General features: G+C 41.3%; 2 protein-coding genes across 8 annotated transcripts; both read left to right on the top strand.

The window, feature by feature from the left end:
* Positions 1-35,032: 35,032 nt before the first annotated feature.
* On the top strand, positions 35,033-183,020 carry RBM20 (RNA binding motif protein 20). Of its 3 annotated transcripts, none has more exons than XM_067537234.1 (14): positions 35,033-35,203; positions 143,385-144,588; positions 145,458-145,519; positions 145,668-145,759; positions 146,057-146,154; positions 156,055-156,198; positions 157,539-157,670; positions 163,313-163,392; positions 164,367-165,057; positions 168,498-168,596; positions 170,311-170,971; positions 173,538-173,657; positions 174,512-174,633; positions 178,828-183,020. In XM_067537234.1, the coding sequence occupies exons 1-14, from the start codon at positions 35,091-35,093 to the stop codon at positions 178,936-178,938; spliced, it is 3,729 nt and encodes a 1,242-aa protein (XP_067393335.1). In that variant the 5' UTR covers positions 35,033-35,090; the 3' UTR covers positions 178,939-183,020. The 3 variants fall into 3 exon arrangements, with proteins under 3 accessions (XP_067393335.1, XP_067393336.1, XP_067393337.1); XM_067537235.1 differs by lacking the exon at positions 35,033-35,203 and adding an exon at positions 63,336-63,606; XM_067537236.1 differs by lacking the exon at positions 35,033-35,203 and adding an exon at positions 64,422-64,443.
* Positions 183,021-202,652: 19,632 nt separating this feature from the next.
* PDCD4 (programmed cell death 4) lies at positions 202,653-239,153 on the top strand. 5 transcript variants are annotated; one of them, XM_067537241.1, is made up of 15 exons: positions 203,916-204,166; positions 205,397-205,580; positions 209,167-209,324; positions 210,128-210,239; positions 211,304-211,406; positions 216,187-216,486; positions 217,077-217,171; positions 223,427-223,540; positions 223,745-223,966; positions 231,325-231,422; positions 232,962-233,076; positions 233,995-234,102; positions 235,276-235,386; positions 236,435-236,574; positions 238,479-239,153. In XM_067537241.1, the coding sequence occupies exons 5-15, from the start codon at positions 211,364-211,366 to the stop codon at positions 238,537-238,539; spliced, it is 1,407 nt and encodes a 468-aa protein (XP_067393342.1). In that variant the 5' UTR covers positions 203,916-204,166; positions 205,397-205,580; positions 209,167-209,324; positions 210,128-210,239; positions 211,304-211,363; the 3' UTR covers positions 238,540-239,153. The 5 variants fall into 5 exon arrangements, with proteins under 5 accessions (XP_067393338.1, XP_067393343.1, XP_067393342.1 ...); XM_067537240.1 differs by having other exon boundaries at positions 205,331-205,580; XM_067537237.1 differs by lacking the exons at positions 203,916-204,166; positions 205,397-205,580 and adding an exon at positions 202,653-202,773.
* Positions 239,154-240,679: the final 1,526 nt, after the last annotated feature.

Here is a 240,679-nt window from a genome sequence, read left to right as displayed (position 1 = left end):
ACGAGGAGTAAAAGCAACAGTACTAGACCTACAGCAACTGAACAAATGGATGGTGAAAGTAAGATTTAGGATGTGATATCTCTAAGACTTTAAGTGAATCTAGTGGATGCTAACCTGTACATATTCATAAGGCTATGTCACTGCCTAATATTTTGTCCCCGGAAACTTATTTGCAGTGCAAGTCCCTCCCATTCAGTTTATCTAAAGTCTACTTACCCCGAGCACACAAATTCATAATCTATTTGATGGAGTGCTCACTCCAGCCAGTTCAGAAATTTGAACAGAGATCCCATCGCAAGAAAGATTTTTGAAGTTCCAGATCCTGAGAGCAAACATCTTGGCAACCCAACAGCCAGTGATACATCTCTGCCTTCAACTTCAATATCTAGTCTCACATAGGTAATGTACCATGTATAAGGCTCCACATGAAACCAAAGGAGGTATCTACTGAGAATCTGTAATGACTCACCAAACATGATGCAAAGGCAAGTCTACATTTTTTGGCACATGTTCCTGTAATTGGAATTGTGAACCAGGAAGGAGAAGGGCACCCAGCTAAAAGAAACTTCAGTACAGATAGCTGATGCAAGCCTTTTGGCATGGGGAGCATACATGCAACATCTTACAGGTCTGGGGTGGAGACTCTCAAAAACAAAGGGGGAGGAGGAGAAAATAAATGTTATTTCTGAGGGCAGTGAAGCTGGCAATTATCAGCTTCAAGCAGCAACTTCAGGGTTGACCTCAGATATGCTACCATGGCGCCTGAAAACCTGAGACATGGGACCGCACCAGAAGCTCAAAATTCCATTCTCAATGCATACATTATGTATTAGGCAGTCTTCTATCTTGTACATGAAGCCAGTTCATACAAAGGGGATGTTTACATCAGAAAGCAGACTGCCTGATCAGGCACTTGATTGACTATTCAGAATGATCCCTAACTAAAGAAGTATTTAATCAGCGAGATACAAGTCACCAAGAAGTTGACCTATTTGTCACTCAAGGAAAATGGATCATCTTTTCCTGAGCACAGATGCCTTCACCACAGGTGTCCCACCAGGCTGCTCTACAACTTTTGAACCCAATGTGAGAATTATTTGTTCAGTGGTCAAAGCAGGCCTGGCTGTGGCCATAATTTTACCACCCTGGTAAAAGATTAGCAAAGAAAAAAATCTTCACTGCCTCAGCCATTTCCTGGCAGTGGTCATCTGTAGCAAGTTATCTCCACTGGTTAGGATTGCTGGTACCCTATGTCTGTCTAGTCAACCCCTAAATGGGATTTCTCAAAATGCGCCTCCAGACATCTGAGAACGTGGAACCACTTTTCAGTAGAGAGTTGCTTATTACTGAAGCATGAATGTTTCTTTATATCCCTTCCAAAAGCAAGGAGTAACTAGAGATCAGAGCTTCTCTGGCAATAAAAATGACTTTTTTTTTCCAAGACCACTCACTAAGGGATGCAGAAAAGAGGAAATGGGAGAGCTGAATTAATCTTCTTAGTCCGCCATTAGCCCAGAAGGCACGTCAGACTTGATAGACAGCTGAGGAACCTCCACTGCAACTGCAGAAAAATCAGATTTCTTGAAGCAGGGACTCTTTCATCTGGAACTGGACCTACAGACAACAGTCTGGGTCTCAGAAGTGTAGATCAGCCTAGTTTCTCCATTAATTTCACGGCTACTTCTTGGTATCCAGACAACCCTCAACCAGGACGTTTCATTCATTGATCTGGTCAAGTTATATTTCTAAAGTGAGTGGAAACAGAAATTTATCTGGAGCAGGGACTGCCTCTTTATTTGAACAGTGCTCACACAATGGGAGCCTGGTCTCTAGATGTCAGCATAATATAAATTAAGAATAACCACAGAGTTCTGGTGATTTCAGCTACACTACACTAGAATTTCTCTGGGATGGATTACTGGAGTTCTACAGCCAAGCATTCTAGAAAAGTAAGTATTAACTTCTCTCCCATAGCTCTGATAAAGGCTGCTGGATATTCACATGGCTGTTGTGCTGGAGTCCAATACACTAAACTTGTGTGCTCTTAAGTTTTCCTGCATCTCAGTAGGCTTCAGCACACTCTCTTTCCTTGGCCTTTGGCACAATTCCTTGGTCTCTGTCTGTTATCCTTTCACAGAAGTGGGACCATGTGGCTCAGCTGCCTTAGGCCTCTTGGACCAGTGCTTTCTCTCACACACCCACCCAGTATCTACTGTAGTTTTAAGTACACCCAGTCCCAGAAGTTCCACCATGTGAGCATTCTGGGTTCACAGTTCATCTTTTCAGGGGCACATGATAGGTGAGACACACAGCTGAGTTTTGCGTAGGATTCTAAACATCATTTCTTCATGTAAACATTTTTTTTATCTTTATGTAATCTGTCTGTTTACACACCACTGTGGAGCATTCTTTGCATTAGATCAGAGCATTTTTGGATGTCCTGGATTCTCCTGCAACTCATGGCTTCCCTAAATCATGGATCAGTTTCTGTCTGCTCTGTCCAGCTTCTTCTGACGTTGGCTGATCCTGCAGTTAAACAGGACCCTTCTCCTACAAAAGCATGCCTCTCTGATCCAGTCTCCTGCTCAGAGTTTCCTGTTGCTTGCTTTGCAAGTCCCTTGAATTTGTAAGTCCCACCACTAGCACCTGGTTCCTTATGTTTTGCTTCTGGGAATTTTACACTTTCCCAGCCCCTTGCAGAGAAGTTGAGGAGCGGGGTGGGGAAACTGGTTTTCCCTTGGGATGCAGTTACTCTTTTTTTCTTGCCAGATAAGATCTATTCTGGTGTAGATAGTCCCTAACGATTAACCTATTCACAGATAGACATGTTGTCACCACTCCTCCCTTAGCACAAGGAGAGTAGTAGGATATGAGGATACAAAAGCTTGTAAAAATTAAACTAAAATTCATAAGCTATGCATAGATTCCCCAAATTGTCTCTCAGCCCTAATGGCATTTTTTAGGGAGGCTCATCAGACTTCCCATCTGAGTATCATCAAATGCCAGGTTGTCTTAATGTGGCTAAATGTAAATGTGTACATCTAGGAATAAAGAACATAGGTCATATTTATAGAAAAAGTAATTCTGTCGTGGGAAGCAGTGATTCTGAAAAGGATTTGGGGGTTGTGAGCTCCCAGCATGGTTCTATGGCCAAAAGAATGTGCACGTAGGATACACAAACAGATATCTTAAATAGGAGTAGAGAGGTTATTTTACCTCTATATTTGGCACTGGTGTGACCGCTGCTGGAATACCACATCCAGTTCTGGTGTCCACAGTTCAATAATGAAGTTGATAAATTGGAGAGGGTTCAGAAAAGAGCCATGAGAAATGATTAAAGTATTAGAAAAGATGTCTTAGAGTGATAAACTCAAGGAGCTCACTCTGTTTAGCTTAACAAAGAGAGGGCAAGATAGTGATTGATTACAGTCTATAAGCATCTACATGGGGAACAAATATTTATAATGGGCTCGTCAGTCTAACAGAGCTAGGTGTTACATGATCCAATGGCTGGAATTTGAAGCTAGACAAGTTCAGACTGGAAATAAGGTGTACATTTTTAACAGTGAGAATAATTAACCATTTACCAAGGGTTGTGGATTCTCCATCACTGACAAATTTTAAATGAAGATTGGATATTTTTCTAAAAGATTTGCTTTAGGAATGATTTGGGGGATGTTCTGTGGTCTGTTGTACAGGACGTCTGACTATGATTACACCATGATTTCCTCTGGTTTGGGAATCTGAAGTTTAATCAGTTTAGACAAGATGTGGGCTGTCTTTTCTAGTTGCTATATTGCCTCCAAAAGACAAGATTTGGAATTAATTCCTGTATCCATACAAGAACAACACTGCTGCTGTTGTGAGGAAAAGGTTGTTCTTACAGCTTCAAAAACATCTGTTCAAGGTAAGTCATTTCCACAATTCCTGGAAAATAGTTCCCCCATCATTTTATTCCAATCCTTAACACTCCTTTGAAAGGTTGTGGCATAAATGGACATTCCTAGTGCTCTAAAGCCACATCTCAAGCATATTGAGTATACATAAGAATGGTCATGCTGGGTCAGACCAATGGTCCATCTAGCCCAGCATGCTGTCTTCTGACAGTGGCCAATGCCAGGTGCTTCAGAGGGAATGAACAGAACAGGTAATCATCAAGTGATCCATCCTATCACCCATGCCTAGCTTCTGGCAAACAGCAATTCCCTGTCCATCTGGCTAATAGCCATTTATGGATCTACACTCCATGAACTTATCTAGTTTTTTTTTAAACTCCATTATGGTCTTGGCCTTCACAACATCTTCTGGCAAGGAGTTCCACAGATTGACTGTTGTGTGAAGAAATACTTCCTTTTATTCGTTTTAAACCTGCCGCCTATTAATTTAATTTGGTGACCCCTAGTTCTTGTGTTATGAGAGAGAGTAAATAACACATTTCTTATTTTTCTCCGTCAGTCATGACTGTATAGACCTCTATCATATCCCCCCTTAATTGTCTCTTTTCCAAGATGAAAAGTCCAAATTTTATTAATCTCTCTTCATATGGAAGTGTTTCCATTTTCTGTATCTTTTTGAATTCCAGGATATCTTTTTTGAGATGAGGCAACCAGATCTGCACGCAATATTCAAGGTGTGAGCGTATAATGGATTTATAAAGAGACAATATAATATTTTCTGTCTTATCACTTTCCTAATGATTCCCAACAGTGTTAGATTTTTAAACTGCCTCTGCACATTGAGTGGATGTTTTCAGAGAACTATCCACAATGACTCCAAGATCTCTTTCTTGAGTGCTAACAGCTAATTTAGACCCCGTCATTTTATATGTATAGTTGGTATTATGCTTTCCAATGTGCATTACTTTGCATTTATCAACATTGAATTTCATCTGCCATTTTGTTGCCCAGTCACCCAGTTTTGTAAGATCCCTATGTAACTCTTCAGAGTCAGCTTTGGACTTAACTATCTTGAGTAGTTTTGTATCATCTGCAAATTTGGTACCTCGCTGTTATCCCTTTTTCCACATCATTTATGAATATGTTGAACAGTCTCGGTTCCAGTACAGACCCCTGGGGGACACCACTATTTACTTCTCTCCATTCTGAAAACTGACTATTCCTATCCGTTGTTTCCTAACTTTTAACCAGTTACTGATCCAGGAAAGGACCTCCCTCTTATCCCCTGATTAGCTTACTTTGCTTAAGATCCTTTGAGGGACCTTGTCAAAGGCTTTCTGAAAATCTAAGTACACTATACTGTACTGGATCACCCTTCTCCACATGCTTGTTGACCCCCTCAAAGAATTCTAGTAGATTGGTGAGGCATGATTTGCCTTTACAAAAACCATGTTGATTCTTCCCCAACAAATCGTATTCATCTGTGTGTCTGATAATTCTGTTCTTTACAATAGTTTTGACCAAGTTGCCTGGTACTGAAGTTAGGCTTACTGGCCTGTAATTGCCAGGATCACCTCTGGAGCCTTTTTTAAAAATTGGTGTCACATTAGCTATCCTTCAGTCATCTGGTCCAGAAGCTGATTTAAATTGTTGATTGCATACCACAGTTAATTCTGCAATTTCACATTTGAGTTCCTTCAGAACTTTTGGGTGGATACCATCTGGTCCTGGTGATTTATTACCATTTAATTTATGAATTTGTTCTGAAACCTCCTCTAATGACATCTCAATCTGGGACAGTTCCTCAGATTTGTCACCTAAAAAGAATGGCTGAGGTTTGGGAATTTCCCTCACATCCTCAGCCATGAAGACTGAAGCAAAGAATTTATTTAGTTTCTTTGCAATAGACTATTAACATAATAGTAAGGCTATCTTCCTTAAGTGCTCCTTTAGCATCTCGATTGTCCAGTGGGCCCCACTGGTTGCTTAGCAGGCTTCCTGCATCTGATGTACTTAAAAAAAAAAAAAAAAAATTGCTGTTACTTTTTGAGTCTTTGGCTAGCTGTTCTTCAGATTCTTTTTTGGCCTTCCTAATTATATTTTTACACTTCAGTTGCCAGAGTTTATTCTCCTTTCTATTTTCCTCAATAGGATTTAACTTCCACTTTTTTAAGGGATGCCTTTTTGCCTCTTACTGCTTCTTTTACTTTGTTTAGCCACAGTGGCACACTTTTGGTCCTCTTACTATGTTTTTAAATATGGGATATACATTTAAATTGAGCCTTATTATGGTGTCTTTAAAAAGTTTCCATGGAGTTTGCAGGGATTTCACTTTTGGCACTGTACCTTTTAATTTCTGTTTAATTAACTTCCTCATTTTTTGTGTAGTCCCCCTTTCTGAAATTAAATGCTACCATGGTGGACTGCTTTGGTGTTCCCCTCCTCCCTCACAGAGATGTTAAATTTTATTATGTTATGGTCAGTATTACCAATATGACCACTATTATATGGTCAGCTATATTCACCTCTTGGGCCAGATCCTGTGTACCACTTAGGAGTAAATCAAGAATTGCCTCTCCTCTTGTGGGCTCCAGGGTTAGCTGCTCCAAGAAGCAGTCATTTAAGGTGTCCAGAAACTTTATCTCTGCATCTTGTCCTGAGGTGACATATACACCCAGTCAATATGGGGGTAGTTGAAATCCCCCACTATTATTGAGTTTTTTATTTTTATAGCCTTTCTAAACTCCCTGAGCATTTCACAGTCACTGTCACCATTCTAGTCAGTAGTATATCCCTACTGTTATATTCTTATTATTTAAACATGGAATTACTATCCATAGAGATTCTATGGTCTAGCTTAGGTGTATGTGTATTCCTGCCACAAGTAGACATGCAGTATTCTGCTGGAGCGTACACAAATGCCAAAGCAGCAGAGCGCAGGGTTGTGAAATCCACTCCCCAGTCATAACTGCACAGCCTCCGCAGCACCCAGGCTGCCACTTTCGCTACCACTCCATTGATACAATGGTGAAAAGAAAGGGCTCTGTCCAGCTTTACCCCTAAATAAGTTGGGGGTGCTCGAGAATGGCAGGGACAATCCATTGAGTTGGATGATGAGTTCTTTGTTTGTCTCCCTGTGGTTCAGGTGGAAGGCTGAGCAGGTTGTTTTTTGAACGTTAAGGCAAAGCCATCACTGATGATGATAGGTATGCATTGCTTGGATGTCCCTTTCTAAAATCTGTTGCATGTCCTCAAAGGACTTACGGGAGTAAAGAATGACCATGTCATCGGCATATGCGAGTTTCATGCCTGAGGTGTGTGGAAGGTCAGCAGTATAGAGGTTGAAGAGCACAGGGGCCAAGACTGACCCTTGTGGGACACCATTTTTGAGAATCCTTGTCCGGCTCGTTGCATTATCAATGGATGCCTACGCCCCACACCATTTTACAAATTGCCCATTCTGTCTGGTGTTCCACCCCACTACCTGAGACGGCTTGCTGTAACCAGGCAGGCAGCATTCAAAGTTGCTAACAGGCTACGCCACCCCCTTCATGAAAGGATCTTCCAGCCTCTGCAAGCTCAACGCCTCAGGAGCCACAGACCTTTCATAAGAGCGGCTCAGGCCTTCATACAGGCAGATGATGACCAAAGCTGGAGTGAGTGGGTCATGAGCCAGTGGAGGAAGGAACAATGCCCCGGCAGACAGCAACAACTGCCTCCCATCTCCACATCACCCATAGGCTGCAGCCTGCCACGAAAGGAGTGGACCCACTTAAACCGCCTAAGGATTGGTGTCGGGCGCTTTGATTCCTGCATGCACAGCTGGAACCTTTGTGCTACTGCAGCCTGTGAGTGTGGAGAAATACAAACAGCAGACAATCTTGCGGTGGATGGGGCATTCCTCCACCTCAAAGGAGGATGGGTTTCCCTCAACCTCCTGACGGGCAACGCACTGGAATGGCTGAGGTTTGCCACATACAGTTGCTGAATGAATGCTCGAATGGAACTCTACACCTCACGCAAGAAGAGATTCTATGGCACAGTTTGGTTCGTTTAAGATTTTTTACCTCAGTTGACTCTGTTTTCTTTCACATATAGTGCCACTCCCCCACCAGTATGACCTGGTCTGTCTTCAGTATATTTTGTACCCTGGTATTACTATGTCCTATTGATTATCCTCATTATACCAAGTTTCTGTGATGCTTATTATATCAGTATTCTCACTTAATACAAGGCACCCATTTTAGTATTTCAACTAGCATTTGTATAAAAGCACTTTAAAAATTGTCACTTTTTAGCTGTCTGCCAAAAGAGCAACCATTTGTTTTGCTCCTGCTGGGAAAAGAAAAAATTAAATTCAACTACCATCTCTATACTGGTGACTTCCTCTGTACTCCAGACTTTCTGTCCCAACTAAAATGTGTCTCACATCTTCTGTGGCTGTCTAGCTGCCAGCTCCAGCTAAATATGGCTGAAACAGCTCCTTATCTTCCCCCACCTCCCCTCAGTCCTTCCTTTTCTTGATCACTGTGAACACCACCACCACCATGCCTGTCACGCAGGCCTGTAACCTGGGCATCATCTTCAACTCAGACATTTTTCAAGGTCCTCACACCCAGGTTATGTTGAACTCTGACCAGTGCTTTCTGCATAATGTCTCTAAAATAACGGCCTTTCTTCTCCATCCACACAGCTAAAACGCTCATCCAAGTTCTCGTCATCCCACATCTCAGTTACCGCAGCACCCTTTTCTCTGGCCTTGACAAATGCAAGCATACCTCACTCATATCCATTGATTTTCCTAGCCAGTCACTTTGACCATGTCATCACCCCTCTCTTTGAATCCTTCCACTAGCTTCCTTTCTCTATCACACCAAACATAAGATGCTTATCGTCACTTTCCAGGCCCTTTGGGATTTAGGTCTACACTTCCTATCGTCTGTTCTTCACTATTGAGCTGTTTGCCTTCGATCAGCCCATGCTGCCAGCTTCCATTGCCCGCTTGTTAAATTTTCAAACAAGCGCCTTTGTGTTTTCTCCCCATGCTGCCCATCACGCTTGGGAGGCGCTCCCTATCACATCTGCAAAGCCATGTCATTATCCATCTTCAAATCTCTCCTTTGTGACATGCCTACAACAAATGGGACAATGGTTAGATTGTTGATGTACAGATACCTCTGCCTGTCATACTGACCAATATTGTCTCATTGTTTCCTTGTTCTCCTCCCTCTGTTTGTATCCATCTCTCGTCTCTTGTATTAGATTTAGATTTTAAGCTCCTTGAGTCAGTGACCATCAAATTTTTGTTCTGTGTTTGTAAAACACCTGGCACAATGGGGTCATGGTCCATGACCGGAGCTCCTAGGTGCTATGGTACTACAAAAGATGAATAATTAAAATGATTTTCTGCCAGTATCCGGCAAGAATAATGTCCACTTCAGTTTCTCCCACATGGTAGCATTTAAGGAGCTGATACTTTTAAAAAGTGCTTTTTAGAAATTCTTGCTTCTATATGTATTCCACATTTATTTTTTTATTTCTAAGGAGATTTGCAGAAAATAATATTTATACAATTTTTCTGCTGACATTTGTTTCCCATGAAGTCAATCTTCTGTCGTGCTTACATTTTCCATAATTAGAATTGTGATGTCTCAGAATTATTACTTCAAGGAAAGGGAAGAAGCAGTGAGAGCAGATAAACAGGGAACAAAAAAGAAAAGATCTTTTCTCCATAAAGATTTCCTTCGTAATAAATGAAAGCAATAATAATAGCAATAAATGTTTATTGTAAAGTGTCGTAATTCAAGGGAAAAGTTTCTAAGATTTACATATTTACTGTATTCCTTTTGTGTGACTTGCATATCAGATTTATTCAGTTTACAAATCAAAAGATGATCTTTCTGTCTGCCAGTGCTAAAAATTCACTCTGGGATATGAAAAATCAAGCTATGCTCATTCTGCCTCTTACACTATTATCAGGAATAAAGATTTTATCTGAATTTAGCAGACAAAATTGCTGGTTAAGTGTAAAGTGGAATATAATCCAATTCACTCTTAAAGCTCATTTAGCTCTGCAGTGCTAACAGGAGTAAAAGTTTGATTTTTGTCAAGTAAATTGGCAGGCACATGGTACACAGATACATGGAGTTCGGAAGTGCCATTTTATCACTTTTCTGACTACGTCTGCATTTTTAATTAAAATGTAAACACATACTGTGATTTACAGGAGTATGTGAATTGGGGACTGTGCCTCTCTCATCAACTTCTCTATCTGAACACAACTTCAGAAAATACTCCCACTGTTTACATTGCCATTGATAAACCCGTTAGAGAGGTTGATTGGAGTAATTCACCTGAATTCTCATAGCTACTGAAATCTAAGGTGGAATTTCATTATAGGTTGCTGATCCCTTAGGCTAGGGGTTTCTACATTTCTAAAAAAATTTAGTTCTTCTGATACTTGGTTTAAGATTCAGGACATGGTTAAATTTGCACCTGGGATTTTTAACCAGTATTTTAATAAATGTTCCAAAATGCAGTTTGTGGCTTTGATCAACAGGTGCAGCTGAACCAGAGTAAACAGACAAGAGAGTTAAACAGACATGGATTTAGGGAAAAGCAAAGTTTTTCTACGAAGTGTGCTAGTGCCAAGCCTAGTGTGACTCAGTTCTGATTGGGGACCCTGGTAGGTAGAATAATACAAATAAGAAATAATAGTTGTTATATTGACCAGAGGGGAGTAAAACATCTGGGAACATATCACTCCCCTGATTAAAAATTACATCCGCTACAAAATTCCAAGATTTGGCCAACTGGCTAAATCTCACTGCATTCTTGCTGCATAGAATCACTCTATTTATTTAAAAGGAACTTTTCACCAAGATCTGCAAAAGCAAAATGCTGCAGTAGCTGAAGAAAGCATGCAAGAAACTATGGAGACTATCAGGGAAAGTGTAGAATAAAAATAGTGCTTTAAATTTAATGAATGACGACTTATTTTTCAGGTGAACTTCTTGCAGGAAGAGAGGTTGCTCTTTATTGTAATTCTGCCATCGAACTGGGTCGGAGAGGGTTAGTATGATTTCTCTAACTCTACTGGAGTAAACCCCTGTCTACTGCTCTGCTGTCCCCAAGGTAGATTAACCTTTGAGCACACAAAAACATTTAAGAGCAACTATTTTGCTTTTGAAAGGCACCAGGTTGCACTAAATATCAGATCCTCAGTTGGGATAAATGGTCATAGCTCCACTGACTTTAATGGAGCTATGACAATTTACAGAAGCTGAGGATGTGGCCTCCAATATTTTTTCCAAAATCTTCTTCTAGGGAAGGATAACATGAGACAAGATCTTCATTTCTAGCCCCGGCCTCCATCCCAAATTAGAATCAAAGAACTCTGTGCTTTGGTATTACTATAATAGGATTGTCTTTCTAGAAATAAAATCTAAAGCTTTCCACAAGTGTTTTTATCACGTTTGTTTGCCTAGAATGCTGCCTCATTCCTTGGTTAGGTTTATAAGAAAGATTTGTTTTTAATGGGAAATGGAATGAAATAGATTCACCAAACCCCAACCTGCCTTTCTGTGAATACAAGTACCTCTGGGCTATGGATCTCGTCACAGATGGATACGTTTTCATGGGAGCTTCTCGTTAAAGTATGGGAACCACATTATTGCCCTGAAGTCTCCCTCTTCCCCATCGTAGTAGACTCATATACATAGAAAAGGTAGTTCGGCTGATATCCTTGGATTTTTGCTCATTCTGTCTTGCCATCGCCTCCGTTTTATTCCCTTGGTTGTAGCTGGTCTGCACCTGCTGTACATGATCGTAGCCACCAGGAGGAGAACCCAACACAGCACAGACTAACCTCTCCTGCCTTGGCTTCAGCTCCTCTTTTTTTTTTTTCCCCTGCTGTTTTTCTTCCAGCCCGTTTTTATTAGTGCAGTAACACTTGATAAAATCAAAGTGTGATCGCCTTCAGATTCTTCTATTGCTGAAGTTTATGAGCTAAGTGTTAACTGCTTGCTTCAAGTGGAATAAACTGCATGCTTTTAGTCTGTTCATTTATAAGCACCCTGGGCTAGCATCAGTTTTCAGTCTGACTGGAAGCCTGCAGCAGCTGTTTCACATTACATTTCACTTGCATTAGAATTAGTTATTTTTTCCCAGATTCCCAGGCCCCTCCACCAATATTATTTCCTGTCAAAATTATTAATTAACAACAATACCAATCCTGGTCTTAAAATGGCGTTTCCAGTGGAGCAGAAGTGTAAAGTGTCAGGTTAGGAAGGGACACACAAACCTGATCCTGCCACATTGAGCAACTCTTGGTGTTCTAGAACTATATTATAACTTCAAACCCGATGGGATCAGCATTTCAGATCCAATCCTAGAAACACGCATGCACTAGATGATCTAGCTGTACGTTCTGTGTGGACACCAGGAGGCTCAGTGCCATTGTGCTGTCTGATTCATACTCTATGCTTTAGAGGAATTATTATAATATACACTTTGCTGGCACTCAGCACAATATTATTATTATTATTTTATATTTCGGGAGAGCCTGAATATGTAAATTAAACAGGTTCTCCAGTTTCCAGAACGGTGTGAGTGATTGCTGTGGTGTGCGCTATTGCTTATTTCTGCTGTTACAGAACTACTAGTGTCTAAAGTTTAAAGTGTTGGTTTGTTAGCTACTTTGACAGTGAACGGTGCTTGTAATGGGATGTCCGCCCCACACAAGGCCTGAAGGGGTTAATGTAGGGAGGTGGGCCAATTAACTGCCCAGGCTGCACCTGGAGGGGGAGCCAGGGAGTAGAGATTAATTTGATGAGGCTCAGCTGGATGGGAGCAGGAAGGGCCTGTATAAAGCCCAGGAACTGAGTGGGTAGTGGTGTAGGGAAGGCTTCTGCAGCCATTCCCTGAGAGGTGTGTTTAATACTATAGAGGGTAGTCCGAAATCCCTCCCTGGGAGGGAGGAGTTTGGGCTGGCAGAGAAGGGGGTAAGCAGCAACAGATAGGATAAGGTAGAGGTTGGCTGCCGATGAGGGCCCCTAAGCTGGAAGCTGGAGTAGAGGGCAGGCCCGAGTTCCCCTACCCACTACTGGGGAAGTGGTGGAGAGTGGTTTGCCAGGGGCAGTTTGTGTTGGAAGACGTGAATACCCCACAAAGGGGGAAACATGCATAGTGACCTGGCCAGAGACCAAGTTGTGAAGAAGGAGCACCTGGAAGGCACAACACCTGGAAGCAGTTAATTCCTGCCAGGAGGAGTGCATCCCATGACCGTGTGATACAAACCAAAATTGTGTTGAGTATTCCCAGAGTTCCTTCTCTTCTGTGCTGTAACCTTTCTCTGTGGTATCTGCCCCAACAGCCAACAGAGTAAATACTTTTGGCAGTGCAAATTCAGTCCCAGTTTTATCTTTTTTTTTTTTTCCAGGTGCCGTTGAACTGGATATTTTGTCTGGATCAGGATCCAGTTGCACCTCAAAGGCCCAGCAAAGAAAGGAAAAGCAATGGAGTGTCCATGAGGTATTTATACGTTGGCATTTATTGAATCACAGTTGATTTCTAGTAATAAACAACTGTAGAACACTAGAGATGGGCTTGAAACCAAACACCAGGCCCAAACACACCTAGACTTTGGGTAATTTCAGAACCTGATCCATACTCTTCTTGGGCCCATCCATATTAGAAATCAATTAGTTTCATCTGTTGCCATTTGCCAATGCGTTTGCCTGACATTGGATGATATTTATTAAGTTAGAATGTCTGTTCTTTATTGTGATACACAATGCTAGGTCACCTACAGTTCAGTCCTAGACTGCAGCCCACTATCAAGACTTCTGTTTCATAGGATGTTCCCGGTGAATTTGAACAGATACCAAAAGTTAACAGTAAATTGCTGAATTTTGGGACATTCCATGAGCCTTGCCAGAGATGAAAACTGAACAGAAACGAAGGTTTAGGGCAATAACTCTCAGTTGGTGTTGCGAGTGGGGTTATTTGCTCCCGGTGCATTTGAATGAGGGCCTTGAGAGGAGCACTTGTCTGAGAGAGGACGGACAGTCCAGGGGTGAGGGTGCTAACCTGGGACTCTGGATACTAGGGTTCATTTCCCAGCTCTGGTGCAGAGTTCCTGTCTGGCCTTGAGCAAGTCACTCTGTTCCCCATCTGTTAAAAGGGAGAGTACCACTTCTTCATCTCACAGGGGAGTTGATGATAAAAATTCATTAAAGTTGGTGAGCCCCTCCAGTACCCAACGTGGGGACCATATAATAAGTGCCTAATGTGGACAGACCTCAGGTATAGTACTTAACTTAATTAAAACATGACCAAATTCCAAATCTTTTGTTTAATATCATGCTGCATGTCATTACGTTTATACAGTGTACCAAACAAGGCAAATAGAAATATGCATAGTTTATAAATCCCTCAAAAGTTTCAGTGTAAATGAGAGAAGGGAACTCAAACTCTGAGCCATTTGAGCCATTTGCTCATCACTTACAGAGAGAGTAAAGTAAAATAACAAATGGAGTCTGTAGATTAAAAAATCCACCTCAGCTTTTGGTTAGGGAAGCAATGACTGTATGACTCGAATATCTGTGATGCTGGGTCTCACCCAGGTTGTCAACTCCAATGGCAGGAACCATGCTTTTCTTCATGTTGATAAAGTACCAGTCACAGGGACCATGCTCGGAAAATAACATGTTCAATCAGTTACACCCTGGAAATCCAGCCCTAAAAGATTTATTTCCCCATCCTTTTCTGGGAATAAGACACTGGGGCGCCTTTTTTTTGCAATTTATGTAGATTTAGACCAAGAAGACCATTTGGTTCTTGAATTTCTGCCCTAGACTTTAGTATTCAAGGATGGTTTGCAGGTTTATTTATCATTTAAATCATTTTATTTAGGACTGATGCAGGTGAAGGGAAAAAATAAGCGAGGGGTTGTTTCTGGTAACACCAGAATGGAAAGATTGGTATTTGGTTGGTAAATAGAATGAATGGGTTGGACGATCCCTATTGCCATTCTTCTTTACTTCTGTGTCTTCTTTTTGTCTTCCCTCCATCTTAGTGCCCTCCCCCCATTCCACAAAGGTGAACAGGATGTTGTCTCAGTGCACGCTTGTCTTTGTCTGTGTCTCTGTAATCATATATGCTGTTTGTCAAGTAGCTGGCGAAGTGTTCCTTGTTTGGATGGGAATCAGAATAGGCTGTTCGGTACAGTATATCCCTGCTCTTTGTCTAATTTCCTTCCTTCCAATTTTTTTGAGCTGCTTTGTTAAGTGACTTGAGCTGATCTCTGGAATGTGCATGGAGATGAGGGGGAAGCGTAGTTGGTTCCAGCTGGCATGATAAAACTCGAGAGAAAGTTCCCAGGATATCCAGGCTTTCCAGTGCATTGTGTTTAGATAAAGATTATAAAAAGAACAAGACTGAGAGGAATGGCTTGCACAGGGGTTGGTGAGGGCATTGAGATATCCTTAGGAAGTGCTGTTTTATGTGTCATAAATATCATCAGCCTCAGCAGAAGGACACGGAACAGAATTCTGAACCAGGGACTTGGAAGACAAATAAAAAGAAACTGATTCTCAAATATGTTTGCTTTTAAATATATTTATTGGCTCAGAAGCGATCTCTTCTCTTTCCTGCCTTTCCAGACACACCTCCTCACCCTGCAAACTGGCAGCAAAGTGAATGGTTACACAGTGAGTAGGGCCTGCCAGTGATTTACAGTTTCAGACGAACTGCATGAGATGTTCACACTGAGTTTTCCATATAACGGGGCCCTGCGTAATCTCAGAAGGAAGCCCCAGAATGCAAGTGTATGGCTTGTAGATTGGTTGCACCAAGAGACCTTAATAGCTCCTTAGAGTCTGATCCCAGGATGGTTAAAGATGAAGTGCATGGGCTGTGTTCTGACTTTGCACATTTTGCTGTGTGACTGTGGTCAGTCACATCATTCCTGTGGTCTTGTCTTTCTCCCTCTGTAGGGGTGCTGAGGCTTAATTCATTAACATTTGTGAAATACTTTGAAACCCTCAGGTGCGGGAAGGGGCTATAAATACAAGCATTACTGTGTTGTTTTCCTTTTTTTCAGTTTAGTGGTTCTCAGTCAGTTTCGAGGTGGACAGGCATCCCCTCCCCTGCCACCCCGTCCTCCCCCCACACACAAAAGCTGGTACACTTTAATATCCTTACTCTGTCTCTGCAGAGAAGCCAAGGATCACCTAGGCCTTGGCGTGTGAAACTCCCTCCCACCCTGAGTTCCTGTCCCTCCAGGGAAGGGTTAAGGCTGATTGTAAAGGCAGTATGAGGAGGCATCCACAGCCCACACTCTAGGATGCCCCTGGTCTGTGGACAGAAAATTCATTCTCCAGGACACATAGCTCAGCCGCTTTCACCAGCACTGTGAGTACTAAGAAATAACCAGCTCTTTTTACAATTATTTTTGTTTAAGTTCATCATATCTAAAGCTATATCCCTTGATAACTTAGCAATAATTATCATTCCCTTGCACTGCAGTGTTTAGACGCTAACAGCTCCTACCAATTGACATTAATATCACATCAGTGTCAACCAGGAATTGGGCAGTTACTTTATGGAGCGTGTTCCAGCAAGCTGCATTTGTTAGACTCTTTACACTTCCTAGTATTGCAGGTTTCACCTTGCTTGAGCACTGCACAGTAACTGCAGCAACTTGTGTGTGTGTGTGTGTGTGTATAATTGTTTGACTGGTCTCCACATTTGTGAAATATACAATCATCACTGTGCATGTAATGCTTGGAACAGCTTTTTTATTTCTGGTGTATGATGAATTAGGCCATCTGTCTTCTGTGTCCGCCCCCTCCTTGCTGGCAATTTAGCACCGTCACGCAGTTGGTCAAGGTCTCAGACCAAGGTCTGCAACCTTCACTGTCTGCTGTGAAAATAATGGCTCAGTTCTGAAGTTCCTATTGTAATTTCTTAGCACGTCACATACCCTTAGATCCGATTTGCCACTCAGAAGAGGGCGTGTCCTTAATTTACAATAACAATATGAATGAGGTAGTATATAGATAACTTTGCTTCACACATGCAACCAATATTTAAAGGGGCACATCATTTAGGCCTAAAATTTCAGAGTGGGGAAGTCTTTCAAAACATAACATGAATACAACTTTATTTTAATTTCATGGAAAATGACGGGGGACTATTAATTTAAATGTTGTTAACGCAGACATGAGAGAAGTGAGCTAATGCATGGGAACATGAAAGCGAGAGGCGTGCATTTTTTAAAATGAAAGCTGAGATTCTCATGTCATTACATGATTCCAGGAACTGGGGTTTTAAGGACAGCATCAAATATCACAAGATTCCCAATAAAATCATCAGAGTTGGCAACACAAAAGTGATGGAAGGACTATGATAGATGTTGGAGCTGATAATGATAAGATGGGAGGAGTATTGAAGGCTCTGAGAAAGAATGGCAATATACTACATAAAAGGGGGTACAACCTTACTTTTCCCAGACCCCCCAGCACCTTGACATAGAGCAAAGGAAACTAATGGATTAATATGCTTCTGGGCTAAGCTGCACATCTATCTTGTGTATACATGGTGGCAGGGGCCTAGGAACACGCAAAAGTTCATCACTGTTGCATTTGCTGTTCTATCCAGTTACATCTGGAAACAGCCGCTTGAGAGCTGACACAAAGATGGTGGCTTCTGAGCCTCTGAGAAGGTTCTGCTTTGATCTTCATCAACTGCAAAAAACACAATCAAACTTAAACATACAATGCTGTCAGCTTTCTGGCTGCTGAGCTCCCTGTCCTCGCTTCTAACCAGCAACTGCTTTCTCTCTTTTGAGAGGAGACCAATCTCTTTTAATGGTTCTGAACTGATCAAACAAAAGAGGGAAATTGCTCAAGTTTCATCTAGTTAAAAATGTTATTGGAACTGAAATTTAGAAAATGAAAATTTAAAGAATAATTGAAAGGGGGTTTATTTAAGTTTGAAATTCCTAGGGAAATGGTATGTGATGGTTATAACATCAACAAATGACTATTCTCATGTCACCTCACTGCAGCTGATGGCTGGAATTTTGGGTATGTGTGGGTTAGAGAGTACCAGCTGATCAGAGGAGATAGGTTGAATTCTTTGGGATGCCTCATCATTTATTTTGTTCTTTCTATACTATACATATTTAAGTGCTTATGGTTGAAGTTTAATTTCATAATTTGTGTTCTGATTGCCCTTTTGCTGTAATGTAATTCTTTTAAAAAAAATTTCTTGAAACCTTTCAAACTAGAAACGAGTGCGGGGAATAATCCTGTCCTGGCAAGGGATGGAAAAGTAGATCTTCCTCAGCTCTAACTTTTATGATTTAAAACAAAAAGGCTCAACCGGGGGTGGGCTCCTTTTGAGTTTTATCTCACTGACTAATACTGACTGACTGAAGATTGGGAGAAAGCTGCACCTCTGCTTCAGTCAGAGAAGTTGGGAAGATGATTCTTAGGGTTCTGGCACAGCTGTGGGCAGAGGAGGTGCTAGCCCATAGAGGGCCTTAAGCAGGAATATTTTTGTGCCCCCCGGTCCACACACAACACACAATAAAAAGCAAATAGGTGGCTCCCTGGAGCTGCACGGTCCCTAAGCAATTGCATAGTCTCTTATCTCCTGTTGCCAGAGCCGGCGCTTGGCATGAGTCAGAGTTCACATCTGTTGATATAACTGCCTTGATGCTTTCTTCTGCTACTCCCAGTCTATTTGTCAATGGGAAGAAGTTTCATTTTCCAGTGATAATCCAAAAGCTTTTCTTATGTCACAACTGAATGACGAGAAGCTAGTATTGTGTATTTGTACTGGAATGGCATCTAGAACTTTGACCATTCCAGGTGTTTCACAAACATATAATAAAGCGCTCCCTACCCCAAAATGCTTGCCATCCTGCAATGAGCTGCAGGTGAGTGGACACCTGTGATCTCACTGCAGGATGACGGGACGTGCAACAGGTGGAGGAAACATATTTTACATAAACTAGCTCTGAGATTTTTTTCATGGCTTCTAAGAGTTCCCTTAATACAGAATCTATTCTCCCTTTCGTTGAGTTATCAGTTGTGGTGGGGGTTTTGTTTTAAACCTGCTTAAAAATGTTTTCCAGGCAGCCAGCCTGTAGTACACTTTTGTTCTTCTCCTTGGCTGATTTCTTGGAATCCTTAGTTATACTTTTCTAGTCTGGGTCCGGATTGGTGCAAGGACTTTAATAATACAAACCCTCTGTATTAATTTTTATTTTCTTTTGTAATTTCAGTTCAGCTATTGCTGATCATTGAAACGTGATAAAATATGAACCATTATTTAAAAAAAATCTTCCCACACTCCCTATGAAGCAGGTCAGTAGTACCTGCCCCAGTGGAGTCAGAGAAATAGACACGAAGAGGTGAAGTGACCTGGGTAAAACTTTCTGATGTGCCAGTGTGACTTAGAAGCCTAAGTCTCACTGGCCTTCAATGGAATTTAGATGCTTTTGCACATTTTACCTTTGGTGAAAGCCTGAAAGAAAGTCAGGGCAAGAACCCGAGAGGAAGAGATAATTGTAATTGTAAAGCTGCAGAAGTGTGTGGGCTTTCCTCCTTGTTTCTGCTTCTGTCTGGTTTACCAGCCCAGCACCGAACTGGGTGTTGAGTGGCTCACAACTCAACTGCTGAATGTCTTGAAAGATTTTTGGAAAGCAGACAGGCGCAAAATATGTTTCTAATGAAACAGCAAGACTTGACGGACAGTATATTTCTGAAGGATTATCAGAGGCTTTGGGCATGTTGTGAGACGCGAGGCTGAAGGCCAAGTGCTTTCAACCCCTGCAAGTGCAATACTCTGTCAGAAGTGCTCTGTCCTAAACAATCTAATTGTGGACTTTGCACAGAAGATGATTAAGAAAGGAAGGGAACAAACAAGTTTGCCTAGCATGTTTTGTGGGGATTGTCAATAGCTGGCTTGAAATCCTGTCTTGTTCCTGAACTTCCATGCACATTTCATAATTTAAATCCACTACTTTTTTTTTTTAAAGTCAGATGAGACTTTCAGGGCTCGACAGCTCTCAGTAATAAAACTTTTACGAGCTACACGATCCACAGATTATGCAGATTGATGGGACTGTGACGAAGCATGTATTTCAGCTGGCTTGTTTTTTCACCTTCCATCCCATCCAAAAAACACCTTAATTGATTCCTTTGCAGCGGCACAGGAAGCCGTGCCCTGTGACAAACAATTGAGCCTCTTGGTGATATCACAAAGTAGTTTTCAGACTTATTCTTTTACTGTCTCCTTTGACTTCAGTGAGCTGTGGCCATTTATACCAGCAGAACATCTGTCCAACCTCCTTCCTGTCTCATAATTCTTACTGCTTCTTCCCCACTAGGCAGAGCAGGGATCATTTCAAAAGGAAAAACCAATGTCGTCTTTTGCCTCTCTCTAGACCAGAGACAGCTCGGCATGATGGGAAGCAGACTCATTAGATGGAAGAGGGAAGTAAACCTCAGGTGGAGAGGAAGCTCAGCTGAGCCACCTTAAGGAGAGGTATCCCAGGGATCAGAGCCATTAGGGATGCTATCAGAGGGGGGGAAATGGTCCAAAGAGCCTGTTAGAGAAGCTAGAATGGTTCCATTGGGACACAGCATGGTAGAGTGACCAGATGTCCCGAATTTATAGGGACAGTCCCAATATATGGGACTTTTTCTTGTATAGATGCCTATTACCCCTCACCCTCTGTCCCCATTTTTTTGCATTTGCAATCTGGTCATCCTACGGCATGGGCAGTGTGGGATGGTTTTCATCTGAGGAGCAGACCCATCAGGGAAGATTTCTAGCTGTTAGGGAATCTGTTTAGAGGGAGGAGAATGGTGATGCTGGAGTTATAGAGGGGAGGGAAAGCAGCAATCTGACACTAGCTGGACAGCATGGACACAGTGGACTTGTAGGGAATGTCCATACCAATAGAGAGTCAGATTATCCTATGTGTAGTGGAGGGGGCCTTCAGGACTTTGTCTAATGTAAAGATCTCCACTGAGCCTCTTAGTAGGGTATTTACTGAAGTAGCAACACCCCCTGCATGTATTATTCCATCTGCCCTATGATAGTAGGCAGGGCACAAACAGTCTGCTCAGTTGGAATGATTGTGTTGTGTGTTAACCTTCCAACAGGGATATATCTGTGTGCACTGGGAATTATGATATGAAATACTCCAGTGTGGAGATTATCGGACTCAGGTTTGGTTAACCTATAGCAGTCCATGAGCAATCCAGGGCTGCCATTGCAAAGGTTCTGAAGCATTAGCGCCTAGTGACAGGAAATCCTAATTCGTTGTGCCAAGGAAAGAAAACAGGGAACATTTCTCCATCGTATCCATGTCACGTGCCAGTGTCTGTCTAATACGTTTTCAGTGTTTTCTTTCTTCCCTCCAGCATTTTTTTAAACATGCCCTGGTTCCTCTGCAAGATGCAGGAAGTGACTGCAGCTTTGGTCTATGTGCATAATTTCCTGATGAGCCAAATCAAAACCCTAGATGCAAACACCTCCAAACATTGGGGAGTTTTGGATCCCAGTCTGGACTCGGCGCCTTTTCTCATCCGATTAAAATACAGAACAATCAAATTTCATCTATAGATTCCCCAGTTATTGCAAAGCATTGAACAAAGTAGCACTCGTTCTTGGGTCACGGGTGCCCAAGGGCCAATGCTTGCATTTGCACCGCCCCCTCCCGTCAGCTGCACTGTGGGGGTGGCGGTGGCTGAGGATTCCTGCTGTGTGGGGAGCAAGCATCCTCCCGGCCCCTCCGCCCCTGCATTGGCCGCAATGAGGGAGCCATGGGGACCCCGGCCGCACAGCGGCCAGGCAGCCAACCTAACAGCGGGGCTCTGGGGCAGAGCCCATCATGCCCCCTGCAACCTCCGCCACTGGGCAGCCCAGGAGCATCTGCCCCTGTCGCTCCCGCTCCCAGCCCACATTGGCCCCTGGGCACCCAAGGCCCACAGTACACCACTGGCACTACAGAAATGCTAAGAATTATGATGTTATGAACTAATGAAAATCCACGATTAGGCAAAGTAGACCTAGCAGTTTGTTGAGATCAGTTTAAGCCCTAGCTATGTCCATTCATTCAGGCCTTCTCTCCTGAGGTGCCCAGTCACCATGTAATAAAATCATCAGTCATACTTTGTTAAAGGTTAAATTTATAAATAGTTAATAATTGATTAAATGTTTAACTGAACGATTAATCAATTGTTATAGATGCCAATGGATCAAAAGTTTGTTTCTAAACAACTTTAACACATTCTACTAATGTATGTATAAATAAGGCTAGTGTGAGAATCTTAATTCTGAACTCTTTTACTTCTGTGTAATTAAAACTAGAATCTTACTGGAACTTTTTTTCCCCTGCATGAAATTATAAAATTCTAATTCTGTTGCTTATCCTGCAGTTTTGGATCCTTGAACTTTAGACTTTGAAAGCTGCATTTTGATTTGGATGTAAAGTACTTGCTATTTAGAGTGACACACTTAAATCCATCATGAAAATTCACATCGTAATCATCAAAGGAAAGTGAGAGTCAAGTTAATGCATGTCATATGTATCCTGTTTCACTGTTGCTCATCCACAGAATATAAATCACGGTGGATGTCATTGCACCTCCTATTCTTTATTTAATGTGTCAGTCATTTTGGGAATACTAAGAAAACCCCATGGTTTTTGATGGTCAAAATGTTTTGATGAATACAATCTCCCCTTCCCCCCACATTTTTTTAAAGTCATAAGTAAGCTTATGGGCCTGAGTCACCACTCTGGCATTCCAGTTTTCAGCTCATGTGACTCCACTGAAATCAATGGAATTACATGTATGTAAGAATGCAGGAACTCAACAGACCATTAAAATCAATGGAATGACACAGGACTGAAGTTGGAGTAACACAACGGTGAGCCAGGTCCTATGTGAACAACTGCAAGCTTTTCACAGTAAAAGGAAATGCAAAAAGACGACAATGCAATAAGCACTATATTGCTACTCAAAGTGAAACAACACAATCCAAAATGTCCATGAAGCATGGAGCACTCAAAAGTCCAGAAGCAAGTAGGCTGTCCAAGAAGCCATTGGGTCTTGGGTTTCTTCAGAGAGGACATCAATAAGTGGGATCCCAGATTTTCTGTATACCACCTGAAAGTTGCACTCGAAATGAGCAATATAAAATGTCCCAAGACACCTGTCTGAATAGACTGGAGGTCCATAGCTCACGTAAAAACACCCAGTTTGATCCACTTTAACAAGCCAGCTTTTCAAAGGCCACTCCATTTTAGAAGTTCAGAGTGCCTTCAGCCCTCACTGATCTTTAAGTGATGCCCAGCATCCTGGAGGATCAGAACCTAGATTCATTTTCTCAATACTTCTCCAAAAAGACACAACAGAGACTGGCTCCACAGAAAAGCAATAGAAGTGATGACAGATGTGAGACTGAGGGCGACGATGCCACAGAAGGAAAAAATTAATGGGAACATTTTAAAAGTCACTAGTGGGAGTTAGGCATCCAAGTCCCATTGACTTTCAACTACTGTTGGGCACCTAACTGCTCTTGGTGTTTTTGAAAATCTCCCCCTAAAAGCCTAAGCTATTCAACGTGGAAAGGAGAAAAAGGAAGGGAAATCTAATAAAGGTCTATAACATAATGACAAGTATAGGGAAACATAGTCTTATGGTTAAGGCACTGCCTGGGGAGTCCAGTGTAATCCAAAGTCATTTGAAATCAATGGAAGACTTCAATTAAGTTAAATGGTCTGTGGATCAGTGCCTAGGAAATCTGTATTCAGTTCCCAGCTCTGCCAAACTTCCTGTGTGTCTTAGGGCAAGACTCCAATCATTGTGCTTCCCCATCTATAAAATGGGGATAAAATGGCTTTTCTCTCACCCTTTCTCTGTCTTGTCTATTGACATTACAAGTCCTTGCAGTCAGATATTTTGTTTTTTACTATGTGTTTGCACAGCATGTAGCACAATTAAGTACTGATCTCACTGGTCCCAATTCAGGAAAGAACTGAAGTATGTGCTTAAGAGCTGTCAGGCCTGTCAATGCCTGAATCATAGATTTATAGAGGGGGTCATTCAATGGCCACGGAAGGGATCATTGGATCATCTAGTCTGGCCTTCTGCATATCACAAGCCATTGAATTTCACCCAGTTACGACTGTATACGTAAAGGATGACTTGTGTTTGGCGAAAGGATAATTTCTTGAGAGGCATCTGGTCTTGATTTGAAGACCTCAAGAGATGGCGAATATACGACTTCTCTTGGTAACTTGTTCCGATGGTGAATTATCCTCACTATTAAAAATTTGTGCCTAATTTGAATTTGTCTGGCTTCAGCATCCAGCCATTGGTTCTTGTTATGGCTTTCTCCACTACAATCATTATGCTTTTCTCAGCTGATTAAAGAGTGCTAATCCCAGGTATTTTCTGCCTAGGACAATACTTACACATTTTAATCAAGTGACCTCTCAATCTTCTTTTTGATTAACTGACAGATTGAGTCTCAGTCGGGGCCTCTAGTTGTACTGTAACACAAGTGAAGTTGTAGAGGTGCCTAGTGTGTGCTTAGTGCTTTCGTGGGTAGAAAAAGACAATCCCTGTCCAAAGTAGTTTATAATCTAAATGGAAAATCCCTGTTTGTAAAGAAGTTTGGAATAAGCACAGAGTTATATAAGTGTTACGTTTGATTAGATAGCTGGTTGGGAGCAGCCCATTTACTCTTTCTGATGAAGATACAACAACGAGGGGGTATTTGATCAAATAACAGACACCCCCTGTAAACCATCTAAAAGATTTTATATATGGTAAACTCCACAGGGAAGAAATTTTCACAGTGCCTAGAAATGGGGCTGTGATCCTATTTGGGGTCACAGGTTGCTAACATACTATTCATAATTTTTATTTAACCTGTGATGCTCACTGCCGTACATTGCTATAGAGATAATTTAATAAGGTTTTAAAATCAAGGATTAGACATATGAGTACAGTATCTGCTGTGACACTAGCTGTGATAAAATTTAAAAGACCATCAGTCCTCATGTTTCAAGACACAGATTCATTGTCACCTGGATTAATGGAGCAGATTCCTCAGTGGACCAGTGTGTTACTGCTAGGCGATTTATGGGTTTTGTGGGGGGTTGTCACAGCCTGAAATATTTTCAGAAGGTCTCAGCAAAAAAAAGTTTGAGAACTCCTGATTTACTGAATGCTTTGTTACTCAGTCATACTTTCTCCTGGTGATGCTCTTAGAAAGAAATCTGTCTTTATCCCAGAAGAGTAACTCAACCCCTGTTTATAATACATCTAATTAGCTCCCAGATGGGACCACGTCCCTGAGCTGCCTGAGACTCGCGTTGAGGATTAACCCAAAAACCTCAGGTTGCTTTCTGTCTCAGCCTAGCCTCAGTCTAGACTCTAGGGTCCCCTCTAGGGGGCACCAAGTGACTGCCCCAACCTCTCACAAGCACTAGCAGAGTTCTTGGTACTGCAGAGCAGGCTTTATAAGCTATGGCCAGTGCCTGGGGCCTAAAACTTTTGTCATCCTTTATTTACAGGTATGAAAAAAAAATCGAAACTTCCTCTGTTTGATCCGTGTCAGGCCTAGTGACCTTTCCCAAATTTAAAATTAATGCCTTATGGAAGTCTAGTAATTTCATGAGTAAAATTTAAGGATTTTTCTCTTGGGGGCACTGGTTCTCTGTTACCTTGGGATCCTAAATTAAATGAACCTAATTTGGTGGCCTCATTTTACTCTGTAATAGACTGTATGGTAGTTCCTGCATTTCAGATTGTGTGTGTGTGTGTGTGTGTGTGTGTGTGTGTGTGTATAATCTTTGTACACTAAGTAATAATAGTCTCTCAGAGCCAAGGAGAATCCAAATGAAAGTTCTGTGTGCCACCATTAATATATGGCTTTTTTTATGCCACTTCTTGCACCCCTGATCACTAGCCACGTTCTGATCACTGAACCTTTTTAGGAAGAGAGGGAAAGAGGGGTAGCACTGGGGGTGGTGTTAAAGTTGGGAGGGGGAGTGTTGGGTAATCTGAGTCTCTGAAGCTAAGGGGCTTTTCCCTTTGAGAGTAATGTATCCTCAGATGACATTTTTGTTTTCTATTTTGTTTATTGGACTTGATCCCTGAAGAGTTCATGGGTTGTTTTGTTTTTTTATCATACGTTCCCAGAGTACCCTCTGACTTTAATGTGCACTTCCAGTGTGATGATCCCACAAATCTTCACACACAGCAGTTGGGGGAATGAGAAATGGAGGAATGAGGATTTCTCTAGTCTAGAACCAGACAGCTACTATGAGCCCATAGGTTTATTATAATATAGCTTATTTTGATGTAATAGTAATGATTTGCACTTTTAGATTATAGGGTGAAATTCACTTCTGTGCAGACTGCCAACACAGATTCTCTGCAGCACTAAAGCCCTCTGTGACGTTGGCCTCTGCGGACCCATGCTGAGATGGCTTATTTAGGGCAAAACTGCAAAGAATGTGGCAGGCAAACCCCCAAATACTGGTGGTTTTTCTTCCACAAGATATACTAAGCCAGCAACTAACAGCTTTGAATCACCTCACTGGTTATCCAGAAGCCACCCTTAAAGCAGCCCAGCCCTCTGGCTACCACCCAGAAAGCCTAGTCAAATATGAGAAAGATTTTCAGTAATCATATATATATTCTACCAATCCCAAAGGACACATTACGAATCAGGTCAATGAATATTTCAGATCTTACCCAAATACACACTTAAAGCCAATGCTTTTAAACTAAACTAATATTTATTTAAAAAAAAATAGAGACTATTGGTTAAAAGTTCATATACATACAGATGAGAATAAAGTCTATAACTCAGTTTCAAAGTAGAGAAGATAGATGATAAACTGTGTTGCAGGAGTTCCTTTCAGAATCAGTTTCAGGGGTTATAGTCCAGCAGATAGTCCATATATAGCGTCTGTGTAATTTATTCTCTGAGAAATAACAGGATGGACCAAATCAAGATGGGATCTCAGACTTGTGACTCAAACCTTCCTTGTCAAGGCTTACGCAGTCCTAAAATAAACAGTATTGGGTCCGAGCCTTCCTATATATAGTCTTTTAGCAGGCTATGACAGTCACTTGACAGCAGACATCACAGCAGGTAATCCTTGGGTCAAGAATAGATAATTATTTGTGTCTTTGAAGTAAAACTTATTTTCTAGGTGTACACTGGTAATTAGCTATAATAAGCTATTAAACAGTTAATAGGCCATTTACTTAAACTTAAGAGATATACAGACGATATAGTTACACCCAAGTTAATTTAAATGTTAATATTCCATTTTGATCTCTGAATCAACAGAACCGTAATAAGACAGGAAATCAGTTTATCAAGATCTATATAAACACAGATAAATAGACTTAACAATATACATTTGCATTCCAAACACTTGGTTCTACCAACATGGCTGGGCTAATTACCTACAAGGAATGGATCCAATCCCATTTCAATACTTTTAAACGTGTCCCTAAAGGTTGATCTTTGGTTATTGCATCTTGTTTGTTCTTAACTCTTTCTAGCCCAGTGCCACACAGTCTGAAACTTTTTTTCTCAACTGTAAACTTTCCTAGCACTCTCCTGAGACTCTCCGATGTTTCAAATCCCTAAAATTGTGGGTTGGAAATAGTGATGCTCTTAATGTTTAGAAAGAAGCGGCAAGATAGTTCTACACATAAAGGGATTGATTAGGGAAATAACTGAGGATGCCTTCCAAAAGCAATAGTGGGAGCAAACACCCTAATTCAGAGGTTTTCAAACTGTGGGGCACGCTCCCCAAGAGGGGTGTGGAGGAACATTTGGGGGGAGGCGAGCAGCAACACCAAGCCACATGGTCATCACTGCACACCTTTACGGCCCATTATGCCATTGTTCAGAAGGCATGGGATGATGCCAGCTTCAGCAGAGCAGTACTGCAGACGGCTCATCTGTAACTCCGGGCCCACCTCCAAGGTATTGCTTGTGAATCACCTAGAATGGAATCAACATGAGCAAGCACTTGAAGAAGAAAAGACGGTCACTCACCTTGTAATTGTAGTTCTTCAAGATGTATTGCTCAGATCTATTCCATGACCCCACCCCCCACATCTCCGCTGTCAGAGTTGATGGCAAGAAGGAACTGAGGGGGCATAGGGCCGGCGGTACCTCATATACTGCGGCATGTGTGGGGAACTCCAGGGGGCACTGGAGCTGGCCCTACGGGTACTGCTAAAAGGAAAAAAAAATTGGTAACCGTGCAGAAAGGCGTGCACACACCTAGAATGGAATGGACATGAGCAATGCACCTCGTAGAACAACAGTTACAAGGTGAGTAACTATCTTTTCTTTAATTGAAAGCAAAACATTTTACAGACTCTTTATTAGTGTAGCCACCTCTTGGGTTCCGTGCAGCAACACTAAACCATTTCTAAAATCTCTTGTAAATAAAATACTCTCCTCAAAGTGAAGGGGGAATTTGGGCTGAGAGAATGGAATTACGTGAGCTGAAATTTGGCCAGGACATCTTTGATGAAGTGAATGTTTTGTCATCTAAATAAGGATTTGGCTGTAGAAGCCTATGAAATCACTGTGGCCAGCTGTCAAATGTGGTCACAAATTCTGTATATGCTTTCAGAATTTTGGTGCATTAGTGGGTGCTTTTAAGAAACTGGTCCTTTTGTGTAAAGATCTAAGAGGTCCTGCTTTACCTGCTCTGTTGTGCTCTGCCTGTACAAGAGTGTCAAGAACATCAGCTTCTTTAACAGTTCTTAGCTGTTTCACAATAAATGATATTTTTCCATGTGGAAATAAATCAATAAGGGCCAAAGAGTGCCCTCAACTATGCATGTATTAACAACAATTGTGGAAATGCATCTGAAGGCAGAATTTGGCCCTAATTAAAAAATTACAAACTTCCTAGCACAACTAAAATCATACATATAAAATAATTTAATTATAGTTACAATCATATAAAATTATACTTATATATTCATATAAAAGTATATACATTAATATAAAAATTAAAGCAACAATAACAAAACCCCAAATATGACTATAAATAGAAATGTTTAATATATGAACTTAAAAAAAAAAAGATTTTAAAGATTCTCATTAAATTCTGTAGTAGTGTATGATGAAAACCAGAAGTCAAAATTATTAGAAACCGACAAGCTTAGATAAGCTACTGTCTAAATTGAGTGAAATGTAAACTGAACGTGAACAAATCAGTTTTGTTAAAGTGTTGTTAGTAATGCACAAAAGGAAAATTTTTAAAACATTTTTTTATTTTGTCCCTTTTATAGTCATCCTGGATCCAGTTTTACATTGTTCTGTTCTGCTTTACTTCATTCTTTTACATTTTTTGTTTAAGCAATAGACTAATGTAGCTAAGAGGATGAACAGGTGCCATTACTGAAACTGGAAAGGAGCATGACACAAGCCATTAATGACATAAGTCAGTATTCTGGGATCAAAGAGCATGTGTAAACATGCGAGATATGATCAGTGGCACACTCCAATCTTTTTGAAACTTACAGTATGCAGACAGAGGATTATGCTGCCACTCTCTTGGAGTGGAGGTACGATATCATCTCACAGTAAATGCAAAAATATATTTATTTAGTGAACACTGTTCTACATTGGGACAAGATCTTTACAATATTTGCCTTTCATCTGCTGACTCTTCAGTATATTGGAAAGTTTCAGCTATCACATACTTCTGGTAACCTGGACAGATGAGGAATCTCTGGTTGAGTGCTTGATAGCTTTGACTCCATACATATCTTTTTACATCCTTGTAATTCTTGATCTGCTAAAATCTTGATGGCACTTGACCACCACATTTAGGTTTCTGATTTTTATCTCTCTCCTCTTAATTTGGAAAAATGTCCATTTCTCAGAGCATCATTTGGGAGCTTCATTCTCTGCCTGTATATGGAGTTAATGTTCTGCTTCCAACTTTAAATTGCTTAGTCTTGCACTATTAAAGTGATGTCAGTTCCCTATAACACCTACTGTTATGTACACCAATATCTTTTCAAGCAAGGACACTGTCCTGTATTTTCCTTTCAGTTTCTCCAGGAAACCTTCTATTTGTGTTTTGGATTTAAAAGACATAACCCCTGCTTATGTATGTAATCTGTACTCCTGCTCATCCAGTCAGCCACTTAACTTCTACCTGGTCATGTTTAGGTATGACCAGGTAGAAGTTATCAGGTGTGTTCTAACATTACATAATTCCAACAGAATGTTAAGGGGCAACAGATGTAGCACAGCAGGTGCAGTGGAGGACCACCAGCAGAAAGGTTTAGTGAAGTCACTTTTGCTTCTGGCAGCTGTGGCCACCTGGTTCCACTCGCATCCAGAAGAAACATCCATTTAAAAGGATCAAGTGAAAAGCTATGCTGGGTAAGGTTATTTTCAGGAAAATCAGAAAATGTATGGAGACTTATCCAGTAGTAGAACTTCTCTTACCCATGCATCATATACTTCCGCTTTAGCTCTTAGCTTCTCCATTCAAATATAACTTGGATGGGAAAACAGAGAGAACCCAGGAAGAGTGGCTGAAATATTTACTCCCTTTCTTTGTCCAAGTTTCCCGTGTGCTTCGCTTCACCTATTTTTTGGGAAGGGTAACAAGGGTGCCAGCATTTCTCCATAGCATCTTTGTGAATTCAAGACCATTTACCATTCTTTATGGGTAGCTGAGGTCTTCCATCCCTGCACTTGGGCTACTTTTTAAAGATCTGCTGTGTTACCTTGATCTCATTTAAGAAATGAAATCTTATTCTTTACAAAATCATGTTTAAACATTTAATAATGATCTGAGTAATGCTTTGTTAATACCTTCATACCACCAAAGCACCTCAAAACATTTTATAAACATTAATTAAAGCTCCAGCAGCTGATGGATATTATTATATGCATTTTTAGAGCAGATTAATCTCAGGTACAGTGTATTGATCCTGGTCACAAAGTGAGTGCCAGAATTGGACGATCTGAAGCGAGGCCTTGCTCAAATGACTACATATACTGCCTTGATATAATCTTTTATTCTTAGACAAGTTTCTTTGCTGCTACTCAGTAATGTTTATAGTTAGTTAATTGAGCTCTTAAGGCAGTTAAGCTATAGCTATTTTTGTATTTGATGCTGCACAGTTTAGAGGCATAGCATATCCTGAGTGTCTGTCTCTTTCTTTGCTTTATGTCCTCTTTCTATATCCCACAACTCCTCCAATCCCTTTGCTAATCTGTCCTCACAAGCACTATAGAAAGCTTGATTCTCAGCTCATTTGCACTGCTGTAATTTCGTGATTTGAGTGGTTTCTCCTGATTTAAACAGTGTAAACGAGAGCAGAATCTAGTCCAGTGTCTCAGTTAATATATACATTCAGACCTCCATACTTAGGATACCAAGACAAAGATCTTCTAAAGTCTTGTAAAATGGGAAGCATCTGTACTTGCACCCAAATTAACATTTAAGAGTTGTGTTTGCACTGGGTACTTTATTACATAACATTCATGGCTTAGACACTTCAATTAAAGAGGTTTATGTGTGTAAATAAGAAATTATTGTACATCTATAATATATGAAAAAACACTGATTCACATAATTCAGTTGCTGAAAGCTGAGAATAGCACAGAGCTGCCCATGTTGTACTACTGTGACCTAGGCAAGTAAGTTGCCATGATTTTTCCACATATATAACAAGTTAAGCTCTCTGTAGAATGCTAGGAAAACAGAAGCCTCCTGTATAGTAAACCTTTTCTACCTGTTCCTGGCTAGTGTAAGATCTCAGCCCTTAAAACTATGACCTTTGGCCCAGCGGTGAAATTTTTTTTTTTTTTTGGGGGGGGGGGGGATGAAGGAAAAGGGGTTGGGGGAGGAGGGGATACTGCTCCTGGAATACAGCAAGCCCTGGACAGGAGACAATCTACCTTTGCAGATTCTTGAATGAAACAAGTCTGGGTCTGAATGAAACAATCTCATTATTTACACAATTCATTTATTTCCATTTAGCATACTGAGTGTCTCAAAATTCAAGGCCGTCACAAGCTACAAGTCAGTTTTCAGCTAAAGTAGCGACTGATTCAAAGGGGGAAATGACAGAATTCCAAGTTGGGGTGGGGTAACATAAGTAAAATAGTGTCTGCAACTGTTTAGATCTGGGGAGGAAAGGAAGAGAGGGAAGAAAAGGCTGAAAAAGAGTGGATGTGTAAGAAGGATGTTGTGTTTAAAGAAAAAGGATAGAGCACAGAAAATAAGTCTGAAAACATACGCATATCTATTGAGGGGAGAAACATCACTACAGTATTCTGCTGAGTACACTTTATTTGTTCCAGTAAAAACCATGCTCTTTACCTTATTCATGTTCACAAGTGATGTAAATACAAATGTTCGTTGTGTGTATATTAAATGTAGCCTGCTCATTTTTATGCACAAACCTGAACACCGTATACTAACCCACAGGCAGCAGACATTAGTTTCACAGTTATTCTTTCACTCCTCTCAAAGGGCAGTGAGTCACCTACTATTTCTTTCACTTCCCTGGTTAACTATATGCATCAGTGTCTCTATAAAAAAAAGAGTGACAAACACAGGAGCTTCCTCTGCTGTAAATACATGTAAGAATTCCATGCAGAGCCACTTTTTTACAAGTGAGAAAGTGGTGGAAACTTGAGACTTTTAATACTAAACTGAGCAAAGCACTAGAGAACGCAGTGCAAAGAACTTCTCTGACAGGGAAAATGATGCAATGCCCTGATTTGTATTTTTCAAACTATATATAAAAAAGCATAGGTTGCTTGTCATTTAGAAAGTCTCTTTAGCATTATGCTGCTATTAAAGGGATTGTACCCAGTGAAATATACGCTGCTGCTTTAATTCTCCATTGCCTTGCATCTGGTTTAGTTATTTACACCTGTGCAAAGTGAGTACAACATGCAACCAAATCAAAATATTCTACTGTCAAGGATAGTATTACGCAAACATTTTCATAAAAACGTCCCTCACTAGTATCCCTTTTCTGTTTCTCTGTAATATATGTAGTGTGTATATAAGAAAGCATGAAGATAGGGGTCTGTTAAAGGTTTTAATAGCACTCATTTCAGGGGAGCAGTATAATTCACTCATTGGTTTGTCACTCACCAATACTGTGTCCATCCAAAATTTATGCAGGTAAAACCTTGGTCACATCACACCATTATGCTTTAACTCTTTCTCTAATATTTACTCCTGTGTTAATGCACTGGTGGGTAAAGTTATTGCTATATAGGCCCTGATTCTGCAAATGCTTACACATGTGCTTAAGTGCAAGGTTGGGGACCATAACTTATACAATCACTCAGTAAAAATATACTCTTTGGGTGGTTCTTAATGTGAGTTTCTTTTAGGGATGACTCCATAACTCATGACTGACATAGGAGAGTGATGACATTGCTGGCTGGTGCATAATCGTCCTCTCCTATTTGATAAACAAATGACACTGGCCATATGCAGCAGATTATTATCTCAAATTGTACAATGGACACATTATTGGTAACGTGTAAAATGATATTAACGCTTCCCTCCCTCACAGAGGTGTTGTGAAATTTAATGTTTGTAAAGTACTCTTAGATCCTTGGTAGAATACATTATGGAAGTGCTGGTAGGTTAGATAAAATATTAAATTGGGTTTCCTTTCTCAGGTTCCATCCCAAAAAAGAGAGAGAAGAAAGCTCACTATGCTTTCTTTGGGCATAGGAAACAGATGTATGCCAACAGCAGAAACCTCTCCCTCCAAAGCAAACCAGTGACTGATATTCACAAAAGAGGCACCTGTAATAAAGGTGATGGGAGAGAGAGAGATGGTGACAGGCAACTAGGTTGCAAGAATACAGTTATCGCCCTTCAAGCTGGTAAGGATTCGGAAATGGAATCTTAGCCCCAGTATCTGCCCACCTGTGCTTCTAGAAAATAAAGGCCAAACATGCAGAAAAACGCAGACAAAACTAATCCACCCAGTCACAAATGTTTGTTGTGTGTATATGAAATGTAGCCTGCCCATCTTGGGATGCACGATCTTACAAGTGCATGGGAATGCTGTGTATGATTGTTGTAGAAATAGGGGTCGACTTGCCTCTTTTGGGGCAGCAATTCCCTGTGTATAGGAGGTATAGGTATAGCTTTCAGGCCAGGTGTTGTAACAATGACAAACCTATCTATATCTATATGTAACTTGCTACAGGACAGCCGGGCCCCAAATCAGAGGCAGAAGGAGGTACCAGTGAGGCCCAGAGAAGCGAGAAACAATCAGTTATCCTGCAGAAGCCCCCGCTGGGTTTCTTCCTGCATCTGTGAATGAAGGCGGCGAAGACACCCGAGGTGTCCCTCGGAAAGGTAGCTGGCTGCGGGGTCTGCGGGGCTTTGCCGAGCGAGGGGAGGGTGCTGAGCTGCAGGGAGCTCGCGCGGCGGCGGAGGCAGCACCCAGGGGATGGGCAGAGAAGAGACAGCCCGGGGCAGCCCCTCTGCTTAGAGATGGGGAGGAAGCGCAGGGCCCCGACACCGCCCGTGGGGTGCTGCCCTCCCTTCCGCCACCCAGCTGTGGGGATGAGGGGGAAGGGAGGGGAAGGGGAGGACAGCGCCCCTCCCGAGGAGAGGGGCTGGACCCGACTCTCTGCCCCCCAAAGATGGGCGAGTTCAGGCAGGAGTCAGTAGGGCACTGCCCCCCACCCCAAAGCCGGGCGATCCGGACTCATTGCGCCCCCCCGGGATGGAGGATAGAGGGGGGGGTCCCGGCTCATTGCGCCCCCCCCCCCCCGAGCCGGGAGGGGGATCCCGGCTCCCTGCTCACCCCCAGGGCAGGGGACTCCCGGGGGGAGCGGCGGGGGGGCTCCTCCTCCCATTGGCTCCGCTGCGCCGGGCATCGCCATAAATGCTGCTCCCCAGGCGCCTGCAGCCCCCTCCGCGCCGCCGAGCCCGGGCCCGGGCAGTGGGTGGGTGGGTCCCGCTGTGGGCCGGGCTGTCCAGCCCCCTAGGCTCTGCGCCTTCCCTCCCCCGGCTGTGCGGTGCCCCACCGCTCCAGGAGGGTGTGTGTGTGTGTGTCTGTGTGCGGGGGGGTGAATGATCCCCTTGCTGCCACCATGAACCAGGCCCCGGACCCCAGCGGCTCGGAGCCGCCCGCCAGAGATGCCCGCCACGTGGCCCCCGGCAGAGGGATGCCGCCGCCGCCCCGCTTGCCCCAGCTCATCCAACAGTAAGCGCCGCGCTGGCTCGCTCCGAGCCGGGGGGTGGGTGGGTGGGTGTTCGCGCTGCCGCTGCCGGGCCCCCTCTTCGCCCTCTGCCCTGCGGCGGGAGTGTGCACGGTCTCCCTGCCCGAGGGACTGGTCTTCCCTCGCCGCCTTCCTTGGGCAGCTCCGTCTGCAGCAGGCGCGTTCAAAAGCATCCACAGCTAAGGGATTTGAACGGCTATCGCTGTTTGTCACTCTCCCCATTCAGGTACCCGCGGGCAGCAAATTGCACCGTCTTGGCCCTAGGCGCAGCAGCCGGACAGATTAGGGTAAAGTATGCCCCTCTGATTTACATGCAGTCCCGCCTGTGAAGATCAGCACCGTCCCAGTTTCCCAGTCAGGTTAAATGTTAGTGCCTGGAAACCGCTCTGGCTGAGTTTCCTTTTAAACAGGCTTTTCAAATATTTTCAGAGGATTTATTGGGTCCCGTATAATCCATTTCTCTTCATGGGAGATTTTCAGATGGCGTTTGGACCCTTCCGAAAAGTTTTTGCTTTTGTTGCTGCTGTTCAGCACAATTCATTAAAAAAAAAAAAAACGCAGAGTTTTCGCATGAGTTGTAAATGTGATAGTCATCAGGCCTAGAATGAGGGGAGTCAGTATTGTGCTGGTACTGAAGTGAAATACCAGTTGTTATAGTTGCATCTTTAGAAAATTGTCTTGGAAAATGTACCAGTCCATGCATAAAAGACTCTCGCTCACCCTTATCCATGTAATGATGGTACTAAAAAACCCTAATGATACTTTACTTTTTTACTCTGGCACCCAAAAGGGAAAAAAATACCCCTGATACATACAATTTTCTGTGCGTTAAATGAGAATCTTAAAGACTAACTAAACACACTGTAATTAGTACATGAAATATGAATACTATATAACAACTCATATGTGCTGCTATAGGTGTTCTGTATCTAATTTTTATTTCTTTGTTTGCTCTGGTTATAGTATTATGTTAAAAATATCTGGATTTGTATTTAGGCAGTAAAAAAATCTACTAGTAAATATCAGATTTGGCAGCTGATAGTCTAACACCCCGTTGTTTTAAGATCTACTGTTTGCTCTGTGGATTAGAAAAGACATTGAGTGCTAAGTATTAGCATGTGTTAAAAAACACGTTTTGACATTATGGTCCAGGCCACAACAGGTATTAAATTCTTGGTTCACTTGTCAAGTAAATCTCTTGTGTGATAAAACAAAGTCTCTGCTGCATTGTAAAGTAATACCAGCCTACTAGTTAAATGTGGTATTTGTAGAACTTTATCATTAAATGAACATATTACCTTTAGGTTATTAATTTTCTTCAAATATTACTACGTCATCAATAAATAAGTCAACAGAGCAAACACTCTCAACTGCCTTCCCTAACATATTCAACAGAACAATGTTTATTTTAAATAGAACATATCAAACATTATTTTAACATCTGTGTATTTAATTGAATTTTAAAACAGACTCTCCAAGATGTCTCTTTAGTTTGTGGTACTAAAAGTCGACAGTGATTTTTAAAACAGGCGGCATCATTTATATGTGAAACTTTCCCATATTAGTATATGTAGTCATACCAATTATTCTTATATAAACTGAACTTCAATTTGAAATATTAGTGTGTATAATGTGTGTGTGTTTGTATATATATCCAGTTCATATATAAATATGTAATATAGTATTTATATAACATTAGTATCATATAGTTCAACTGGGTAACTAAGAGCTACTATTCATAAAATTATAATCCTGCTATAATTTAGAGCTACTATTCATAAAATTATAATCCTGCTACCAAGCCCCTTAAATTTGTTCTTGAGCTTTTAGACCACAGGCTCTAAAGATGGCTCTGATATCTTCCTGTTTATCAAGATTTTATATGGCACATAACACAAAAGTTAGCTCGGTGAAGACGTCAAGGCGTTTCATGACCGTCCTTCTGGTTTTTGTTTAATACTAGGAAGTACATACTGGTACAATGTCTTCACATTTTTAATAATCGCTTCTGATGGCAAATTCTGGGTAAAAAATGAAATGTGAGTCTCCTTTCAAGTCTATCTTTAAGAAGAACATGGTGTGCGCCAACTATTCTGTATCATGGCAACATGGCATAAAATGGCAAATGTCGAACATCTCTGTCTGAAGCATTGCAACTTGATCACATTATGTAACTGCACTCCATAATTTAATCTGTGCCTCCATGTTTACGGTTTATAATTAGTGCACTCCCACATGAAATATATTAAATAGGGAATAATGGCAAATTGTATTTTGTTACATGAGTAGTAATTGGAATATCCTGAAATTAATTTCATAACCCAAATATTTGATGGCAAATGTTTGGAAGAATATTTGATTCACGTTTTGGTTATTAAAGATAACAAATATAATAGTATGTCTTAAAAATGCTGTATTAAATTAGCTTGTTAATGTAAATGAAATGAAATGTAAATCAGGACAGATATTATGATCCTCAAAGCAAGATGCCTTAAAACACAGAAAATGGTGATTTGTTATTCTTTACATGAAAGAGAATTGCTGATTCGTAACTAGCGAAGTTCACTGCTTATAGGAATTTCTCTTTTCCTGAGACAAGGTTTGCTTTTCTTGGTTTCCTCATAAAAACAATTGCTTAACTTTTGTTTTTATTTTCCAAACTGCAGTATACAAATTAGCTGCTAATCTAGAAAGCTAATTTTGAGTGGCCTAATGCAGAATATAATTATTTTTAGTACTGTTTTTTATGGTCTGTTCCTATTTTGGTACTTATATTTATTATTACGTTTAGATTTTTTTTAAGTGCCTTGGCTATCCCCCCCATAAAATGCTAGAAGCTATTGCCGACTTTAATGGAATGAAGATGGGATTATTGAAAATATTTTAAAATAACATTTTACAAAAATTGGTAACCATTTACAATAAACAGTCTATTACAATAAAATTAATGGAACTGGAAATTTGATTTGAGACTTGAAAGAAAGTATTTTCATTAAACTCTTGCAACGTGGACATAATAAACTAACTGTCTTATTTCCAAAGATTTTTTAAAATGGTCCTCCACCTTAAATTCATAATATTTTCCTAAAATGTAATTAAGGTATTTCAAGTTCCTTGTTGATACTAGTCTGACAAATGAAATAAAATACATAATACTATGAAGTGCTGTCTACACTGGGGCATATAATTCTGTGACCTGAAAACATCATTGATCTTGACTAATAAAGAACCTGAATAAAGATATACAGAAAGCTTAAAACTGCAAACATAAGCACAGTATAGTTAGTTGCATTGGGTAATGACTTTTTATTCCATGGAAGTAAAATATGGCTTTGAGGTCAAAGACCTCTAATTATGAGATCAATGTTTTGGAGGGAATGTGTGATTAACTGACGTTATTTTGAAGATTAATTTTAAAAATGCATATATTTGTATATAACATAAAGCAGATCACTAAGACAAGGGAAATGCTAATATTAGTAGCAATTTTTAATTATTATTATTATTATTTTATTATATTCTATTTCTACTGTGGTAGTACCTAAGGATAACAAACAGAAATTAATGGCCCATTTTACTAAAGAGTGTAAATATTAGAAACCTGTAAAAAATACCTAAAATAGCTCTTCTACACATAATAATGTTAAGTAGGTATTTGAACTCCTTTTTTCTTTTTGCTAGGGAAGTTCACTTTTACAAATCTTGTTTTATATTGTATATGTTGCACCACACAATACAAAACCAGTTTTTAGCCCGTGGTTCAGCGTTGTACTGTATCATCTGCTCTTGGGTTGAGTGGAAATGCTTAAGAATCAAGAAGCAAAAACGTGTACCCATGAATCTTTGGTTTCCAAGATGCATGGTTCACTGCTGCGTAATAGAACAATTAGCTAGAAAATAATAAACTTTGAGAAAAGACTGATAGGCATTATTACCTTACATCTAAAGAGACTTTATATTCTGTATTAAAAATCTGAGTAAAAAAAGTGGTAAGTAAATATTACAGTTGAGGGTATTAATTATAACTGAATGCGTTGCAAATTTTATATGATTAGTTGCACACTTGCAATTTTAATAATTTGTCATGGATAAAATAATATCTAGCAAAAATGGAGCAATTTTGTAGCCGTCTGTAGATACTGTTGATATAGGCTCATTGCATCTGTTTTGCAAACAGAGACATCTAAAATAATGAGGCAAAAACAAAGTAAACATTTTTTTTCTAAGGGAAAATGTTATCTCTCTCATGTTTTGATCGGAAGATGAAATTTCCAACATCTGTGCCTACGTCCCCATCAGTTTGGACCAGTTTTAGGGAAGACTAGGATACACATGTTGGTGTTGAAAATTTTCAGAATTCCTTCCTTTACGCCCTACATCTTAAATAAGGAAACTAGTTGGGAGATAAACAAGCTCGGAAGGAAAATATACCGTGGGATAAATGTGTATGTTTAAAGACCTGGAAGTTCCAAGAGAGGCATCTTTGTCTTATATACTAAAATAGCTCTTGTTCCCAAATTAGGAAACGGATAAATCTAACACATCTGTTTTTAGCCGATATTTAAAAAAATAAATGTTTGTATCTAGTTTTCATATTGCTTACTGGTTTTGTTTTGTTTTTTGCTGCTAAGTGTAACTTTTTCCAACTATAGGACTCTGTGGACTTGCCTGAGAGCAAAAATATTAAATGTACTCCTTTATATCCATTAGTCTTGGTAAATAGCTTTTTACATATGGTGCATGCATAGCTGCTATTTAACAATGGCTAGGGAAAAACAGTTTTTATTGTCATTGTTCTTACAGATCTAGGCTTTCCATATTTACAAGTAGTTTTCAATGACAGTTTAAAAAAAAATGTTAATTTGATTCTTTACATTTCTCTTTTCCCCTACCCAACAAAACCATCACAATATATTTAATCAAAACTATAACAATGTTATCTTCTTTGCTTTTCCCCTCAGCCCCAAATGAAAAGTCTTCTTCACTAAGAAATATTAACAAAAATTGGATAGAAAATATAAAAGTCAGATTAAGCAAAACTGGCATTGTGGAGTTAAGCAGAGCTTTACTAAATTACATCATCCTAGTCCTCCCATCTGTTGTCTATATATTGTTTTTTATTCTATATTCTGCAGGTAACTTGTCTTTGTCTGTGAAGTGCCTAACACATCACTGATACTAAATAAACAATGAGTCCCTTGTCAGACAATGCCTAGGATTCAATTCAGCACTCAAAATGTGGGTCACAAATAAAGTGCAAAATGAAAACTATTAAAAAAATTCACTTCAATTTGAAATCTGATTTATTTCTTTTTTACAAAATGAGTTAAAAGTAGTTTCTGGCACTACATATACCCTGTCAGTGCTTGTGGCTATATAACTTCCTATTTAAAATATTTTTCTGTCTCACCTGTGAGTGTTTGGAATACTGTACATGGGAACCAGTGAAACTGACTATACACGAGGTTCTGTCAAATTCTCAAAGTAAGCAAACTGAAAAAATAGAGATTTCTCTTTTCTCTGCTCTAGTCAATTTAAGAGTTACTACTCTAAAATATTTTCAGGCATAAAGTGTGACATTTTTTAAGTTGATGGCATATTTTTAATAATATACTAACTGTCTGAGACCGGGATTATAGTTTTTTTTAATTCAGGAATTTTTCTTCTGGGCTTTGTAATTAAATTGAACAGAGTTTTGTCACGAGATGAGCTGAACAGAATTGCAGGTTTTAAGACTTGAGCGGGGAGCACTGAGGCGTAGACAGAAGTGGAACGCGAAGCAGAATTATGCTTTTTTCTGAGCATGAAAAATCCCTCTGTGCACAAACATCCCATTGAATCTAACTTTTATTATTAGTTACAGTCATCATCCAATTTTGGATGACCCTGCAAATATGGGAGTTGTTTGGTAGATTTTAATGGACAAAATGTGACTGAGCTGCAGCTGGCTTGGATAGCAGGCAGAGTCCATGGTTACAATGCTAGAAACTTCAGTGGAAAGTAAAATGAATCCATGTTTCAGGAGCACGATAAGAAAATAAGCAAAGCAATTAGTGGTTTATGGAAAACAACACATGGTAGTGGATTCCTTCTTACTGTAACTAAATTGACTGGATCTAGTTCTTTTTTATTGGAAACTCAATACTACTGTTCCCGTCATTGAGGAGACTGGGAAATGTTTGTAGTCAGCTCTTGCTTCAGGAATTGTGAATGCAAATGCTCAAAGCACCTAGAAGTTTAGATATGTGTAACCCTGCATATCGATGCTATCGCTAAGTGACTATATTAAATTCTTATCTTTGTTCTTTCCTGAATAAAGAGCCAATGTATGTGGACAAATTAAGCCTTGATTCTGTATTGTGAGAATCCTTTCTAAGGAATGTAAAAACAATAATTAGAAGTAGGTAACTTTAAAGAAAATTAATATTACACTTTGTTTGTATACAGGACTACACAGATGTGTTTTGGGAGGGGAATGAAAGGAGGCATTATTTCAACAATGACTATACTGGATTGAAACAGTTTATGCACTTTGTAAATATTGTCTTAATTTTTTTATCCTAACAAATGCTTTTAATCTATTTTCTAGCATTTTGTTATGCTACTTTTTTTTCTGAGTATACATCCCCTGCTTTCATCTCCCTCATTCTTTGTAACATTTTGTACTTGATTTAAGGATGCAGTTCATCTAGCCTCTGCCCCTGCTTTCTTTATATCAGACTAATGACCTGTCAATGGGAAGTTGTCACTTTATGCTCTGGGTAAAAACCAGCAAACTTGCCCCCTTGTACTGTGGAAACTTTTAATATCTTGTTTGTTCTGGCATCAAGCGCAGTCCATTTCACAAATTCCTCTTGCCTATTGCTAGAACAGGTGCGAGTTATGAGCATTTTGCATCATACTGCAGGAAACAGCTTAATGCTTTTGTAATGCATTATTTGATTAGTGGGTAGTAGTTGTAATTATAATGCACAGAGGCTATTATTTCATGGCAGAATTATTGCATTCTTTAAACTTCTCTATCTTTATATGAGGACCATTAGATGAAAGGTGATTTTATCTTTAAATAACATCTTATTAGACTGCATCCATTTATCTCTTATAGTCAAAACATTTCAAAGGGGCCAACTTTGTCATATAGTTTTCCATCAAAACATGTTAGGACAACTAGGTTGACAATGACTCTGGGCTCTATGGATATTGATATTATGTGGACATATAAATTGCACCATCACTGGCATTCTTGCTGAATTTGCCACAAAACTGTTCCAGAATGTAAGCTATACTTTACATATACAAAAACCTCTCGCCCTTATGGGTGGTTGTGAGGATAGCCACTAAAATGCAAAGCTTGCAGTGATGTCTGCCTGAGTCTGCAGACAGCTTGAATCTGTAGCTCTAAAAGGAGTGAACGGTTGACTTTCATCAGTGTAGTGTTAACTCTGAAGCCTATTGATAATTGAAATGTTAATACTGGTAACTGTTTCACTGCTGATCATTTTATCAAACTTACCAAGATAATGTACTACTTCATCAGTTTAGGATGTCCTGCATATACTGGGAGTGAGTGAAGTGGGGTGTGAGAAGAGGAATTTTAACCCCTTTTCCTCTAACTCTTATTACATTCTAGATGCCAAAAACCCCAACTGTTCCCTACCTAGATGTCAAAACCTCCAGCTTCTCCCCAAGATACCTACATTGCAGCTTTATGTTTTCAATACAAAAATTTGCAGGGTATTGAAACTTTGGTGGCAGTGTAAAATATCCTGAATACAAGGACCAAGGATTACTGTTTTGATTCTACTGAACATTGGGGAGGCGTGTTGTGATGGGGTGTGCGATTCAGGTGCAGATCTGCCTAATTCAAGACCAATATGTCTGCTAGGACATAGGGCCTTAATAATGAATATGCATTTTCACTTAACTTTTGCATCATACTTTGATGAATACTGAACTCTTTACAAGTCTAAGTACAATGAGTCACTTGGCAGTTTAGTCTTTCTTTATTGAGCTAATAAATTGCCTCTCTTTTTTTTTTTTCTGTGTGTGTTTTTGTGTCTTATACATGTAAGAGCACCAGTAACCTGAGAAAATAGCAGAATCTATTTTCCACACTAAGAAGTATTATTTACAGGCAACTGTATCTGTTTAAAGGTAGTATTCTTTATTTAGGGGAAAGTACATGTAAATCATTTTCTAGATCAGTAACACTTGTATAATTCATTATACCGACCATTTGTAAATGGACTGTTCTTTATGGTTGTTATAAGCCCATTATATTTTAAAAACATAACTTTTGTTTTTTAAATCTGTGAATCATGCATATCAAATAAATACAGTATATTTTTAAAATAATACTACACAGGATACTGCATACTCTTCCTCTCTACTCCCCATTCTCCCTAGAATAAACTGAGTGCTGACAATTTATAGTATTTGAGAACTTGTTTGAGAAATTCCCTCCATTATCCATATATTTAAACATGGCTAGCCTTATTTTCACAACTACATACTCTGCCTATTCAACGTGGATGTAAGAGTTGGATGCCAATTCAGAAATATTTTCTAAAAATACATTTTCCCAACATAAAAAGTTTGGTGGTGTTAAAGATTACACATATCTCAGATTGAGGCAGAAGTCTTGAGAGGGTTTCTTTTGTCTCCTAAAACAAGAGACAAATATTAGTCAATTAGACAGCATATCTCTCAGTTCTTGACTTCTCTTACCTCCCTAAATTGTTCCATTAACACATCTTAAAATTCACACTCTAGCTATCCATGTACTGTGAGCCATCCATTTGTGCTCTACTCTTTCGCCACCCAGGCACTTGGTTCATTCTTTCAAGGTCAGCCATGCTTTCCATCCTCCTGCCAGCCAGTAACACAGCATCGTGCTCTGTCCTCTGTTTACAACTTTATTTAAGGTCATTACTTTACAGTGCTGTGACACCTTCTTCTTCTTCTCTTTTGGACAGGCCCATCCTGCTGTGATGTCCTTTACTGGCTGCTCTTGAAATGTGTCATGAGGCTGAACGTTTTAGAAAGCTATGTAGTTAACCTGTTCTATTAAGTTTGAACCTCTGACTTTGACAGTGATTTTTCCCCTTGATGTTAATAATTATGTCCTGGCAAGGATTTTTCCAAATATTAATTACTGAACAGTATATTGGTAAGGAAAGGCTGCATGTTTTCCTTTTGGCTACTTGTCTTTGTTTTATGGCCATTAAGGAGATCCTTGGTGTGTTTCTAGAGGTGAACAGATTCATAAATAGTGGTAGCACAATAGACTAGGGCCCACTAAGATGGGTTTTAGTAGCCCTGTTGGCATATTGGACAAACAAGCTTGTAGATAGAACAGATTTAAAAAAAAATGTATAGCTCTTGGTTCAAAGTCAATAGTGATTAAAAACTGTACAGTTTCAGTTGATCTATCACCTAATCTTTGGACTGTTAGACAATTTGAACATATTAGTTAGTGCATTTCACCACCTCTATATACCTAATGTGCCAAATATGTACCTATTTCGTATTTAATACTCAGATGGAGGGAAAGTGGAGAATAGTATGTCTGCAATAAACTGAACTTTGTTCCAGAAGATGCTTCATCATTATTGTCCAAGCTAAATTTCTATTTAAAAAGAATAAAATGGACTGAACTTGTTTGAAAGTAAAATAGAATAGCGAGAGTAAAAATGATTACATTTTATGGTTGCGTTTTAGATGATTCAAGTATAAGTTTATGCAGAATAAAACAACACCCTTCTTGTATTTACATATACAGGTGTAATGTGGCCAGTCCAACTTAATTTCCTCTTTGGATATAGTATACAGACTGAGCCTGTTTTTGCAAAGCCTTATTCACACACATGAGATTTATTTATAGGCCCAGATCCTCTCAGCAAACTTCACAAAGCTTCCTGAATATTATTATAAAGCTGCACGAAAACACTTAAATACAATAAACAATAACAAAGCCTTCATAAATATACAATAGAGGCCAAAGAAAGAAACAAACAAACATCTAAATCATGTACCATCCTATTTTAAAGGGGCATGGTATCAGAGGAGGTTCTACACAGGGGCCAATATTGTCTTTGAAACAGATGAGGGATGGGTTGAGACAGATGGTCCAGTCTGAGTAAACTTCCACTCCCTAAGGTCCTCCACATTAATAATGATAATGGGGCTCTGACCCCAACTGGAGGCTCTGACTACTTCTGCAATGCCAAAGAAAAACTACTTGTCAGGTAGGGGGCTGGATTTGCAAAATTCACATTGTTCTTTACCGCTGTCACATAACAAAGAGACAGCTGCTTTCTCCAGAAACCAAACAAGGAACTCCATTATAACAAGGAAAACAATTTTTTCCTTTAAAGCGAATGTATCCTCTGCTTCACTGTAGAACTTCTGACTGGCTCCCTGCTACAGATGTAAAGAAACATTGTACCTGTCCTCATATATCAATAGTTATTTACTAGGGCTTTGAACAAATAGGGCTAGGACTTCACCCATATTGCTTATTGACCGAACAGTGCTCAGTGTAAGAGACTTTTTAACCCTGTGTTTTAAGTTAACACCATTCTTATTTATAAACAAATGTTTTTGCTTTACCGTTTCTTCAAGTTAAAGCGCCATTAACTTAGAGTTGGTAACCATGTCCCAAGGCTGCATCATTCTGATTGGCAAGTTTTAAGTTTGAGTATATTTTCACAGCTGATCTACAAATCCCTGATGGACCATTAGGTGCTTTACAGTAACACGGGCAGGCACCACTATAATAATTGTAGCTTAAAGTTTGACATATATAGAGCTATCTCAGATCCTAGTTGGAAGTCTAATTTAGCTGACCACTGTTAGTGATATCTCATTACAAATATACCACTAAATCATCCGTGTATCTTTTTCCAGTCAATTTTAAGCAGGAAGTTGATGCACACATCAAATAAACTGTAGCATGTTGATTGTTACCCATATTGACTTGCAGTGGGCCAGGTATGGGGTGTCAGAGGATCTGATTAGTGACAAATGGAGCAGGGTTCGGAATTTCAGGAATTCATTGAGAATTGCAGCACATCACCTCCCCCTTCCCACCTTCTCCCCAACCTCCTAGTCGTCCCCCCACCCCCATCCTGCCCCCGAAGGCTGAGAGAATTATTTAGTCAGGGAAAAGCTTCTTAAAGTTAAATGTGATGAAGATCCACATCTAGCCCTGTTAGGTTGTGAAACACATGACTTCCTGATGTTATTTTAAGCTGAAAATACTGAGGTAAACTTATCTATGGCAAAGTTGGTAATGACCACTACACTCTAAGGCAGCAGTTCTCAAACTTCATTGCATCGCGACCCCTTTTGGACAACACAAATTCCTGCACGACCCCAGATGGTGGTGGGGGACTGGAATATGGGGCTGAAGACTGAGGGGTTCAGCCTTGGGTGGTAGGGCTCAGGCTTCGGCTTCAGCGCCGGGCCCCAGCAAGTCTAACGCCAGCCCTGGCCACTCCATTAAAACAGAGTCCCAACCCATAGTTTGAGAACCGCTGCTCTACAAGGAGGACTGGCATCTTAGCACAGTTGCCGATAGGCAGCTCAACAGGCACTTCCAGCAAGACTTCAGTTACTTTTATTGTTTATGATTGGTGTTACCATAGCACCTAGGAGCCCTAGACATGGACCAAGATCTCATTGTGATGGGCGCTGTACAAATATAGAAAGATAGCAATGCCAGACTTGCAAACAAGTGGAAGGCAGGTAAATGAAACAAACGTTTTCCTTTGACAGATGCTGAAAACTACTGTGCAAATCAACTTCAGTACACCAACATAGCTGGAAACAGACAAGTTACTACTAGCGTAGGAGTGGCTATGATGTTGTCTGTATCTAACTTCTGAGAATACCCCAGGTAAATTAGGGCCTAGTGGAAAGACTCCCTTTTTACTTCACTGGCCTTTGGATCATGACCTACTGGTTCCAGAAGCCCAGATAGGCTCAGAATGAGCTGAGTGCTCAGTCAATTTATAAAAAGTGCTGTGTTTTCTCTCCTGGCAAATCCTGAGTGAACTTTATACCTGCCATTTGATGTAATTTGGTGCATTTCCTTGTGGGAGTGAGCAGTGATTGCTCAGTGGTATAGGGGAAGAGATAGGAAGGTGATCATTGCCAAAGGTAAGGTATATTTCCTCCCCTGTCTCTTGGTGCGGACAAAGAGAGATTAACTTAATGCAAAATGACTTTTGACTGACTGTATCCAAATCTGAATCCCTTCAGTCTTTTCTACAGAAGCTAAATCAGCAGTTCTTATAGAAATCAGTAAATCCTTTTCTGTATTTCATTACATGTGAAGGCAATTTGAAAGGCGATATCTAAGCTATATATCAAGTGGGTAGGAGGAAGAAAAATGCTCTCTGTTGTTAACTCAGGCAAACTTGAAATTTTTGATTGGGAAAAAAATTGTTCCGTGAACTCATATTAAAATTTGTATTTGAAGTGAATCTGAAGTTGTGTTAATGGTCCTGCTGCAACTTAAATAATATGTGCATGTGATGCAGTTAGCGATGATAAAATACAAAATGTATTTTGAAAGTCTTCTCTTGATGGAGCGACAGAAATAAGTCAGAATAAAATGTTTTCTTGCTAGGAAGCATCTTTGATTAAGATAGACATCCATGTTGATACTGGACACTTTGTGATCAGTGTGGATACCTGTGAGACACGGTACGCCCGATTTGCAGATCAATAAGGTTTAATGTGCAAGGTTTTCTATAAATATACTAGTTAAATACAAAGCCTAAAATTAACTACAATATATCATACTCACTAAGCCTGGAGAGCTAAGCAATCACTCAGAAGACTGTATACAGGAACGGCTTTCTTCAGGGGCCCTGCGAGGGAGTCAGTGGATCCTCTGGTCCAACCAGCGGAGTCAGATGTTGATGGAGCGCCCCCCTTTGTTCAAGTGGTGACTTCTTATACCCTTCCATAAACAACCTTCACCTAATGATCTCTCTCTCATTATCACATATGCTAATTACCTACATTGGGTTTCCACCCTAAACTACATTCCCTTCTCACCATAATAATTGGGGTCGTCAAAACAACATCTGATGTTAAGAGGGGTGAAGAGTAAAAGTATGCCCTTTGGAGATGAAATAGCGTACCCCCAGATGTTCAAGGATAACTTGTTGTTCCCATCACTGTTATTTATGTGAAGCTGCAAGCATACAGTATCTGTATTTTGTCTTATTATGTGTCGTGATATGCAGAAACTGAGACATCTATTCGATTATTCAGTAGTCCTATTCATCTCTGCCAACTGGAAGATGTCATGCTACAGGGGTCAGAATAGCCAGGCAAGCAACTGAAGCTATGCCGGGCCTGTAGGACAGTGGTCAAGCAACTCAAATTGTACTGAAGCTCCAACAATCCATTATAAAAAAAATAGGATCAGTCATCATCATCAATCTTTGCTTTCAAGTGGCTTTGCGTTCCATTTGTGGCAATGAGCGTTTCAGTAGAACTTACTGCTCTTGTGGCAGAAATATGATGCTAATGGTATCTGAGCCAGTTATGATATCAGACACTTAAACTAGATAAATGTTAAGAAAAACACGGTTTTAAAGGAAACAAAACTAATTGCTTTTATATGAATGACACCGAAACATCAAACCATGTCTATGGGAGAAAAAAAGAAGACATCCTTAAGCTCGTAAATATTTTTATGGGACACAGATTTGCAAAACAATAGAAATCTTGTCGTGTTGTATAGAAATGAGGTAGGACTCTAACAAATATATCAGCCAAAAAAAAGTATTAGAACAAGAAAATGATGTGGAGAAAGAATATGGATATGAGCAAACACAGCTGTCAAAATTTGGAAGCCCTATAAAGCGACAAAAGCTCTCTGTTTCTTCCTCTAGGATTGAAGGAGTGGGAAGGTAGTGAGTATGGGCTATCTTGCGAACCACTTGATGATCTCACTGGGATAATGAGACTGCTCATGGAATGATAGGACTACTCACTGAGTAACTGCTCACCAATGTGAGCAAGAGGTTCACAATCTGGCACTAAGTGGCCACAGTGGATCATAATTTGTGAACACGTATTTAAACACAAGTGGTCCCATTGACTTGCATGCCAGTACTTGCATGAGGAAAGAGTTTACAGGATTAGGCCTGATATGAGTTTCTATTTCAAAAAATTATATTTGGAAAAACGAATCTTAAATAATTTATTTTGATGATTATCTTGCACTAAATTAAAGGTGGGGGAAGACTTTCAGAGAGGGCAATGGATGAAGTGATGGCATTAGGAAACCCTAGGTATCATACAGACATTAAATCAAGCCCGTGTTTTCTTTTGGTTTTTTTCCCTCACATTATTAGTCCACCTGGCTTAAGTGTTTTCTTTTCCTCCTATTGTTTGGAATTAGACTAAAATTAATATTTTCCCCAGATAAAAATGGAGAGAATTGCTTTTTTTCTTTATGGAAGGACTAATCAAAATCTCACAATTTAAATAATGAGTGAGAGAGTCTGCAATAAGTAAAATGAACCCATATCCTATTCAGTCAGATATAGGTAATCTGGAAGAGAAGAAAATATGTTCACAACACTCACAACAACATGCCATTTTCGTGCATCATTGGATCTGAATGCAATACCAATGTTTTCTGTTCCCGAAGACCCCCAGTCTATTGATGAGGAAGTTTTCTCAAAATAGGTGAAGATGTCAGGGTTTTTTGGCTTTGTTAGAAATTGCAAGATATATGATTCAGTGAAAACTGAAAAAAGATTTGCCTTTATCCCATACAATGTTAAACTTTCAGCAGCCTATCATTTCTGAAATTTCTCTGTCTGATTTATGTGCTTTTGAAAGCATGAATGGCCCGAGGAAATAAACCAGAACTTCTTCCTGATTCAAAGAGTGTACAGATTTAACTAGGACTGCAGGAGTTTATTAATAGAACCTGTTGCATTTTCTTCGTAGAAAAATATGAAGAGCGCTTTGCTGAGAAAAAAATTTGCTGCGCCTCTCTGTCTTTATGGCTCGCTCATCACCTAGCTAAAATTAAAAAGTGAAGTCAGCCCTTCTTGCACTCTATTTTTAAATTGCTTTAGCAGATGAATGTGAGTGTGAAATCTTTCTTTAGGCCTCCATTAACTCAATTACCCACTTATTCAAAACATTCTCTCCTCAAATTACTGAACTATAACTGCATTAACGTATTCTTCATACACACTAGAAAGTGTGGTTCGCAACGTAACAGGCTTTTCTTTAGCTACATGTATTTCACTTGTTTTTAATGCTCAGTTTCTAGTTATATAATCACTTACCAGTGACAATAAGAGCCATCAAAGAAGGCTAGCCAGTATCTTGAAAATCAAGGCAGTTTTTAAAGGATCTTAATGAACAGAAATAAAAAAGATTATCTGTTCAATTTCTTCTCTGCCCCCTCCCCCAATTTTTTTTCAAGTAAAAAAATTTTATTTGAAATTATTCATGCTAAATTTTCACATCGGAACAATAATTTCATTTCATTTCAATTAAAATTGAAATTTTTGTTTTTATTTGAATTGAAATGTTCTGTTTTGGTTTAACAAAAACTGGAAAGCTTTCTAAATTTTTGGATCTTTATTTTTTTACCTTTGTATCATTTTCTTTTTGCCAGTGAATGGAATAGAATGAAAGATTTCTAGGCTTAATTTTCTTCACTTTTTCCTTTTTATTTAACTCTAACTTTTCAACTTTGGAAAAGTGGCAAGTAGCAAAAGGAAAAATGAAACACTGTAACTTCCCACTCTGTAACTTTACATTTTTTTCTTAACCTTTTGAAAAGTTATAGAATAGCAGCATTCATTTTATTTTTCATTTTGTCACTCTTCAGAGCTTTTCTAACTTTAGAAAAGTTGCAAAGTTAGAGAGTACAAAAGAGAAGAAAACACCCCCCCCGCACAACCCTCTCTCCCTATCCTTTTCCTTAACATTATTTTTTTGCAAGTCAGTGGGGAAAGAGGGAAAACAAATAAAAATTTTGAATTATTTTGAAAAATAAAATGCAAATTACAAATAAAAACTAAATGAAATGTTGTTTTGTTTACAAACATCCTTAAAATATTGAAAAGAAAAATACCAAACAACATTTTGTGTGTGTGTGTGTGTGTGTGTGTGTGTGTGTGTGTGTGTGTGTGTGTGTGTGTGTGTGTGTGTGTGTGTGTGTGTGTGTGTGTGTGTGTGTGTGTGTAAAATTAGCAAGAATGTTTTTCATTTGAGACATTTCATCATGTTGAGAGACCTGGTATTTTAAAATTTTTTAAATAGGAATTTCTTATCCCTGAGATATTGCAGTCCCATGAGGACTCTCTAGTGGTCACCGTCAAAATGAATAAGAAAGCATTGTGTTCACACAGAAAAAACCATTGCTCCCAGACTCTTGATGTGTGTTGCCTTAGTTTCACACAATCATATTAATGAGGGAATACGGGGCCTGATCCAACTCCCACTGAACTCAGTGGGAATCTTTCCAGTGTCTTCAGCCTGCCTCAGTTTTCCGTCTTGGGGTATTCTGATAAAACTTCCCCCAGGCTTTTTCTTGGTGAAAAATACACCTTCTTGGGAACTGGGTTCATCAAAATATAATATTAAGTATAAACTGCAAATAAAACTCAAAATCCCAAACCAAAGTCCATTCCTAAGCCCACACAACACAAGATTTCTCTTCCTCCTCCCAGGCCTTCGCTTGCTTGGACAGGGTCTCTCCTAGGCCTACCTGCATGGGGCAAATACCTTGGTCTCAGGCTCTTCCCTGAAGGAGCCTTATCTCAGTCTCTGCAGACTCTAGCCACAGGTTCTTGAACTGCTGCCACTTGCTGCTCTGTACAGGGAATTACCTGATCCAATGCTGGTGTGTGCCTCGTTCTGTAATCAAGATTGTCTAGCTTCAGCCCGTAAGGGGCAAGCTACCCTCTTACAGCATGTTTAAACCTACCTTGGGGCTAATAAAATAGTAAACCTGTCCTCAGAGTGCCATCTTTTGGGCTGGTAATGCAAGTGATCCTGTGCCCCAGTGGAAGTCCTGCATGCTCTCCATCCGCACAACATCTTTCTGCTTATTGCTTTCTCTCCCGCTCACCAGAAATACCTGAGATTCCATGTACTTGGGTGTTAGCTGATAACACATTTCTGTTGCTGAAGAGAGTATCATATTGCTCTTCATGGTGGTAAACAGTAGTATGGCCAGATAGCTAGACAGTGATGCCAAGTAATACAAACCTGGAGCCACAATATTTCTGACATACCCTTTCACGCCAATCTTTATGCTTGAAATAGCCTGCCTGCTAACATGTGTCCCATCCCCCATTCCTTCTTCAGAAAACCCTTGGAAAACCATCTGTTCTGTGAGATGTTCTAGCTGTAATGACTCCCAGCCACCCTGTTCCTTCTGTACTGTGCTAGGATGTGCTGTTCACTCTTTTGCCTTTAGGCTGTAAACTTGTTCACATAGAGATCGACGTGGCACATTTCACCTCTTTTAAAAAACACGCGTGCGCTTTTCAGCTCCTCTCCTGTAAATGGAAAGTTTCCCTTTCAGACTTTAAATCTGGACAATGTGGGCAACAGGTTAATAGCAGCCATTTTTTTATACCGATCAGATTTTCTGGTGTTGGCAATGGCCCAAATTCATGATGCTGTAAGGGAATCTGTATTTATTCAAAGACAGTATGATTCTTAGATTGCTCTTCATTCTAGAAGCGTTACTTGACTATGAAAAGACTCTACTTTCCTTTACAGTATACGAGTTATAGCTGATGGTGGCAAACTGTCTGCATTTTTATGTATCTATAAGTATTGTTAAAATGTTGACTGTATTAGTCTTTGTGAATTGAAGTACCCACAGTGCTAGTTAAGTGAGGCCCCAGTAATGAAACAAAGTTTTAGAAATTCATGAAAATGCTTAAGCATGTGCTTAAGTTCCATTAAAGTCTTAAAGAAAAGCACATATGTGGGTGGCTTGCTGAATTGGGACCTGAAATATCTGCTTGACTAGGTGCTTGCATTATGTTCAACCTCATGGTATCGGAGCACCTTACAAGTGTTAAACCATCAGAGGAGAAAAGATGTATTCCCAGGCATGCATATTTTGTGTGTGTGTGGACACTGGAAAACTAACGCAGATCTGTGCACACTAACGTACAAAATAATACTTTTTTATATTCACTTTGGAAAATAAACCCTTTTACAAATTAACCATTTATTTGTATTCATTTCCTTTATTCTCTTTAGTTTTACTATGATCTTCATATTTAGTCATACATTTAATAGCCACTGAAAAGAACAGGAAATATCTTGCCTCTTATAGGCTGATTATGTAAGGAGTAAACACTTCTGAAGTGCTGAGTGCCATAGCTCACACTGATTTCACTGAGAGCCGAGGGTCCTCAGCACCTTGCAGAATTGAACCTCTGGTGTGCAGCAATTGTGTGATTAAGTTTTCAAATACATACGGAAAAATGGGTTTTCTGAGTTCTCCATCTTAATGTGATCGTGAAAAGGGGGCCCCTGGTGACCACGACTGTTGTACATACTCTCTCTGCCTTTCTGAAGCAAAATTGTGCCCAGTTCCAGTGCAGGTGTGGAAGGGGGAAGATTTGCACGAGGAACAATGGAACAAAAATGTTCCGTGGGCTCAGGGAGCTCAAGGACTGGACACTGATGCCTAGAACTAATGAGACCCCATGCTGCATGCTTCCCAAGTAGGGTGCGATAGCAGAGCAGCAGGCTAGGGTGGTAGCTTCCCATTCATGGAGTTTCCCTGTTACTGACCATGGCTATTTTTGTTTAAGATAGAGACGCCTCCATTTTCTCACGAGCAGGTGTTTCGAAGCAGTAAGTTGTGTATTCTAAACCATGATACGAAACTCGGGCAACTTTACCTTTTGCTAATGCAAATACTGCTCTATTAAGGATAAGTGGGATGTGCATAGCAATTGCCATTTAAAATTAATCTGCTGACGCTGACATTGCTTATAGCCAATAAGCGATGTGAATGTTTCCCACTCACTCAGAAAGTGGAAAGAAAATGTTATAGGGGGATACGATTATGGTAGAGATGTTAATGGGCATTTTTAAAGAATAAGTTAAATGAGTTTCTTTAGATAACTGAATGAAACAATAATGAACTGTTTAGCAGTCACCACCATTGGTTTTAAAAATCTTATCGGCTTCCGCATGTGTGCAGTAGACACTTTAAGTGCTCTAACGTGCCTGTCAATAGTATTTTGGATTAAGTTAGCAGGGGGTTAGAAACTGTAGTTGGTTTTTAACAGCTTGAAAATTTTACATTTATTTGGAGGCTATATGTTTTTACATAAACAGATTTACCAGCCAAATTTTAAACATTCTGTTTTAAATCTCGACTATTAAAAATCCTGATTACATTTTTTTCATAGAGTGGCATTGAAGTAGGTATTATTATGAGCCATTAGTGTTTTACATACCAATCACGTTGAATTAAAGCCGTAGATGTATCTGTTGAATTTTAGCATGTGCAATCGGTTTGGTTCTGTATCAATCATGTTGAATTAAAGCTGTATATATGGCATACGTAATTTGTTATTGTTGTATCTGTTGATTTTAGCATGTACAATCGGTTTGATACTTAACGTTGACCACATTTTATTTCATCAGCAGCAGCATAACAGAATATTTTTATACTGTACAATGTGTTTGTTTAATTTTTTTTAAAGGTGCTTATGCTCTCTCTCCCCTTGAAGGGAATGGTACCTCTTCCTCCCATTCATTTGCACTGGAGTTTTCTTTTTAAGAAATACTTGCTGTGCGCTCTCAATGGCTAGTTTAATTTAAACATCTTAGTTGTGTAATTTTTTTTCCTTAAGAGTGGCATGAGATCACATGGAACTCGTTACAGGATTGGAATCTTAGATTTCACTTCACAGACTAATCGTAAAATTTAATTTGTTTTAATTTAAAAGTAGACAAAAAAGAAACAAACTGTAAAACTTGCATACTTTCTTGAAGCTGTAAAACTAAACCAGCATGTAGCATCTGCTCCCAATGTAGTCAATGGGAAAGCTATTAACTTAAATGGTTCAAGCCTTTAGAGACTTGAAGTCTGAATTAACACGGGACAGATGCCCCTTCCCTCTTATTCTGAAGTGCAGATTATCCACTTGCAAAATTTTAAAAATGTGTCAGAAATTATCAGATTACACACTGTTTAAACAGTTCTGACTTTATTTTAGGAAACAATCTATTTTTTCTTCTAGCAAAAATGAATATTATGGTACTTGTTACCATGAACAATTGATTACTTCACCGAATCAAGTAAAACTTGCAATTGTAACAAAACAAAACAATCATCCACAAGTGCCCTTATTTACTGGGATTTGTAAGAACAATATAGAGGGGTTTATTCCATGATCTAGTATAAGTTGGTGTAACAGCCAAAGAAGTAGCAGCAATTCAATGAAATATAGCAATAATTAAATGAAGTATACAAGACAGATAAAATAAAAAAGATTATCCCATTGTCTGAAGCAAAGGAAGATGAATATCCAGTTTAATTTATTTATTCAATTCAGATTATTTCAGAAAAGACGTTGTACAATTCTTAATTAATATTAATAACTCTTCCAAGACATGAAAATTCGCCCATCTCCAAAATAATCAAACCAGTGTCCTTCCAAAATAACCTGCACTGATTTAAACAGAAGTTTGTGTTAACTTGGAAAATTTAATTTAAAGCAGAATTATTTTATATATTATTATATATTGACTGTAAGGATTTGTAGTTACTCAGTCTGGTGCAAAGCTTGAGGTTTTAGGTGACAGGATCATCCTTTATATTCTCAGGCCACAATTCTAAAAAATAATGTACTGCTCCAAATTCTGTGCTATGCTTTGGCTCTCCTGTCAATTTAGCATTAGGATTATAACAAGTATTCTGAACAGTTGGATGAGCGTGCAGATGTGTAATTTTTTAGCAATGAGTATGTGTGACGTAACAGGCAGTGGCTATAGATAATTCGGATTGTGCTGCACGGTTATTTTAAATTCACTGGTTTTCATTCATTGCACTTATAGTAAACTAGTGATTCATTTTTGGGACAAATCCTACGAACAGCATTTTTAATATTTATAGATCTTAAAACAGCACATTACAGAACACATGGTTTTATTTATTTTAATGTTTAAACTAGGTCAAAAATCCCCCCCCCCCCCCCCCCCCCCCCGAACCATTTTAATTGTGCTCAGTAGAAAGAGGAAAATTTTTTCATTTTCCTTCACTGTTTTTCTAAATTTGTGCACGTACATGGTTCCTTTTCTTTTGATCTTAAGTTCCACCCCGCTATGCGTAAAGGTAAATAAGTCTTCAGTGATTGTCTCTTCCTGAGCCAAACCAACTGAGGAATCTGTGGGAATCTTTCCACTGATTTATACTGGGCCTTGGATCAGACCTGTAGTGGGTTTATCGTGATATAGCACAGGCTTTCCTGCATAAGTTAAGGAGCTATGTTAACTGGGTCAGATTGCCTCCTTCCTTATGAGAAAAACAAGAAACAAAACAGTAACAGGGGCCTACATAGGGAGGAAAACGTAGAGGTTCCCCTGGCTGAGTTTTCCCCCATATTGTTCTGTCAGTGACGCAGTTTTTTTGTCCCTCAGCAGAATAAGTTGGAATCACGTGGACCGTGGGGGCATCTGCTAGAGGGCAGGATCATCTGTTTGGGGCTTCTCCATGCCGCCGCACTGGTTGTAGGCTGAGCTACCCCTTTCTGGCTCCTTTTATAACCATGGAATGAGTTCCACAAAAGTGAATAGAGTCCCATCTTTGCTTCAGCAGTCTAAGGTGGTGTCGTAACAATGCTGGCAAGGAAGTTTTAAAATGTCACTTACATTGAGAGTACCTCACTTCAGCTGCCGCTTCATCTCATCCAAAGGTTCATTATGGACCTGAAACCAATTAAGACACTTGACTATTCAGATTGGAAAGCAGACAATTCCATCAATGAAAATTACTTTGCTAGTCAACACTCTGAGCTGCTGTGTTGTACACTAGTGCATTTTTTAGCTGTATCTTCACTGGCAAATCGGATGTTCAGTTCATTCCCAGTGTAGCTCCACTAGTGACATTGGAAACTGTAATATATGCAGGCCTGTGTTTTCACCACCATATAGTTTTAGTCAATATTTTAGATTATAGACTATAATCTAGGGACCATATCTTTCTGTGTTTGCTGTGAAATGCCTAATATGCTTGTGGATGTCATAAAATATTAAATGCAAGTCACTACCAACCCAGGGAAACGTCAGATCTGCTTCCTGGTAATGAGAAATCTTGCATCTCAACTACCATTTTCCTGAGCTATCCAATCCACTTTCAGACCACATCAGTGAACTCAAAGGAGGATTGCTTGAGAAAAAATATACATATGTCTGTCTGTCTGTCTATCTATACGATAAAGGTGTAGGCTGGAATTTAAATTCACACAGATATGATTCACTGTTCAAAACAATAGCCTGTTTAGTAAGTCAATAGCCTGTTATACAAATCACTGTTCAGGTGTTCATGCTGGAGCTCAAATGTGTTATGTTGTAAGTGAGGAAAAGATTTAATTACTTCACAGTATTTGTGGCTTTCTCGTAACATTTTCCAGATGGCAGAACATGATCTGACCTATTCTGTGTCATTTGCTTCATTCAGCGGAAGCTCAGTCAGAACCAGTAACTAAGAACCTTGTAGAAGTTCATCAGGCTAATACAACCATAGCTGATTAATCCAAACAGTCTTTATTATGCTGTTACAGGGTCTGCACAGATTAACAAATCAGTGGTCAGTGAATGCTGGAAGATTGATTACGACTTAAATCTCTCAGATAACTAGATATCTAACCTGGATTAACTAGCTCAAACTGCACTTTGAGTTGATGAATTCCATTTTTCTAAGGACCATTAAGTGGTTCACATCCATTGAATTTGTCTGTTTTGTTAACAATACCAGTTTTTAACAATATTTGTTGGTTTGGTATTTTTCCTTGAAAAGACTACTAGTAGGAAAACTTTATTTTGCATTTGCCTGAAATAAAACGCATCATCAGTAGAGTGGGCCTGATGGCTGAGATCAGGTTAACTACATCTTGCAATTGCCTGTAATTCTGCTGGTGTTATTGTAGGAATGTTGTTTACTAATTGGTGCTTTTATTAGGCTGGCAAATAAGATGTATATGGTTTCAAAACAGACCATCGTTTGAATGTTTAAAAACCCCATCACATTTTAACAGGCTCGTAAGGATAAATCCTGCATCTTCTCAGCAATGATGGAAGACTTCAGATGTCCTGTGGTGACACAGATAATGAGTCTGCTGTGCAGGCGTAGGATTTGGGAAGCACACATGGAGGGAAACACCTTTGCACAGCATGGTGCCCATCTGTGTAAGGCTCCCTACCTGAGTCCCCATAGAGCAGAGCTGGCACAGGGTCTGCAGAGCATCATCTCTAAAGGAGCCAAGAGTGCAGGAATTCCAGGAGGGCCCTCAAAGAGTCCCTCTATCTCCTCCGTTACGCCCATCTACTTAGGTTAGGCACAGGAGAGTGGGATGGAAGGAGAGGGGAAAAAAAGTTCGGAAGAGGTATAAACTTTCACAAGACATCAGCCAACCTCCGAGGAGGTTAGGAAGAAACTTCCCCTACAGGCATGTTTATTTCATAATTGCTCACTTCAGGATTTCTTGCTCCTTCCTCTGAGGCAGCTGGTACTGGCCACACTTGCAGACAGGATATTGGGCTAGATGAACTGGGGAGATCTAACATGGCAATTCCTCTGTTATTGACGTGTTCCCTAAGAGGGGGAAGAAAAAAAAAAAAAAGGTTTCCAATAGGAGTGGATTTTCTGGAGCACTGATTTAAAAATGGAGCAATTACTACCATAATTTATATTGAAAAAAATATTTTTGTGCTATATCTAATTGTATAGATATTATTGTACCCTATGGATTTTTCATATGGTTTTTATTATATATGGCATTACCAGGCTGTGAAATGTTGTTATCCCTTTACCACGTTCCTAGGGAATTCTAGAACTCAGTATGCAAATGTCTCCTTGGTGGGAAAAAGATGATTTATATGATGTACATGCCTTATGGTATAGCTCCCCGATTATCTTTCCTCATTTTTACTCATCGTAACCAGCTTTTAGATATTTAAGCCGTTTATTGAATCAAGCTGTCTTTGCCCTGTTCAGCACGGCTGCTGCTGAATATACTTTGGAGTTCGATTTGTATGGCTTGTCCTGTGAAGCAAAACAAATGCCAGCAGATTTCAGAAATGAAAGAACAACTGCAGAAATTAGTTAAAATTCTTAGCTAAGTGTTTTCTTGAGACATGACCAGACATTGAGAGGCAGGGGCGCTGGAACAATTGGTAATGTGGGGGTGCTGAGAACCATTGAACCAAACTGTAGACCCTGTATATGGTGGAAACCAGTTCAAGACAGGGTGCGGTAGCACCCCTAGTTCCAGCACCCATGTTGAGAGGTAAGAGCAAATAGTGGACTTATCTATATCACTAGAAGTAGTTACCTATGAGGACGTAACTAAGGCCATAAACCAACTGATGAGTGCCAGGCTGTGATAAGAGAGATGCCATAATGTCAAAAGCTGGAGAGAAAGTGATGGTGAATTATATGTGCACGTTGTGTTGAATGGTTTGGGGAAAGGAGAGCTGTCCTCGAGTCTGGAGAAGAGGTGTCCTCAGTAAAATCTCTGAAAAGGGAGACCAGCTTACTTGTGATCGCTATAGAGGTTTGAGACTCCTGTCTGTACTTGGAAAAGTGTTCTGCACTACCATTTTGATTAGGACAAAAATTTCTGTTGACCGAGTTCTCAGGGAAGAACAGGTTGGATTTTGACCTGATAAGTTGCGTTTAGATCACATTTTCACCTTGACAAGAATTATTGAGAAAGGCTTATCATACCGCAGAAGGTAGTTTATAACTTCATTGATTTTATGAAAAGGGTTGATGATAGTATCTACAGAGAAGCCTTCTGGAAAATCCTGAGACACTATGGAATTCCACAAAGATTGTTAATTTGATAAAAGCTTTGTTTGACAAGTCTGCCTGCTACATCAGGTCAGAGAATGGAGATGCAGAATGGTTTAAGATTGTTACTGGTGTAAGGCAAGGTTGCTTGCTATCCCTACTTCTTTTCTGCATTGTCATAGATTTTGCAATGAGAAGATTGATGGCTGCTGTCAAGGACACTGGTGTGGTCCAGGCAAGAAATAAGCTGAGAGACCTAGATTTTGCAGATGACATAGTCATATTAGATACCAGCTTGGATAGAATGAAAAGAGGTTTTATGAGCATAAAAACAGAAGCTGTCAAATGGGACTATGCAGAAGATCAAGATCATTGAGATGGGGAGAGAATGCTGCCAACTCTGGCGGATGCGTGAGGGTGGAGAAGGGTACAAAAGCGTTGATGACTTAATCCATCTCGGAAGAATAATATATGCTAGTGGCCAGTTAACTAACAAAATGAAGGCAAGAATCGGTAAAGCCAGTGGATCATTTTCCCATTTGTCAAACCTCTGGAAGAAGAAGAAGGTACAGCTACACACTCAAATGAAATTGTACAATATTATTGTACACATAGGAAACATGGCACATGTTGGAAGTACACAATGGAATGCTGAGTGCACGTCACCAGCATTGTTTAAAAAGAAGTGTGGGAATTCATTGGGGAGATCAGTGTCGCGTGGGTCTGCCAACTGTGGATTCAGGAATTAGACAGAAATGGCTATAGTGGGTCATCCCTGTCATCAGGCTACACTGTGGCAGAAGCACAAACATATTATATTGGATTCCACCTGGAGGGAAGAGAAGGCCTGGAGGACAAAGAAAGACCTATCACAGGACAATTGCAAAGGATGCTGCCATCGTGGAGACAACTTACGATGGAGTCAAACAACTTGCTCTGGACAGACAGCAGTGGGAAGAATGGGCTGTTCATGTGCCACTATGCACAGGTGAGTCTAAATCTAAGTAAGTAAACTTCACATTCGAAATTGGCTTGTACCAAACCTGACTGTACCGTCATCTGCATACTTGTAACTGGGGATGGTGCTGGTGTCTCTCAGTGAGTGGCCATTATTCTGATGTTCAGCACTGTCAGATGTAATGCATTTTGTGTGACACTAGCTGCTCTGTCATGCCTGCTGGCTTTGCAGAGGAGAGATCTCATGCACTCAGCTGGGCTGCGGACAAGCAGCTGCAGTTATTCCTTCCAGCTGCCGGGGAATGCTGTGGCACTCAGTTTCAGGCAGCCTCTCTCCCTTCCCTTTCTGCTCCCTTTGCATTCAGCTGTGGATCATGGAACCCCCAGGAAGGCAGGAGCAGGAGCTGGGAAAGAGGACAATCTTTCTTTCAGATTCTTTTCCACAGCAGCCCCGTCCAGAAGCTGCTGACTCCCTCCATACCCTGGTCCCCACTATCTCCTCCCAGATCCTCCAGGTGCCCTCCTTGCTTCTCAAGTGTGCATGGAGAAATAGGCTCCAGCCTCCTCAACAAGTGCTGCCCCTGAATGGAAGGACGGGGTGGAACGGGGACGACAATGACTAGAAATGTCATGCCCGAAGCTGCAGAGGGTTTTGCAGATATGGCTGTTTCTGCACAGGAAGCCTAGTCCTTTGGCTTAGTTTGAGACACAGGAAATGTAGCTCAGAATTTTGCTTATGTGAGAGAGGCTGGAGGTTTTCAAAGCTGATGTAAATGCAGAATGGTTTTTCTAGAAAATAACATTTATGTGAAAACTTAGTATTTGTCTACTAACTGTTTGCCTCCTTTTTTTTGGCACTGAGTAGCTACTTTTAAATAACCTGAATTTGTTGACACAGAAGGAGTAAAAGACAACATAAACCGTAATTTAGGACTATTGAGTTAATGTAGTATAGGGTAATCTTCCCTGCACTGTCCAGATACCATATAGAGGAGGTCTAATGCTGGCTGACTGCTGGGCGCAGTCTGATATATCAGAGTACTGACATAAGGGGTAGACTCTGTGTTAGCCAGACTCACATACCACAGCTTTCAAAGCTAGACAGTCCTTGAGCAGAAAAGGTCACAAATGAGTTTACTGTGCAAATAACAAGTGTGATATAATATTAATTTTAGAAATTGGAAATCACAGAAATTAGACTTTAACTAAAGTGCTAGTTCATTTTTTTCTTTACTTTGGGCAATTTTTAAAAACTGACATCCTGTTACACTGTACTTGATGGTGGCAACATTTTTATACAGTGGTGTGTTTCTAGTTGCAGTGCGCATAACATTGCAGTTTCATATTGTCAGAGATTTTTTCTTTCTCATATATGATACAGGTAAGATTTCCTGAAGCTGCCTCAAATTTAGAGGCTCTTTTAAAAATTGGTCCCTAATCTCTTGGTTTTTTTAAAGAAAGTAATTGTACAAATTAGGGTTATGAGTAGTTTTATTTTGCATTTGCTAACCTTGTATATTCCCAGGATTTACAATTTTTAAATAAAAAGCAAACATAAAAAATAGGATATATTAGGACTCAGCGCACCGCTCTTTAAGAGGGTGAAGTGGAGATAGCTTTGTATGGTTATTATTTTGCAAAAAACTCTGTGCATGTTGAACAAGATAAACAATTCTTCTTAAAATCTGAATAAATCAGATGCCTAAATGTATTAATATGTTTTCAGGAAATAATCACTTAAAAGCAGGTAGAGTAGAGAAAATGAGTTTTCTAAAATCAAGCTATTAAAAACAAGCACTTCTGTATCCAGTAAGATTAATCAATGTTTCACAGCATCTAGTTTTCAACCTATTTACCATTGTGGGCTGCATATGCAACTCTCTGTGTTATGTGGGCCACATCCACACAATATATATACTACCTGTACGGCCCTGAGGATGTCACATGGGCCGCAGCTGTGTGTGCTGACTGGGCTGCAAGGGGGCGGTGGACTGAGAAACACTGATCTAAGTGGAAACACAGCAAAATACAACTTGTCTAACTATATATATTTGCCCATTCAAAATGCTCCTCTGTAGCCCATGAAAAATTTAAGATGACTTTAAACTATGACACCAAAATGATTAACTGTAATCATAAATTCTGTTTCAGACCCCTGGTAACATTTTGCAAGATAAACCAGTAAAGGTCAACACTTGTTATCTGACTTATTTCCTGACTGACAAAGACTTAACTTAACCATACTGACTTTTGAAAAATGCATGCAGTAGAGCCTTGCTAACTTGTGTGGATGTTCAGGAGGAGCATGGAGAATTACTGAATTTTTGTGATCAAGAAAACAAACTCAATTTATAAAGCAAAGACTATGGTTCACAAAAGGTACTGTGTTCATTTAGTTTGACAATTTTAGTTTAGTTTTAATTCATTAGGATAATATTTCATAGCTCTATAAAACTGAAGTCTTAATAATAGGATACTTCACTATTGCGTCTGGCTATTAAATCTTTTTTTCAGAAGGAGGGAGACACCATTTTGTATGTGTATGTCTGCTATATTATAAAGTACGTAGATTAGCTAAATGCAGATAAATGAGGGTGTATTTTGTTTTTTAATTCTTTGTTGGAAAGTATATGGTAATAACCATAAAAGATAACGTTTTGTTATATACACAATTTTTACTTATTCTTTTTTTTGAAAGAATCTTGAAAGAACATAGTGAAATCACTTTAATTAATGAAGTAATAGCTACGATTTTTTTTTAATTGTTCCTTATTGCCCTTGACCATTCTGGGTTTTCAAGGGCATGTTAGGGAAGGAGCTATTTTCAAATAGGTTGCACCAACTCCAGATTCCATTATATCAAGTGCTTAATGGATTTCACAAAACAACTCACTAAGAGATAACTCGGGAAATGTGCACTGCTGTGTTCAGAGTTAGAGAGGTTATTTCTGACAGTGAGGCCAATAACGGGCCCTGGCTTTTGTCAGGTCAGCTGGTGGCAACTGAAGGCCTTATCACTTTTTACTTTGTTGACAGCATGTTGTTATCCGTGATGGGTCACAGGGTGATGGGTAGATAGCTCTGGTATTCAGACACCTAGATAAGAGATGCAGCAGAACTTATTTTTCAATTTTGAATGATACTCTGTAGTGGTTGCTAGCAAGACCCAAGTAATCTGCAGAGGAGGAGAAGTGGGTTGGGGGAGTGTATGAAAATGTGAGTAGCAAGTATGAAAGGTCACAGAAAAAATATATCCTAACTACTTTTCTGAAACAAAAGGTATTGATAGCATAGATTAATGATTGCTATACTTTGAGAAACTGCATAGATTAAACTTTTATACTCTTTTCCATTTATTTTCTTAATAATCAATTTAGCTGAATGGAGATATTTGCAGCAGAAGCCGATTTTACTGACTATCGTTCTGGGGGTTTCTGGTCGGACTCTTTTCATTTTTAACTGTTGAGAGGGCCACTGAAATTGCATAGTACTCAGGTTAAGAAAAAAGTTAAATTTATGTTTCATGAGATTTACAACTAAATAACCCAGTACAAACTGTTTAAACAATCTTACATAAATAAGCCATGGAAAAAAGCTTCTGAGTTGTGAATAAACAAAGTGCATCCCGTGTAAAACCCACTAGAGCTCACACAGGAGAATTTGGTGAAGCAGACCTGATTTAACACTTGGGAGAGTGGTAATATCCAAAATCTGGTGGCAGTTCGTAAGCCCAATTTTACGGTCAACCATTTAATAGCTTTGAATGATAGGAATTAAAATCTCCAGACTTTGCAGAAATGAAAGAACCCAGTTATTAGGTATGAAATTTTAAATAGTGCATAATGGATTTGTGGATTAATAATAATTAAACTAGATAACCATCAAGTTGTATACATTTAATCGAGTTCACTATATCTGGAATTTTAAAAACTTTATTTCAGGAAAAAAGCAACAAAAATGTTAAAATTTTTAAAGTGACAAAATATACTGGGTTTATGCTGAAAAATTAAAGGGACATCATCGACTCTAAAATCTCACTGAACATGTAGCGTAGTTTATTGTAGTTAAAAATAACACTTGATTACTATAAATGAAAGAAGCTAGGTAATTAGCCAGTCAATTTCTTCCTCATTGTAAATACACTTACAAATTAAATAGCAAAATAGGAAAACCTTTAGTTTTTAAAAAGGAAATATGATATGAAACCTTCCCCAAAAAATCCAGAACTTGTTCTTTAAAGGTTGTGCTGCCAGAAATATCGGTGTTTATTCGGTAGTCAGTTTTAGTAATAATTTTAAAATCTTCTAATTGGCAGGTCAATAACACATGCTGAAAAAAGTCATATGAATACTTTCCTGATATGGCAATAAGACATTTCTTTTTAGTTATGCAGTTGCAGAATATTTTTCTGACACTGAGATGTACTTACTATGCTGATCTAAATATAACCATCACCATATTATGACTGTAAACTGGTTGAATCATGCCAAAAAACTAGAAAATAAGATGCCAAATGATGCATATTTTAACTTGTATATGTGAAGTCAAACAGGAGTTAATATTTAATACTTGGTGTACATTTGATTTTACAGTTAATCAATAATTTTTTCTATTAGGAGCAAATACTAGATTGAGCAAAGAAAAATTGTTGAATCCCTTTCTTCTCTTAAGCTAATTTGTTAGTGAGATGAAGCACAGTCTCGTAGTTAAAGCACTGGACTGGGAGTTGCATCTACCATAGCTTTTATTACCTACTGGTTGTGTCACCTTGGAAAGGTCACTTAATTGTCACATGCCTGAGTTTTCCTCATTTGTAAATGCTTGTAAAGCTCTGTAAGTCTGTCAGATGGAAGGTGCTAAAGTTGCCCAATTAATCTATTATGGCTATTTATTAATCATCCAAAATATTTCTGTAACAAATATGAATTAGCTTTACTACATTAAGTAAAACCGGATGCTCCTGGATGTAGCATTTATCTTAGGCTAGATAATTCCTTAGTGTTGCAAATTGGGTATTAATGAAAAGTCACAGAACAACACTAAACCTGATGCTCCATACATTGATCCCAGAATGGCAAAAATCACTATAGCTTAAAAAAATCTTGTCGTTTCTAGCTAATTACTATTATACATAGTTTCTAGTGCAGTAGTGCTTGTGGACCTCAAACACTGATTAGACACAATGTGCAAAAAAACCAAACAGCCCAGGTGTCTGCGCCAGACATTTTGCAATGCTTATTATGTGATCATGTACACAGGCACAACATTGGCAGGTATAAAATGTCAAAGAGAGGGATACAAATTGATTTTAGGGATGAATGTTGGAGAGAAGACATATGCCCTGAGGCAATCTCTGATTCCATGGTGTAAGCAATATTTTATTCCTAATGACTCAGAGAACCAGAGAAACTAGATAGCTATGGAAATGTTTCCCTGCCAGCAGTGTAATCTACCTGTCATGCAACTGTCATGAAAAAATTGGGTTTGCCCCATCAGTGCATGCACTGCTCTATTCAGAACCAAATATTTGTACCTCTGTCAACACAGCACCCTTTGCATTACTACAGTTAATGTGTTGGTATTTCTCCTTTCAGCCACTTCTCTTCAGGGGTTTAAACAGCTGAAAAAATCCCTTTGGGTTGTCAGACATGGGTTAGCCTCTGGAACTTTTTTGTTTGCTACATTTAAAAAAAAAAAGTCTTGTGGTTGACTTTTTAAATGAATGCCTTCTCCCCAAAATAGCTTGTAGTTTTATCCTTTGGTAGGGGTGATGTTGGTTAGGCTCCTTTACGTTAGAAACCACTTTGATTTCTAATGCTGTTTCTGAGCTAAAAGTCCATAACCAAGCACTGTGTAATCTTGATTTGGGTATTGTTGGACCAGGGGATGGCGGGGTGCCATGTATTTCTGCTGCTGCTTTGGGACTTCTGGTTTGTGTTTTGCAGTGTTGTCTAGTGGACAGTTTGAAAACCAGAGCTGCTACCTGCAGGGTACTATTCCCAGTTCTGGTCCTGACTTGCTCTGCGATGGTATGCAAGCCACTAAACTGTGTTTGTGGTTCAGGGTACACCTCTGCCAAATAGGTATAATGCCTCCCTCGCAGGAGTCTGGTGAGGTTTACTTAATGATTGTAAAACACTTTAAGATCCTTTAATGAAAGGTCCAGTGGAATTGGAATGTATTATATTTACTGATTTACTCTTTAGGGAGCATTTATGGCTCAGAATTTTGAACATGTTTACACATTGCATGTACTAAAATATATGGAACACTAGGTGAATTGTGTGCTTAGGCATTTTTAAGTTACAGATAAATATATTATATAGCTAACTTCAGACATGCACTCATGAATACGAATATGTGCTTACCCAGAGCAATGCTTTCAGTCTTTAGTAAATTACTCACTTTTTCTTATCTCTTCGTTTTACAAGGCACTGGGTTATAGCAAATCATCAGGTCTAACTTTAAATTTCCAGATACTCCTTCCAGTTCTATCACTATCTTACTAGCCAGGTAGAACTGCCAAATGCACTGTAGACCGTGGCGGTGACTGTTGCTGCTGCTGCTTTTCTTTTAACATTGGTTGGGGCCAAAAAGATTCTTCCTTCTCTTGAGTGCCTTCTTCTCCAGTCTTCCATCTACCGCTACTCCAGGGAGCACACTAAAGTATCATTCATAGAATCAGTCATAACTAAGATTGAATTTCCAGTGTTTAACATTGTTAACTGATCCGTAGAACACATATATGTGTAGAATAGGATTAAAATTCAAAATGATCTGGACAAATTGGAGAAATGGTCTGACGTAAATAGGATGAAATTCAATAAGGACAAATGCAAAGTACTCTGCTTGGGAAAGAACAATCAGTTGCACACATACAAAATAGGCAATGACTGCCTAGGAAGGAGTACTGCAGAAAGGGGTCTGGGCGTCATAGTGGATCACAAGCTAAATATGAGTAAACAGTGGAACATTGTTGCAAAAAAAGCAAACATCATTCTGGGGCGTATTAACAGGAGTGTTGTAAGCAAGATAGGAGAAGTAATTCTTCAGCTGTACTCTGCCTGATTAGGCCTCAGCTGGAGTATTGTGTTCAGTTTTGGTCACCCCATTTCAGGAAAAATGTGGACAAACTGGAGAAAGTCCAGAGAAGAAAAACAAAAATGATTAAAGGTCTAGAAAACGTGACCTATGAGGGAAGATTGAAAACATTGAAGTTTGTTTAGTCTGAAGAAGAGAAGACTAAAAGGGAACATGACAGTTTTCAAGTACATAAAATGTTGTTACAAGGAGGAGGGAGAAAAATTGTTCTCTTTAGCCTCCGAGGATAGGACAAGAAGCAATGGGCTTAAATTGCAGTCAGGGCAGTTTAGGTTGGACATTAGGAAAAACTTCCTAACTGTCAGCATAGTTAAGCACTGGAATAAATTGCCTAGGGAGGTTGTGGAATCTCCGTTATTGGAGATTTTTAAGAGCAGGTTAGACAAACACCCGTCAGGGATGGTCTAGATAATGCTTGGTCCTGCAATAAGTGCAGGGGACTGGACTAGATGACCTCGTGAGGTCCCTTCCAGTACTACAATTCTATCATTCTGTGTATTTGCTAGAGAGAGAATACATGTGTGGAAGTTGTGATTTGCTTATGGATGTTTCCTGAGTAGGAAAATAGGCTGAGTGTGTCCAACAAATTATTTATTTAGGTTTATTTGATAGTTGATCTGGGACAATTTTTGTCCCTGTCCATCCCTGATTAACTCTCATGGAGCTGACACTGTGGATCCAAGGCCTTTCAACCATTATACCTCAGGGGGCTTACTCAAGTTATTGGCCTAGTTTGAGAGAGAAACTTAACACGAAAAAGAAAACTCTGCCCAGTATAGACTGTGGCTTTGTTACCTTGTTAAGTCTGTTAGGGTAATGACCTCTAAAGAGCTAGAGGAGCTTAGCGGTTTTTGCCTAATGGTTCACAGGATTAAGACTTAGAAAATACATCCTCCCTGGCTGAATGTTTGGAATTCCTCCAGTCATGCTTGGACAAAGAGTTGTCTGTCAGTACCGTATGGACCCAAGCACCTGCTCTTAGAGACAGGATGTGAGGAGGATACCCACTATCTGCACCCATGTACTAGGGCAGTTTTGAGAATACCTAGTAATATCAGACCTGAGGTTGGAAGTTTGGCTCCTCTCTCTGGAGCTTAAATTTGATAGTTAAGCAGTCAGAACTACCCTTCTAAGGTCAGAGCCTCAGCTTCTGTAAATGGTCGTAGCTCAGCTGAACTCAACGGAGCTATGATAGCTTAGACCAGTTGAGGATCTGGCTCCTGTGGTCCAAGCCCAATCCTGCCCCTGTAAAAGCCAGTAGCACAATTCTACTTTATTTTTTGGAGAGAGGGACTGTGCACTATCTTTGTTAGATCTTTCTAACTTTATTTGCTTTTTTTTAAAAAACAAACTATTTGAGTTATTTTCAGTCAGTTTACACTGGAACGGCACTATTTGTATCCTCTAGATGTTCACTAGAGCAGGATGAATATTGTAAATATTCATTCAAAATTTCATGAACTAATGCACGTCAATTCTGTCGGAATGCTCTTTGTTTTCTGCTTATTTTAGTTTAATGAGTTTACTAGCAGTAATGTTCACTGAAACCATAAATATCAAGCAACTATTGCAGATTTATGGAAAGTGAAATTCTGAATTTAAAAAAGTTATCCATACAAGAAATTTGATTCTAAGAATTACACATATGCAGTAGAACCTGAAACTCATGCCATGTGATCCAGTGTGTCCAATCACAGCATTAAATTTTGAATATCTAATACTTGCATCAAATTGCTTGTGAACAAATTACAGACCAAGAATTATTCAGAGAAGTTGCTTAGCACATAATTTTTGAATAATTAATAAATTGGAGAATCAAACTCTTAGTGGTCAGTTTGTGAATGGAAAAATAGGCAATTTCTAATAAATTGTTTGTTATAGATTATTCACCCAGCTCTAATATTAATCACTGTGGTTTAGTGAGTTGTATGTTTCAAACATATAGTGTGCTGTAGGATTTTTAGAATTTCCTCAAATCCCTGTTTACGGTCCCAAACAGTTCATTAGGTGTCTTATACGTATATATCTTTTTGAAAAGTCAATATTTAATGAAAATATATGAAGTTTTTGTTCAAGAAGCAAAACATTATTTAATTTGATCACTTGTGCTATATGTGCTGTATTTTTACTTGTATTTCTTGTCATTCTATTACAGTCTGTAGTTAGTCTACTACCTATCAATTTCATGTACAGAAACAAGAGACTGTCTAGGCAGCATGTAAGATCTCTGCTTTGAATTTTAAAGATATTTATCTTTTAATGGTAATAGAACCAGTATACATTACTTCTTTCCCCTTATTAAGGCAATAAAAAGATCTGGTTCAGAACATTTCACATGTTTAAAAAAAAAGTTTCTAAAACCCAACCATATTAGAAAAAGGGTTGACACCACAATAAGGGATAAATCGGTCCCTATTTCTAGAATTTGAAAACCCACACGGGAACACTGAAATGGGGAGTATGATAGGGCATAATTACAATTGTGTGTTTATGACCATTAAATGGCTGTCTACGACATGGATGTATAATACAGATACTTCTCATGAGTATCTATGTATTTACTATTATTTACATATAATTTCATTACTACATATGTATTGTTATTCATGTTTAGATGGTTCAAATATTTTTTTAACTTGGAATTTAGAAGATTTTTTTTTATGCTTTTGGTATTAGAGTAAAAAACACCTATTGTTTTATTGTAATGTGGGATTTTTCCAACTGGTGAGTATTTCTGGGACACATCTGTCTTATTATTATTGATTGGCAGGCAAAAAAGGGGCATTTTCTGTGCAGGGAACTTGCCATTGGGTTGGGCAGGACTCTAAGATGCTTTCTGTGTTTTGAAATCAAGCAACCGCTGAATGGGTGAGATGGCCTTGAAGTTAGGTGAGGTAAGTGCCTGCTTTCTAGCAGGGCTGTTTGAATTGAGAGCAGTGCAGATTTTGCTTGAATTAGGCCAGTGATTAGAGGCAGCTAAGTGAGAGGGGTTGAGTTACCCATTCCAGCTGTGTGTGGGGCCCAGGCTTTAAAAAGTACACAGGCTCCCTGTGGCTGGTCAGAGGAAGGCAGCTGGGATAGTAAGTCAGTTAGCCAGTAGAGGAAGGTCAGAAGTTTTTTTTCCTGTCCTTTAACTTGAAGGTTCTCTACAAGGAAGAACCTGTCCTGGGAGAAAAACAGCGTGTCACCAACACCACTGCTAACTCTTCTTCTGCCTGTACCTGTGGTGCTCCCCACCAGACAGGCATCTTGACACTGGAGAATTCCTCCCAGGTCCTGACATGCTGGGAATGTGGCCTGTGTGTCCCTGCCGATTACAGCTAGACTGGGGGAACTGGTTCAGAGGTGTCTGTTGGTGGAGTCCCTCAAGAGGCTGTAGGACGGGGAGACTTGTCTACATAGCAAGAGGACTTCGTTGATAGGATGCATGTGGAAACATCTGAGACAAAGGACGCCGGACAATTACAGATGACTCAGCAGCTGCAGAGGAGGAAGGAGAATCGTACAATCTGCGAGGAGGAGGCTGGCCATGGGCCACCTGGGGCTGTAGACAGGGCTCCATGCCCACTCGAGTCCCTGTCCATCGTGGCCAAGAACAAGTAATCTATAGTGGTGACAGGAGGGAAGGAGCAGACCCCAATGGCTGAGGAGGAGCCACCTGCCTTCAAGTCTGGAAGGCTCCTGGACACCGTGCCCAAAAGGAGGAGTTGTAGGGTGCTGATGGTTGGGGTCTTCCTTCTGAGGGGAACTGAGGTCTCCATCAGCTGACCTTACATGATATCCCCAGAGGTGTGCTGCCTGCCTGGAGCCCTCATCCGAGACGTTACAGAAAGGTTGCCGAGGTTCATCCAGTCCTCTGACCACTGCTCCATGTGGCTTATCCACACAGGCAGCAATAATACTGCCAGGTAGGAGGCTGAGCAGATCAGCAGTGATGACAAGGCTCTGGGAGCAAGAGTGAAGGAGTTGGGGGTGCAGGTTGTCTTCTCGTCCCTCTTTCCAGTTGAGGATAAGGGCCCAGCCACAAACATGCAGTCCTGGGATGCATGTCTGGTTGCGCAGATGATGTTAACAGGAGGGCTTCAGCTTCCTTGACCATGGGATGCTATTCCAGGAGGAAAGATTTCTGGGAAGGGATGGTGTCCACCTGACCAAGAAGGGGAAGAGCATCTTTGCTCACCAGCTTGCCAGCTTAGTGGGGAGAGGGCTTTAAAGGTTAAATTGACCCTAATGATAATAATTAGCTCTTACAGATAGCGCTTGCAGAGTTGTGCATTTTCCCTATCAGATCGAACTTTGACTATAGGAATCTTAATAATTGTAAAATACTGTTTGCGGGAGTGGTGTTTCTTTTCTTGGTACTTAGAAAGATATTTCATTTTTAGTGTAAAACTGTGGCTCTGTTCCATTATTGTTCCACCATCCCACTTTTTTAATCTGGGGGAAATAATGTTTCCTTCAAATGGGGAAGAATCTCCTCTTTAAAAATAGATTGTTATGTTACATATTCTTTAAAATGGAATAGAAAAACACCACTGCCACCAACCCCAGAAATCCCCCTCATTCCCCCCCATCCACACACCCACACATATAATTGTCTCCCTTCCCTATAAAATAATTTTATAGAATGAGTTTAACAGGCTTTTGCCTGGATGATGCTCAAAAACAACTTTGATTTGTATCAATTCTGATTTTAACCACACTGCTTCACCATTCCTTGTTTTAACTGGCATGGTTTTAAAGAACCTTTAAAGCTAAATAATGGAATAATTTAGAGCCTCAATTTGTAAAATGTTTAAAACAATTTAATAATTGGAACACGGAGAAACTGAAATTATAAGTGATTGGATTAATCTACCATGTGCAGTAAGTATTTAAAAGTTTGTGGCTGTGGATGATATTATTTCCCCCACCCCCTAGATTTAGGAAAGGAACAGTTGTGTGACTAAAGCACGGGACAGGAAGTCAGAAGACACATGCTGTATTCCCAGTTTTGTCATAGACTTGATATGTGACCTACAGCAAGAAACACAGTGTAACTATGCCTCAGTTTCCTCATCTGTGAAAGGGCTAGGGAGGGGTGGGTACGACCCTGGGGGTCCCTCACTGTCAACTGGCAGAGGGCCCACCATATTGTAACTCATCTCAGACCTGACACTCATTACCCGCAACACACTTTCGTCACAATATGTATCTCCAATATATCCTATAAGGTATCATGTGTAAACTGGTGACCCGCTGGTTCCAAAAATCATTGCATGATGTATGTGCAGGTTGTGTTCAAAGAGTTATGTATGGATGTGTGCTGAAATTATGTTCTTAATATGTGTTTGGGAGGTAGTGTATAAACACAGCGTGGCCTAGGCAAAGGAATGTGTATTTACCTATCTGGCTGGCTCGATTACTGCAGAAGACAGTGAAAGAACATTTACATACACATAAACAAAACTAACAAGCAGAATCTTAGTGAGCACACCAGGGGACAGACTGTACACTCTAGGATTCCTTCCTGGTTCTTGACTCAGAGACAATGGACTTGGGTGACATAAGAGGAGCAAAAAGACATTTTGATTATCCATCATATAGGGAACAAAGAAGAGGGTACCTTTTGATTCTGAGAACTTTGGGTACCCTGGCCGGTAGATGCTGGTAACTTGATGTGAGAAAGAAACTGTTTAGGCAAAGATTGTAACTTGCTAATAAGTTTTAGTTAATAGAAAGTGTGTTTTGGTTTGGTTGTAACCATACCTGTCTCTTTCAGCTAACCTAACTGATTGATGTGTATGTGTTCTGTCTCTTTGGAGACAAGCAAAACTAATCATTTACGTGAATGTCCAGTGAGAGGGGCTGGACGTTGCATGGAGACGTCTCTGGGGAACTTGGCTCACTGATTGTTCTCTGCAAGGCCAGGTTTAGACGGGCAGAGTCTTGAAGAGTTTGCTGGCAGGGTAGACAGGCTGGTGTGTCAGGGAGCTGATCCACAGCTTCGAATCAGTAAAGCTTTCACTTGCTGAGGCACAGGGGCAAGACATTCTGGGTGTCTTGAGCAGGACGTCACAGTGGGTAATAAAATTATCTGTGTTGTAGGAATGTCTAGACCCAGAGCATTATTTTTTGTAAGGTACTCGAGGTCCTTGTGTGGAAGCAGCTGTAATGTACAATGTTGTTAATTTGGATTGCGATAGTGCCTAATAGCCCCAAGCCCATTGCACTAGGCACTATATAAACATAACAAAAAGACTGTCCCTCCCCACAGAGACCTTAACGAGGATCATAAGACCTCAGTAAGGATTGTGTCTCCATTATTCAAAGTGTTGGAAAATGCAGTCCCTGCTCAAACTGGGAAGAGCTGAACGTCTTTTTTTGAAAGAAAGCACAGCCACAGTGGGTTTCCACAACTTTTGTAGTTATTTCATACCGTGAATGTAAGGGTGCTAGGACAAATATGAGAGAAGCATGGGGGAGGATTCAGAAGGATTAGGATAACAGTAATAAGAATAGATGATTACATATAGCAGCTATGTGTACACCTTGATGGTCCGGAGACTGTAATAAATATTAATACACAAGTATATGTGTGTTGGCAAATATTAGCTGATTGATAACATCATGCTGCAGTATCGTGCCTCCCTGCTCATTTGCATATTGAATAGAAATAGAGTATATTGCTGTCTCTCACGTGGATGAAATGGGATACTCCCTGTGTGCAGTTTAAAAGATCAGTATAATAATTTAAACCAAAGAAAGCACAGGTGCAGAGAACATAAATAAGATCACACATGCCTTTCCCATTCCATATCATGAACTGGTTAACTATACCGCGTCTCAACTTGTAACTGAATATGTCCAAACTGGGCTCATGTTTATGAACAGCAGTGGATGATATTTTGTATGAGATTCCTTGATGAGTTTCTTATATCATCCATGTGACTCCCTTCACCAAAGCCATTTTCTTACTTCTCTGCCTGTTGAGTGCCACAGACTTTTTGATGACTTGGTGACAAATGAGACCTGTTTACTGTAAACTGGAATCTTTTCTGTGCTGGATAAGATAGTGTAATAAGTAGGTTTTATAGCATGCTCTTTCTGTTGTTAAATGAATGAAGAAGGTCCTGATGCAGAGGTAATAGAAACCTGTTTCTAAGGAAATGTCAGCTGACTGGATGCCTCAGGGAGTTGGTAACAGGATAAAGAGTCTTTCACTTTCAGGCCAGAGATCTAAGCGTAGGTCACATTGGTAGTGACTGAAGTTGTACATCATGGGGCATTTGTTTGGTGGCCTGTACAAAATGATTTGGTAGGTCTGAATTTGATTCTTAGTGAATAGAATCTATGTTACTTTGTAATTAGCAACCTGGAGGGTGGTATCCGCAGAAAGGACAAAGGAGGAGTGCAGACTGAATTACCTCTCAAGTCTAGATACAGTCCTCAGATGAGTGGGGTGGAAATTTGGAGGTGCTTTAATTGTTGATGACTGCGCTGTTCCTGTTCTCCGTGTAAACTGGATTGTAGCCTCCAGGGCTGTCACATGTCTGAGCAGGTTCAAGAACTGCCGTGTCTTCCACTATCAGAGCAGTCAGAATTTAGGACACATTTCAGTGGACTTTTGAAGAAATAAAATTGTTCACGTTTTATTCAAAATTTGCCCATCTCAGTCCAAGTCATGCTCTTTAGGAAATCCAGCATAAGACTTTTGGAAGACATGTAGAGAGAAAGGAAATCCAAAATAACCAATGCTCACCCCTACACATTAAATCTTAGATACAGTTACAAACCTCAGTGTTTTAATAATCTATATGTGATACAACAGATGGAGCTAATGTCCAGACCATCAAAACAGCTGGCAAGTCCTTAGGCATCCAGCAGGTATTTCTAACAAATTGGGACACGATTCAAGTATTTAAATATCAATACATTTGAATGTGTATATGATATAGGAATCACTTGTAATATTAGAGGACTAGGCCGACACGCAGTGACGCTCATTAGCATTCACACTAGGCGAATGACATCAACCCCTGAATCAGGTTGGGGAAGCATGAATGGAGTGAAAATCACTAAAATAGAAAAGGACATGAGATTGAAAGTTTGCTTTCTTGTTTTTGCTCCTTTGTTGATTTCCATTATCAAAGCTTTCTTGAGACCCACAATTATATACACACAAGAGGTGAAATCCTGGTTCTACTAAAGGCAATGAAAGTTTTGCCATTTATTTCAATAAGTAGCCTTTCACCCAAGATACTGACTAAAGAAAAGAAGTGCTAAAATGTAAGAAGTAAACCTGTCATCCCAAAAAAGAATTGAAGCAACAAGACACTAGACTTAGTTATTTGTGTTTTGAGTGTTTCCCCCCATTGGAGGATCAATATATAAGCTGCTGTTCTTTAAAAAATAAGGTTTTAATTTTGGATTTTTATGGGATACATTGCTTGGTCCATGTGTTTGTTGTTAGTGTTATTTGCTTCAGTGATGTGCTGTAAAACTTCTGCCACCAGATAGACAGGAGGTGGCATCCGTAGGCGTTCATGGAGTTGCTCCTTTTAGATACCATTAATTTATCCCTTCCAGAAATCTCTGGACTCACAAGAATGCCTTTAAAGAGCAATGTTTTTTTGCCTTTGAAATACATCAAAAGACAGGTATTTTAAGGGGAGAAAAAGTCCCAGAGGAGGATATCCCGCTATCCCCTAGTTGAAGCTATACCAGTTGGGATGCTCAGCTTATCCTATCAATGTATGCTGTATTTTTTTCAGTAACATAATATGAAACTTCCAGTATAGTGTGTTTAATCTAACTTTGTCCAGGAATGGTGCCTTGTTCCTTGGTTATGCTTATGAGGAAGTATTTGTGTATAAATGGGGAAAACAAATGGAAAGATTCCCCAGCCCTTCCCCTCCCTCTGCATGAGTGCATGCCCTCTGGATACAAGGGGGTTACCACAGGCTAATGGAGAGAATTTTATGGTAGCCCCTTGCTTAAAATATTGACAGCACACCACTAATCTGATTTTAGTTTCTGGTTCCTGTAGGACTATGGGCCTACACTGGTTTATTTAGGCCCAATCATGAGAAAGAAAAGTTGCTTGTGTTAAATTTGTAGTGACCCTGGAAATGCCTGTGTTATCTTATTGACGTATCTTACTTTATTACTGGGCTGAAATAATAAAAAAAAAAAAAACCTGGTTAGTTGGACACCAGCTTCAGGGTTTAGCATTAAGTCTCCTTTTTTAGACTTTGGCTAGAGTCCAATAACCAGCAGCGACATCACTTGTTTGTGATTTTGAATAGAATCGAGGTGTTCTAGGTGGTTTTTGTCAGAGCTTTTCCGTACCCCTCTGGAGTCACACCATGCTGGGAAGATGTCTCCCGGGCCTGAACCTATTGTAAATATTTTGGCCAATGCTTATGACTGTATTGTTGTTAGGATATAGAATATAGGTGTATGTGCTTATATTTGTATTTTGGATGGAACCAAGGGCAAGTGGCCTTTTAGACTGATGAAGGAATGTTTGTGTGGAAACTGAGTCATGGTAGACCTTAATAAACGTATTATGTTTCCAGCAGTCATGTTTATAATTTTTTTCATTAAAGAATCAGCCCTTGGAGGTCTCATGATTAGAATAAATGTTAAGAATAACAGGCTTTTTTTGGTCGTCTTTTGATGGTTGACTAAAACAGAACATGACTAAATTTTTCTCAACGAAAGGTTTCACATTGTATTTATTTAGACTACGCCTAGTACCACTCCTTAGCTGTATATCTACCACACGGCCTCTGGACTTGAATGTGGCAGCACAATGCCAGTGACTGTTGGAAAAGTTACAGAAAATATACAACAGTTCTGGTTGAAGTGAAGAAGCTGTGGGAAACAAAACACATTAATCCACTGGGGCTGAGCTTTTTTAAAGTAAGCCTGTGCAATAAATTGCTATATTTTCCTTGACTTATCTTCTGCTTTTGGTTTCCTTTTTTGAGTGGGGGGAAGGAGGAGAATAGAAATTGAGCTGAAGCATTAAAAAGCATTAAAGTATAGAGGCAATGGAAAAAAAATTAATTTAGGTCATACCTGTATAGTGAAATCCTTTCCCTTGTGATCTCTCCCATGAGTACTCTTCAGTAGGTCAGCAAAACCTAAGGTAGCAGGATCACAAAAGATGCCTTATGAAGGCATGCACGACATTTGCTTAGATGATTTTTGGAGGTGGTGGAGAGGAAAAGCTAAAAAGATGGAGATATGGTACTCTAAGTCTGGGAAGAACTAGATTTGAACAGAGGACTGAATTTGACCATATTGTTTAGAGGTGACCTACAAAGGACACAAAAAAACCTGGTCTTTTGGGTTTTTGTTTGTTTGTTTTTGGGTTGGTTTTTTTTGGTACTATATCATATCTAAAGGAAGTCCTGGAAGATTTTTGTTTGTTTTGTCTTGTATTTTTTTTTCCTGCTTATTTATTTATTTATTTATTTATATTTTTACCTTGGATGTATCAGGAATTTCAAGTCTGGTCTTCCCTGATAGACCTCTGGGAGGCCTAAGAGATGTTCAGTGTGAGCTCACCTTAGCTAAAAGGGAGACGATTTTGAATACTTTACAAAGACTTTCTTTATCCAAAAGGTTAATTTGGCATCGAAGTTTAAAAGATATAAACAAAAACAAAAGAGTTTGACTAAAAAGCCCTTCCCTTCTCAACTGCTCAGTCATTCTCTTGACTCTTGTGATGTCACCATTTCACCAGTTCTTCAGTCATTATAATCTTCCATCTCAGACAAGTCCTCAATATTTAATGTAAAAAATAAGTAGAACCATCTCTTTCTTTAGAAAGAAAAAAAACTCAAAAGCACTTTCAAGCCACTTTCCGAATTGTAAGGAAGTGAAAAAAAGCACAAACTCATTTCCCCCCACCCATTTCAACATCACCGATAATGTTCACGAAGGCTGTGTTCCTTGGGTAAGTTTTTCCCAACATAACGGAATACTTTTTTAGAACATGCTAGAGGTGGATAGGGAGTGAAAAGAAGCCTTTAGTTTAACTAAACGCATTAGTGCATTTTAACACAAAATCTGTGTATAGAGGACTTTTGGGCAGGGGGAGGGGAAGGGAGAGGGCGGGAAGTCCATCACTGCTACCATCAGTTCAGTTTTCGGAGCCTTTTCCACTGTCTCTTAAACCACAGAGGTTTGAGAATTAATCATGCTCCCCAATCCAAGCTTTTAAAAATAATTGTAATACAGTATTTTAAATATTCCACAATTATGTAGCAATTTATGTGGCCCCACAAACTTGTGATATGCAGGACTCAATAAGCTTTGGTTTGTGCTTAGGCCTGCTCACGTTCTATAAGTTTCAGACAGGCAGGGGACTCCTTACCGATATCTGAAATCTGCACTCAAGTACATCCTCAATTAAACATGCTTTCACTCCATACTGAGATACGGACATTTCAGTGGTATCAGAAATATCTAGATGACTTGATGTGCCATCTGGAAGACCTCAACCAGGGGTACATGTACCCTCGAAGGTATGCCAAGCTCGTTCCAATCTAATGTTTCAAGGGGACACCGACCTGTGAACCTGGCCTACTTGTCAAAATATTTTGTGATATGTATAGCTGCCAGGAGTGTCTATGTTGGATTGTCTTGCTCCAGGCCTGCAACTCTGGAGTGCCAGATAAATTCTGTATTTCATTTTCTGGTGGATGCACTAGCCAATAAGTTATACAGCAAGCCTCTGTGGGTTGAAAACAATAAGTCAAAAGCTAATGGGAGGCCATTCCAAGAGCTTAGAAAGTTACAAATTTGCTGATTACATTGCAAAAGGATGTGGGTGGCTAGGGTAAATGGAGCTGATTACATTAGAATAAGATTTCCTTTAACAGCCAATATCACATGGCATTTCTTTTATTAGAAAGAGTATCAAAAAATTCACTGTCTACTCTTTCTATATAAATATACACTTTTCCCCCATAGCAAAAGTTAGTGGCGAGTCTAAAGGAAAGTGGTGTTAGGCTTCTTGCAGATATCTCTTCTGTGTGATTAATAATAATAACCAGTGATGGAGAGAGATTTCCTACTGAAGATTTTGAACTTCAACTTTTAAATCCTCCTGGCTCAAGTATTTTGTATAATTTTTAGCTGATGCTGCTTTGTTGTTTTGGCTGTGGAGAAAAGGAGCGAGGTGATCATGCAAGCATATTCCCTTATATGTATTTCTCCCAGGGACTGATTGCAGTGGTACAACATGCCAGCACTTTTCTGGTGGCTCAGTCAGTTTTGGCAGATCTTAAGCCTTTATATTTTATAAACCTACAAAAACTAGTGATTGTTGTTGTGAAGAAGTACATTGGAGAATAATGAAATGCAAGTTTTCTTATTGATCCGAAAGATTTCATAGCTGTGTAACTTCCAATGAAAGACTGGGTGTATTGAAGATATAAGTGTCAGGTCACTTTGAGTAGCATGTGTGTATAATCTATAAATTATTTACATTCTCCTATATTCCATCTCAAAACTGGATTACATTGATATGCTGTACTTGGGGCTGTTCCTTAAATCATTTGGAAGCTAAAGCTAGTGCCGAATGTGGCAGCCTGTTTTTTAAATAGTGGTCTGTTTATGAATATCCTCAACCAGTGCTTCACAGTCTGCACTGGCTGCCTTTTGGTTTCCAGCTGGAATTTAAGGTGTTGGTATAGATCTGCTAATTTCTAAATGGTTTAGGATCCTCCTGTCTGAAAGAGAGACAGGCTGTGTCCATGCCATACTGTTAGTTGCAGTTGAGATCTGTAGGGGTGCTTGAGCTAGACTCTCCTTGGTGTAAATGGAGAGCATCCACAGGGTGGGCCCCTTTTCTTTGGAATCGTAGAATCATAGGGCTGGAAGGGACCTCACGAGGTCATCTAGTCCAGTCCCCTGCACTCATGGCAGGACTAAGTAATATCTAGACCATCCCTGACAGGTGTTTGTCTAACCTGCTCTTAAAAATCTCCAATGATGGAGATTCCACAACCTCCCTAGGCAATTTATTTCAGTGATTAACCACTCTGACACTTAGGAAGTTTTTCCTAATGTCCAACCTAAACCTCCCTTGCTGCAATTTAAGCCCATTGCTTCTTGTCCTATCCTCAGAGGTTAAGAAGAACAATTTTTCTCCTTCCTCCTTGTAACAACCTTTTATGTACTTGAAAGCTGTTATCATGTCCCTCTCAGTCTTCTCTTCTCCAGGCTAAACAAACCCAGTTCTTTCAGTCTTGCCTCATAGGTTATGTTTTCTAGACCTTTCAACATTTTTGTTGCTCATCTCTGGACTTTCTGCAATTTGTCCACATCTTTCCGGAAATGTGGCGCCCAGAACTGGACACAATACTCCAGTTGAGGCCTAATCAGCGCATAGTTCGAGCGGAAGAATTACTACTTGTGTCTTACTTACAACACTCCTGCTAATACATCCCAGAATTATGTTCTTTTTTTGGCAACAGCATTACCCTGTCGACTCACATTTAGCTTGTAGTCCACAATGATCCCCAGATCCCTTTCTGCAGTACTCCTTCCTAAGCAGTTATTTCACATTTTGTACATGTGCAACGGATTGTTCCTCCCTAAGTGGAGTACTTTGCATTTGTCCTTATTGAATTTTATCCTATTTACCTTAGACCAATTCTCCCTCCTCAATCTGTCCCTCCTCATTCGTCCAAATGCCCTGGTCTGTGTAGACCTTCTGAACATGTTACAGGATTGCTGCTGAGGATGTGAATGTTGCTTGCAGAGTGCTGTGTAAGGAAAAATAATTTAATGTGTGCTGTATAGCTATTCAGTTGGCTTTGTGTGGTGCTGTTTGCTTTTTTTTAATATGAATTATTGATTTGTTATGTTTTTATTTTGTGTTTTTATCTAGAGTGCAAGGAAGGTGCCTTTTGTCCTTCAAAAATGCAAATAAATCTATTCATATGTGCAATGCAGTTTTTAAAAAGAGTTGAGGACTCAAAGGTGTTGGACGACACTTTTTAAAGTAATTATCTAAGATTAAAGAGTCTGACCCAAATCCCATTGAACTCATTGAAAATCTTTCCATTGACTTCATTTGGCTTTGGATAAGGCGCAAAATAGCTGTTTATAATTGCTACGAGTCTCCCATAAGAAATGAATGGTCATGGTAGTTATTTAGAAATGAGTAATGATTTAAGCATAAAGTATCATACTTACTAAGTCAGGGTACTCTGGACATTGATAATTGCTGAGAATTGTATCTATGCATTCATTATGTGTTTGTCCTTTGAGGGACATCTGTTACAGTCAACCAAATCTTCTTGTTGTTCCTTATCGCTAAGTGCAAGCACCATTTTGTTATTTCATGTTACTCAGCTCATGCTAAACATAGAAATTTGTTTAAAATAATTACGTTTGCAAGCTGTACCTTTGTGATGATCATATTTGCATAACAACATTGGTTTATTAAACAAAAACTGATAATCTTTGCATTCCCTTGTGTTCACCCACTGATGGAACAGCAAACTGAGAAATTTAACATAATGTGTTTGCTATGTTCAAGCATCTTTGCCATCCAGGTGTAAGTAAACTTGTCATTATAATACTGATATTTACCACTGATCACACTTGTAAAACCTGCTTTCCTCTTGGTTTTTTTAGATAGTGAGAATTAATATATATTAAAGACTCTTGTGTATTAAAAAACAGAACATATAAAGTATAAATATTCATTGTATGTAAGTCTCTGCATGTTTCCATGTAACAAATGGATCTCTAATCTTTATTTTTATTATTTAATATAAAATTAAAACAATTTATCTGCAGGTTGGCTTAACAAATAATTTGTATTAGAAAATTGTTGAAATGAGTATTACAAGACAACTACAGAACTTCATTTCTTCAGTTACTTTGTTAAAATTGTCCATTGTATTTAAAGGAAAGCCATTTTTTACTGCAGATGTGAGTTCTGACAACATAAGGTAGTAGACTGGGCCTCATAATCCAAGTGTGGAACACCTGTGAGTATCTATAGGCGTTAATACTACACTTGATCCTGGTACATGCTGAAAACTGTCATCACCATTGAATCCCAGATGCCTGCAGGATTAGGCTGATGAAGTGGAGAATGAAGATCTGATATTGCCAAAAATGTGGTCTTTATATCTGAAAATAAAGGATTGGAAAGAGTGGTTTTGAGCCCATTAAGCACGGTATGTTCTGCTGTTGACTTAGGACACACCATTTTAAAGTTAAATTTAAAATATCTATCAAGATAAAGTTTTAAGTTCATTTTAATGTTAAACAAGAGCTTTGCCCCGAGTAAGAATGTTTGTTAAAACAAACTCACAATCGCTCTGTGGCCAACCCTGTAGAGTTCAAAGTTCCATCACCTGTAGAACTTAATGATTCCTGTGCCTCAGATCTGTTTTACTGGCTCCAGGGAATTGTTACTCCAGTTAGCACCCACTTTCCTAGCCATAAAGCTGATCCACACTTCTGTGCAGTAACCTGTTTATGGAAGATCTGAGGACAGGTGTCCCCCACTCTCCAAATGTGCTTATGAAGCTCCCCAGTGATCACATCCAAGAGGAGTGGGGTAAAGCTGGTGGTCTGGGAGCATGTGTGATTCAGTGATATGATTCGTAAAAGTCTACAGAATCATAATTTCAATGGTGTCACCCTCTGCATCATGAGGGTGGAGGAGAGATGCCAACTCCGAGCTCCAGGTCCTCTGATTGGTGGAAATTTTGGTAATACAGTCTCTTCTGAAATAGGCCAAGTTGGGTATCATTGGAAAGGCCTTTCCCCCGTGATCACAATGATGCCAAACATGACACATTGAGAACAATTATGTAGCTCAATATTAGATAAAATGTTTTAAAATTATTGTATTTTAATTATATTTTATTACAGGCGCTGATTTGCCATCTTTGGCAGAAAAGAAGCAGTTCAGTGGTATTGATTATTAGCTTTGCTTATTATGCCAAATGAGTTGCAATGAGGCACTGGTTAAGATGTCAGCATCCAGCTAGAAATCCCTCCTCAAATGGTATGTACATAGTTACATAACATACAGTATATAACATAATTAATTACAATTCCAAAGTAATTTATTACAAAATCTTTGTTTTGACTTTGGTCTTGATCCTTTTTAGGCATCAATGGGGAGACAAATAGTGCTGACTAGTAGCTCAGTGGCACCTTACATGCTCTAAGAAGTGCACCCGTGATCTGAACTTAGCAAGGTTGGAGAAAAAATTCGTTGAGCATCAAAAGAAAAGTTTGAAGATGCTGGGCCAAGTGCCAGCTGTAGGTGAGATTTGCCTTATACTAGGTCTCATGGCATGCGTTTGGAGAAGAACACTTACTTCTTCTGTGGTAAGCCAGAATCCTGAAGGCATCCATTCAGCACAGTTTCAACACGTGAGACAAATGAGAAACTGTGAGAAGCAGTCACTCTTCATGAGAGTCTTGCATGGAAGGTAAAGTTAAGTGGATGCGTTGACCCAAAAGATGGCCACTGATACAATGTTGTGTATCACACCGAGTGCTACAAGAATGTATGTAATTTGTTGCGCCAGAATGTAAAAGCAACAGAAACAAATAGTGATTTTACTGCTACAAACTGCGACTCAGCAGGAGTTCATAAGTTACCTCACGAAGGTTCTAATGGATGAGAAAGTGGTGATGATGGCCAGTGCAAAGGCTAAGTACAGAGAAGTATGTGCTTTGAGCAGGATTGAAGAGGAAGAAATGCTTAGCCGGAAAGGTGCTTACAGCACTTATTGAAGACGAGCTGTGGGATGTGGATATAGTTTTTTAGCTCTCCTATCCACAGAAATGAAAGAGAGCACATTTCCTTAGACACTGCAAAGATGCGGCAATGAAGAAAATGCTGTTGTCAACAGTAATATGAAGACTCTGTTAGCAGCTGCTAAATTTTTATGTAAAAGCTTTTTGTCCTGTAGTAAGTGGGAGTTTCCAGGGATCTATAACTGATGCCAGACCAAAAAAAAAAAATACCACGTGACCTCTTCTTCTACTTTAAGTGGTGCATTGGTGGTCGGAGTGACTTCAGCAAGTATGACAGTAAGCAGTGGAAGCACAAGACTGCCATTTTTTCATGAAGCCTCATGTACAAGTGTTTGACCAAGAGACAGATTTCGAACGAATACATGACATCTGTGCAGCATACGCGTAATCTGCCACTACAAGTAGCTGTTAGTTTAACAATTCGTTCCAAAACCCATAGCAAATCCCTCGTGGAGCTTATGCACAGCATTTGCTCCTCTGTTGACCAGAAACTGTTATAGGTGCCAACGTTTGGCTGAACACTTCATTATAAAGCTACAGAGAAAGTACTGGACCTATAATGAAGTCCTTCTCATGTCTGACACATATGGAGAGGAATCAGTTAAAAATATTGCCAGAAATAAAAGACTCCATGGTATCGCACCTGTCCAATACAAAATCATTGACTCCATGAACATCTCCAATGTCACAGTGAAGAAGCCACTGTCTCATACTCACTCAAAAGATGAGTTAAGTGCATACCTTGCAGGAAAAACATTCCAGAATGCGAAGAATTGCTCGAAAAACTTCATCATTCCAGGTTATAACGAAGCTGCTGTCTTGCACTGGTTAGTGGGGTTTCTTTGTAGTTCACATGAGAAGGCTGACACTATCTTGCATGCCATCAAAGCCACAGGGAGAGGTGCTACTAAACTCCATATTTTTGCATACGACACAGATGTTCTAGTGCTCTCCTTGAGATGCTACCAATACTTCCACAAAATTCTGTTTTTGTGCCTACTGCTGGGGAAGAGAATCTCTGTATATCCCTCAGAGAGATGTTCCTATCATTCAGACCATGAAAAGTTGCCAAACTGCCAGGTTTCCACATCCTTTCAGGATGTGCTGCTATTGGAAGGTTGGCTGGAAAGACCAAATTATCTTACTGGAAGGTGTTTGATTCAGCCTCCGAAGACTCTCTCCTCACTCTGAAGATGGTCGGAACAGCTGAGACAGTCACTGATGAGGTAATAAATACACTAGAGGCATTCATGTGCTGAGTTTACCATTTGAAGACCAACATTCCGACACTTGCTGAGCTGCGTTGGTGGATGTCTTCTAAGAAGCAGATAAATGGAGAAGAATTGCCGCTGACAAGACCTGCTATCAAGAGCCAGCAGTGGAATGGCTCCAGGATGATTGAGCGCATCCAAAACTACTCTCCTCTATCAGGCCTGGATGGGTCTTGAAGGATGAACTGATCACATCAGTTATGGATGAAATACCATACACTCCTGAATCAATCCTCTAGCTAAACAAGTGCTCGTGTGCAGAGAGCAGATACTCACTACCCTGCAAATGTGTGGGCAGCTGCCTGCTGTACAGAGAAGTGTGAGTATGGCGTGAATGAGGATCAGCATGACAATGTGTCAAGCATTGGTGTTCTAGTTGGAGATGACACTGATGTTGACTTTGATGAATAAATGGTTTCAGTCCCACATGTCATGGCTAACTTCCCTAGGATTACCAAAGCTCAATGTATTTTTTGATGTAAGTGATGCATCCCTGTGTTAAAGCTTAATTTAATTTATTTTTTTAATTTTTAAACATTTTCTTGAATACATATTTGCATCATTGTTCAAAGTTTGTCATGTTTTGTACCATTTTGTTCACGGGAGAAAGGATTTTTGAATGATATCCAAATCAACCCATTTCCAATGACGTATTATCAAAATTTCTACCAACCAGAGGACCTGGAACCGGGAGGAGGGCAGTGAGTTCCCGCAGCCACGCTGCAGAGGAGGACGCAGTTGAAATTATGATTATTAGATTTTTACTATTGAAATGACACCACCCTGACCTTTCTGCCCTAACTTGCCAACAGAATGAGATTTTACGATAGTATGCTCCCAGATGATGGAGGCTGTTTTGCAGTGAGTCATATCAGTAAAAGCTTAAAATGCAGTGCTCTTTACTAAACGATTTCTTAAAAATTTGACAGGAATCACTGTGTCTGCTCAGATTTAAAAACCAAACAAACCAACCTATGGGGGGGGGCATGACAAAGAAACCCCAAAACCCTTTTTATGTATGGAAATGATCCACATGCACACTTATTTTGTCTTGATACAGGTACTGCAAACACTGATATTTGTATATTGCCAGGAATGTGCTAGGCACAATACAGACATAAAATCAGATAGCTCACATGTCAGTCTAAATTGATATTACAAAAAGGGGTGGAGGAAAGAATTGACCTCAATTTATTAGTTATTATGGGATTGAAATATCTATCTTATAATGAAGTGCTGCTCCCTCTGGGGTGAAATGCAGCCAGCGTTCGACAGCACACAGAATCATCACATAACAGTTAAGACCCTGATCTTGCAAGTTACTCTGCAGATGGATTTGTTTCCTTTTGTGGATAACTTATCCACTGTCTTCAGGAAATTTTTTTTGCAGTTTTGGCACAGTTTGTGTAACTGGTACTTTCAACTTGAGGATTTGAGCAGCCATGGAAAGCTTGTAAATCTCTTCAGTCAGCACTTCAGTTGTACATATCTGTGGGCATAAGGATTAAAATTCATAGCTGAGACGCACCATGGAGGTCACTGGTGTAATGTTTGTTAAGGAAGCTTTATGAGTGGCAGGAAAGGGTTAAATGCATGTCTGTTGGGCTGTAATAAACAGTTGTCACTGGTAGTAAATTATGCAGACTGCAGGTGGTCTGTGGGTATTGACAAAATACTGGCTGTATGACCCTTAATAAAACCTATGAAGCTAGTAAACACTTCAGTGCATCTCTGGGCCAGATTGGCTAAAAATAGTCAGCAGCCCTGATGCAGTCTACTTTAAAGATTTATTTTTGGATTTCTTTTGTATTTGAGTGAAACTTGTATGTTACTTTCTGCAATGCAACTACTAGAGCACAAGAGAAGTGCAAACAGTGAAATAGACTTAAATAAATATGAAGCATGAAAGAAGGCAGGGAGCGCACCGGTGGCAGAAGTTGTATGCCAAAGCTGATAGGTTGCAGCATAAAGATTTTTTGAGGTCATATGCTAAAATTCTGGCCGTGCAATTCAGGAAACAAAGGAACAATTATTTCCCTCCACCGGAATATCATAGTTGAGGCCAACTGCACCTATATTTACCCCTACATGGTCCAGTGAGAGGCATCCACTCTCAGGCTTCCATCTCCCCAGCCATCACCACTCTTGGGCAGAGACACACGTCTCCCTCCCATGTGTCCAGGGTAGATTCCAGCTGCACAGTTCTCTACCTACACTGTGAATTTCCCAGCAAGTCAAAGTACCACACAGCCCTTTCTAAGCAAGCACATTTATTCTTAAGATGAAAACATGACAGAGAAAAAAAGTTAAAACAATAAAAGACCCACACACATGCTAATAAGCTTACCAAAGATCACCCCAGCTCCAACAGGGGCTCTTGCCGACACCACCAATGGGTTTTCCTGTGGTCACAAGTCCATAACAGCTGTTAGCTCAGAACAAGCACACCCATGATGTCTTTCATACAATTTGGATCTCTGATTCGCAGACCTGTGAATAGGTATTCAGACAATGAGCCCCTCCACAGGGCGAAGCTTCTGGAAATCGAGTACGTGCATAAGAGATGGTAATTTGTGTTCACCTTCCCCCCTACTTAACTTATAAGAACATAATGGACATACTGGGTCAGACCAATGGTCCATCTATTCCAGTATCCTGTCTTCCAACAGTGTCCAATGCCAGTTGCTTCAGAGGGAATGACTTCTTTTAAATCCAAAGAAATAAAATAAAAAGACAAGTGATTTTAGTCCTTGGCCTAGTTTCTAAAGATTTCAGCAGTCTTCTTTGTGCATTTATTTTAAATTAATATCTAGCTGTACCATTTAAAAAAAGTGGAATGTCTTTACTTTATCATCGAATCATAGAACTGCGCAGCTGGTGTTAGGGAAGTTATCAAGTACAGCCTCCTGCGCTAAGGCAGGACCAAGAAAAGCTAAGCCATCCCTGGCAAGTGTTTGTCCAACCTGTTCTTAAAACCTCTAGCGCGGGGGATTCTGCAACGTCCCTTGGAAGCCTGTACCAGGGCTTAACTATCCTTATGATTAGAAAGATTTTCCTAATATCTAATTTAAATCTCCCTTGCTGCAGATTAAACCTATTTTTTCTTGTCTGACCTTCAATGGACGTGCAGAACAGTTGATCACCGTGCTCTTGATAATAGCCATTAACATATTTGAAGGCTGTTCCTCCTTCAGTCTTCTTTTCACCAGGCTAAACATGGCCCGTTTTTTTAACCTTTTCTCATAGGTCAGGTTTTCTAGACCTTTATTATTTTTGTTGCCATTTTATAGCCATGTTTGTTTACTTGAAGAAGGCCTGCTGTGAGATATATATAGCTAAATCTGTGGGTAGGTAGGCATTAGATGCTGAACTGATTTGTTTAGAGAAAAATCATGGTCTAGTGTGGCTAAATTCAAGATCCCTGGGATCTGTTCGTTGGGTGGGTCACTTTTGGGTGCCTTCAGTTTTTCTCACCTGTAAAATATATATTATAATATTGGATTATAATACTAACTCGCAGATGTCTTTTAAACCATAGTTAAAGAATATTATCGAAGTATTTTGCAATTCTTGAAAGAAAGAAGGCCCCAAAGAAGACTGAAATATCACAGGCTCAGTTTTGGGATGGTTGAACCAACAATTCTGACTGTGTTATGTAGGAAAGGTAATTTCAAATTGAAAGTTCATCCTCTCATAAACTGGACAGCAAAAGGATGGAAATGTTTCAAATGTTCATGTTACTTAACAGGAGCCCCAACTTTGCTTTAACTGCCTTATGTGCGAAGTGCTAGAGAGGTGCAAAATATTTTTATTGATGATTTATTATCTCTTTGAAAAGTGGTATATAAATTCAAGTATGAATATGTTTCCAGGAGGACAGGACTAATTTGTGGCAGTCTTTAGGGACACCACTGAGGGTGTAAACGGCCCAGAGAAAGAAGAAAACGTTCCGTAACTTCGTCTGGGGAAAAAATTTATTTCCCAACAATATTTCTTTCATGTGGAATTTTTGGTTATGAATTACGATACACTCAAAGTGCATGGAGTTCTCTAGTTATGATGTCCTTAGGCTAAAGGTTCAACTGCTGATAGAATTATACCAGGTTCATTTCAGCAGCTGGTGAAAATGTTTCAGCCACACTGTCCCCTTTAATGAATGATCATGTGATACACAGTCAATAGTTGTTGACAGGTATGTGGGCCAGGGCCCTATGTGTTGCAGCCATCTACACATGCCTGAGTCTGCGGCTCCTGAGCCACTGGATTATAAAGTCACGAGACACAACAAATGTTTTGTTGTGCAAAGGTTGTTTTGAATGTTTTGCCTCTCACAGTCCCTATCCTGAAAGCAGCTACACACAGGAGTAGTCCCGTTAAGATCAGTGGGACTATTTTTCTGGAGTAAAACTACTTGTGTGTTTAGGTGTTTGCAGAATTGGGTCCCAAGTGTTGAACTGTAAATGGGAGCTGTGAATGGCTCTAATATAAGTAGGAGGGAAAACCAGTTACGTTTCTATTGTAGTGCTTGACAGTGGGTCGTTTTTCATCAGTGGGTTACTTGTACTTCCTCATTTGTACTTCAGATTAATATGTATCTTTTCTATTCCTTTAATTGCTTTAAATAATGTAATGGTGTGAATGGGAACAAGTTATCTGTGTTTGCACGATCTTGGGTTTATGCTTTTATAAAGCACCGAATTAACCTCCCCAATAGCTCTACGGTTTGTAACAGTCATCTGCTGTGCTTCCTGTACATTCACGTACATTCCAAATCTTGCTTACTCCTAACTAACAAGGAGAGATGTGTAACTTTTACATGTCTGAATTGCATAGGAGCAAGTGAATCCCCCTTTGCATCTGTTTCTGTGAAAGGTTTGCTATTCTGGGTTATTTATATCCTACAGTTACCGCCAAATATGTGATGTAATTTCCTAAATTGTGGCCTCATGACTAGTTGCTAATGTTATTCTGTTTCACAAATAGCATGAATGAAATACAAACTTCACACGTCTAAAAGATAACTGTCTGCCTGCCTCTCCCACCTGTCACCCTTCTGTGCCCATATGCAGTGATGCTTCCCTAGTTAGATTTTTTTAGTTCACATTGGCCTATTGTTATTACAAATGACCACTTTTTGTGTGTATCAAGTGTTTAGAAATACAAGGTATCTTTATTTTAACTGCACAAATCTCCCATGAGCACTAGGTTTAAATACATCCTGCCTTTTTTTTTGGTCAAAGTGCCCTGTGTTGCTTGAGTTAAGGAGTTGAGTTTTAAATCTACTGCCTTTGTAAAAAAACATAATTTTATGGTTTATTGCTGTGTGGCGTGTGTGCACAGTAGGCCAAGCTGATTGGTAACACCAGGTTTTCCTGTGAAGCCTGTGGGATTGACAGCCACAGCTTGATCACGATGACAGATGGAAATCTGCTGTATCTGCAAGCAATCACGCCCGGCAGGTTTTAAGGCTGCAGCAATGGGAACACCATTCACGGAGCAAAGTTAAGTCTGTAAGGCAAATGCCCATCACTGGCCCTGTTGAGATTCAGAAGAATGAGTATACTCTTCCCTAAAAGCTTGTTATCTAGGATTGTTGTACTAGAAGGCTGATTTGCGGTGATCGGTTATATAAAAATGAGTGTACGAATCAGTAGAATTCCAAGGTGAGACACTCTCTTCTTTCTCACTTGCTCTTCCCCTATAGAATAAAACCCCCTAAATACCTGTCCCCCTTGTTACCAGATTTGCCCTTCACCTTGGGGTATGCTCATTTATTCGGGTTACCTTCCTGGAAGGGGGGTGTGATTCTAGGGGTGTGATTCTACTAATGTACTGCTTGTGTTACTTGTGTGTTCATAGGGCTACAAGCCCCCTCCCAATGGAGGTATCCTGCAGGACCTAAGGTTTTCAGGGCTGGGTTCCTCCAGCACAACCCCCCACAGATACGCACACACACACACACACACACAGTTCAGCTCAACTTAATGCGTCTGAGCAGACCGGGCTATCAGCACTCTCAGCTGACCCCTTATATGTCCCTGAACTCAGCAGGGTGGGTGACACCACACTCTCAGTGGCTACCCTTATATGCCCCTGTGCAACACACCAGAATAGAGCAGGCTGGCTACTCCCCTTAATTGCCCCTTGGAATCAATCAGGCTGGGTCAAACAGCACTTGAGCTGCACCCTCATTTGCCCCTGGACCCCATAGGCTAGGCAGAGTAGCACTTCCTGGCTGTCCCCTTCATATGCCCCTTTACACCACAATTGTTCTAGCAGTAACCCCCTTGATGAGCAAACCCCATAGGATTTTTGGGCACTCCAGGGATCTTTGGCTTAGGTAAGAGAAGCGTTGCTACAGAGCAAGATAGGGACCAAGGACACAAAGGAAGAACATAAAGTTTGGAGAGAGAGAGAGAGAAAGTGGCAACCAGCTTGATTATAACAGTTATTTTAATACCATACAAGGAGAGAAAAACAATCAAGCACTTACAATATTACACAATTACAATTGGGGTATTGGAGAAAGCTATCCCAGGTTTGATTACAAAAGTAGAAAGTTATACCTGGACTGAGAGAGAGAGAGAGAGAGAGAGAGATCAGTTGTGTTGGGGGAAGGAGGAGGGGGTTGATCTCACCACTCCATGCAGTTCAGAGGTTCCCAGGAACAGGCTTGTCAGTTCAGGGTCTGGAGTGCTTTGAGTCTGGCAGAGCCCCCAACACGATCAGTCAGGAAGAGAAGACAGGTTACAGTGGAACTGATGCAGAGTTTGGATCCAAGCATCAGAACAGAGGTTTGAGCTTTGATAGGGGATTTGTAGATGCCAGGTTTGTTTATGGATAAACAATGTCTGGACAAAAGGAGCTGATCATTCCTGGAAGGGCGTCCTTTCTTGAGAGAGGGCTCACAATGCAACCAGGTTTCTGTGTTTTGCATACCAATAACTAGAATGGTCTGATAACTGCGGAGCTGGATGTGTACAGGTGTTAGTTCATTTACATCAAGAGCAGGGATTTCCCAACATGCAGTGCTTCCCTGCTTCAGCAATCCCAGAGTTCCGTGCGTGTTCCATCTTCGATGTAGATGAAGCTTCTGTTCTCCATTCATGTGCTAACTGAGATGCTTATGAGGCATGGGGAGTTGTCTCACCCTTGATGGGAGGGTTTCAGTTGTGTCTCCTGCCTTTTCATATTGAGAATGTCTTTGATTTCTGGTTCAAGCAGCCTGCCAGGTGGTGGGGGGGATTCAGGTGAGCAATTGGGGTTTTGCGCCCTGGTTCCCCAAGAACACAGAGCTGCTATGTAACACCCTCCCCCCCTCCCGGTCCACCAGTGTTGCTTTTCTGAGACCCCTGTTTTTTTCTCATGTGAGATGATGTGGACCTAGAATCAGGGACAAATGGAAGGGCTAGTTCAGTGGTAGTATTTCCTGGCGTATGAGGGCCACCTCTGCATAGGAATTGTCACTTGATCCTACCTTCCAGAAGCCACAGATCTACCATCTTCTCTGATACGATATCCCCTACACACTTCCACCTAACCCAGGAAACTGGCTGGTCCTGCGGACCTAATGTGTCTCAAGACTGGCCAGTGTCATAGTAGCTGAGCACAGAATATGAACTTCTGGTGCATTGGTGTTGGTTCTTTGAACAGCTTTTCATTATCTTGAGGATGCCAGTGTTCTGGGCACTTAACCCATCATTCACAAATATATCATTTACCTGAAATAGCGTATGAAGCAAAATCTTCCTCATGCAAGTGATTGCTTAAAGCTTGGTAAACGCATATGAAACATACATTCCAACAACTCACCATGGCTGGGAGTTGCTAAGTTCCTGACTCTGCTGTTTTCTTATACGTTAGTCAAACCAGATATCCAGTCATTACAACAAACATTTTAGCCATCTCAAGATTATTTTTTTTAAATAGGTCTTGCCAGACTTTTCACTACTCAAAACTGAGTCACGTGAATGGGTTATAGTCCAGTTTCATTTTGCACAGGGTATGCACTACAATCACTACAGTGGCACAGCTGCAGCGTAGACACTTGTTACAGCAGCAGAAGGGGTTTTTCTGTCACTATAGTAAATCCATCCCCTTAAGGGGCGTTAGCTATGTCGACAAGAATTCTTCCATACACCTAGCCGTGTCTACACCAGGTTTTAGGTCGGATTAACTACATTGTTGAGGGGTGTGAATTTTTCATAGTCTCCCATACAAACCATATCCCAGAATGCTTTGGGGGAGTTAAACACAATTGTGGGATTAGCATCACCATCCCTTTTGTTTTTTATTTGAAGATATATATACAGAAGAGATTGTTTTTCCATCTGAGATCCGAAAAGTGGGACTGAATCGATCGGGCAGTGAGGGAGAGGAATTCAGAAGGCTATTCTAGACCTCAGGAATTGCAGCACTGGTGACTCTCTCACCAGCCGTGGTAAGATTATGGCTAAGGGAGAGAGAGGAGCCCGATGCTAGATGGGCAGCAGAGAGACGTAGAAGGGGCCTAATTCACTTCTTGGGTTCCTTTGGCTGCTGCCAGTAGAATGCCCATACTACGCCTGCAAATTTCTTTCAGATTATTCCCATATTATTTTTAATTTCAGGCAATGATTAGTCTTTCCCACTTGCAATTCCACCAAAGTTTTCTCTCTGTTACTTCCAAATCTTCCTTTACAGACAAGGTTTCCCCTCTCCTTTACAATCTGAATAACCTTTTCCCAAGTCTTTACCACTTTTCCACCAACTTTCAGTTAAAACCAAAATGTTAAATGTCTCTATAGGAAAATGTCAATCTAATACCCTTATTTTTATATGATAGTCAAAGTACTAGAGTTTTCTAAGTGACTTTATTATGTTATTTCATTTCTCTTTTTTTTTTTTCTTCTTCTTTCTGGCTTTGTTTACCTGCTTTTTGCCACATAATAGTTCTCTGTCCACTCAGATTAGTTTTACCGACCCTTCCTATCTCCCTACTTCTGTATAGAATGCCCTGAAGGCAAAGCCAGGAATAGAACCCAGAGTTTCTGCTTCCCATCCTGTGCTTTAAATGGGAAAACTGTTCTTTAATCTGTAAAAGGAGGATTATAATATGGACCACCTGCTTCACAGGGGTGTTGTGAGGTTTAAATAGTTAATGTTGGTACATTGCTTTGGACATATAAAGTACCAAGTATTATTCACTATGCAACCACCCTTCCACTTTGCTTATCTACAGACTAGGTCAATATGGCCAATGATATTGCAAGCTTCTTCTCAATGTCCCACCTGACCTGGACAGACCAGCAGTGGCCATTTTCTATGGCCGTTCAGGCATGGGTCTCCCAGCTGCGACCTCCAGTGTGGGTACTAGGTGTGGTGGATTAACTTTTTTTGTGTTGTGGACTTCTCTCTGCTAGGGTCTGGACTAAAACCACCAACTCATTTTTCCCAGGCCACAAGATAAACTGCAGATTAAAACTATCTGTAAATCATTACTGACTCTGGCTAGAACCAAAGTATTGGTGAAGAGTTGACCTATCCTTGTACCCTACTTTTCCCCCTATTCCACACTGTTTTCTTCTATTTAATCTGCCGTAATATGGCTCCAGGATACTAGGTGTTGCTCCTTGATGTTGTCCACCTGTGGTGTAATACTGCCAGTACAGCTTCTAGGAGGATGCAAATATTGAGATTCAGGGTTACAAAGGCAAACATTGTGAGCCATATTTTAAATTATTATTCATTGTGATTTAGTTTATTTATTAGCAGTAGCAGACAACACTTACCAAACACTTAAGAAAGGACGGCCTTTGCTCTGAGGAGCTCACAATCTGTGACTGGAATATTACAGCCTGTTTAGAAAGGAGAGGATGGATAAAAGAGAGTATGGAAGGGAGGCTGGCAGAGGGTTGGGTAAGGCACTCTACATTAAAGACACCATTACCTGTTTTAGAGTTACTGATAACTCAGAATAACAGGATCTTGAATGCATATGGATCAGTATGCTAACTACCAAAGCCCAGGAGGAGGCACTGGTGGTGGTCTGTTTATAAAGCCCCAAATCAAACCAGAGAACAGGATGGGTTACTGCTTAAGCAGCCGTCTGTAAAGTGTGGAAAGAAAAATTATGTTGATATGGCAGACTTCAGTTTGGGAGATGTGTGCCGGAGATCTCACACAGCTAACAGTAAAACATCAGTAGAATTTTTAAAAATTATAGGTAATATTTTAACATAAAAGGTATTACCCCCAACATGAGGTAACTCTAGTTTGGACTACATGATGACCAATAAAGATGAATTAATCACTGGGCTAGTAGCTAGTGATTGCCTAGGAACCAGTGATCATGACCTGATTCCATCGATATGGGCAAACAGATGGCAATCCCAACCGTATTATATACTTGGTGTTTCATAACAGCTAATTTTGCAGTGCTGAGGAAAATTATGAAGAAAATGAAATGGGAGATGCCAGTCAACATGGTTTTATGGAAAATAGGTCTTGTCAAACAAACCTAATTTCATTCTTTGAAGAGATTACAAGTTTGGCTGATAAAGGTAATTGCATAGATATAGTATTCTTAGATTTGGTAAGGTGTTTGATGTAGTGCTGCATGACATTTTGATTACAAAATGGCACTCTATATTACCAGTGAAGCACATGTTAAATGGATTATGAACTGGCTAACTCACAGATCTCAAAAAATAGTTGTCAATGGTTCATCATCATCAAATGGGTATGTTTCTAATGGGATTCCATAGGGATTATCAATACTAGTCCTGACGTTAGTCAACATTCTCATCAATGGTCTGGAAATAAATATAAAATCATTGCTGATAAAATATATGGATGACACAAAGATTGGTGTAGTAATAAATAATGAGTAGGAGAGGGCAGTCATCTAGAGAGATCTGGATCACTGAGTAAGCTGGTCACATTCAAAGAAAATATATTGCAATACACCCAAATGCAAAGTTATATATCTACGAGCAAGGAATGCAGACCATGCCTACAGAATGGAGGACTGTGTCCTGGAAAGCAGTGAGCCAGGAAAGGGTTTAAGGTTCATAGTGGATAAGCAACTCAACATGAGCTTGGAATGTGATGCTGTGCTTAAAATGGCTGATGTAATCCTTAGGTGTGTAAACAGGGGAATAGTGACTAGGAGGAGGGAGGTGATTATATCACTGTATGTGGCATTGATGAAAGTGATACTGAAATACTACTTCCACTTCTGGTGTCCACATTTTAAAAAAGATATTGGGAAAATGGAGAGGGTGCCAGAAAAAGCCGCAAAAATTAATTGAAGGCTAGAGAAAATGCCTTACAGAGTAAGATTTATAGCTCAATCTGTTTAGTTTATCAAAAAGAAGATTGAGAAGTGACTTGATCTGAGTGTCTAAGTACTTCCTCGATGAGAAAATACCAAAGGGCTCTTCAATCTAGTGGAGAAAGGCAGAACAAGAATCAGTGTCTGGAAACTGTAGCCAGATTAATTCAAATTAGGAATAGGGCACACTTTTTTTTAACAGTGAGAGTGATTAACCATTGGAACAAACTACTAAGAGTAGTGGTGGAATCTCCATCTTTTCTTCAGATCAAGATCCAGATGCCTTTCTGGATGAGATGCTTTAGCCAAACACAAGTTATTAGGTTTTTTATTAGGGTCAATGGGTGCAATTAAATGGCTCGTACTATACAGGATGTCAGACTAGATGATGTAACAGTTGCCTTAAACTCTGCAAATCTATGATTGTATGAAAATGTCACAAATAGGTGGAGGAGGTAGAGATCACTACCAAATGTCACCAAATGGGTGTTTGCGACAGGGTCAACATGAAGCATGATGAGGGAGGAGAAGCATGGAGGGACAGAATTCTGTAAACCAGTGCGGCTTTAAACCTATGGTCTGCAGACCCCTGGGAGTCTGCAGACTATGTCTATGATTTCCAAAGGGGTCCGCACCTCAATTCAAAATTTTTTAGGTGGGCTGCAAATGAAAAAAGGTTGAAAATCATTGCTGTAAAGCTTTGACGATGGTGACAAGAAACTTAAATTTGATATAATATTGGATAGGAAGCCAATGAAGGAATTTGAAAAGGGGAATTACATGATCAAACTGAAGGGCAAGAACAAAAAGTCACTCATTATTTCCAATTGCTTTCCTCTGTACGCTACTTTCTGTCCAACCTTATGCACAGTAGTTTTCTCCAGTGTCTTGGTCCTGTACCTTTTTTTCACCCATCATTACACTTACTTGATCACCATTGGTCTCTTACACAATTAAATAGTTACTTGACATTTCTTTGTATAATGTGGTACCCGTTTTGAATAGCTGTCAGGATTAAAATCAAGACAGATAAATTGAGGTTGTCTTATCTTTAAAACAGAAACAAATGGGTTAGGAATGTTGGGATATATGACAGGATTCATGTTAACTGATCTCCAAACTCTGGGACAGAGGCTAACATGCAATGATTTGTTGTTACTATGAATAGAATTACCCTCACACACCACCTAGCACTCTGGCCATTGGGCATAAAAATAAAGGTCACAGAGTGTGTGGGTGTCTGTGAATCATGAGAATTTGCTTACTTCTAAGTATTGGACACTTGTCTGTAATTTCATATTAGGTCTAAAATCTTTAGGTTCTTTCAGGTTAAGTGTATTGGACAAGCGAACATCACATAAATACTTGTTTGTGACTCCACTCTTGTCTGCTCTCCTTGATACTGAGGAGGCCCATAGCTTAATGGCGCATGAACAGATGTTTCTCATTCTGCAAGATTACCTCCTCTAAACTGAGGGTGTGTACATGTCACCACCAACATTTTTACCTTTCCCAAACACTTTATCCCAGAGTAAATTCAAACACTGGAGGAAATTCTGATACAAAGTAAACCTATCTCTTAAATACTGTGTAGTAGAACCTCATTAACTCATCCTGACTGGGCCATTGGTCCAGCGTAGAATTTAAGCGTTGCTTAAAGTTAAGCACTTGAGAAGTCTCACTGACTTTGGTAGAATTATTGATGTGCTTGACTGATGTGCTGGTTCAAGGCCTGAGAGAATTGAGGAGTAAGCAAGTTAACACAATGGGTGTAGTTTTGAGTATATACGATTGTAATGTACAGAATAAATATTGTGTGATGTCTCTGGTAAAGCTCTACAATGAAGCTTTAATGATGTGGCCCTAACGGCAGCACTCCAGTAACCATTTACTGATGAGTGTCTTGTGTGCCAGGTATGGGAGTGTATGATCAGCGAAGAGCATGCAAGCAAGGTTCTGGTGTACTTCAGTTAAAGCACGTTCTTAGTGAACCTGGTGGGAGCCAAGGATTTCAGTAAAGTGTTTGAGAAACAGAATGTATATTTCAGTCAAGAATGAGTGTGTTGTGGAGTAGTGTGAACTTGTCAGTGTTTGGTTCCCGGGGACTAGTGGTGAAACATTCCCTACTGGCTGGATGAGAAGTTCAGGTTCTAATTCAGGCCCCTTAGGAATGCTCTCCACGTTCTTACTGGGGTGCTTTGGAAAGTTAAGAAAATGAAAACCTTCTTCATACCTCACTAGCCAATATAATCTTCAGTTTTAGACTTGATTTCCCTAACAGTGGACCCCCCCTCCCCCACTTTTCTTGTGATAAGATGATAAACATCTGAAGGAACAGGAGAGGGCCTGAGCTTGATGTTCAAAGAACAAAAGTCTTCTTAAAAACCCTATTGATTTTATTTCTCTGCCAGTTAAAGGAGAAAAGAGTCTCTAAAACGTTAATAATGGTAGGATTAGAGCACTTATCATGGAAACATAGGCTGCTGAAGGTGTTACTTCTCCTAAAACTATTAAAGAATGTTCCATGAAATCAGCTGCTTCATCAGGGGTCATAAAAAGAACATTTTTATGGGTTTGCTCCTGCTTAAATCAGTGTGATTGTTGCCATTGACTTTTATGGGAACAGGATTGAGCCCTATAAGTGTGTGTAAAAAATACTCATATAGGCACTAATTTGAGATGATTCATATTGCTCATGAGTGGCTTCACCTACTCTAAACTCCTACTGAAAAACCTTTATACCATGCCACACCATCATGTATTCCTTATTTATGTGACACTGCAGTTTATCACAGGGTTAATACCGCCACATTACACACATGCATGCACACACTCTGTATGTAATAGTAGGTGTGTACATACAGGCCATATATTTTCTGTTATCTATAACATGCATAGGGTGGATGTGTAAACACGATATCTGCAGATGTTAACCATGTGATAAATTGCTGTGTTGGGTAAGTAAGAAATACATGGTGTGTCACGGTATTAAGGTTTGTCAGTATGAGTTAAGAATGGGCGAAGCCACGTATGAGTAATACAAATCACCTGAGATTGATGCTAATAGTCCTTTAGAACATAGCATACCATCCATTCTACATATATGACAATATTTTTTAAAATGTGTATAATATGTATTTGTGTACATTATATATATATATATATATATATATATATATATATATATATATATCTGTCTTCCTACACATATAGATATACATGTACATACATACATACATGTTTGTAGTTTTTATTCAGAAAAATTATTCTTCCCTGGGACATTTTGTTTAATCTATGGTAGTATTGGTGACAGGAATACAATGGAGAGGTAGCGTCCCACTTCTTCTTCCTTTTACTGATAACTCATTTTCTTTCTAGAGCTCCTGTGACGGTGGCTGTCATAATTTCAGTTGCTTGTCTATATGTGCATTGAAATGTATCAAGAAAAACATTTTAAAAAAGTAACTTTCCATCTGCTACATATATTCTGGACAGAAAAATGCTAAAGTTCACTGTCTCTGTATATGGCCCTTAATTGTTTAAATTAACTTCTTTCCTGTCTCTCTTTTGCCTCTTTGCACACACTGATCTCTCGTGGATAGAGCCTTCTGCACCACCTCATTTACTGCCTTCAAAACATCTCTTAAAAATCCGCTCTCTTTTGCTTATAAATGGTTCCTCTTAATTTCTCCCTCCCATTTTTTTAGCTAGATAAAACGTTTATTTTTCTGGTGGTTCATTGTTGATTTTATGCTAATCTCTGCAGCAAAGCAAGTTGCAATGCAGAAAGAATGTCCATGAGTGTATTTGCAGAAGACTTAACCAGAAACAAGAGACCAACTTCACCACTGGCATAACAGGTGTAACTCCATTGAATTTGTGGCCATTTTCACTGACAGTGAATTTGGCTAAACATCTGGGTTAGCAAACCCTTGCTCATTCTGGGCCAGATCCAAAGCCCCTTGAAGTCAGCGGAAATACTTCCATCAACTTCTCAGTGTTCTGGATTGGGTCCTTAATGAAGGTAATAGTTCCTCAATTCAATGTCAAGATCAAAATCAGAGAGTGTAAAGAAAACCCCTAATAATGCTCTGTGTGTTCCATGTGACCTACAAATGCATAGAGGTCTAAAGTCTCTGGCCGTGTCAAACTCTTAACAACTGAGAGCACAGATACTGTGTATATTTGTAAAATCCCTGACGCCGAGTATTTTGAGAGTTGGAAATTCAATCTTTTGGCATCAAATACTAAATAGCGTGCACTTAAGACTGTAAGTATCCACATTCACAACTTTGGACAGGCTTGGGAGAAGTGAGAGGCACATTTTTTGTAGCAGAAACATCAAGGCAGTTTGAAATCCTCTGTTCAAATTTCTGTCCAAATCACACACGACTGTAACCTGCCTCTCTCTCCTTTTGTAATGTTTGCCATGCTGTCACCAGCACTGAGCACATTTTTTCTCCTTGCACTGTGTGTGTCAACACATTTACAGCTGTGATTAAGAATCTTTCTGTTTTAAATTTCATACATTTTTGGATTATGTTACACTGAAATAAGCTGATCTTCAGCTGGTATTTTTTAAACTGCATATTCGTGGAAATGCTTGTCCCAAGAGCAACCAAAATGCTTTGAGCATGTACGACAAGTGAAATAAACTCATAAATGAAAGTGGCTAAGGAAAAAATACAGTTGAGAAAAAAAGAGATGGGTTTTGCCTGACCTCAAATTCTGTCCTTATATTCTGGAGCATGCATAAATGCATTAAAAGATTCCTTCAATTCTGTGGAAAGGGAGGAAGTTTTTTTAATATAACAATAGTGAAGATCACTGCAAACAACTTCATAGCTGAAATTTCTTATAGACCACACACTGAAAACATATAACCTGATTTTTTTTTAAAAAAGATGTAGATTAACATCTAGAGTCCTCTTATTGCAAAATAATAAAGTGAATTTGGAGTTCCGATAGAGTGGTTGCAGTACACTGGTTTTTAGAAGGCAGAAACTAGTGAGTTAACTTGTTGGATGTTTGTCAGTGTGACTTAATCGGGTGTGTAAAATATTTATAGTCAGAGGCTTCTCTATTGCAGAATTAGAACTGGGAAACAATGTTTTTGTTTAAAACAGTAGAAGATCCTGCAATAGCCAGACATTTTTGCTTCTTCATAATGCAGATCCTGACCTGATCCTTATAAAAGCTTGATGATGTCTGGTATCTTTTTAAAGTGAATTTCTGGCTATTGTTGTTCTAAAATGAAGTCTTTGTCAGATTCCGAAATGAAGTCCATGGAAGTTCAGTGTGAATGGCTGCCTGAAATATCAACAAGGGAAGGTATTGGGAAGAAAATGGTTAGAAAAGCTACCTTTCAACCGAGAAGAATGGCATTGCAGGGAGAGGAAGCCTAGACAGTACATTTCTGGTTGACTACTGTCCTTGGTGTAACCTAAGGGCTCTGAAGCCTTTCTCTCTTGCATGTTTGTCATATTACATGATTTGCTACTGCAGCATATAAACCTGTACTTACGTAACTGACGAGGCTGCTGTGAGCTTCAATCTGCAGAGGTGGACAGTAAGTCATTCCGTATGGATAGAAACACAACCATTCAAATGACTGAATTCTCATGCCACTGCTAGCCCAGCTGCCTCCCTCCCTCCCTCAAGCTGCTTCAGTCTCTGGTTTGCCTCCTATCAATGCAGACTTGTTCTAAAATTTGGAAGATGCAGTTCGGATTTCCGGGCCAAATGTTGAATTCATATTAGTTCATTGGCATGGCTGACAGGAAGAGAGAAGCAAACGCAGATGCTGTGCCCTCCTGCAGCCCTTCTTTAAGGGCTCCTTTATTGTTTTTAAATTTCTGATTGACAGGTCCTTCGTTGTCTAAGGCAGATGTGAAAGGGGCCCTCAGATATTCATCTTTCCTTTATGCCTACAGACTGCACAAGAGGCTTTAAGGCCAGTGTAGGCTAATGAAAGCTTCCAAGCCAGTTTCCTTAAGGAAAGTGCAAGGAGGTCAACTTTTTATCAATAAAGCCCTTCTTTCAAGAGCATGGTCTCCCTCTAGCCCTTCCTTCCAGACATTCTAGCCCGCTTGAAAGTACAGTTGTTTTATTTAGATTGTGAGACCAAGATTAGTTTGTATCTAGTGGGGCTGGGAAAATGGCTTGAGGAAGTGGAGATAATCCAGAAATATTCCTGCATTTTCTCTTTGAGATGCTATCAGTCTTCCTTAAAATTCTGATATCAAGTCATTTGCAAGACTGCATGCTAGTTGTGTTGCTGGAAAATCTCGTTGGTGATTTTTTTCTGCCTGCTTTAAGAAGTCTGTGCCTTGTTATACAGCTCTAGTACTGTGACCAGAACTCACAGGCAATAATGCAATGAACCCTACAACAACAACACTCATCATACCCTTGAGGGAAACACATCAAAATATAAGCTTTTTAAAGGATCATCTTCACATTTCCAAAACACCATGTCTGTGTCCTGTTACTTTCTCTGGCATCTAACTGCTAGTTACAGGTGCCACCCACCTACATCAATGGGTGGGGGGAATTGATGGGGTCAGTGATGAAAGGGGTCAGTCCCAGTTACAAGTCAGAGAGGCACTTACCAAGGGGGTAGCTTCTTCCATGGGAGCCTCTGGCATCCATTTGCCAGCTAGGAGAGAGGGGTGCTGAGTGGCCAGCATTCCCCAGCTCCCAGGATTTAGTCCAGTGCAGGGGCCATGTTGTGCCGTCTCTTTCAGCTCCGTTCCCACAGCCCACCCTAACCACCCGAATTAGGAATGGGAACCCGGCCTGATAGATGCTGCAGGTCTAGCCCATCGCCTGATTAGGGGGTCAGGAAGGAATTTTTTTCTCTCATGGGCCAAATTGGCAAAGAACCAGGAGTTTTTTGCCTTTCTCGCAGCACCTTCAAGCCACAGAGGGTTATGTAGGAAAGTGCATGGTACCTAACTGAGGGACTGGGTAGGGATGGAGGGTTGTTGCTTACTCCTGGCAACTCACAGCCAGTTTCCAGTATGGTTAAGAGAATGAAATGCACAGTTCCCAGAGGTAAAAGACCTGGGATTTTGGCTCATGTGACCTTGTGGCTTTTGCAGGCTGAGACCTTGTGGTCCTCGTGGGCTGAGATCCCCACCGTGCTGCACCCTCTGTCCTCTCGTGGGAGGGTGCAAGGACTCAGAGAGGGCTGAGTCCTGGCGTGGTAGGCTGAAGAGCGCCTACCACGCGTTATGGGTTATATGGTAAGGAGCCCTGTATCCCCTTCACTGGAACCCATTAAATGCCGGGTATAGGAAAGCATGGGTGATGGGCAGGTAGTGCCCCTCCCTTACTAAAAGTTTAATAAAAGTTGCAGCTTGCCGCTTAATCCCATGCATTTGTCTGTCCTCATTTGGCCACTCGCTGTGTCTGCATCAATTAGGCGTAACTCCCAGAAGGGTGTGTCTGTTTTCTGTATATGTTTGTTTCTGTTGTAAGCTTACACTCATTTCTAACCCCCTTTCATAGCCCAGGAAAATCAAGCAACACTAAAATCCTTATTGACATCGGCCTACGGTTCTGCCCTCTGTTACGTATGGACAGGTCAGTGATCAATAGGGGTTGATGGGTGTTAAGCAGAGTAGGATTTGGTTCAGCGTACTCCATCTCATCGCTACTTTTCTACAAAAACCACTTTCTCGAACCTATTTTAAACCATTTTTCACCAAACCCAAAACCCCTCTTCTTTCCTACAAAATAAAAAGTCTGGGAGACATACAGGACTTTCAAAGCCTCATGAAGCAAATAACTATTATATATTAGCAACAAACTGTCACTTCTGACACCCCTGTGACATCTCTGTTCAGTTCTGTCATACGGAAGGCTTGGCTGGATGGTGCTGGAGTTTAGCAGCGATGAAATCCTAAACTAGCTATTGTGTTCACTTATCACCTATTAACAATTTGCAAATTGCAGTGCAAAAGAACAGGTTAGTACTCCCGGTGTTGCAGTATAAATAATTTCACTGTATCAGGCTGGACTATTAGAAGGCTCTACTGCATTTATAATTATACTCCTATGCCTGTGTATATACCGCACACATTTGCTGCTTTAAGTGGAATTAGCTGCTGCACAAGCCTTTTCACAAGTGTGAATTTCACTCTGAATTGAGGTAAGTATCTTGCAGAAATAATAGTATGTGATTTTGTAAGTAGCCATTGAAAAACATACGCACAAGACAGCATAGCTCAAGTTGCACAATACATACATGAGAAGTATCTCTTTTAGGATGCAGTAGAAGATGAACTAATAGTGCCTCCTAACATTTGTATTTGTTTAAACTTCAAAAAACTGGAATCCCATTCTAAATTTTGTCATTTACAACATAGTATTTTAAAACTTGTCTTGTGTCTGCGTTCCCCAGGGGAAGTATCCTTTACTTCCGCCCTTGCGTCTCTTTTCTAATTGATTGTTCTCCAGCTGTAAAACCTGCAGCACCGGGGGGAGGGGGATTTTTTAACGTTGCAGCATCCAGATGCAGAAATGTGAAAAGGATTCTTTCCCCGGTGGAATCTGGGTTTTTTGGCAGGCGCTGTAGACAGACAGGTGTGGCAACTTTGCTTGGCATCGTGTCTCTCATTTGATGGGGCTGCTAATGAGTTATTTTATGCTTCTTTGCTGTATTGGCTGCTGTTATAATTCTGAGGATGGTCTCAGGTTTCCTTTTGGGAGTATTGTTATTCACAATACTCTGGAGATCTAGGAGTAAGCTTTTGCATGGTACTCTAAACTGAAGTATTTCAGATGCTCACATTTATTTATTTATTCATTTATATTTAACAAATCTGTGTGCCCACTCATATGCATATTCTATACTGAAGCATTGAGTTGTTCATTGAATTATTTTCTTTGTGCCTCATGTGAAGGGGAATTCCACAGCTCAATTTACTGCATAGTCAACTGAACTGAATGATAGTGCTGGTAAAAACTTTTCATCGCAAATGCCATCTGCCCTATTTAAAGTAGGAGTAGTAGTAATAATAAACAATTATTTATATCTACTGGAACTTTGTGAAAGTTCTATTCTGTACATCATATGTATAGGAGGATAAAAACAGTTTATAGGTCAACTTCCTTAATTGGATTTTAATCCAGTTTTTGTAGTAGTTTTGCCTCAGTATGGTCTGAATAAACATTTCAAGATCTGTTCACAAGTAAATTAGAAATGGGGTGTTTTATTATTGAAGATGCTCATAGTTCTTTAAGTGCAATAATACAATTGGGTTTTATTTCATTAGTGAATAGAATCTTTGATCTATCAGCATCTAAAAATGGGGCAAAGAATTCAAACTGAATAATAAAATGATCAGTAGGAAGGCTAAAATTATTTGATGTCCATATTTTAGACTATTCAGTAACATTTGCTGTTACTTCCCAACATGTGTGGTGTAAATAATTTTCAATTGACAAAGCATGAACCTCCAGTTTGCTTGCAAAAACATGAAAATGAGTCTGCATTTCTATTAATGAATAAAATTCCCGAACCGTTACACACAGATTTGTGCACCACAGCAGTATTTTACGATAAAATACGTTCTTATGCTTCTGCCTAAGATCAAATTTATTCATGTTTTGATAGTATCCACAACTTTATAGGCACTGTCTACAAAAACAGAAAGATACAGTCCCTGCTCTGAAGAATTTACAGTCTAAGGCTACGGCTTTGCCGCCGTCAGATTGATTTCTCTGGATCGACTGAGCGGTCAGTGAAGATGTGCTCAGTTGATCCAGAAATCGACGTACTAAGACCACCTTCACAAGTGGCATAGCGCTGCATCGACGGGAACATGGTTCCCGTCGGCGCAGTGCAGTGAAGACGGCGCGCAGAAGAAAAGCAAAGAAGTCAACGGGAGTTACGCAAGTTTTTTGCGTAGCTTGCATAATTCCCGTCGACTGCTGCTGAATCTCAGAGGTAAGTGTAGACAGGGTCTAAGATGACAAGCAACATACAAAGGGGGAGGCGGAGAGAGAAAAGGATACATCCAAAATGTCTTTTTATACCCTTCTTTAATATATATTTCATGCAGTGTTTTAAAAATGTAATAAATACACTTCAGCTATAGCTGGCTACTCTTCTCATTTTAACCATTATGTTTAGTTGGCCAGTTTCTTCTAGGCATCTTGGAAGAAATAGATCTTGGAGGGACCTGAGGGAGGAGAAATTAGCAGCCTTATATATCAGTTCAGAGAGGGCATGCCATACATAAGGAGCAGGAAGGAAGAAGTTATGAAGATTATTGTAACAGAAGTGGACAAGAAGGATAGCATCACTGATGAAGTAGAAAATGATGAGGGTAATGTGAGAAGAGGCTATGATAAGAAGCTATGAAGGACACTGAAAGTTGGGATAAAAGAGCCTGGACTTGATATAGTGGTAAGTATGGAGCCATTAGACAGATTCAAAAAGGAAGGTGATTTGGTCAGAGCAGTAGACAAGGATCTTAGCAGCCAAGTTTTGAATGGATTTGTGGAGGAAGCGGGTGATATGGGTGTTGGGGATGTAAGAGGAAATGAGGTTGCTCTAATTAAGACCCAAGCACTTGGATGAGTTCTAGCCACCTGGATAGAAAGAAAAGATGTTTCTTATGTTATGAAGGAAGTAGCAGCAAAATTTGGACATGGTATTGAGGAGGGGAGGGATTACGGAAGAAGCATGGTTATTGGTAAGACTCCTAAAGAGCAGGAGGAGAACCAGCTGAGAGAGGTATTGATGGAATTACGACAGGAGGAAAACCAAGAGTCACAAAAGGCAAGGGAACAAACTGTCAAAATGGAAGAGAGGGTCTGATCATAGTTGTGAAAAGCAGCAGGGAGCTCAAGAAGAATGACCGTGTAGTAGCTGTTTCTCATCATCTGATCGGTCATCTCTCCGAGGACTATTTTCTGCCCTCCATACAAGCGGAGTAACTTGATATACTGTATCACTGTCTACTCACATATTATACTATTTAACGGTATCCACACCTTGCAGCATTTCAGTTAGTTAAACGTCTTTTTCTGAATTATCAGCAGTAGCACACAGAGGGAATCTTTCCGTATTTTTCTGATTTGTGGATGCAGATCTTATTGAAGAGAGTAATTGTTTTAAGTGGCTTAACAACCTTATGCATTTGCTACTTATTTCAGTCAGACATCCCCATCTAGTGGTGACTAGGACTTCATTAACATAGTCCTATTTGAGGGAGGAATGATGCTGTGCAGACCCTATATGCTCATTCACATCTCCCTAGCATTTTTAGTTTAGAACATCAGATGTTTGCCTTAATGCTTTCTGTTTACGTGTCTTATGCTTTTATAAGTGCATTCACACCTGCAGTTCTACTGTTAAATTGACAGTGTCTTACACATTCATCAGCTTCTGCATAGAGAAGTTTCTTCTGAATCCCTTAGCACCTGGTCCTTTCTTAGATTTAGTTGTGTCATCATTTATTGTGACTAATTAACCTCAGAAATATTTTTGGGGTATTCACCTTCTTCCTATATCTTAGTTGTGTCCAGTTTTATTCAGCATCTGATGAATACAAATCTAACTTTCCTGACTTCTCTAGAAAACCCTTGAGACCTTTCTTTTCTGAATCTTTTTCAGATCGTCAGTTTGCATTCGATACTGTTGGTTTAGTGTATACTTGTTGTAAATACTCAATTTAGTCTAGCCTTGCCATTCTTCATTGGCATTACACATGATGCTCAGAATATTTAGGTTAGGGGTCTATTACAGGAGAGGGTGGGTGAAGTTCTGTAGCCTGAATTGTGTGCAGGAGGTCAGATTAGATGATCGTAATGGTCCCTTCTAATCTTAAAGTCTATGAGTCTATGTAGAAGTTCAGGTACTGCTGTCATGCAGATTTTAGCCAGAACCAAATAATCTATTCCCAGGTTGAATTCTGCCATAATTTATCTGAATTAAGAGAGACAGTGGGCCCATCCTTGCTCCCATTGGAGGCAATGACAAAATTTCCATTGAGTCCAGTAGGTTCAGAAGAAGGCATGTTGTGGATTTTGGAGTTTTGTCCCCTCCTCGTCTTTTCTGGTGTTGTATATTTGAATAGGCCATATTATCCCCATCTCTTTCCACATAATTCCAACATCACTAAGAATGCTGTATACGGAGCCAAGGGAGAGAATGGATTCAAGATTCTATGTAAGACTTTTTTGTTAAGGACAGTTCACTTCTGACAATTTTAGATTTTCCTTTTTTAATTGTTATTTTTTCCTGGTTTTTTTTTGTTTGGCAAACTGAATGCTGCTTCCTCCCCTTGGCTACTGAGTCCAGAACTATTTCAGTTATTCAAACTTCTGGACAGAGTCCTGGATACCTTGTGATGGAAACTGATAATATGAGATATATTTAGAGTAGAACCCTGTTTATCTGAGCCTTCATTATTCGGCTCTCTGTATTAACTGAACTGGGCAGCAGGGCTCAAGCTGCCTTAAGTACAAAACATGGCTAGGATTTGTCATATTGTCATTGTCAAAAATCATTGCAACCACAGGTCTCCTCCTGATGAGCACAACAGAGACTGGAAGGGATCATGTACACAGGAAAAGCTATCTCACCACTCAAAGGCAGAAGTGTTTCAGAGACTAGATCACCAGAGTGGAAAGACACAATCACATACATTTCATTGCAGCAAGTTCAGACAAGTGAATCGCAGATTAGACATGACAAAAACCTAGTTTATTCCAATGCTAATACAGCCCATTTTGTAGTACTTTTTCCATTCTAGTTGTCTACCAGGACGAGCCTTCCACCACAGACACTGGTAGACTGTTTCACTGTCTTTATAGGTGTCATTGTCAGAAAACTTTTCCTGATATTGAGACTATATTTTCATTTTCTACACTTTATTTCAGTACTCCTTTTAGTGCCTGTTACATTCCGGAGTGAAATCCAGACCAGTGAGGGGCTGTGTCACCGCTTGCCCTGCAATCTGGGGTTCCTCACTATATTTTGCTGCTGTAACTCCCAACCTGGGCTCCTCATGAACAGTCAAACAGCATGCAGGTCACACCCTGGGTGTCTGTATATAGCCACAGTCCTGATCTAGCAACCTGGCAGCAAACACCAGCCATACTTAGGCTTCCAGCAGCCTCAGTTACTACTTGCAGGGTGACCGAAACACACTCCAAGTCCTGGATTGTCCCCCAAAAACATCTGTTTTGCACTGTCCTTCCGTCTCCTGCATAGTCCAGATATATGAAATCCATTGCTCCTCAAAGGGAATACAGCTGTCTGCTATCTTAAGTGGAGTTGCCCAAACAATTCACAGTACTGGATTCATTTTAATTAGACAACAAAACAAGTGCATTTAACTATAAAGAGAGAGATTTTACATGAGTAATAGTAAGGAGGCATTAAATTCAGAAATGGTTACAAGAAAAATAAAGATAAAATGCTTTCTGAACTTAATAGACTAGACTTTGTTCAAGTTGAAGTTCTTACCACATGTATTCAGTACATTGCTGACCAAAGTCTTAGGCCAGAATCTGTTCTCAAAGTCCAATGGCTGTTTCTTTTGTCGTCTTGGGTGAACAGAAAGAGATGGGTAGGGAGAAAAAAACGGGGGTGTTTTTTTGCCCTTCACTTTTATAGTACAGTCCCCTTTTGAGATGCATTCTCCTGAGAGTGGCCTCTCGATAAAGTTCTTTCCAGCCGAGAGCAAGGAGACATGGAGACTGATGGAGGAGAGGTTTGCTAAGTTGTTTGTTAGATGCAGATCTGTTTGTTCCTGCCCCCCTTCCTTGACAAAGAATGACCACTTGATAGGTGTTGGCCCATCAGCTTTGATGACAGCTGGCTTAGAGGCATCAACTTGTCCTTTGTCTTTGAGAAACAGGTTTACCCACTCCCCAGATTTGTCTAGTAAACAAACTTCAGTCATCAGTTCAGTTTATGTTAATAACTTCACATATAATGTTGTTACATACATTTTACCCTGATAGTGTTGACCAGCAAGTTATTAATTTTCAAACGATACCTTACAAGGCATATTTTGGACAAAGATTAATACAATAGAGCGTAGGGTGTGAATACAGGGGTGCATTCTGTCACAGTACCCTTCTAGGGAGAGGAATTATTTAACAGCCTTCAGATATCTATTTTTACTTAGTCTAGTACATAAGCTTCAATCCTGAAATTGTATCCATGAAGGCAGAGCCTCACCGAAGTCAGAAGGGCTTCATTCCAGCACACGGCTCTGCCCAGGTGGATTTGATTACAGGAGTGGGACTAGAGTTTTAAATTTATTCTCAGTCTACCTAGTCCGTCACTTATTGAACTCCTTCCTTTTTGTCCACATAGATGAATTTCCATAGAGTGGAGAATAATTTGTTTGATCATTCTCCCATCCCTTATTTGCTTTGTATCAGGTAATAACCAAGATTTTAGTCAGTCTTATAGCTACTTGAAAGGCTTTCATAACCTATTAATCATGCAGCTTTCTGTGTACATTCTGAGCATATTGCTTTCTGAGCATACTGCAACATCTGCAGATAATTATGGTCTTGCTGTTAACCTAAACACTGTAGCCCACAATCTACCAATCCTTGTTAGTTCCTAAATGGCAGGGGAAACAAAATGTTGCCTGGAGCCAGCCCCAAGTTAGTACCAGTGCTTCAAATGGAGGTGGGGGAGAGGATTGCTGTCAGTCCTTTCTTCATTTGTAATGTGGGAAACGTCTCATGAAGTCCTACTTTGGACTTGGCGAATTGGTGTGTGCACTTCTTAATGATAGATCATCTGGATGAATTGCTTCCAGCAGAATGGGAGTCCAGAAGTGATCTGAGAAGCCTTTGTAGCCGTAAAAATATTCAGATACAGTAGAGAGAGATACAGTATATCAAGTTACTCCGCATGTATGGAGAGCAGAAAATAGTCCCTGGAGAGATGACCGATCAGATGATAACAAACAGCTACTACACCGCCATTCTTCTTGAGCTCTCTGCTGCTTTTCACGATTATGATCAGACCCTCTTTTCCACTTTGGCAGTTTGTTCTCTCTTGCCTTTTGTGACTCCATCTTCTCTTGGTTTTCTTCCTATCTGTTGTCATTCCACTCCTAAGAGCACATTAATTTCCTTCTCAGTTGGGGATTTTTGATAATGTCTTCTCAATATTAAACTTGTTGTCCTAGTGAAAACTCATTACCCATATCCCCAAGCAAAGCTGAACTGATTCCCCATTATTTAGTGTCTCCTTTCTTCAGCTGTTAATCACCATAAAGGCACTGGGTGGCAATATCAACCAACTTGCACACAAGTGAAGTGTTGAAGTAAAAGCAGTAGTAGGAAGTAGAATTATTATTGTAAGGAAAAAGTTTATTTATAAGACATAGTGTTTATTAATGTGGCCCTTCAAGGAACAAAAAGGAATTTATGCCCAAAATACAAACTTTGTACAATTTTTTACAGAAACTAATTATGGGAAATGTCATGAATTTAAATTACATTAAAATAAAATAAGTTTGTGTTTGGAATAAAACCTCCATTTCTTGCAAACTCCAACACCAATAGCCTCATGCTTCATGTCAGAGAACCAGAAAGCAGAACTAACCCATCTGTTTCATGGTTCACTTTGGTGAAGCACAAACCACCACCCAAAACAGTGGAAAAAATAAATCAGATTTCGAATTATTTCAGGTTCAGTGAGAGGTTACTGCTAAAACCAGTCCAGTAATTTTAAGAATTTGGAGCCTATGACAAAGTGGGGGGTCTTGTCTATCCTCCTTCTGAATTTTGGATGCTTTTATGAAATTACTGTGTCTTGGAAAGCATGTATGCATGTGGCTTCACCCTGAGTTAGCAGGGTTGTGTCATGTCTGCACCAGGCATGAGCAGCATTCAACAATCCTCTATTTGTAGTAAAAACACCTTGAGATCATGGGTTTGCTTCAGCTGGAAGACACTTCCTCCTCATGTCTGAAGGAAGAATGGAAAGTTATCAGGAGGAGAATAAAAGAAGCAGATGATCCTAGAAGCTCAGCTGGTGTAAACTGATATTGCCTCATTAATATCATTGGAGCTATACTGATGTTTAATGGCTGGTTCGATTGGTGATTGCGAGCTGCCACAGACCTTTCAAACTTTCATAAAGGGACGCTGTGGCTTAGTGGGCTATCCCTGGTTGTCTTCCAATTTCTTTGGAGAGATTCCTTGGTTGAATATGTATGATCCCAGATAATAATTTCTTAAATGCCTTTAGTACATGTTGGAAAATGTCAGAATTACACATTGCATGAGTTGCTCCTCAGATTTTGCCGTCTTTATCAGCATAGGTGCCCTCTGAACAATGGCAGTTTAACCGTTATTAAAATGATAGGCGTGGGTTTGGTTTGGTTTTCTAAGTTTCTGGTGCTGCTCTTGCAGTTTTCTAAGCTGGATCTATGTATCCACATCTGCATTTAAAATAAAGGCTTCTTGCGGTAAACTGTCAGTCACTTCACTTTTCGTTTCAGCTGGGAGCCCGATAAAAAAGCCTGCTAAAATACTTCCATAAAGTTTTCTTAAGATTAGTTTAAAAAAAAATCCACAGTGTTCTGTCATTAATCACTTTGCTCACATTTGCTGCGATATTTTCATTCTCTGTTTTACTTCTGTGTTATCTTCTTAGGGTAGCTCTAAATCTGCCTTCGGCCCTGCTTTAAAACCTCTCAAATCTTTGCACTGCGAAGTCAGGTTTAAAACCCCATACATCTTTTGTTGCTTTTTCTCTCACCCCCTCCTCATCTGAGATTTGGGTGGCTGAAAAGGCCCCTTGTATGCTTCCCTTATTCTCAGTTCCAGATCAGCACTTTTATAAGAAGAAAAGAATCATTTGATGCCAGTCTGTCTGTCACCCTCCTGTCCACTGTCTGGGTGGAGTCCGCGATAACGATGGAGTTGTAGAAGCTGGAGGACTTGGCTGAGTTCCCAGGGAACCTAACCCTGCTTCAGAAGCCAAAAGTTGCTTGGTGTTGCATGCAGAGGACACAGACTTGTTTTGTCTACAACTCCAGCCCTTCTCCCCTTGGTTAGTGTGGAATGGGCCCTTTGCACATATGCCCATGCAGGAGAAGGGTGTGACCTACCCTGATAATATCAACTAATCCACCCAGACATGTGGAGAGGCAGCTATGTGTGATGCTCACACTCAGCATGGTGGATGGCTCTCTGAGTCAGACTGACACATTTCTGATGCACCTCTTCCTTGCAGCACAGGGTAAACGGACCCGGCTCTGTGTCTCCCTGCACTCTGACTCTGTACAGTGTGTGTCTGTGTGCGGCTTGCTATATATTATAAGTTCAAGGTAAAAAAAGCAATGAGCGGGATAGAGAGCATAGTAGAACTGGGAACATGAACCTGCATTAACAAGAGCACCGTTGTGTAGCAGTCATGTTACTTCAGGTGTAAGGCCAAAGAGGGGAACACATAATTAAGCATCTCATTGCTAAGTCCTATTTAAAGATACTAACCCAGTGCTTGACCATCTGATCCCTACAGGAGACACCTATTATCTTGTAAGCCTGGCATGGACAAACTAGGCTGTCTCCATATGATTCTCATTCAACCCCCACCCTGGGAGTGAAGATGTGACAGAGTGCTGGAGGAGAACAGCCTGGGTCAGCCCTCTGCCCCTGGAGCCATGCTTAAGTGGGAATGAGATCCAGCAGAGGGAGCCTGCAGTGACTGGACTAATGGGGAGCAGCTGCGGAGCTTGTTAGCTGGGCATTACAAAGGATACCAGGTAGGGGAGAGAGGCACAGTAGGAGGGTGAGCTTCCCTTGGGTCTGTGGCCAAGATTGTGAGGCCCTGTGAAGCTGGACCCGCTGTAAATAGCTGGTGGTGGGCGGCACGCTGAAAATAAAGAGCACTGGTGTGAACACCGAGCAGAGGTTTGGAGCGGCAGGGGGGACCCTGCGCAAAACTGCTACAGGCGGGGGCTTGTCCAGGCCCTGCTGAGCCAGCGCAAGAGTTGGTGGCCCGGCGATGAAGGAGACCCTGCAGTGGCTGGGGAAGCAGCAAGAGGAAATGCAAAAGGTGATGCAAAGCTTCCAGCAGGCCCACCGGATGGAGAGGCAGGCCTTGCTGACGGGGCAGGCGGAGCAGCGAAAGAGCCTGCAAGGCTTCATTCAGGAATAGGCCAGCGTGCAGCAGCAACTCCTGCAGTGAACGGTGAGCCCTGCGGTGGGGGAAGGCAGTCGACCCCCAGGACTGAGATTCTGTAAAATGGGCCCAGCGGATGACCCAGCTGCCTTCCTGGGTACATTTGAGAGGGTAGCCATGGGTGCTGGGTGGGACCGAGCACGCTGGGTCCTGCGGCTGGCACCTTACCTAGCCGGTGATGTCCAAGCAGCCTACATGGCCCTGGGTGAGGAGCAGGCCAGAGACTATGAGGCAGTGAGGGCAGCCGTCCTTGATTGGGTCGGCTTGTCTGTGGAAAAATATTGCCGGAAGTTTCAGGTGGCCTGGTGGACAGGAAGTGTGTGGCCCTGAGTGTTTGCTCAAAGATTAATGGACTAGGGCTCCCGCTGGCTGAGACTGGACACCCATAGGTGAAAAAATGGACACACGAGTCCCTGAATGGTTTTTGCACAGCCTGCCTGAAAATGTGCGGGTATGGGTCAGGAGGCATCAGCCGAGTACGGTAGATGCGGTGGTGAAGTTAACTGAAGAATATGTTGAGGCAGACTTCCCTCGGAGAGAAGGTCAACCCTCCAAGGGACTGGAGTGGGGAAAGAAACCCCGGGAACCCATCCCCAGGAAGGGCCCAGAGAGGAAGAAGGAGGAACCCTGAGGAGCCTCCGGTAGAACCGGACCTGTGGTCTGCTGGCAGTGTGGAGGGCCAGGACATAAAAAGGGCGACGGGTGGCTTGGCTGAATTTTGTGGCTGGACTCAAGTCGGGAGAGAGTGTGTGTGTGTGTGTGTGTGTGTGTGTGTGTGTGTGTGTGTGTGTGTGTGGGGAGGGGGGGAGAAAAGGGGTTGAGGTTGTCCGCCGTCCCAGTGAGGGTGGGAGGAGAGCCCAGAAAGATGGATATGGCCTCAGCCTGCTCGCTCATCCACGGGGGGCTGGTAATCCAGGTGCGAGGGTGAGGCCGAAGTGTATCCATGGGGATCAGAAGCCTTGCCGGGTGGCCCAAGTGCCCCTGGACATCCAGGGCAGATTTGACTGGAAGCGGGTCGGGATAGTAGAGGGGCTACCATACCCAGTGGTGTTGGGCACCGACTGGGACTCTGTCCCGAGAAGGAAGGGACATAGGGGCCCAGCAAGAGAAAGGAAACAGTGGGAGGTCCCCCGAAGGAGTGGGTGGAGCCTCTGGCACTAAAGAACCCCAGTACTGGGGAAGCCCCCAAACAATGGAGCCTAGATTGGGAGAAGGATGACAGGTGAGACCCCCGAGCCCAACACCTGAAAGGGGAACAGGAGGAGAAAGACCCTAGATGACAGAGTCCAGAAGAAACCAAAGGCAGGGAGGAAGGGACAGGGGCGACAGCTAACCCAGGGCCCCCTCGAAAAGGGAAGAGGGGCCAGCAAAGGCCTCCTGTAGGAACCCCAAGAGGGGGTGGCCAGGGCAGCGCTTGACAGGTCCAGGGAACAGGACACCCGAGCAGTCCTCAGGGAGGTCAGGGTGGACCCCGGACCCCTGCCTAAAGACAAGGGGCAGAAGGAAGGGGACAACCCCAAGGGTGTGAATGGTGTGAGGACCCGTGGGGTGGCAGCCGTGCTGTGGGGCCTTCCACCCCCCCACATGCAGTGTACTATCTGCGGCTGCGGTGTGAATAAGCTTCACAATATTATCCCTGCGAGTCTCCTCATTGAAAGGGTGACACTTCTCTGCTCAGACCCTCCAGGTAGGGGAAGGAGAGGAGAGGGCAGGGCAGAGTGAACGTAGCGGTGACAGCACTGGGTGAGAACAGCCTGAGTCAGCCCTCTGACCCTAGAACCCTAATTAAGGGGGAATGGGAGCCAGCGGAGGGAGCCTGCAGCGACTGGGCTAATGGGGAGCAGTTGCGAAGCTCGTTAGCTGGGCATTACAAAGGACACCAGGAAGGAACTGAAAGGGGGGAAGCCCAGCCAGAGAGGGAGAAGCCACAGTAGGAGGGTGAGCATCCCTCGGGTCTGTGGCCGAGACTGTGAGACCCCGGAGGCTGTGAAGCTGGACCCGATATCAATAGCTGGTGGTGGGAGGCATGCTGAAAATATAGAGCACCGGTGTGAGCACCGAGCAGAGGTCTCTGAGTGGTGTTTGAGAGCAGAGGTTTGGAGCAGCAGGTGGGACCCGGCAAGAAACTCCTACAGAAGACATTAGTGTGTCCCTCTGATATGAGTGCTGACAGATTGCTACAGCTCTGTCACATTTTGGAACCATGGACTGTAACTCATTTGCATATATATATATGTTTGTCTGCTTTAACCTATAAATAACTCAACGAGTAGTGATCAATGGCTCCATGTCTAGCTGGCAACCGGTCACAAGTGGAGTGCCCCAGGGGTTGGTCCTGGGGCCGGTTTTGTTCAACATCTTCATTAATGATCTGGAGGATGGGATAGATTGCACCCTCAGCAAGTTTGCGGATGACACTAAGCTGGGGGGAGTGGTAGATACCCTGGAAGGTAGGGATAGGATACAGAAGGACCTAAACAAACTGGAAGATTGGGCCAAAAGAAATCTAATGAGGTTCAACAAAGAAAAGTGCAGAGTCCTCCACTTAGGAAGGAAGAATCCCATGCACAGCTATAGACTGGGGACCGACGAGCTAGGCAGCAGCTCTGCAGAAAAGGACCTGGGGGTAACAGTGGATAAAAAGCTGGATATGAGTCAGCAGTGTGCCCTGGTTGTCAAGAAGGCTAATAGCATATTGGGCTGCATTAGGAGGATCATTGCCAGCAGGACGCGGGAAGTGATTATTCCCCCTCTTCGGCCTTGGTGAGGCCGCATTTGGAGTATTGTGTCCAGTTTTGGGCCCCCCACTACAAAAAGGATGTAGACAAGTTGGAGAGAGAACAGCAGAGGGCAACAAAAATAATTAGGGGGCTGGAGCACAGGACTTATGAGGAGAGGCTAAGGGGACTGGGCTTGTTTAGTCTGCAAAAGAGAAGAATGAGGGGGAATTTGATAGCAGCCTTTAACTACCTGAAAGGGGGTTCCAGGGAGGATGGGACTAGGCTGTTCTCGGTGGTGGCAGATGACAGAACAAGGAGCAACGGTCTCAAGTTGCAGTTGGGGCGGTCTAGGTTGGACATTAGGAAAAAGTTTTTCACTAGGAGGGTGGTGAAGCACTGGAATGGGTTACCTAGGGAGGTGGTGGAATCTCCATCCTTAGAGGTTTTTAAGCTGAGGCTTGACAAAGCCCTGGCTGGGATGATATAGCTGAGGTTAGTCCTGCTTTGAGCAGGGGGTTGGACTAGATGACCTCCTGAGGTCCCTTCCAACTCTAATATTCTGTGATTCTAACTCTCATTTATTTTCCCTAGTTAATAAATCCGTAGTTAGTTTACTATAGGACTGGCTCTAAGTGCTGTCTTTGGCGTGAGAACTGAGGTACCAATTGACCTGGGGTAAGTGACTGGTCTCTTGGGTCTGGAAGCAACAAGAAATCTTTTGTGATCTTTAGTGTATAGCAACCAACTATCTCTACGTCCAACTTACCTGGGTTGCAAGGTAGATTGCAAGGCCCAAAGGAACTGTCTGTGATTCTATGGTAAGACTCTTAGTGCTTCAGGAGTTCACATTTGTTACTGGGTTGGTGAAATCTGATTATAGAACATACAGCCGGTTTGGGTTCTCTGCTGTGTTTTTTGACAGTCTGAGGTTGGCATTCTCTGTCACGAACCGGTCCAGACAGCTTGACAGCATCCATCTGCTTATTTGAACCATCAGTAAGGTAGCCCCAAAATGATCCCTTAGCCCTACAATTTGCCGTGGTTCTCCAGCAAGCTTTGTAAAATGAAGGAAGAAGGCATGGAGTCCCTGTGACACTCGGTCACAATCCATGGAGAAACGGGGGCCTATGTACAGCTATACTCTGCAATCCAAAGGAAACTATTTTTTTTCCTTTTCAGACACAATTACTTAGTCCAGAACATGAGCACTAGAAACGTTTTGTGCAGTAAACTGGAGATTAAACACATCCCAGTCCTGCAGGAAAGAGCTCTCATCCTACTGCAGGGACAAAATTGATGGAATCCGAGTCTTGCTGAGATGAAGGCAAACAGTTTCAGAATTAGGAAGAATGTCCATCCCAGCTGTCTTGATGGAATTTGAGCCAATCATCCAATCAGAAGCTCTGAGGACTGTGCACCCAGCTACCTAGGAAACAGACCCTTGCACTTCATGTCTAGTGAACATTTGGTTCCATGATAATTGAGATTATCTGTGCTTCCTTCTTCTTGCAGAAATTGCAGGCTACCAACACACTGAATCAGGGAAAAGCCTGTGTTTAATCCTGTCTAGGCAACTACCAGTTTCCAATCCTGTTTTCTTGGAAAGTTTATTAAGCAGGTGAGAGTCGCAAGCTCCAGCAGCCCCTATCCTTTGCCAACATCCTGATTCCTGCACAATCTGATTTCGCACCGGGCCATGGTAAAGACAATGCCGTGATGTCACTCGTTGGTGATGGGAAACAAATAATTTATAGGAAAGTTTAGAGAGTTGGCAAGGTCCTTGGTTTCTACGAAGTAACAGGTCTCCATCTGTGATCCTTTGAGCACTTATTGGTAGTCCATGGAGAGTTGGTTGGTCATGTGGTGTTAACTCTACTTGTTTTCAGTTGCTAAATCACATTAAAATAACCTAAAATACATTAAATACTTTCCTAATATTAATTATTGTTACTAAGTGTTGTAGTAGCCACAGGGACAGCATATGGGTCTGGTCAGCAGAAGGAATCTTGCAGATCTGCTTAATTGCCTGTCGGTGAATTGATAGTTTAAGATTTGTGTTTCAGTTTGTATAAACATAACCAAATAAATTTATAGATTTTAAGGGTAGAAGGCACAATTAGATCATTTTTTCTGACCTCCAGTATAACACAGGGCATGGAACGTCACCCAATTTCCCGGTTACCTGGAGACAGTGTTGCCTAGAGGTCAGAGCTCTCAATTTCTATTCCTGGTTTGCCGCTGGCCTGCTGAGTGACCTTGGGCAAGTCATTTTAACCGCTCTGTGCCTCAGTTTCCCATCTGTGAAATGGGGATAATAATACTGACCTCCTTTGTAAAAGCATGTTGAGATGAATAGTTATTTATGTAAGAGCTATGTATTATTATTATTACCTAATATACGATCCCAACCTCTTAGCTCAGAGAAGACGGACTGTGAGACCCTGAGAGCTTGCAATGGTTGTAATTGATGCAGTCCATAGTTTTGCCTGTGAATGGTCTAAATGAGCGGTTCTCAACCTTTTTTTCCCAAGTACCACTCGGGAAAAAAGGGGGGGGGGGACTTTCGGCGGCGGCGGCGGGGTTTTGTGGCGGCGGCGGGGGGGACTTGCGGCGGGGTTTCGCAGCAGTGGGGGACTTTTGGCAGCGGCGGGTTACATGGCGGGAACAATGCCCTCCGCCGAAACCCTTCCGCCGTTTGCCCCTTTTCGGCGACAGGGTTTTGCGAGGGTGGGTGGGAGGGCACTTTGGTGGCGGATTCAGCAGCGCAGTATGGCTTGCGTACCACCCAGCCTTCTTCGCCGTACCACCGGTTGAGAACCGCTGGTCAAAATGGATCTGAAAGGTATTTTCCATCTCCAATTTCTTCTGCTTTATGCAGATTTACAGACTACTTACATGTGAGTTAGGCCTGTGTCCCTGAGGGCAGGCATGGGCCCCATTCATACATATTACAATGTCTGTTGTTACACCATCAATCCTCTACTTGGTATTTCTATTTTGTTTTTACTGATGTGGGGTATTGAGGCATATGAAAGACCCTCTTGCTTTCCAGTATGTCATAAGCAAGTTGGATGAGGAATCAGTCCGTCTGTTGTATAAGGCAGCTGGATTGCTGTCCCATGGACAGACCAGCAGCCCAGGGTACAACACTGACCCAAGAAAGGCTGTTAATATTTTTAAGGCTCTGTCTGAGTCTCTTACTTATATGAAATCCTAGAGGATAACCAGTCAATGAGTGTATGAATTTGTGCTGTGCTGTGTGTAATTGTTTGACATGAAATTTGCTAAGAGTATTCCCTTCCCTCCTCTCTCTTGCAGGACACACTCTACTCTATATTACTAACAGACAAATTAGGCTTAAAATTGGGGCTGGGTTCGCTTTGTATCAAACCTAATTACAGCCTGAAGACTAATGCATTTTTACTGTGATTTTTTTTTTCCAAAGGAACTACATACAATATATATACTCATGCTTGGAATGGTAGGTTTTGATCAGTTAATATTGATAAATGTTAATTTCCCCAGATGCACACATACTGACAAATATTTCTGTTAATAATAATAATAATAATAATAATAATTAAAATTTACTGATAGGCAAAGTAAGAGAGATGCTGCTTAATTTGATTTAAGGCTATTTATTTTGTGTATTTTGACGTAGGATGTTGACAGTTTGTGTTTTAATTGTTATGAAGCTTTAACTTTTTGACTCTCAGCATCTACTGTCATTAAATAACTATTGTCTGACACCCCCACCCCAGATCTGAGAATTTAAATTGATAAAAATGGGGAAAAAAAGGCTTAAAAATAAACATTGACATTATGCATCAAAGTTATTTTAAAAAATAAAATTCTTCCAAGTTTATATATATATGATAGGACCATAGGAATTCCTGTAGTGGATCATACCATCATTCTGTTTAGCCCACTGGCCAGATGCTTCAGAAGAAGGTGAAATAAACCCTGAAATTAGGAGAGACCCGATGTCCTGATTTTATAGGAACTGTCCCGCCTTTGGGGCTTTGTCTTATATAGGCGCCTATTACCCTCCACCCCATCCCGATTTTTCACACCTGCTATCTGGCCACCCCACCTGAAGTAGGCAATCGTGGAATAGAATGCCAGTAGGGAAATTTTGTTCTAACTCCCATTGTTCAAAGGGTGGCTTATGCTCTGAAGCATAAGGTCTTATATTTCCTCCATGCTTTGGGTTTGGGTGAGAATATATTGCATAATACTGTTGGAAAATCATACAAAATGTATTCAGCAAAATTTCCTGGCATTGCTTCAGTTTTCCTCTGGTCCAGTAGTGAATCAGTCAGCTTTGATGTTTCTCTGCCTGTGCCCTGCATGCTAGAGAGCAGTTCAGTCTCAGGAAGACAGAACAAGAGGGGCAAAACTTCTTGTTTCTTTAGTGGTACACAGGGAGGAGTGTGGTGTCCCACATACAACCCCTGCTCTTCACCAGCTGCTTGTATTGCCTTTGCCTGACTGACTTCTCCATTGGTGCTTTCTGCTGTGCCGGATTCAGTTTGTTCTGTGCTGCGTTACTTGGTCTTCCATATTTGTTCACACTATAGGTGGTCATAATGATTTTCTCTTACATCCACTGCAATTGAAGAAGATCCTGTGAAGCCCGTTGGGCCAGAGTCTAACCAGTTCATGCAGGCACCATACATATTACCCTCACAGAAGTGCACGCATGCAAGCAGCTGGAAGATCATGTGTATGGATCAAGTGTGGATGTTGTTGAGACTAGAACACAATTCCCCTCTGAAAACAGTGAAATAGCTCCCAGTCCTAACTTTACACTGCAAGGATTATGGGGCTCTGCCATCACTAATCCATCTCTCAACTTGATTAACTTTCAAAAGTAAAGTAAAGCAGGGAGTCCTGTGGGGTTATTTTTTTCATTGTTTTAAGTGAGGGGAATGGAAAGAGGCATTGTAATGAAGATTTACACTGTTTTATTCTGAGTAGCAGGTATCTCTAGAATGGGATAAAACCAGCCTCTGTAGTTCAGCACAGATGCGTTTAATAGCTGAATTTAATAGCTAGGCAAAGAGACAAACATTCCACAACAGTGAAGTTTGCCAAATTATATGAACTGTTGCGATTTGGGGCCATTTTTTACCGTAGGTGCTGAGTGAAATGGAAATGGTTTATAATAGGCGAAAATCTGGGCAACGGTCGAGGACATCTGTACAGCTGAACAGTTGATTCTTTGCCTGTGCTAGACTAACCACATCATGCACAGCCTTCCTACTGGATAACATTTTCTGAAGTCAAATTGCTTACATTACTTGTGTTGCTTTACTCTGTCATCAGCCCATTTTGGCTTCGTAGGACCAACACAATCAGTGTTGAGATACTAAACACATCACAGGACTCACCCATGTTACAGACTGGCTGTCATGAGAATTGGTTTTGTTGCTGGACATAAAGGTCTTGACCCTAATTTTTGAAAGCTAGACTTGCTGTGTTTCACATGTTTTCTAGAGAGTTTTGCATGAAACAGATTTATGGTTGCTTTGGTTTTTGGTCAAGATCATTCAAATTTAAATAAAAGCTGACTTACATCCTCTTGACTCAGTTACTAAAGTATAGACACATAGGATAAATCAAGGAGAATTTAGTTAAGTTGAGCAAAGAGATACAGTGGAACTTTAGAAAAGTGCTTTAGCACTTGATAATTGCCTTTCCTCCTATAGAGTTTTAGGTTATTTTCCACTGATGACGTTGCGTGAATGCAGAGAAACACTCTGGACATTTGTTAGGAGCTCCTCCTTTTTAATAATACCCCATACAACTTCTAATGATATGGATCCTTAGTGGGAATAAAGCCCTAAATTAGGGGAATAGTTTTCTTCTTTGGAGAGATATCAGGTGAGGATTTTGCAGTAAATGACACTTAAAAAAACAAAAACAAAAAAAGAGGAAGGAGACAGAAAATCAGATAATGAGAAAGGAAGGTACAAAAGATAGCTAGGGACTCTTCAGTTCTCAGCTTGGTGTAAACTTTCAGCATTATAGAACTATGATTCATGTAAACTCAGACACCAGTTTAGCACAGGATATGCTTTTACATTTTTAATAAATCATCATTTTGAAACTGGCATCTAAGGTAATAAAACCTTGCAAGGCGCAAAATGCTAGCCATATTGTGGGCGGTTTATGGGCTCCCAACAACTGTTACTAAATAAGGCTAAAAAATAACTTGCTTTTCCCAGGAGCTTAAAGGGGCGGGCGGACAAACTGAACAGCTGTAAATTAGCTGTAAGGGAGGGAGCCAGTTGACTCCAGGGTTCCAAGCAACCTTAGAGAGAAACAGGCACATTAGTCTTATTTTGATCTTGGGATGAGGGACAGCAGCTCCTTTATTATTCTAGTCTGCAGTTTTGGGCAGGAGAAGGACAATAGCATTTTTACCTGGCTGAATCTTGGAATAACAAAATATGAGAGCGCCAGTAATTCTGACATCCAGATACGAGTGACCAAAATTCTTTCTCATGTAGAGAGACACAAAGCTTGTGTTTTTAGCAGTGATTTCGATGAGAATGGAATGGCCAAGAGGAAAGATTGATGAGACAGCTTTCCAAATATTGTGTGAAAACGCACAGCTTTCTATTCCCTTTTGCCATTGGATCAGAATCACTGTACCGTGTGTCATGCTAAATGCAATTCATATATTTAATGAACAATATATTAACACTGTTTAATGCCACTCCATTTAGAGACATAATAGTAATTATGTTTAACGATTAGGCACTGATAGCAGCCTGTGTCTTGCACAGTAATTTATTTTTTTCTCAATAATTGAATTATTGGGAGGTGGCAAATCTTCTGAAAACATATCAATAGATCAGGAACAGAAATACTAAATGAAACACATTATGTGAGTCTCTGTGTTTGGAGTCTGACAATACTGATTATTTGGAGATTACTCTTTGACTTTCTAGAACAAAGTACAATTTCCCACTGTTTGCTTGTAAAATTAACAGTTCTGATATTTCCTCGGTGTATAATTTGCCTAATTGGACTGGGATCTCCTCCTTAATAGGGTTCCCTGGAGTGACTCTGTACGGGTCTGGCTCTGTGGTGCTGGTATGTGAAGAGACTGGAAACATATGGCATAAACATCAACTGATATTGTTTGCCATTTACACTCCGTGCATGTAATGCAAGAGACCTTGTGACCTGTCCTCCAGTTCTGGATATGGGGTTTCTTTTCACTCCTAAAGTAATGACTTTGTAAGAGGAAGCTTGTAAATAGTCAGCATACAGAAATCAGGTAGTATGTCAGTGGGATTTATTAGGGAGGTGTGTGCGTAACACCAAAAACAGCTACTGCCTGCACCTCCTACTGGCACCCTGAAATGTTACAAAAAGGTAAGATTGCATAATGTCATCCTGTCCCCCAAGTGAAACTGATTCTTCTCATCAGTCAGAATGCTGACCATATTTTAATCTAGCAGATATATTGGTCTATTGTAGTAGTTTCTTCTGGGTTTTTTTAAAGTTTGATTTTAAAACACAAATATTTCCATAACAAAACAAAAAGTGAAAAATGTGTGAGTCTACTGTCACAGTTAACTTTTATTTTAAACTAACAATTCTGTCCGTTTCATGTAGTGGTTCCTGATAGTGCTTGCATTTTTATGTACCAGGGCTTTTATACTTTAAGAAACGCTCCATACTCTATTGATTTTACCTGTTTAATTACTCTTTGATGAGTGTTTTAAACTATGTGAATAAATGAAAGGCAGAATTCTGTCAATATTATTTACAACCAATCGGCCCAGAGCCATTTAAAAAAACCTAAAATGGATCAAAACACAAAAAAAATTTCAAAGTTGGCTGAATTTAGCAATGGTCTTATTTGCTAAAAATTGACATTTTCATAAAATACAGATTAAGCATCAATCCATGTCTGTGAATAGAGTTCTTCAGAATAGAGAAATATCAAAGCTATTGCAATAAGGATGACATATTTTAAGGATTGGATATATCTAGTGTTGGATGTGAAGTTACTTGCAATGAAGGCTTTTTAATTTTCAGAGAAAAATCCAGAGACACAAGTAGCATATAATATTATAGAAAACTGTTTCATTTTTATTTCCAGTAGTTCACACAGTATGTTAAGTGCTTTCAAAACGGAAAAGAAAGCACATTCTGTGGTCTGAGAAACGTTTTGTGATTAAAAGATGTATCAAATATATATACTATGATTAAGTGTAATAATCTAATACTGTTACCAACAGAGCTAAATAAGACCTGTCCTTTTTAATGAACATACAGCAATTGAGGATTGTGTATTTTCAAGTAAAAATATGAAAAGAAAATACAAAAAATAGTGCACAGGAAATAAGTACATGCTTAAACAAAAAGTAATGTCTTTCAGTTTACATTTACAGTTTTATCATGTTGATTTAGTTGTTCCGTTAATATCTGTAGAGGTTTTGTTTGTTTGTTTTTTCTGAGAGAGGGTAATGTGGTAAAATCATTAGACGAACGTGACAGGGAGCGTTAATATTGTCACATTTTTCTCCTCATTCCACAGCTGGCTCATGTAATTAATTCTGTGGAATCAGATATTTTCAACAAAACTGATTCAGATTTTCCAACATAATACTCTAATTGCTTTAACCATGGAGATCTCCGAACATGTTCACTGTCAGTTACTCCTAATTAATACTGAAGGCGGAAATAAAGGAAAACCTTAAGACAATAACTGACGTAAAATTTGGAATACGGAGATTAGTTTAAATTGCCTCCTTTATTGATAATGCTTTTGGTGTGTGTTTAAGATGTGAACACTAGTCTGTTTACTGTTTTAGTTTTGGAAAATTGATAGAATTACACTTGTTTTATTATTCAAGACATAATAACTTTATCTTCTTTATGCCAAAGAGTTCTGATAATCTCTTGATAAAATGCATTTTCTGTATGAAGAGAGATACTATCTCAACTGTTGTGATTCACAAACTACTGCTCTTTAAAGTTTAACAAAAATAAAGACGCACGTTATATATATATCCTAAGACATATTAAGACATCCTTATCTTAGCAAGTTGGATCCTTTAAAGAAAACGGAATAGTAGACAACAACAAAACCAAGATTGAAATCTTTCGGCCAAATTGTGCCTCCTTTTTCACGCATGAAACCATATTGATATCATGCCTTCATAATCAAATCTGAGTTGAGAGACCTTTAAAGAAGACTATTCTTCAACCCATTGTTATGTTTTTAAAGTAAACATAATCAAAAAGAGAGAACCATAAACATAACCAAAGGAGGGTTGTTCCTGCTCTCACTAAGTTCACAAAGAGCTTTGCAATTGACTTCAATTGCAGCTAGATCAGTTCTATGTTTATCATGATATATATATAGTATATGTGTATAAATAATGTGTGTGAATGTATAAGTAATATGTATATATAACAATGTCGGTTTTCAAAATAAACAGCAAACAAGGAATACTTAAAAGTATGTACTAAATTTCCTACATAATTACTAAATATGCAATTCTATAACATAAATATCAATTAAGAAAACTGCAGAAATTCAGATATCAAAAAATAGACCCATCCTGTTATTCTAGTTGGTATATGTTCTTTCAAATTGATGTCACAGGGACAAAATGAATTCCATTAGCTGCTTGTAATAGGGGGAGTTATTCCCATATTTCTCTTTAGATGCTCACGTGCTATGATGATTAGCATGGTATATATACCTAGATACTGTGTGTGTTCATATCACTTTATAATTAATCCAAAAGCCACATATACAGATATATCCAATATCAAATTGCTGTTTGATGCTACAGTAATATTGGATTAATTATACAGTGATTATTAATAAACTGGGGCTATGGCTACACTGATGGCGGCAAAGTTGCCACCGTCAGATCGATTTCTCTGGATCGACTGAGCGGTCAGTGAAGACCCGCTCAGTCGATCCAGAAATGGACATACTAAGACCACCTTCACAAGTGGCATGGTGCTGCGTCGACGGGAATGCGGTTCCCATTGGCGCAGCACCGTGAAGACGGCGCGCAGAAGAGGAGCAGAGAAGTCAACGGGAGTTACGCACGTTTTTTGCGTAGCTTGCATTACTCCCATTGACTGCCGCCGAATCTCGGAGGTAAGTGTAGACAGGATCTAAGTGTTATGAATTATGACAAATATTTTCTGGTAGATCTGACTCCTTACATATGCCATTTATCAACTATTTTACATATAATTTGTCATTTAGACTCATGTTTACCAATTAGTGTTTATGTTTACCAACCATTGTAATATTTTATTTTTTCTCCCAAGCAACAATGTTTATTTTGAGCCACATTAAGATGCTAAGAGTGTAACCCTTTATAAAGAATGTCACACACTGGTTTAACCATGTCTTTTAAAAAAAAATGTACAAATATTGGAAAAGTGGGGGGAGTTTCTGTATGTTTGGTAAATACAATACCTCAAAGTTTGCCATTGTTTTGTTTCATTATGGAATATAAAGAAGGCTTGAAGGGATTTTGTTTTGTTAAAAGGCTTCTACTCGCTTTTGTACCTATGGATAGATCAGGAGTGTCAAGTCTACTCTTCCTTATTTCATGTTATTACATGGGGCGGCGGGGACTTGCGCTGTGAACACTCACTGCGGCTTAAAGATGGAGATGCTGATTCTTTGACAATGTCATCCATTCTTGCAAGTGTCCAGTAGACATTGCAGATAGGTGACCGATTATCTTCTCTCCTCCTAGGTCTCTCTCCTCTCCCTCCATCGCTTTCTTCCCTCTTTAATCCTTCCCCTTCCTTTTCCAAGTCCATGCCTTTCCTTCTTTGGGTCCCTTTCTGCATCCTGTAGGCAGTTCCCATTCTCTCTCTCTTCCTCTCCTAGCTGTTTCTCTTTTCTTTCATGCTCATCCTCTGGTCCTTTCTTTCCCTGGTCTCTCCGTCTCTTTCGGTGTCTTTCTCACATGGGATCCTCCTCTTCTTTTCCCCCACCCTTCGGAGTCTCGGGTGACCGCCTCTCTTCCACCTTGTGGTAGGCTTTCCCTTAATGCTTCTTTGGAGGTTCCATTCTCGCTTTTTAGGGTTTCTTTCCCCACACATTTTTGCTCCGCTCCCTCTTCCCTCTCCCCCTCCCACAAATAGCGCCCTATTGCTCTTCAGCCTCCCCAGAACCTCACATTCCTTCAGTCCCACCCAGCATTGCACAGCACCCTGTCCCCCCAGCATTCCCACAACCTTCTGCATGCTCAGGTACCCACAGCCATTCTGTCCCTTCCCAGCCATTCTGCGCTGCACACCCTTGCTTGTGTCTCTCCCGCGATGCCTCATAGCTGTGAGGACCCTGCCTTTGCAATGGGGCTGGAGTAATACTCCTTGGTGTACCCCCTCGTCATACACCCTCCCCCAACCTCCCTCTGCAGGAAGACTGTCTGAGCAGGAGGTGCCCTCAGCCAACTGGGGCAGAGACAGAGAGTCTGCAGAAGGCAGTAGAGTGACTTCCTCTGGGGATGGGAGGAAGCGAGTCCTTAAAACAAAACAAACCCTATTCAGTACTATGAGCCTGTTTAGAGGGGCGTCATCCCTGTTTTATGCTTAGTTTGATCTAGAGGATGCATAGAGGATCTCATTTGGACACAGGGTTAAATAACAAACTCAAGATTTATTGTGGCTGCTTAAAATATGGCTTCTCAGACAGTTCCCCTGGAGATGTCATTTCCAAACGATTTTCCCCATGAAACAATATGCTGCCTGAAAGTGTCTGCTAGCATTTTCATATTGATACATCCCTTCTTGTTTCAAGAAAACTTCACACACCCTGGCAATAACTGATAACATAATTTAACAGATTCCTTTCAGACACTGACCGGTCTTGAGGTTCTGCAGTCATCGCCTTATCAGTTTGTCCAGTTATATACCCATCCAACTTCGAAGTCCATCACATAAAATCTCTCAGATGAGCAGTTCTGTTAACAATCTGCCCTCCTCTACTACAGTATGGTTCACTGATGCCTCCCTGGTGCTGTCTTCCTCCAGTCTGGTCAGCCACACTCTCTAGGCTTGGTGTTGCTGAAGTCTCCATCCAAACACCCTCTTCCTCCTGTATTTCCTCCGGTATGCCCCTGACATTGTCCACTTCAAACAACTCTGTGTTAAGATTCTCCTACAGTAGAACCATAAGACGTGTCTGCCCATCATCTGCTATTGTCCAGATTCCCATCAGGCCCTCCAATGCTTGGGTCAGTTTGCTCTGGAATACCTGTGGTGCAGGTCTGATTCCCATTGGCATCTTTAACCATGGGTATCTCCCAAACTGAGCTGCGAAAGTTGCCAAGTAACTGGATTATTCATCCGGCCTGACGTGCCAGAATCAATTTTTTGCATCACATACTGTAAAAAGGCTCACTTTAGACAGACCTGGTAATATGTCCTTACTTGTAGTCAGAGGAAAATGGTTCCGTTTTAAAGTTTTGTTTAAAGGCTTTGGGTCTGTGCTGCTCTCAGTCTTCCCTATGGCTTCCTTACCACCCTAAAACTGATTATCCAGTCTGTGCTCTTCTCTGCACAGTTCTGCGATTGGCCTTTCAGTGGCTGTAGTAATGCCAGAGGCACTCTTTTTTCGATTTAACTGGCTTCACACTGGTGTCAATCTCTATTTTATAAGCACTATCTAGCCATCCATTTCCCTGAAAACATCTCTCTACTCCCTCTGTGTCACCTCCGGATCCCAGGCACTACCATCCAAGGGATCTTGGTCACCGTGCTATCCACTTTCATTATGCTCTGGAACTGGCCTTGTATCTGGTTCATGGCTTGGGTGGCCTGGCTGCCCAGAATTGGTCCTGCTGTCTCATCTGTGACCACAAAGTCCAGTCTGTATTTCTTTGTGTTCCTTGGGTTTCTTAATTGAATTTTACATTTCTCCATGGGTTTTAAAGAGGCATGGTTGTACATTGTTAGCAGCTGGTTAGTCTCTTCCAACCATATGTCTGGGTTCACCAGACTGATGGGGATAATGTTACGACTTGCGCCACAATCTAATTCCTATCCAGTATCACTTTCCTCCCAAGTAACATGGCTGCATACAACTGTTTCTGGTGCTCACCAGAGTCCTCTTGCACTGTGTTTACCATCTGTTCAGTCACCCACATAATGTCCTCAGACTCACTCTTGCTCTCTTCAGTTGCTGTGTGTAGCTTGGATTTGTTTTTCTTCTGTCTGGACAAACACTTGGCTGCAAAACGATTAAATTTGTCACAGATATGGCATTTTTTCCGGTAAGATAGACACTTCTCTTTCTATCTTACGCATTTTCTCCCACAGTACTTGCATGTGTCTGTGCCATTGTCATCTACTGATGTTGTATCTGATTTAGATTCCTGTTTCTTGGGTACTGCACGGACTTTCTGCTGACTGTCCTTCCAGGATTCTAATCCTCTCCTTGGGTATCTCTGTAGCCCTGCATATCTCCAAGCTTTTCCCCAAAGTTAAGTCAATACTTGCCTCTGCAACTGCTCTCGTAATTGTGAGTCCTGTATCCCACACACTATCCAGTCTCTGATCAATGAGTCTTTAATATTTCCAAATTGCAATTGGCTGCTAGCACTTTTAAATCGATGTGGTACTTATCTATACCGTCCCCAGCTGCTTGATCCTGAATAAAGGATTTCACCATTTCTTTCTTACAGGAGTTACAGGGAGTATCAAAAACAGCCCATTATAGCTTCTAAGGGACATTAAACTCCGGGAAATTCTGTGCCCAGGATCTCACTTATCCCTCTCCCCCTTTCTCCAGTCAGGTAACAGTACAGTTTTATTTTCGCAGCATCCTCTTTATCTGCCTTAGCAATACCTACATAGAGATTAAATTCCTCTTTCCATCTCTTCCATGCCTGCGCTAAATTCTCAGTTTTCAGGTTTAATGTCCATGGAGGCTTGAGCCCCTCCGTTTTCTTTATCAGCCTTGTCTTGTAAAGCAAACTGTGTACTCTGAGAAGTATTCTGCTTTCTGCAATGCAACTTTGTATGGTCTCTCTTGCTGTCTAGGACTCGATTACCAATGCCACATGTTTTTTTGCTTCATTGTGTCTGAATCGTCTGCCACAGAGGATCTCACTCTCACACAGGGTTAATTAACAAACTCCAGCTTTATTATGACTGCCTACAACATGGCTTCTCCAGCTTCAGCCTCATGGCTTCTCAGACAATTCCCCAGGAGGTGTCCCTTCCAAACAGTTCCTGAAAGTGTTCACATTGTTACAAACTCTAACACCTTCCATGCAATAGTCATTTAAAGAAGCAAGGCAGAAGCCCAAGTTTTCTTTCTGTCCCTTGAGCCTAAGGACTGTCCTACTTAAACTAGCTGCAAACAACCTCAGGGAAGAGAAAACAAAGCTGGGGCTCAGCGTAGGATAGGGGCATGCTGGCCATACCCCTTTCTATCTTGTCCCCTTTTCCCTGCTAGATCAGCATCAGGAAAGAAAAGAGATATACAAGCCCTAGTTCTGGCTCTGTGCCACCAGAAGATCACCCTTGCAGTGGGGTTATCCTCCCTGGGTCAGTTATGCCAGCTAACATTTGTGGTCTGATGCCGAGCGGCTGCATCAAAATGGGTAATTTGGCCCAATATCTTTGCGCAGTCAAGGGTACTTGCAGCCTATTATTTACAAGGCATTGTCCCATGTATTCATGAAAGGACGTAGCTAATTTAATTCTGACATTACAGTAGTTTGGTCCCAAACTCTTTCTATACCTTTTAAAAGTTTCATTTCTTTATTTAGATTTAGACGGAGTGTAATGAAAGTGCACCTATCCAATGGTCTGGGAGGCCTTGACATTTTTGAAAAAAATTCATAGCCCTTAACTGGAAACGTTTTCCCTAAGTGTGCACCTGCATCAGAGATGATGAGCGCATCTCTAAAACTAGGGGGGATTTGTGTGATTATTAGCTATTATCAATTTACGAAGCTATATTCACAGTTACAAAACACTCCTCAAACACTCTGACGGTACATGCCACACTGCTTCAAGAAAAACACAGTGTTACCAAAAAAAAAAAAAACAACAACAAAAAACCCTGTCGAAACCACTAGAAATCACTAGTGTTCAAGAGTAAGTGGAGTATCCATTTTATATCTGATACCCATAGTGTCTCTGATAGAAAATGTATATCTAAACTAGGAACGTAAGATGACCTATGTCAATAACTGCGGTGGTGCATGTCCACACGACCCTCCTTGGGTCAGTGGTGCGCATCCTCACCAGGAGCGCTTCCACCGACCTATGGGGGCAGTGTGGGGAGTGGAGAGTCCGTCTTCCAACTCCACTGGCAGCCCCACAGGGCCGGACTGCCAGCGGGCTACGCCCCTCCTCCCCCACTCCCTGTTCCTGACTGGGTGTGGGAGAAGCCGCCCGGGCTTTTCATCTCCCAGTTCCCTGGGGAGCAGGGTCCAGCTACTCTGGCTTCTTGGCCCCTACCTGCTCCAAGGCAGGAGAAAGGCAGCCTGAGCCATGAAACGGACAAGACAGCCAACTTTCCTAGCCAGAGCCTGGGGAAGCCCCGCCGGGCTTCTTGCCCCAGCTCCCAGCCTGGAGCAGGGTCCAGGCGCCCAGCTCTCCAAATAAGCATAATAATATATTATAATATAATTACAATAAATTAGAATACAATTACAATATAATAATTATATTATAATATAATATATAATAATAAAATAATAAATAAAGACGTAATTACTAATTATTAATTATCATTAGTGATTATTAGTAATTAGTTATTATAATTATTAGTAACTACATAATTATAATTAGTAATTGCCGTGATATGACAAACAGATGCCATATAACAAAGAACATTTTCTGAGCAAAACTGAATGTTCTGGCATCAGTGTGAATGTGACTCAAATATGAGGGAGCAAAACAGTGAAGAGCTCTGAATGCCACAGGCCTTGCTTTGTTGTTTTCATGCTATCGCCCTGGCTTGCGATCCATGACAGTGGCTTCATGGTTTGAGCCATTCAAATTAAACAAAATTCTCTAGAAAGAAAAGAAAACATTTAGTTGATTTCTGCCAGGTCTGTTGTCCCAGACAAGGCGCTCCCAGACCTGTGCAGCATAAGGTGGTCTTGTAAATAAGAAATATCTCAGGAGCTTTAGATGAGAGACAACTTTTTGTCGTACATCTGTAAGGGTAAAGAATTGTTGATGCGTATAAACGGACACCATGGGGGGAACAGATAAATCTGACCAAAGCGCAGCAAGAAAACTTCGGCTGCATAGGATTTCAGAATCTAAATGATAATAGTGGAGTTCTTTTCCCTCTCTTCTGCAAATGTCCAAAATTCTTCTGATCCAGCAAATCCTCCTGCTAAAACCAAAGAAAGTATTCATCATAGAGCTATGGAGGGGGGGAAAAAAAAAAGTCCTGGAGTATAATTCAGATGAAGAAAAAATGTTCCCCCATATGTTTTTCACCAAAGCACATGTCCTTATTGATGTAAGTGGTAAGCTTATTTAGCAATGAATTTAAACCCTAAATTTTCTGTGGGTTAGAAGAACAAAATACTATAAACCTTGATTTTACTAGTTAATCTGTTTTAGCTGAGGTTTAGAGTACTCAGTTTATCATTGCTGCACTTGTGCTCTTAACTGCAGTTCTGTTATGGATCTGGTTGTAGAGCTCTTTTAATTCTAGAGGCCATATTTTGCTCTCAGATGCTCAAAGATGCTCATGGAAGATTGCTTAACTTGTGCACATTTATTTGAAGGCAAGGTTTGGCCCTAAAACATTATTGATTTTGTTAGCTCTTTTTAACTTTTAATATATATATATATTTGGAGTTGAAATTTTTTTGGTTTGCTCCATCAGCCTAATAGTGAATATTTTTTAAAGAGTTTACAAACATTAGTCCTGCTGTTTTGGAACTAATGAAGCATTGAGGAGAAAGTATGTTTCCTACTTTTGAAAGATATAATGTATTTTGTATTCAGATAACTCAAAAATGGCTTTATTTAAGTCATCAAACTCGTATTTACATAGTTTTCCATGAAGAATCACAAGTTTGCTTGCTACGTTAGAAAAATTGATTGAGAAAAAGTTGTAATTTACCAAAAATAGCATACTCTTGAATACACAGCTGTCATAAATTGTCATAACTATGCAGTAGTGCAGAGTCAAAAATAGGAATACATTTAGAGTATTCCTGTATTTCAAGTGGTTTTTGATTTATTTTTATGCACTAAAATGAATTCCTTATTTTCAGAAAATTTGCTGAAGTATGCATATTTTTAATTGTATTGTTAAAGTGAAAATAGTTTTCATCTGGGAAATTTTCACGAATTCGTGTTTTCTCGGTGTTTTGATGAAATAATGTCATCTCAACAAAATTACATGTAAAGCCAAATTCATATGAGGGGGATGCATAATCACAGAAGACAATACATTTTCATGTAGAATTCCACAAAACAGATTACATTTTGCACAGTTCTGAAACACAGTACATTTTCCTAACCTATTTAAACTCACACCTGGTGCAACATTCCAAATATATGCATGAGCAAGCATCCCCTGAATCAGTGCTTCTCAACCTTTCCAGATTGCTGTACGCCTTTCAGGAGCCTGATGTGTCTTGCGTACCCCTGGTTTCACCTCACTTAAAAAGACTTGCTTACAAATTCAGACAGAAAAATACAAAAGTGTCACAGCACACTGTTGCTGAACAATTGCTTACTTTCTCATTTTTACCATTTAATTATAAAATAAATCAAGTGGAATATAAATACTGTACTTAAAGTTCAGTTTATAGTATATAAAGCAATATAAACAAGACACTGTCTGTATGAAATTTTAGTTTGTACTGACTTCATTAGTGCTTTTTATGCAGTCTGTTGTAAAACTAGGCAAATATCTGAATGAGTTGATGTACCCCTTGGAAGACCTCTGCGTACCCCCCGGGGTACATGTACCCCTGGTTGAGAACCACTGACCTAAATCAATCACTCCACAAGTGTAATTCAAAATAGAATAGAAAGGTAATTTACCAGACTGCATTTCATGAGCAATTTTGGCTTGGAATAAGCAATCAACAGATTGAATCTTCTAATGGGCATGTTTTCTTATTTAGGGATCTCATCACTCTCACAGATGGGATTATTCAATTAATCCAGGGGTTCAGATACTTTATTGCAGACAATTCTGTATCTGTTCCTGGATGTTAAAGGCTACAAAGATAACATTGGCTGAACTAAATGGCAGCAATACAGTTGTGCTGGCCTTTGCAATTTTATTGTAAATCTCATGATATTGTGTGTATTTCTTAATGTCTCAGCTCCTGGAGTCATGTTAATATATATGTGAGAATCACAGCTTTGGGGTTTTTTTGGTTTTGGAGTTGTTGGGGTTTTTTTAAAGGAAGTTTTAGCCCTTTTGGATGTAGACCAAAAAAAAAAAAAAAAGGAAAATGTGACCTGTGTACCACAGATATTAAAAATCAGAAGGTAAATTAAAAGAACCCCCAAAATTATTATTTTTTTAATCTCTAATCTTATGATTTTTGAACACTTATGTTTGGCGACAGCTGGCAACAACAAATGATGAATAGGAGATGGATTGTTTTGTCTGTGTGTGTTTGCGTAAATGGGATGTATTTCTAATTAAAATATCTTTGCTGACCAGAATCTTAATACAATTGATTAAATCTTCAATATGTGGTTAAATCTGTGTCTCAAGGTGGATGGCAAAATTGTGCTGATAAAAACTAGTCATGCATATAAATATTTTACTTGTATTTTCAAAACAGAGAATCACAGTTTAAAATGATACACACAAACATTTAGGGCCCATAACCTCTTCTAGGTCCCATCTTAAATAGCGGAGCACAAGTTCTCAAACTTTTTCCTATCATGCACTGCTCCTTAAACACAGAGATCCTGTCCTGTCCTGTCCTGCTCCCAGCCTTCTAATCTACAGCCTGTACCTTTCCTCCCAACCTGGGTGCCAGCACTTCACCTTCCCAGTCCTAACTACAGTGCTTGGTTACATTTAAAAATACCCCATTAGGGAAGGCGAGGGGGTTGGACCTCAGAGGACAGAGAGGAGAAGAGAACTCTGCTAAAAGAACTTTAAGGTTGCAACATGAAGCGCTCCAAAGTCTGGAAATGCCAACAGAAAGAATGAACATGCAACCCGTGTCCTTCCCCAAACTCCCCATGTTTCTGGTCTCCTCCTCCACTTTCTTTGATGTTTTTACTTGCTAACAGTGCTAGGCGGTGACGGAGGCTGCTGCTGATGCTTGGTGGCTTAATCTCACCCAGGCTCCAGCTCTGCAGACAGACACGGAGTATGTCTGCACTGGAATAAGACACCTGTGGCTGGCCCAGGTCAGCTGACTCAGGCTCATGTGGCTCAGGCTATAAAATTGCAGTGTAGAGGTTTGGGCTCAGGCTGGAGCCTGGGCTCTGGGACCCTCCCCCTGATCTGTGACCCCACAAGGGGGGGGGGGAGAGGGAGAGAATGGGTGCAGCTGCCCAGAGCAACACCAGGCAGTGGTTTCTGCTACCATTTGTGTCTCCCCTTTACTGCTGTGACAGTACCTTGAAATGTTTTGTAGCCCACAGACTGAGAATTGCTGTAGCAGAACACAGCGGTTTAGACTATTCTGTGGAGCAATATTAGCGGTGCTCACAAATTAACCAATATATTTATGGCGCATCAAGTATCTGGTGCTTTCGGGGCTCGGTTTGATAACATGTGAGACAAATGGTTTTACCGTCTCTCCTGAGAGCTGGTTCCATGTGTCCAATAGGGAGCTGCAAAGTCACGGCAGCTGTTGTACTGCTCTGATGTGCATGTGCTATTGTATGTCCTTTCAACACAGTGGAATTAAACTCTTAGAAACAGTATGCACCTGGATCTCCAGAATCTCAAAGAATTGTAACTGGAACTACAAGCCTTCAAGTTTTTATTTAAAGACTACTAGGCAATGCTTATTTACGTGCATAAAGCATTTTTATAAAGAGTTTTATTGCTTGTCCAGTATCAAGATGGACTAGCTGCTAAGAAATAAAACAGCAGTTCTGATTGTAGTCAATCCCACATCGCATAATATAAACAAGGACATTCCAGATGCTAGCTACACAATATATCTTTCATAGTATGTAATTAGGCGTAATAGTGTGTCTAATTTTCTGGTGGCAATAACAGCGTTTGCTAATTTTCTGCCACTTCGTTGCATGGTAAAGCAATACAGTTTTGCTAATCTTGGGCTTGACTTTGTAATGTGCTGAGCAACCTCACATCCTGTTGACATCCTCTTGGGATTTATGGGTGCTTAGCCTCTCACGGGATTGGGTTTGTTTGTGTGCACATGTTATATTTTGACCATGCTTGCATGGTAACTTCCTTTTGCAAACGAATCTGTAGGAAACATGACCATAAAAATCAAGTCAGATAATGATCAATGGAAAGTAAAACCACCATAAGAAAAAACAAAAGGCACCACAGATATGAAGTCTGGTGATATGAGTTTATTCTACTGGCAGGGAATTCTGTCGTTGCAAATGAAATACTTGCCCGAACTCTGTTTGATATCCCTGGAGACAGATGTGCTTGCAGTTGCTAGTGGATGTTTAACATTAAATATGAAACGCATTCATTTTCTTTTAGTTTTACTTTAGATTTAACCAGATGTTTTACTAATTTGTGTTTTAAAAAGTTGCATACTGACAAGCCATCAAAATTAATTACATCTTTATCTATGCTGTGTAGTAAATCAGCCAGTTATTAACAGCAAATGTTGCATTGTAGTTGATTAGTTCTTGCTTTGAAATTGAAACTTAATATATATTTTGTAAGTACAGAAAAAATGAGTCTTGGATATAATTCCTCTTATTCAACAGCTTAGTACTGTGCGTAATAGTTGAAAGAATGAGCAGCCGTTTGAAGTGTGTTGATTATCTGTGGTATGCAGAGTTGTAGCCCTGTCGGTCCCATGATATTAGAGAGATAAGGTCGGTGAGGTAATATCTTTTATCTTGAAAGCTTGTCTCTCTCACCAACAGAATTTGGTCCCATAAAAGATATTACCTCAACCACCTTGATTATCTATGGTGTTTGTTAGCAGAGGCCCCTGGCAGGGAAAAGAGGGTGGCATTACAGAGGTGGAAAATACGCAACCACTCCTTTGCTATGGGTCTGTAAGGGTATGTTAAGTTGGCCCGCAACAGCAAATCTCCCAACTCGGGTCGACAGGCTCGGGTTAGTGTGACCGGTGTTAGCTCTCTAAAAATATCTGTGTAGACAGCACTTTGAAGCACCGCCATCCATAGGCTTCAGAACCCAACTTCCAGCCTGAGCTGCCGTATCAAAGCACTGTCTAGATAGGAGTTTTTAGAGTGCCAGTGCAAGCTCTGCCAGCCCTACTCTATATGGGAAGACTCGCTGCCGTGAGCTGTGTAGATGGATCGTAAGGGCCCAGCTCTGTCCAAACCGGGGCTTGCACCACTTATGGAGGGAGTGTGGCCAGACGATACCATATTATGCACATCCACTGAGCAGTCTCATCCAGAGATTGTGCAAGTTTCCTGGAAGCACACAGGATGGGCATTAAAGACAGAGGATACGTTTAGTAGTTTGGTTTTTAAGCTTCTGCAAAAACAGTTCCACTGTTCCCTAGAACACACTTAGGGGAAATGTATTGTTTCAAAATTCGCACAGCTCGCTGGGGAAAATCTCTAGTGCCTCTATGTTTTAGAGCAGGGATGTGAAATGTGTCAGGGGGTGACGTTGGGGTCAAAGAGATGCCTTTTTCTGCACCCTTGAAAATCATGAGCATGCTCCATTCTGGAGCTGAGCAGGACTTTCCTTGCAATCGCTTCTCCTCCCTGCTGGGAGCTGCTGTGGTGCTGGGCACAGTGACTGAAAGGAGGGAGACTACCCTGTGCCCGTAGCTCTCCCTACTTGACCCCAGGCAGTGTGGTGTCTTTATAAAAACAGTCTGATTGTGTAATTAAAGACTGTATCATAATGCATATGTACAACAGGGCAAGCAACCTTCTTTCTGACATTTCCTAACTTTTGAGTGCTTGACTTTGCAACCTTCCCTATATTCAAATAATGTTGTGTTTTTGTGTCATTTGTATACTTACTCAGTTATTCAATTAACACTCTGTTGCCCTTTGCTGAGTGTGATATTTAACTTCCTTTTTATTGATTTTTATTACATGTGATTAAGCTGCATGGGACCAAGACATCCTTGTGCATATCCTCCATCCAACCTTCTCTCTGGTCTGGTCCCTTTATGCCTTTTTTCATGCCACCTTTATGTTTGGATTAGCCATCTAATTAAAATTAATCTGTTCACCTTCTCCCCCACCTTCACACTCTCCTGAAAGCTTCCTTGGACTGTGAAGCCTTCCAGCTCTAAATAACATACTCCAGTATAGCCCTAGTCCAGCAAGCTCTTAGTACATGCACAAATTTACTCACATTAGGAGTCCCATTCAAGTTAATTAAACAAGGGCACATGATGAACATTAGTTGTGATGAAAATCATGTAGCCCTTGATTTTAATCAGGTGAGATTTCATACGTTGCAATTAAAATATGCAGACTTCAAAAGATTGGTTGTCTTTTTTTTAATTGTACCCCCGACCAATGTGTATGTGTGTGAGAAAGAATTACTCCTAAGATAGTTCAGCTCTATTTTTTTTGTAATGGGAGGCCCAAAATTGGACCCAATATTCCAAATGTGGCCTCCCCAGTTCCGAATAGAGGGGAATAATCACTTCCCTCGATCTGCTGGCAATGCTTCTATTAATGCAGCACAATATGCTATTAGCCTTCTAGGCAATAAGGGCACACTGCTGAGTCATATCCAGCTTCTTGTCCACTGTAACCCCCAGGTCCTTTTCTGCAGAACTGCTGCCTAGCCAGTCAGTCCCCAGTCAGTAGCTGTGCATGGGATTCTTCCGTCCTAAGTGCAGGACTCTGCACTTCTCCTTGTTGAATCTCATCAGATTTTTTTTCCCAATCCTCCAATTTGTCTAGGTCACTCTGTATCCTATCCCTACCTTCCAGGGTATCTACCACTCCCCCTAGCTTAGTGTCATCTGCAAACTTGCTGAGGGTGCAATCCATCCCATCCTCCAGATCATTAATGAAGATGTTGAACAAAACTGCCCCAACACCAACCCCTGAGGCACTCTGCTTGTTACCGGCTGCCAACTAGACATTGACCCATTGATCACTACCCATTTAGCCCGATGATCTAGACAGTACTCTATCCATTTTATAATCCATTCATCCAACCCGTACTTCTTTAACTTGCTGATAAGAATACTGTGGGAGACCATATCAAAAGCTTTTGCTAAAGTCAAGGTATATCACATCCACTGCTTTCCCCAATCCACGGAGCCAGTCTTCTCATCATAGAAGGCAATCAGGTTGGTCAGGCATGACTTGCCCTTGGTGAATCCATGCTGACTGTTCCTGATCACATTCCTCTCTTCCAAGTGCCTCAGAATGGATTCCTTGAGAGCCTGCTCCATGATTTTTCTGGGGACTAAGATGAGGCTCCTCCTTCTTCCCTTTTTAGAAGATGGGCACTATATTTGCCTTTTTCCAATCATCTGGGACCTCCCCCAATCACCATGAGTTATCAAAGATAACGGCCAATGGCTCTGCAATCACATCGGCCAACTCTCTCAGCACCCTTGGGATGCATTGCATCCAGCCCATGGACTTGTGTATGTCCAGCCTTTCCTAATAGTCCTGAACCTGTTCTTTCACCACTGAGAGCTGCTCATCTCCCCATTCTGTGCTTCCCAGTGCAGCAGTCTGGGAGCTGACCTTGTCTGTGAAGACAGAGGCAAAAAAATCATTAAGTACTTCAGCTTTCTCCACATCATCTGTCATTAGGTTGCCTCCCCATTCAGTCAGGGGCCCACTTTCCATGACCACCTCCTTGTTGCTAACATACCTGTAGAAACCCTTCTTGTTACCCTTCATGTCCCTCCACAACCTCCCTCCTTTGATAGGTAGAAACCTTCTTCTAATTTACAGCCTAAGTGTACTCATGGCCAAAAGCTCTTCTCTCATGGTTCTGGAGGGCTCCAGATAGACTGAGTTAGTGTTCTTTGTACACTTCCTAATGAACACATGCTCACGTCGCAAAAACATCATCAGAAATGGTGCTGCGTCAGCAGAGAGGGAAAGGATTGAATGGATTATGGCGAGGGAATTACTGTGTCTCAACCCTGGCCGACTTTTTTTTATCTTTTTGAAGTTGAGATGGATGCAAGTTTTTGGGGCAGTCTGAGAAAGCTTGCACTGCTGCTGTTTCTGTCCTGTGAATATAATTCAGTACAGGTTGGTCCGATAAAAGATATTACCTCACCCACCTTGTGTCTCAAATATAAATCACGAATCCAACAAATACTTTAAATGAACTAAGGGCCTCATCTAAAGCCCACTGAAAGGCTTTCCATTTAGTTTGATGGGCTTCAGATCAGACTCTAGATAAACGTGGGTTTTTTTTAATCTTTGAAACACTGATCTCCCTAATTACATTTTAATTGAAATGAATATGGCATTAGACACGTAACAGAGGTGGCTTACTGCTATGACATAAACCATCATCTCTCCCTCCACAAGTTTAGAGAGGATAAACCTCCAAGGGTAGCTTCTTAGACCAGGTCACATTTTGGTAAGAAGTGGCTGCTGTTAACTTTGAGGTTAATTTAACTCAATGATCTCTTGTTCCTTTTCAGTGCGGCCACGCTTCTGGACAAAAATCCATTCTCCGTCAGCACTCCAAATCCGCTGCTTCCTTCTCCGGCAAGTCTTCAGCTTGCTCAGCTACAAGCCCAGCTCACCCTGCACAGGCTAAAATTGGCTCAGACAGCAGTCACCAGCAACACAGCAGCTGCAACTGTTCTGAATCAAGTTCTCTCCAAAGTGGCCATGTCTCAGCCGCTGTTTAACCAATTAAGACATCCTTCCATGATTAACACTCCCCAGGGGCATGCTGGAGGACCTCCGCAAGGACCTGCAATCACCAATACTAGATTTCCATCTAGCGGAATCCCTTTTCAGGCACAGAATCAAGCTTTAGCAGTACAAGGAGGAAACCTGGGGCCTGCTGGGAACATACAGAATCAAAACACCAATGCTGTTGTCATGCACCCCTTTGGAGGTGTAATGTCTCAGACATCTAGCCAACCAGCTATAGTTATGGGTCTAAATAAGACTGGCCAGACATCGGCTGCAGGAGGGTTTTATGACTACAATAAACAAAATGTCTCTGCCCCTCAAGTATACACAGCTGATGCAGGCCAATGCAATCAGCATGGCTTCATGACCAGTGGGTCTCAATCAGTTCCCTCCTCCTCCGGAGGGGTACCCTATGAGGGTCATTTTGGTCCTTCAGGCCAACAAAAACATGACAGTCAACCTGGATTTCAGAAAGACTTCTATGGGCCCAATTCTAAAGGACAACATACAACAGGAATACAGTCTTTGGATTTTTCTAGTGAATCACATCTGAGTGCTCATCAAACTGTGAGTCAGAAACGAGAACCAGGCACCGTGGTACATAACACAGGTGCAAATAAGCAGTGGGAAAACACTGCTAATTTCTCCAGCCAAAACAAGCCAGACCTCATGGCCAGTGCCAACTTGTGGCCATCCACAGGTCAGCAATATGAAATCAGAAATGAGCTCTACAACCCTGAAGAACCGACACCTGACACAAAGTTTGGTGCTGGGACTACGCTCCCTTTCCACAGACTTAACAATAGTAAACAAAGTTTCAGTAGTTCCCGAATGAGGCAGAATGAGGAGTTGCCCACAAACACATCAGATTTGTTAATGAGATCTCTTCAGCCTCATGAGTTAAATGACTTTCATGGCATAGCCCCTCTTCACTTCCCACACGTCTGCACAATATGTGACAGAAAGATCTTTGATCTAAAGGTAAGTGATTCTAACACATTGAGGTGTGATTCTGCTCTGCAAAAGTGATTCAATTAAATTTGTCTTGGGAGGTTCTCTGTTCATATTGTCTCACTAATTTCATATCAAACTCGCTTACTTTAGAAGTAAAAATAACTATATCGGCATTTAAATACCAGCCCCGCAAACTCTTATCTAGTCTCTGAGGGTCCAGATGGGTTCTTTCCTCCTTGTGCATCATCACTAGTAATGAAGATGCTGCAAGTTAAATTATGCCATTTGTGTAGCCCCATTAACCTTGACTTGAGATGCATGGGTCTAACTGGGGACATCATTTGTAGAGTTGGCTGGAGGACAACAATTTTGATTTGAGGCAACTTTTGAGGTCTTGCAATTTGTTTTTGTTCCACACTGGAATGAAAACAGAACATTTTTTGTGAGCAGGGTCACAGTTCTCAAAGGTGCTGAGATCCCTCGACATTTATGGACAGTAATGGTATTTGATGGTACTGAGCATCTTGCAGGATGAGGCCTTCAGCTTTCCTAAGTTAACTGATTTAATACTCATAAAATTAATTGCTTAAGAAAAGTTATGCATAGAAGATTTTCAGGAACAGGACTCTTTTTAACATCCATTTATAGTATTTTACTTACAAGCTGTGAATTGATGGCAGTATGGAATGAAAGTCTATGTAGAACTAGAATCATTCAAACAAATACTTGTTTTAAAGTAACTCTTTTTATTCTTAGTTTCCTCATGAAGAGTCTCTTGCCAGCTTTTTTCCATGAACTATAAAGTTAAATAAAACTACTAGTTAATGAAATAAGCCAATTTCTAAAGCAGCCTCTATTGTACGTTTATCAGTCATTTCCTGTTTATTTTAACATAGGACTGGGATCAGCACATTAAAGGAAATCTTCACATCAAAAAATGTATGGTGTTCTCAGAAAAGTAAGTACTGTTTTAGAGTTCTTAGGCCAAATTCACGCTGGTGTAACATCACTGACTTCAATGGATTTATACCGGGGATGAATCTGGGCAACATAGTGTGTGTGTTTTATTCCTGCTTCCTGAAATAAAGTTCTCTTTCCCTTTTCAGCATTGGCATCCGATGTGCGTTAAGTTCAACGGAGACAACGCTGCATTCATCTCCAAATAACACAGCAGTTTTCAATCCTTCTAGCACTGAAGGTGAGTTGTTTAAGTATTCATCAATAATTAGTATACATAGTAAAATGAAAAGAAAGTCCCTTTTTAAGCTTGCTGTATTAGGAGTTTATGGAAGAACTAAAGCCAAAAAAGCAAGATTGTACCATAAAGTATGAATTTCTTCTTCTTTTCATTAGTAGTACAAAGCAAACTATAGTTCTGTATAGAAGCGTGAATAATAATTCTGATTTATTTAGAAGCAGTCTTTTTTAATTAGACACATGCATACAGTTAATAGAAGTCAAAGTTTTCAGTGTGTGTATACAATCCATTATTTAGATTACCCATCCAATGCTGGCTCATCTTATACAACTGTATCAACAAGATCCTTTGGTCAGCAAGGTCCTACGTTTTCTTCTCCTCCATCTGCTGTAAAAGTGAGTATATAAGCTAAATATTCTCCTCTTCCTGACTCAATTCTGGAAACAGACTATACTTACTCAATTAACGATGAACTAATTTTAAGATCCCTTTTGGATAAGCGACTAAAAATTCAGATCCTTATTCAAACTTACCTGTACCTCTTAGATGCTTCTGGTCTTGGTAGAGCCAGGACTTTATTACACAGCTATGGTAGTTTTTGTTTTGTGCCCCAGCTGAAGCCTGAAAGTGGCTGAAACAGGAGAATGTTTTTTTGAATGTTTTCAAACCCCAAAGAGGTTCAGGTCCAGTTTGAGTTTGGGATGAAGATCTGAGTTAGGGACAAAGATCTGAGTTAGTTCTTACCTTATTCAAAATGTTCCACCCATCCATACGAGCAACATGTAATCTTTCTGATAAAGTACTTTCTAGAATTGGTTCTTAACTTCCTCAGACCTTCTCCTCTTATTTAGCAATACAGGAAGGGCGGAGCGGGTGCAAATCCCTGACACCTATTTGTTCTCTCCCCGAATGGTCACAGCCCCCAGTTTGAGAATATGTGCTCTGTAGGACTGGTTTTCTGTTACTTAAACTTTCTGTGCTGCATGCTTGAGCTACTGTCATCCGTAATGTTTCACTTCCCCGTTCACCCTTCCATGATTTCAGGTTGTAACTTTTCCCTCCATTCAGCGTTGTTCCTCTCTCGTGCCCCTATTACATTCTCACCTTGGTCATCTGACCTTTTATCCAACTGGATAGAAAATGGCAAGGGTTAAATACAAACAGAGGCTAAAGTTAAAAATGATTCTTAAATTTAAAAAGCTAAAATTAATAATAACAAAAATATAACGAGCTGGGAGTTAAAGTTGAGATATAGAAAAGCTCTAGGGTTAAAAACAGAGAAGTCAGGTTCACTTTGGGTGCTGCTGCAATATAAATAATTAATCATATTTAAATGCTTTTTATGTTTAGCTTGTTATGTACTAGTCTACTGAGCATTATGGTATCAAAGGCATTTTGGAAACCTAAACAGATTATGTTCCCATATATGTTACCCCTGTTTGCTTTGAGTTACACCTTCCAAAATGTCACCCTGTTTGTTTGGTTGGTTTTAATATGGGCATTTTTCTTCTGTGCTATCATTTTGTTCATGCTATGGACTTTCATAGGTTATGAAACTAGAAGATATCATTATGATTATCTAGTCTGACCTCCTGTATAACACAGACCACAGGACTTCCCAAAATTAATACCTGTTTGAACTAGAGCATATTTTTAGAAAAATCTTCCAATCATGTTTTAAAAATTACCAGTGATGGAGACTCCACCACAACCATTGGTAAATTGTCCCAATGGTTAATTATTCTCACTGTTAAATTTGTGCCTTATTCCTAGTCCAATTTTGTCTAGTTCCAACTTCCAGCCATTGTACCTTGATATACCATTGTCTGCTAGATAGAAGAGGCCATTTTCAAATTTTTGTTCCATATGTAGATACTTATAGACTCTGATCATGTCATCCTTTAACTTTCTCTAAACTAAACAAATTATGCTCCTTGAGTCTTCTTTGAGCCTGGGATGAAGATCTGAATTAGTTCTTACCTTATTCAAAATGTTTCTCCCATCCCTTGTTTTCTTTTAATCATTCTCATGGCTATTCTCTGAACCCTCTCTAATTATCAGCATCTTTGAAATGTGAACATCAGAATTGGACACAGTTTTCCAGTAGTAGTCACACCAGTTCCAAATACAAAGTTAACATAACCTTTCTATTCCTACCCGAAATTCCTCTGTTTATGCATCCAAGAATTGTGTTAGCCCTTTTGGTCACAGCATTGCACTGCAAACTCATGTTCAGCTGATTAGCTAACATAACCCCCAAGTGTTTTTCAGAGTCACTGCTTCTCAGAAGAGAACCCCCCCATCCTGTAAGCATGGCCTGCTTTCTTTGAGCATGGATGTATAACTTTACATTTGGCCCTATTAAAAAATATATTGTTTGCCAAGCCATCCAGGTGACTCTGTATGAGTGACCTGTCCTCTTCATTATTTATCACTCCCCCAATCTTTGTGCTAGCTGCAAACTTTATCAGTGATGATTTTGTTTTCTTTCAGGTCACTGATAAAAATGTTAAAAAAGTGTAGGGCCAAGAACCAGTTCCTTCAGGACCCCACTAGAAACACAACCCTCTTGATGATGATGATTCCCAATTTATAATTACATTTTGAGATCTGTCAATTAGCTAGTTTTTAATTCATTTAATGCATGCTATGTTAATTATATATCATTCTTGGTTTTTTTAATCAAAATGCCACGTGGTACAAAGTCAAATGCCTTTCAGAAGATTGAGTATATTACATCAGCACCTTTATTTTTATCAACCAAATTTGTAATCTCATCAAAAAAAGATTTCAAGTTAATCTGACAGGATCTATTTTTCATGTTGAGTGGAATTAACTATATTACCCTTCTTTATTACTTTATTACTTGAGTCCTGTATCAACTGTTCATTATTTTTCCTGGGATTGATGTCAAGCTGACAGGGCATCCTGTTTACCCTTGTTAAATATTGGCACAACATTAGCTTGCTTTCAGTCTAAGGCCAGAAGGGACCACTGTGTGATCATCTAGTTTGACCTTCTATATAACACAGGCCATAGAACTTCTCCAAAATAATTCCTAGAACATACTTTTAGAAAAAATCCAATTTTGATTGAAAAATTGTCAGTGATGGAAAATCCGCCACGACGCTTGGTAAATTGTTCCAATAGTTAATTACTCTCACTGTTAAAAATGTACACCTTACTTCCACTCAGAGTCTTCTGGAACTTCCCCAGCGTTCCAAGAGTTATTGAAAATTAACATTAATGGTCCAGCGAACTCCTCAGCCAGCTCTTTTAAAAGTTTTATATACAAGTTCATACGCCTTAAGGGCAGAAGGGACCATTATGATCATCTATTCTGATCTCCTGCACATTTCAGGCCACAGAACCTCACCCACCCACTCCTGTAGTAGGCCCACAACCTCTGGATGAGTTACTGAAGTCTTTGGACTGTAATTTAAAGATTTCAAGTTACAAAGAATCCACCATTTACTCTAGTTCAAACTAGTAAGACTACGCTGCAGAGGAAGGTGAAAACCCACCCATGTCTCTGCCAATCTGATCTGGGGGAAAATTCCTTCCCAGCCCCTAATATGGTATCAGTTAGACCCTTAATATGTGGACAAGACCCACCAGACAGACACCTGGGAAAGAATTCTCTGTAGTAACTCAGAGCCCTCCCTCTCTTGTGTTCCATCACCGGCCGTTGGAGATATTTGCTAATAACAGTCATGGATGGGCCATATGCCATTCTAGGCAATCTCATTATACCATCCCCTGCATAAATTTATCAAGCTCAGTTTTAAAACAAGGTAGGTTTTTTGCCCCACTATTCCCTTTGGAAGGCTATTCCTGAACTTCACTCCTCTAATGATTAGAAAACTTCATCTAATTTCAAGCCTAATCTTGATGGACAATTTATATCCATTTGTTCTTGGCCCTTAACTTAAATAATTCCTCTCCCTTCCTTGTGTTTATCCCTCTGATGTATTTATAGAGAGCAATCATATCTCCCCTCGGCCTTCATTTTGTTAGGCCATACTCCTTAAGTCTTCTCTCATAAGGTACGTTCTCCAATCCTCTGATCATCCTACTAACCCTTCTCTGCACCCATTCCCGTTTGAAGTTATCCAGACCTGTTGATTTTAAAATGCTTGACTTTAGTAGTTGTTGCTTAACATCCTTCTGAGTTACTATTGTAATGGAAAATGTTTCATCATCATCATCCTATGATCTGATTACATCATCTGTTTATTCCCCAAATATAGAACAGAAATTGAACACTTCTTTTCTCCATCGTTATTGACAATTTTACCATTTCCATCTAGTAACAGACCAATAGCATTGTTAGGATTTTTTTTATTCCTAATATATGTAAAAATCCTCTTTCCTGTTGTTCTTAATTCTGCTGATTTCTCCTTGTGTCTTTTTGCTTCCCTTACAAATTTAGAGGCTCAGTTATGCCTTCCTGATACATTTCCTCAATGTCCTGTCGTGCCTCTTCCCTTTTTTTGCTACTGGCAACCGGGGAGATGGCTGTTTAATATAGGTAGGTTTCCATTCGTATCAACCTTGTGCTGGACCAGTGCAGTATAACCTATATCTTTGCTGGATCAGGAGAATAACTGATATCTAACCAGAAAGTATCTCAGGCTATTCTGCTGTTCTCTGTTTAAGTGTTCAGCACTGTGCTGATACAGGTCCAATAGAAACTCTGGAAGCTCACTTTCCCCCACTTATGGTTTTCTTCTATACTGATATTTATCAGATCCACTAATTCACATTTTTCAACTGCCGTCCCCTTTTTTGTTATTTGGAAGGGTAAACAGGATGCCCTGTCAGCTTGGGTGAGCTGCGTGTAAGCCCCCTTTCTATCCCTCTTCTAAGCCATTCATTTGAACTGTAATGTTGAATTGAGTTAAATAAGCCTCCCAGAGAGTTTTCCCCTTTTGCATTATTTGAGCTGGGGATACTTTTGCACTGCAGTGTAAGCCCAGGGTTCAAACTCAGGCGCAAGCCTAACACCCCTTCTGTCTACAAACAAATCGCACTAACCCAGGGCTTGGACACTGGGTCCCAGGACCCCACAGGGGTGGAAGATCTGAGCCTGAATCAAGCCAAGACCCAGGATTCAAGCCCTATTGCTTTGCAGTGTAGACGCAGCAGCACCGGACTCCTGCTCTGGGAGTCTACCAAAAGTATCCCACAGTTCCACAGGCTGACTTTCTTTGACCTCCGGACAGTCAAGTTTGGTGGACAATCTGGTTTCCCCACCCTGCACCCAAACAAAAGGGAAGTGCCACCACCTTTTGCAGGATGCTAGGAAATGTGGGATATGGGTGGTTGGACTCGGTGTAGACACAGGAACCCTAGGTTGGGACTCAGAGTTCAACAATTCCTCCCTGGGGTTACAAGTGAATGTAGACATTCAAGCCCTAGGATAACAAACTCAGGGTCTGCTAACTCTAGGCCTCTGTGGGTTCCAAGAGAGGTTGAAAACTTGTAAATGTCTGGTCTTACCCAAGTCCTCTGGCTGGCTCGTCCAAGTGGCTGCCTTCCTCTGTGGTCAGTCACCCTTTGATTTGTGGTAGCTGAATTTTTAGCTCCGTAAGTCCTTGCTGCAGCTCATCTTGGTTGGCAAGTTTCAGATTGGCTAAAGCTTGCTTGGTCTCTGCTATTTCATGGAAAAACCTGTGGCAGAAAGTTTGCTAGTCACCTCATCAATCCACTTTACCATTCCATCCTGCATGTGTTACAGCTGGGTCTCAGCTGTGTTACAGCAGGGGGTTGGACTAGATGACCTCCTGAGGTCCCTTCCACCTCTAATCTTCTATGATTCTATGATACTCCAAGTCATCTCTGAGCCCTTTCTGGAAACTCTCCAGCTTTTCTTTTAGATCCTATTTTAGGTCTTGTCTTAAATCCTTTGCAAAGTTTCCAGCTCCTGGTTTAGGTCTTGTTTTAAATCCTGCCGGCCATTTGTGATTCCTGCAAGCACCTCCATTATTTGTTCCATCTTGGTTCAACAGGAATATCAGTTCACATCCTGTCTCCTTGGACACTGGATTCCACCTTTGACATCAGTGGTGCCTCTCTTTGCCCTAAGCAGCTAGTCAAAATGTGGGGCTCTGTGGAAGTAGAAATTGGTGGCAGCCAGATATTTCTTTGTTAATAAACAAGACTGCATCAAAGAGTGTACAAAGTTGCGTGTCTCTGAATGCAGAAGGAACCCAGAACAAAAATGATCAGTTTCTTCGCTTACCAGCCCCCTCAACCAATACCAGAGCCAAAAGTTCTCTCTCTTTCTAGTTTTCCCCAGGGTCACGTTCTGCTTACAGACTCCTGCTTGGCTTTTTCTTGTCTCTTTTCCTCTAGCTCTCTCTGTTCTTTTCTGTGACCTCAGTATCTGTGTGTTCCCTCACACTCCCACTCATGACTTTTTGTCCTGATTTAAGACAAAAGCAAATGAAATATCAAAAATTCCCATGGGACAGAAATTTCTATTTCTGATCAGCTGTAGGAGAGAGGAAAGTAGTGCTAAAAAAGCCATCTATCTAGGAAGGATAGAGGAAGTGTAGAGTGAAGCTAAGAAATGAAAAGAGATGTAATAAACACACAAGAGAAATAGTAGATATAGCTGGTGAAATAGAATTTGGCCAGAATTGTTTGAAGAATTTCACAATATGCATCAAATAAATTATTCAACTAATTGTTTGTGGTATTTGACCAGACCTACAGGTTAATTATATGTATGTAAAAATGGATTGTAGAGATAGTTGATTGAAAATGCTGCTGAAAACCAGACCTAAGGATGTGTCTACACTCGAACTTATAGCCATTGCAGTATTTAATGTGGTGTTCATGTCTACACTACCTTCCTTGGGTCAGTGATGCGCGTCCTCACCAGGAGCGCTCTGCTGGCAGCTCCCTACCCGGAGCCCAGCTGCCTCATAGGTGCCAGGCTCTTGGCAGGCTGCCCCCCCATCTCCATTCCCCATTACCTGCGGGGAGCTGAGGAAGTTGCTGGGGTGTCTTTCCTCCCCGTTCTCCGCTGGACGCCAGGGGAAGCTGCCCGGGCCTTCTCACCCCCAGGAAGCAAGGTCCAGCTGTTCTGGCTTCTCTGCCGCCCCTCCCTGCCAGGAGCTGGGCAGCCTTGTCAATGCTGTGAAACTGACAAGGCTGCCCGGCTCCTGGCAAGGAGCAGGCAGGGGGAAGAGGAACTGCCTGGGTTTCTCAGCCCAGCTCCTAGCTGGAGGGTGGGGTTCCAAAGCCACCTGGGCGTCTTGCCCTGCCTCCCAGCTGCAGGGTTGGGGGGGGGGGGGGGGGGGGGGAGGAGGAGGAGGAGCTGGACTCTCTCTGCCTGGCTATCTTCTCAGTTTCATGGCTCCTGCTGTGAAAGAGACAAGACAGCCAACAGCGGATATAGGAGACACTCTCTACACAGATACTGCGTCACCCATCTACACTGACATAAGCCTTAAGCCTCTCATGGAGGTGGAGTAGTTATGTCATTGTAGCGGGGCATTTACATCAGTGGGAGGAAGGCTGTAGTGTAGATACTGACATAATTAGGTCTCCATAAGCTGTGCAGCGTAGACCAGCCCTAATAAACAGTACACAACTGTTCTTTAAATGGCAGGGTACGGATTTGGGATGCATGACAGAACAGGTATTTTTCATCCTGGACAGTTGACTTTATCCTCAAACTAGTAGGACAGGTAAATCCTTCAAGCCCTGTACGTTCTTAATGTAGCATCCGCTAATAGCAATAGCAAAACCAAGAAAATGAATTTCACATTAACATCTTTGCTCATCTGAATGCTGACTGTTGCAGTTTTAAAATAGTGATTGTTGTCTGAATGCTTCAATTGGTAGAAAGGTGAGGGGGGGGGGTGGCTCAGGTGGGCCCATTTCTAGTCAGAACTGAACACAACTACAGATTTCACAGGGGTGGAGAATACAAAGCTATACATCTGCCCAGGTTTGCACGAACCTTCATAACTTTTCAATCAACACAGTATGCATTCCCAGCAAGACCCAGACCCGTCTGAGGTCTGCATGGTTTCAAGTTGCCACTTTCCAAAGGTATCACACACAGGGCTATTTTAGGATATCTCTGTAGTGACTGTGTCTGCTAAAAGGGATGTACAGCATCACATTATCCTGAAAGGGTGGCAGGGGCAGGTCATCCACTTTTAACCAAACGAAGCCATTAGCAAAGGGTAGAGAGAGGCCCATGAAACCGAAATAGCCCGACAATGCAGCCCCAGCTCTGTCCTGCAAGCTCCTGCTCTGTTCGAATGGGAGATCGTGTCACTCAGGGAATGTCCAGACGGCCATCATGGAGAGTGATTTCTGCTCCAGTAGACGTATCGAAAATAGCTTTAACCTGCCTACCTCAGGTGCTAGCGCACTGAAGCCACGGCAGCACAGGCTAGCCCTCCGAGTAATTACCCAGGGTCCCATGGGGGCTTGTACAGCCCATGCGGAGGCCTGTGCTGCTGTGATTTCACTGGGCTGGCACCAGCTGGATTAAAGCTAGTTTGGGTATGTCTACTCAAGCTGCAGCCGCAGCCGGTGATTGCAGTATAGATATGCCCTCAGTCAGGAATGAGTCTTGGGCTTCCCTTAACATTCTCTGGTAAATCAGAATGGCTGATCTTCAATTGGACCATATTGATAGAAGATTGTAAGCTCTTTATTTCTTACTTTGTGTGCGTGTGTGTGTATGTGGGGTGTGTGTGTGTGTGTGTGCGCGCGCGCGCACGTACAGCAACTAGCAGAATAGATGCTGATTCTGGCCTCGAGGCACTAGTGCATTACATGTACTACCAAAATAGAAGGCAAAACACTGTACGTTTCCCATGTCTAAAATTCCAAGACAAGTTTCTGGCTGGTCATATGATGTAAGTCTATTTTTTTAATCAATATGTCATGTATAAATAATACATAAGAGCTCATGCTTTCGAATAAGTTAAGATACGAGCACATGACATCCATAGTTAAACAACATTGGATTATACGTGAAAATTTCAGGGGATATATATTCTGATAAAAGAAAACGAATACTTTTCATAGCAGTTTTGGTCCCTTGGTTGGGATGCTTCTATAATATGTCGAGCATCCAGGAGTGAAGATAAACAGAGCAAAATAGCTCTCCATGCTGGATGAAAATTAAAAAAAAATAGTTGATTTATTCAGAAAGGTCACAATGTGTTAAATAATTCAATGAGTATTCTCTGACCAGCACTGCTGATGAGGTATAGAATAACCATAACACTAATTTCCCAGTGTCTAGGCAACCTAAGATACAACTAAATAATAGTGCAGTGTACAGTGTCTCTTACATTTCATTGCAATGCAAAACAAAAACAAATGAAAGACCCCAACAAACAGTAATATGTTAAGAATGGAGGCTAGGTAATGGGTCAGAGGTGCAAACTGGGTGACATTAACTTTCTAAATTGTCAGCTCAAGTGACAAGCCAAACATCTATGGTGGATCCAGTGAACTTGATCCTAATAGCTCAATTGATTTGTACTGCACATTCTAACTGAAGGCAGAGTTACTTCTCCGGAAAAAACCTGCCCTCACCGAATAGCAAAGATTATAAAGTCCTCTAAAGTACATCCCACTTATCTCCTGAGTGAAAAGCCGTCCGAGTAGCATTAGCTAGGTTACGTTACATACATTGCTCAACATATCTCGATGCCGCTGACCAGGGAGTGTAAAGCCTCTTTTCCACTTAAGGGAGACAGGAGATTGCTTTGGGAACTGCTACAGCATTTCAGAATAGATTTCCACTATCTCGAAGCGATTACCACTCTGACGGCTTCAAATCTGTGCCAGCCCAATTAGGGAACTCTGTTCAGTGTCTGTGTCAGTGTTCAAAAGGGGCCCCAAAGAGGAATCTCTTCTGCACGTTTCATTGTCACAGTGGAAGGGGGAAGGTTGCAGGTTCTGCATAATGAAATACATGTGACTGCCCTAAAAATTAAACGGGGCTCATTTTACTTCCTGCGTGATTCAGTCCACGTTAGAGCCAGAAGTATTTAAAAGTAGCCCATGATTATCCCTTACCCCACTTGTAGTCACCTCACCAAGTCACCTGAACTTATTTCGATTGCTGTATGATGTAGAGACATCTTGGGTATGACATAAAGCTATAAACTTGAGAATATTTAAAAGGAAGGAAGTTTGTTTTTAATTTTTTCAGTGCTGATTAGGAAATCTCATTTGCAGCTGGAAATGCAAAAACCTTCCTAGTTCTTGTATTATCAAACCTTCTATACAAATATATTTATTCTTCTTAGTTTCCACAAAGGAAATCCACCATTGGTCGAGTAGTGCACATCTGCAATCTCCCTGAAGGAAGCTGCACAGAGAACGATGTCATTAATCTTGGTCTTCCCTTTGGGAAAGTCACTAATTATATCCTGATGAAATCTACTAATCAGGTATTTTGCCCTTTGTGCCATTAATTTAGATGTATTAATCTTTGCGTGAGGCTGTTGCTTCATAATGGAAGCTTGGATATGCGAAGTGTGCTGTTAAGGTAAAAAAGGGTGTTTTTAAAGTGTGCTCATGGTTGTAAATGTGGCTGGTAACATTTGCCATCTTTTATTGCCTGTTAGAACTGGTAAAAACAGGTGAAAACTGTATTAAAATGTGAAACATTTTTGCAAAAATGTTTCTTTATCATTTCAAAAATTTTGAATAATTTTGACTTGCTCTATTACCCATGGTAGTGCCCTCTGTATTTTCAGAGAGCTATTTATTTTTTCTGCTCATCACTGCATCACTGATTTAGATGTGGGAAGAATGAGTTGTATTCTATTCTGCTTCATTCATCATCTACTGCTAGCTAAGTTCTGGTTGCAGAATCTTCATTTTTGGTGATGCAGAAAGCAAAACCCAGCCTGGATTTTTAGATCACAAGTTGAGCTCACCGTGCTGGCAGTCAGCAAAATCTTACGTTGTATTTAAACTGTAAACTGATCAAAATATATGGAAATAAATCACTGAAATGGGATATGTATGAAATAGTAACATTTAATTTTACAGTCACTCTTCTCATCATAACTATATATTAAAATCCAGCAAATTTACATGTGTGAGTTTACATTGGCTACTTAAACTAATGTCACATCAAAATATATATTTTTATTTAAATTGTTATAAACCTGCTTGTGAACGTCACTCTGATTTTTACTTCTTTCTGGCTTTTGGTGGTGACAGACATATCTCCTAACTTTTTTACATTTGATTTGTCTTGCATACCAAAGTCTGGATCGTTACTGAGTCTGCAAAACTCAGTTGAAAATATCAAGCACAGCACGTCTTACAGTATTTCAGTTCCTCTGCCTCCTTTCACCAACTAACCACAGAGTTCAAAGGTGACCGAGAAAATGGGAAGAAAGTGAATTAACTTGTTCACTTAACAAAAACAACATGACTTTAACTAAATCTTTCTTGACAATTGGTTACTTCATCTCTGCGTTTAGTAGCGTATCGTCTTTTGTAACTGACAATCCATTTTCTTTTAAATAAATGGAGGCTGGTCAAAATTTCTTACCAAAACTATTACCATTTCTATTCCAAAGCTGAAAGGCTACACGGCTCTATGAAAATCTTGTTTAATTGGGCAGGCTTTTCTAAACTCTTGTGTTTTACAATTTACTATCACAAACTTCTCTTAAAAATATTATCAATTAAAGTTGGTGTACCATATTTTTCTCTTTCACTGCATATTGTCTAGCATATAGTAGATAAACAAGCTTCTTCTTTTTTGTGATAGGCCTTTCTAGAAATGGCTTACACTGAGGCAGCACAAGCCATGGTGCAGTACTACCAAGAAAAACCTGCTATGATAAACGATGACAAGTTACTTATTAGAATGTCAAAAAGATACAAGGAACTTCAGCTGAAGGTAAACGATAAACGTGTTCCTGATTGTATTGTAAATCTGGAGTTCTTGATATACCCTTAGAAAACCATCTAAAATCCTCAGCCAATCACTAATTTCTACTTAACATGGTAAGAATTTAGAGAATGAAATGATGGCAGATAAGTTAACCAACATAGGCTAACAAACCATGTTTACTTGACAGTTGGCTTTCTTCTTGAATTTGAGTTATTTGCAGAGTCTACTTATTCTGATTCTGTCACACCATTAATTATAAACTCTTTCCCCAGCAGTCTTATTATGGCCAGACACTAGTATTGCTCACTCTAACGAAAGCCTAATATCCAGCCATGCATGAAACATTGCAGACTCTGTGTGGTGGCAAAAATAAGAGGCTACTGTTCTTTCTGTCATTCTTCAGATATGATTTAGCAAAAGTGGCTTCACTAATTGTAATATGGAGCCACAATACAATGTATGTATTGTATAACTATGGTGGCAGTACTGCCTTAAACATTTTTATCAACAGCTTGTTTTCTGTCTTTGGAGATGCTCTAACTCAGTGGCTCTCAACCTTTTCAGACGACTATACCCCTTTCAGGACTCTGATTTGTCTTGCACACCCTTAGGTTTCACCTCACTTAAAAACTACTTGCTTACAAAATCAGACATAAAAATACAAGTGTCACAGCTGTACTGTACTTACATTTCAGTGTATAGTATATAGAGCAGTATAAACAAGTCATTGTCTGTATGAAATTTTAGTGTGTATTGACTTCTATGGTGCTTTTTATGTAGCCTGTTGTAAAACTAGACAGATATCTAGATGAGTACCCCTGGAAGACCTCTGCGTACCCCCAGGAGAACATGTACCCTTGGCTGAGAACCATTGATCTAACTGAAGCACATGGTCTGTCATGGAGAATCAGAATTCAGTCTTTGGCCTATCTACTGAGAATGTCCCTGTCAGTGATTCCTGTACACTAAGAACACTGAATGCGTTTCACATATGCCACCAATATAACACTAAGGGAATAATTACTTTCATGATGACTAACCTGGGATGGAACGAGTGACCTAGAGCGCCATAGCTCATTACCCACTCTCCTGAGACATATAGTGTGTGGTTTTATTTAACTATATACAGGGTGAGTTGCTTGCATGCTGTAGCATTGATGTTGGGGTAGATGAGGGAGGAATGATGGTCCGGTAGTGAGAGCACAAGTCTGGCATTCAGGCGATTTGGGTTCCATTCCCTGCTCTACCAAAGATGCACTTATAGGCTAGTCTCTGTGTGCTTCGGTTCCCCATCTCTAAAATGGGGATAAAGTTCCTCCCTACCTCAGCGGGTGTTGTGGAGCTCTATACATCAAAGCTTGTGAGGTGTTCAGATACTATGGTAATGGAGGCCTGGTAGATATCTACGGTAGGTAAATGTTGAACGTGGCCTGCTCAGAAAACTCTAAAAGGTTACTACAATTCCACCATTTTCAGCAATTCCAGTTTCACGCAGCCTTATAGCTCAGGGGTTCTTCTTCGAGTGCTTGCTCATGTCCATTCTGATTTAGAGTGTGCGCTCGCCACATGCACAAGGGCCAGGAGTTTTTCCCCTAGTGGTACCCGTAGGGCTGGCTTTAGCGCCCTCTGCAGTGGCGCACGTATGCACTCATACATAGGGCGCTGCTGGCCCTCCTTCCTTCCAGTTCCTTCTTACCACCCGTAATGGTGCTGGAACAACTCACTTGCTCTTGCAAGTCTCCATTTCCTTATGGTTTCTAGCTTTTTAGCTGTTCCTAGTGTACATAGTTTAAAGTTGGTTGTTTAGTTGTTAGTCTGTTAATTAGTAAGTTCCCAGGGTTGGAGCATGCCCCGTTCCCCGGGGTTTAAACCATGCGCTTTGTGTAAGAAGTCAATGCCACTGAGTGACCTGTATCAGAGCAGTTTAAGGTGCTTGGGAGAAGCTCACCTCTCCGAGAAGTGTAAGATCTGTAGGATCTTTCGCCTGAGAGCTAAGATTGACCAGGACCTTAGACTTAATGCCCTTCTGATGGAGGCGGTGCTCAGACTGGCAACGGAGCCGCAATCGGGCTGGAGACGGAGTATTGCGGCATCATTAAAAAATGCTCCTCCGGCGTCAGAGTTGACCCGGCACCACTTGGCGTCCCCAGTGCTGAAGAAGCGTCAAAAGAAAGCGCACTCAGGAAGGGAGTGCTTGCCAGCACCGAAGCTGGCTAAGAAAACTTCAGGGAATCTGGAGTCAGCCCGGAAGGGGTGTCCGCCTGGGTGGGCATCAAGCCTGGCACCCACACCGCCACCAACTCAGGGGGTGGCAGAGGCCCACACCACCTATTGGTCCCTCCACACCTGAGGTGTTCCAGGCGATGAAGGACCTATTGTCTATACCGCTGCTACCTACACCACGAGAGGGTAGGCCCCCGCACTGAGGAGTGGACACCCTGGCCGGGGGTTTGTTGAAGGGGATGCCAGCGTCTACGCAACAGCCTTCCATCCCCTGTCAGCTGGTCGCTGTTCACCGGCCTCGAGGCACTCATTGGGTTCTCGACACTGCTCTCCAGAACCACACTGGAACAGATCAGGTTTGTGCCTACAGTCACCGGGCGCTAGGCACCAATCCCGGGAACACCAGCACTGATCTGCTGAGTGTCGGCGTCGATCTTTGGAGCCCTGAGGTTCACCGAGCCTGGGGTAATCACCAGCACGCAGCAGGTCACCGGAGCCCTGGCACTGCTCAAGTCCTTACAGAAGGACAAGACACGATTGGGACATGGCCAACGCTCTGGCTCCGGACACCTCTCCCCGACGCCAGAATTCCGGCATAGAGACCCAGAGAAACAAGTGGTGTCGGTGCCCCTGTGGTCACTGGGATATAACTCTGGATTGGGGGGAGGAAATTATAGTTCCCCCGAAGGTGCAGGCTACAAAGTCCTCTGCAGTTTTCCCCATGCCACCTCAGATGTGGGGATGGCCTCAAGGACAATGGACTGGACCCTGGCAATACTGGAACCTGTGGGGGTCCCCCCATTCTGCAGTGCCCTACCCAGTCTCATCTACGGGAACTTCGGTGCTGCGCTCTTCAAAAGACCCGCAACAGCACTGGCCTTAAGACATCGACTCGGGGCATGAGGAGTCGCTATCGGGAAGTCCATCGGTGACCATCTCTCAGCAACCTGCCTTCTCCTCATCCTCCCCAGACGAGGCAGTAGCGGGCCCCTCGCACGCTGCCCTGCTGGACGATTATAGGTCACATCAGGACCTGCTGAAAAGGGTAGCAGCTAACCTGGGCCTTAAGACAGAGGAGCTTAAAGAACCTGTGGATGAGCTCTTTGGCATCCTGGCATCTGCAGCCCCTTCCAGGGTGGCCCTGCAAATGCATGAAGGGGTAGTGAAGCTGGCTAAGGCTTTGTGGCAAACCCTGGCATCTCTGCCCCCCACGTCCACATGGGCAGAGAAAAAGTTCTATCTGCCCGCTAAGGGTTTCGAATATCTATTGTGACAGGGCCAGACCTGATGGCTATAGGAGAGTTTTGGAGGGGATCTATATTAGCCCCAGGATCAACAAATCCTAGTTCCCTGGGTTATTCAGCTGGGGTTACTCCAAGTCAATTAGGCCAGTTGAGGCCAATTAAGGAGCTTGCCCCAGCAGTTAAAAGCCTCCCTGTCAGGAAGATAGGGCCAGCTGGAAGGGAGTTGAGAGGAGGAGCGGAGCAGAGTGGAGCAGAGCTGCTACAGAGCTTAGAGCGATCACTGTTGCTACCACAACATCAAAGTTACTGGAGTTAAGGAGAAGCCCATCCAGGCAGGGCCAAGGGTCCCAGGCACAGAGGCCTGAAGGAGGACCCGGTCATTCAGACAACTGAGCAAAGGAGTAGAGGTGGGGTGACCTCACCCAAACAGGGGGAGGATCACAGGGACAGAGAAACCCATGGCGTGGAAGGGGAAAACCCTCCCCCCAGTTCCAGGGAGTGGCCCACGAGCAGTGGGGCCAAGGACAGGCAACCCAGGAAAGGTAGTAGCCCTCATGAACTAAGTGGTTTGAGGCTACTCCTCACAGGGTCCCTGGGTCGGGGCCCAGGGTAGAGGGCGGGACCGGCCCAGCCCTCCTCCTCCTCCCCCCCCCCTCCCACTCAGCCATATCACCAGCATAGCCGAAAAGATCGCAGTCTCTGCGGAGGGGCAGAACAGGCCTCCCTCACCACACACTCATGTCCAGGCTCACTTGTGGTCGCGGCGGCTAACGAGCACGAGAGGCAGGGGCAAATGAGGTCCACTCCAAAGAATAAAGAGGCAAAGAAAATGGACTTATTTGGCCGAAAAATGTATTTAACAGTGAGCCTACAGCTAAGGATGTCTAAGCAGCAGGCGTTGCTGGGGCGATACCATTTTAACATCTGGCAATCGCTGGAAAAGTTTTCTGACTCCCTCCCTTGTAGGGCCGCTACATGGTTGTCCATACAGTCCTTCACGTCCCACTATGCCATCACGGGACGATGTGGGGTTCGGCAGAGCGGTACTGCAATCTTCACGGCCATGAGTTCCTGCCCACCTCCAGAGACACAGCTGGTAAGTCAACTAAATCAGAATGGCATGAGCAAGCACTCGAAGAAGAAAGAACAGTTACTCACCTGGCAACTGTTGTTCTTTGAGCTGTGTTGCTCATGTCCTTTCCACAACCCACCCTCCATCCCCTCTGTCGGAGTTCTGGCAAGGAGGAACTGGAAGGGAGAGGAACCGGCAGCGCCCTATATATGAGCGTATACATGTGCCGCTGCAGAAGGCACTAGAGCCAGCCCTATGGGTACCTCTAGGGGAAAAACATCCAGCACCGGTACATGTGGCGTGCACACGCACCTAAATCAGTATGGACATGAGCAGCACATCTCGAAGAACAACAGTTACCAGGTAAGTAACCGTTCCTTCCGGATCCTTTCCCTCAAAGGTAGAGCAAAATGATTTCTTTTATTTTTTTTTAACCTAGCAAAGGGTGGATTATACTGCTATGAACTGCTTTCAGTTCCCATACGACTATATTATCTAACTACCATTGTTCTTAGCATTCAAAGAGGTATACACGCTGCAATCTGTGTACTGTAATACATTTTTTATAAATGGTCTTGAAAGAATCTCACCTGCTGAAGTTTCACTTACAAGCTTTCCTTGCATTTTTCTTTATTTGAAGCTCCAATGGCTACACACGTTGTTGTAGGGCCATACTCCTGAATGGGGTAAGCATTGAAATTAAATGCCATAGCAGTCCATTTCTTGGGAGGCAGAAGCATGAATGACACATGTATTTAATCCATGTTTTAGGCCATAATTTGCCTCCTGTTACATGCAGATTCCTAGCAAATATTCTATAGTGAATGCCCAGCAAAAAGAGACTGACTGGTTTTCAGACCATATCGTACAAGCAAACAAATATAAAGATACAATGCAGTAGTATAACAGATCATTGTTTTCTATCAATACAATTTTAGTGCCTCAGTCGCCATGCTATTAACTTTAGAGAAGATTATAGAAAACATACTATATCAGAATATTTTCCACAAGAAGTGTAATGAAATGCTACATGGAATGTCACTTCATGTGCACCTAAAATAGCTTAGAGGCATATTGGATTCTAAACAGGTATCTCTTGTTTTGCTTAGAAACCAGGGAAAACTGTGGCGGCGATCATCCAGGACATCCATTCTCAAAAGGAAAGAGATATGTACCGCGAAGCCGACAGGTGACAGAGTGATTGATATAAAATAAAATGATGTTTTTATTATTAATTATATATTATTTCTGAGCATTGACAACATGCCTGGCATGTACAGTACACAAATGTCAAGATGTTCCCCGATCATCTAAAGACAGACAGCCTAGAGGAGAAGGGAGGCCCAGAGGAATGAGTTACGTTAAATACAATTTTATTTTTATTTATCTTGCATACTTTGCATGTGTCTGTTTTCCATTATGTGCGTTTATGGGCCTCACACTAGAAGTGGTGTTGTAGGAGGTATAGTCACAAAGTGAAACAACTTTAAAACACGAAAACCCAGGATAGATGTAAAAACAACGAGAGTCCTGTAGCACTTTAAAGACTAACAAATTTCTGCAGGCATAAGCTTTCGTGGGCTGCAACCCACTGTGCAACCCACAGGATAGATGTGCCACTTTCTATCACTTTAGTGATGCCATGGATGCAGTGCTTAATTCGTGCCAGGGCTTGCCAGGGCTTAGTTCTGGCACATCTAGGCTTCACAGTTCATAGCCCAGTACCTCTGGGCTTGCCACATCAGTCATGAAAGTAAAAAAAAGTGCTTGAGCCCCTGCACCTAATGGTTAGGCCCCGATATCTCTTTCATTACAAATTAAGCACTGTTTGTCCTCTTAAGGTATTAAACATGTCCTAGGCTTTAGAAACAGAAACCTTGTGACACGCCTAAGGAAGAACAAGTATGTTCTCCCATGACAGATTCTATGTGGATTTTTTGAAAATGCTGTGAATGTTAGAACTGTCCTAAGCAGGCTCCGGCACATACAGGGGAGCAGTGCATGTGCAAAATCTGGGAGTGCAGTTTTAAAGGTTTGTTTGATTTGGCCCCCGTGTACAAAAGCAAGTACAGTACTCACTACGGCTGGATCCAACCAGGTTAAAGATTCCTTAGACTTCCTCCACATAGAGACAATGGTTTGTGTGCTTTCCTTCTGCTGCAGGTATGGGATTGAGAGGCCACGGTCTCGCAGCCCCATCAGCCGCTCTCTGTCGCCAAGATCCCACACGCCAAGCTTTACTTCCTGCAGCTCACCTCGTAGTCCGTTGGGCACCAGCAGGACAGACTGGGGAAATGGAAGAGAGTCATGGGATCAGTCCCCTTATTCCCGAAGGGAGGAAGAAAGAGATGCAGCACTCTGGAGAGAGAACGGGGAGGAGAAAAGGGATAGGACTGACACATGGGTTCACGAGAGAAAACACTATATACGGCAGCTGGACAAGGTAGACTTGGATGGACAGATCGAAGGAGCCAGAGGGCACAGAGAAAAGTATTTAAGGGGTGGTTCACCCAACGTCCTTCATGCTTCACCTGGATATAAGAGCAGGGAAGATGACTATTACAGAAAAGCATCTAAGTCAAAATCTGATCGATATCAAAAGCAGCTGCAAGATGCACCTGTGAAGTCTAAAAGAAAGGACGATGCAAGGTTGAGAGAGCGCAAACATTCTCACTGTGAGGACCTAAATAAGGAGGAAACTTCAGAACAAAGGCCCAACAAGGGATCCGAAAGCTCCAGACAAAAGCAAAGTGATAAATATAAAATCAAGAAAGCTGATAAAGACCAAGATGAAGATGCTACTGCTGTTGCTGAAAGCAGTGATGTGAAGGAAGGCAAAGCAACTGAGATTGAGGTAACAGGGAGCTTCTTCAATTAGAATAGGGGATAGAATAGAAAAGTTTTAATGCTGGAATAACGACTTTTCTAATAGGCTCATAACTACTGTTGTTCCTGTGGAGCTAGTACACAGATGTCCTTTGTCTGCTTGTTTGCAGTGAAACTGCAGTGATGTTTGCAGGTAGAATTGATGCAAACAAAATGTTTTGTTTTGTTCCCCTTTCAGCTAGCTAGAAACTCTCTTTCTATACAGTCACTTGTGATTTATTGAGCAGTCAGGGTGGGAATGACCTTTAACTCTCATTTTCTTGGGCCCTAGGCACAGCAATGCATAACTTGTATGTGTAGTTCCCTACACTTGACTGTGACAATGAATATTTCAAATTTATCACTCCCGGTAACAATCAGGCCAGGATCAGTTATCCTCTCTAGGCAGAAGCCATGAATCAGTTCACACGTTAATTCATAGTTTTAAATTCCTTAGCAAATTCTGCTGGTAAATAAAGTTACAATTTCTATGGGCTTGATTCTCCCCTTGGATGGAATAGAATCATCGAATTTTAGGATTAGAATGGAAGGTCATCTAGTCCAACCCCCGTTTAAAGCAGGACCAACCCCAACTAAATCTATGGAGAGGGGAAGCTTCTGTGAACCTGGAGCAGCTCCCAAATTCACAGCCATCCAGCCCAAGTACTCAGGGCTGCCCTAACATTTACTACTGGCATAAAATCCTTTAGGGAACTTACCCAGTTGGCAAAGGAAGCAGCAGAGCTGCCACCACCAGATTTCTGCCAGCAGTGTGTTCCCTTGAATAGAGGGAATTCTCCAGTGGCTATCTCTGACTGCTTTAGGGTCACTTTCTGCTTCTTCAGACCAGAGAATCCAGATGATCAAGTTTAACAAAAATGAAAGGTAAACTTGTCCAAGGTGTATTTCAATAGAAGGGGGGCGGGGCAACCTTTCTCACGGTACCAGCCCTCCACAGAACCATCATATTTTACATCAGCACAAGAACTCAGTAGCAAACTTTGTGAGCAAAAGTTCCCCCCCCCCCCATTTGTGCACATGGGAACTTGTCATGTGTCTTATGTTTAGGCGTTCATGGGGAGCAGTTGCACTTTAGGGGTGCAATGTACACAGAGCCAGTTTTGAACTCACATTTCTAACACCAAGTGGGGAGAAAAATCCACTTGGCCATTCTGTAAGTTGCTACATCAACAGAAATACCATTATGGAGAGCTCTGTTATTCATTCCAGTACTTGCAGCTTCCTCCCCCCAAAAATCATTGACTCAAAGGAGCCTAAGGGAGGGAGGTGCCCAACTCCTATTGGACATCAATGGGATTTGGGCACATAATTTATCTGAGCATTTCTGAAAAGTCCCAGCCTTAACTGTTTGTTACTTTGGCTCTAAGTATGATGACCAAACGGTGTACAGAGCTTGGTAACATTACAGCATGGATGTGTAATGCTGCACTGAACGGAAACAGGGCTGTAAATGTATATAACTAACAAATAGTCTTTAAAATGGGTAGAAGGTCTGTGTCTTTTGCTGGGGAGTGTTTCTCTGAGGAAGCCCCTAGATGACCTGTTTCTGGGTCCCCAGGTGCAATTACTTGATCCTGCTGAACTTCAAAATCTGTAGTCAGCTCAGGGCAAGCCTTGGTTGATCTTGCTCTCCTTCCTCGTGCAGGGGAAAATGATGGACGTCCCCAGGTTTCTGTGTTGTAGCTTCATTCAGTCTCTGTAGCAGGCGATGGCTCTGCCACGTCCCATCCATCTGTTTGTCTGCACCAGATTTTGTCACCTTTTTCTTTTACTGTGTACTTCAGTGTGGCTGAATGATGCCTTGGAGCAGGGCCCCTTCGAAGGTGCAGCTCTGTGGAGCCAGGCACTCTCCTGCCTGGCCCTGTGGCCCTCCTCATGTGGCAGTCTGCAGGGACTGCTGGCTCGTCCTGCCGCAGAACAGTAGCTGTGACCTAGGCATCCTGGCTCACGCAGCTGCAGTCTCTGAGCAGGTGGAGTGAGAGGAGCCCAGATCAAAGCTCTCATTCGTCTGTGTCAGGTGTACCTCTGGTCCTGATCCATGGAGGATATGAGTCCGCTGCAGCTGCCGAGTAGGGCATGAGAGGCAGAGGCTGCTCCGTTAGCTCTGAAGATCCTGGGTTCAGTTCCTGGTGGACAACCAAGATGATGTAGCTTGATTGTTCAGGGATCTCATCCGTGTTGTCTTTTTGTGGTCATGCTGTGCTTGGAGAGAAGCTGCAGTGTTAGTTGCACACCCACAAGTATATAGAGTCATCTTAAACAGTGTTAGCAATAGACCTTAGGAAAATCTGATCTGAAGTTAATCTTTCGTTTAGGGCACTTATACATTAAAGCAATGGTTCCCAAACATTTTACATTGTCCCCCCCCTTATCCTTGTCCGCGCCCCCTGTGCCACCCCCAGCTGGTTCTGGGAGCGGGACCGTGTGCAGGGGCCACGGTTGGGGCCAGGGGCCGAGGCTGGGAGCAGAATCTGTGGTTGGGGCCAGGAGTGGGGCTGCAGAGGCTAGGCACCAAGGGTCGAGGCCATGGCCAGGGACTGCAGCTGGGCCAGGGGCTGTGGCGTGGGAACCAGGAGCCAAGGTCACAGCTGGCCGCCGAGACTGCAGCCAGACCAGGGGCCACGACTGGGGGCCATGGCCGTGGCTGAAAACTGAGGCCAAGCACCAGTGCCAGGGACCACGGCTGTTGCCAGGGGCTACAGCTGGGCTGGGGCCATGGCTGGGGTGTGGGACTATCCAGAGCAGAACTCTGGGCAGAGCGAGGCCAGATGGTGCTCTCTCCTGCTCCCTCCCGTGAGGACTGGCCCAGGCATCCCTCTCCTCCCCCCGAATGTTCCTCCCTTGGGGGGTGCGCCCCACATTTCGGGGAACTCTGGATTAAAGGGACGTCCTCAAGCTTGGAAGATCCAAACTTCCATTCCACCTACTTTTTTTTTAAGCAACATATAATTTTGTGGTTTGTTTTTCCAAAATATACCCTCTGCAAGGAACTGCAATGCTGAACAGTCCTACACTAACAAATCAACGGGTTGGGGCTACCTGCAGGAGCAGCTTACACTGCATTCAATCATTCTATATCAGGGCTGGTTGGAAAACCAAAGACGAAAGATTGGAAAATTCATGAATACTTTCGTTTCCATTTTTCCTCAGAATTTCTTCTTTTATTTTAAATTTTCTGTCCAACTCTGCTAAATAGAAGTCTCCAATCTCAGGGCATTTACCCAGAGTACAGTTTTTACTTATACAAATTGGATGAATAAGGAATGCGACCATGTTGAATGCCTTTGCTCACGAAGACTCAGCATAGAACCATAATGGAAATCTCGTTGTTTAGGATTACTGTACTGTAGTCTCACTACCGATATACTTGCAGTGTCACCATAAATATACATGTTGTATTTGTTTTAGCTTGGGAAAGAGGAGCATATTACAGAGACGAACTCACCTTCGGCTAATAAACAAGGAAAAGATTCAGGAGAGTCTATGGAAAGCACAAGAAAAGAGAAGGTAAGCTGTGTTTTAACTGGGTTTAGTCTCTATTATAAAATGAATCAACAAATGAATTTGTCAGCAAATCTTCCAGACTGAAATATTACACCGCCATTGAATGCCATTTCTAAGGCACTCTTAGAGGGCTGTCTAAATTAACTTACCTCGTACTGAACTCTGCTTCTAGGGATAGCTTTTGCCTGACAGGGTTTTGAGAGGCTCTTTTTTTAGTTGCTGTATGCCCATATAGATTACGTCTAATTGCCACTGCCAAGTGCTATGCATGTGAAGCAACGTATGCCTAAAAAGACTACATAACTGGGAGGTGTATCCAAAAATAGAAGCTACAGCAAATTGGAGCTACAGCAAAGGAAGGGACTGAAAATGAAGCATTTCCAGAACGATGGCGTTAGATGGAGTGTGGACAATCTCTTTTTAAATATTTCTCTTTAATTAAATAATCTTACTACAAACCTCCTATTCCAACGCGGAAGTAGCACAGAACAATGTCTTTATAAATTCTCCAGTTTCAGAGCTGATGGTCAACTGTCCAAAATGAACAAAAGGAATTAACTTCATTCTTAATACCAACTTCATAAAATCTTATAAGAATCAAGAAACATAATAACAATAGCTTAATTTCTACTACCTAACAAAGCTGCTTCAGAATTCATATACACTATCTTCACAATTACACATAAATGTAAACAAAAGAAACAAATTAAATCTAAACAAGTCATTCCCCACAGACCCACAGCAAGAAGTAACTCGGAGTTCCAAAAATTTTGATTGAGTTTGCTTGAGTCTCAGCTACCGTCTTTGTTCGTCAGCTCTATAGAGTCTGCTGAGTCAAAAGCACTGCAGCAATATCATCCCTCCTCTTGCTTGTAGAAATCTCCTACTGGAACCCAGGCAGACTTCCTCCTCCTCTATGTGACTGTGGAATCACTTAGCTAGTCAGCTAACTAATTAACCAACCAATCACTATGCATTTTATAAGTCAATAAACCTGTTACAAGAAAAACACAAAACTGAGACTAGCCAAATATAGATAACTTTTCCCATCGTCACATTTAAATAAGAAAAAAGTTGGTGAACCAGACTGGTAAAGACAATTGAACTAAACCATTAAAGGCATTAATTTTCCCTCCTAGTTTCTTCTTTCTATAACTAACAATGCCAGGGCTTCCCTGGTGTTGGAAAGGTAATGATATCCCTAACCTGCTGCACAGTGCTTCAGAATTAGGGGAAACCAGCCTGCTTCCTGATCCCATGGCTAAGCTTCTCCAAGCCCATACAGGTCACGTTCTTTTGTAAAGCAGCTGCCCTGACTACTTGTTCTCAGTGGAGTCTACCAGTCCAGCTACTACACCCAATTCCAGAAACTTCTGGGCGTGGAGTGCTCACTGTGCATCTGTCTAGTAATAATGACCCAGACAGAACTTACTTCTCTCCCTCTCTTCTGTCTAAAGAGATATCTCCCTATTAGCACGTGGGTTATATTTATATACCCTCCCCCTACACGTACATAGAGTAAATTTTAAAATGTAATAATATAGGCAAGCATGGTACCACAGTAGACTACAGTTCCTAGGAATTGTGGATATGGTAGGACGTCAGGGATGGCCAGTTCAAAGCATCACTTGTGATCGCTAGTCCAGAGCCTATTCTATAATAGTGATGATATATAGCTATCGACATCATTCCTTACCCATTTCCCTCTATGCTGCAGGAGCAAGACTGGGAGAGTGGAAGTGAGATGGAGGGTGAGGCATGGTATCCAACTAACATGGAAGAACTAGTCACAGTGGATGAAGTGGGAGAAGACGACTTTATTATGGAGCCGGATATAACCGAACTTGAAGAAATTGTTCCGGTTGATCCAAAAGACAAAGCATGCTCAGATGTGTGTCAGTATGTAACTAGCATGTTAAAACCGGAAAATGACCACAGCCAGATAAACAGGAGTGAAGGCGAATCTGCCCAGGAAGCTACAGAAATGAGCGTCAGATCAGCAAAGGAAAGCATAGCTGCTTCCAGTGGCTGTGCAGATGATGATGATGATGATGCAGTTACCAAAGCATCAAGCCTAAATCTGGACACTGAACCGAAGCCAGATGAATCGCAAGAAGACAGAGCTCTTAAGGATTCTAGTTACCACAAAAAGGAAGGAAAAATAGATGAGAGCGTGGATATTCACATAAAGCTGGAGGATGGACAGATACCTTCTGATCATCTGAAAGGAGAGACTCGTCAGCTCCCTGACACTTTTATAGATCATTACAAGCAGATGGGATCACAAGAAACTGAGAGTAGAGAAGTCATGGAAATGCTTGTAAAAAACCCCAGTGAAGAAACAACCCATGGAAGCCAAGAGTTTCAAGAGACCCGGGGTAACTACCTCTGTGTTTTCTTTGCTGCTGGTAGAGGGTTGTTTGAGCTTTTATCTGTGCAAGATGCATTAGATTTTTATCTACTACTAACAAGAATAAATGTTGCTAATAGTGTCAAGATTGTCCTAGGAGCAACTCGGTAAAAGAGCCCTGCTGCCATGAGAGCCATGTTAATCCATTAAAGGCTTTTAGTCAAATGGTGTAAAGGAAATGCGATAAGCAACTTGCAAGCTTTCTGAAAGGCATAATCCGCTATAACTGTCACATCTGAGTTCACGTGAGTTGAGCTGAACTCTTGCAGCCGCTTGCTAAGTACTTTGAATTGTCAATGAGAAGAACTACAGTTCATGCACGTCAACAAATAGCAGGGATCTTTTATATATGTCTGGCTCCCACCCACATAAGAAATTCAGGATGGGTGTGTCTTACCCACCATGCAAAAAGATTAATGACATGAAAATAGGTTGTAGGTTGTTACTTCTCAGTCCTTGTTCATGCAAGCACATGACTTGGTGTGGGGACTTGCTTAACGAAGTACCATTATTTCTTATATGTTCCCTCTAATATAACCTGACATGGCAAGGCGCACGGTAACACAAAGCCGGAAAATATGTAAAGAGGATAAGATTAATCAGACCTGTCTATTAAAAACTTTAGCTGTCAGGAAAAATATCTTCAGAGTCTGAAATTCACGTAGACTGCCTCCCTGCTCCCTGCAGGGAAACCCAAATCAGTGGGCTTTAGCTAGAAAACTACACTGGGACTGAAGGAGTAGAATAAATAAACAGAAAAAATGCATCCTCCTCTGCCCCCTACAGACAGAGCAAAGTGCAGCTCCATGGCTGCTACTCTAGCCTATACGATGGAATAGAAGTTGTGAACCCTGGGCTGGGAAAGGGGAGGGAGGCTGTATCCACTGGATCCATGTAATTGCAGAGCGCAAACGGCTATGACTCTCCCTTTCCCCATTCCAGTCGCCTGCTCCCATGTGGAACCCAGCCCTCCTGATACAAAAGTGGGGTTGTTTCCCCACACTTGTTCACCCCTGCACAGAGAAACTAGTGTAGTTCCACTGAGTCAGTGTTTCCCACAGCCCTTATTTCCCTGGTGAACGTCACCCACACTTGGATATCATACCATATTAATTACACGAAAAGTTTTGAGTGACCAACACCTCCGATACTATGGTGATGGGCAGCAGAACAAAACCTTCCTACACCTAGTCAACCCATGTGAGGTTATTTTTTTTTAAAAGGACCTTAATTTTCCCCAAAATCCATAGTTAAAAGTTTTGTTTTAGAAAAGTCACCCCTTTCCCTAATGAGCCCTTGCATTGCGTAGTGATAGATCAGCCTCTTGATTGTCGATTTCTGCTCAGTCAAGGAATGCAGCAATGGTCCAGGTTGAGTTACACTGATAGTTCTGTGTTCTCTGCACCTCTTCTCGCTATGTCCTGCTCGTGCCAGTGTTCATTTTTACAAGCATTGATTCACTTTTTAGATAAACAATCTGATGAAAAATCTTTTCCCTTCTCAGTTGCTCAGGCTTTTAATCTCCTGGTTCTTGTGATGTCATCATTTCACTAGTTGTCCTGTCGCTATAGAGTCTTCCAGGGTAGACAAGACCTGAATTTCTAATATGAAAATCAAGTAGAAAAAGTGGGTGAGGGACTTGACAAAAATGTAGGCTTTGTATGTACAAATGGGGGCAGTTTTAGAGACCTGGTTAATTTGAAGTTAACTTAAAAGCTGACGTGCCAACACTAGAAGTCAGCATTTTGTGTGTCTCTGGAAAAGTAGATCATATTAATAGCTTTAAAACAGTGTACAAATGTGCAGTCCTATAGCCAGAAAATGCAAAATTTGGAACTTGGAGGTAGATAGGAACTGGTTTGGGCTCAAATATATTTGTTTTACAGCAACGTGCAGACCAAGTACAGTAGGAATTTTGTCTGAGTAAGGACAGCAGTGTCTGGCAGAACTGAAGAATCAGAATCAAGCCCTTTATTTTTAATCCTGCACCTCTGTTGTAATGCTGTAGTGATTTGGCATCTGGAATGGCTATGTACTTTATATATAAGCAATTCACACGCCTGGAAGGGGGAGGAAGGATATCTTTCTTACCAGCCCTAATCCTTCCCAGTAAATTAACACAATTTTTCCATGCATTAAATCTGCTGCCTGCACAGATTTAACATATAAATACAAATTAATAGTGTTTGTCAGTACCCTATAATACTGAGGCATGCATAAAGTATAGCTCCAATTTTAACACAGGCCTTATAATGAAAGTGGGCAATTACCAAAATAGAAAAGTTTAAAATATAAACAGAAAAGCAGTAATGAACATGAAATTGTCTCTGGAAAATAATATTAATTAGTGTGTGGTGTTTATTATTAGTTAGCTATTGTCAGCTGTACTGTATTAAACATCCAGACTGGGTGGGAAATATTTCCAGGTCATGTTTAACTTCTGGACTCTTTCAGAAAAAGTTTCAAATGGGATTATAGAAGTTGTTGTATTTCATTAAACTGTTTTCATTCAATGCATTTATTCATTTGTTAAGCAAATTCTAGGTACCTGGAAATGAAATCTCCTGAATTCCCAGAAGGGAAATCTAAAAGAACCCATTCATCACCATCCTGGGAACAAGAGGATGTTTTCACTGAACTTAGCATTCCTTTAGGTATGTCTAAACTTTTAGGTCTCTGCATGAGACACTGTCCATTGCAATACCTTGAATTTACAACAAGATGTCACTTTAAGGTTACTTCTTGTATTTGTTTCTCAAAACAAATGCAAGGAGAATCAAAAGAAACAGTAACACATGGTTAAATGCTATGCTTAATTTGTAATGAAAGAGGTGCTGGGGTTCAAGCAATTTTTTTAGATTCATAACTGATGAGGCAAGCCTAGAGGTGCCAGGAATCTGCACAAATTAAGCACTGGTAATAATAATAAGAACTGGGATTTTTATTCCAGATTATTTATTATTAATCTGGATAAATGGACTACGTATTCATTAATAACACTGAACATCTGAAATAACTGCCATTGGACTCCAGGGTCTAAAACATAGGGACTGACATATTCATAAAGAAATTATTTGAGCTTTGATAGAAGTACTGGTCAATGCCAAGGAAATCTTGAGGGCAAAGAGATCTCTCAAGGGAGTCGTCTGAATAGAAGGGCACTTCTAGGCATTTGATGTGAAAATTAGAATGATTTAGCCCCTGCATGGATAGATTACACTACACAACCATAGATCATGAACATGCAGAGTGCATCATGATGTGATATGGGTATTATTGGCACTTCTTACAGATGACCAATATAACTTTGCCCCTAATAAGTATTGTGGCTATTCGAAGCCTTTGTGTTACCCCATTACGTATTCTCAATAAATTTAAATGCATATATTATCTTAGATAATGTATAAATATGTATAATATCTAAAACAGAATGCACTCAATGCAGTATTTGCAGTATTTTTGTCAGGCAACATCTGCCATTTTAATGTGATTCAAAATCCTTTGGTAGGTGTGGAATTTGTGGTGCCCAGAACTGGGTTTTATTGCAAGCTTTGTGGACTTTTCTACTCGAATGAAGAGACAGCTAAAACAAGCCACTGCAGAAGTACTATTCACTACAAAAATCTTCAGGTAAAACACACTTGTAATTAGTATTAGTCCAGCTTCTAATAACTGGGTCAGACTGAGTACAACTCTGTGGTGCTATAAAATGAACTTTCACGGTGTGCACAGAATTCAGTCGCATGGAAATGGACAGTTTTAAATCTTTTAAGTTGACAAATATATATAATCAAATAGTTTGTTTGGTGCTGTGGGCCAGCACACTAGCTGATCGCCTGTGGATCACTGTGCTCAAGTCAGGGGTCACAAGTGAAATGAGGTGGGACATTCACATCACAAAAACAGCACAGAGTTTGGTCCAGTTGAGTCTCTCTGCTTAAGAATCTCAAAATGATGGAATAGTAAGAGTGTTTCAGGTTAGAACTGAAGTGCATTGGTAGCGCTTTGTGAAACAGATTGCACAGAGCCTGACAGCACTATTGAGTTCTTAATTTCATGGCAGCTAAATTTGTTACTCTTTTAGAATTTGTATAATTTTATTTCTGTGCTAATTTAAGTTTGTACAGTATGCTTCAACTTGAGGGATTTCAAAGCACTATCTGTACGATACGTAAACAATCTGAGGATGGCTTCACACGCCACTGAAATGCAGCCAACTCTGGTGTGGAACATGGCAGCTGTCCAACAGTGCAGAGCAACGCAACAGTACAATTCATAGAAAGCAGTGGAGAAGAATGCCATGTCCGATGTATTTATTTAGATTTACTTTTAAGTCCCCACCCAATGCTCTGGGTATTTTTCCAAATATAAAAACACACATTAGACAAAATCACCTTGATCACTGCTTAGATATCAACAATCGCTATTCATAACAGCACCAATATTAACCATACCTTCATGCATTCTTCCCCCAAACTGCTCAGCCACACCGCATCCCCAAGTGCCTGGAAGAAAAGATGGGGCTAACTTGTCTGGAATAATAACAAATTCAGACTTTGGCACACCATGGGATAAAATCAAGTCTCAGTGTTGAGGATCACTCATAGAAAAGGCCTAGTCCAGGGGTGTCAAACATGCGGCCCTTTTTGGTCCGGCCCCTGGTGGCCGGATACGGCCCGATAACATATTTGTTCTGGTCTCTGGTGGCTGCCGCCTGGCAACACTCCAGGAGCTGCTGCCAAAATTCAGGAAGCCGCTAGTTTTTTCGGCAGCGGGGAAGAAGCCGTGAGCTGCCGCCGAAAGGCAGGGCACAGCGAGATTTCTTGGCGGAGGGTCAGATGTCGCGAGGGTATGGCCGACTTTAAGTTCATTCTGTTGCAATGTGGCCCGCCATTGGAAGTTAGTTTGACACCCCTGGCCTAGTCTGCTTGTTAAAATGTGATTATAGAAGGAAAACCATCCTGGGGTTAGTGATTAAAGATTGAGGTGGATGGCTATAGAGGAGAAAGGCCAGTCAGTGAGTAGAGGAAGGATGGTCTAGGGCAGTGGTTCCCAACCTTACTGAGTGAAAGCCCCACTAGTTAACACTAGGTAAAACACGCCCCCCCCCCCCCTCCCCGACCCACCCCCTCACCAGCCATAAACACATAGAACCCCTATAAACACATATAATGATGATAACACTAAATTACATATTAATAATAATAAATTACTGTTGCCTGAGTAAGAAGCTATGGTTTCCCTGGCACAGCTGCCTCCGTATGCCCCGTGTGGCTCCGCCTCTTCCCTCGTGGACCGAGGGTAATGGAGGCAGGCTCTGGTGGATTGGCCAGGGCTGCTCCAGACCCCCGCTGGCATGGAGCTGCTCCTCTCCAGCTGGGTGCCTGGCCCATATGGGGGGAGGGGCTGCTCCTCCACTCCAGATGGTGCAGAGTTCAAGGCTGCTGCACCCGGCGCGGAGCTCAAGGGGCTATAAATGGCCTCACTATTACTGAAGCCTCATGGACCCCCTGGAATCTTTGGCGTCCCCCCAAAGGGGTCCCACCTCCCGGTTGGAAACCAATTGTCTAAGGTACTGGCATCTCTGTTCTGCTACAGACTTCCTGTGTGACCTTGGGCAAGCCACTTAGCCTTTCTGTGCCTCAGTTCCTCAACTGAAGATAATAGCATAGCATACACTGCTCCCCCCTCACATCAAACACATTAAAGATTGTGAGGTGCTCAGGTACTATGGTGATGGAGGCTAGAAAAGTACCTGAAGTAGATAGATTATATTTTAAACTAGATTCATCCAAACAGCTTTCAAAGCCACTTTCCTTCTGGTTTAGATATAAATGTAGAGAGGTTTTATGGAATGCATTGTAATGGCTAAATGCCTTCTGTACAGGATTGTAGTGAATTTGTATTTAAACCAAAAGTATCTTCTTCCTCATGCTGCAATTCTGTGATAAATAACAGTTGGGGGTTTTAGACTGAGATTTTCAAAGCTGACGGGCTTTAGTCACATGAAGTGGCATTGAAATCAACAAGGGGGTGTGGCTAAACCCTTAATCAGCTTTGAAAATCTCACCCATAGTTGGATAGGCAGTAGTTTAAAAAAATCAGCATATGGATTACATCTTCCATCTACATGTGCAAGTAATTAAATGTCGTTTATGGTTTAATGATAATTTAAACCGACCTTACAGAATTCTGAATCTGTCCAAAGACTGTTGTAGTATTTACTCTGGCCTGCAGCCAAGTGAAACTTTGTCCTGTTAGATCAATACAGAGTGTTGTGTGCTGAGTCTCCCCAGAACACACCTCTCTATTCAGGATTATGCCAGTTGCAATCACTATGATGTACAATATAATAGCAGCTCTAAGGATCTTGGGTAGTTACAAATACAACTCTCAGGCAAAGTTTGGGGTTTAAAAATGGATTTCCTCCTCCCCGCCAAAAAAAAAAAAGTGGGGGGGGAAGTATTACCTCTGGAAGCTGAAGAATAGTTTTGAGTCACCTCCCTGCACACATGAAACATAAAGACGAGAGCAACAAGTCTTGCCCATAGAAAATGAAGGCCACATAGTAAGTTTATGCAGCGTACTGTATAGATAGTGCACCAGCAAGTCACACACAGGCACCACTGAAAGAGAGACACTTAGCAGGTGATAGGATGCCTGCAACAGATTCTATTTCTCCCCAGAGGCAGTGTTTTTAAATGTCCAATGCAAGACCAGAGCAGTTGTTCGTAGCTGGAGATATATGTGATTTCTCTTCACAGCCATATGTAGACTGATGGTGCTAATGAATCTGTTTCAAGTGTTGGAGTAACTGTCATTTAGTTGGCCAGGATCCACAGAGAGGAACATTTTACCAGAAAGGATTTGTGGTCTCTAATAACACTCGGATCAGTTGTTCAAGCGTGTGAGTGTGATTTTAGATATATAAATCTTTAATAGGACTCTGTCTACATTATTATATAGATATCTCCCATGATCTTCACTTTATTTGTGATGAGGAAGTTTCATTCCCTTCTTGCTCTCATGCCATTCACCTTGGTTGAACTGAGTTTAAAATTTTTGCGTGCCTGTCTCACATCCATGTCATTCCACTTTCCATTTAGTGTGCACCTCTGCCACCCAAGGGCATTACCAGTAAGTCAGCAGCTTTGCCCGCTGCTAATAGATTTTAGGATTACACTGTATTATTGCTATTTAAGGCACCTAAACTCCATCATAATAAAACAGCTCAATACCAGCAAATACTCCAGCCAGATAGTTAAATTCTGTTAGTGATGATTGTTGGCTTCACTTCTCCATCCACTTAAAATAAATGGATTTATATACATCAAAAGCTATGTGTCTAAGCCAGAGGCTTTGCAAATGTAATGTATCATGTTTTAAATCATGTCTCAGGAACTGTCTCTGCTGTCAATCACACCAGTTTGATACCAGTGTAATTCTGTTGACTTCTGTGGCTTTACTGCTGATTTCCCCCAGTGTGAGAGCAGAATTGAGCAATCAGCTTGTATCTGCCAGGAGAAAAGGTCTAGTAGATTGCACATGGGACTGGGAGCCAGGATATCCTGAACTGTAGTCCTCCTGGCTCTGCCACTGACTTCCTGGCTGGCATTGAGCTGGCCTTGTTAGTATTAAGGGAATTTGCCGTATGGGAGCTACATTAATACAGATACACCAGTTTAAATGTCCTTAAAGTAGGCAGAGTATCTGTGGGTTCTGCCTCCCAGAGCTGTTGAGGGCTACTGACAGTGCTCTGAAGCTGTAAAATGCTGAGGATCATCAGTCTTGTTAATGCCACCTCTATTTTTTCTTTGGTCACAGAAATATCTATCCCAGCTTGCAGAAGAGAGTCTGAAAATGAACAACAAAGAGAGCAATCTGCCACAGGACGATGCAGGAATTGTTCCCCACTTTGAGAAGAAAAAGCTATGATGGCGATGAACGAGACGAGTTGTAAATGAGTGAATGCTGACATTTCATTGTTGAGCTACATGGTGTGACGATCAGTTTGCACTGTGCAGGAGGAAGGAAAGCAGAATAAACAGCATGTTCCATGCGTCTATGCCCAGAGTGCCATTAAAAACCATAATGCCTGAAATAGTTTCCCACGGTGAAGCAATGCTGGCGTATCTGTAACGAGCGCAGCTATTCTTTCTCAGACTCTGTGTTGGGAGTGGCTTCCTATATTAACTCAGAATTCTCAGGGATTCTCAGATGCCACACACTAAGTCAGGCTGAGTATTCAGAACAATTTAGCGTCCTCCAGTGGAAATGAACTGAAAGGAAATGTCCTGAGTTAAAATAGCTTTTAACATTAATGTATTTTAAGTCACTTCACTCATTAATATACTGAATTGTAGGTCTTGTTTAAGAGATCTAAAGCCATTTGCTAGTTGCTAATAAACCTAAAGCCATTTGTTAGACGGCATAAGGTAAACCCCAGTGGCATCAGCATATGTGCACCTAAGAACTTGGTGATGACAATCATCATCATTTTTTAATTTTTGAGTGCTGTCCATGTACTTGATGTTGTACAGAGATAGAGGAAATCACAGTCCCTGTCTCTAGGAGCATACAATTGAAATCCAATACAGGCAGAACAGTTCAGATACACAACCTGAAAGTTAATCTCCTCCATTCTCCAGTGCTTTATATCCCATGGGCTGAATGCTCTTTGGTAATTTCTGTGTTTGGAAATATTCCTTGGGAAAATTCTAAAAGTGTGTCCACGTGGTGTCTTAGATTAAACTCGCACAAGAAGCTTTATAACTGCTACACATTTATATTATGTAACTTGTAGACATTTTTTTTTAATCCATTCTCATCAGGGGTTTTTAAAACATGTTTTTCTAATCTTGGCAATCTTGAATTTCCTGGTCTTTATGGAAATAAACCAGACTCTTAATTTTTTTTAATATTTGTATTCATTCCCCTGAATTTTTATGGCAAGTATAACAACTGTTCACAGAATGCTGCAGTGAGAACACAGGATGCACCAAACTAATATTATTATAGGGCATTGTTTGTACTCCGAGTTGTTGCTTAATGTAATGCAAAGTCCCGTTGAAATACTCTATTCAGATTTTTGCTTAATTTCAATGGGTTTTGTGTAGCAAAGTGAATATGTACTAAAACTGCTGCCAGACTTGATCCTGGAATTATGCTTTTACAGAAAACACCACAAACCATGTGACTAGCTAAGCAGCATCCAGGCAGGTGGTAGGAACATTTTTGAAATGTTTGAAATTTGGATGAAAAATGGAGAATGGAAGAATTTGCTGATTTTTTTCCCCTTTCTTTGCCCGGCTCTGATATTGACCATATTAAGGTCTACTGAAATCTCTGGCATTAGATGTTTTGCTTATTGTAATAGTACTTTGTGTGTAGTAAATAATTTTTTTCCCCTTGAATGTTCTATCCATCCCAGAGAGCAACGTTAATGTTACAAAATAATACAAAATGGCCAATCTGCCAAAACTGCCCCAACAAAACACCTGTTCCACATCACCTGCACCAGCAGCCATTTTCTTCTTTCTCTGAAAAGTGTTTCTGCTCCGTTTCATATCTCCTGGCTGCATTTTGTTGTTAGGCAAGTTCCCTTTCAACTAGGTGGTGCAGGCATTCAATTTTTTTCAACCAGAGTTGGGAGCAAGCTGCAAATTTTGGAATCATTTTTCTCCAAAGTTCAGAGATTCCGTAGATCCCAGGTTTGGGTTTGGCGCACCAGAGAGAAAGAAGGGAAGACACAATATTTAGGCATAGAACTGAGCTTCACCAGATTTCAGGTGTGATAGCATTTGGGCCCATCTTTTATTTAAAACATGGCTTTTATTCCTCACCTAAGTGAAACAAAAAAATCTTGAAAAGCAAATTCTTCTTGCTACACAAATTCTTACTACATTTTGGTGAGATTTGTTAGGCAAAAAATTGTGTTGCAAGGTGTGAAAAATCATGAAAAGGGAGGTAAATATTCTGTAGTTACTGTCCAAGCCATAGCTGCTAGGGCAATAATGCACAGACTGAATGTGAAGAATTACTCTCATTGCCTTGTAGCACAATATGAGTGGGGAGGGGGGGAAGGAAATCACCCAAATGCAAGCGTCTGGTTTTTATATCCCAGGCTGTTCCAGAACTGGAACGCTCACCAGCGTGGTGGTAGATTTTTAGATAACATGGTTAAGCGTGAAGTGTATGGGAGGTAGGGTTGATAGTGCCCCAGATCACCACACCTTTAGCAATTTATCTCCAGACAAATTCAAGTAAAAAAGAATGATGATGATGATGATGATTTTATTATTCATTTGTATTGCAGTAGCACCTAGAGGCCCAGCCCCATTGTCCTAAGCACTGTACAGACTTTCCCTAAGAGCTTACAATCAAAGTCCAAGCTGAGAGACAACAGGTGGGTACAAACAAATGGGGGAAGCAGAAGGTGACAGTGACGCCGTTCTGGTCAGCAGGAGTAGAAGTACTAAAAATAGCTTCAGTGTTTGCCCAGGGACTTCTTGTCAGATTTAAATGAGCTGATTCAACTTATTGTCCCCCAGATATCAAACACTAAGGCTCCGATTCTCTCCTATGCTGCACACCTTGCATATTTCACCTAGTGCTCGCAGGACCAGTTGCATCAGAGGTGCAGGATTCCTCTGAGTAGAGGGTTGCTGGGTGAGATCCTGCAGTCTCCTCCCCAGAGATTTTGCCTGAGGAAGAAAGCTCCAATTTCCATCCAGAGCTCCAAACCTTGGAGGCTTGAGGGGCTGCCCAGGAGGCGTGCTGAGTCAGCACAACTCTCAGCCAGCCAGGATTGCCTTGCCTGTGCCCTCCCTCCCTCCCTCAAAAGTGGGGGCACCCCTTTCCATGGGGAGTTTCCTACTCTGCCAGCCTGCAAACCCAGGTCCCACTGGCAGAACCCAAGCAGTGATTCTGGCCTAATTACTGTATTTGGCGTGCAAGGCCAAATGCTCAGAGCTTGCAGAAAGGCGTCCAAAATACTTGGTTGCACATCTGTGCATGCACCTCACTGTGATCAAATCTAGGCATTTTCAGAGGGAATTTGAAAATCTGGCCCCTAAGGACTAGCTCCTGACAAAACAGCTGTAGTCATGAGAATTTTATTTTCCAAAAAATCCTACATTTAAAAGCAGTTGAAAACAACCTCCATGTCTTAGCATTCAGTCTAACCATCTGTGCAATCAACTTTCAGTCCAATGCAATTAGAGGCCTGCAAGATAATGTCCTTCCATCAAAACAGCCCATAGCAGCAATGCTGACAGTCATTTAACTCCTGGATCTCGCTCTAATACCTATTCTGCTGAGAGACAAAATACCTGTACAGGTAGCTATTTGCCTCTTTCAGCTGCTGTAAAATGAGCTGTTTCTTTTTTGACTACCTATATTTAAAATCTAAGATGTATTATTTTTCTAGCTGGCATAGTTCTTCAACAATTTACATGTCTGATTAATATATGTATAGCATCAGGCAGTCTCAAGTCTAGCCAAAAATTATTTATTATTATTTAAAGAAGAGCTTCCATGATATTTATGAATCATTTCAACATTTTTCAGCCAAAGATTTCACAAAGGCTGTAGCCTTTCCGAACAGTGAATGTGTTTTTATCTGCTGATCTCAAATAGTCTTTAATGTCACAATGCATCTTGCCTTCTTCAAGGTGAAATTTAAAAAAAAATCTAAACATTGCCCCACAAGACTTGACACATTTTAATATTGGCTTGAACACTAAACTAGTGTCAGGCTGGTTATATTCAGGGTTTTTCTATTCTCTATTAAGGCTGTGATTTGTTTAATTATACTTGAACTGGACCAGACATATTATTTATTGAGCTTATAGAATCTTGTTAATTTAAGTTTTGGCTTGTAAACAATTGGAATTTGTTAGAACTTGTTGAGTTATGTAGGAGGTGTCACCAGTATTAACTGATCTGTGCAGCTGATTGCGAAGTGTTTCAGATTGTGTTTCTTAAAAAGGATTTTAATAAAGAGAATTTAAAGCATACATAGTGGTTGGTAATTGTGCCAATGTTTCACAATAACTTGCAGGGCAGGACCTATTCAAACCCTAAAATCCTAAATAAATAAAATGGAGAGTTGGGGTCTGATGGGAATGGTTTTGAATATATATATTTAATTACTGTTCCTGCTATATAATTACTACTGGTCAGATCCTGAGAGGTTCTGAGTACCTGGTACTCATCTTAAAACTGGCACCTCTCAGAATTTGGTTCTTTGTAATTATGATTGCAGCTGCTCCTTACCCCCCAACTGCCCCTTCAAATACTGCCCCTCCATCTCCCTCCTACACTTCACCTCCAGACTTACGAGAGCACTGTCTACAGCTGTTGTCTCTTGAATTCCTCTCCTCCACCTCCATCCTGGATTCCCTTCCACGCTTTCTGAACCTGTTCTCATCTCTTCCTGGCCAGCTCTTAAGGCATCTACTCAACCTACATCCTGCTTCTCCCATTTGCTGTGTTGATTACACTCACCTGCTTGACATCTCTTTCTCCTGCCATGTCTCTGGTTGTTCCTCTGACATCTCTTTGGTTTATCATACTCCCCACTCCCACTTTCCCTCTTGGTTCCACAAGGATCTATTCTAAGTCCCACCCTCTTCTCTCACTAAACACTTTCTCTGAGTAACTTCACCCACCAGAAGTGGATCCACATGAAAAAATACTCAGTGAAGAATCATAGTTAGTGTAAGGGTAGGTAACCATTCTTTACTATTATCACAACTAAATAATTAAAGAAAGCTGTAAGGACAAAAGCAGTGGGGAAATCTATAAATCTTACTGAACTTAACCTGTTCAGAGAATTGACTTGGAAAAACGAGACAAAGGAGCTGGCTAGGAAGAAGACAGAAGGAGGGAAGGTAAAATGAGACTGATTTGCCCCCTGCTGTACCATAAATTATTATCCAAAATTGTGATTGCAGATTCTGTATGATTGGGGTAGTGATGGCAAAGGTTGATGACGAACAAAGCACACAACTTGACTTTGAAATACAAACTCATTCTGTGTAGCAGCCAGATTTCTTGTGGACCACGTCTGGAATACCCCATTGTCCTGGTTACAGAGTAGCTTTTTAGATCATAACTACATCTTAAAAAGCGTGCTGTGTAATTCCTTTGGAACTATATCATGGCATCCTAAACAGATGCAATCCCAATATTATTGAATAGACACAGTACTTCATGGGTGCTCTTCATTGTGTCATTCAGGAGCATGGAGGGTCAGGCTGAGAAGTCAGTTAACTCAAGGTCTAGGATTCTTGTCCCATTTTGACAGAATTCCTATTGAATATAATGCAGGTCTTGCCTGATGGTTCAACAGCAGCATAATCCCATTTGCCATGTGAGAGATCTGAACTGGGAGTGCTTCAGAAATAGTACTCTGCCACTGGGAAAGAGGAAGTGTCTTGTGTCATCTATCAATAAATCCTCTGGCATTTTAAGGAGCAACACCAATTGGTTCCAACTTCAGGCCTCCTCCTCCAAGCATGAAAGCTAGTGGCCATGATATGGAACCTGAAAAAAGAATGTGAAAGCATTTGTGTGCAAAGGAAGATAGAGAGCATAGTTAAAGAATATATTACGATTCATACCATCCCAGTAGTCGGTAAAAACTATCCCTCATTTTACTGATGGGGAAACTGAGGCACAATGTAACTAGCCCATGGTCATGCTGTAAATCAGTGGCAAAGGAATTAGAACCCAGGTCTACTCCCCAGTCCTTTGCCTTAGCCTCTTTTGAATAAGAATGGACGTTGCCGGGTGCACAGGAGTTTTAAGCAAAACACTTTCAGTTCTTTTCCCTGGGATGGCTTCCAGACAGTGGTTCCAATGGAGAATCTGAAAGAGAATTTTGGCCCAGGTTTAAAATACGACTCCTTTTTCTAATGCTCTGGAGCGTTCATATCAGTGAGTCGGATGTTAGTCATATTTTAGGTGGGTTACCGTTTTGTTTTGAACGTCAAGTTATTCATATCCACTTCCTTAATACCGACATTGTTGAAGTGCAATGCAACTTGTTTGCACTGTTGAAAATTCAGTCCATTTCCTTTTATTTCAGCGCTTTTCCAGCTCTATTAGTTTGTTGTGCTTAAAGAGACACTGTCAGTGCTGACAGACTCCAAACCTGAGTGTGCACACAGATGGCAGTTTAGCCTTTAAAATTAAGGCAAAGATTATGATTGACGGCATTTTGGCAATCACCTAAGTGTTGTGATCTTGTCTGCTCATGCAAGCCAAGCAGGACCAGGCTAGGGTCATCATGAAATAGGAGACCTCCTTCACGTTGGTGAATCAACAGATGATGCTTTTCTCTCCAAGTCAATACTCAATGCTTGTTCCATGGATAAACTAAACTAGCATGATCAAGCCAGAAGTGGGCCTACGGTTCATTTCAGCACTTCCTAGTTGATGTTGTCACAAAGGTGCTCTCTGATTTACAGGAGGGGGTTTCTGTGTTCATTTAGAGTGGATGTAAAGCCCGGATCCAAGTTAGCAAACCAGGCTGAAGAAGGAGGAGTTTGAGAGAGGCTTGTCTTCCAGTCTCGCTCTTTCATTTTATTTATTTCTGTATTTATTATTGCTGGGGTTCTGGTTAGCTGTGTTACCAGGTCATTCAGGGAAAGACTGGGTTTCCCCTCAGGTACCCTTGCTCCCTCTTCCATTTGTGACTCGGTTGTCTCCCTCCATATGTCAAGCACACTATCTCTAGAGTTGGTCCTAATGGCTACCCCCTCCTCCGGCCCTCCCACCACTGACCTCTGCACATGTGGAAAATATGAATTCGGCATTCCAAATGGCAACAGGGCCCGAATAAGAGCCTAGCTCAAGAAGTAGACAAATCAGTTGACTTTTGAAAGTTTCTAGACTGTGGTGCAGGTGATTCTCCTTCTGGAATCTGATCAAGGAATTAAATCTAGAGCCTGATGCACAAGAGACATTGCTCTAGAATCTGACATGATACTCACAGGAACTCAGTTTTGTGCAGACATAGGCACCGTTATGTTCACCTGCTTCAGAGGATCTATATTTTAGAGGTCTTAACTCTCATGACCCAGAGATCTCTTGGATGAGATACGGCAACTCATCTTCATTTCTAGTGGATCAGCCTTATGATGCAGAACTTCTGGAGTCAAGTCCAAAGGCTTATGACTAGAGAGAGAACTGAAAGGTTGGTTGATTGGTTTCTATAGTTATATTGTAAGTTATGTTTTTGGGGTTGGCATCCCAAAGTGCAAGGCCGAGAATTAGCTCATCAACTCATTCATGCTGCAAGGAACAAGATTGTCCTGTTGTGAAAGTCCGGACTGGAAGTTAACCAGGTCATCTCCTAACACTTTTGGCAATAGTAGTTAACCCTTGGTGTCCTGGGTGAATTACAAGCTCTTTCCTGAAAAGCCCTCTGCACTTTCATTCGGATGCTCTATTCTTCACTTTCCATCCTAAACTTTTAAACAGCTGGGGCCATTCACCCCAGGCATGGCTTTGTGGGTGAACTATTTCTGTCTCTGTGTGTGTCTGTATATGTATAAGTTTTAGAGCTGCTTGTAAGTCATGGCTGCATTTACACAGAGCCCCAGTATGGATTGAACCAATGCTCTTCAAGACCAAAATCACAGGCCTCTACCAACTGAGCTCGAATACATTTTATCTGAGAGGTAGCAGATGTTACAGTCATTGAGCACACTACGAGAGAGAGACGTGCTCAAATGCCCTAGGTTAGTGCATTATGCTTTGGGATCCTCTTACACGAAATGCACAGCATAACTGTAAGATCCTGTGTATGTTCAGGCACCATCACAGCACCAAGTAATCCAGCATCAGCACCACAACCTCCCTCTGAAATATATCTCCCCTGATGTTAGAACTGCTTCCGAAGCGAGCTAGCACTAATGACTGCCCAGGAAGGGCAAGGTATTTACTGCAGAGGTTCATATTCTAATCACCTAGTGCATCTCCCCGCCCCATTTTGCTTGTTGCTGATCACTGAGTCTGTACCGTGCATTTGCCCTTCCACCCTGTAGATGTGTCATGAGCACTAGCTTTAATCAAAAGGACGATAGCATTTAGATAGATTTATATAGCTTCAAAATGCTATACAAGCATTTACTAATGATGGGTGTAAAGGAAAGGGAACAACCAGCCTGGGAACAGCTAAAACCATTAGTGGATTGCATCAGTTATGCTATGCGGTGCCTAAGAATGCTATGCAAGCACAAGGGAGTGGTATCCACGGTGTGTTTGCTAAACAACGTACCGACATGCTGCGCATAGGGAGAGCATGTGGTGTTACACTGGTCAAAGGGATATTGTCTCCAGGGTTGAGTACTAAATAGTCTTTACTAAAGACTGGCTTAATACTCTCTAAGATCCTGATGAAAAATGCATTCATCTCTGCAAAGTTGATTTGCGGGGGGAGGGGGTTATATTAGGGGGCTAGTATTGTTCAGTGGTTAAAGCATGGGAGTCTTGAGTTCTGGGTCTTAGTCCTAGATCTGCCACAGACTTATTCCCATCTCTGCCACAGACCTGCTGCGGGGCCTTGGGCGAAGTCATTTCACCACTCCGTGCCTCAGTTTCCCAATCTGTAAAATGAGGCTAGTATATCACTTTAAGACAGGGGTTCTCAAATGGGGGTTGCAACCTCTTAGAGAGTCATGAGGTGGTTATGTGGAGGTTGGGAGCCACCAGCAGCAGCGCAGAGGTAAGGGTGGCAATGGGGCACGAAGTCTGCTGTGAAAAGCGATATTGACAAAGTTTCTTTCCTCCCCCCCCCAATTATTAAACAATAACTATTTAAAAATAACTTTTCTGCTTATAATAATAATTTGGTAAAAATGTATTTTAGTCTTAATTTAAAAGCGGTGAGAAAAGGTAAATTCTTTTTAAACAAGAGGGTTATAAATTTAGTATTTAAATAGTGTTAAATATAAAAAATATATTTTTAATTTGCGGGGGGTGGTCACACTCAGAGGCTGGCTGTGTGAAAGGGGTCGCCGATACAAAAAGGTTTGAGAACTGCTGCTTTAAGAGGTGGTACAAAGCTTGGTTCATTAACACTTGTAAAGTGATTTCAGCTCTTCAGATCGAAAGTGCTACGGAAGAGTGACGCCTGATTATATCAGTCACAAGTCATGGTGATTTTTAAAGGGCAAATGCCATCTTCCCTTTTCTATCTCTGTTTAAGTGGCATATTTCCCAGTACTTCAACCAGCACCCGGATCAGGAGCTATTGGCAATGCCACATGAGTTACATACTGGGAAAGTCTTAATTTGAGCCTGGTGTATGTTAGCATTTTTTTAGGGAGGTTACCACCGGTGATAAGAATAGTGGGAGTCGTATGGTAGACAGGCTTTCTTGTCGTGCTATCTAGAGCTGCTTCTAGTGGAATTAGATAACATAGTGGTGAAAATGCCTGAGCCTTGGCCACATCAGTTCTCCCACCGCTGCTGATAGTGGTGGAGCTGCAGTTGCTTAATGCAGCCATAAGAGCTGGTGACCTATCTGGAGGGGGGGAAAAAACCTCAGATGAAACCCTAACCCAACTGAGGTGAATGGCAAAGCACCCATTCACGTCTGTCGAGCCAGGATTTCCCTCCTCGTCCCTTAATGGGTGCTCTTATCCACAACTTTGGAGAAGCTATGCTGTTTCACACCGGCGGAGATCTGGCCCCTAGTCATTATGCAACGTGTTACATTAGCTGGCACCTGTAAAATACACATAAGTTGATTGAACTTCATCCAACAGCGGTAGCTTCCTGCATCATTCTCCCCATATGTCTTCCTCCTCGTCTGCTTTCTGCTGTATACATGGCTCACTGCTGAGGTGTGGAATTACGGCGTCAGAGGAGTGTGGGTGATTAGGAGGGGCGAAGGAGGTGAACAAACAAGGCCCCGTACACAGTATAAAGAGGGTCGTGTTAGAGCTTGTCGGCACATAGAGGTGCGCTGGTTTAATGGAGGGTGTGATGTGTAGCCAATTACACTGGTGCAAAAAGCTGGGTAGACACTATTATTTCAGCTTAACCCAGGTTTATTTTGGTTGACCTGAAATCCATTAGGAACAGGTTTTAGCTACCTGAAATAAGCTGCTTTTAACTGAAATAAGAGTTTCATCATAGGGATATATCATAGTGGTTCTCAAACTTTTTGCATTGGTGACCCCTTTCACACAGCAAGCCTTTGAGTGTGACCCCCCTGACCCCTGTGGGTGTCCCCCCATTGCTCCAGCCCCCATGGGCTCCCCATTCCCTCTTCACCCCAACCCCTGTGGGCTCCCCACTCTCCACTCCCCCTTTACCCCTAATCCTGCACTGTGCCCCCTTTGCACCTAACCCCAGCACTCCCTCTCCTGTGCCCACCTGGGGAAACTGACCTGCATGCACAGAGTGGCTGGTATTGCGGCTTGCTGCCCCCTCCAACGCTGCTCCTCTACGCATCCCTAGGGGGCTGTGAGCAGGCGTGGGGGGAGGGAGCGAGGAGCAACGTCAGGGCTCCCTGCATCCAGGTCACTCTCCCCACTTGGGCTGCATAAGAGGAGGGCAGAGAGCAGCAGCTCCTGATGCTCACCTCACAGCACAGCCCAGCGGGGGAAAGTGACCTGGATGCAGGTAGCCCCAGCCCTTGCTCCTCGCTCCTCCCCCCAACCCTCTAAGGGGGCAGGAGGAACGTTGGGGGGGGGGTGAGCAGTATCTGTGTCACCACTTGTTCCCCCCCTCATGTTCCTCTGCCGGGAGGAAGCACACCTGGCCAGGCTTGGGGCTCAGCTCGTCACCCCCACGTAACCACGTTGTGACAGTTTGAGAACCAATGGATAAAGGACTGGAAGGGACCTCCTGGGTCATCGAATCCGGTCTCCTGCTGTCACAGGAACCCCGACAGATAATCCCATTCAGAAATGTATCAAGGTCCATGTCAAAACCAGTCAGGTGTCTTGCCTTCACTACTGCTACTGGGAAGCTGTTCCAGAATCTCATTCCTCTGATGGCTAGAAACCGTCTTCTAATTTCCAGCCTAAATTTATTCATGGCTAGTTTATACCCACCTCCTTGCACCCATTTAACTAAATGGGTTTAACTAAATTCATGCAAACTTGTATGTAGGCCTGGCTGTAGTCTGCACACTCAAAAACTTTTCCTGCACTAGAGATGTCTGCAAAGCTCATCTCATTAAACCTTTAAACAATTGCCAGGAGCATTCCTGGGCCATCTTTCCTTTAGATGGGATTGTAGTAGCAAAAGCATGACCTTTAATTGGCTTGGAGTTTATCTAACTGATTTACTCCCAAAGTCTTGGAGACCTGGATGAATTAGAAGATCTCGCCCCCTCATTCCTCAGACTTGTTTTAACACATCTCTCTTCCTTTGCCATCTGCAAACAGTGCCTGTGTGTCTTTAGAGGGCGTAGGAAGCATGCTTTGTTTACAAGTTTCTCTTTGGCTTGGTGATGTTTGCACTACCAGTTGGACTGCCCCAGTTTATCTCTGACAGATAGCAACATGCTGATGGCAGCAAACTTTCACCTTGAACCAATGGGTGTTGCAAAACGGTGCTTTGCACACCTGTGACGGGAAATAAGGAAACCAGATAACCGCTGAGACATTAAAATCAGCTTCCCCAAAGCGCTAGAGGGAATATCCATGAGATGCTCTCAATCCCAGGAGCTGGCCCCTCTGGTCATGTTGGCAGGTCAGTGTGCATGGGTGGAAGAAAAACATGCACTGCCTTGCATTGGATAAAAAAAGGGCGTGTAGTTTTACAGAGCTGCCAATCTGGCGACTTTCATCAGTATTCAATTCACTCATTTTTTGGGGGAAAAGAAAGAAACATGCACTGGCTGAGTATCTAACTCCTGAGTCTGCCCTGGTCTTCCTCTTGCCTTCCAGAACTGTTCCCATAGATACAGTGCATGGTGCCAAACTCATTGGGCTGGACCGTGGTTGCTGTTGCTTGGATGCACAAGGAGAGAGCACAGGGAACCGGCAGCTGTGCTTTCTGACTGCAGAAGGAGTGGGATAACCAGAAGTAAGCCACACCCCAAAGCAGGCCTGGCCAGGAGTAGAGATAGAATTAGACGTGCATAAGAGAAAGTACATGGAACATAACATGAAACACAGCAACCAAAACACAGGTCCATCTTCCAGCTCAAGGAGATCAGCACTGTCTTCAAAAGGCAATTCTAATGTCTGTTTCCAGCTACTCACATCAGTCATAGTAGTTAGAGATGGGAAATAGTAACTAATTAGCCAGTTCCTGGTCTGGGCCACAGGGAGAGGATATATTGGATATTGAGCTGGCAACAGGTCAATGACGCAGCCAAAGGCCATAGAATCCTGTCGTTCCTTCCTGTCCTTTTGCTCCCATAAATAAGCTTCTTGAGGATTTTTTTTGATCCTGATTTTGTTTTGGTGTTTCTGATTTTCGGAAGAGCTAGTGGCAGTGTGTGATGAGGTGTGCCTACCCTGCACCAGAGACAAGGGAGTTGCCCCTGCAGTATGGGCAGAGGAAGTCCCGCCCCTTAAACTGTGCTGGACATGCTCCAACTGCTGCCTCAGTATAAAAGGGAACAGCCCAGCTCATTTGGGGCTGAGTCTGACCACCGAGGAGGAAGGATGCTTGGCAGAAGCTCCAAGCAGGGAGCTGCTACAGCCCCCTGCTGAGGGAACTGGAGGTCCCGGATAGCCGAATGGCGACCAGCCGCCCACGGCTGACTACTCGGAGCCAGACGTCCAGGCAGCTACTATGCTGGGGAACCCAAAGACCCCAATGAGACCCAAGCCGCAGTACCAGCAGGCACAGTAGGAAGTGGCCCAGGGAGATGGAGTGAGTGGTATCTCCCGCCCGAGATCAGTCAGCACCTTGTGGTAAAATCCCAGCTGACCAAGGCGGGGACCACCCCTGTCACAGACTGGGCCCTGGGCTGGGACACTGTGGAGATGGTTGGACCCGTGTCCCCTTACTCCACCTGCCACTCCGCTTGGGGTGACAGTAACCCCCTACCTGAGTTCAAGACTGCAGAGGTGCGCCAACCCCTGCCGTAGATATAGACTGCTTGCTTGCCCCACCATGACCCCAGGGCATCTATTGACTCTGGCCAGTGAGTCTCACTCCCCGGGTCAGTGATACGTACTCTGGTCTTTGGGCCACACTGCCTCGCACCCACAGGCAATCAGATGCCCCAAAGGTGGACGGGGATGCCTACCCCGCAACACAGTGTTTAATTTGTAATGAAAGAGTGCCGGGGCTCAAGCAATGTTTTTACTTTCTTAACTGACATGGCAAGCCCAGAGGTGCTGGGGCTATGAACGGCCAAGCCTAGAGGTGCTGGGGTTCAGCCCTGGACCAAATTAAACACTGGCTATCCAGCATCCTCATTCTATGTGTGGTGCCTCACTTCCAGCCCTTCATCACATGCTCCTACTCACACTAGGAATCTTCTCATTTCCCCACCATTTGCATCTAGTTGCACCTATCTAACTGAGGAAAGCAGCAGTGAAGCCTGTAAAGTGAAGGCCTGAGAAGCCTGTAAGTGACCTGCGCTGAAACTGGTGAAGTCTATGTTTTAGTGGTGTTATATGTACTTAGGATGGACGAATCCCATGCACTGTTACAGACTGGGGACTGACTGGCTAGGCAGCAGTTCTGCAGAAAAGGACCTGGGAGTTACAGTGGACAAGAAGCTGGATATGAGTCAGCAGTGTGTCCTTATTGCCAAGAAGGCTAACGGCATATTGGGTTGCATTAATAGGAGCATTGCCAGCAGATCGAGGGAAGTGCTTATTCTGCTCTGTTTGGCACTGGTGAGGCTGCATTTGGAGTATTGTGTCCAGTTTTGGGCCCCTGCACTACAGAAAGGATGTGGACAAATTGGAAAGAGCCCAGCGGAGGGCAACAAAAATGATTAGGAGGCTGAAGTACATAACATATTAGGAGAAGCTAAGGAAACTAGGCTTGTTTATAAACTCATAGACTCTAAGGTCAGAAGGGACCACTATGATCATCTAGTCTGACCTCCTGCACAACGCAGGCCACAGAACCTCACCCATCCACTCATGTAATAAACTCCTGACCTATGACTGAGTTATTAAAGTCCTCAAATCATGGTTTAAAGACTTTAAGGTACAGCAAATCCTTAAGTTTAGTCTGCAGAAGAGAAGAGTGAGGGGGGATTTGATAGCGGCCTTCAACTCCTGAAGGGGGATTTCTGGGAGGATAGAGCTAGACTGTTTTCGGTGCTGGCAGATGACAGAACAAGAAGCAATGGTCTCAAGCTGGAGTGGGGGACATCTCGGTTGACTATTAGGAAAACCTTTTTCACTAGGAAGGTGGTGAAGCACTGGAATGGGTTACCTTGGGAGGTGGTGGAATCTCCATCCTGAGAGGTTTTTAAGACCCGGCTTGACGAAGACCTGCCTGGGATGGTTTAGTTGGGGTTGGTCCTGCTTTGAGCAGGGGGTTGGACTAGATGACCTCCTGAGGTCCCTTCCAACCCTAATCTTCTATGATTCTATGTAGCTTCTGCAGCACTCCAGGATTCTTGGGGATGAAAGGCACTGTATAATGGTGTAAACTATTAGCATTATTAATAATACTTTGCAATTATCCAGCACCTTCTCATCCAAGGATTTCAAAGCACTCTGCAAGCATAAGCTAATTTAGCCGCAGGGCATCATGCAAGGTATATTATCATCATCCACATTTAGCAGAGTGGGGCAAGGAGGGAAAGAGGCAAAGTGACTTGCCTGAGGTCACACACTCAGTGGGAGAGGTGTGAACAAAGCCCAGAACTGCTGACTCGAAGCCCTAAACGCTAGACCACACCCCTTAAGTTATTAATACTGGTTTATTTTTTGCATCAGTGTTGTGTGACTGGAGTGCAGGGCCAACTTTAGGAGGTGCAGCCCAGAGAGTGCAGATTCTGATCTACTCTGAGCGTCAGCACAGCCCCAAGAACTGCTCTAACTTCCAGCAGCCTTGCATTGTCTATGGGCTGCTCCACAGCTCAGGGTGACTGGAAAGCAGAGCGCTGTAGCCAGGGCCAGCCCTAGACCAAATGGCACCCCAGACGAGGAGCGTCTTCGGCACCCCATTTCCCCTCGATTGGTTAAACTTTTGAATACCTTATTTTTTATTGCATTTGCATTTCACGACCCTGATGCATGATTTGCATGCATGATTTATCCCTGGCATATAAGATAATACATTTGCACGCTAGGATCTGTAACGGTGGTTCAGATATTTTCCCATCAAATTCGCCCCTTGCTGCAAACTTAGATTGCAATAGAGCTTTTTGCTTCCCATACTGAGCTCCAGAAGGCTTCTTCGGGGGCAACTTTTTATTTTCTATGGGGGAAAACAGACAGCATTAGGGAGAGCAAAAGTCTATATTCCACAGTCTCAGAAAGTCATCCAACGTTATGTGTTAAGCATGGCAAAAGAAGTAACAGTGTTTCTTTTACATTGTTGCGTAGATAGGGGTTTGATAGATGTCTCTGGCATCTCATTCAATATGTCCTTTATTAGTTGCTACTTACACTCTTCAAGTCTTAAAATGTAAGTACTGTAAGTACACTTTCACAATTACCCCATAAAACAAGGTTCACAATATCGCAGCTGGGCTCTCACTTCACTTCAGTTCCTTCTTATATCTCATTGACTGACTGGCGACACACCACCCCTTATATACCCAGGAGGGCCTGGCTGATAACATTCTAGGAGGTTCGAGGAAAATGTAGTTCTCAAAAAGTCTGGAAGGTTCCACGAGATTCTACAAAGGTCCAGAACCTTCTAGGAAGTTAGTGGAAAATTAATCCACATATGGCATACCTGAAACATTTGATTTCAAACATTCTATTTTCCTTTTCGCCGCTAACAACAAAAACAGCACCCCGAGCCCGGTGCCCTCCAAGCCTAGTACCTCAGGCAGTCGCCTGGGACACCTGTCCCTAAATCCACCCCTGACTATAGCCACCGCTGGTGATGACATGCCCCTGCCAAACCTTGGTTGTACTCCTAATCCAGAGGCTGCTGGGGTGGGCCAGGTGTGCTAGGCTGGGGAATTCTCCAGAAAGCCAGGCCAGTCCCTTTATAATCTCTCTATGTGATAGGAGTGGTGTAAAGGGGCCGTAGCTGGTGCCAGAATCTGGCCCCATGTGTCCACAGAAAAGTCTTTGTTATAGCAGAGGGCTAAGAGATGCATCAGGCTATCAGCATCCTGGCAGGACTACTGGATTTCAGTGGGGATTTCTGCTTTAAAACTGATGGAATGATGTTGGCCTAGCTGGAAGACCAACCTTGAAAGTATCCTTTGTAGGCAAAAAATCCTGTTTAATTAATTTCCCACTCCTCCTCCTCTTGCTCCATACCCTTACAGTACTCTTCAAAGTGCTGCTTTTACAGTATTGCTACAGCCAGGGTGAAAAGTCTGGGCCTGCCAGGAGCTTAGAAATGCAGTTCTAAATGTTAGTCCACTTGCCGCACAAGGGAATGTGAAGCACACAGAAACACAGCTAGTCTTGTGCATTTCTATCCCTTCACCCACTGCTAGAATATAACACAGCAAAGGACAGCTCTACTTCATATAACTGAGCAGCATCAACTCAAAAAGATCACTTACCAGAGCTCCCCTCTCCTGCATCAAGCGCGCCAGAGAGACAGAGGCTGGGACTGGCTCAAATCCTCCTGGGTCAAAAAGAGGTCCAGGCTCACCACAGTAATGGACGACCCTGTCGCCTGTTCCATCTTGTCTTTTAACTCGACCTCCTCGTCTACGACTTCGTCCTCAGGGTTGAGTCTGCTGTCCGCTGTCACCAGCTCCACTGAAATCTCCAGGGCGCTCCGGGCGATGGAGGTGGGGTTGCCAACAAAAATGGCGTCCAGCTCCTTATAGAAGTGGCAATGTCTTTGGCACAGCACTGGAACAACAGTTTGACTCCCTTACCTTTTGGTACACTTGCGTCAGCTCCTTTGTCTTTGCATGGCACTGATGCATGACCCATTTGTAGCCCTTTTCCAACATGCCACGAGAAATCTGACCATAAATATCGAAGTTCCTATGGTTGGAGTGGAGCTGGGACTGCGCAGCCTCCACTCCCCATATACTCAGCAAATCCAACAACTCCGGTGTGCTCCAAGAGAGCGATCATTTGCTGCGTGGAGCCTGGGATGCGTGCTGCATGGTCAGCTGGGAAGATATGATGTGAGCTCTCCATGCCAAGCAAACAGGAAGTGGCATTTAAAAATTCCCGGGCCTTTAAAGGAGCAGCCGATGCCCGTGTACCTGGGTGCAGAGCAGTAGAGTTCGAACTGCTGACCAGAGCAGTCAGGAAGGGCATTGTGGGATACCTCCTAGAGACAGTTTATGGCAACATAACCAAGTGCAGTGTCTACACTGAGACTGTCGATATAATTTTGCCACAAAAAGCGCTAGGCCTCTCATCAAGGTGGTTTTATTTTGTCGGCAAGACAGGAGAGTTTTGTCAGCAGAAGGAGCATTCTAGTGTGTACACCTCCACTGTTTTGTCAACAAAACTCTGTAGTCAAATAATGGCAAGAGACTCAGCATCCATTTTAAAAAGGAAGTTTCTAGATCTTCTGATTGCAGAGAAAAGTTTGAAAGTATGGCTGGAGTGCATCCTAAAGATTAATAATTCAGGTGGTAAATAAAAAGAACCCCAAATCTATTATTATTTTGAAAAAAATCTCATGATTTACAAGCTGGTGTCATTATGCAATAGCTGTCCATAGAAATGAAGAAGTATGTATGATCTTCTGTGCAAAACAGCTACAATTGACATGATTTATTGATTACACACCCTGTCATATCACAGGTCCTCAGCTAATCACATTATTATTATTTATTATGATATAGCTCAACTAATAATTATAAATAACTCCCTAAAATCTTCTCCTGCAATAATCTAGTGGAAAAGCACAAAAATCATGAGACAAAGACAATGTTTTGTGCCACTGGTATTGGCTTTTGACGGAATTCACTATTTGGAATTCTTTATAGTCTAATCAGCTCACTTGATTTTTCCTATATATCTTATAGTATGTGGAGCCCTCTCTAAAAAAAGGCCTTTTCAGATGAGTTCTGCTGTTGTTACGGCAAGAATGAACAGATAAAATGACAATTATAATACAAAAGAGACATGTCTGGAATGGTTATTACTGTCTGGAAAGGTTATTACTGTATATAAAGCATGCCCAGAGCTTGTTCTATGATTTCTTTTAAATTTAAAAATATACCTATACCTTAAATAAATTTCCCTCCACCAGCAGTGGAACAGTATGAGTGTTTCCATTTCACCAGATTTTTTCCAAAATGTGATGCCACCAACTTAGAAATCCAGCTGGCTGAACATTAAATGTATTATTATTATTTATTATAGTATTCATATAGCCCTATATATTATTTGTACATGATACCGTACAAAACACACAGACTGGGGTTTTGCTGCAACGAGCTTATAAGCTAATTTAAACATATACAGTACACAGGAAGAAAGCACTAATTAGAGATAGGCTTGAAATGAAAAACTTTTAGATCTGGGTCTGTATTTCAAATATCTCAAATTTGGGCTTCTTTTGTTCCGATACAAGGTACAGTGTTGATATGCTTTTTGAGTAAATCAAGTTAGGAAAATTCTCGGAAAGTAAACAAACAAACAAAAAAACCCAACAAAACACCAGTTTTAAGCATGTAGTGAGCCATAGGGGTGTAACATAGAGTATGGGGCATGGAAGGCTGTTCTAAGCCATAGGGAGCAGGAAGTTGAGAAGACAGAGAAGACATTTTATAGCTGCGGAAACTGAGGCATGGAAAGGTTAAGCAATTCCTTCAAATTCACATAGTCAGTGGTGGAGCTGATAATAATACTCATAGTTCCTGACCATCAGAACACCTGCTTTAACATCTAGCTCACGTTCACTCCACAAATGTGCACATTCTAGTAGGGCGCCAAAGAGGCAGTAACAATGTTTCCCGTTTGGCAGCCACTGCAGAGAACCATGGGGAAATTTCAAAATGACCCTAATTATTGAGCACAAACAAAGCTAAGGCATCTTAGAGCCCCAGCTAAACCTTTCAACCTGTAGCCATCACTAGCCAAAGTGCGATTAGATTGTTTGTAACTCAAGTATCATTGCTATGTGTGCATCTAATTTTATTATGGCACCCAAATGCCAACACAAAGGATGGAGAATGAATGTGTATATAAGAACATAAATCAAAACCACAAGATATATGGGATTATGTTTGGCAGAACCTGTTGTTTTTTGTTGTTTCTATTGACTGTTGAAATTTATACTCTAACCTAGACTCCAGTCTCCACAGGCTGTACTATGATCAAACAGAACCATTGAGGTGTCTGGATCACATGTGCTGCTTTTTTAAATGATTTAATGAATAAAAAATATTGTTGAGAAAATGAAACCACTATGTGCATTGGAATGCTATGAGATGTCTCTAGCCAATTCAATTTTGTTTTGAATGGTCTCTCGTGTTAGATTTTTGCTGGAACTGGGTGAATCACAATAGCTAAGATACACGTAGGATTCAAGAACATTTAATATTAAATAAAAAGACACCTTGAGGAAACACTCAGACCCTTGTATCAACCTCAAACTGGCCTCTGTAGGTATGTTTTAAAAGCAGACTGTGTCTATACAAATTGTTTACAGATCCCTGGCGGAATAACAGGGCATTCCCTGTCCTGGGGGAAGAGCTATTCAAATTGTTTGGGGAAACTCTGGGTAATTCTCTATGTATGGACAGGACCAGCAAGAAAGTTGAACATGCCAGAAAAGTAGTGGATTCTGAAAACTATGAGAGAGAGAGAGAGAGAGAGAATGAGAATCTAGTGAAAAGCAAAGACTAGAAAGACTTGTTTGCCAGAGCTTAATCTCCAAAATGAATCTATGAACTGCCTCTGACTCCAGAACATCATCAAGGGGACTAGTAATTACTTGGAGAACCAACTGGCAATTCCATGGTTGGAGCCATCATCATTATCAAGAATCCAGGTTAATAAAGCAGCAGCAGCAATCAATGTTCGAGTTTTAAAACACCCAGGCCAAGGCAACTCAGCTCAGACACTTTGCATCTGAATCAAGGAGCCAGCAGAAACCATTTAGAAAGGATTATTTCCAAGTGACTTTGGGTAACTTAATTCTAACTGAATTATAAAACGGGAAAAAATGAAAATGCTGTTTATTTTAGCTATGATTTGTTAGAGTATTTCCCGTGCAATATTAGTCCTGGTAGTTACAGAGATGGGAGGAAATATATCAAATTGGTTGCGGGCTAGGTATTTGTGTGTGTATTCAGTTGTTTTTGCTAAATATTGGATGTATTTGCAGCATCTATATGTCTGTAAGTGCATGTGCTCCAGTTGAGTTGAGATTTATGATGGTTGATATCAAAGCCATGTGTAGCGATATTCAGCAAGAAAAAATGCTTTTTATCTCATGGAAATACCCAGGACAACATCAGGGTTCTCATCCTATTGTGACTAGTGACCCTACCTTTGGCTATTCGCAAGTGCTTCAGTCCTAAATAGCATCCCAGAAACTCTTCTGCAATTTTCACAGCACGTCAAAGGGTGCAGTGGGAATTGGTGCAAAGGTTTATTGGGTGTCTTTGGCAAAAACCTTCTCCTCTGTAATTCCTTATTATTAGAATCTAACCCTCCTCACTTAACTTCAGCCAAACTCCCATTGACTCCAGTGGGAATGCTATACACAGTAAAGTTGTGTAGTATTAACTGAGGAGTTGCCAGTAGGTGAATAAATCCATTTTGCAGCAAACATCTTAAAACAAGAGGGATCAATAAAAGCAAAACTGAATTGGTTAGAGATGTCTCATAACATTCCAATGCACATGTTTGTTTCATTTTTGCTGAATGTGCATTGTGTGTGCTAGACACATAATTTCAGGGCTAGAAGGGATCTGTCTGCTGGGTTATCTCCCACATTACTGCCTCCCTCCTTCACCTCAAGTATAGGACTTATATCTGCCTCACTTCAGTCTTTGGTGAGATATCTCAGACCTGCTGTCAGAATCTCAACGTGTTCAGTGCTGCAATTCTGGACAAAACACTGACCGTAATAGAGGAGGAAGAGGAAGATGGATCTTGCAAAGGCAAATTGCAAAAAGGGCAGTTTTTGCCCTAGTCTAGTCTGGAGTCACTTAAAGACGAGGAATATATTATTTTCCTGATTTAAAAAACTCTCAAAGGTATTTAATTTATTTCCATTTATTATTGGTCATTTGCCAATGAGAAAATATTGGGGGTGGGCGTTGAGCTGTAGCCAAAATGAAAATCTCAAGCTTATCTATTTCCTCACTGTAGGCAAACACAGCAGGAGCATGCTGCTATTGCAATGGCAGCCTTTCTTGGTAGGTCTTGTGATTTAAACCACATGGGACCTATTTTTGAGTTCCTTATATACCCTGTTTACATATGACAGACTACAGCCCCAGCCACTTCCTGCCTGTCTGCTCAAAGTGTGTTCACTTTCTCACACTTTGGGCTCAGCAGCCTAAACTAATCTAAATTGGTCTGAGGTATATGCACCTCTCTAGTTTAAAGTATTAGGGTGACTGTAATAATCTTTTTAAATGGGCTGGGAAATCATGAGATTATGTTAAAGTACAACTTTACAAGTAAATGAGGGCATTAAGAGAACTGAATGTCTATCACAACCCTCAATGGGGTGGTAGGTGGGGAATCAGTGATTTAACCTGCATGGGACCCAGGCTTTGCCTAGTGGGTTGAGTATGCATATATGATAGAGAGCCCCTGGAAGTATAGTGCACTATGCAGCTGCATAGATTACATAGGCTGCCTGAAAGCCACCTTTATTCTTGCAAGTATGTCCTGTGTTAAGCAGATCTGTCTGGTATCCTGCAGGGCTACACTGGAGATGCGGGGAAAGAACATAGGATGCATTATAAAAAAACAAGTCTTGTAGCACTTTAAAGACTAACAAATTAAATTTCTGTAGGCATAAGCTTTTGTGGGCTGCAACCCACTTCGTCAGATGCAAGAAATAGAAATCAGATAAGGGGTATATATATACATCCAAGGGTAAGGAACAACAATGGCAGGGGGGGGGGGGGGGAGGGAAGGGGTTAGCAAAGTCCATTCAGTTAGAGTAGATGAGGCCTATTCACAACCATTGATTAGAAGGTGAGAATGTGTGAACAGTGACAATTACTTCTTGTAATGAGATAACCATTCCAAGTCCCTATTCAGATCCAGTTTGATTATGTCAAGTTTGCATATGAGTTCCAGCATATGAGTTCTCTCTGAAGTCTGTTTTTGAAGTTTTTTTGTAGAAGTATGGCAGCTTTCAAGTGAGCTACAGAGTGTCCTGGGAGATTGAAGTGCTCTCCGACTTGTTTTTGCTGTATACAGACTAACACGGCTACCCCTCTGGAACTTTTCATCAAGGATGCATTATTATGATGCATTATCTCATTGTGATATAATCTCATAGTATCATGCTGGTTTTTATTTGACTCCCTTCTTAACAGTAGGGGCCTTTCCCTAAGCCTTCTTCACTAAGTGTTATATTACATTTTCTCGCATTTATACTGAGAAATGGTGTGTTTGATGACTTCCATTGACCTCAACACCTTCTCTGCACCCTCTTGACCTGAGTTTTTTCTTGCATATATTTAGGGTTGCTACCTATCCAGGTTTTCCCAGGATTGTCCCTTTTTTGAGATAGGGGTCCTGTGAAATCTGTACCATGCACAATAGACACTGCTTGCGGTTTAGGTTTTGTTTTTGGCTCAGCATCATCCCAGATGTCCCTTTTTTTGTATCTTAGAGACAGCCCTCCTACGTGTGTTAGATGGCATGGCCTCTGTGCCATGGGCCACAAACATTTATGGGGCTGAAGAAGAATAATTATTCCTCCATTTTAGATCCCAGTATTCAACCATGATTAATCAGGCTCTTTGGGAAGGCAACTGCCCTGGTCTCCGCCTCTGGTGAGTACATTGGCCCCCATGAGTTTTACAGAGGGTGGGTGAACAAACCAGCAATTGCTGCCTGACGGGGGTGATCAATGTCCTTCCAAAGGGGTGTGAGGGTGGCAGAACCAGTGGGCTTTCGGCCACCAGCACCATAAACTCCCGCTACCCTATGCACCAGTTTAGACCAGGCCCATACGCGGTGCCTGGCGACAGAACCTGCAGAGGCAACTGGAGTCCCAAACCCCAATGCCTCCTCATTCTAGCACCTGGGGTCCCCACCCCATCACTGGATAGGGCCCTACGGGCAGCAGAGACCCCCATCCGCCCTTTCTGTCTCCTTTTAACAGGCCTGGGGAGTTTATTCGCTCCTCCCCCCTCCTCTCCCCGGGCAACGGGGTGACGTGACCCGCCCATGATTCCTTCCTATCCCTTCCCGTTCCCAGCTGGACACGCCCACCCCTTCCGCGAGGACAGGGCCGCCCTCCCCCCTTGCCGGTTGACTACACACACACACACACATACACACACGCCTTCCCTTAATCCGGCCCCGGCCCACCCCCTCCTCGCCCTCTGATTGGCTGCGGCGGGTGAGGCGAGCCGACCAATCCGCGGCGGCCGCTCGTTCCCGTGTCGCTGGGCAGAACAAAACAAAAACAAACAGGGGCGGCAGGTGAGCGAGAGCGCAGGAAGGAGGGGGCAGAGCGCGGCGGGGCGCGGAGCGGACGAGGCAGCCCCGGGAACCGCTGCCTACGGTAACGAGAACCTCGACCTCGGCTCCGGGGAGTTTCTTCCCACCGCCCGGGAGTGGGGACGTGTGTGTGTGTGTGTGTGTGTGTGTGTGTGTGTGTGTGGAGGGGGGGGCGTCCTCAGGCGGGGAACGTGGGCTCCCCCCCCCCGAAGTCCCTGGGCTCGCTGAGGCGGGGGTGTTCTGGGCTCCACGCGCCCCTCCCGGTCCGGTGGGTGTGTGGGCTCCTTCCCAGCCCCCCTCAGGAACTCCTTCCCCCCCCCACACACATACACACACCAGGGAGTGGTGTGGGGTCCCTCCCAGCTGGGAGGGGGGAAGGTGGTGGGGTGAGGGGGCCTTTTTATTTCAGGGTTCTCCCTCCCCCCCATTTAAAATACTCCTAAAAGGAAAAAGGCTCCGAACCGTGCTGGAGCCAGTGGTCTCATCCTCCAGATACAGTCACTTGTATCCCCCCAGCGCCTCTCCCCCCCTTGTCTCCCTGGGCCTGCTCCCCAGGCGGGCTGGGTGAGGATGTGATGACAGCCACGTGCCCCCAGGCAGCCCTGGGATTGAGTTGGTGACTGGCTCGCCTCTGTCTAGGAGAGGTGTTGGGTTATAGTTTTAGAAGGGTTGAGAACTTGGCAAGGGTTTATGTTTTGACCCCACCAACCTGCCAGTCACTTTCAATTCTTGTAAAGGCTGAGCTGGCTGCTTGCTTTACCTTTTAAAAACAAAACTAACTAGCCACATCTGTATTAAAGCGACTTCCGTTGTTATTTCGGATACTTGAAAGTGCTGGTGAAGACTTTGGTTGGAGGTGGATTGGTGTTTAATTGTAACACTTGCAGTCTTCTTTTGAATAATGAACATTTTAGGCTGTTTATACACTTTTTTATATGTAACTAGCACCTGGCATTTATATAGAGCATTCTGTGCTATAAAAGTGTATGTATGTGTAAACATCAGATGGAAAGTAATCTTTTTACAGTACTACAGTGAGCACATGGCCACACACAATTTCTGCCGTAACTGTTTTCACAAGCCCACAGCCTTGAAATGTTCACATTTTAGGCTGGAAATTTTCATGCTTGGTCTCTGCTCAAAGGGAGAAAAAACCCTGGAAAGTTTAAACAACGTTTCTTTGGTTGCTTTTAGCTGTGGCTGCTGCAAAATGACTGAAGTTTAGGATATGGCATTAAAAATTAGTACCTTTGCTTGAATTTGGAGGCGGGGAGGAATACAGTTTTCTAAGTGATCGCTATACCAAGCATGTTCAGAGAAGATTTTCAATCTAGAGATTTTTATAGTTTTCTGAAGCCTGGTTCCTTGTCTAACATCACTGCAAATTCTTGGCCTGGACACATTGGTTGCTTATGTTGATCTACTAATGGGACCACTTGGATGCAGGTGATCATGAGGTATGTACCCTGCTAATGAGTGCAGTGTAAATACCTACATAAATAGAAGTGTATCATTGAAATGTGCACAACTGAATGATCTAGAAAAGCTCCTTGTCCATCAGAGATGAGGGAAATAATGGACTTGAAGGGAGGGAAAGGAAACCCTCATCCCAGCAAAGCTTTTAAAGTCATTGCAGCATTCTACAGCATTCTGCAAATTCCTAAGTTTGAATCTTTTTTTGGACATTACATCCACCTGTAATGTCTTGTATACATGTAGTTTGTGATCTCTCTGGGGCAGGGACTCCTATTTTTTCATAGAGTCTAACACAATGAATCCTTGGTCCTTTATTGAAGTTCATTGCTGCTACTATAATATACATAATAAAAATTAATTAAACAATAGCGTTAGCTGCCTCTCCAAGGAGATTTTAAAAGCTCAGTCCTTGGGTCCACTAGTGTAATGGCTGTCTGGCCCAATGAAGGGACAAAGTAAGCCAGTTTGGCTTCAGATACATCAATCAGGAATGACCTGGACAGTGAGTAAATCTGTGCTGTTTGGATCCAGGGTCCATGACCTAATCTTCTCTGGATGTCGAGGCCTCATGTTCCATTTTTAGAGTGTTATTGTTGCTGAGGATGATTTGGACTTTTAAGGAACTTATCATTGATGCTGGAAGTTGCCCGTATAGTTGAAGAAACATGGTACTGAGCAGATATCTGCTGACGTGTTGGTGTTGGATGATACTCTGTTCTACTGGAACAAACCAGTGCAAGTACTTCCACACTGCAGGACTCTGGCTCTGAGGAAGTCAGTACCACAGTAAGAAGCTGTACAGCTTGTCTTCAGCAGTCTCCTAAGCATCAAGCAAGTCCCCATTTTGAGAATGTTTTGAGGCTAGCCTCAAACATAAATTAATATGTTGGAATGTGAGAGTTCACTTTGCAGGGCTAAGGTGGCATCGGTCTTACGAGTATGAATATGCAGATGTAACCCTGTTGAACCACTTCATAGTTTAAGTAATAGGCCATTAACTTAGTAATTATATAATGTTGATGTGCGTTTCTTTGTTCATTTTAACAACTCTGCCCTACGGATCTCCTCTTGTAAATGCTCTATGAACCTGTGGTGTGCCTGTAAGTGTTATCAATTTAATGTTCAATCTGTTTTGTTTCCTTAAGTGTGTTTTCAGTAAGTGACACTGGAAAAATAGCATCTTGCTGTTGGCGCTCTCTTTGTCTTAATAGTCATAGATGCTTACTCTACTGGTTAAAACCAAGTATCATTGCTGTGGAACAGACTACTGTGGAAGTGAGACCTGGATTTTATTTCGCATCATCAATAAATTTTTTAATTTTTATCTGAGAATTTGTTTTGTTGATGGAGATTGCACAAAGAAGAAAAAAACAAAGCTTGATTTTTTTTTTTCAGGTATCTGTTTCAATTTGAATGCCAATAATACTAAAAAATGTTTTTGTTAAACGCATTAACAGTCATTCTCCCTCAATTGCTGTTGCTCACCAATATGTAAGATCCATGTGGTATACCTAACCCCCCACCCCAAAAAGTCAATTTGTGGCCATAACTTCACTAAAAAAAGAAAGTAAGTATCTGCATGCATGGTAGAGGGAAGTGGGAATGCAAGTAAGTATTTTTATCATTGATCAGTGAGGGCTGGTAACACTTCAAAGTATGTTACCACAACTTGCACACACAAATGCAAATTCAGAGTCAGCTGAGAGGGGGGTATTGTGATTAAATAATTGGACTAAGATGCAAAACATGTGGGTTCAATACCCAGATCTGCCACAGACGTCCTTGAGCAAATTAAATTAATCACTCTGTTCCTCAATTCCTCGTCTATAAAATAGAGAAAACAATATTTACTTGTATATTTGGCTAAGGCAGTGTGGTCTAGTTGTTAGAGCCCTGAATTGGGGATGCTGGAGATCTGGGTTCTGCCAGTGGCCTACTGGGTGACTTTGGGCAAGTTACATCATCTGTACCTCAGTTTCCCTATCTGTAAAATGAGGATAATGATACTAACCTTCTTTGCAAAGCCCTTTGAGGTTTGCTTAAAAAAATTAACACCAAGTTTTATATGTGCATGCGTGTGTTTGTGTATGTATTTTACAGGATATATAGTCAAACTCTGGATTTGCTGTGAGGCACAAAACTCTTGTCCTCTGTGTGAATGCGTGTGTAACTTTGAAAACTTTTTTTAATACAATGACAAATTATTTTTCATTATGTGAAGATTTAGAAAATTAGTTTGAGCAAAATAGGAGTACTTCATTTTGTCTCTAGACTGGCCTGTATTTATTATATGATAATGCCAATATGCTGTTTGTGCAGATTTTCAGATCTTACACTGTAGTAGATTACTAATAAAAGTTTTTAGTTAGGAAACGTGAAGTCATCCTAAATCCGATGTTGAATACTAGCATTACAAAGTTTAAGCAAGCCGCTTCAGCCATACAGGTTTAAAAAAACAATACCTGGTTTAGAGGGGTAGTGAAAGGAGTATTTAAAAAAATATATACAACAAGTAGAAGAAAGGGGAAGTTGATAGTAATGAATATAAATCAGAAGTTAGGAATTGTAGAAAATTGGTAAGGGAAACCAAGGGGAACAAGGAAAAATCTATGGTCAGCATTGTGAAGGAGAATAATTATATAGATTATTATGATTATATTAGGAACAATGAGACTCCTGACAATGGCATTGGTCCATTACTAGATGGAAGTGCTATAATTAGCAATAATAATGCAGGAAATGCAGAAGTGTAATAAATATTTGTTCTGTACTTGGGGAAAAAACAGATGATGCACTCTCATCATATGGTGATGATAACTCTTTCCATTTCACTGGTATCTCTGGATTATGTTAATCAGAAGTACTAAAGTTAGACATTTTAAAATCAGCAGATCCAGATAACTTGCATCCAAAAGCTTTAAAAGAGTTGGCTGAAGAGTTCTCTGGACTGCTAATGTAGATTTTTAATAAGTCTTGACGCCCTGGGAAGTTCCAAAAGATGTTGTGCCAGTTTTTAAAAATGGAAAACAGGATGATCCCGGTAATTTATAGATCTGTCAGCCTGACATCAACCTCAGGCAAGATAATGAAACGGTTGATATGAGATTTGATTAATCAAGAATTAAAGGAGTGTAATATAATTAATGCAAACCAACATGGGTTTATGGAAGATACTTTGACCGGATCTAACTTGATGTCATTTTTTAAAATGAGATTAAAAGTTTGGTTGATTGTGATATATTTAGATTTCTATAAGGTGTTTGACTTGGTGCCACACGACATTTTGATTTAAAAAAAACAAACCCCTAGAACAATATAAAATTAACGTGGTACACCATAGCTGGATTAAAAGATCGCTGATAGGTCTCAATGTAATTGTAAATGGGAGATTATCATTGAGCAGGTGTGTTTCCAGTGAGATCTTGCAGGGATCAGTTCTTGGCCCTACACTATTTAACCTATCAGTGACCTGTAAGAAAGAAGTCATCATTGATAAAGTTAGCAGATAACCCCAAAATTGGAGGCGTGTTAAACAATGAAGAAGACAGTCGTTGATTCAGAGCAATCTGGATTTCATAGTAAACCCCACCACCACTGCAGCAAGATGGAAGGAGTTCAGCGAGGAGGCTGCCTCCTCACTGATCTTCTGTCCCCTGGCTGCAGCAGGGAAACCACATGTGTCCTATAGCCCCGTGTACGCCACCTGGGTCACTAGGCAGCGGCTCCTTTCTGTAGCCAGGAGGACGGGAGATCAGTGCTCCCCTCCCTCTGGCTCCAGCAGGGACACTGGTGCCTATGGACATAGGCAGAGCACTTTGCCATGCTCCCTGCTACAGCCAGGGGGAGGGAAGCACTGCTCTCTCATCCCCTTGGCTTCAGCAAGGAGCTTGCACCTGTCCTATAGCCCTCCTCTGCCTGGATCCTTAGGCAGCAACTCCCTTCGTAGCCAGCGGGAGGGGAGTGGTGGGCCACTTTGAAAGAGACCACGGGCCACAGGTTGGGAACCACTGGTTTAGCTTAACAAAGAAAAAATGAATGGGTAACTTGATTAGTATGTAATTACCTGTATAGGGAATAAATATTTGATAATGAATTCTTCAATCTAACAGAGAAAGATAAAACAATCCAGTAGCTGGAAATTGACGTTAACCAATTCAGGCCAGGTCTACACTACAGACCTATATGGGTATAACTGCGTCACTCAAGGGTGTGAAAAATCCACTCCCCTGAACAACATAGTTATACCGACCTAGCCCCTCGTGTAGATAAAGTGTAGAAGCTCTCCCCTTGGCATAGTAGCATCTTCACTAAAGTGCTACAGTGGCACAGCTGTACCAAGTGTAACTTCACCATTGTAGTGCTGTACATTAAGACAAGCCATCAGACTGGAAATAAGGTGTTCAACAGTGAGAATAATTAACCACTGGAATAGTTTACCAAGGATCATGGTGGATTCTCCATTACTGATAATTTTTAAATCAAGGCGGGATATTTTACTAAAACATACGCTGTTCTAGGAAGGATTTTGGAGACATTCTGTGGCATATATTATGCAGGAGGTAAAATTAGATGGGCACAGTGGTCCCTTCTGACTTTGGAACCTAAGAATTTATGTTAATATATTTAGTCTGGAAGTGTAAAGTTTATGCATCTCTGGACTGAGAGTGCAGCCCCCTGATTAGTGTGAATCTGTGAGCTGTAAAGATGAGGTGCTGGCACCCATGTCAACAGTGTCTGTAGTGATGATCTTCTGAACCTGAGGGGGATGATCCCCAAGAAATGTTAGACAAGTGTCCTTTCAAACTTTCTAAATGGAAGGCAGTCTCAAGTAGATTTGTGGGAAGTCCTGTATGGGGAAAAAAGTCCTCCTCTTTGGTAGTTGCTGTTTATAATAAATGTTGAAAATATTTTTCCTAGTTCTAGTATTCTATACAGGCTCTTTATTACTGCACAATCACTGTACTTTCCTTTTGTTTTAAAGGAGAACACATCTGTAATGGAACATTCTACTAGAATGAAGAAAATTAACCTTTTAAACTAGTCAGTTGATCTCATTTCCCCTTCCTGTGTGAGCAGTACAAGAGAACACTCTTAACATAATAAGAGTGCTTCAGAACGCTCGAGAACTGAATGATTGAGGTAATTCTGAAAGAAAGACACTTAAATGAAGTATTGGATGGCATAGGGGAGAGGACACTTCTTTACTCAAGGTTAATTGTTTGAAATTGGGGTCTGACATGAGAAAATTGGATTATACACAGAAATCACTGTAAAAAAGGCAAGTTTTGCATCTTCAATCACTGATGATTCATCACTGTACTCAATAAGTCTGTACCAGGCAAGTGAACTAGACGCAGTGTTTCTCAAATTACTCCAGACACAAAGAAGGGTGATCAAATAAGTTTATGCCCCCTCCGCCGCCACACAACTACATATACTGAAAAAGAAAAACCAACATGCAACTCTCACTAAATATGAAAAGCAGCAAGGCATTGATTGAAACAGAGCCCATGATCCATTGTAATAAGAGCAAAAGCAAAACTGCCTTGGTGATCGATGCTTGCAATTAAATATGCACACCGTGTCGTAGCAAACGGATTAACGTACAGGTGGCAACGACTTTGTATAATGGTTTGCAAGCTTATCAGAAATCCATCCAAATGCACAGTGCCATCCCGAGTTCAATGCACAGTGCCAGCTGAGGACCTGATCTGTCTGGAGTGATCAGCTTGGCTAGTTATTCATGGCGGCGGGTAAAATGTGCACAGTAAGGTTTTTGGTTCTCTCTCCCTTCCTCCCCTCCCCCCAAAGCTTCTTATGCCCCCCCGTCCGAATACACTCTGCCCCCCGGTTTGAGAACCTTCGAACCGGAGGAGAAAAGTGGGGAGGGTTGATGTCATCTAATGTCACAAACTTGCCACTCAACAATAAACTGTTTGCAGGGCAGCACCAGGTGGAAAGGGGAGAAGAGAAGAGCCATTGAAATCTCATGGGAGAACTACATATATCAATAACATTCACTAGACTACAAAGTGATTCATGAAAACTTTGCAGGTAAAAATTAGTGCAATAAATGACAATAGCCAGTATATCTTTGTGTACTGCCGACCTGATTCACTTGCGTATTGTAGTCTTACTGGCTGAAATCTTTTAAGAAAAGGGGAGATAGGTGATGCCTTCTCTTTCAAAATCTCATTATTCAGCTGTTTATAAAGCAGCAGGAAAGGGAATGGGAAGGGAGGAGAAGAAAATAACAGGAATCTCTCTAGAATGAGGGAACTTGTTCACCTTGGCTCTCTGCTAACAGAATACACACACAAAAAAAGAGCAATCAGAACACTCATGAGAGAACGCAGAGGTGAGAGCTTCACAAGTGTGTGTACTTGTGTAGAATAAATTTTATATAGGCTCGATCTATGTTGGGCTGGGAGGCAATAAATTACAATGCATGGTAAGGCTTGTCTAGACTAGAAAGTTATAACGCTTTAACTATAGTGGCATAGTTAAAGCAGTACAACTCGCGTAGTGTGGATGCATGTATGTTGTAATAAAGGTGCTTTATACCCACATAGATAGTCCTACATGGGAAGGGGAATTATTATACTGGAATCTGTCACTTTTATGTCAGTATAACTATGCCCCCACTAGGGCTTTTACCAGTCTAACAACTACACTGGTTTAAAAAAAAAAAAAAAATCACCCCCCTCCCCCCCCCCCCCCCCAACTGACCTAAGTCTACCCTTAAAACTTTTAAGAGTAGACTTGACCTTAGTCTTGGTGTCACAGTTCTGCACTGTTATTTATCTGTGCTGTGTGTAAGTGGTGCTCTCTGTTATGTTTTTACCATCCCATGAATTTTTCACTGGTACCAGCAAGTTAATACTAATATAACCCACACACCCTCCCTTCCCTCCCCGTCCCCCACAAAAATACACCAACCATAATACTTGAATTTGAGTGAAAATGAATGTTGACTAGGTGAAAGTACTCTTCACATTCTATCTCAGACTTCAGTCCAGTGGAAAAATCAAATGTATTTCTGTACTCCATGTAATTGCATTGACTGCTTGTATTTAATTTTTTTTGGTAAGTGTCATGTTGATTTTTTTTCTTTTTAGGCCTGAAAGCATTAAGATTTCTGTTTACAGACAGTTCAGTTGAAGTGCAATTAAACAACTATGGAAGTAGAAAACGAGCAGACATATAATGTTAATCCAACAGGTACATAATGTATTCAGTTTTTGTATTTAAACTATTGTTTAATTGACACTGGAATTGCTTGTGTTTTTTAAATTGCATTGTGGTGGCTTTCTTTATAAACATATTTCTTTAAATATCTTCATGACAAACTTGGAGAAATAATCTATTTAGAAAATTTCTACTAATTACATTATATTTGCTGCCTGATGTATTTATTTGTAAAATTGGGATAATTGCATGCAAATAAAATTTTTGTTCCTTTGGAGTTCATCTTCTCCTTTTTGTTTGTTTTTATTTGCAACATCCCAAGTGGGTGCTTGATTAGAATACTAGATGATAGTGACTTTGAAGTCATAATCATCTGATGTTATAATCACTATCACAGCAACTAGTTGTGATGTCACAAACAGAAATGACTTAGGTCAAGATTAAGCAAGAGCAAATAAACTCCTTAGGAGCAGAGATTTTTTGCTTTCATGTGACTGTCCCAGGATTAAAAGCAGAGGAAACAAATAATAAGACCATTACAATAGAATGGCCATACTGGGTCAGACCAATGGTTCATCTAGCCCAGTATCTTGTCTTCTGACAGTGGCCAGTGCCAGATGCTGCAGAGGGAATGAACAGAACAGGGCAGTTTTCAAGTAATCCATCCCCTGTCGTCCAGTCCTGGCTTCTGGCAGTCGGAGGTTTAGGGACCTATCCTCTGTGAATTTATTTAATTCTTTTGTGAACCCAGTTATAATTTTGACCTTCACAACAACATCTGGCTAGGAGTTCCACAGGTTGACTATGTGATGTATGAAGAAGTACTTCCTATGTTTGTTTTTTAAACCTGCTGCCTATTAATTTCATTGGGTGAAACCTGCATTCTTGTGTTATGTGAAGGAGTAAATAACATTTCCTTTTTCACTTTCTCCACATCATTCATGATTTTATAGACCTTTGTCATTTCCAAGCTGAACAGTCCCAATCTTTTTAATTCTCCTCATATGGAAGCAGTTCCATACCCCTAATCATTTTTGTTGCCCTTCTCTGTACTACTTCCATTTTTAATGTGTTTTTTAAATGGGACTACCAGAACTGGATGCAGTGGGCATATCATGGATTTATATAGTGGCATTATGATATTTTCTGTCTTATCTATCCTTTTCTTAATGGTTCCTAACATTCTGTTAGCTTTTTTGGCTGCTGCTGCACATTGAGCAGATGTTTTCAGAGAACTATGCACAATAATTCCAATATCTTTCTTGAGTGGTAACAGCTGATTTAGATCCCATCATTTTGTGTGTATAGTTGGGACTGTTTTCTAATGTGCATCACTTTGCATTTATCCATATTGAATTTCATCTGCCATTTTGTTGCCTGGTCACCTAGTTTTGTGAGATCCCTTTGTTACTCTTAGCTAGGTCCAAAGCTGACTGCTATCTTGAGTAATTTTGTGTCATCTGCAGATTGCCACCTAACTGTTCTCCCTGTTTTCCAGATCGTTTATGAATATGTTTAATAGCACTGATCCCAGTACAAATCCTCAGGGGACTCTGCTGTTTACCTCCCTCCACTGTGAAAAATGACCATTTATTCCTACACTTTGTTTCCTGTCTTTTAACCAGTTACTGATCCATGAGAGGACCTTCCCTCTTATCCCATGACTGCTTGCTTTGCTTAAGAACCATAGGTGAGGGACCTTGTCAGTCTTTCCGAATGTCCAAGTACATTGTCCGCTGAATCACCCTTGTCCACATGCTAGTTGACCCCCTCAGAGAATTCTAATAAATTGTTGAGGCATGACTTCCTTTTACAAAAGCCTCTGTATTGCTAAACTCATCCTGATCATAAAGTTAATGTGGTAGAAGATGAACTGATAGTACTTGCTCAGTAAGTAGTATGAGTCTCAGGCTTTTTTTATACTAGGCAAGTGGACTGACTTAACTAGCCAATGTAGGTACACTTTAAGCAGATTAATCCTTGCTTAAATTGCTTTAGATTATCAGTTTTAAGATAAATTTATATAAGCAAAGGTTACATTGTTTGTGTGTCTAAATTAGGGGTTTCATCAGTTTAATGAGATCAGTTTTACTAAACTGTTTTTTTTTTTGTTTTGTTTTTTTTACTATGGGTAAAAGCTGAATGATCATAGAATGCTTTCCATTGCAGTGAAACTGTATACAAAAGGAAATCTTTTTCTATTTGTACAGAAACTATTTATTTAATTTTTAAACACTTTTTAGAGAGAGAAAACATCTAGTTACTCTTTGCATTAAGTGTGGCTTGAGTTTACCCAGCTCTGTGGTGGAAGGCAAGACTATGGAGCTTAAAACATACTCGTAATTGCATATGGCACAGTGCCAAAACTAATACTTAATTGTTTAACATATTCTTCATCTAATGAATTTACAGATGCTCACTGTGCTCTAGTTGCTTACAGAATTATAAAGGTTAGGTGTATGTGGACAAAAGGGGAAAAGTATTTTCTCAATAGACTTTTTGTTCAAATTCCAGGGTTTTTTTTGTTTTGTTTTGTTAAAGTCACTTTGGGGTTGATAGTAGGTATATGATGTTTCAGCATTGTAACAGTGTTTTGGAGTACTTCTGGGAAGAATTCCACATTACTGATCTAGAGACTGAGACCAGAGTTGGATGACCATGATGGATTGTAGCTTCACTCTCTCTTCAGTAGTAGGGACAAAGCTGGCTCAGGGTAATTCTCAGTTAGTCTCTTCCTGAGAAGCAAGAGAGCAGAGATTGCTAGGAAGAGTAGTTTGCAGCAGCTGAGTTGTAGAGCTGGGCTGGGGAAAGGCATTGTGGGAGATAAATAAACCCACCTTTTTTCTTCTTAGTTTTATGCAATTCTGTTTTACTTTACAAATATGTTGGCCGAACGTGTATAAAGCCCAAGTTAGGGGGAATATCTTTCACAGACAAGGATCTTGTTCTTTTGTTTAGCTTGCTCTCGGCATGAAAGGAACTATTTTAAAGACAATAATTAGTGGAAAAAGGTGATTTACAGTTAAATGGTAATGCAACCATTCTATTCTTGCATTCAGAACTGCAAACACTGATCTCAGCATTATTTAATTGATGGCAAAAAGAAACACTTGCATCAAGTTTTCTTCCTTTGTAAATGTGTATATTTACATACTGTAGTCTTCTTTGATGTTGGCAGATCCTTTGAAGTTGGAATTATTCATTACTTCATTATTGCATTTTGTTTTCAAAATGACCTTCCATAAAACTGCTTAGTTTTGAAAATATTTCAGTTCTGAGAAACATAGCCAAATGGAGATTGCCACATAGTATTTACTTTAATGAAGTAACATCACCTTTAAAAAATACTAAAATGTGTACTTGAATTTTAATGCATGTGGAAGTGCTAGGTTGATAGCTGTGCAGTTTCTTCTGTTCTGCAGATGAACAGAAGACTTTAAGTACAGGCAGAGATGTTTTCAAGGGTCTGTTTTTTAAAAATATAAAAAATGCTAAGGGCCTCACTCTGCAAACCTTCGGCATACAGATCTCCTCTTGGAGTCAAAGGGGGAAATAGGTCACAAAGGTCTTGCAGGATTGGGTCTTAGTCTTTTTCAAAAGTTGTATTTGGTTATGTATGTATTTAATTTTTAATGGTGGGGAAGAATAATCTTGTTTGGTCAATTGACTTTTGTCAGGCAGGGTGCCTGGCAGGACAAAGGGATAATGTTTGCTACCAAAATTCTTGGGGATATATTTTAGAATATATTTTTCTAGCACTAACTTTTTAAAAGGAAAAATAAAACTTTTATCTTTCTTAATTTATCACATATTCTTGTGATCCTAAATCATTGTTTCCTCAGCTGCTGGTCAGTATTTAAAATTCCTCAATTTGGTGGCATCCTGACTGGTGATTTAGAACAGTTTTCATTCTGTTACAATGTTCTGCTAATGTTCATTCTTGTAGTGCATATTGCACTGGCAGTTCTATTTGCTTGTTAATCGAGAGATGAGTGGACAGAGGGATGATAATCATGAATTAAGATTTCTTGTACACGTAGTTGGAAAACTAAGGTTTGCACCTTCAAGCCTTATTATTGAGTGTGTCTCTTACTTGAGAGTATGATCCCATTTACTGCAATGAGACTATGCATAGGTGTTAGCATTATGTCTGGGAGTGTTTGCAGAATGAGCCCGATGAAGTATAGTGAAACACTTTCTATTTTATGCCGTTGCATCGAGGCAAAGACTCCCGTTTTTTGTTTGATTTTTTTTTTCTTTTAAAGGTGTGTGACTGTATATCAACTAGTAAGCAAGTTCTGCATCGGTGGCATGCTGTGAAACTTCTAATTGCAAGTGTACTCTTGCAATTATTATCTCATTGCAGGCAGTGGAATTCTATGAATTTTACTTAAAGAAAATAGATACATTTTCTGGGTTCTATAGACTTTACAAACCAAAGTAGCTCCATGCTTGTTAACAAAACATCGTTAGTTGGTTTATCTATTGGTAAATTATTTGTTCAATTGCTCTTCACGCACCCACCCACATGTTCTTTGGCATGTTATATGGGTAGCCTATGCAGAGGAGCAAGAGGGAGCTTTATTCCCCATTATGCCACAGCACAGGCATGTAGAAAAACAACAAATTTAAAGTAATTGGAACGTGATCAGGGACTCTGGTTCAGCAACCTTTCATCTAATATTTCTTTTATATTACAGGTTTCCATTTTAAATGTGGAGTTTTTTAAAATCATGATGAATATTTATAGAACTTCTACAATAACTGCTTATAGCGGTAACTAGATTTTTCTTTGTGTCTTTTCTCTTTTGAGAACTTGATCATCTAAGTGACACTCCATTTTCTGGTGATGAAGAAAATGGTGGGACTGAGGAAATAAAGACTGAAATCAATGGAAATTGGATACCTGCATCTTCCATTAATGAAGCTAAAATTAATGCTAGAGCAAAGAGACGGTTAAGGAAAAATTCATCTCGAGATTCTGGGAGAGGAGACTCTGTTAGTGATAATGGAGAGGCAGTGAAAATTGGAGTCACTGCACCAACTAGTCCAAAGGGAAAGTTACTGGACAGACGATCCCGGTCTGGAAAGGGAAGAGGACTACCAAAGAAAGGTTGGTATAGCATACTAAGAAGGGTCTTTGTTTGTGGGGTTTTGTCTAATGGCATATTTTTCCATTTGGATTCTCTTCTCCCTAAACAGCATTTTCTGTTTATCATCCCATTCAGTAGTTCTTTTTATAATGGTAGTATGGGGAAGGCCACAGCAGGTAGTGATCTTCAATAGGAGACACAGCAGGTAGTGATCTTCAATAGGAGACACATGCATTATTATTATACCAATCACAATCAACTTCTTTCTTTAGGATACTACTTTGTTGTTATCATAATGTACAGGGCAATCTACAGATCTTGAAGTTTTATGATGGAGAAATTAAAGGGAGTATCCCCCATATAAACTTAAAAAATAATTATTTCAACATTCAGCACTCTTCATGTTGCTTACAATTTCCTGACTGAAGTGGTGCAAAATCCTAATGGCTGGGAGTGGAAAAATATTGTGCAAACACTTCTGCATATGCTGGAAAATCTGAGGCTTACACACATGGTCCCAAATGAGGTATGATGGTATGGAGATGCTGGGTTGAGCTCAAAGTATTTATGATAAGCTGGCTTTCTCATTCACTTTTGCATGTTTTGCCAGGTGGTGCAGGTGGTAAAGGTGTTTGGGGTACACCTGGGCAAGTGTATGACTTGGAGGAAGTGGATATTAAAGATCCCAACTATGATGATGACCAGGTCAGCAAATGTTTTGTATATGGTGTAAGTTTGAGGTGAAAATGGCCTTTTTATTCACTGTAATTGATGTGACATTTGTAAAGGCTTGATCCTAAAAGTGTTAAACACTGTGTCGCTTATAAAGTGCATACTTAACTTTAAGCACACAAGTAGGCCCATTGACTAGCAAAGAGCCTGGAGTATCCTGTGAGGGTGGTCTTGGCTTATCTAGTAAGACTACTCCATGCTTAAATTAAACATACACTTAAAGTGCTTTGCTGTGTCAGGGTCATAATACTTAGCACCTTGCAGGATTAAGCTCTAATTGTGTAAAAACTGATTTTATATTCAAGAAAAAGGTTTGTTTTAGTCTTTTAAATTATAATTAATTTGATAGGTTTTTCTTAATCTTTTAATATAAATGCTGTAGAAAAGCCTATATTCCTTTATTGGTTTTAGTACAAAAGTAGTGTTCACATATATCATCAGGGTCTCTTATTACGGTAATATTTTGCAGAGTTAAATTGGCATCAACAAAAGTGAAAACATAAATTTTCATTTTCAATATTTAGATATTATTAGTCTTGGTACTGATTTTTAAGGTGCCTATTGCAGCTGGATCAAAAGAATAGTAGATAAATCACGTTCTTGGCATATGCTTTATGCTAAAGACAAAAAGGTACAAATGCTAAATATGCTTGGTAGCTTTTTCTCTTCTTTGTTTTAAATTATTAGACGTGAACACTAAATGCTGCATGTCTTCAAAGGAGTTCAAAGCCAGTACAGCTTTTTAACTCCTTCTGCAGTTGCTCATTGTACAAACTACGTGCAGTTGGTAGGGGGAAAAATCAGTCATATGTTCCTATCATCTTCAATATTTACGTTGAACCAAGATAAAATCAGTTTTAAGGTGGAACACTGTGGTTCTCTAATACAGTGATGCACATCAAATCTAGGAAATCAGTTTAATGTTTTGCTTTTGAAAGTAAAATATAGATCTAGGGGCTGAAGTCAGAAGATCCTTTAATAATGATGTTGACACCACTATCCACACTGTACCAAAACTTAAGTGGGCATATCTTGACAACTAAAAAGAGATATTCATAAGTGAGTCACTGTTGTATCTTGGCTCTCTAAATTAGTGTATAGTAGTTTGCTGATGCTTGAGAATAGATAGTCCTGAATATAGGGCAACAGCCAATATTTAAAGAGCCTATTCTCAAGTACGGCTTTCCCTTCCAGTGCTTAAAGTTCTGGGGATCACAAGGAGTTGTAGACCTGGTTTTAAAAAAAACCCCAAAATTTAAAAATCAAGCCAAACTGCTGAGGGGAACACTTGAAGCACTGTCTTATCAAAGCTGCTACTCCCAGATTGTCACAGACACCCTGGCATGCTTTTTTCAGACCATGCACTGGTTTCTCCTTTAGCTTCCCCATTAGGCGGCACTCTTCCCTGTGCTGGTTCTCCTGTACATGGAGGCTGCAATACTCCTCTGAACTACAAATGAAAACCATATTAAATGTGCAGCATGGACAGTGGTTATGGTGATATTTGGTCCAGGACACTAATAGATCTATTTTCCCTCCACCCAGACATCAGCTGTTACAGAATTGTCCATCCATCCCATTCCTTCCTCTCTCTCTCTCTCTCTCTCTCTCTCTCACACACACACACACACACACACACACACACACACACACACAGAGAGAGAGAGTGAGAGAGAGAGAGAGAGTGTGTGTGTGAGAGAGAGAGAATATTAGTAGGCTAGTCTGTGAGGAGTGGGGGAACTAAGGGATGTGTGAGGAGTGCTGGCTGTGCTAGAGTTCTGCACGGTGGCCTGTTGCTGCATGATCTCTTCCCCCTTGTGAGTGCCTCTAACTGACTTTACCAAACACTCTGAAAATTAAACGCCCAGTCCTTTTCCTCCTGCACACTTTTACTTGTTAGTGGCTGTCTGGCCATGTAGCTATTTGTTTGGGAAGAGGAAAAACAGGCTGCTTCTTTATGGGTGGGGAGTAGTTCCGGGAAAGGATGCAAAGTGTCTGGTTAAACTTAAGAGTTGTGCAGAGCTGGATATGAGTTCCTGTCTCCTTCCCTTCCATGTATGGTATACAAAAACTTTTCTGGCACGATACCGTTAGAAACAAAGTTCTAGATGTTTATAATGTTGGAAGTTATAATGTTACTTAGGCCTGGTCTACACTAGAGACTCTTGACGACAGCTTTTTGTGCCAAAACAGTGGTGTACACACTGCATTTTTCCCCCCCGGCTGACTCAACTCCCCTGATTTTGCGACAAAATCAAACCACCTCGACAAGAGGTGTAGAGCTTTTTGCACCAAACGTTTAGTGACAAAACATCAGTGTAGATGCTGCAGTTGGTTATGTTGCAGTAAATGACCTCCAGGAAGTGTCCCACGGTGCCCATTCTGACCATCAGTTTGAATTTCACTACTCTGCAGCCATCTGCTCCCTCCCCCCCCTTAAAGTCCTGGGAATTTTTGAAATTCCACTTGCTGTTTGGCCAGCCTGGAGAGCTCACATCTCATCTTCCCAGCTGACCATGGAGGCTTGACGCACCAAATGCTCTCCTGCTTGGAGCACACTGGAGCTTCTGGATCTGATCAGCATTCGGGGAGAGGAGGCTGTGCAGTCCCAGCTCTGCTCCAGCCAAAGGAACTTACGTACGTACGGTCAAATTCCTCGTTTAATGGTGGAGAAGGGCTATGAACAGGACATGCTGCAGTGCCATGTGAGAATCAAGAGCTCCGGCAGGAGTACCAAAAGGCTAGGGAATAGCTCTGTTGTAGAGCCAAAGACCTGCCGCTGCTGTGAGGAGCTGGAAGCCATCCTCAGCGGCAACCACACCTCCACTGCCAAGAGACCTGTGGATACCTCCACGGGCCTAGGGGTAGTGGACACCGGACTCAACCCCAACAAAAGTCATAAACGAGGAGATTGAGTTGGAGGATGATGTGGAGCAGGGGACCGGGTCGTTTGCTGACATGGGGAGCCAGGACCTCTTCTCGACGCAGGAGGGTTTGAGCCAGTCCCAGCTCTACAGCTCTGGTGTGCAGGATGCAGTAAAGGGGAGCTCGGGTAAGTGATTTTTTTTGAGCTAATGCTGCTCGGGTACATGAGGTACTGCTGGTTGAAGGGATAGAAATGCACAAGAGTAGCTGTTTGCATATGCTTCTCCTTCCCCTGTTTAGCTAGGCAGTGTGGCATAAAAGCATGTTAATGCACACCGAGATTTCATGGGAATCCTCTAGAGAGATCTCTAGGAAACTTTCCTGTGGTACACACCAATCCTCTGTCGGAGATTCCTTGGCAGAGCTGCTTTGCTTGTTCCTCCTTTGTAGGAAACTTTCCCACGCCAATTGGAAATCACTTATGAAGGGATCAAAGGCGAGCAGCATAGGGACCCAGTTTGAAGCTGTTCGCGTGGAGGAGATGCACCCTAGCATCACTGCTTACTTTCAGGAGTGAGATATCAGCCTCTATGGCCCCACCTGTGGAAAATGGTGGCACAATTTGAAATTTTGTCCCCATCTACTTGCCTCCATACCCCAAACAACCACCCAGAACCTTTTCCTCAGCTTGAGTGCTCCCTTGCCCCAAGCACAACTCACCATGCCCGGATTGATCATCAAGCTGTGGACTTGCCAGGGGACAGTGAGAAAGAGGTGTATGTTACGGTAATGCACCAGTGCTGCTATTGCACTCACAATAATGCTTCCGTTCATTGTTTGTTTGTGCTTCTACAGATGTGCCCTTTCGGGGAAACTCCCCCTCTCACACACCTGCCAAGCGCCTGCGGCTGATAAGAAAATGAGCATGGAGAAGCAAAGAGGCAATGTTTCAAGAACTCCTCCAGTCCTCTGAGGTGGGGGGAAAAAAGGGCATGGAGACACACAGTCAGAAAATTGATAGGCAGGAGAGGAGGGAAAACAGGAGTGAGTGATAGCAGGTCATGAGCACGTGATAAAAGCCATGGAGGAGCAAACGGAGTTGCTAATGTCTCTCATAACGCTGCGGACTGAATTCATGCATGCTCGCCGCCCCCCGCCCCCCTCTTGCAGCCAGTACAGAACTGCCTTCCTTGCCCTCCACCCACACATTCCTACCAAACTCCCAGCCCGTCTCTGTATCCTGTTCACTCCCCCCCTTCAGATAGCTTCCAGAATGATAGGTGGACTTACACCCAGTTGTCATAGCTCACACTGCCACTCACTGCTTTCTCCCCTCCAGCTCACCTTTTTGTGTGTTGTGAACAATTGTTATTTAATAAAGACATTCTCTCTGTGAAGGATAAGCTGTCTTTATTTGTCTCTGACACACGATGGTTGCACCTCACATTGACAAACAGTGCAAGCGGGATGGCAGTCGTAGCATGACACAGTACTGTTTACAAAGTCACTTTATTGGTACTCGTTGTCAAAATAGTTCCTCAAGGCCTCCCTGATTTGAATGGCCCCCATTGTGCCCCTCTAATAGCCCTGACATCTGGTTGTTCATATTCAGCTGCAAGGCAATCCGCCTCTGCATCCCACCCAGGGGGAAACTTTTCACTGTTAGCATCACAAATACTATGGAGCACACAGCAGGTGGCTATAGCCCTGGGAATATTGTCTTCATTTAGGTCTAACCTGCCATAAAGGCATCTCCAGCAAGCTTTTAATCTGCCAAATGCACATTCAACGGTCATTCAGCACCTGCTCAACCTGGTATTGAAGCGCTCATTGCTGCTATCCAGGTTGCCAATATAATGCTCCATGGGCCCTGGCAGTAAGGGGTACACTGGGCCTCCCAGAATCACTATAGGCATTTCAACATGCTCCATTGGAATCTTCTGGTCTGGAAAGAAAGTCCTTGCTTGCAGCTTTCTGTATGTACAGGCCAATGTTTCTGAAGATGCGTGCATCATGCACTTTCTCTGACCAACTTGTGTTGATGTCAGTGAAATGCCCATGGTGATCCATGCCTGTAGTATCATAGAGCAGAACCCCTTTCTGTTGATGAACACAGTCACGAGGTGGTCCGGGGCCAAAATTGGGATATGTGTGCCATCTATCGCCATCTATAATTAGCAAAGCCACTGCAAAGCCATCCCCTATTTCACGCACATTTCCAAGACTCACAGTCCTATGTAGCAGAATGCGATTTAATGGCCCTGCACACTTGAGATAACACAGTTCCAACAGTGGACTTCCTGACTCCAAACTGATTAGTGACTGACCAGTAGCAGTCTGGAGTTGCCAGCTTCCACAAGGTGATCACCACATGCCTCTCCACCAAGAGGGCAGCTCTCATTCTGAGGTCCTTGCGCCGCAGGGCGGGGCGAGCTCCACACAGAGTTCCATAAAGCCGGCTTTGCGCATTTGAAAGTTCTGCAGCCACTACTCATCATCCCAGACTTGCATAAACGATGTGATCCTATCACTCATTGCTTGTTTCTGTGTGCAGATGCTCCATGAATGCAAACAGTAATCTGGTGCTGTTTGTTTGCCTGGGACACAGCAGGTCAGGCATCTCAGATTCGAGTTCCGATTGGGAGCTGCTGATATACTGCATGACCAGCCTCAGTGTGTTCAAAACACTGACAACAACAGTGGAGAGCAGTGCAGGGACCCATCTTTTCAGATAGAGATGGTGGGCACTCAGGAAACGGGGGTTGTTGAAAAATGCCGTGAAACGCAGTTGGAAACCCATGGAATGACAGGACAGAAATGACTGCATCATGGGACATTGACACCACACCCATGGTGCACTGTGAATCTCTCTGACTTCCCACCACTCCTGGTGGCACGAAGTAGCGAGTGGGATAGCTGCCCACAGTGCACTGCTCTCACTGTTGATGCTAGAGCACTTACTGTGGACGCACTTCGGCGACGTAATGAGTGCAGTGTGAACAGGTGCAAGCATTGTAATTACAGCGCTTTTTGACAACTGCTATAAAACTTGTGTTGACAAAACTCTCTACTGTAGACAAGGCCTGACTAGTAAATTCAGCTTTTATATTTTTGGAAAATGTAGTCTTTGTGCCAGAACTGATGAGTTTCCACATACTGATTACAAAGGCATAATGCAAATCATTGGTGATAGAAATCTTGGCTGCTAGTACCAAAGAGCTAATGATTTAGAAAGCATTTAAGCTCTGTAATAAACAAGCCATTAAAGAGAGAGTGAGAGAACTACTGCTGCTATTCAGATGCAATATCTGATTTATTTTGTTTGTGTTTGTTTTGTTTTGTTTTGTTTTGTTTTTTAAACAGGAGAACTGTGTCTATGAAACTGTAGTTCTACCTTTGGATGAAAGAGCAGTTGAGAAAACTTTAACACCAATCTTACAGGAATACTTTGAACATGGAGATACTAATGAAGTTGCGGTATGTCTGACAGCTTGTATTTTTAAAAATACCATTGACACAGGAAATCACAGCCAGTTACAAATGAGACTATGGGGGTGCTGTTATGGAAATGCATAGTTAAGGCATCCAAACAACCTTATCTCTGCCCTTGTAGTGATTTGAAATTTTTTATTAAACGTTAACATTTTTTTATTAAAATGTATTTTCTTCAATCTTATTTAGGAGATGCTGAAGGATTTAAATCTTGGTGAAATAAAATACAGTGTGCCAGTGTTGGCTGTATCATTGTCATTAGAGGGGAAGGCTAGTCACAGAGAAATGACATCGAAGCTCCTCTTTGACCTTTGTGGGACGGTAGTGAGCACAAGTGATGTGCAAAAATCTTTTGATAGACTGCTTAAAGAACTACCTGAATTGGTGTTGGATTCTCCCAGAGCGCCACAGGTATGCCTATTTTTGCACCAGATCTTTGTCTTTAACGACATGGCTAGAGTTCAGTTAAACAGCTTCATGAAATAATGTGTAATGTATTTTAAAGCGTTTAGTGGCAATATCATTTGTATGGCATTAGCTCCCTTCAGTCTCACCATTCCCCTTCCCAACTCCCAAAATGGTGTTTTTTAATTTGAGAAGTTTCCCTTGTGTTTTTTATTTGTGTAGCAAAACTAAACCCTTCTTCAAGTAGTGTTCCTATAGGTGCCCCACTTGAGGTTCACATGTGACCCATTTGCCTCTGATCAGAGATTTTTATTTTTATTCTTTTTGGGTGGCAGTGACTGTTTGTTTGGCCCTCGCATTCACTTCAGATATTGTCTGGTGTGCCCACTTCAGCTTTGCTCTGCTTGGCCTCGAGTCTTTAGTTCAGCTTTAGTTCTTTCGATAATCATACTATGATACGGAAGTTCCTTGGCAGAGGGTCTCCTGTTCTTGCAAACAGCTCTCATTTCATCCTGATAAACTCATTATACCAAACACATGTCTTGCAGTGTATTTATTGTTCATAAAGAGTAGCATGGTAAGGTATCTACAGAAAGCTCTTAACTTGTCAAGATCTATAATTGTTGCAAGCTGTATGTATGGGTAATGTTTAAGGAATAATATATTTATATAGAAACTATGCTTTCTAGACTCGGAGTAAAAGTTAGTCACCAAAGGACAGTACGTTTCAGGGATGACCCATTAAAGTACAAGGGAGTTGTCTCCTCATCCTAGTTAGCTGGTGATGTAAGACAAGCCTCAGTAGTTCAGCCTTGCTCCATCCCAAAAGTAGCAACGGAGCTAAAAAAGGAACATTACAACAGGCAAAGGTTTATGACTGTTCACCCTGTCTATGGATAAAGATGAAAGGGAGGAGACAGGCACTTTTCCTCCTTTTAGTGAGGAGACATCTTGGGGAGCAGGGTGTTCTCCTGAAGAATTGGATCCCAGTTCCTGTGAAGCCAGCCAGTTCTTCAACAGGCTGAACTTTGTGGGGAAAACTTACTTTATTAAATAGGAAAGGTAACTATTAGTAAGTGTAGACACAAGTTTGTGTTTTTAGGCTTTTGTTTTGTATTGTAATCAATCATTTGTTTCCATCACTCTCCTGCTTCTAGTAAACTCTTCATTCTTTCTTACAATAAAACAAAGGTACGTTTATTTAACTGCTCACATGTGCTGTGCTTAAAAAAATAAATAAATTACAGGAATAGTAGTTTAAGGTAAAACTAGTAAACTGGGATACAGTGCTCTTTTGGGGACAGAGGATCTGGGATTTCTTTGAGTAGCCAGTGACAGGGTCTGGATGGATATTATTAGGGAATGATTAAAAGGGACTCTGGGGCTGAGGTGCACCTTTTAACCTGCAAAGCTAAGACTCAGAGGAGAAAGTTCCCTAACACTATTAGCCATTCAAGCAAACACCCAGTTATCACAAGCAAGACTTCATTATGCTGGAGGCAGGGAGGTAACAAGGTGATTCTCCGTTCTGGGTACCCAGAAAACCATCACACACACCTCTTATTTAATACCCCCTCTTCCCGCAATTCTGAGGGGTTTGCCTGAGGGGTTGTTGTTGACCTGGTATTTCAGTATCTCTGGGATTCAAGTGTGTCTCATATCTGACTGGGAGATACCCAAATCCCAGCCAAGTGCAAGACTTCGGTTTTTAAAAGCAGATCTAGAAAAAATAAATTAAACTTTGGCTCCTCATGATGGAGTACTGCCTCTGGCCAGCCTTGGATCTAAGCCCAGATACCATTCCTCTCTGCCCTGGACATCAGCCTCCAAGTGAGCAGAGTGACATATTGTCGTGTGTCCGTCTCCCCCCCTCCTCCCCCCAAGCCTAGGTCTTCACAAGATGAGAAGAGCTTCACAAGATTAGAGCTTCCAAGAGAAGCATTCTGGATCTCTTCATAGAGAGTCTACATCAAAAGAGCTTCAGTCACCAAAAAGATTGACCATTTTGGAGACCCCATGTCCTAGAATGGGTACTGCTGAGGCTCTAAGCTTCTATGGTACAGGGAGCTCATTGAAGATCTCAAACTCCTCAAAGACCCATAGTAGCATGCATACCTCGATACCAAAATCTGTGGTACCATCCAAGCATGACTGCTCCAGCAGATACAGACTTTTTAGAGGCAGAGCATTTAGTGTAACGTGATCAGATTTTTTATTACTACCTCTGCTAAACAGGTGACCCAGACTGCAACACTGATGCCTCCAAGGTCAACACCTTCAATATCGGAACCTTTGACTAGACAGATGCCTCCATCTACATCCTTGGTACTAACACCACTTCTGGAGCCCCATCCAATCCAGGTGCAGATTCACCTGGTACCATAAGAGTTTAGTTTCTCCAAGGACTAATCAATATCTCATGAGCTGGAGTCTCTCTGTTAGTGGTTACTGATTGGCTGTCAGTACTGAGATCTGCGCGGGTCTCTGAGGCTTTACCTTTCTCTAGTACCCCCTGGTTCTCTGATACCATTGGCACCAGGCAGACCACCTCACCTCTAGTGTCTACTCCTCTTATAGACTATGCTGACAACTCTACTCCAGATATCTGTGCAGGCATCCCTCACATGCCACTATAGAGACATCTTTCTGGATACATTAAATGAGCACATTTTGCCCTTGGGGCTTCTGTCTTGTGCCCCTTCTTGCTGGTCTGAGCAGCACAGGATGCCTCTTCTACCTTGTGGTTGCCTACGATAGCCATATTGGGACCCATGAGCAGCCAATCATCAGCAATTTTCAAGGGCTTCTAGTTATTCCTGGTGGAAGTATTCATTGTGGAAGATAGTTTCCTGTTCCATCTCTCCTTCCTTAACAGCCCCAATTAAAAAAGGAATCTTTTGAAGAACAAGAGGCTAGAGCAAACAGAGTCTGTGGTGTGACCTCCATCTCCTCAACTTCATCAGATGAGACTGTGATGCCTCCTCCATCCTTTTATGCTGATGATTAACTGTTTCAGGAGCTTATGAAACTGCTGATTTCTGGACCCTCTCCAATGGGATCTGGAGTCACAACATAAGCTCTTGGACATCCTGCATATGACAACCTCCTGGTCAAGTAGCTTTGCCAGTAAATGAGGTTCTGCTGGATGCTGGCAAGATGATCTGGCAGACTTCAGTGACTGCACCACCTATATATAAAGGAGCCACTAAAAAGTATTACGTTCCAGCAAAAAACTCTGACATTTTATTCTCATACCCTCCTCACAACTCTTTAGTTGTGAAGGCTGTTGTTGAGCATGGTAGACAACACGCTAGTAAGTCTACACTGTAAAGACCAGAACTGCCTCAGCCTCTTGGATGTAAGATCTACTCTGCAATGCTCCAGTTTAGAAAAGAGAATTGTCAGGCTCTGATGGTAAACTATTATTACACCAAATACAGCAAACTTTTTAATGATCATCTTTCTCCCAGGACATGGGGAACAATTCCAGGCTATCTTAACTGAGGGTCATCTCTCAGCAAGGGCCGTATTGCAAGCTTCCCTACATTCAGTCAACACTGCAGCATGTTCCATTTCTACTGCTATCATCCTGTTAAACATCTTGGCTGCAGCTGTCGGGATTGCATAGGAAGGTCCAGAATATCATGGAAGAGCTTCCCTTTGATTGACTGAACCTTGAATGAGTCCACTGACTAATGCTTGCTTGCACCCCTTTACTGGATTCAAGGGCCACACACAGGTCTTGGGGTGTGTGTGTGTGTGTGTGTGTGTGTGTGTGTGTGTGTGTGTGTGTGTGTGTGTGTGTGTGTACAATTGCAAATAAAAGAAAATTTAGGAGATGCCACATGACACAGAAATCCCATCTGGTACAATTCTTCAGCTTTCAGAGATATCAGCCAAACTACCTAAAGAGAGACCAAGATATCAAAAGAAGAGGCCTCCCACTGTGACCACAAATATTGCCCAGCCTGTGTCATCCTTGAAACGTCAAATCTGATGGTCTAGTTGAATTTTTAGAACACCCCCAACTTGGAAATCTTCAGCTATGTTGCTACCCGCCTCCTTCCCCTTTGGATATAGTCTCTTTAGTTTTCAACCTGCATGAGAGCAAATTACATTTGACAAGTAGGTTTCGGAGATTATAACATCCGGTTATTCAAGCCATTTCTCTGTCCCTACTCAGGAACTCTTCTCACAAACGTTTTGAGACAGGAGACTCCCTCCTTTCTATGCATAGGGACCATAGAACTAGTTCTAGTCTGGCACCGAGGGAAGAGATTTTACTCCAAGTAATTTCTGGTCCCAAAAAAAAGAAGTGGGGATGGAGACCAATATTAGATTTTGAGTTCTAAACACCTTCATGAAATTACAGAAATTCAGGATGGTAACTCTTGCAGCTATAATTCTGTCGTCAGATTCTGGGGATTGGTTTGCAGCCGTAGACCTCCAGGGCGTGTACTTTCACATTGCCATTCACGCCTCTAACAAGAGGTTTTAGTTGGCCAGTATCACTTTTAATATTGAGTGCTCTGCTTCAGCCTCTCATCTGCCCACCAGGGTATTTCCAAAGTGTTGACAGTAATAGCTGTTCACCTTTGTCAATGGATAATAATCATCTTCCCCTAGCTTGATGATTGGCTATTCAAGTTCTGGTCATACATTGAAGTTTTCTCTGCAGTACAGACAGACATGTCCCTATTCTGAAACCTAGGACTCCAAAACAATATAGAAAAATCCTTTCTAACCACACTTCAACATATAGACTTCATAGGAGCGTCTCTGGATGCCATAACATTCAGAGTTTGCCTCCTTGTGGACAGACTTACGATGCTGATAAACCTTATTGCCAAGATTCAAAATACCCACCCTCCTTTCCCCTGTACAAATGGCAAGAAATTGCTTCCAACTGCTGGGTCATATGGCAGATTATACTTTAATCACACAACATGCTGCCTGCATCTTTGCTGTGTCTAGGGTTGCCCCAGAACAGCCTATAATCCTAACAAATATGGTCTAGACAAGTTGGTGTCTATCGCTGGTTGGGTGCTAGACTCATTCGGTGAAAGGTCCATGCAGGAGTTCCTTTACCTAACCCAACCTCTACCTACCATTTATCATAACTTTTGTATGTGCCATTTGTGGGATGGGGAGCGCTGCCTTGAGGGACACATCATCCAAAACAGATGGTTGCCTTGAGTTTCTCCTACATATCAACCTTCTAAAATTATGGGCAGTCAGGAATGCCTGTATCAGCTTCCTTCCCTTGTTCAGAAACGAATCTGTCAGTCATGAGAGACGATAGCCTGAATGTTCTACCTAAATCATCAGAAAGGGATGAGATCCCTTTTGTTGTGCTGAAACAGTGAAGCTGTGGAACTGATGTATAGCCAATCACGTTCTCATTTCAGCTTCTTACCTTCCTGGCATGCAGAACCCAATGGTCTGAGTTCTCCCAGGATTATGAGTAGGAGCTGGACCCTTGAATCCTCAAAGAGATTTTTCTGACCTGGAGGTTTCTGCAAGTTTTTGCAGCTGCGGCTAACAAAGTGCAAGAAATTTGCTTTGAGAGGAGGCCTGGATCTTCAGTCTTTGGGAGACGCCTTTCTTATTCATTGAACGAAAGGCCTTCTCTGTACATATCCTCCAACACCATTAATTCTGAAGGTATTGAACAAAATCAATTAAGATAAAGCCAGAGTTACTTTGGTTGCATCAACGTGGCTGAGACAGGGTTGGTACCCTTACCCGATGTGCCTTGTTTCTGGCCCAACGTTTCATTTTCCGACCATTTCCTGTTTGCTGTCTCAGGATTCTGGTCTTTCTCTCCATCCTCTGACTCACTGGGATAAAAGTTTCCTTTGCCAGAGATGTACAGCAGGCCCCATTAAATAGCAAAAAGATCTCAAAAAGAAATTCTTGCTGACCTTCAGAAATGGAAGAGATTTCACCATTGGTGTATCCAGTGACAATTTTCACTTAGTTCATTTTTTCAGTCTCCAGAGTTCTTGATTACCTGCTGGATTTAAAGAAATCAGGTCTTCCTGTAGCTCTGCTCTGTACCAGCAGCCAGATTAACTCTTTCGTTCCTTGGTGCAGGGATTCTCGGTCTTTGCTCTTCAAACAATAACAGGATTCATCCAATAGTTGGTTAACTTTTTTCCACAAATCAGAGAGCCAGCTTCTGTATGGGCTTTGAACATAGCCCTTTAATAGTCTGAGGGAAACCTCCCTTTGAGTCGCTAGCAAAGTGTTCTCTGCTGCATTTATCTATGAAAATGGCTTTCTTATTGGCCATCACTTCTGCCTGCAGAGTTAGGAAACTGGGAGCATTAATGGCTGGGAGCATTTCTCCCCCACCCCCCTTACTGTATTCTTGAAGGATAAGCTATACCACATCCCAAGTTAATACCTGTAATACCCTCCTATTTCCACGTTAACCAAGTTATCCACCTTCCTATGTGGTGGTGGTTCCCACTCCCTCCTCCCCCCCAAGCCACACCAGACTAAAGAGGAAGCTGTCCTCCATATCTTGGATTTAGAACAGTGTTAGCCTTCGATTTGTACACAACCAAACCATTTATAAAGTTTCCCAGACTTTTTTCCCAGTTGCAGACAGATCTAAAGGATTCACAGTCTCTACCCACTTTGAGTGTTGAGTTATATTCTCATTTGTTACCAAGCTGTATTGTTCAGCCCCCTTCAAGAATAATAGTCCATTCTGCTAGATCCCAAGCTACCTCCATGACATTATTAAATGTACTAATGGCTGCAAGTTGTGAAGCGGCAACCTGGGCATCAGTGCACACTTTCTCCATGCAGAACATCCTGATACATGCCTCTAGATTAGTTGGCATGGCAGTCCTCTTCCTTAAAGGGAAACCACTTAGGAGTCACCTGAAGTGGGGAACTCATAGATCAATATTCAAAGAACAAGAGGTTACCCACCTTGTACAATAACTAGAGTTCTTCGAGGTGTGTCCCTATGGGTACTCTGCTACCTTCCTTCCTTCCACTCTGTTTCAGAATTTACCTTGCAGAAATTCATGGTGAAGATGCTGAAGGTGGCTAGCCTGCATAGCTGTATATATTCTCGGTAAGGGCATGAGGATGTCTGGAGCTCATGACTGGGCCAAATGGGCACTGCTACCGAAAATCTCTGATCAAAGGCTCATGGGATCTCTGTGCACCTAAAGTGGAGCATCTATAGAGGGATGCACTTCTTGAATAATTCCAGCTAGTGCCCAAGGTGAATAACTTCTCAGTTTTAAAAATAAAACCTGAATAACTGTGCAAGTTAAAATAGTCTATTTAGAAATTCTGTGGAATTCAGTGTCTCAGGAAGAAATATTTCTCTTCTGTTGCAGTTAGTGGGCCAATTTATTGCTAGAGCTGTTGGAGATGGGATTTTATGTGGTACTTACATAGACAGCTACAAAGGCACTGTGGATTGTGTCCAGGCTCGGTAAGTGATTTCTCTTTGTAGTTAGCGTGTATACTCAGTTTTAAACTCTGAGCAAGCAAACCAGTAATTTTGGTATTTTAAAGTAGAGTAGGTGTGGCCACTCTCTTTTATATAAACATGTGAACGACAACAAAAAACCCACAAAGGGAGCCTGTCCCAAAACAAAAAAACAAACTTTTAAACCAAGAGATACTAAACTCTTCTGGCAAACTCAGTCTTTAGTATCTGGTTGAATCTATGTAACTCGGACAGTAAATTAAATTTGACTTGCATTTTTGCAAACTGAATTCTTACAGTTTAACTTTTTCTCAGCCATTTGAAAAGAGCTTACTAATTATATTTCAGAAAAATTCTGCTTAAATCAGAAACTGTTAGAGAGGATTTTGTTTTAGAAAATGTCTTCATATGACCAGTAGGTAAATACAGCTTCAGGAGAAGCGATATAAGGATTTTGTGAAATACACACAGTTAACCCCTTTTTGTTTCTTGCCTTGTGAAGGTTTGAGACACACTGTGCAGTGCTTTCTCAGAGTATGATTAAGTATCCATACAATTATCATGGCCACCTCCACTTCTGAGAGAGTTTGTTACTTTTCACCTCACCTAACCACTCCAAATAGAGAAGACAGTTTCCATAATATGGCTATGACCAGCATAAACAAATGGTTGAATACTCCTCAGTGTTCAGGTATATGGTAGCTAATCTGGATCTAGGATTTTTCACACCCAGTTCCTCTTCCTCTTCCCAGTGAGGTGGCAAGCTTCCCCAGCTCCCCTGTCTCCTTGGAAACCCTGTATTTGGTGCTTCTCTGCTGAAGCACTATTTTGTCTCGAGACCTCAGGAGTCCGAGAACTTTTTGAACCCAAAGGGAGTAACCATAAGCCAAGGTAAAGGCACTTTCAGTTTTATCCAGGTGTTTGGAGACTTAGATTACTAAGCACATGCAGGATCTTGAGAGATCACAGAATCTACTTTAGAGGGAATTGAACCCACTTTTCCATTCAGTAGAGGAATGTCTGAGGTCCTGCCTTGACCGTTCAGGTAGGCTGCCACTACTGTGTGGTCTGTCCCTATCAGAATGTAGCTGAAGGGGGAAGTTGGTGGGGAAGAGATCTTCAGGAAGCTAATGTGATGGCTGTCAGTTCCAGGCTGTCAATGTGGACCTTGCATTCCTGAAGAGACCATGTCATCTGAACTGCCTGTGATTAAGTGTGAGCACATCACCTGAGGAGGATGGCATCTGTGGTGATGATGTGTAGATGCTGGATTGCCTTGAAATAAGGGGGAAACTTTCATGGAGTTGGATCTCTGCTGTCACCTATTGGGAAAGCTATTACTAGCTGAGTAGAGGGAAACCAAGTCTTCTGTCCCCTTGTGTCAAATGTGGGGAGGATAGTAGATGATATTGAAGAAATTTGGAAGGTAGCCTGGCCCACTGAAGGAAGTCTTGATATAGGGGAAACCATGTGTTCTGTATTTTCCCTCCTCTGTAGTGAATTTATGTAAATAGTTTTTGTAACACAACCTTTGCTTTATAGAGCTGCATTGGACCGAGCTACTGTGCTGTTGAGTATGACAAAAGGTGGAAAGCGTATAGACAATGTATGGGGATCAGGTGGTGGCCAGCAATCTGTAAAACATCTTGTCAAAGAGGTAGCTAATTTGTACAAAATAATCTTCTGGGGGGAAGGGAGAGGGAGTGCGTGCGTGTGTCATGCAGAGTGCTGGGAAGGAAAGAAAGAGATGCATTTACCCTGCACCTACATGATGTTTTGCTGTTTCAAAATGTGTATTTATTATAAATTAAACATGTTGACCATAGCATTGGCTGAAAGGATGGTTATCCTCTATAGGCTTGTTTAGTATATGGTTTTGTACAGTAAACACACTAAAAATAATACCTGCAATTAAGAGTTTATGATCTTAAAAAGATAGGCTGATAGAAGATAAAAAGGCCTGGGAAATCCAGAAATGGGGATGATTATATTTACTCAGTCTCCCATTTTGGCCTCATGGTTGGAGGATGGTTTTTTGAGAGAATCCGATGAATCCAAACTAGGATGAGGAAGAAGCAGAAGCAAGCTTGGGATACACTCCAGATTTAGTTCAAAATTTAAAGGAAGGAAGTCTGTAACTTTGAGGTTGCAAATATGGCGTAGTTGGAGGATGATAGTGTCACCATAAATAACAAAAAATGAGGGTGAGGTAAGGATTTGGAGAAAAGAAAATGAGTTTGATCTTAGCTGTATTAAGCTTGAGTGGCCATGAGCATTTATCATTTTTTCTAATTATGAGGGCTGCACGTCAAACGTGTGCGCAGACACTGAATGTTTTGAATTGCTGTCTGCATAAGTGTTCAGCTTCATGCTGTCTGTATAGTTAGACATAACTTCTCAATTTAAGACGTATGTTTATTAAAACACTAGTTGTAATTTGGGATACAAGTTTTTTAAATGCATGTCACTAGCTTGTTGCTGGACTGTGTAATGAATTTATCAGATTAATTGTAAGATTTTAAACTATACCTATTGGGTTTTTTTTTTGTTTTTGTTTTTTAAACAAATCCAACAGATTGATATGTTGCTGAAGGAGTACCTACTTTCTGGAGATGTATCAGAAGCTGAGCGTTGCCTTCAGGAACTAGAAGTGCCCCATTTTCACCATGAACTTGTATATGAAGTAAGATAGAAATCAGATTCCTTGTATTTATTTAACTTTTTTTTTTTTAATTGTGGATAAATATGAGCAGACTCTAGGTTTTATTTCAGTGTGGACATGCAAGTAATGTAACTGGAATCTAAAATTCAACTCCCGAGTATTAATATTGTGAGACATCTAAATTCTGAAAGTACAGTGCATGCTACTTGTGCTCAGGTAAACTGTTGGTGTCTTCAGGAAGGTGTAAAATTAAACTATATCATATGAATGGGGCAGTGACTAGATAATTTGTATATTTTTGTACTGAAAGCCATTTCACAGTTATCTGCTATGGAATAACAGCAAGAAATCCATGCTTCAGTTTTGTAGTTTATTAAACCTAGATTTTCTTGTTGGCAGTGCTGTGAGCTATTTATTGTACCAGGTTTGAAGCAGTTGGATTGCTCTTTTAATAGGTCTTTACCACTTCTGTTAGGTTATACAGTCAATCCTTTGCCAGTGGAGGACTGCTCCCTATAGTATACTTCCTAGTATTTTTGTCTAATCTATTTTTCAATGTCCTGAGAGAGGGAGGAGGGATTTCCTTCATTTCTCTTGAGAGCGTATTCCACAGTCTAATACTGCCTTCTCTGAGTACATTTTGGTTAATGTTAAACCTAATTTTTCCCTTATATAAACTTGCTCCTTCATTCCCAAGAAGCTCCTTCAAGATAAAGGAGTTATTGGTGTTTACACCCTTCAGATGTGTGCAGATTTTTATTCTTCATTGTGGTGCCTGTCTGATGCAAATATGTGACATCAGAAAGTAGAGCCATCCACGCTGCTGTTAACTGATGCCTGAGTACAGGGTCATGTGATTTAGAGTACATCTAGAATTAGTCCAGAAAACTTTTGTTCTCTTTCTTCTCTTGCCTGGTGGTCTGTAACAAATACCTATGGTATTTTCATGCCTCATATCCTTACTCAAAGAATTTTCTACCACACGCTGTGTTGTTGTATATGCAGTACACTAGCATTGTATATACGTGTATTTATCACATGTACATACAATGCTAGTGTACTGCATACACATTTCTCCATGAGGAAATTTTACAACTCTGTTCATGGCATTCACTTTTCATTACTTGTAAGATGTACTTTGGCATTGTCTTTTTTTAGTTAAACACTTTATTTTATTTTCTTACTTTATTTTAGGCAGTTGTGATGGTTTTAGAGTCAACTGGAGAAACAACCTTTAAAATGATGCTTGATTTGTTGAAATCCCTCTGGACGTCTACTGTCATTACTGTGGACCAAATGAAAAGAGTAAGTATTTTTCCAAAATATAATTGCAATGGTAATTCACAAAAGACCATTGTGTGTTTTCAAATGTCATTCCTGTGTTACGCCTTCCCTTAACAACAGATCACCATCTATAGTTTATCAACAGTACTTCTTTGGTTCTGTTTGCCCTCCTATGACTGTTACAAATAGGATCTTGCTGATGTTTCCCAGATGTAGCAATAAACGTTCTATATCAAGGGGGTACCAGTGAGCTTTAACCAGTGTTGTTTTGTAGAGCTGCAGTTGAGAATAATTTAAAATACGTTCTAATAACAAGAAAACTTTGAGGTGTCTTACTGAATTATGCAGTTTAATCACTAAAAATTTAAATCTTTCATTATGTCGCAATATAAAATAGGGATGTTTATATGGAGCCTGACCAGCCACTCTTACTGAAGTAGCCTTATTTAGATCTACTTAATTTTTAAAAAATTGCTTATAAATGAGTATAAAAACAAAATCATTTAGCTATATCTGAACTAATTTGTGGCTTTGCTATAAGCCCTGTACAAGGGATAGCATATAGCCATGTTGTCCTACGGACTAGGAAAAAGTCTGACTTATTCACAGTCTAGTTTCCATCTTCTCCCACTTCCTCCTAAAGCAAGGAGGGCTATCTGTTGGGCATAGATCATTCAGCTGTTTCAGCTGGTGTTTTGGGGAGGTGACCCTCTCTCTACTCAATGATGGGAGGAATAGCAGAAGCTCCAGAAACTGCTCCCTCTCTTACCTTACTACCGATGAGATTATAATGTACAGGCAAGTTAGCCTGTTCACAGCTCTCTGATTTTTGGGAATCTTAAAATTCAGTTAGTTCATCTACCTAAGTAAGTAGATACATCTAGGTATACTGTGTTCTATTGCAGGGTGGTAACCTGAAGCTGAGCTGGTGTAGATTCCTTGGAATTATTTTTAATATTTTTTTAATTAATAAATTACTTGGATTATTACGATGTCCTCAGAGAATATAAAAGGGTAACCTTTCTTGTAGCAAAATGTGACTTCATTACTCTAATTCTGATTACTGCAGGGTTATGAACGAGTTTACCATGAAATTCCAGATATTAACCTGGATGTGCCGCATTCATATTCTATGCTTGAGCGGTTTGTAGAAGAATGCTTTCAGGCCGGAATCATTTCCAAACCACTGAGAGACCTCTGTCCTTCAAGGTACTTTTCATATAATTATAAACAGGGCTGGTTTATATTAAGTTTGCCTCACATTTCCCACTATAAGACCCTGTCTTTAGTTGCTTTGAACTTTGCCAAACTTTAAGCATTTAGACTGAAACTTTCCATGCTGGGTGTCTGCCTTGGGGGGAATTGTTTTGGAAAATATCAGCCAAAGGGGTAGAGCAGTTGCTGAGAATTAAGCTAGGGAATAATACATTGTTTGGTCCATATTGCCAAAAATTTGTGGCAATTTTTTCTTTCACAAGCTCTAGAGCCCCCATTCTTTGGAGCAGGAACATGAAATTTGGCAGGATATGGCTTTTGTGAGAGGTTGGAGAGGATGGGTGGAAGGGGTCAAGTTTGAGAGGTGGGGGGAAACGGAGGTAGAGGAGCCTATGCCCACTTGATTACATTCCCTTCCAGAACCTGGAATGGAACCCGAGATTCCTGAGTCTCGCCATTCCTCTGCTGTCAGCATGTATCTGTGAAACCCAGTGGCAAAATGTCCTATAGCTTTGTAATGCGGGTCCACCTTGAGGATGACAACCTACTAGTGTTATCAGTTACTTTGTCAGCTCAAGTGGCAGAGGTCTCTGTGGTGGATCTAAAGGTTCTAACCCTGCTGATGAACCATAAAGGTGTTATGATGCCACATGATGGAATTTGTTTTAAGTGTTCTTTTTTAAAAACCTAGGAATTTACACACAACTACATTAAAAGAACATTATTAAGGATGTGAAATCAAGCACACAAAAGTTAGTAAATGCCAGAATTATTTGGCACCCTAGTACATATACATTATGATGCAGACCTTTATTACATGGTCACTTACTATTTTTTCCACAGGACCCCTGCCTCAATCAGCACATAGGATAGATAAGGCTCATGTAATGAGCAGCTATTCAATATTTTATCATTTTTCAGTAGGTAGCCCACTGCCTTATTTCATGGACTCTGGGGCATTGAGCTTTTAACACTGTACTCCACTTTCACTTTTAAAAAAGTGAGTTTTGCAAATTATGCCATCTATTCACAAGTCTTTGTTACCATGGGTTAGGAATAAACCGTAAGTCCTTTTTTATTTGATCTGCTGAAAATTATCTTCCTGTTGGCAATAAATTCAATTTATAAAATCTTAATGAGTTTATTCTCATCCGAGAGAGAGACAACATCCAGAAATTAGGGACTTTAAATGGTCCCTGGTTTTGGTCTTTTAACAATCCAATCCATTAGATTTTATACTGCAATATTACTTGCTATGGGTTCTTTAAATAATTATGTAAAATTTAAAGCTCCATTATACTTCAGTTCTAGTGACTGTATTTAGAAGCACTATCAAAATAACATTTTTATAACTTTTAATTAAACCTCCCACCTCCCCAAATTAATGTGTGCAGAGCACTTTGAGATGCGTAATTGGAAGGCCCTATAAAACATGCAAAAATTTTTAACTTTTTCTCTTAGAGATGATTCCTCCCACTTGGGCTTGAGGCCAATGAGAGGGCAGCGTAGGGAAGGATGCTTTGCATGACTTTGTACTAGACCTGCTCTTTGGCTAAATAGAGCTGCAGTATCTTGACTGTCAAGCCAGCACCTTTCTCGCATGGAATTCTGAGAGGGGGAGAAAGAAATATTATATCTAATAAGAAGCTTGAGAGTCAAGTTTTGAAAAGCCTAGTATAAATACACAAAGGGTGTTCTGTTTAGAATATTCAGATTTACTATGTGGCCTTTTCAGATGATCAAGAATTTGACAGTAATCATGCTTATCACCAGCACCTCCGTCTTACTCCTAGGACCTGTGAAGTGGTGGAGGTGATCACTGTAAGCTATGGTAGATAAGGAAAGACTAGTGATACTAATGTGAATTTTATAATAATGTATTTTGTTTTTCCTTACAGGGGAAGAAAGCGCTTTGTAAGCGAAGGAGATGGAGGTCGTCTTAAATTAGAGAGCTACTGAGTATAAGAACCAACTCTTGCAGCCTTAGATGTTTAAAGAGAAAAAAATATTCTTTATCTAAATTGTAAGAGTTGCTTAGCACGGTTCATATTTTTAAAAGCACTTGTTTTGGGTACAAATCATTTCTGAAATAGTTTTATAGGAAATTTCTTTCTCTGGGCATATAATAGAACAGAACAAGTAACCACACTTCTGTGGTTGTGCCTTCAAATAAGCTACCCTTTTGTAAGTGCCATATGTTTATGACCTAATCATTCCATGTTCTGCATTGATGTCTGACTGCCACTCCTTTCCTTCAAAGACAGTGTTTTTGTAGTAAAATCACTGGTTTATACAAAGCTTTATTATAGAGGGGGTAAAGTTAAGCTGCTGTAACCTCATTTTGGCTGCTGCTGTTGAAATGCTGTGCTTTGGGAGGAAAAATGGTTATTTCTTTATAGGATCTAAAAAAAATGGGTTGGTCATAAGATGCATTCATCTTTTTCCAGGGGAACGCACTGATTGGTCTTAAGACCAATTCAGTAAAAGGTGGCTGGAACATCTATTTTTTTACAAGACTGGAAAAATGAACAGTTCCGGTAGAATGTATTACAAAATAAATTTTTGTAAACCTATCCTTTTCCTTTGTTTTATATAAGCAATTTTGAAAAGCTCTTTAGGTCCTCTTCAGATAGTCTTTGAACTGGATGCTTATAAAATACATGTCTAAAAGTTCCTTTTGCATAGTATTACACAGAGGATTAGCGAATAACTAAACTGACAGGTACATTTTACCAAAGACTTCTCTGAAAATGGATACAATTTATGGAATCACGTCTATTCCTCATAGTTCAGGAAAGGTGGTGCCACAATGGGTAGGCATGAAGAACGAGTAAGATGATAACTCAAACCATGGCATATTTTCCACAGATGTGAATTGCAGTGTTTATCTGCATTCACTCTGTTAGGTGCAGCTGTATTGAACGATGGAGGGATTAACTGGAGCAGATTGGCAAAAGCTGTCACTGTGATAGGAGAGGTACATGTGTAGCTTGAGGTTGTATGCCTCATTTGAGCAGTGAGGGCTGTAGGCTGCCAGTAGCACTGCGTAGGGATTGTCAGCAATCTGGTGGCATACATGACTGATCTGGAGGGCTCAGTGAGGGGTAAATGAAGGCAATGTCTCATAAGGAATCCTTTTGACAGAGCGGAAGGGGTGGTAACATTTTGCAAATTGAGGTAGTTTGTGGGGTACACTGAGTGTTTGTGTAGTCCAGGTGGAGGTAGCTTCTCTGCTACACTTGACCTAAAGCTAAATTTTGCTTCTGCAAAGTGAAGGTATTATTTTGTCCTACACTACATGTGTTATATTCCCAGAGTTCGCTAGTATCTGTAAGGGTAGAGGCTAACACGTAGGGTGTTAGCATGTTGGGGGGCATTGTTTGAAGAGGCCAGAGTTAAAGTTTTATTGCAGGGGTGGTGTGTACCTTATTTTCTGGTTTTCAAAGTTAAGTGAAGCTGAACTTGACATTCTGGAAGGGCATAAGACACCAATGGCCAACCTTAAATCTTCATTAACCAAGCTTTTGGACAGTTAATTTCCATTTTTTTCTTAAATAACTTCTCAGCACCTCCATGCTCCATTAACCAGTTCTCACCCTCCCTTGCCTCTGGCTCTTTCACTGATTAAACCAGCCACAGAAGGCACTAGCTGCTTGTTGGTCTATTCCCTGCCCCTGCATCAACTGTTCTAGTCTATCTGTATTTGTGGGGGTGGGCACCAGTGATGGCTGCACTGCTTGAGCTAGGAGAGGATGCTGGCAGCTGACATGAGAGTCCAGTGAGGGACATGGTTTGAAGGGGGCAAAAACAAATAAGTGGTATGGATGTCAGGTAGTTGGGGAGAGATCTGAAGCTCCCCTTTATCCCCCTCTGCACTGATTTGACCCATTCCAGTCCTCCCCATGCTTGTGATCCCTTTTCCCTAGAAGCAGCACTCAGTGGAAGGGTGAACCTGGTGGTAATATAGGAAAGTCAGGGTTCCTTGCCCTGATCAGGAAGCAGTAGAGGGAAAGGAGAGTCCATGGACTGGTAAGTCAGCTGTAAGGACAAATAGGTGGGCAAGGCAGTGTATTTGTATGGGGTTGAGGTGTGTATATAT

The sequence above is a fragment of the Emydura macquarii genome, unplaced genomic scaffold (assembly GCF_026122565.2).
Source record: "Emydura macquarii macquarii isolate MOO-44397 ecotype Brisbane River unplaced genomic scaffold, CSIRO-AGI_Emac_v2 contig_3692, whole genome shotgun sequence".
NCBI lineage: Eukaryota > Metazoa > Chordata > Testudines > Chelidae > Emydura > Emydura macquarii.
This window is presented reverse-complemented; position numbering and strand designations above follow the sequence as displayed.

Excerpts from the sequence above, each read along its gene's own strand:
- RBM20 (XM_067537234.1), top strand. The coding sequence starts at position 35,091 with ATGAACCAGGCCCCGGACCCCAGCGGCTCGGAGCCGCCCGCCAGAGAT. Across the intron at positions 146,155-156,054 it reads CTCCTCCATCTGCTGTAAAA|TTTCCACAAAGGAAATCCAC; the intron begins GTGAGTATATAA and ends TATTCTTCTTAG. Across the intron at positions 163,393-164,366 it reads ATGTACCGCGAAGCCGACAG|GTATGGGATTGAGAGGCCAC; the intron begins GTGACAGAGTGA and ends CTTCTGCTGCAG.
- PDCD4 (XM_067537242.1), top strand. The coding sequence starts at position 211,364 with ATGGAAGTAGAAAACGAGCAGACATATAATGTTAATCCAACAG. Across the intron at positions 223,967-231,324 it reads ATTCTCCCAGAGCGCCACAG|TTAGTGGGCCAATTTATTGC; the intron begins GTATGCCTATTT and ends CTTCTGTTGCAG. Across the intron at positions 231,423-232,961 it reads GTGGATTGTGTCCAGGCTCG|AGCTGCATTGGACCGAGCTA; the intron begins GTAAGTGATTTC and ends TTTGCTTTATAG.